The sequence below is a fragment of the Mustela erminea genome, chromosome 8, assembly GCF_009829155.1.
Source record: "Mustela erminea isolate mMusErm1 chromosome 8, mMusErm1.Pri, whole genome shotgun sequence".
Lineage (NCBI taxonomy): Eukaryota > Metazoa > Chordata > Mammalia > Carnivora > Mustelidae > Mustela > Mustela erminea.
In genome coordinates this window covers 3,839,030-4,127,387 of record NC_045621.1, presented here as the reverse complement: position 1 = coordinate 4,127,387, position 288,358 = coordinate 3,839,030, and the positions used below count along the sequence as shown (strand labels likewise).

The following is a 288,358-nucleotide window of genomic DNA, read 5'->3' as shown; positions in this document are numbered from 1 at the left end:
TTTGCAGCCTCGGCAGATCTGTAAGGAACCTGAGGGGCAGACAGACGATAGAAGCAGCCAAGGACAAGCAGGGAGTAGGGGCCGCAGCTGGGACCTGATGTCTGGAAGGGTGACGTCTGGCGAGTTCTAACCGCCGCACCCTAACCCATCATGTCCTTTTGTCTTCCCTATTCAGCCACTTTGAATCCTTATAACAGTTTTACTTTTATACCTGGTTCGCGTATGAGGAAACTGAGGCCCTGAACTGTTAGTTCATATAGGTAGTAGCTGAGGCCCTTTTCGGGTGCTCTGGACCCTAAAGCCTTGGCCCCTGCGTACAGAACACGATTACCCCAGAAACCTCAGTGGGTGTCTGGCCTTGGACAAAAGTGTCAGTGCACGGACGGTTTTCTGCAAGATCCGCCACCTTCTCTCTTCTCCGCCCTCTGTGCCCTCTTGCCCTCAACACTCTCACTGTGGCCCGTGTCCGCCTCCACGCCCAGGCCAGACCCACCATCATTAAACTGCTCTCTCCTTTGTCTCCTTGGGAGGGGCTGTAGAGGGGAACTAATAATTTATGTATTACTTTCTCATTTTTCATGGTGAAAAATAGCACTTTAGAGTGCTGAGTCTGTTGGAAACACAAGTCCCAGGCCCCAGCCACGGTGGTTCTGATGAGGAAGAACGGGCGGGGCTCAGGGAGCCACATGTTCAGCAAGATTCTCATGAGTCAGATGTAGTTCAATGCATCCTTACTGTCCGGCAACGTGTTTGCACTGTAGGGAGGGGTTTTCCAGTGAGAACTTCAGGCCAGGGTGGGTGAGATATTTTAGAGCAGAAATTGTTTTTTCCTTCTGCTATCATACAGGTCAGTTTTGGGCAGAGATTTTATTTATGTAAATTTTAAAGCAAATTTCTTTCATATACGCTTCTATTTTATTAAATTCAAAGAACTGATGTTCTTTTTCAAAAAACATTTTATTTATGTATTTTACATAAAGAGAGAGAGGGAGATAGAGCACACAAGCAGGAGGAGAAGCAGGCAGAGGGGGAAGCAGGCTTTCTGCTGAGCAGGGAGCCCAACGTAGGACTCGATCCCAGGACCCTGGGATCACGACCTAAGCCAAAGGCAGACACTTAATCAATCAAGCCACCCAGGTGTTCTAAGAATTGAAGTTCAAAAAAGAACAAAAATCAAACCTCAGGGCTATTACCACTTTACTTAGTAAATAATACTTTAAATAAATAATAATAAACTTGCTAAATAACAATTCTTACTTTTTGATTATTAAATATATACACACACCACTGGTGTGAAATAAACGGTCTTGAGTTCATCCTTCCTTCTGGTCAGGCTTCCTTGGCCAGTGCTCCAGAGGGCACATGAGGAAGAACAGAGTTTTCAGACAGGCTTTCTTTACCAATATCCTAAAGGTTATGTGTTGAAAAACTTGAGCATTTTCCCCTGATTTCTGTGCACCTTCTCCCAATAATACTAACCATGAAAAAGCTAAAAATACTGATGATGCGAGAAATACTTAGCAGAAAAAATAAAGGATGAATGCTTCATGCTAATAGAAGGTTGAACATGAAGCATTTTGGACTATTAGATAACCCGCAGAAGACAAGGGGACCCACCCCGAGGAGATGTAGCAGTTGCCAAGGACGATCTTCGTATCATAAATACATTAAGCTCAAGTAAATACTAATGTTTGCTCTACCTCTTTCATTTTGCCCACAGAGCTTTCTCACATAAGATTCTTATTAGCAATAAATTCTCTGTGCAACCACGGTGACCTTGTAGCTTAAACTGACCAGTTATTTTTTCGGCCAACTTTGGATGTGTTCTGAGGGTTTTATCTGAACTTTTTTTTCCAGATACTCCTCTGGTTGACATTTGCATAGTCATTTGCATAATGTTATTCCTGATAAAGCTCTGGTTCTCTGAAGAAGAAAATTAGCAATTATTATTTTGCCAAGGAATGAATGATAGCACAGGATGTCAGCTACTAACCTGGCTTAAAAACTTTTGAAATCAGGCATAAAAAAAGTATGAAGACATGCAGTATTAAAATAATTACCCTCCCCACCCACAAGGCTCAGACTCCTGTTTCAGCGATTAACAGTGTCCACTGGAGGTCTGTGGGGAGCGGGCGAGGGGAGGAGTTGCTAGAAAGGCAGGGAGAGAGGCAGATTATTCTGAGCAATCCATTTACTGAGGGCTTTGTTAGCGTGGAGGGCTCCATGCTGTATGACAGCTGGCCCTGACGAGTCGCGTTATTAAGGCGATGCAGTTCTGTCCATCTGCGGCTCAGCAAAAGGGCAGTAATGGCCCAGGGTAGCCCAGAGCAACACTTGGTTTTAATTACAATTCTCCCTTATTGAAAAACACTATGTGCGTGTGTGTGTGTGTGTGTGTGTGTGTGTGTGTGTGTTCCACACCCCCATATGCACATACTTTTTGTTCAAGGGAAGATTTTTTATACTCTCAACACATCTTTTAAATTGCTCTCTCTCTTCTCATGGCCATCAGAAAAGACCTCTCCCGTTCCCTGAGAAAGAAGTGCCCAGCTGTGCTTTCTCCCCCACTTATGGTGACAGGCGTCAAGTCACATCATTAGCAGGACTGTCATGCCGCGGGTGATGGGGTGAGGGAGAGGGCTGCAGGCAAGAGCTAATCAGCATTGTGTCATGCACCCACAATATTAAACACTTCAACATTTCTGGTGGGCTGAAAAAAACCAAGGGTCACCAACTCTTTATAAATGCGACAACAAATTCTTTAATAAAACGACTCTTAAAAATAAATTTATCTAAATAAAAAATTTTACTTTATTTATTTATTTGACACAGAGAGAGAGAGAGAGATCACAAGCAGGCAGAGAGGCAGGCAAAGAGAGGAGAAGCAGGCTCCCTGCTGAGCAGACAGCCGGATGTGGGCCTCGATCCCAGGACCCTGAGACCATGACCCAAACCAAAGGCAGAGGCTTAACCCACTGAGCCACCCAGGCACCCCTATTTAAATAAAAATTTTTTTAAATAAATTAATTAATTTAAATCTTGTCTTATAACTGAACTGACAGAACATTTAGAAAAGGAAAGGAAAAACTTCAGTGAAAGAAAAGAGGTTGTGATTTCATTACCAAAGATAAACAGTAACAATCTTACACTGATATCCTTTAATTAGATATTTTATCTCTCCACCTACCTATAATTTGTTACATGGTAGTACTGTATTCTGATAATGGTTTATAACCTGCTTTCCCCCCTATAATAATACTCTGCTAACATATTTTCCTGCCATTCAGGATTCTACTCCATGACCAGATTCCTAGCGGCGGCCTCACACTCCAATTTTAAGAACATAGCGTCTTGTGTTAGCCAGGCCTCTAACGCTGTAACGCTAGGCTCTTACTTTGTTTCCCTTTTTTCTTCTTGGCTATTACGCAAACCCTTTCTTAAACATGAAAAGATATGATGAGATAGCCACATGACAATGGTTGTACTTCCAGTATCTCACTGATTAAAGAATTTTCTAGAAACGAAAGGCTACTATTAATTTAATAGTACTTATCAATGAATTTGTATTTTATTCAACACAATAGTCAGTAGTATATCTGCACATTTAACAAGCAGTAATACCTGCATACAAGTAGAAAAGCTATTCCGTGCCCACATCATTCCTGAATATCCTCTAAAATTCTGAAGGCTGACTGGGGGCTCCTCCAGCCCACAGGTGGGAGAAGCAGAGCTTTGGTGACAGCCCTCATCTGGGAAGGACATTCCAGGACTAGACATGGAGAAGCAGCATCTGCTCAGTATCACCTCAGATTTCAGAATGGCGGTGATTGGCCACTTAGAATAAAAGGCAAGCATTAACTTGTCTTCCGTGGCTTTTATTTGTTTATGCAATGTTTCAGGAAAATTCTTAAGGCTCAGGGTTAAAAATCATAATTCCAAGCTGAGCACATCCAAGAGGTCCCCGGAAGGAGGGAAAGGAGGGAGTGAGTCTTGAATCCTGGTCTTGAGCCCCAAGGTCTGACTAAGCTTTCACATAGTAAATCACGGGTCCGTGCATCTGTTTGTGTGAACTGCTAATACTCGAGATCAATAGTTTGCATTAAAAAACCAAAGAGTTTGCATCTACTAAGATAATTTGTCTATACCCATGTCAAAATATAGTCAGTTAGCGTCACGGCATAAGGCAGCCTCATAACCTGTCTTAACTCTTACCTCCAAAAGTTGAAGAATAATGTAGAAGGGGAGAATGGATTTTGAAGAGAAAAAAAAAAAAAAAAGACAAGACACACATCTGTTTTAATTGTCCACACCAGTTAAACTCAGGTCAGTACATCTATTTTGAGGAGTTAACACATTTCGTGTAATTTTAGTATTTAAAATTCAAGGGGGGAAAGTCATTAGCTATTTCAGCACTTAGTTGTTTACAGTTATGATAAAAATTAAACATATGTCCAAGCCCACTCTAATGATTTAAAAGGGCCATACAAATATCTTTTGCTCTCATTTGGAATAGTGGACCTGCACAATTTTGTTCTATATTTTTTAATTGAAATAAGATATAACTCATTATAAAGTTAAGATTCCAGATTTAAATAGACTATTTTTTTAAAATATGGAAATGCTTGTGATACATGAGGGAAAAAAGTCCATAAAACTATGTCCGTGTCATTGCGATTATTTTTCATTTTCTCAGTGCTAATCAAGTGTCAGTTGACACAATTCCACCTTCACGATTAACCAGGATTGTTGTTGCCGCCCACCTAGATCCCAGAGGGAGTTTGGGGCCATCCCGACAATTTCTGTGCACTCTGGGTTTTACCGGTTTTATTTGCAGTGCCAGGTTTCTCCTACTAAACTTTGCAACTCAAGCAAACAGCAGCCCCGCGACATCTTTCTGCGCTGACCCAGCTGTGGGATTCGCCCATTTTTATTTCCCCTGAAACACCCACACAAGGCATTGGGATGTGAAGCCAAACAAAAGAGATTTGGGGTGACCGAAGAGGGTCATATATCACAGACGTTTAAATGAAGTCTTAGACGTCCTTGTGCCTTGCTCCTAAAAGCCGTGTGAGCGCCGCACCGTGGGAAGCGCTCCTTTGTCACTGCTTGTGAGAGGCTGGAGCTTCGTGCCCTGCTACCCTGTTCACTCCCCGGCTTCTCTCCTTCCTCCCGCTTCTCTTCCCATAACTGCCGGCCCGTTCACCTCACACGCAGGGCAATTTCACCGTCTCCTTGCTGTTTCCTTCTAAACGTGTTCTCGTGCCTCGTTTTCTGTATACGAGAGACTTACTAAGCCCTTTTTCTAAACAACTACAATTTCATTCTACCTCGTTCTCTCTCTCTGACACCCCCCCACACACACTCTATGAAACACACATAAGTAACATAGTAAATATTACGTTTTTTATTATATAAAATTACTTTTATCGTCAGAAAGCATGATTAAGAAAATATAAACATATATTTTGAAATAATAACTTCATGGGCTTTCTTCTCTCTGTTGGTCTAGAAACTGCTGGCAAAGTTGTTTGGGGAATGCCCACTGCCAGAGTGATACGTAAAGTGATGGTACTAAATACCATTTCATCTTTATATTTCCCAAATATCAGAAGAGTTGAATTCAAAAGGTTTCTCTCTCTCTCTCATTTTTCTCAGAGGTGTTTCATGCAAAGTTCCTATAGGTATTGGGTATGGCTATTTCTGCCGAGTTACATTCCAGATGGTTGAGACTGGGTCTGGACTATAAACAGGATCCTTAAAACGGTTTTCAAAAATAAAAATACATGTACATTACTTACCTGTGTCAAGCCATATGTAGCAACATTGGTTGTTAACACAACAGCCATCCGCCTTTTTTAAATAACGGAGGGACCCCTATTTGATTTCAGAAGCTGTCCCTCTCCCATAGGACTCAAGGATGAACGTTGATTGGTCTAAGCCAATCACGGTGGTACAATTTCTCTCACCGGTGATGATCTGAAACCTGGGTGTGTGATCTAGGCCTGGTTAATAAGCTTTGGGCAAATACCTCCTGGGGGATGTCAGGAAGTGCTTCCTTCACTCTGAGGGGAAAATGTCTAAATCTCTTCTTCTACCTGCTGTTTCATATCTGCAGTAATACCTGGACCCTCAGCAGCAATCTTGCAACTATGCGGACAGTGAAGATAGCAGAGGAGTCTGCCAGAATGAGATGGCAGAGTGACAACACAGAAAGAACAAGAATCCTCGATGACATCATTTACCTCTGAATTAACCAACCTTGGAGCTGCCTCAGCACTTATTTTTTTCTGAGAGCTTGGGCTTTTTGGCGAGTGTTAGGGATAGCATCCTGATACGCTGTCCTCAAGCCCATTGACTAAAACGAAACACAATATTTATGCTAATCTGAACACAATATTTACACGAAGCCCATGTGTGCTGCCATCTCGGAGGCTGTCATTTTCATCTTCGGGCTTAAAGACGCCTGGTCCCGTTCACCAGCCGCTCGGGCATGGCTCTGTGTTTATGAGGCCTTCTTGGCAATTAATACCAGCTGTTTCTACTCAGAAAAATGACTATCGGACCCCATGGGGGTCCATTTTACCAGATGCTCTTTGAAAGGAGAAGGGTGCTACAGAGGTGACTGACAGATCAGTCACCTCGCAGGAATGGCTGCTCCCGGCTCAAAGACAAATCTAAGGGAAAAGGAGTCACTGAGGTAACTGAGGTTCTATGATTGGATGGAGGCAACTACAGCGTCTCTTCATTCCATCTCCCAGGTGTAGACCTAGATTCGGTTCACGGAATGACATTTTATAGAAATGTAGACAGAGATGGCAGTGAATTCTGAAAAGACCGACTTGTTTCAGAAGACCCTCTGTTACCCTACGGTTTCTTGCCGTCCGGCCCCAAGGGTTTCCAGATCCTCAAAGCAGCTCTGTCCTGTCATGTTTGTAGGATCCTCTCACATGGGCAGTGCGGTGGGTGTGGCCAAAAGTGCTAATGGCGCAAGAATGACCTGAGGCCACTGTCTCCACCGCCTGACATCTGGGCCCCGGCTCTGCACTGTGGCATGAGTGACTTTTCTCTATTATTAATCGTAAGTATTCCATATTCTAAAATTTGATTTAACCTGGCAGATGATTATAGAATATGATCCACCCACATCTTTTACAAGCCCATTATCTTCAAAATATTTCAAAAGAAAACCTTATGGATTATTTATGTGTCTCAGCTCATCTCTGAAAGGCCAAACGTCAGGAGCAATTTAACATGTGCTTTTACTAATCTTTATATCACAGTCTCCGTGTGTGACCATTGGTATTAATCCAGTTTAAACCTCAGCAGTTGGCTGTGTGATCCTATACAAGTATTTAACCTCTGTAAGCCTCAATTTCCTGTTAAACCAGACTCATAATTTTGTTGCTAAGAGTAAGCAATAGAATTTAAATGAAGTGTTTGGCCCAGGGCTGGGCAAGAAACAAACGATCAATTAATATGAAGTATTGTGAAGTGTCATTGTTGCTAACAATTCCACAAATAACTTTGGACTTTGGCCTAGGAGAACTAACTTTATTTTCACATGGTCCCCTTTTCCTTCCTTAACCAGAAAATTGAGGGGGAAAATCATCCTAACATTGAAGAATTAAGTGACTTTAAGCCAATGCTAAATCCTTTTTTTCTAAGATTTTATTTATTTATTTTAGAGCAAGAAAAAGAGGGATCATGGGGGGGGGCAGAGGGAGGGAGAAAGAGAGAGAATCTCAAGCAGAGTGCCCATTGAACACAGAGCTGGATATGGGGCGCATCTCAGGACGCTGAGATCACAACCTGAGCCAAAATCAGGAATTGGACGCCTAACCTACTGAACCACTCGGGTGACCCACCAATGCTAAGCTTTTGATTTTACAATCAAAATTTTGGCACTATAGAATGTTAGATTAAAACTTCATTTCAAAATACTTGTTCAATTCAGAAAACTGAAGTTTTCGCTCTAATAATGACAGTAATGCTTCCCATTCTCGAGGAAGGAAAGACAATGGAGAGACAAGGCAACCAGGAGTCCCCAGGGCAGTCTCAGGCCTTAGGACATCATAGGGTGCAGCCAAGAGTGAAGAGTAGAGCCACAAGGGGGAGACAGTACATGCTAAATTTCCTCGGGGAAAGCAGGGGGGGAAAAGAAGAAAAAAGAATAAAAGTATGATTATATTCAAGAACTTGAGATTTCTAAGTGTTTTAAATTTAGTTTTCCTTTGAAGAGTTTAGTTTTCTATTCTATTACAGTAAAATAATCTTAGGGCTTAGCAAATCTTTGAACGTGGAGGTAGACGCGTGCACACCCGATGTCCCCTCACCGAGTGCATGAGAAAGTGTGAGCGGAGCGAAAGGCCAAAGAGAGGCTGGCGTCGAAGAGAGCAGGAGGACGTCAAGCACAGCGCAGCCTGCTGCGTTCCAGGGCTGCCCTCCCAGGCCTGGTGCTGCCTCGACGGGCCCTGCTGCCCTGTGGGCCCACCGCCACCTCTCAGGCCACCTCAGGCCACCAGTGCGACTGGGGCAGCACACCCAGGTCACTGGCTCAGCACTCGGAGACCCTGGACCGCCCCGGCCTGCTCGTCCTCCCCCCATGTTCCCCAGCTCCTGGGCCGGGTGTCCCCCGCCTCCAGAGCCCGAGTCTGGTGCCGGCCTGGCCCCGTCGTCGGCTCACCGAGGACGGAGACGGCTCCTCCGGTCAGAGAGTCCCCGTGTTTCCTGCCGCCCCGCACCCTCAGGGTCAGCTGCGGGCACTTCCCTGCATCTCTTCCCTCTCCGTGGCCCTGAGAGAGCAGGGGCCTGTCTACAAGGAGACATCAGGGGAAGCCGGGCTCCCCAGCAGACTTTCTGATAAAGGCCACGACCGTCTCCAACGGCCTTTGTTGCTCCAGCTTGGCACATGGCGTGCGCATCCCACCCAGCCACCGCCCCTGCTCGCGTCCGCTCCCGCGGGCCTCATTCCCGCCCGCGGCTGGGCCCTCCTCCCTCCCGCTGCGGCAGGAGCTGGCCCGGGACCCGGAGGGCAGCAGGGCAGGGCGCGAGGCCGCCACCCCACGCCACATCTGTCTCCTGCTGGGCGCCCGGTCGCCCGTGTGTCTCCCCGCTGGGCGGGGACGAGGAGCCTGCGACCGCGCAAGGTGCAGGGGGCGGACGGAGCAGAGCAGCCCCCCGGGGACCAGCAGTAACCCCGGTCCGGCCCGCCTCGCGGAGCCTGGCCTGCTCCCCCGCAGAGGTAACGCGCTTTGTTCCGCTGTGCCCGCCATGGGGGACCGGGGTCCTTCTGGGACAGTCCCCAGCAGCCCCCACAGTTCCCAAAAACCTGCACCCTTCCAGCTGCTGCGGCGCAGGCAGCTCTGAAGGACCGTAAGGTCAGGCCCGCGGGAGGCTGGGAGGCGGCCACGCTCCACCGGGCCAGCCTGCGGGGCTCCGGCCTGCGGGGCTCCGGCCTCCGAGTCATGGTCCGTTACGTGCGGACGCCTAGTCTGCAGACTGCGGGCAGGTTCAGGGGGCTTCAGTGAGATCCGGCCAGTCGCGGATTTTCAGATGACACCGGGAGAGGCCCTGGCCATGCGGAGGGGGCTCCGGCACTCCGGTCCCACGGTGCACGTGCACACACACGCACACACACGCGCACACGCGCACGCACACACTCACACGTACGCACGCACAAGCACACTCACACATACGCACACGCACGCACATTCACACACACGCACATGCACACACTCACACGCACTCACACGTACGCGCGCACAAGCACACTCACACATTCACGCTCGCACATTCACACACGCACATGCACACGCTCACACGCACTCACACGTATGCGTGCACAAGCACACTCACACATACGCACACGCACGCACAGATACACACGCACACACATGCGTGCATGCACACACGCACATTCACACGCACGCACATGCATACACTCACACGGACTCTCACGCACATACGCACACGCACGCACAGACACACATGCACACACATATACGCACTGCGCCCAGGAGAGGCCGCGGGCCTCCCATACAAGAGCTCGCGCCGCTCCGGATCCGAATCCTCTGCCTTCACAGGTCCCTAAACGCCCGCGCGCTTCCGGCCGGAGCTCCCACCCGCGTCCTCGTCCGCGCTCCCCGGGGGGGGGCTGCCTGTGCGGCTTCAGGGCTCGGAGCGCCACGCCTCGCCCCTGCTCGCCCCCGCCCCGTCGCGATCCGAGTGCGCTGGGGGCGGGAGGCGGACCTCCCTGTGGACCTCCCTGTGGACCTCCCTGTGGAGCCGCGCAGGCCCCCGGCGGAGGCTCCGCGCCCGCGCGGACAAGCAGCACCGTTGAGGAGACACAGGGGCCGGGGCCGGGGGCTGTCGGGCGCCGCCCCCGCGGCCAGGGCTGCTCCCCGCCGCTCAGAGCGCCTGTGCCCGACACTGCCCGCCGGCGGCGGGGCGTCCCGGTTCCCGGCCCGCGTCAGCCCGGGAGGAGCGGCTGGACTCACGCCGCGACGTGTCCGGCAGAAGCGGCTCTCGGAGGGGGTGCGGGACGCGGCGCGGGGGGACCCGACTCGCGGGGGCCGCGCCCAGCCAGTCCCGCTCCGACACACCCGCCGCCCTGGCCGGGCCCTCCCCGCTCCGAAACACGACACACCTTCGCGACCTTCACGTGCGCTGCGCGTGCCCGCGAGGGCGCCGAGGTCCGCGGGTGCGGACGGGGTGCGGTGACGCTTACCTCCGGCCGTTCTTCCAGAGTGAAACTGATTTATGACCTCCTCCCCGTCACTCCCCTGCTGTTTCTTTCTTCATTTTGATTTTAAATGTTTGCACCACGAGCCCCTAAAGCGCCCCGTGCGGGGTACTTGTCACCGCGTGAGGTGAAGGACGTTGACTAGACTCACTCTTGTAATCACTGGGCGGGATACACACGCTTCAGGTCACGACGCTCTGCACCCAAAACCAATGCATTGCTACAAGTCAGTTATATCTCAATAAAACGGGGGGGGGGGGGGGTCTGACGACAGGCGGATGGAGGGGGCTAACGGTTCCACAACAGTGTGAACGCACTTAACCGTGCGCCTAAAGATGGTCAAAAGCGCACATTTTGTTCTGTATATTTTATCACAATGACGTTTTAATGTTTAATTATGAAATGTTTTTTAAAGAGATTTTATTTATTTGACAGAAACAAAGAGCATAAGTAGGGGGAGCAGAAGAGGGAGAGGGCGAAGCAGGCTCCGTACTGAGCAGAGAGGACCGGGGGATCATGACCTGAGCTGAAGGCAGAGGCTTCACCCACTGAGCCACCCAGGTGCTCCTAATTATGAAATATTTAACACATACAGAAGAGTACATAAAATAGAATTTGCATAAGCTCCAGGATTTAATAAATGCTTACATGTTGCCATGTTTGTTTCTTTTTTTTTTTTTTTCAAGAAACAAATCGTCACCACCAAGTGTGGCTACTTTCCAGTCCTCGCCCAATCAATTTGATTACTCTTACGCCTCCAGAGAGGTAGACACTCTTGTGTGGGTCTTTCCCCTGGATGTTTTAACATTTTACTATACAAGAACACATAATATTGTTTTAGGAGGTGTTTGAATTAGGCAAAGAGTAATGGCCTTCAACTTGCATTTTTACCTATTTTGGTGGGGGATATGCCACAGTGACCTACATAGTCTGTTTATTTTTGAATCCTGAATATTATCCCATTGTTTGAAACTCCCACTGATGGACATGTAAGTTGTTTTTACTTGTTAGCTGTCATGACAAGTGCTGCCGTGGTCACCCTGTGCGTGTTGCCCAAAGTGTGTCTGTAAGAGTTTGACTGGTACACAGTCCTAGTACTGGAATTTTGGGATTCCAAGGAAATGCACGTTTTCCACTTCACTGGATATCATCAAGTTGATCTCTTGAGTGGTTGAATAACCTGAATTCCCCCCTTTCACTGGAAAAAGACCTATTGCTTCCCTCCTCGCCTTCACAGAACTTGGTTATTATTACCACCACCCCCCCCCATCTAATGGGAGTGAAGTGATAGCTCCTTGTGAGTTCAATTTGCCTTTTCTCCCATCAGTGAGACAGGTTTTCACAAGTTTACTGGACATTATGGCTTCTTCTTTTAAAACTGCCTGCTTCTTATACTAAATGTCCATAAGGACAAGGACAAGTCTATATTATTCATGGTGCATGCTTATCACCCAACCCATCATAGGTCGCCATAACTATTTGCTGAATGAATGAATAAATGAGTTGCCAGATGCTCTGACAGGCGCTAGGTAAAGGATTATTTTAAAAATGTTAATGACATGTTTGGGTAGAGTGGTGGCGTGGAGAGCTCAGGGAAGCTGCTTGCTCTTTCTTCAAACCTCGAGCTACCTAAATCTTCCATTTGGCTGTTCCTGATCCTTCTATGATCAACCACTGATCAGCCTCACATATTCCACAGAGTCCTTAAGGCAGCTGGCTTCAGTTTTCCATCTGGCAGAGTCTTGGTGAGCGACAGATCTCACTGGGGATTTAGAGCACCACATTATTTGGGAAGAACTTTGGACACATTGACCACAAGCATTGATGGAACTTATGACAAGAAATGCTGAGTCCACTAGAATTGAAGCCCAGTGTGAGGCTGGAACTCATGACCCTGAGAGCAAGACTGGAGTTGAGATCAAGAGTTGGACACTTAACTGACTGAGCCACCCAAGGCTCTAGACTAGTTTCTTAAGAATCAGCAAAATTGACTGTGGCAGCTGCAGGAGCAGTGGCCGCATCAGACGCAGTATGAGAGGCAGCTACGGACCATTGAGCTGGCCCGACCCTGCCCTGGGGTGGGGAAGCACGCTGTGGAGTCAGAAACATTCCTGGCAGGAATATTTGTGGGGGAGGAGTCAAGATGGTAGAGGAGTAGCAGACTGAGATGACATCAGGTAGCAGGAGATCAGCTAGATAGTTTATCAAACCATTCTGAACACCTACAAACTCAACAGGAGATCAAAGGGAAGAAGAGCAGCAATTCTAGAAACAGAAAATTGACCACTTTCTGAAAGTATTTTATTCTCTGCTTCATATATTCTTATCTGGATAAAATGACAAGGCAGAAAAACTTACCACAAAAAAAAAAAAAAAAAGGAACAAGAGGCAGTACCGAAGGGACCTAACCAATATGGACATTGGTAATATGTCAGATGTAGAGTTCAGAATGACAATTCTCAAGGTGCTAGCTGGGCTAGAAAAAGGCATGGAAGATATTAGAGAAAACCTCTCAAGAGAGATAAAAGCCCTTTCTGGAGGAATAAAAGAACTAAAATCTAACCAAGTTGAAATAAAAAAAGGTATTAATGAGGTGCAATAAAAAATGGAGGCTCTTACTGCTAGGATAAATGAGGCGGAAGAGAGAATTAGTGATACAGAAGACCAAATGACAGAGAATAAAGAAGCTGAGCAAAAGAGAGACAAACAACTACTGGACCACGAGAGATAAGTAATACCATAAGATGAAACAACATTAGAATAATTGGGATTCCAGAAGAAGAAGAGAGGGGGGCGGGAGCAGAAGGTATATTGGAGCAAATTATTGTAGAGAATTTCCTTAATACGGCAAAGGGAACAAGCATCAAAATCCAGGAGGCACAGAGAATCCCCCTCAAAATCAATAAGAATAGATCCACACCCTGTCATCTAATAGTAAAACTTAAAAGTCTTAATGACAAAGAGAAAATCCTGAAAGCAGCCCGGGACAAGAAGTCTGTAACATACAATGGTAGAAATATTAGATTGGCAGCAGATTTATCCACAGAGACTTGGAAGACCAGAAAGAACTGGCATGATATATTCAGAGAACTAAATGAGAAACACATGCAGCCAAGAATACTATATCCAGCTAGGCTATCATTGAAAATAGAAGGAGAGATAAAAAGCTTCCAAGACAAACAAAAACTAAAAGAATTTGTAAACACCAAACCAGCTCTACAGGAAATATTGAAAGGGGTCCTCTAAGCAAAGAGAGAGCCTACAAGTAGTAGACCAGAAAGGAACAGAGAAAATGTACAGTAACAGTCACCTTACAGGCAATACAATGGCACTAAATTCATATCTCTCAATAGTTACCCTGAATGTTAATGAGCTAAATGTCCCAATCAAAAGACATAGGGTATCAGAATGGATTAAAAAAAAACAAGACCCATCAATATGCTGTCTACAAGAAACTCATTTCAAACCCAAGACACCTCCAGATTTAAAGTGAGGGGGTGGAAAACAATTTACCATGCTAATGGACATCAGAAGAAGGCTGGGGTGGCAATCCTTAGATCAATTAGATTTTAAGCTAAAGACTATAATAAGAGATGAGGAAGGACGCTATAACATACTCAAAGGGTCTGTCCAACAAGAAGACCTAACAATTTGAAATATCTATGCCCCCAACATGGGAGCAGCCAACTATATAAACCAATTAATAACAAAATCAAATAAAAAAGGTTGACAATAACACAATAATAGTAGGGGATTTTAACAACCCCCTCACTGAAATGGACACATCATCCAAGTAAAAAGATCAACAAGGAAATAAAGGCCTTCAATGACACACTGGACCAGATGGATGACACAGATATATTCAGAACGTTCCATCCCAAAGCAACAGAATACATATTCTTCTCTAGTGCACATGGAACATTCTCCAGAATAGATCACATACTGGGTCACAAATCAGGTCTCAACCAGTACCAAAAGATTGGGGTCATTCCCTGCATATTTTCAGACCACAATGCTCTGAAACTGGAACTCAATCACAAGAGGAAATTTGGAAAGAACCCAAATACATGGAGGCTAAAGAGCACCCTTCTAAAGAATGAATGGGTCAACCAGGAAATTAAAAAAGAATTGAAAAATTTCATGGAAACAAATGATAATGAAAATACAACAGTTCAAAATCTGTGGGACACAGCAAAGGCAGTCCTGAGAGGAAAATATATAGTGGTACAAGCCTTTCTCAAGAAACAAGTAAGGTCTCAAATACACAACCTAACCCTACACCTAAAGCAGCTGGAGAAAGAATAACAAAGAAAGCATAAACCCCACAGGAGAAGAGAAATAATAAAGATCAGAGCAGAAATCAATGAAATAGAAACCAAAAAACAGTAGAACACATCAACAAAACTAGAAGCTTGCTCTTTGAAAGAATAAGATTGATAAACCCCTGGCTAGACTTATCAATAAGAAAAGAGAAAGGACCCAAATAAAATCATGAATGAAAGAGGAGAGATCACAACCAACACCAAAGACATACAAACAATTATAAGAACATATTATGAGCAACTATACACCAGCAAATTGGACAATCTGGAAGAAATGGATGCATTCTTAGAGACAATCTACCACAACTGAACCAGGAAGAAATAGAAAACCCGAATAGACCCATAACCAGTAAGGAGATTGAAGCAGTCGTCAAAAATCTCCCAACAAACAAAAGCCCAGGGCCAGACTGCTTCCCAGGGGAATTCTACCAAAAATTTAAAGAAGTAATTCCTATTCTCCTGAAACTGTGCCAAAAATGGAAGTGGAAGGAAAACTTCCAAACTCATTTTATGAGGCCAGCATTACCTTGATCCCAAAACCAGACAAGGATCCCATCAAAAAAGAGAATTACAGACCAATATCCTTGATGAACACAGATGTGAAAATTGTCACCAAAATACTAGCAAATAGGATCCAACAGTCCATTAAAAGGATTGTTCACCACGACCAAGTGGGATTTATTCCAGGGCTGCAAGGTTGGTTCAACATCTGTGAATCAATCAATATGATACAATATATTAACAAAAAAAAGAACAAGAACAATATGATACTCTCAATAGATGCTGAAAAAGCATCTGACAAATTACAGCATCCTTTCTTGATCAAAATTCTTCAAAGTGTAGGGATAGAGGGTACATACCTTAATATCATCAAAGCTATCTATGAAAAACCCACTGTGAATATCATTCTCGATGGGGAAAAACTGAGAACTTTTCCACTAAGGTCAGGAACATGGCAGGGGCATCCTTTATCACCACTGCTATTCAACATAGTACTAGAAGTCCTAGCCTCAGAAATCAGACAACAAAAAGAAGTTAAAGGCATCCAAATCGGCAAAGAAGAAGTCAAACTATCACTCTTTGCAGATGATACTTTATGTGGAAAATCCAAAAGACTCCACTCCAAACCTGCTTGAATTTGTACAGGAATTTAGTAGTGTCAGGATATAAAATCAATGCACAGAAATCAGTTGCATTTCTCTACACCAACAACAAGATAGAAGAAAGAGAAATTAAGGAGTCGATCCCATTTACAATTGCACCCAAAACCATAAGATACCTAGGAATAAACCTAACCAAAAAGGCAAAGATTCTATACTCAGAAAACTATAAAGTACTCATGAAAGAAATTGAGAAAGACTCAAAGAAGTGGAAAAATGTTCCATGCTTATGGATTAGAAGAACAAATACTGTGAAAATGTCTATTCTACCTAAAACAATCTACACATTTAATGCAATCCCTGTCAAAATACCATGCATTTTTTTCAAAGAAATGGAACAAAGAATCCTAAAATATATATGGAACCAGAAAAGACCTCGAATAGCCAGAGGAATGTTAAAAAAGAAAACTAATGTTGGTGGCATCACAATTCTAGACTTCAAGCTCTATTACAAAGCTGTCATTATCAAGACAGCATGGTACTGGCACAAAAACAGACACATAGATCAATGGAACAGAATAGAAAGCCCAGAAATAGACCCTCAACTCTATGGTCAACTAATCTTTGACAAATCAGGAAAGAATGTCCAATGGAAAAAAGACAGTCTCCTCAACAAACGGTATTAGGAAAATTGGACAGCCACATGCAGAAGAATGAAACTGGACCATTTCCTTACCCCATACATGGAAATAGACTCAAAATGGATGAAGGACCTCAGTGTGAGAAAGGAATCCATCAAAATCCTTGAGGAGAACACAGGCAGCAACCTCTTCGACCTCAGCCACAGTAGCTTCTTCCTAGGAATTGCCAAAGACAAGGGAAACAAGGGCAAAAATGAACTATTGGGACTTCAACAAGATCAAAAGCTTTTGCACAGCAAAGGAAACAGTTAACAAAACCAAAAGACAACTGACAGAATGGGAAAAGATATTTGTAAATGACATATCAGATAATGGGCTAGTATACAAAATCTATAAAGAACTTATCAAACTCAACCCCCAAAGAACAAATAATCTAATCAAGAAACGGGCAGAGGACATGAACAGACATTTCTGTAAAGAAGACATCCAGATGGCCAACAGACACATGAAAAAGTGCTCCTCATCATTCAGCATCAGGGAAATACAAATCAAAACCACAATGAGATACCACCTGACTGCCAGTCAGAAGGGCTAAAATTAACAAGTCAAGAAACAACAGATGTTGGCGAGGATGCGGAGAAAGGGGAACCTTCCTGGACTGTTGGTGGGAATGCAAGCTGATGCAGCCACTCTGGAAAACAGCATGGAGGTTCCTCGAAAAGTTCAAAATAGAGCTACCCTAGGGCCCAGCAATTACACCACTGAGTATTTACCCTAAGGATACAAATGTAGTGATCCGAAGGGGCACATGCACCTGAATGTTTATAGCAGCAATGTCCACAATAGCCAAACTATGGAAAGAACCTAGATGTCCATCAACAGATGAATGGATCAAGAAGATGTGGTATATATACACAATGGAATACTATGCAGCCATCAAAAGAAATGAAATCTTGCCATTTGTGATGACGTGGATGGAACTAGAGGGTATTATGCTGAGCGAAATAAGTCAATCAGGGAAAGAATTATCATATGATCTCCCTGATATGAGGAAGTGGAGATGCAATGTGGGGTGTTTGGGGGGTCGGAAAGGAATACATGAAACAAGACGGAATCGGGAGGGAGACAAACCATAAGAGACTCTTAATCTCACAAAATTAACTGGTTTCTGGGGAGAGGGGGTAGGGAGAGGGTAATTGGGTTATGGATAACATCAGGGAGGGTATGTGCTATGCTGAGTGCTGTGAAGTGTGTAAACCTGGCAATTTACAGACCTGTACCCCTGGGGCTAATAATACATTATATTTTAATTAAAAAAAATAACAAATTTTAAAAAGTGTTAATGACAGTAGGTGCTATAGTTATTCTTCGCCATGAGGTCCATGGTGATTAAATAACTTGCTAAGTCCACAGAGCTAATAAATATTGGATGCTAGATTCAAACCCTGGTTCGTTTCATGTCAGAGTTCACACACTTAATGGTTCAACACCCTGCCTCCCTTCAAAACTCAGCTAGGAAGATAGCAAATAATGAACAAATGTATATAGGATCCTTAACTCTTTGTTAATAATTCTTTGTCTTAACTTAGCTACCTCATCTTGATTAAATCTCTCAGTTAAAAAATGTGTTTTAGTGTCTGAAAATGTGTTTAATGTGTTTTAATGTCATTTGCTTTTGGAAAGCGTCAAATTTTATTAATTTGGAGGCTTTATACCAGGAGTGGGGTGGGGGGGTGAAATCCCTCCTATTTAATGCAAAAGCTATTGACAGCTGCCTCTTCCACCAGGAGACCATTTATATCTGTTGCCCATATTTTTCATCCAAGTTGTAGCCTTATTCACCGAACTGCCTATGAGATATTTCTTTTTAATCTCAGATTTTCCTCTCCAAAATGAACTTTTGCTCTTTGCCCCCACCCTCAAATTCATCCCACCTCCAGGGTTCCCATCCCAGCTGGTGGCAACTCCATCCTTCCGGCTGTGAAACAAAAATATCTTGGAGTTGCCTTTACTGTGCTCTTTCTTTCCCATTTCCCGCCCCTCCCCTGCTGGCTCTGCCTTAACGACACATGGCAAGCTGGACCACTGCTCGCCATCCTCCTCGGTGTCCTCCTGGTCCTATCACCCTTGCCTCTGCCTAGCAGGTACCCGTGTTTCCCTCCCTTGCCTCTGAAAGTCTGTGGTCCACACAGCCGTCAGGGCGATCCTCTTGTAATTCAGGTCATTTTCCTCCTCGGCTCAAAACCTACAAAACGTCCCCATTTCACCCTCTAGGAACTAGAGTCCTTAAAATGGCCATAGACCCCACATAATTCCTCCCCGAGTTTGCCTCCTGCCGCTCCGTCTCACGCCTCTGCAGCCACACCCACCTCCTGGCTGTCCCCTGCCCCACGGCTCGTGGCTCCCCGTAGGCACCGGCTCTCTTCCTCGCCTTTGCTGAAACTCCGCTTTTTCAGAGTCGTCCTAAGCCCTCCTTCCATGTCACCCTTCCCATTCCCTACCCTCTGCTCTAATTTTCCTCCTAGCATGTTCTACATGACATATATCCAGAGTCTCCGCCTCTTAGTCATGCCTGCCCCTCTCCAACTAGAATGGAAGGTCCTCAAGGGCAAGAGCACTTTTCTTGTTTGGTTCACAGATACCCCAAGTGATGAGAACAGTGTCAGGCCCAGCTATATGTATTTGAGTAAATACATATCGTGTGCCTACCGAACACCTTTCCCCCTCTTATCTGCCTAACTAAGCAACTCTCAGTTTTGCTAGAGAGACTGTCCCTACCCTAAAGAAAGAATCCCAGTCTTCTTGCCAATTAACTGGGGTTGGGGTATGCAGGTGGCCCCAGTTTTGGAAACCAAAAAGCCAACTTCAAAGACGTTTTTGCAGCTAGGGTAGAAGCACACGACCTTGGCTTCACTAAGTGGGTGTAATGGTGTACACGGGAGCACCATGCCTGATACCTGGCATCCAAAGAGGTCAGAGCACCTGGTTCTTACCAGTAGGCTGTGGCAGGGCTCTGACGGCAGCCGTTCTGCAGGCAGCAGTCGTCATCATGTTTCGCCTATAACAGCCTAGGGTTTGGTAGGCCATTGCTCCGAATTGCATTGTTTTTGGTTAGAAAGTCTGTTTTTCTAGCTTTCCAAAAGAGACTATGAACTATTTACTATTATTTTCTTTCATAGTTTATTTATTTATTTAATTTGAAAGAGAGAGCGAGAGTGAGAGAGAGAGAGAGAGAGAGCACAAGTGGGGTGGAGGGGGGCAGGGAGAAGGAGAAGCAGGCTCCTGGCTGAGCGGGGAGCCCCATGTGGGGCTCGATCCCAGGACCCCGGGATCATAACAGGAGCTGAAGGCAGGCACCCGTCAGCTGGGCGACCCAAGCACCCATAATTACTGTTCTTTAATGTATCATTTTCTGCTTAGAGTGGATTTGGATGTCTGGATCTAAGAAATGTGACAAATATAAGCTTTCTTCTTTCTTTCTCCCCCTACTGCTTTCCCTCCTTTGAACACTGTTTTCTAAGGATGTTACATCCAGTGATATTAGCAGCCATTTTGCAACCATGAGGTAATGGGTATGAGAAACAGAGCTAGACTCTGAGGTTAGTGCCCTTGAAAACATCATTAAACCGTCCGATTAACCCTGGGGCTGATTACTTTCAGATTTCTTGCAACAAAATGATCAATGTCATAGTGATTTAATAGTTACTATATTTTCTGGTACTTTCAGTTGAACACGTATTGTTTTAAACTATACATGGTTCTTCAGTTCTATAGAAGATCTTCATGTACTAAGAAAAATAAGAGCGCGTAAACATGGCCTGGAGAGCCCTGTGTGAGAATGGGACAGAGAAAGAGCTAAATTTTTCTGCTTCATGAAGTTAGAAGGACATGGCAATTTCTGTTGATACCTTGGAGCAAGGGAGAAACAAGAGAATCGGAAGGAAGTGAGAAATGCATGGAGGTTATACAAAGAGAAAAAAAAATGGCACTTCTGTGTAGACTGTAGAAAGCTACCAAGAGCATCACTCCTGCCATAATAACAAGAAAAAACTGCATAAACTACAAAATCAAAATTTTCTTGAACCTATCAGAGAACTGAGTTCATAAGAAGCCAATTAACCTAAAATCTAAGAAAAGATGGGCCCCTCCAAGGAGAGAAGATGGAAGTACTATCTCAGGCCACAGCAAGGAAGGGGCACTGGATGCCATCTACACAAATAAGAAGAATACAGCTAAAATGCTTACGAGCTCCTAAATGTCAAGTGTGACTCCTAGGAATTCCACAGACACAAAAGAAGCATGCACTGCCTCTCAGTCTCCACCAACATCCACTTTACCCCAAGTACTACTGAGAAAGACCTAGGGGCAGGACAGAAGACACGAGCCAGCCCCATTTGGTGGTGGATGTCTAGAGGAGATGAGTGGCTACCATGGAGGTAAAAACACAAACCCTGTCTGGATCCATCTTCCCAGTGGAACAAACTTCATAAGCTGCTGGGGCAGAGGGAGGGGAGGGCGTGGGGGAAACGGAGGAGACAAAGTTCGCCCTTAGATACATTCTGAGCCCAGGCCATTTGAGATCTGTCACTGGTGGAGGAGCAGGGAATTCTCTCCCTTGGAATGCCCTTCAAAAATACAAAGCAGAGTTTGCCTCCCAGTGGGAGAAGAGGCAGACGCACTAAAAAATATTGACCCCCAAGATCCCATGAGACAGGGCTTACCTAAGATGGGGGTTGGATGAAGACAGTAGAGGACCGCCCTCGGATTCCCAGCAGCAGCGGGCCAGCCAGCAAGCACCCGATAACAAGCACCAGCCCTTTGCTGCTGAGGGCGGAGTGAGGGCATGAATAGGTCCACCTGGGGTGTAGGGACCAAAGACAGAAGCCAAGAGCAGAAACAAAAGAGCATTAAGAAATGCCCTGTAGCCACCCAGGATCCGCCTCAGCACAAGATAATGCTAAAGGAATTTAAGGTTGGCGGTAGAGTAAAGGTAACCACAGCAGCGATAACAACCAAACCCATCCAGCTCTGACTAGATTGCCTCAGCTCCCCTCACGCATGGCCTACTAGAAGAGGCACGCTCATTCTTAGGCATGAATTCCATTTACCTCAGTCTTTCCTGTTCTGTACATTATATCTAAAATTCAATAAAAAAAAAAAAAAAATACAAGGGGCGTGGGGGAGCAACCTCAAGGCAAAGCAATCAACACAGCCAGACTCAACAATGACATGGAATATGGGACGGGGAATTTAGAAGAACAGTGACTGATATGTCGGAGCCCCTGGTGGTAACGATGGACAACACGAACACACAGATGGCGCTTCAGCGGAGAGAAGAGAACTGTTGGAAGACTCCAGTGGAGTCTTCTAGAAATAGGAACCACGGTGTCCGAAATGGAGAGAATCACCAATGGGATATCCATGGCCTTGACACAACTCAGGATACCATAAAGGAATTTGAAGAGAGAGGAACGGAGACACACACACAAAAACTGAAAAAGAAAAAAAAATTAGAAAATTGAATCTAGCAATAAGAATGCTGCATCATACCAAATGGGGTTTATCTCCGAAATGCAATTCAATATTTCAAAACCAATCACATTATTCACCATATTAAAAGACCAAGGAAGAGAAGCATATGATCATTTCAAAAGATCCAGAAAAAGCATTTGACAAAATTACTATTCACTTTAGAAACTCTCAGCAAGCTAAGAACAGAGCAGAATGTCCTTAATCTGATAAAGAGCATCATTTAAAAACCTACTGCTAACGTCACTAAATTTAATGGCAGGACCGATTGCTTTCCCCCGAAGATCGGGATGAAGGCAAGGGTACTTGCTCTCGCCACTCCTACCCGCAGATTGCTGGGGAGCCCAGCCCTACAATAAGGCAAGAAGAAAAGAGGCACACAAATTGGAACGAAAGAAATAAAATTGTCTCTATTTGATGGTCCAAATAGAAAACCCCCAGAAGTCTCCATATGCGCCCCATATGCAAAGAGCGAGTTTAGCACTTTATACACGGTCAATACACAAAAATCCATGTATTTGAATATACTAAGAACGAACAATTGGAAATTGAATTTTTATGTGTGCTATTTATAAATGTGTTGAAAAACATGAAGGACTTATGTATAAACCCAACAAAGGATGTGGAGAATTTGCATACTGAAAGCTACAAAGCTCTGATGAAAGAAATTAGAAAAGACCCAAGTAAATAGAGAAATTACTGTACTCATGAATTCAAACACTCAGTGTTGTTATTCATTCACCCCAAATTTATCCAAAGAGACAACCTAAATCAAAATCACGCAGGACATTTTGTAAAAATAGATAAACTGATATGAAAACTTACATGTAAAAGCCAAGACTAAAAAAACTAAAACAATTTGGAAAAAAAAAAAAGGCTGTGATTCTGATTTTAAGAATTTTTCTTTTTTAAGATTTTATTTATTCATTTGACACAGAGAGATCACAAGTAGGCAGAGAGGCAGGCAGAGAGAGAGAGAGGAGGAAGCAGGCTCCCCGCCAAGCAGAGAACCCGATGCCAGGACCCTGAGATCATGACCTGAGCCAAAGGCAGCGGCTTAACCCACTGAGCCACCCAGGCGCCCTGATTTTAAGAATTATTATAAAGTAACATTAATCAAGACTATGTAATAGAGTTAAAGTAGAAAAATTGATAAAATAAAATTAATCAAAATTTGCAACTTCTCTTTAAGAGACACAAGCAAGACACAATTTGGTTCAATGGGACAGAATAGAGCCCAGAAATGGAACCACGCATATATGGTCGATAGTGTGTTGGCAAGGATTCCAAGGTCACTGGGATAGTTAAATTTATGTGTTAACTTGACTGGGCCATGGAATGCCTGGAGATCATGTTAAACATTCTTTCCAGGTGTGTCTGTGAGCGTTCTTTTGGGAAGAGATTAGCACTTGATTTGGTTGACTGAGTGAAGAAGGCCGCCTGCAGTGTGGGCAAGCGTCATCCAATCTCTGGAGGGCCCCAACAGAACAAAAAGCAGAGGAAGGGAGAACGAGCTTTCTCAATGCCTGAGTACTTGAGCTGAAACATCTGCTTTCAGCCTGGGGTTCAACAACATCTGCGCTCCTGGTCCTCAGACCTTTGGACTTGGACTTGAACTATACTACCGGATTCCCTGGGGCCCCGGCTTGCAGGCGGCAGATGGTGGTACTTCTCAGCCTCTGTAATTGAATTAGCCAGTTCCTCATAATAAGTAATGATATTTACTTTTATATGTAATATAAAAATATAATATTTATAATAATATACCACAGAACATATAAATATTATATAATATATATTTCATAATATAAAATATATTTTATACTATTATAAGCTATCATGATATTTATAATAATATATTTTACATATATATATATATATATATATATATATATATATATATCTGATGTTGGTTCTGAGTCTTTGGAAAACCTTAACTAGCACAGTAATTTAAGTGAGAAAGGATAGTATTGTCAACAAATTGGGTTGGAACAACTGGACATTCATATGGAAAGAATTAAACCTTTAATTCATATCTTGCACTATATACAAAAATGGATCGAAGCCTAAATGTTTGTCTAAAACTATAAAGTTGCTAGAAGAAAACAAGCAGAAAAATCTTTGTGACCTTGAGTTGGGCAAAATATTTTTACCTACCACACTAAAAGCATTATTCATAAAAGAAAAAATGATAAACTAGAATTAACCAAAATTTAAAACTTCTTTTTAGGAGAGACAGTTAAGGAAATTAATAGACAAACCACAGATTGGGAGAAATATTTGCAAACTGCATCTGATGAAGAAGCACTTATATACAAAATTTACAAAGAACCTTGAAAACTCAACATTAAGGAGACACACCATCCAATTTTTTAAAAATACGTGGAAGATCTGGACCCTTCTTCCAAAAGGACATATGGGCAGCATATAAGCACATAGAAAGATGTGCAGAAGTATTAGTCATGAGGAAAATCAGATTAATCTAACCACTGTTAGAATCGCTTACAGAAAGCCTGACGATATGATGTGCTACCGAGGATGGGAAGCTTCTGGACAATTTACTGCTGATGGGAATGTGCTGTACTACAACCACTTCTGAAATCTGTTTGTCAGTTTCTTACAAAGTTAAGCATATACTTACGCATGATTCAGTAATCCGATCCCAAGTATTTATACCCAAGAGAAATGAAGACTTCCATTCACATAGAAGCTGAATGTGTCTGCTTATAGTGACTTTATTTATAAACACCAATAACGGGAAACCGTTTAAATGTCTTTCAACCGGCAAGCGGATCAGAAGACAGAACAATGGTACGCTCATCCATGGACTGTCACTCAGTATAGGAACAAACAAATCACTGATTCACGTAGAGCCATGAATGATTCTCAAACGCATGATGCTGAGTAAATAAAGCCATATACAGTGTGATTCCTTTTTAACTCCTTTTCTATGACATTTTATGATATAGAGACAGAAAGCATCAGGAGTAGCCAAATGCTGAGGGTTAGGTGAGTGGGCGTCAGGAAGGGAGGATTGGGTATTTGGGGGTCATGGAAATGCTCTTTGATTGCAGTGCTGGTCACACAACTGTAGCATTTGTCAAAAGTCATGAAATGTTTACTCACTAAACATTTTTGCCATATATACGAATTTTGCCATATATAAATCACATCTCGATATACGTGACTTTAAAAGAGCGAGAGAGAGAAGGAAGGAAGGAAGGAAGGAAGGAAGGAAGGATGGATGGAGGAAAGGGGACAGAGAAGGTAGAGGCAATCCAGGGTTTTGGGGAGGTTAGAAATTCCCCATGAAAAAATGGCAAAGGAATTTTAAGAGAGCAATATCTAAATCTCATTTCCATCTTCGGCTACTCCAACCCTTAAAAAAAGAAAGATCTTTTCATCCGACACCAACAGCACAGTGGGAAATTCAGGAACAGAATGATGAAGTCAAGTGTGGCAGCCGTGCCTGGAGCCCCTCTCAGCCAAGGCCAGCAGCCGCAGCAGGAATCAGGCGGGGACAACAGAACCCCCGAGGGTTCAGATGAGAAGGGCCCAAGCCAGTGGTGCATCAGGGCACATCGGAGAAGTAGGCTGGTTTGGACCAACCCTAGAGCAGAAATGAGACGAGCTCCCGTTTCTCCAAAAGTACCAAAGAAGATACTCCTTAAAAGGACACGGGCAGATGCTTGGATTATAATTTTCAAAGAATAACACAGACCCAATTTTTGTCCTCTACTACATATCATCAAGTTGTATTGAATTAATATTTTACAACAGAAGCATGAACAGAACCCTAATTCCAACATTTGCTTGTTGTTTTCCTGCTTTGTGAATGATCATCACTGTAACACATACATTACACATTTGTTCCACATAAAGTTATAAAAACATCAAAATCTGTCCTTGCATTGCTAACAAATACAATGGCAATGCTCTGAGCTCCTTTTATAAAAAATGAAGAGTATCTCTTAATTCTATTTTTTTAATGATGTAAGGCTCAACTTGGATAAGAGTTCAATGCTGCTTTTTAGAAACTTTTTTTTTTAACAAATGAGATAGGTTCAGCATTTTATTTTATTTGGGTCAGCTTTTCACAAGTACCCTAAGTATAATCTTTCTACTCTGTAAGCTTAAAAAAAGAGAGAAAAGGTGGAGGAGGAGGGAGAGTAGGAGGCGAGGGGCCAAATCAGTTGAGAAAATACGGCGTAGACTCTCTCCGTGGTATTAGCCATGCGTATTGGTCAGGAGAGGCCCTCAAGAACTCTGCAGTAAGGAAGCCCACATAACTGTGCTGGCACCAGGGATATTTGCTCCGTGTGCAGCACAGCTCTGAGCAAGGGAATCACTCCGTCACTTTTCTTGAATGAAGCAGTGTGTCCACACTTGACGTGATCAGACAAGCCTTTCCTCTGTAACATCGGTTCAACGACCTTCCTATCCGTGTCTCGGAAACTGCCGATTGAGCTGTTTAAAAAAAATTAAATCAATGCCCAGGGGATTTTGGAAATTTTTTTTTTAATGCCCAGTTTTAAAAGCAAAATTGGCATTGCCCAATGAAGAAAAAAAGAGGGAAATTTTCCTTTTTAAAAAAATCACTGAACGCCCTACTGTCAGATGCAGTCGGGTCCTTCTTCTGCCCTCCAGAGTTTGGCTAAAATGTGGAGAGTTCAGCAGTTTTCAAATATGGGGACTTTTTGTCTTAGACACCAGGAAGTTCGTTAAAATGAGGTCCTGACTTTTTACCACGGCCATTTCAGTTTTTAAATGACAAAGCAAAAAAAATAATAAAGGTACAAATTATGTATTTTATAGGGGTTGGGAAAGTTCAGTTAACCACAGTCCTTGTAAGGAAGATTTTCACGACTTCAGCGGTCCCGGAAGGGTCTGGACTCGGCAGCCGGTGCTCGGTCCGGCCTCAGGAGACAAGAAGGACCGTCGGCGGCCCAGCGCGGCTCTGCGCGGGAGGCGGCCGGACGGGGCTTTCCAGGGTGAGGAAAGGCTTTGGGATCCTAGAAGCGTCCGCGGGGCGAGGCCGCCGGGATGGGTGACCTCCGCGTCCCTCCCGCCTTGACTGTCCTCCCTGTCACAGTCGGGGACACTCGGGACTCCACGGGCAGGTTCAGACATTTGCGCGCGCGGACAGCTCGTCCCGGTGGCGTCTCCGTCGCGGGGGTTTCCCGGCGGGTCTCCAAGCGCAGGGGCGGCCGGTGCCTCCGCCTGTCCCGGCAGGCAGCCCCCAGCCGCAGCCGGTGGGCGACGGAGGTCGCGGTCCCACAGGACGGAGGTCGCGGTCCCACAGGACGGAGGTCGCGGTCCCACAGACGGAGGTCGCGGTCCCACAGACGGAGGTCGCGGTCCCACAGACGGAGGTCGCGGTCCCACAGACGGAGGAATTCTTGCGGGAGTGGGTGGGGGTGGGGGTGAGACAGGAACGAGCGGGAGAGCTGGGGGCAAGAGGGGTCGCCCGCGGGCCAGACACAGGGAAGCCAGGGACCGAGGGGGACGGCGAGGTGGGCTGCGGGGACACGTGCGGGGACACGTGCGGGGAGCTCTCCGCGGCCTCCGTGGTCCGGAGCCGGGGCAGGTGACGGGCTCGGGGCGCTGGCGGCCCGCGTGGCCCGTGATCTGGGAGCGCGGGACGCAGGGGAGAGGGAGGCCGAGCTCGGTCCTCTGTCGCCGTCCAGAACCCCAGAAGGAGCTCGGACGGCAGGGCCGCCGCCTCTCTCTTCTGTTCCCAATCCCGCGCAGGCCCCACCCGGCCGAGCGGACCCTGACGCAGGCCAGGAGGGCATTTGCGGAGACGAAGCTCTCGGTGGGACCGACGGACGCGGACACGCGCCCCCGCACGTCCGTGCGCTCCGCGGGCCGAGACCGCCAGCTGCGCGCGGCCCACGGGGGCCCGGTCAGCCCCGGCTCGCGGGAGGTCGCCCCGCCGCGGTCTCCGCGCCCCTGTCCTGGCCGGGGCGGCCGCGGACACCCCGCCGCGCAGCCCCGCCGCGCTCCGAGCCCTGCCGGCCTCCGAAGGGGCGTCCGCCGAGCTCTGCTCTCAAAAATACTCTTTTCTCTCTAATCACCGACCCCAGACCGCCCCACGGATGTCTGCGCCGCTGCCAGCCAGGGCCCTGCGCTCGGACCCCAGCCCCGGCTTGACGCACAAGCGAAGCTCCCCGGTGTCTCCGTGTAACCTGAGCAAATAGGGAAACCCCTGAGGAAATGTCTAGTTCTAGCATTCCGTAACTCTGCATTTGTGGAAATGTTATGTTGGAGACGCGGGTCTGCTGTTTTGTGCAGAGGATGAGATTCTGCCAAGGAAAACCTCCCGTTTGTGGAAAAGAAAAGGCGGTAGTCGTCTTTCCTCCTTAGCAGCCCCAGATTCCGCTACCTCAGCGGCCCGCTGGTTAGTCACCTCCAGGAATAACCTTCATCTCAGCTCCGGGCAGCTGCCTGGGCTGAGGCCAAAGTCTGTGGTTCTGAGTCACAGGCTCCTCGAGCCAGGAATCGCAAGGAGGCCAGGGAAGGCGGTTTGCTTCGCATCGCTGGCTTCCTACAAACTGATTCCTACCCCAAAGAGAAAAATCGTATCTGTGGTTTGTGAAAAATCACACAATATTTCCTTCTAAACTCATGGCTCCAGAGGTGAATTCTCTTCCTCCAACTGGAAAAACCTGGGGACTTCGGTTTTAGTTATTACGATCTGTTGTTCCATCCACAGCTCCTTTGCGGGACATGAAGTCAGGGCAAACGCCGTGCTCAAGAGAATACAACCATGGATACAATCTGCTCCCATCTGGGAAGTCTGATGAGGCTACTTGTCCTTCTGGAATTTTCCCTTTGCTAAATTTTAAGGTGTGGGTTGAAACAAGGCCTGGTAACAGCGCATACCTCTAAGGCCATATTTACCTCCCCAACAGGTATGCTCACCTCATCTCCTAGCTGGGCTTCTCTGAGGTGTCTAAAAACTGTTCATGGCCAGTCCTCTCCCTGCTGCTGCTCCCTGAGAAGGCAGGAAGGAGGCGGGGCCAACCCTGCTTCTCCCTCACCACACCCTGGTCAGCCTCCACTGCCCCATTTCCAAGTCTGAGAGGAAACGGGAAGTGCAAGTTGCAGACCATAAAAAGAGTTTGGAGAGGATCAAAGTGGTAGAAATGGAAATCCGAGTCATGCTTTCTGCAGAGCCAGCACAATGGGCCCTGGGGAATGGGGGTGAGGTGGCTGCCGTGGACAGTGTCACTGTCAGAATGAGGCTGAGGGAGATCAGGGCCCAGGCTGAGGGTGAGAGTGTGACCCTGGGAATGCAAAGTGAGTGCATGAGAGGACACAGAGGACAAAGCAGAGGAGAGAATGAAGGCGGCGGCCAAGGAGCGGTGAGGAGGAGCACCAGGAAGCAGGGTGCCATTTAAAGGTCAAGCAAGACGCCCCATGGTCAGTGCTCTCGCTGGAAGCCGAGGAGGCCTTTCTTTGGAGACGTCCCATGGGAAAGGGAGGGGGCTGGGAAGGTTTTCCCAGAAGATCACTTTTCCTTCCAGCTTCCCCGGGGGAAGTGACATCTGTGATGGTCTCAAAGACAAAGCTGGCGTGACTGATACCACACAGCCTCAGAAGCCAGACCACGGGGCTCCAGCCCACCCCACTGTGTCCTGACCGGTCACCTGAGACCTAGCTGTGCCTCAATTTCCCCATCTGCAAAGCTTATTCACTCAACGAACCTTTCCTATGCACCACAACCTACCAGGTAGCACTCTGTTGAAGAAAACAGACAGAAATCTCTGCTCCGTGCAGCTTACCTTTTAGTGGTTGAGAATAATAATAATATCAATAATAATACCTGCCTTGTAGGGTTGTTTTGAAGATTAAGGAGCAAACACATGTCAAACCCATAAAACAATGATGACATATAGTAGATGCTCAACACTGCCTATTATCATAGTATTATTATTGACAGTCCCTGACTTAATAGTGGTTCAACTTACAATTTTTCAGCTTTGTGACAGTGAGAAAGTGATATGCATTTAGAAGAAATCGTGCTTCAGATTTTGAATTTTGATCTTTTCCTGGGCTAGCGACATGTGGGGTGATAATGGGTCGTGAAGCTGGGCAGTCGCATTAAGCATTGTGCAAACGACTGATACACTTACAGCCACTGTGCTTTTCACTTGCAGGGCAGTAGCCAATAACTCACATGAGCCATTTAACTCTTTATTATAAAATATTATGTTATTTTCCCTAACCATAGGCTAATGTAAGTGTTCTGAGCTCATCTGTGGTAGGCCAAGCTAAGCTATGATGTTCCGTGGGTCAGGTGTATGAAATGCAGTTCTGGCTTCTGATATTTCGATGTCTCGTTGGTTTATCGGGATATCACTCTACTGCAAGTCAAGTAGGCCCCGTTGTCTAATCGCTGTTGCTGTTCCTGCTGCTGCTGTTACAGCAAGAAAGGTGAGGGCCTTCCATTCAGAGGTGAGCGTGGGAGAAGTGAGAAGTTAATCATGGCCATGCTGGTGGGGTAAAGATCCTTGGACAGTTGGTTTAGGAGCACTGTTCCCTGAGCCCTCACCACATCTACATATCTCAAGTGACATCTCAAGCGACATCAGGGCTCAGACTCTGGAGTTTGAATCTCAGATCTGTCACCACTAACCTGCTTGCTGTGTGACCTTGGAGAAGTGACTGGAGCTCTCTGTGCCTCTGTTTCCTTTCCTCATCTGTAAAAGGTAGATAAGAAGATTTATTTCACTAAGTTGAGGATTAAGTAAATTAGTATCTGTGAAGCTCTTGGAAACTTGCTGTCATAATTCAGGAAGCATCAGTAAATCTAAGACACAATAATTGTCATTATTATTTCTAAGACCTGTCACCTCCCTCGACTCTCCGGTCCCCCCGTAAGTACTACATTTTTCTTGTTCTTTGCCTTTCTTCCCTTCTATCTCCAACACAGCTCACCGGGAAGCTCTGCCTCGCCCCTGCACTGGGTCTCTGGAACGCCTCCTTTCTGCCTTGGGCTTCTTCTCCAGTCTAGGCTCTCGCTGCTTCATTCTAACGGTAGAGCTCCAGTTTTCCAGCTGGCCTTTTTTTCTAAGCTCTCCTTTATCCCAGTCTGTTTTTCATAAAGCTGCCAGAAAAACCCTTCTTAAAGAGCATTGTCCAGTGTCCTTGAATCCATATTGTCTGTGGCGTATCTTAGCCTTACCCGAGCATGCAAAATCATTCCATGAGCCCTGCTATCCTCAACCACCACCACCGTCGTCCTACACCTCCCCTACCCCGCAGGCATGGCTGGCTCAGATACGAGACAGACGAAGCCACCCTGCTCTCCAGGTGTCTGACTGCCATCTGCAGCAGAGTCATTGATATCAGCCAGGGTCTCACCCGGAAAGAGACGGTACATTCAGACTGGATGATTTACAAAGCTATGGGCAGGGTTTGGGGAAACAAAGCATGCAGGGGGAAGTACCCCAGAACCTGCCATGGTCGGGAGCCGTTAGCACCCACCAGGCCTTAAGGTCCAAGGGTTCAAGGGCAGGATGTGTTTATCACAACCTAGAAGAAGGTAGCTCCATGGGAAGAGCTGTTTGATAAGATCTGTGGCCCTTCAGCAGAGGGTGGACCTAGAGTGACCTATCCCACCTCACGTTCCCCTTGCCCCTTCTTCTCTGAACCGAACCAGAAGACAGGTGGCAAGGCAGCCCCTGGAGGCCACTCACACAGGTCCACTTCTTAGGACACAGAGCAAGGAGGGGCTGGGTCAAGTGCACCAGGAGGCGACGGCAGACTCTCGATAGAACAGTGATTACACATAAATCTGTGATGTCCCTACGTTTGCACAATAAACATGCAGCAGCCCTGACCCCATGCTGTGATCAGGATGACCTCCGCCTCCAACTACATTACACTCCCACCACCGTAACCTTCAGCAAGGCCAGAGCTTGACTCAAAGGAGTTAGTGCAAATTAGCAAAAGGCGTGCTTTTTCCAGACACTTGACTCTTACCTGATGAAAAAGTTTTGAAACATTCTGAGTCTATTAGAACAAGGTATCTCATAGCCATTTGCTAGAAAATGTTTATTATCATAAATATGCAAATCTACTATACCTGCAATGGGAATGAGGTCCATGACTTTGGGTTGGCAGCATGAGGAGCCCCACAGACCCCCCACTCCGGAGAAACAAACTGGTAAAAACTATTAAAAGAACAACAACAACATTTAAAGTCTCTGAAAATTGTCCTAAAGGCATACAGCAATTGGAGAAACCTTTATTCAAGAAAATCTACTGAGATTTTATTTCAAAACAAGAAGATCCTATAGGATTTGAGCCCAACTTGCTTTCCCCCTCCACATCCCCCGCCCTCTTCCCCTGGGCAGGTATGGCCCAAATGACGGGGATCCCTTTCCCCGTGGCTCTCTATCATATCCAACCCCGAGAAGCAGGCCAGCAGCTTATCATCTCTTAGCCTGTCCAGCTCTGAGTTGCAGAGGCTCAATTCCTGGGGCGTGCGCCTAAGAGGACGAGGGCTCCCTCTACCCCCAGCAGCCGCGCACAGGAGGGGCTCTGCCGGCAGGCGCGCGAGGCCAGGGGTCTTGGGATCTGACCCTTCTCACCCCAACTCACTCACAGGGCAGGGTTTCTACCCCCAGAGAAAGCAAGCTGAGAAGACTGGCGGCTCTTGCCCCACCCAGCGCCCAGCGTAGTGGCTCAGAGACTTTGAGCAGAGGGAGAGAAAGTCCTCAAGAAAAGGGAGCTGCTGTGCTTTTTTCTAAAGAATTGGCTTTCTAAAGAAACAAAGTGCAGGGAGGTTCAACTTTAAGTTTAAGTGTGCTCGTGAACGCAGTAACTCCTCTTAATTAAGAGCGACAGGCTGGGGGTGCCTGGGTGGCTCAGTGGGTTAAAGCCTCTGCCTTCGGCTCTGGTCATGATCCCGGGGTCCTGGGATCGAGTCCCGCATCAGGCTCTCTGCTCAGCAGGGAGCCTGCTTCCTCCTCTCTCTCTGCCTGCCTCTCTGCCTACTTGTGATCTCTGTCTCTCAAATAAATAAATAAAATCTTAAAAGAAGAAGAAGAAGAAGAAGAGCTACAAGCTGCATGGTAGGTCATGGAGGTCGCCGGCGAAAACCAAGGAAGGAGACACCTGAGACGCAGCCTGCTGGGGTCAGGACAATCCCCAACACGGCCCCGCACAAGGGCCAGGCCCTGACTGGATCACCCTGCAGAGTGACTGCACAGCCCGCACTGTAGGGCACGACCCGTCAGTCAGCCGGGGACGGCAGGTCCCCAGGGCCGGTGACATGCTGGGTGAGGTACCAGCGGAGGCGGCCGTGTCACAGAGACACCAGAGACACAGAGGGTCTCGCTGTAAGAGCACTGTCGTTCCAGGGGACGGTGCGCGCTCCCCGCTCGTCTCCACCCTCTGGAGACAGACACGGACAGACGGGGAGACAGACAGGAGTCCAAGTACCCGTCACGAAGTAAATGAAGCAGCGCCTCACAGAAGGGATCCCCGGAGAAGAGGGAAGGGGATCGGTAGGGACAGTGCATGACCTAAAGTGCCAGTTCTCAGCAGAAGATTATGAGACCGGCAAAGAAAGAGGAAAGTGTAACCAAACAGGGGGGAAAGAGCGGGCAACAAAATTGCCTTTGATAGGACCCAGATGTTGAATTAAACAAAGACTTCAAACCCACTGTTACGTGGATTTTCAAAGAGCTAAAGGGAACCACGTTTAAAGAAGAAAAGGAACACATGAGGACCACGTTTCATCAAATACAAAATGTTACTAAAGAGAAATTATTAAAAAATAACTAAATGGCAATTCTCACATTGAAAAGTGCAGTAACTGCAAGGAACAATTCGCTAGAGGTACTCAACAGTAGATTTGAGCTGGGCAAATACAGAATTAGCAAACTTGAGTTAGATGAATAGAGGTTATTACAATAGATTGTAATTATACAATCCAAAGAAGAGAAAAACTAGAATGCTGGAAAACTGACAGAGCCTCAGAGAAATATGACACATCTTTACGTGCAGCAACATAAGCATAATGAGAGTGCCAGAAAGGGGGAAGAGAAAAAGCAGCAGAAGAAATCATGCCTGAAAACTTCCCCAGGTGAATGACACTTCAGATGTGATACATCTTGTGTGGTACACGACATATACAGCCGTACATGGCAGTCTGAGTTCACGGCCACAGCCGCCACCACCATCACCATCTCTTCATCACTTCTTCTTCAGGAGAGCAGTTTTGTGCGAGTCACCTACACTTCTCTTATTCATTCTAGGCTACATGACTTCTCCCTGACAATTCCTACTCTTGGATCACCTTTTTTTTTTTTTAAATTTGTTTATTAACAACACAACTCAGCAGCACCCAGAGATCACAAGTAGGCAGAGAGGCAAGAAGGGAGCGAGGGGACAGGGTTCCCGCTGAGCAGAGAGCCCGATGCGGGGCTCGATCCCAGGACCCTGAGATCATGACCTGAGCCGAAGGCAGAGGTTTTAACCCACTGAGCTACCCAGGCGCCCCTCTTTTTTTTAATCAGTACAAACCCATCGTCTCTCCCATGCCCCTAAGCTCATGTGGGCTATATAAGTGATTACACTTTTATCTAATCACTTATATTGCTTACATATGCTATGGAAGTTGTTCTATCATTCTATTTAGATGGCTACAAATGTTTATCAAATGCCTATTGTATTTCAGGCATCTTACCAGGCACTAGCAAAGAATAATTCAAAGAGCCTATCCTCATTAGCCTACATCCCAGTAAGCCAACAAGTAGCCTAGGAGTAGCATAGATAGCGATAGGCACTGCGTTGGGCGACAGAGACGACCCAGGGAAGGAAGCTGTGTTCGATAGCCTACAGGGAAGGCCTGGCTGATATTTAGGTGACAAACTTAATGAAGACAAGAAGCCAGCCAGGTGAGACCTAGGAGAAAGGACTTTCCAGTCAGGGGGAACCGGAGGAGGGAAGGCCTTTGGGCGGGGACATTCGGGGTGGGTATGGAAGAACACATAGGACAGGGTAACTGGAAGACAGCGAGCCAGGAGGAAGCGGGTGGGAGGTCAGGCTGGAGGGCTGGTGGGAGCCGCTGCCACGCACGGTCACTCTGCTGGGCTGGTGGGAGCCGCCGCCACGCACGGTCACTCTGCTGTGCCTCAGTGTCTCCTTGGAATCTTAGTCTAGGATGAAAACCACTTCCTGAAAGACTCAAGTTCTACTTCGTTCTCTGCCTGGGCCCAGTGTGTGCAGGGAAAGTAGGGTCATTTCCGTATCCAGGCTTCAGAGTCGCTGTTCTTAGAAAAGAGGACTGTTAGAGCCAAGACGGATGGAGGAACAGGCGGAGGGGATTAAGAATGATGAGACCCCAGCAAACTGACAGAATACATTTATTTTAATATTGCTTATTGCACACTTAATCTGTGCCAAGTCCTCGGTACACGGTGCCATTTGAACTTGACCACAACCCCGTGGCATAGGCATTATCATCCTATTTTACACAGGAAGAACCTGAGACACAAAGATTGCCCTCGGTCACCTGTTGGGGGTAAAGTTAGTCTGGTTATCTGTTGACCTCCAAAACCCAAACTTTCAATCAGGCACTACTGCTGCCTCCTGGAAGTTCCGAGATTCAACCAGAGGACCACAAGAAAGAGAGGAGGAAAGAAAGAGAGACAATGAAGAGGCGGAACTCCTCAATTCCTGGGACCTGAGAATGTCCAGACAAGGTAAAGTAAATACTATTGTTTATGGCCAAGCTGTACTTCTTGCTTTGCATAAGTAAGCAACCAAATGAGAATTGACTTGAGACTACAGAGGCCAAATCTGAGAATTTTTATTTTAAAACCAGCAAGAAGGTTTTCAAGTTTCCTTTTTGCATTTTTTTTTTTCAGTTTAAAAACCACAAGGAAGTTCTATTTTTAATTTCCTGAGGAATCTCCACACTGTTCTCCAAAGAGGCTGCACCAACTTGCATTCCCACCAACAGTGGAAGAGGGTTCCCCTTTCTCCGCATCCTCTCCAACACATGTTGTTTCCTATCTTGCTAATTTTGGCCATTCTAACTGGTGTAAGGTGATATCTCAATGTGGTTTTAATTTGAACCTGCTTGGGCTAGTGATGATGAACATTTCTTCATGTGTCTGATAGCCATTTGTATGTCTTCATTGGAGAAGTGTCTGTTCATATCTTCTGCCCATTTTTTGATATGATTGTCTGTTTTGTGTGTGTTGAGTTTGAGGAGTTCTTTATAGATCCTGAATATCAACCTTTTGTCTGTACTGTCATTTGCAAATATCTTCTCCCATTCCGTGGGTTGCCTCTTTGTTTTCTTGACTGTTTCCTTTGCTGTGCAGAAGCTTTTGATCTTGATGAAGTCCCAAAAGTTCATTTTCGCTTTTGTTTCCTTTGCCTTTGGAGACGTATCTTGAAAGAAGTTGCTGGGGCTGATATCAAAGAGATTACTGCCTATGTTCTCCTCTAGGATTCTGATGGATTCCTGTCTCACATTGAGGTCTTTTATCCATTTTGAGTTTATCTTTAAAGTGTACGGTGTAAGAGAATGGTCGAGTTTCATTCTTCTACATATAGCTGCCTAGTTTTCCAAGCACCATTTATTGAAGAGACTATCTTTTTTCCACTGTATATTTTTTCCTGTTTTGTCAAAGATTATTTGCCCATAGAGTTGAGGGTCCATATCTGGGCTCTCTATTCTGTTCCACTGGTCTATGTGTCTGTTTTTATGCCAGTACCATGCTGTCTTGGTGATCACAGCTTTGTAGTAAAGCTTGAAATCAGGTAGCGTTTTATTTTTGTTTTTCAACATTTCCTTAGCGATTTGGGGTCTCTTCTGATTCCATACAAATTTTTGGATTATTTGCTCCAGCTCTTTGAAAAATACCGGTGGAATTTTGATCAGAATGGCATTAAAAGTATAGATTGCTCTAGGCAGGATAGAATAGAACTTCCCTATGACCCTGCAATTGCACTACTGGGTATTTACCCCAAAGATACAGATGTAGTGAAAAGAAGGGCCATCTGTACCCCAATGTTTATAGCAGCAATGGCCATGGTTGCCAAACTGTGGAAAGAACCAAGATGCCCTTCAACGGACGAATGGATAAGGAAGATGTGGTCCATATACACTATGGAGTATTATGCCTCCATCAGAAAGGACGAATACCCAACTTTTGTAGCAACATGGATGGGACTGGAAGAGATTATGCTGAGTGAAATAAGTCAAGCAGAGAGAGCCAATTATCCTATGGTTTCACTTATTTGTGGAGCATAACAAATAGCATGGAGGACAAGGGGAGTTAGAGAGGAGAAGGGAGTTGAGGGAAATTGGAAGGGGAGGTGAACCATGAAAGACTATGGACTCTGAAAAACAATCTGAGGGTTTTGAAGGGGCGGGGGGGGGGTGCGGAGGTTGGGGGAACCAGGTGTTGGGTATTAGAGAGGACACGGATTGCACGGAGCACTGGGTGTGGTGCAAAAATAATGAATACTGTTATGCTGAAAATAAATAAAAAGTAAATTTTAAAAAAACACAAGGAAGGATAAAGAAGAACATTTAAATCACCCAGAGGACGCTCATTTAATCTGAGTGTTGACTTGATGGTCTAGAATCTTCTGGGACCTCAGTGTAAGTTCTGAGGAGACTCTAACTGGACCGGCTGGAGCACTTACAACCCTTGATGCAATGACCTGTCACCCGGGAGGGCTGCGGTCGTGCCTTCGCCCTGGGGACCCGCCATGTGGGGTTTTAGAGAAGGAGGCCACCAAGGACCGAAGCGACGGTCCAGTGAATCGGGGTCGGGAAGTGTTTCTCTGGAAGCGACGTGGGAGACGCACCGGGGCGCGGGGCGGCGCTGCTGGGATGAGGCCGGACAGAGGCTCCGGACCTGCGCGGTGTCGGGGGTCAACGTCTGCGGGAGCGTCTGAGCGAGCGGCCCGGGCAGGAACCGCCCGTCTTTAGGGGCGACTTTATGGGGGAGGGGACATGGGGATGGGGAGGAGCCATGAGACTCGGTGGCCCGATGGTGACTTCGGGCGCCCGGGCGCCCCGTCAGCGGACACGTGCGGGCGGGGACGAGCGGCGGACCTCGGAGCGCGGCCGGGCTGCAGCGGTGCGGTCGCAGCCGCGCGGGGACAGGAGGCGGCGCGGGCGGAGGGCGGGGAGGCTGCGGCGACCCCGGGGACCGCCCGTGCGCAGGCGACAGCGGACTCGGGGAGGGCCGCCTGCACCGGGGCTGCGGCGCGACGGGAGGACGCGGAGGACCGGCTGGAGCGCGGCCCGGCGACCCCGAGGGCAGCCGCGGGCGCGAACAGAAACGCCGCGGCCGGTCGGTGCTGCGCCCGGGAAGAGTGACCCGACGTGGCGGCAGGTGCGGCCGGAGGCGGGGCGAGGCCGGAGCCAGCGCGGCGGGGTCGCACCGGAGGCGCCCGGGATCCCGGCCACGGGGACGGACACCGCGAGGGCCGCGGCCGGGACGAAGGACCCGCAGGACGGCGCATCGCGAGCGGGAGGGACGCAGCCCGGTGCTCTCGGGGCGCCTGGCGGAGGCCGGGACGCCGGACGGGGACCCGGAGCGCGGGGGAGCGGCGTGTCCGGCGCCGGCGGCGGGACAGGAGGACGCGGGGACGGAGCCGCCGCGGGCCGGGGTCGCTCGCCGGGACGTCTCGCTCCGCCCAGTGACCGACGGGCCCGTCTGGTGCCGAGAAGGCGGGGACGCGGCCCCGGGCAGCGGGGACACACGGTGACGTCCCGCCGCTGTCACCCCGGTGCCGCGGGCCTGCGTTGGGCCTCGCGCTTGTCGTCGGACTCAGCGTCCGGGACAGACGGGGACGATCCGCGCGGTTAGGTCGGTCGGGTTTGGGGTTTCGCCGAAGCGGGGGACCGAGTATCCGAGGGGACAGAGCGTGAAGGGACGGAGGGGCCGCGGGGCCCGTGAAGATGGGGGAGGGGACGGCAGGGCGGGAGCGAGCGAGACGGAGACGGCGTCACGGGATGGGGTGACCTTGTCCCCGCGTGTCCCCGCACGTGGGACCCGTCGGACGGGCGGACACAGCCCCGGCCCTTCGGCTTCGGTCCTAAGCACCGGGCGAGGCTCCGCCCGTCGGTCCCTTGGCTGCGGGCCTCGTGGCCACCACGATGGTCATAAAGTCAGAATAAACGCTCCCGGGCCTTCGGGGCGCGCGTGCTCGGGCCTCGCACGTCTCAGTTCTCTAACCCGCAGGACGACCCGGTCCTCACGCTCGCTCTCGCCTCCTTCCCCGACGACGCTGGGACTCGGAGCGTCACTAACGCCGCGTCCTGGGAGCGTGGCTGGGCTTGTGAAACGGCCCCTGCCCCAAGTCCCCTGCAGAGCTCCCAGCGGCTTCTCGGCTCTGAAATAGCCCAGAATACGGGCGCCTGGGTGGCTCAGTGGGTTCAGCCTCTGCCTTCGGCTCAGGTCATGATCTCAGGGTCCTGGGATCGAGCCCCGCATCGGGCTCTCTGCTCAGCAGGGAGCCTGCTTCCCCCTCTCTCTCTCTCTGCCTGCTTGTGATCTCTGTCAAATTAAAAAAAAAAAAAGCCCAGAATAGGTCAAGAAATCTCAAAGAACACTAATTTCAATTTCCACGAGTGGAAGGAACCTGAAGCCCGTGGGGTCAGGGCAGGGAAGCAGGGCAAGGGACGGGAAAGCGAGCCCTCTCAGGGCGCTGAGCGTGCCCCCTGGAACCACAGATTCTGAACCAGAGCATCTGGCAGGAAAGCCCCAGAACACCGAAAACCTTGAACCCTTTGATCAGTGGCTTTTCTGAAAACTGTTCCTCCCTCTGCCTGCCCGACACGTGGAGGACAGAGAAATCTTATTAAAGGCCTTTCAGAAAAAGCTCCTTGTCGGGAGCATCTGCTTCTGGTGTGCGAGAGATGACACACCAGTGATCTTGGCCAGGGAGACCCAGCCAGCTCCAGGCCCCGCCGGGGAGACAGGACTTCAAAAGGGAAACGCTCAATTAAGGAAGCAGCCTTTCCCGGTGGCGGCCCTGAATCTCATTTCCAGCACAGGCTCGGCTGGTTAATGATAAGAAGCAGGGATAAGAGCCTGCTTGTCGCCTGAATGGCTTCCTTCCTGAGGGAGAAGAGAAAAAGGAAAGAAAGAAGATTAGCACAAGTACCAGGCTCCTGATTTAGTTCCCCTTTTGAAAAAAAAAAGAAAGAAATTACACAGAGCCCTTTACTGTCTGAGGCTATTTGGATCTCACTTCTTGCCCTGCCCCTTCAGGTTGGTTTTTTTTTTTTCTTTCGGTTGGCCCTGTGCATTGTGGGCCACTGTGTCCTGTCTCTACGGCAGGCCCTTACCAGATTAAATCTGAAAAGAGTCAAGAGCAACCAGACATCTGTTAGAATGGTCTATTTCCAGGCAGTCACTCCTGCAGTTTTTGAAAAGCACAGAAAAAAATGGCTGGAAAATACAGGCATCAGAGTCCTTCGTTCCTCTTGGCTCCACCTCTTTAAACCTCTCCATCTGCTGAGGGGGAGGGGAGGGCACCCCTTACTGCCTCTGACATGGGATCTTCGGGGCACGAGCTCAGCTTCCGGAGTGAACATGACATCCAGGACCAAAACGGAGGACGGGGCTCCTGGTTCTCAATGTTTTCCGCTCCGCCGCTGCTGTAGTCAGACGGTCTTTCCCCCTAAGCCCGCAGAAGCTGTCTCGAACAAGCTGGTTCACGACAAATTCTAAAATCCATTTTTTGGGGCGCCTCGGTGGCTCAGTTGGTTAAATGTCTGCCTTCGGCTCAGGTCATGCTCCCAGGGTCCTGGGGTGGAGTTCCGCACCAGGCTCGCAACTCAGCGAGGAGTCCACGTCTCCACTTATTTATTTTAAAGAGAAAAAGAGAGCACGAGTGGAGGGAGCAGAGGAAGAGGGAAGAATCACAAGCAGGCTCCCTGCTGAGCACAGACCCTGATATGGGGCTCCGTCTCAGGACCCTGAGATCACTACCTGAGCCGAAACCAAGAGTTTGACACTCAACCGACTGCACCACCAGGCACCCCAAAAATCTTTACAGAAAGCAAGGTAGCCTGATGTGAAATTTCAGACTCAACTCTGTACTTAACATCAGCGGGGTCCTGGGCCAGAGTAACTGACAGGGAAATTCGGGAATGTTACTGCTCTTACTCTGTGCAGGATTTGTACCTTTGAATCCCCCATTGAAAAGACTATTACGATTTGGAATGTTTTTAAATGTACACATTCAGGACCGTCTTTTTTGCCTTCAGTGTTCTTTGTGACCTTTGCCTGGTCAGCTTGGTTATCAGCGGGACTCCGTTACTGGTTGATGGAGAAGGCTGGCAGCAGACCGCTGATCACTCTCTTTGGCAGGTGACATGCATTATGGACACAAAAACACTCTCTTTGACTACAGAAAGCACAAAGCTTTGTGAGACAATCAAGGTTCTCATTTGTTAAAAGATAAATTGAGGCATATTAAAAATTTAAGACTTTATCAGAACAAACATGGATTTGAATGAGGCAGCATCCATCTGGTGGGAAGAAAGGAGCTCCAAGGGGCTGTAGGACATGAAAGACTTTTACAGCCAGAAGGGAACAAAAACAAGCGGCAAACAGCAGGTTGGCTGGTGTACTTTCCCTTGGGGAAGGGCAGGGGCCCATCAGGCAGACTACCCAACCAGTGCTGGTCAGGCCATTCCTGACTGATGGGTTTAAGATTCGGTTTCTGGGAGAACCAAAACTGCAATAAGTTATAGCTCAGTTTGGGGACTCAGAGCTATAAGTGACTCCATTCTGAGTCTGGTGTCTTTTTAACACACCTCAAATTACTCTTTAAAGTACAAAAGCTTAAGGGTTGTAGAATAGAAGAATAATAAAAAATTCAAAAAGCTTTTGTGAAGGTGGGTCAATGCCCTAAAACAAAACGCAAAACAAAAATCAGTTCAGAGTATCTGTTGACTAACTATGCTAGATGTTTCCAGGAATACAAAGATAAACTGGACGTGAATGAGGGTCAAGTCCCACATTTAGGTTCAATCAATTGCATAAACTCATATTACATGGTACATGGATGAATTAATTAAAATTTGATGTGAAATAGACCTTGAACTTTGGATGTGATGGAAACTGCGGATGAAGCCTTGGGCTGTCCCAGCTGGAGCACAAGGTCTTCATAAAAGCACAAGAGACCTTTTCAAAGTGGACTTTTAGCAAGTCGAATTCCTGCAAAGGAAGGCGCATGTGTGGATAAAGGTCTTGGGAGACAGATGAGGAACACCCAACGGAATGGAGTCCCTTTAACTTTGGGAGGATCAGAGTTAGGAAAGGACTAGAACCACAGAACTGATGAGAGAGAATGATTGCTTTGCATTTTTTCCCCCTAACCCCTGTCTTTTACAGACGAGAGAACAAGCCCAGAGAACGGGCATGTCTCGCTGATCTCCGTCTAGAGCCTTGCCCAAACCTTCTGGCTTTATTTCCGTAGTATCAGCGCACCCAATTCCAGTGCACGCCGTATGGCTCTGTTTATGCTTCTGGTCGATTATCGGTTGGTTCCTGTCGTCGGAAAGACGGACCTTCCCTGCCGTCCACGCTGTTTGAGTGTTGGGAGGAAGAGAAACCCAGCGTCCAATTCTCCTTCCGTCTGCTGCCTGGCGAGTTCCTGCTCGTTCTCCGAGACCGCTCAGATGTCACCTCCTCTCTGGGCCCTCACTTCCGGTTCTGCATTACAAATTAATTACTCTCTCCTCTCATTACCCCCAGCTGTCCAGAAATATGTCACTGTGGCACCTTTCACACTGAAGTGTAGTCACTTACTATAATGACAGGCGCATTCATCTTTCCATTCGATTCTGAGCCCCTGGTTTAGCGTGGCTCCAAACCAGGCCTGGCCGACCCCACGCCATGTCTCCCTGTGATCAAGGCTTGCTCACGGCATGACTGCCTCAGGCCACTCAGTCTCCAAGGGCAAGTTCCACTGAACGAGGAAGAAGCTATGTGGCCTTTCGTGACTTTGCTTCAAAAGCTGTTCTCGCATACCTGCCGAGATTCAAGGGGGGCGGCCTAGACCCTCTCTCTCTATGACAAAAGTGTCCAGGAATTCGCAGCCATGTTTCAAGACTGCTACAGGTGGACAGGGAGCAAACAGATAAATACACAAAATACTGTACATAATATGTCTAGTGGCAATACATTTTACTAAGAAGAGTCCAGTAGGGGAATCTGGATGGCTCTGGGTTAATCGACCGACTCTTGATTTCGGCTCAGGTCATGATCTCAGGGTCCCAGGATCGAGCCCCACGTTGGGTTCTGTGCTCAGCACGGAGTCTGCTTGTTCCTCGTCTCTGCTCCTCCCCCGACTCCCTCTCTCTTCCCCTTTCTCTCTCTGAAATAAATCATAAAATAAATAAAAAATAAATCTTTAAAAAAAGGAATTGAGTAAAAACAGGCAGATAGCGAATATTGTGATTTGAAGAATTAGGAGTGAAATTCTAAGTAGGATAGTCAGAGAAAGCCTTACGGACATGATGGTGTTTGAGCAAACATTTTCATTATTTGGTCTTTAACCTGTAGGTTCAACTCTCTTTCCCTCTCTTCCATGTCTTCAGGCCGTGTTCTTACTGACCTTACAGTACTCAAAGTTGTCCCAACTATAGACGTCTAAAATTTTATTTTTGTGGCATTGTCTACCATAGTCTGCGACGTGGATTCTTTCCGCCTGTTGCTCGGGAGGTGCCACGTGCAAGAGATCCTTGTTTTGCACGATGCCGTGTTAACAGAAGCTCATGCATCTGAACCGCATCCTTGCTGAGCTATGTCAGCCCCTACGAAACCGTGCATGGGTTTCAGTGAACAGGATACTGTGTACGGCAAAGAAATACCTGTATTCTTACATTTGTAAAAGACACATCATTCCAGGCTTCTCCTTTGCATATGCGGCTTGGCAAATTTGAGCCAGGATACTTAGATGTTTGGGACGTCAGATGAGTGTTTTCAAATACAGAAAAAGTTCACAAAAGTGAAAGTGGGTAACACACCATGTGAACTAAGGTGGCCCCGGCTGGTGGGTCTTGTGTGCCTGTGTGCATTTTGGGTGTCCCTTTGGGCTGAGTAAGTATAGTTTTCTGCATTTACCTAGTATTTCTCACAGATGAAATTATACATAAGCAAAGGCGAAATCCGTGTAGGCTGAAATGACTCTCTCATGCATCAATCAGATGAGAACAAATTCACGATTTCAAACCGCGTGTTGTAGCAGAACCGACTGTATCGACTTTGAGACGCCTGTTATCATGTGAGTGGAGACAGGTAAATGGGCATTTGTCTCAAATTCTAGGAAGCGATGGGAAGTTAGACGTATAAATCGCAACACCACCAATGCCTTCAACTTACGAGTAAGGAAAATAAATGAAAAAGCTTTCGGTTTAGACATATGTTGAAGTCCAGGAGCTCCTGCGGAAACCGAGTACAGGTAAGGAGCTCGGACTGAGAGATTCCAAACCGTAAGGGGCAAAGAGACGGGGAAGAGCCTGGGCAGGAGCGGCCGCGATGTCGACCCGAACCGAAGATTGCTTCAGAAACGGGGTGGAAAGTGTGCTTTGAGGAGGAGAGAAGGATCCGCTGTGCTCGGCGCTGCTGGTGACCCCAGGGAGAGGAGGACAGGGAGTCGTCCTGCCGGAGGAGCCAACGACAAGCTCGGGAGTCCAGGAGAGAGAGGCCGGGAAGACCCTGGCGAGGCGAGTGCCGAGAGCTCCGATCCGTGGGATGTCGGCTCCATCAGGGAGAGGAGAGGTGGGGGCGGGAACCGAACTGGAATGTGAGGACACAAGAGACTTTTTGAGCTTTTTCTGAGATGAGAGAAATTGCCGCAGACTTGTGTGCTGCTGGAAATGGGAAGGGGAAAGGGGGAAACCGTGACGCCCTGGGGAGGAGAAGGAATTGACAGAGCCAGGTCGGTCCGTGTAGGGGAGGGAGCGACGGGCTTCTGGACTCCGCGTCCCAGTGGAGAGGCGGGTCCCAGAGGGAGGTGGGGACGGCTGAGTCGCGGTAACAAGAGGAGGACAGAACATGGTGTAGGTGTAGGTAGGTCTGTACGGAGGTGGTGGAGCTTACGGAGGTGGTGGAGCTTTCCTGGTCCATCCTGTTTTCTCAGTGACGTAACAAGCAGATTCAGGAACTGAGTACAGAGGGGAGGGCGGCGAGAAAAGTCTTACCTGACAGGTGGGAATGAAGTAGGGAAGCGCGGTGAGGGGCCCAGTGGAGACTCGGGTTCCTGAGAGGACGAATTAGGTAATAATCACAGGAAGTGCTTGGTGCCCTGTCCGACCCGTCACCGTAATGCAGTCACGGGGAGCCATCTGCTGTTGTTTTGTTCTTATTATATCACACTATTTACTCAAGAAATTTTAAGCGATCTTAAAAAGAGGGAAGAGGAATTTAATATTGAACTAATGTAGCCTCCTTGCAGGAACTTTCCGTCACCACTTGCCAGCACAAGGCTCTGGTCTTCGTGAGATCAGGGTTGTGCACTGACTTAGTCACTTCCTGTCGGGCGGCTGAGCGGGCTGTGCGGGCACCACCAGGAGAGCCAGGCCTATCAGTGTGACGGAGCCGGAGCTCTCAGAGATCGTGGGGATGCCGGGGGCCGTGGTCAGTCTCGTGGAAGGCGCACGACCCTATTCTGCTATATAGAACTGCGAGACAGAGAGAATTTCCTTTCATTGGCTTCCCTAAACTGGGAGATGAGCTCTACCAGTGCCCAGTGGATGCTTCCAACCGATTGCTGACGTGTCTCCGACAGATGGTCTCCGTCTCTTCGGAAAACCCTGAATAACGCCCACAGGGCTCTGATGACTCACTCGTGGCTTCCGGGCTCTTCTCAGCTTTTCTCATTTCTGCTCCTCTCAGTCCAGTTATCTTTCTCCCAAGGGTCAACTGCGTTTGTCGCCGAACCTGTTTGTGATGCCTGTTCTCGCCTATAGCCGTATAGTGTAGTGTACGCTGTTTAAATCAACCATGTATGAATGTGTAAAGAGAACTGTGCCCACGAAGATAAAGTCAAATGCTGCGGAAAGAGTTGGGCAAAGCCAAGCCCTACACAGAATACAGTTGCTATCAATTTTTTTAAAAAAATTTATTTACTTACTTGAAAGAGAAAAAGAGAGAGAGAGAGGGAGGGAGAGGAAGAGAGAATCTGAGGCAGACTCCATGCTGAGTGCGGATCCCGACCTGGGGCTCGATCCCACAGCTCCACGCGACCACGAGTGCTGCCGGACTGACGAGTCGGGCGTCCCTATTGTTGCAATCAATTCAAGTGTGGACAAGCAAGATAAGAGATTGAAAGAATCATAAAAATAGGTTTAAAAGCATCTCTAAGTCCTCCTTACATTATAAGGAAACCAAAACTAAAAATGATAAATTACATACAGTGGAGTGGTTTATGCAAGAAAGACCGCTGAGAACTGTAATCAAAGAGAACTTGACCCTTTCTTGCCCGCCTCTCTGCCTACTTCTACCTACTTGTGATTTCTCTCTCTGTCAGATAAATAAATTTTAAAAATCTTAAAAAAAAAGGTTGGTAAAAGAATGTATATTAAAATTTTTTAGATTAAAATAGAATTTTTAAGAAAAGTACATATCCTTTTTATGATTTTATGCTGTAATCATCTTTTTAATTTACCTACCAAGTCCCAGACCCAATCCTATAGGACGAGCATAACTCTAGGGCAGCTCTGAAAGTTCTACGATTCCAGACACACTAGGAGGCCGAACATAGATCCTGAGGATCTCATTAAACAAGTGTCATGCAAGAGCAAGCACTGAATGGAACCTGAGGTTGGGTCCGATTGAAAGTCCAGTTTACGTGAATGTCAGGGAAGCTCCTTGGTGCCCCCGAGACTTGACTGGTAAAGAAACAGTTTGAAAGAATTTGACAAAAGCTGGAAGATAAGTGTGTCCAAGAAAGATGTGTAAATGCAGGAGGTGGTGACACCACAGCTGGGTCTGGGTCTCGCGTTGGGACATACAAGCCACGCAAGCGAAGAGCAGGAATAAAGGTGAGCCCACCCAGACCCCAGGGAGAGGGTGTCCGCCATCTGCACCATGTTATGCTGCTAATGGACCCACTAACCCTGGGCCTCAAGCTGCTCTCCAGAGCCAGAAGGATGTAAAAGAGCCTCAAGGTAAATGCTGACCCAGTTTGAGAAAGAGCTAGCGATGCTGAGATTAATTCACACGAAGAAAGGCTTTGACATTAATTCTTTGTGTGTAGGCTAGTCTTGTTGAACAAAATTATCTAAAGTAGGAAAGCAAAATATTTTCTATTTTGGAAAAATTATGCCAGGACTGATTCATGACTGATACTTTTCTCCACTTAAAAGCAAGTTCATCAACACTCAATGCCAGCAGGCCTAAGAAAGAATTTTTTTAATTCCTCTTCAAATGCCCTTTTAACTGAGCATAACTTGCATACCCTCCTGCTCTTAATCACCGTCTCCAGAGAGAAATCAAACACGCTTACAGGCTTTAAAGTCCTCATCATTTTTACTAAACAATCAAAGGCCCCTTGGTATGTTGAGAATCATATCATAAAACCAGACTGATGATTGATATAAGTCAAACGAATTTTTCACTACTTCAAGATTAACTCTCTAGAGTTTTATTAAGCTTTCTCAGACAATTTGACTACTTCTTAGGTATAATTTTATTGAGCCATAGATTATCACTTTTCTGAAGACATCCATTTGCTGTGCATCGAATTCGAGAGTTACTGTCGGATCCGCATGTCTTCTGTTTCAACAAGCAATTTAGCGATCACATAGGTTCTGTTTTCTTGGACAGATGCCACCTCGCTGAGCTTCGTGCTATCAATCCCGTCGAGTGTCCTGACTCATAATTATCTGAGGCTCTGTGACATCAGTTTTTCCATCCGCGGGAGAAAGTGACGATAAGAAATATATGCGCGGATCCAGAGGTATGACACACTGAGTCTTCCCCCCAAGCCCCCAGTGTATGTGGATTCACTTCTCAGGGGAAATCGGACAGCATAGTTCAGAGGACACGTTTCGACCTAGGACGTTTCAGGATGATCTTAAGACTGCAGTTGAGTGTTTTGGGATCAGGTAAGGTGCAGCCTTTTATTCATCCATTGATTTTCTTCCTTCAATATTAAACATAGCTGAAGGTTTTATGTGCAAGAGGTATAGACAAGACTTCCATAGGGTGTCAGTAGCACAGAAGCCAAGTAGCAGGAGGGACTCCGTTTTCAGTAGCCACTGAACGTGGCCTTGGCCAGTGAGCGTTCTGAGTTAGGAGGAGGGGGACATCCCATAACCGTGTGCGCCGGGGGACATCTAGGACAGCCGGGAACTGGAGCCCAGTCTGATACGCTGGAATCAGGGGGTGCAATGCATAGGGCAAATGAGGGGGAGGAGGAAAGACGGTTTGGGCATGAAAGAGCCCATGCTTGTTGAGACCCCACGGGCCGGCTGCTTGTTGAGACCCCACGGGCCGGCTGCTTGTTGAGACCCCACGGGCCGGCTGCTTGTTGAGACCCCACGGGCCGGCTGCTTGTTGAGACCCCACGGGCCGGCTGCTTGTTGAGACCCCACGGGCCGCCTGCTTGTTGAGACCCCACGGGCCGCCTGCCTAACTGCCCACGGAAGCTGGCTGACTGGAACCGCTGACACCCCGGCGGGACTCCTGGATGCCGGCAGGAAGGGACCGGCTGGAGCCTCCGCAGCAGAGCCCCGCAGGATGGGTTACTAAGTGCGGTGCAGGGTTCGCAGAACAAGGCTCAGATGCGTTGATCGGGGCCTTGGCCGCAGGGATTGGTTCGGGACGATGGAAATACGCATCAGATTGATCCGCTCAAAGCGAACCCCAGCAGTTTGTGTGGCGCGGGAAGACAGGCCAGTCTCTGCTGTGAGGTAGCGCTGGACCCCGGGAAATGGGTGGGCGCTGGCCGGGGCTCCCCGAGCTCCTTCGGAGGTTGGGCTCGAGAGCCGGGGCCGCGCTTGCTCCTTGTCGCTTTTCCTCGGTTCCTGAGAGAGAAGTGCTGGCCGAGCCGCGAGACAAGACCCCAGAGGCTCCCGGCGACCCCGGGCCAGGACCGCAAACACCTACCCACGTCCTACTGACTCCATGAGGAAACGTGCAGACTTTTTTATTCTTATTTTTTTAAGATTTTGTATATTTGTCAGAAAAGGGCATAAGCAGTAGGAGTGGCGGACAGACGGGGAAGCAGAGCCCCCTGAGCAGAGAGCCGGGTGCGGGGCTCGATCCCAGGACCCGGGATCATGACCTGGGCCGACCGCAGAGGCTTAACCGACGGAGCCCCCGGCGCCCCGACCCGAGGAAGGTAACAGCTCGTCGACGCCGGTTCGTCGAGTCTCCGCCGCACGCGGCCAACTTCCCTCCGCGCGCTTCTCTCCAGTCGCCCCGGCCGACCCCTCCCGCGGCCCCGGAGCCCGGCGGGTCAGCGCGGAGCGACTCCGTCCCGGCCTGTCGCTCGGCTGCGGCCGCGCAGGCTCTTCCCCGACTTCTGTCTCCCTCACACGCGCCCGGCCGAGCCCCGTCCAGCTTCCGCGTCCCCCCGCGACGGCATTGGTCCCTCCATCACGTCGCCTGCACCCGACCTCGCTTTGCCCCCACGCGGGCCGGAAGCCTCCCGACGTGTCCCTCAGCACGTGTCACTCTCCATCGGGGAAAGCACCCCTCGAAGGGGCGGCTCTGAGGGCGCCGGGCGCTCCGGGCGCTCCCCCACCCGACGGGGCGCCCCGGGGCGCGAGGCTCCACGTGCGCGCGCGCCCCTCCCCCGGCCCCGCCACACAGCCCGCCTGTCTGTCTGTCTGTCCGGCTGCAGGCGACTCCTCGACTCCCGGGAAGAGCTTTACTCCGGGGAGGGCCGGCGAGAGGTGGAGCCGGTTCGTTCTTACCTTTCCCGTCTCGGTGCCACGTCAACTCAAAACCGGGCAGCTTGGGCCTGTCCTTTTTCTCTGGTAACGGAACAGCGAGCTTGCTCCAGAGTGAAAAGGCCAGCAGACTCTGGCCTGTTTTCTCTTGGTGTCAACATTTTTATTGGTTTCTTTTCCATCTAAAAAACAGGGATTGCGAATGGATGGTTTTCTCCACCCTGAATTCTTTCCTCTGTTCTCCCTTCCGTTCAAGGAAAGGGTCGGCGCGCTCTCCGGTCTCCAGGTGGGCTGTGGCAGGGCTGGAACAGAAGCAGTTTAGAGAAGGTCCCGCGTTGTCTTACGAAAACCCGAGTCTTAAGGAAGAGTGCCTTTTCTCTCTTGCCCTCTCTCCGCAGATGAGAAAAGGAGCTTTTGGCCTATTTGGAGAAAGAGGACAAGGGAGAGAGAACGCAAGTGAGCGACAGAGGTGAGTCTGAGAGAGGGAGGGCCTTAAGCAGAGGGCACCTGAGCTGATCTTTCTAGAAGCTCTGAGGGGAAATGGCTATAAGGTGCATCTGGGCAAGGGACCACGAGCTTCTGAGCCAACATCCCCTGACCCTAAGCATGTGACGGAAACAGCAGAGGCCACCTGGCCTGAAGCCATAAACAGACAAGAACAATGAACATCAGACGGCCATGAGTGTGGACAACCAGAAGTTGCTTCCCTGCCCTACTGCCTTGCCTTCCCGAGGTCTTGGAAGTTCGCAGAATCCAGGAACGATGGCACCTTGCCCGACCGAACTGGGGAGAAGCCCAAGAAGGACCAAGTTGTCAGAACTGGGCATCCATTTGTGCTTGTCGTGTCTTACACAGAAGCACCGGCTGAGGGGTGAGGGCGCAGCCTGGGCAAAGTCTGTGTGTCCCCGGGCCCTGCACCCAGAGAAAGGGGCTTTTGTGATTTCTCCGCCCAGGGTGTGTTTTTTGATTCTGTTACCTGGAAGAGGGGTTTTTGGAAATTGCTGGCGAAGCTCTGAAAGTTTACTCCCACCGACCCCGAGTCAGAACTTAGCGTGAGCTTCAGACACGCTCTATCCTTCCGCACTTCCAGCAGAGATGAGACCCATGTCCACTGTGTGACATCCGCCAGGCCTACCTGACAGACCACTGCGAATATCAAGTGAGGTAACAGAGAGGGAAAAAGTGTTTGAAAGCTTGTGAAAGGCACACAAGCTTAAGGCACTATCATCAACAGCTTTGAATTTGGGGGCCAGAACACTTTTTGGTGTGGATTAGCCACGTGATCCGTTTAAACATTTCATCTCTCCTCGTTGCACCTGGAAGTGGGAATGCAGGGCTCAGCCTGCGCGACCGCGTGTGCGCTTCCTGCCGTCGCCCTGGGCTTGTGGGACGGTCATTCCAGGTCACTCACGATGGTGACGCTACAATTAAGAATATAAAGCGTCATGAAACACAATTAAATTGTTCTTACAAGAATCTGAGAAGCAAACTTTCACAATGCCAAAATAATTTCCTCTGTTGGAGCACCAGACCGCGTTTAAAATGAAAACATCGTATGTGTAGAAAACTACATGTTTTTGCCCTGTGCTGTCACAGTAAGATCTGAACCTGGGGGACTCTATCCTCGAAACCGGGCCCAATAAAACTTCTATTTTGGCCTCATAAAGGTCTTTCTCTCTTTCCTGTTCCTGTCTCATTTTGTTTTTTAAACTATAACTAAAATTACTTAGTAGAAAAATGTTTTGAGACATGTGAATTCATTTAGAAAGTCATGCTGCTGTAAAATATCTTTCTGGCTTCATTTTCAATGAGCTCACTCTCCCCTTTTTCTTTTGTTTAAAGATGATGGAAACTCGTAGGAGGAAACGCTAATGGTTGGGGGGTGGCTGGAGCCCTCAGGACAGCCCATGACAGGAAGTCCCAGGGGGACAAGCCCCAGTCACAGGAAGTGAGGAGCCTTTCTTCCCAGAGTCTCCTGCAGCTGTGTGGCTTGAGGAGGCCACATTCCTGGACCGACCTCCACTTAATTACTCGGACCAATAAAGCCCCAAACTTTGTCCTCAAAGCTGTAAGAGTATTTTCTGATTTTGAAAAAAAAGCTTTTGACTCCTCAGCTCTTCCAGGCCGGCCACTGCCCTGGGCCCCACCCTCTGACGTGCGCGGTTCCCTCCTCTCCCCGAGTCGACAGTCTTCTGGGACTGTTCCCAGGCGCTGGGGGAAGAGCCCCGTAAAAGCAAATAGCCTTTAAATAAAGACTGTCGAACTGAGTCTGCCCCATTCTACACATTCTTATTGTCCTCCATTTTCTTTTAGTAAAAGTGTGAGATCTCAGGAGATTCCAACCAGTTTTGATAGAAACTTATATTATTATTTTTTAAATGGTCACTAGTTAGAGGAAAGGGAGGTTATCTAACACCCAGAATCTGAAATTACCTGTATTTGTCGTTTTATTATTTGACTTTTCTAATACCCTGGACAGGATAAAATGTCCCAGCAAGGTGTGTTTGCCTTTGACCCACAGAGAAGAAATGGGGTTTGAAGCCTTTTCGATAGGAGAAATTCCTTGAAGCAAAAGGAAACATGTTATGTTGAGAGTGGACGTTTTTCAGGGCTGGGAATGGGATGCTCTTAAAGTTCTCGCCTTTGTTTCCTACATTACAGCGCTCAGCTACCAAATAAATCAGGGCCTTTGGGGAAGCCATAAAAACTCATCACTTAAAGGCACATTAATTCTTGTAGGTCACTGGGTGTCATTAAGTAGATCACTGGTCCAAAACATCTTAAGGTGCCTTTGGGGGGGGAAAGAATGTATATGCTTTCCTGAAAGAAGAAGTCGGCCGCTGAGAGCCGGCCCGCCGGCCCTTCTTCCGGAAAATCAGGACCAGTCTCTCGGAAGCTCATATTTAATTCTAGGAGGTGGCTGTATGTCAGGGCCAGGGGGGCAGCGTTTGCTGAATTGCAACTGTGGGTTTCGTCCAAGGGCTCGACGCACTGATCGTTCACCCTGAAAGTTTCCTAACGTTAGACCAATGTTTCTTGACCTTTCTTTCATTATTGCTCCCATAAGGAGCCCTTTTTGACAATTTTTTTTTTATTTGCTCCTCTTCTCCCCAGGAAATTAAATACCAAGGAACGAAGAAATAAGATTTTTTTCAGGTTAAGGTCAACACATTGTAATATTTATGTTACTATCCTCGCTGAGAATATATGTTTTATTTTTTTTTTAAAGATTTTATTTTTTATTTGACAGATAGAGATCACAAGTAGACAGAGAGGCAGGCAGAGAGAGAGGAGGAAGCAGGCTCCCTGCGGAGCAGAGAGCCCGATGCGGGGCTCGATCCCAGGACCCTGGGATCATGACCTGAGCTGAAGGCAGAGGCTTTAACCCACTGAGCCACCCAGGTGCCCCGAGAATATATGTTTTAGACCTTTTCTCAGCCTGGCCAGTATTGATAGGTGGGACCGGATGATTCTTTTTTGTTGGGGGGTGGCCGCCCCCCCGCCCCGCCCCACAGTAGGAGGTCTCTGGCTCTACCCACTGGGTGCTGTTCCCCACTCCTCTGCTTCAGTGTGAGACCTAGACTAGCTCCAGACACTTCCAAATGTTCCCGTAACACAAAACTGCCCCCATTCGAGAACCACTGCAATAGACATAGAAACAGGCAGGAGAGGGGGCTTGGGTGGCTCAGTGGGTTAAGCCTCTGCCTTTGACTCAGGTCATGATCTCAGGGTCCTGGGATCAAGTCCCGCATCGGGCTCCCTGCTCAGCGGGGAGCCCGCTTCCCCCTCCACCTCTCCCCCTCGCTTGGGCTCCCTCTCTCACAAAAATAAATAAAATCTTAAAACACAGACACACACAAAGGAGAAATGTCAATGTGTATGAAAAGTCAGAATAGCATTTTTGGCAAAATTCAGGAGAAACAATCTCTAAAGTGAGAACGAAGAGGAGGAGGAGGAACTAGAAGGTGAAAGGCAGAGACCGCAGTGGGAAAAGCCAAGTACAGCGGCCTCGCTGGGGGAGGGGCGGAGGGCAGGGAGGCCGGGAGAGGGGGTGGTTGGGAAACCAGCAGCTGCCCGCTGACTTGACCCCGTCTGCCCTCTCTGCCCTCAGTCTCCTAACACAAGGAAGGCCTGGCGCTTTGTTCATTTATGTTTTATTTATAACTCTTTGGATCGGTTTCTTGACTTTTAATCATTAACTCTGCGACTCTAAGTTGCAGCATCTAGGGGAAGTATGGGCTGAGTGTGTCCTGGACTGGAGTGAGTTGCTGGGCAGCCAGGCCTCAGTTTACGACTGCAGTTAACTGAAGAGAACAAGTCTTGACTTCTTGCCAAATCTCGCTTCGCAATCTGTAGTATTCCTCCCCTAAGAAGTGATTCTCAGCAGTAAAGCGACGATCTAGACCAGTGATTTGGCCTATGGCCTCACCTGGCTTCAACCAGTACCATTGGGCTTTGATCTGTGTGAGGTATGCGCATGAGATTTTGATTTTATTTGAATAAATAATTCCTCCACTGAACATGAAATCATCGGTCATTTAGAGACAGTTTGTGAGATCTTAGAACCTCCCTTTGCACGCAGTGCTGAGAGCAGGACTGACAACTCAGCATGGGCCCAAGGCCTTGCGGTACATCCGCCTTATTCCATCTTATCCAGGGAACTCCAACGATCTGAGAGACTGACACCTTTCGAAAGCCAGCAGTGAGAAGATTTTGTCATTAAGGAACCCTGGCACTGATGACAGACTCCCCCAGGGATGGGCATCAATGGCTTGGCGTCCCCTAGAGCAGCCCTAGTTCGATTGCTGAGAGTAATTTCATCTCTGCCTGTAAAAGCTGGAGAAGACCGAGAAGGTTTAGGAACGTACAGCAGAAATGGGTAAGAAAGAAGAACCAGAAGGAAAAGATTTTAAAATGTCGGTTTTCTTGAAAGAGAAAGGCCAAGAGTTGATTTAATGTAGAAAAGGGAAGAAAAGAGTTAATAGTTTAAATGCTTTCTAGATATCATGAACCATAGTAATGCTTTCTAGATATCATGAACCATAGTAATGCTTTCTAGATATCATGAACCATAGTAATGCTTTCTAGATATCATGAACCATAGAAATTTAATTTTCACTGTAAACTAGAGAGGAAGGCTACTCTTTGCCCCTAATAGTCACTCTTTCCTTCTGCAGTAATAAAGTTTTCAGCAGGGCTTATAGCCCTCCAGATGTAAATACTGCATTTTTCCAGTCAGCTTGTATGTGGCTTTTTATCTGAGTTCTGGTGATAGGGACGAATATTTGCAGCAGACATTGAGCCTGCTTCTTTCTCTGCTTATTTCCTCATTGCTGTGGGACAGAGAGTCGACACAGTAGCTAGAGCAGGAGCAGCCATCTTGGAACTTCAGGTGAACTTGGGAATGAAGTCGACAGACATCGTCGTGCAATGCTAGGAGCCTGGGCCCCTAACAGCATGGAGTGGCAGGCCCACTCGAACCAACCTCCAGCCTTATACATGAGAGAAACTTCTATCTTGTTTGATGCTTTATTATTTGAGATTTTTCTGTCACTCCCAACTGTACCCAGTTTCAACTGATAATCCTAGATATGGACACAGTCATCACCTCAGGGTAGCTAGTCGAGTCTCAGAGGCGCTGATAACTTAGTGCCGTATTGCTAGTAAAGCTGTTAGTGCTCTTTGTGCAACACCAGAGTCTACATGCTTTGTATGACACTGCATTTCAACTACCATGTAAGTTTAGTATTGGACAGGTCTTTAGGTAAAGAATAAAGATTCCTTATTTCTATTCTTCGTATCAGGACAGAAAGGATATTGGTTTATCTTCTAGTAAAAGCTTGGGAGACCTATCTTATTGCCTGATCCCTAATTAGGAGAAGTCAAACTCCATTATTGAATTTGTGTCTGTAGTTTTAGTATAGACTTGCTTGACAAAGCGGAATAATCCAAATGGACCCAATCATCTTGGAACAGATGTCCAAGGAGAGTCTTCTAACAGCCAGGCACTGTTCTGGTGCTGGGGAGAGAGCAGTGAACAAAAGAGAAAAACTTTTTTTTTGCCCGAATGGATCTCATTTTTTTCTAGTGGAAGTATATAATCAACAAAATGGTAAAATAATAATATTTTAGATGGTGGTAAGTATTGTAAGGAAAACGACAACCAAAAAAAGGAGATAAAGAATGACGGTGGTGCTGCGGGGGTGGGGGGCGGCGGCTTTCAAGTAGAATGGTCAGGGAAGCCGTCACTGAGAAGGTGACGAGTCCTCCAGCCCTGAAGGACGTGAGGTACTGTGCGGGGCGGACATCTGGAAGAAAAGGGGAAGAGCCAGGACGAAGGCCTTGAGACGGCCCAGCAAGAAGGCAGGAGGAGGGACTTGTAGATTATTATAAAGAATTTGGCTGTTATTCTAAATGTAGTCGTAAGTAAATAACGGGTTCTGACAGAAAAGTGAAGTGATGTGACCTAAATATTAAAACTCTACCTTGGGCTACTGGGGAGAAAACAGACCCAAGGAGCAAGCATAGGAGTGGGGAGACCCATCAGGTGGCCACAGTCATATTCTAGAAAAGAAATGATGCCGTGTTCTGGTTCTGGGAATGATAGCGGAACATGTATCATACTTAAGCTGTCATGGATAACGGTTGTAAACTCTGGACAGAGTGTTTTTTTAAAAATGTAAGACATTGTCAAGTGATCAGAAACAGGTAGAAACCGGAAAGAACTAAACCCTTGCAAGAAAAGAATCACAAGAAGTGAGTTTGTGGGTTTTCCCTGCACAGCAGGCTCTAGTCCGTATAAGGGGGCAGCTGGAACTTGCTCAGAAAGCCAGGCTTACTGCTTTGAGGAGTCACAGTTCAGAACTTGGGGACTGCAAGAGAGGCTGGAAATTGAACAGAAAAATCTGAGAAGAAAAGATTCCACAGATTGGGAAACCCAAAAATCTACATATAAATTCCATTCCACATCTTGAGTCACCCTTGAACTACAAACATACGGAGTAAAAAATCCCAGGGGAAAACAAAGGAAGAAAACCATAAGAACTGACCAGAGAGGGTGCCTGGAGAGTTTAGTCGTTTAAGGGTCTGCCTTCAGCTCAGGTCATGATCCCAGAGCCCCAGGATCAAGTCCTGCATCCGGCTCCCTGCTCAGCAGGGAGTCTGCTTCTCCATCTGCCTCTCTCCCCTGCTCATGCTCGCTCTCCCTCACTCTGTCTCTCAAAAATAAATAAAATCTAAAAAAAAAACCCCACCATATATATATATATATATATACATATATATAAAAAATAAAGAACTAACCAGAGATGTTTACTACTCGCGGAAGGGGAAGCAGAGCTTAAAACTTAAGTTTAGCCAAGTGAATTGTTTGCTAGACGAGCTGGATAACAAAATTCAAGAGTCTGTACAATGTATCATCCATACTGTCTAGTTGGAAATCCAAATTACTAGATGTGAAAAAAAGATGAAAATGTGACTCGTGGTCAGGAGAAAAAGCTCTCAATAGAAACCACCTCTGGCCAGATGCCGGAATTAAATTTAATGCAGCTACTGCATTAAAGAAACAAATTTAGTGCAGCTACTGTAACTATATTCGAGTACTCAAAGGAAAATGGGGCCATAATAACTGGTGAACCTCAACTGAAAAATGGAAACTTATTAAAAAGGAGTAAGTGCTAGAAGTGAAAAGTAGTCTCTCAGATGAAAAATTTACTAAATGGGCTTAACGATAAGCAAGCCAGCAGAAGGAAAAGTCTGTGACTTTCAAGATAGAAATTAAAATAGTCCACAAAACAGAAAGGAAATAATAGAAATTATCTAACCCACAGCGCAGAAAGAAAAAAATCTTTAAAAAATATACTGTTGAAATGACCTGTGAGACAATGTCAACTGGTGAGATATCCATACGCCAGAAGGTGACAGAGGACCGAACAGCAGACCCGTGCTTCTAAAATGACAATATATATATATTTTTCAAAATGAAGAGAAAGGACACCAGATGGAAACAGATTTGCAGGAAGGAACGAGAAGCGCTGAAATGGTAAATTGTCGGGTAATTATTGCATGACGGGATTTATGACATATGTAGATAGAAAGTGTGAGGATAATCCAATTGAGGATCAAAATATATACTAAAAGTAATGAAATGTAACACAATGGATATGTCCACAAGTTCCTACTGTTATAAACAAATAGGTAATACATAAATAAATGGGAAATAGGTAATTTCTTCTGCACAGAATGTTGGCAACTAGTCAATGAAAAGGAGTGGTGGATATTGAAAATAATCAATAGACGCTAAAACTAGTGGTTGAAAATTTGATGAGAATACCATCTTTATATATAGTCTTAAACATCTCCTTCTGAATTATTTACGAATTATAAAGGTAAAAATTACTTATTAATTATAAGCTTAAATATAACTTCACACTGAAAAACTTGGTAGATGTCACTTTAATCGAGACTCAGAATAAAATATACGCATGTATACTTGTGTGTGTGTGTGGGTCATGTTTGTGTGTTTGAGAAAGGGAAGGAAAGAAAGATGAGTGAATGTAAAGTAATTGGAGAAAACCAGAAAACCTTAATGAATCTGAGTAATGGGTATATGGAAATTCTTTATACAATTTTGGCAACTGTTTAATGTGTTTGAAATTATACTGAAATCAAAGGCAATGATGACAGGCTCAAACCTCAGTGGTGGTCATGCATGTCCTCAGAAACGGTCAGGTTTCTGGATACATTTTGACAGTCTGAAGTATTTGATGGTACATTGCCTGTGGGGTGTGAGAGACAGAGAGACCTCAAGAACGACCCCATAATCTGGGAATCAGGCCATTGGAAGGAAGAAGTAGCTCTCTGTTCAGATGGGAAAACTGTGGGTAGAGAAAGTTTGTGGAGGTGGAAATCAGAAACTTGGTCTGGGACATAGTAAGTTTGAGATGCTTACTAGCCATCCAAGTAGAGCTATTCGTGAGGCTCTTAGAATTACATGCAGACATCAGGGGAGAGGTCTGGGCTGCAGATACACGTCACTCAACTTCAGTTTACTTAAAGCCATGAGATGTTGCCGGGGATCAACACAGAAGACTGAGTCCGGAGACAGTCCTGCTGAAGTCCTTCCTGCTCTCAATCTACCAACAGCATGTGAGTACACGGTCTGTGCTTAACTCCACACTCATGACGCAGTGCAATATGTTCTCTTGTCTAACCTAGTCACTTAAACTTTGTGAAACAAACATTCATGGAGCATCTTCAGTATGCAAGACACTGTCTCTGCATACTTGTAGTTCAAGTACAAACACGTCTAAAAGAGTCCACCTAGGTTATAGGAGTTCGTAGGTAGCATAATAAACAATCCAGAGTCATGTGTCTTGTCATGTTGCCTAACTGATTCAGAGAAAATTTATTGCCCTGATAAATTACAAAGACGTTTTAGGTAATATTAGGCAATGCATTTGCAAGAGAAAACACATAACTCTATTTTCTCACCACTTCTGGGAGAGCCAGGGACGAAGCTTATCACTGCCTTGTTTACTTATTTTTAAAAATAAACCTACTGCTCATGAAAGGTTACAATAAATTGGAGGAAACTTAACCCAAAGTCCCCTAGTAAGTAAGTTTTCAGTGTTGAATCAACTTATGACCTCTGTGAGGCATGGCCCTCCCTAACAAACAGCTATGGAAAAATTCACTCCATCTTTTAGTTATTTTGTCCTCTTTCTTTTTCATTGCCTTTTCAACTTTATTGTGAAATAAAACACTAATACAGAAAACCACACACATCATATACATGGCTTCCTGAATCATTAGGAGGCCAATACTTCCAGGATTGGAAACCGGATTTCACCAGTCACTCCAGGAGCCCTTCAAAGTGTCCCGCCTTTCCCCCCAAGGTTGAAAAATGGTGATGTCTGGATACATTTTTCATGTATTAATTAGAATACTTTCATTTATTAATTAGAATGCCTTCATCCCATATTTGGTTACACAGCAAGACAGTTCATATAGAGAAGAGTGGATAAATGCTACTTCTCTAGCTCTGTATGCCAGATTTCAAGCTAATGATTTGGCTTCCTATCACCCTCCAAAAAGCAACAATTACTTTTCATAGTTTTATGAGATTGTAGAATTAAATATATTTGATGAATTTCAATCTACTGCAGTTACCATTATAAACTCAAAATTTTCCATCTTTGACCAATGGTAGCCTCTTCAAGTTGACTCCAGAGTCCTTAAGACATAACCCTCATCGTCTTTGACAGCTTCTGTGTTATCTAGTGTGACAAGATGCCCCAGGGTCATCTTGCTCATTTCCTACCTTACACTCAGAATCCGTTATTTCTCCAAGGAGACCCGGTCTCTTGTGTTGAAAAATGGTATTGTGAGACCACAATCTGCATGCTAGAGGTGCTCATTGCTATTGTGTAGTTTGTTCTAGATCTTTCCAATGGACATATCTGGAAGTAAAATAAGGTCAGGTACTTCATGGCTTTACACTGATAACCCCAATTCACTTTTGAGTTCACAGAGTTTTTACTTGGCCTCTTTTCTACTACTTTAATATCTTCTTTCTTATCCAGACTACTGGTTCTCAGGGAACCAGGGATTAATGAGGTAATAGAATTGCTCTCAGATATAAAGGAGATAATAGGATTGAATCTCTAGTTAAGTACTCCTTTGTTTTATCCCATATTATACACATAACAGTCTCAGGAGAGCAGTTATAAGACTAATACCAATGTAATTACTGAAACTATTTTCTCCTACATTTTGAAATATTTGTGTATCTACACTATCAGAAGATTCTGCTCTGAACATTGTCTCTCAGCATTTCGTCAGTCAACGCAGTTCTAAGGAACCTCTATACTGAATGTTCACTAGAATTTCTCATGTCAGACAATATCTATCTAGTTATTTTGTTGTTTGAAACTTATTTTCAAGAAGATTTCAAGAGTTCTTGGAAACAACTTGTAAGTTCTATCTGTCCATTATACTTGGAAGTTATGCTCGACTTAAAAAAAACTTTGGATTCACACTTGCTTCCTTGAGGATCTTAAATGTGTTAGTCCATATTTTTCCCACATAGAACATCAGTATCAAAAAGCATAATAGTCTAATTTTCCTTTTCTTATAAATTACCTATTTCTTTTTTTTCTTTTAGCTATTCAAGGGATATTTTCTTTTTCTTTAAAGAAAAAGTGACTTTAATACAATTTTTCTTGCTGGTCAGTCGATACAGGTCAATATTCCCAGGGTAGATGGTGTGATCTTTCAATATTCAGTTTTAAGTCCTTTTTAAAGAATTCAGAAAAGTTCTCATACTATCCATAAGTTCTGTCTTCTTTGCCTATCTCTAACATATATCACATTTTCTCAAATCTTTTTATGTCTTTCATTTCTTTTTTCTCTTCTATTTAAAATAAGTGGAATTTAAGAAACAAAACAGATGAACATAAGGGAAAGGAGGGAAAAATAAAATAAGATGAAATCAGAGAGGGAGACAAACCATCTGAGACTCTCACCTATAGGAAACAAACTGAGGGCTGCTGGAGGGGAGGTGGAGTTGGGGGAACTGAGTGATGGGCATTAAGGTGGCCACTTGATATAAGGAGCACTGGGTGTTCTATGCAACTGATGGATCCCTAAACTCTACCTCTGAAACTGATAATACACTACATGTTAATTAATTGATTTTAAATACAATTTAAAAAATATTTTTCATTGAAACTTTTTTCATTTTAGAGTGATATTTTGACTGAAAAGAAAAAGTTGCAAAAATTGTGCAAAGAATTCCTGTCTACTGTTCACCAAGTTTTCCTAAAAGTTAACATCTTGCATATTCATAGCACAAGGCTCAAAGTCAGGAAGCCAACAGCAGGATCACTCTGTTCTGTGGTCTGCCTCGCTTCAGCTTCCTCCATTGTTCCACTGATGTCCTCTTTCTCCCTGGGGATCCAGCCCTGCGTCACGCCTTGCATTTGGATTCTGCCTCTTTGGTCTCCTTCATCTTTGAACAGTTCTTCCAGGTTCAGTTCTGTTTTATATTTTTGAAGACTATTGGCCGGTTTAGTCTTTAGACTGTTTCCAATCTGGGTTTATCTGATGGTTCCTTACGATTAAACTTGAGGCAGGATTCTTCAGTGTTGTCACCACTGACACTTTGAGCCACATAAGGCTTTGTTGTCGAAGCTGTCCTCTGCGTTGTATTCATTGTATGTTTAACAGCACCTCTGGCCTTGACCCACTCGATTCCTGTAGCACACATTCAGTCTTCATAATCAAAAAGGTTTCCAGACTTTAAAAAAAAACCTGAGTGAGACAGAGAATCAATTTCAGCCGAGAACTACTAATGTAAGTTACATACTTTTGGCAAGGGCACCACACAGGCGATAGGTGTCCTCATAGCATCCCACAGGAGGCATGATTTGCTCCATAACTGGTGATGTTAACTTTTGATCACTTCATTAAGGTAGTTCTGCCAGAATTTTCTAGTATAAATTTGATATTTTACACTTTATAAAAAAATAAAATGTGTCATGTAATATCATGCAAACACAGTGTTTCTCGTCATATTTTCACCTACTAATTCTGGCATCCATTGATTTTTGCCTGAAGCAATTACTAATACTATAGTTTTTGCCAACAACTTTTCCTTCTACATTTATTACTTATGTTTCCATTTTAAGAAAGAGCTTTCTCTTTCCCTCCATTTATTTCTTCATTCAATTCTTTATATCAGTACAGACTCACGTATTCTTATTTTATGGGTTATAATTTGTTACCATCATCACACATTTTGTTGCTCAATTTGTCCCTAATATGGCCATTGGAAGCCTCTGAAGTTGGCTTTTTTAAGAAGTTCACTAATATTATTGACGTATAAAATGCAGTTCAAGAAAAAAAAAAAAAAAAAAGAGCAATTTCTCAATCTCCTCCTTCAGTTGCTCCCCAGTCTCTCCCATGTGGGCAGTCTGGAGCTGTTCTGCTGCCCGGCTGTGGGCATTAGAATTTATTCAGTAGGTAATGGTGATGAGAGTCTCTCTCTCTCTTTTAATGTTAAAAGCCAGTTGATCCGGTCTGCAAATGAGAAAACGTGGCTCTGAAACAGCCTGAAGTTGGAGACTGGAGGCGGAAAAGGCCAGCGCACTGGAGCAGGGGGAGTGAGCCGAGGGAGAGGGTTGTTTTATGAGAAGGCAGGTACAATGAAGAGAGGTCTGTGATACCCCATAATGCGCAGAGGAACTGCACACGGACGTCTCGCTGTGCCCAGGCGCTCTGCCAAGCCCCATCTCACCTGCTCCCAAGACACCTGTGAGCTCAGTACCATCAGCAGCCTCACCAACCACCACCCCCTCCGACGTTCGCCCCGGCACCCTGGGTTTTACCCCCAACAGCCGCAGATTCCAATGATCTCTAATAGATCTTGAACCTTGCAGTGCTCCCCAGAGACCCCAACTTCCATGAGAGTCTGGGTCACTGGGAAGGTTCGATGGCCACAGTATAGCTCCCAGAGAGGAAACGATATCTGAGGCTTTACCCTCTGTGGTGGGTCTTGCCTTCCTACTTCCTTGAATTTGCCTCTAAATAAAGGTGTTTGGAGACTGAGCAGTCAAAATGACTGCAATCATTTCAAATGACTACAAGTTTGTAATCCAAAATGATAGATCATAATGAAAGGAATAGCTTAATGCTTATTGCTTACAGAATGTTTTAGACTGGTATGGCGTGTTTTATACATCTACATATACATAGATAGATGTAGATACACATATACATATATGTAAATATATGCCTAAATCTAGATATATGTAGATACGTATGTATATGTAAATATAGATATAGACAGACAAATATGTATGTATTTCCTTCCGAAAGGATTATACCAACTTGCACTTAATGTTTGATGTCATGAATCCGTTGACTCACAGGACTTTTCAATCTCTTCCTCTCTTGGTACTTTCTACTACACAGGCTGGAAAAATAAAACACTTGATTTTTCTGGTGTTTTGCTGTTTGTAGTGACTTTGTGACATGATGTGATACCATAGAAGATTGTAGGGAGGACCTTGAATTTTTCCCTAAAAGATCTATGTATTCATTTGAGAGAGAGAGGGAGTGTGTGCACATGTGCACATGGGGGTAGGGGCAGAGGCAGAGAATCTTCAAGCAGACTGCCTGCTCAGCGTGGAGCCTGATGTGTGGCTTGATCCCATGACCCATGAGGTCACGACCCCAGCCAGAACCAAGAGTCAGTACTCATCTGACTGAGCGGCCCAGGTGCTCCAAAAGTTTTTGTTTTCTTAATATCATCCCAATTTTTTTTCCTGTCTTGAATGCACAGATGGTGTCTGGAGATGCGGTATCCGCTTTGTAACTACACGGCAGTAAGCATGAGGAAAAGGCCAAGAAAATCAGAGATGCTGCCATGACATGGTTTTTGAAAATAAACCCTTCTTAGTTTAATTTTCTATATAGAGAAACAGAGCCAATAGGAAATGTATGCATATAGAAAGAGATTTATTTTAAGAAATTGATTCACAAAAAAAGCCAACCAAACAAACAACAACAACAACAATAACAAAAAGAAATTGATTCACATGGTCATAGAGGCTGACTAATCCAAAATCTGCAAGTTGGCCAGCAGGTTGAGGACCTAGGGAAAGGCTGCCATTGTGGTTCAAGTCCAAAGGCCACCTGCTGGTAGAATTCCCTCTTGCTAGGGGAGGTCAGTCTTTGTTCTATCAAGGCCTTCAGTTGATGGTGTGAAGCCCACTCACATTAGGGAGAGCAATCTGTTCCATTCAAAGTCAACCAATTTAAGTGTTAATCTCATCCAAAAACACCCCCACAGAAACATGCAGAAGAATGTTGGACCACAATTGGTAACATGGCCCCGTCAAAATGACACATAAAATTAACCATCACACTCCGGCTAATTCAAGTGTGTGTTACTTGTAGCCAAAAGCATTCCCGGCACATAGTGTATTTGAAAGACCAGCAATTCACATGCTTCTCAGCCTAGTTCACCTCAGTCCCAAATACACAAATTATTTCCCTGCTCTGTCTTGACTTTCTCTTCACCTCCTACCTTCTCAGCCAAGATCTATGCCTCTGAGAATCCCACCACTCCATTGCATATCCCATGGTCCTGGGAAACACTGGTAAATATCTACATATTTTTACACAGAGGATTAATTTTTTTTTCTCACTTTGTTCAAATATTTGCTGTGATATGGGCCTGTGATAATGTATAGGCTTCTCATACAGTGACCACTAGCTTCATGTGGAAATTGAGCACTGAAAATGTGGGTGGTGTGAATTGAGATGTGCTGTAAGTGGAAAATACACATTGGATTTTGAAACTTTAATTCCAGAAAAAAATGTGAAATACCTCAATAATTTTTTACACTGATTTCACATTGAACTTATAAGATTTGGGATACATGGTGTCAAATAAAATATATGAAATGTATTACTAAAATTAATTTCACTTGATTCTTTTTACTTTATTAACGTGGCTACTAGAAAATTTAAAACTACATATGTGAATTACATTTGTGGCTCACATCATATTTCTCTTGGACAGGGCATAGAATTTTCTGGAAAATTCACTCTCATTTTTGTAGTTAATTCATCAATATTGTATGTACATTTTATTTGGATTTAAAATTTTATTAAGAACTACAAATTGACTTATCTGTTTTATTTGTTGAAAAAACAGATAGCTGGAGCATTGTTCCAAGGTCAGAAGAATAAAAATGATAAGGAAAAATCCTGTGTGTAATGAAAGGTTTGTAACAGGGAATCAGCACTTTCTGTCCGAAAGTTTAGCAATTTTCCCAGCTAACTGAATTGTGGGAACTCAGCTTTTCCAGAGAATAAATATGCTATTTTTAACATTTTTATTATACAATTTGTCACAGGCTGTCTCATGAGAGTATCAACAATCAGTTTCAAACAGAATCCAACCACAAACACTTCTCCACATGTGACTTGGAACATCTGGCCCGTTTAAGCCCCATCTACATCAGGCGAGTGCCGGCCGGACTTTGATTCTTAGGCTCCTAAAATCCTTTGTCCCACTTCCCACACTGGGAATGAGGTGGGGTGAAAGCATCTTCGAGGGGCTGGCCTGAAGCCAGTCGGAGTGCTAGGCTGGCGCTTCCCCTCACTGAAGACTACAGACCCTTTCTGTGGGAGGCAAGTGTCGCACTCCAGGGAGATCAATAATTTATGTGGCATTTTCCCTAATGGGTTGAGAGAAAGCTTTTTAAGAAAAACCTTAGCCAGCACCTCCTAGCCAAAGAGATCACCTGCTCTGAGCTGAATGCTTTAGGCAGGAGGTAACAAGTCTTGAGAGGTATACGGCTGCTCTGTTGACTACATTTTTAAGTAATGAAAAAAAGGCTCATGACTAGAAAAATGAAGGAAAATGGGCTCAGTTGGTCAGATGCCCTAAAGCAATGAAAGACACCGAAAGAGGGTGATGGGGGTGGGGTCGGAGAATTACATGAACGCAGGAGTCTTGCCCCCACCCCTCAACCAATATCCGTCTTTCTGAAGGATGGAAACCCAATATTCAAAGTTCACTGATGTTGCTGGCCACCTATAGGAGCCCCATGGGAAGCTCCTTCCTAAAGGGAAGGAATCTTTAATGAAGCAAAGCTATCTGTAAATTGTGTTTTCCAAGTACAGGTCTCCATACCAGTTTTTCTTCAAACGAGGTGCATGTGTAGAAGATTCTAGTTCATAGAAGCAGTAGAGTCTTCGGAATAATGTGTATTTACAAGTCAATGCTTGTTTGACACTTACCCACAGTCAATAGGGGGACACACCACACCCCTCACACACCATGATCCGCACAAACATGTACACACGGAAGTGTTTGCTCCTATGATAACAAGCCTCGTCCAGCATTTGCCTCAGTTGGAAGCAGATTTCATTTTTAAGAGGCTCATTCCCAAAGGATTTGAAAATATTTAAGCAGAATCGATGTGAATAAAAAAAACTGACTGTAGAATTAAGCACATTAGAATGGATATCTGCCATTTCTTCACCATCTTAAATATAGATACACGTGTCGCCTTTCGCCATACTTGTAACTGTGTGAAGTAAATGATAGAGAAGATAGCGAAAGTTTCAACTTGAGTTAGGCTCAATTTCGAGTCTTTGCTACGGTCACTTTTACATCCAGTCTTTGAACTTCAGTGACAACGGAACATGCAGCATGAGGATATGTTTTGTACACAGGGCACGGTTTTTATTTTCACAGTTTTGTGGGGAGTGTTATGCGTCTTCTATGTTGTTAATTAGTCTTCATAATCTTCCTCTCCGTGAGTTTTTGACACGTGAACAAATAAAAGGATGCAGAAGGCAGGAAAATAAAGAAAAGAAAAGAAATGCTGCAAAATCAATATAACATATTCATGGGGAGAAACTGTTCACAACACGCCTTTAAATTTAATACCTAACAAGAGTTCATGTGACTTGATGGCAAGGTTTGTCTCCTTTTCTAGTCGGTGAATGGCGGGCCACATCAACAGAGGTGACAGAAGTCGAGTTGTGTTCGTTTTTTTATTTTGGAGGAGTAGAAATCTGAGTCGTGGGTGACCAGTAACCTGGGGAGAAGATAGAACTCACACCATGCTGTAGGGTCACCATCGAGTTCCTCCCCATCATAATAATATTCCTGGGGCAATGAGTAGCTAAAATACTTGCACCCATTTTTTAAAAAGTCAGGTACTAACAGTCTGCAATGCTTTTTTCAACATTTCGTTGGGTTTTGCCCACGCTGAGATCTCTTCTACTCATTGCAGATGGAGTGTATTTCTGGAGTTAAGTTCATTGTTAGACACATGAATATCTTCTCTTATAAAATGTTCTAAATGGCAGTTGGGTTCCCACGCTCACATCCAAAGCCTATTCATATTATAATGTGTCTGAAACACCTCACGTTTGCAAAGACACACGTTGGAAATAATATTATATAATATTAGTCATTAAGAGAGAAAAAGAATGAAGTAAAAAAAGGAAATATTTCCCCTTGAAAGCTGGCACATAGGAGAGTTTTAATTAAAAAAGATAAGGAGATAGAATGCTTATTTTTGAAGGATTTTAGAGCTTGATCATACCAGTTTTTTATGACATTTATTTTTAGCTGCTTTTTCTTTTACTTAAATGAAGATAATTTGATGCATTTTCCAGTTAGAATACAAGCTTCTGTCATTATATCCCCAGCATCTAGGTCAGTATTGGATATAGAGTAGGTGCTCAATAAATATTGCATTCGTCCATTCATTCAATAATTTAGCAAATATTTACTGATTATATCTCTGCCACGTGCCTGCCACTATATCAGAACTGGAGATATTTTTAAAACAGAGGCGTAAGAAAAATCAGTCTCCACCTTTACCAAGTTCCTCTCTTCCAGGGGAGAAGGAAACTCGCGAGAGAATCTCACTAATGAACATAAACAGTTAAAGATAACTAAGTGCTCTAAAGGACATTAGCACACATTTTTGGCTCATAAATGTCATAAAGATGAAGAAACAACATAATTCTTCTACGCAAACTGAGAAGCTAAGGGACAAGAAGAAAAGCCTAAGCGTGTGTGCGAGCGGAGAAGAAAACTTCTCAGTTACAGTGAACCAGACTGAGCCAATGGAGAGACAGAGAGGAGACGGTATGACGTCACTGGGAGGGAGCGGCTGAGCGGCCGCGGGTGTGGAGGGGATGTCCTCTCCAGGCACAAAGCAATGTGGCCCAGAGTGGGTCAGTGAGAGTCCAGTGGTGGGGGAAGGACAGAGGCAAGATACAACTTTATTCAACCATATACAGTGTTTTGTCCCTTGGGAACTTTCAACATCATCTTTCTGAAAATTTAGTTTTATGATTTAGACAAATTACTTTTGATCTAATAAAATTATTTGTTATGATTGAGTTCCGGAAGGCTCACTGGGAGGAGAAATGTAAGGTGACAGTTTACACCATTTATTAACTAGGGACTGTGGCGTCCAACTCGAATGGCCTCTGCCACCACAGCAGCATCTCCTCCCACTTGTCACCAGCCCAACCCTGCATTCTTATCCCTGGTTGCTGTGACTGGCCTGCCGCTCTGTTCACACAGCCAGGCCACAGCCCATCCCTGTCTCCAAGATGTCATCCTTGCTTGTCCGTTCTATCCTCTTCTGTCCACTGGTTTGTCAGAAAGGCCTAGAGCCTCGCAGGCCAACGCAGCAGTCCGCCCTGCAGAGAGCCACAGAACAGCTTTCGGTCTGCATGAAAGGAAGCTACATTTTTTCCAGTAGCAGGGAAGGCATTAACAGTGACCTCTAGGGGCCTGGCATCCGGGACTTGGGTCAAAGGTGGTGGATACAGTCCAAGCCAGCATCATGGAATTCTATTTTGTTCTCTTCCTTTTTAAAATTTTAACCCAAGTGTTATGATCTTTGAGGGACAGGACGTGTTGTTTTCAAGGGAAGCAGAAAGATGCAGCTTTATGTTGCAAAATAGTTACAAAAATATCTCCAGCACTTCCTGATTAGATGCATCCCAGCTGAGATCTGCCTGTTTGCAGGCTGAGGTCAAAGTGCAAGAAGCAAGCACATAGCAAAGGTTCTTTGTTTTGTTTCGCTCTGTTTTGATGTATACCCGGGTGCATAGGCCCGAGGGTGCCCACCCTGCGCCCCATCCTCAGAGCTGAGGACTCTGGACACTTTGTCTTCCGGAAAACAATTCAGCCCCAAGCGAGACTGAATCAAATAATATACGTTGGATTGCTCTGAATATCCGTCGGTCACAAGCACGTGGAACTCTACTGCTGAGTTGCTAAGTCAAGAAAGGCCCGTATTCAAAATTCAAATGCAAACGAGGCTTCGCTGTCCAGGGAGGGCCAGAAACAGAAGGCGGGAGAGCCTCTGCGGTTAGCCTCGCCAGCTCTGGGCCGCAGGGCCCTCCGAGGGGACCGCAGCGAGCTGTTCCCTGCAAGCGGAAACGGAGCAGAAATGAGGCTCTGCAGAGGCGACGGTTTCTCTTTCTGGCCCGAGGCAGCAGCTGCGCGGGCCCAAGCGCCAGTGGCTGTCGTTCGCCACGTGCTGAGGGACGCACTGACGCTGGGCAGCCACCGTCCTGGGACCCCAGGCTTCAGGAGCCGGGGAAGCACGTCCAAGGCTGTCGCTGGTTCGTTGGCGGAGAACAGATACGATCACATTAGCCTCATTTTCTTCTACAGCAGGACTGATTGACCCGCGGGCCTCGGAGACCAAAGGGACCCAACCCAGAGAGCAGCCGCTTCCTCCTGTGCCCCCGCCCCCAGGTGCTCCGCAGGATGCCCCCGTCGACGACCCGACGCTGCTCGGGAGAGCGCAGGCCCGTCCTTGTCAGGCCATCTGGGAAGGTTAGCGTGTTCGTGGGGTTCAGGTTTTCTTTCTTTCTGGTCACTTGTTCTTGTTTTTGGTTTTCGTCGCCCTGGAAGCGGCCTCGAGCCCCGCGCTCGTCCCGACGGGCAGAAGCCGGGGGTCACCGCAAAGGCCCGCGCGGCTCGGGGGCGGTTCTCGGGGCTGCGCCCTGCCTCGCGCGCACCCGGGCCAGGCCCCCCCGCATGTTCGGGCGAGGACGTGGGGTCCCGGACCCCCACCTCCAGCAGGAGAACCGGTGCTGCTGCAGGTGGAAGACGGGCTCCCCAGTCGCTTTAGGAGACGAGCCCGGCGGACTTCACGGCGGCGGTGTTCACGCCGCGGCTCTCCGAGCGGCCTCTCGCAGCGCGTGGTCCCTGCGCCGTCGCAGCCCCGGCCGCTGCGGGTCGAGTCGTCCAGGTGCTGAGCGTCGGGTTGGCACGTTCGTGCGAGAAAACCGGGAGGAATCCGCCCCAGGGATTCGGGGCTGCCGCGGGGCCGGGGCGGCGGCGACCGCGGGGCTCGGGCTGCACCTGCGCGGGGGGAGGGGCGGACGCCGGGGACCAGCGGGGCCAACCGCGGTGCGGGAGGTTCGGCCTGAAGAACCCGCAAGAGCGGGCGCGTGCTGGGGGGCGCCGGCTCTGCGCGTGTCCGTGAGTCCGTGTGCCCGTGCGTGTCCGTGAGTCCGTGCGCGTGTCTGTGAGCCCGTGCGCCCGTCTGTGAGCCTGTGCGTGTGTCCGTGAGCCCGTGCGTGCGTCCGTGAGTCCATGCGTGTGTCCGTGAGCCCGTGCGCCCGTCCGTGAGCCTGTGCGTGTGTCCGTGAGTCCATGCGTGTGTCCGTGAGTCCATGCGTGTGTCCGTGAGCCCGTGCGTGTGTCCGTGAGTCCGTGCGCGTCCAAGTGTCCTTGCACGTCTGGGCCCATGAGTCTGTGAGTCCCTGTGTGTCAGTGAGTCCGTCTGTGTCTGTGCGTCCGCGAGTCCGTGCGCCCGTGCGCGTCTGTGAGCCCGTGCGTGTGTCCGTGAGTCCGTGCACGTCCGTGAGTCCGTGTGCGTCCGTGAGCCCGTGCGTGTGTCCGTGAGTCCGTGCGCGTCCGTGAGTCCGTGTGTGTCCGTGAGCCTGTGCGTGTGTCCGTGAGTCCGTGTGTGTCCGTGAGCCCGTGCGTGTGTCCGTGAGTCCGTGCGCGTCCGTGAGTCAGGACGAAGCCCGACCGACGGGCCGAGCAAGGGCTTCCCCGGCACCGTGCGCGGCTCTTCCCGCAGGCCGGACGCGCGGGGCTGCGGGTGGGAGTCGCGCTGTCCGCACGGTCCCCTCCGCTGTTTCCCGAGGCGGCATCGGCTTGTCGCCGGCTCCGAACCGCGGTTTCCCGGCGCTTCCTAGGGACCCGCGGGGGCCGCGAGCCGCCACACTGCGTGTGCTGTGGGAACCGCGGCTGTGACCGCGCACCTGCCCAGCCCCGCCGGAGCCGACCTCCGCGCTCCCGACGACGCCGAGCGCCGAAAGCCTCAGGCGTTCTGGGCAGCGGGACGCACCCGTCCTCGCCCCTTCCCTTGGGAGAAGCCCGAGTGCGACCTGGGCCCGCGGGAAGGCCAGGGTCACCGGCCCCGCTCCCACTCCCAGCGCTCCTCCTTGGCCATCTCTTGGCTTTTCCACGCAACAAACGAGTCCCCTGGGCTCAAGAAACCATTTCACAGACGTGAGGAAGGCGCCGAGGTGCTTCCAAAATGGGCGATGCCGCGGCAGGATGGTGTTAGCGACAGGATGAAAGAGGTGGTTTGGTTTTGGAATAGTCACCATCTCGGTGAGCTCAGCGTGAACTCCTAGAATATTAGAAAGAATGGATGAAGACCAAGGGAAAACTTATTTCGTTGCTACTTTCCTTAGAACTGTGAGAGAGAGAGAGTTCCCTTCTGGAGCACTCGGAAATGAGTCCTTTTGTGTCACTTCGGTCCGCAGGCCGGTCCGCAGGCACGGAAGTGGGTCCAGTAGACGATTACTACACCGTTGGAGTGACGGAAGGTGGGGACAGTGGGCAGAGGTAGGAATTGGATTATAGATAATTATCTTTGAATATTCAACTGTGTAAGAGTGAACAATGACCGAGCTTCAAGCTTGAGGGAAGTGGAGACTCAGGGAGGGCAGAGAGCTGGTCACGGAAAAGAAGTGGTGTTTCCATCTGCTCTATGTATCGAACAACTACTATGGGCCAGGCATGGCCAGTTTGGGCTTCCGCAACGGGGTCCCATCTTTCCTGCGTACTTTTTGTAGTGTGACATCTTCGATGAATAGCCACCATGGTAAATTCATAAATGAAGACACAGGGGTTTGGGCATATTTTCCCAGTCCTGCTAAGGGAGCCTATGGTGGGAAATGGAAATACCAGAAGACGTTGAGTACAGTCTAGTTCTGCCAGTGACCCCAGAACGTTACACAAATCGCATCATCTCTCCGAGCCCTGACTTTTCTTATTTGTAAAGCAAAGGGCTTGGAGGATAGGGATACACAATTCCCAAACTTTGGTTTTTGCAAGGAATCTAGGAGTCCACATGAACCAAGCCTGTTTGTTGATCGTACTAATAGGACTTGCAGACATATGTAATTCTGTTTTGCAAATGTGTTGAGAGGTGCTATGATGAAGAAAATGCATATTTACTTACATCACGCACTTAGAAAAGTTATTTTATTTATCAAGTCAGAAGATGCTAAAAGCCTGTCCCCCACATGCCAGCGTTCATGAATAAATTCAGAAGCAGTCTTCATATTAGAAAATGCTGGGAACCCCTAGATGACAGAGGTAATTTCTTAATATTATTCTACTGATATTCTTGAAATACAATTGTGTAAAGGAAAAATTCGGTTTTTAGGTGAGAGCTGAAAGTGTTTTCCCTGCACTGACACTTGTCATCCTCAGCACCCACATTCGCAGTCAGGACGGCAGCCTTTCAGACACACTCTAGGTGCCTTCGTGCGGGGCAGTGTCGTTTCTGTCATGCTGACGGGCAGTTTTGTCTAATGACACACACTGGACGAGACTTGTTGAAGGGAAGTCTAAGACAGAACAAAAGGGACCATTCCAGGATCTGACTTTGGTTTATAAAGCATTTCATAGTTGAATACTGAGTATATTGAAAGGATCGAGTGGTGATGTGGTGACGGAAAAATAGGTGACCTGATGACATCACAGTAGGACTTGGTGGCAAAATCAGAAACTCAAACCTCTCCCCTTGACATACAGCAGTTCCTACTACTAGAATGTACTGTGTCTCAGCAGGACGTCATTAAAGAAATGCTGCAGGGGTTGCCTCCATGGTGAAACACTGGAGGACAGGTTTGTGGGGTTCGTGTGGGAGGTTAAGTGGCAACCATGTGAGTAGTGATGCCTTCTGAGCAGCCTTGTGCCAGTTTCCTAATTAGCCACATGTACCCATCACGAATGGCTTTTTGAGGGGGGGTGTGAATGGTGCGCCTACATCTGTACGTATCAAACCACACTCGTAAACTCTCTCACAGACTTTGTGTGGCTGGTATGGCCTGATGGCAGTTCAAGACGCCACACATGGCATCTTCATCTGTGGGGGGTTTTCTAGTGGGAAGAACAAATTGGTGGGTGGATTTCCTTCCCCTTTTATAATGTTTCAGCAACAGCTCCCAAGTGCTTTTCATTTCGTGTTACCAGATCCCATTTCTTTTTCAGATCCGAGTCCAAATGGTGCTAGGAAGTAAAGACAGCTGTTGCCAGACAATCCAAGACCATCACAGACTAAAGTCCAACTATTGCCATTTTCTGGGTCACTACCCTAATTCATGCCCTGTCTGTCTATAACAGGACCCAGACGTAAGAACTTTTTGCCCTGTTCATACTCAAAACTACATTGAAGTTGAAGATGTGTTCCAACAGAAACAAATGCCAAAATACCTAAGAATATCTTTCTTTTCATTTGTGTTTAGTCACTCAAAATCTACAAAATCAGGCTCAAAGTACAAATAAGTTCTTTCCTTTCCTGTGCAAATCGTGTATTTGGGAGCATTAAACTTGTAAAGCCCTTTTTGAACTTGATTTTAAAAAATAGGTTGGTCATCGGAATAGAAGCTGATTCTCCCCCATCAGAAAGCATTAGGTCGTTTCATTTGAATAAAATGGTGCTGAGTTGAATCTAAGAGATACAGTCTTACAGTCTGTGAGCTGCTAGTTTAAAAGCTGTTTCAAACTTTGGAAATTTGTTTTTGGTTCATTCTTAGGTGCAAAACCAAGGAGAGTAAGTGTTACTCTGCTTAAATGGGACAATGCCCGTTCGAAGTTGGGACTTACAGATGCCTTCACTGCGATGAGCACCGGTGTTGTACGAATGCCGGTGTTATTCACCTGGAGCTAATACGACACTGTCTGTTACCTACCTAGAATTTAAATACAAACTTAAAAAGAGAGAATATATACTTGGGAAAGACAGTATCTTTAAAATGCAACATTCATACTCAATAAATATGCTGTATATGTAGATTTAATAAATACTGATGTTGGAAATAGTTTCTTTAAAAGAAAAAAAAAATAGACACCAGAACAGCAGTATCACCATATACATTATATTACCAAATAAAAAAGGAAAGTTGAATTTGTAGGTGAAGGACTACTTTTGGGTTTCTAAAGGAAGGAATTTTGAAACAATTCACAGTTCATTTTCAGACACAGTTGAAGCAATGTGACACATCGTGTCAACAAGACAGTCTGTGCAGGAGCTTAGATTGATACAAACGTACTTCCCATCTGACTTACACTCGCACCTTCCAGACAACTGATTATTATTGTGGCACATAACATGAAAGGCAAGCATGTTTTCCTTTGCCTACAGTTTGCCCCTCTAGGAAAGAAATGATGAGTGTCTTTAATGCTACTGAAAAACATGCTACTGGTCGCCTTTTCAGTGGTGTTCCTCTCTGTCAATTTAAATTTCAAGCTCAGGAAAGCTGAATTTGTAGCAATCAGTTTAGAAAAGGCAATTCTGAATTTAGCTCCTAACTGCACACAAGGAATTGGGTGATTACTGGGACTTATTTAGAAACACTTTTTTTTTTTTTAATTAAAAACATGTGAGGATACTAGAGGACTTCACTTCTAGTGCCAGCTGGTCTTGTCTATAAATTATTATTGCATGAGATAATCAGTTGAAAAGACTGTAAAAATAGTGTGAAAGTTTGTTAAAGAATTAGAAAAACTATTGGAGTTCTCTCCCCATCAAAGCAACCGCATCTGAGGACAGGAGTCTTAGCTGAAAACAAAAGGAAATACTCACATGCGTTTCTGTAATGTGGTAATTTTATGAAGACCTGAGGGAAAACTTAAAATGGCGTGAGGAAAAATATGGAAACAAACTACTGCATCAGTGGAAAACCAAAACCAAAATAGCGTGTAAAGTTAGAAGTTACCTTACTTTGAGGACACATTTAATGTTCTCCCCGCATGATCCGTTAGGAGCTCCCATGCCCAAAGCCCTGCGGCTAAAGAGAAGGGCTGACCTTAGGTTCACATATTCAGGACTCTGGTGAACCATCACTACTCCAAATACCTGAATGCGTGTTTATTAGTTTTAATGCCTTACTCCCTGCTTTCACAAGAGTAGAGGACCACTGAGTTATGAACTTCACTTCTAAATGACCATCCCAGCAAGTTCTAGAGCTGTAATAATATACATGGTTTAGTAGTGACACAACAAAAATAAATTCAATAGAATAGAAAATCTAAAAACAGTGCAGTGGGGCAAGGATGGCCTTTTTTTTTTTTTTAAGATTTTATTTATTTGTTTGACAGAGATCACAAGCAGGCAGAGAGACAGGGGCGGGTGAGGGGGGAGGCTCCCCGCTGAGCAGAGAGCCCGATGCGGGGCTCAATCCCAGAACCCTGAGATCATGACCTGAGCCGAAGGCAGAGGCTTAACACACTGAGCCACCCAGGCACCCCAAGGATGGCGTTTTATTTTTTATTATTATTTTTTTAATTTTTTATTTTTTTATAAACATGTATTTTTATCCCCAGGGGTAGAGGTCTGTGAATCGCCAGGTTTACACACTTCACAGCACTCACCAAAGCACATACCCTCCCCAATGTCCATAATCCCACTCCCCTTCTCCCAACCCCCCTCCCCCCAGCAACCCTCAGTTTGTTTTGTAAAATTAAGAGTCACTTATGGTTTGTCTCCCTCCCAATCCCATCTTGTTTCATTGATTTTTCTCCTACCCACTTAAGCCCCCATGATCAATACATTAGGAATTCACTTCCTCATATCAGGGAGATCATATGATAGTTGTCTTTCTCTGCTTGACTTATTTCACTAAGCATGAAGGGATGGCGTTTTAAATATGAAAGGCAGAACAATAAAGCTTCCAAAAGGAACCGCAAATATCTTTATAAGCTTGAGCAACAACTATTTCTTCAAAAGGACACAAAAGGTATGAACCATAAAGCAAAGAACAGGTAAACCAGACTCCACTGAAATGCAACATGTGTTCATCCAAAGACACTGATAAGAGAGTAAGAAGATTACCGCAGACCGTGTGGAGGTACGTGCCACACAAGTATCTGATAAGGGTCTCGTATCCAAGATAGAACCATAAATCAAAAAGAAAAAAGACAATCCCAACAGAAAAGAAATAAAAGGCAAAGTCTTGAATAGGTACTACACAAAAGATGATATGCAAATGGCCAATACCGAAAAGGTATTTGAGCTCATGATCGTCGGGGAAAATGCAGATTAAAGCTAAGTTCCATTACGGGGACTGAAATGAAAGACTGGAGATACCAGGTGGGGCAGGGATGTCGGACAGATGCAAGCCCCGCGCATGGCTGGTGGGACTGTCGACGGGTACCGCGCCTTTGAAGTCAGATTGACGCAGTGTGCTGGAGGTGAACGGGAGCTTCCCCCATGACCCGGCAGCTTGAGTCCTAGGGACATGCTCTGCAGATACCTGGACGGGCAGTCACCAACAGACGGGTCCCAGGGACATCTGCGGCAGCACTGCGCACCACAGCCAAATGCCCGTCAGCAGCAAAATGGATTACAACATCGCAGTGTCCCCACCCCATGAAGTATCGCGCAGATAGAGCAAACTTCTACAAGCAATGATGTGAATGAACGTCCGTCCTGATGCCGACAGAAAAGGCCAGAAGGAAGTGCGAATATTGTATGACTCCATCCACGTGACGCAAAAACAAACACAAAACAAAAAACCCAAAACAAAAAGGGAAAAATTAATATATGATACAAGAAAATGAGAGAGTTACTTTTGTGGGGACTTATGAAGGGAGTGGACAAAGGGGCTTCTTCTTTTGGGTGCTAGGAACACGGACGTGTCCACTTTGTAAAAGTGCTTTGATAGGTATGTTTACATTTATTTGTGTATGTCATTAAAAAAAATAAATGTTTTTGAAGAGAATATGCCAGATCCACTAATTAGTGAGAGAGAGGGAGAAAGAAAAAGAGAGAGAGAGAGAAAGAGAGAGGAAGGAAGGATGGACAGAAGAAAGGAAGAAAAGGGAAGTTGGGAAGAATATAAAATAAGTGAATGACTTCGAGTCATCCTGAACCTTCTCATCACAAGAAAAGACAGACCTACGAGGTGACAGGTGTTAACTTATTGTGGCAATCGTTTCACTATATGCACATATATCAAATCATTATGTTATCCATCTAAAACTAACACGACGTAGCAAGTCAATTATATTCAAAACTGGACAAAAGAAAGTATTTTAAGTAAGAGAAATAAGGTGGCTGGTTTCTTTCGCTCAGTACTGCCAGGGCTTTGGGTGAATATGGAATCAAATTCTGTTCCCAGTTTCCTCCATAAACACCGAGAAGCTGACGGTGTTTTCCTTGGTAACAAAGTTAGATTTTTGCTGGGTTTTATGGCGCTGAGCAGAGGCAATCTGGCCACCATGGCGGCAAAAAAAGCTAATGAGGAAGAGTTTGTGGTTTATGCTGTACTGTGATTAACTCCAGATTCGGAAAATGATCTTCAGACCAAAGAGAAGGAGGCAAACCATTCCAAGATTTGCAGGAAACCAACTCCAAAGCAATTAATTTTCTCCAGAGTGACTGTTGGAATGGAAGCTGATGAGACAGAAGACAAGTGTCGGCCCATCAAGGCAGGGGCGCCCTCAGGTTTCGTGATCCAGAGCCCGAGGACGGACAGCAGGTAATGGCATCAGGAAGGGGAGACCCAAAGCAGCCGCCCCTCCGAATAGCATATTAACTCCTCAGCATTCCGTCTCCGAATGGACAATGAAAACTTACAGCCGGTGGGGGAAAGAAGAGCAAACCGCTGTCCTGCCTCCTCTTCCCTTTTACCCCCGTACCTACTGGTTTGAGTGAATTGGAGTGTGGCAGTTGTTAGCAGAGAGCCAACACCCAGCTTAAAAACAAAAGGCTCTTCCTACAATGCCTTCCTTCCCGTAAAGACTTATATGATCAACACATTAGGAATTCACAAAATCCTACCCCAGCGGTATAAACCGTTTTAAAGAGAGCTTGTGATTGGAGTAGCTTAGAACCTAAACGCCTTATCTATTCTGTGAAAAATGGCATATGAAAAAGATGTTGTCTGTCATATTTAGACTAAGAAATTTGAACCGTAGCCTAATTACCATAATTATACTTAAGTAGATGAATTTGGGAATTCTGACTCAGTGCACTAATTGGGATGGCACAGTACAACCCTTTGTCCTCCTAGATTTCAGCCAAATCTCCATCCTGAGGACGTGCCTCTGATTCTCAGAACTCTTGGCCTGGTGCTTTGGCATCCCAGAAATACCCCACAACCCCTGTGGTATGAGAGAAGGTATTCAAACTCGAGCTCAAGGTTTTACATCCAAGTACTGGGTCCAAGTTCTTATTCCAAGGATGGGGAACCAAAACTATAATCAGTCTATTAGAGAGTCGCTTTCCCATGTTGCTTTCTTGCCCCGTGGTATGTGAAGTCAAAGTCAAGGGTAGCATGTCAGCCACACTGCAAATTTGGCCAATGACCATGGTCTGATATTTAGTACTGATGGTTCCAAGCACATCTCTTTGTCCAGGCCTACAAGTCACTCCAGGGGCTGGGCAATGAAGTGGTGGCTAAAGGGCCCTGTGGCCAGGCCCGAGCACCCAGGGAACATGGGAGTGCCGCCAATACTTTCTCTATTGCAAGACAGTGACAGAAATTAAAAGGTAAGGAAATAGGGGTTGCTCACCCATTATAATAGGGCAATGCCACAGTTTATCAGTAATGCTTGTCAGGCGTGGGGGTGGAGAGCGGGCAGGGACCCTGGTGACCCTGGCCCGTGCTATGGGTGCAGCTAGAGGCACTCTGGGCAGGTTCTGACACCCAAGGGTTCCATCAGAATCACCTCCCAGAGCACTTGTTAAGACACATGGCTGTGTAGCTACAGAGCAGCTCTGGGATTTTTTTCTGGGTGGTTCTCAAACTTTAATGTGCTTAATCACCTGGTAATTTTCTTGTAAATTTTAAATTTCAAGATTTTCAAGCTCTCTCCTGGAGATACTGATTCAGTTGGGAAGGGGGAAGACCCGGGCATATGCATGGTTGGTTGAGTTTTAAAAACAAGCTTTGTGATTTTGACCCCACTCTAATCTCATGATCAAAGACTAAGGTTTAATATTCTATTTCTGAGCTGAAAGACCTCAAAAAAATTGCTCGCAGCAGCAATTACATTTACCCTAATCACTAGTGATTGTTCCCTATGGAAAAAAAAGAAGGCGGGGGGGGGGGGGGATGGGGTAAGTGGGGGATGGGCATTAAGGAGGCACTTGATGTAACGAGCACTGGGTGTTACGTGCAACTGATGAGTCACTGAATGTTACCTCTGAGACCAATACTATATGTTAATTAATTGAATTTAAGTCAAAAAAAAAAAAAAAAGGAGGTATCTCTACATGTATTGAAAACATTAAGAACTCTCACTTCCAGTCTGTATTGCTCAAGGATGCTCTCCGTCTCCGTAGCATCCGTGGTTTGGTCAGTTTAGGAAACTCTGAGGAGGCACATTTCACCCTGGAGCGTAAGGAAGTTTTCTTGCTAAGGTTCGGAAAAACTTTATTAAGTTACAACCCACCTAGAATTAAGTTCCTGACCAAAAATAAGTATTTCAATGACAAGACTAGGAGTGATGGATTATGTGCAAACACACTGTCACTTCAAACTACTTTATAGAGCTATTGTTAAATCCTTGCAGAACGTTTACCACAAAGTTTGAGATTAAATGGCTTCTCTACTGGAAATCAACTCTGGGGAATGTATTGTTGCTAGCTGTTACTGTTTCTGATCATGATAGTGACCAATCTGCAAGACCGTATTTGGGAGAATTTAACAAGTAGACCTATGGAATATGTGTCCTCCCTCTCCTGGACGTAAATCTCCATGTGGGAAACAACCCAGCGACGATCGGGAGGGGCCCGGATAAACAGATCCACACGACAGAAGTCTGTGCCGCAGTAAAAAAGAATGAGCAAGAAACACAAGTAAAGAACAAAGTCTACAGAGTATTACCTTTTGTCTACTAAAGCAGGAGGTAAGAATCTATGTTTATTTTGTTTTAGAAGCATATGCACAAAGCTGTGCGAAAGCGAGTAAAAACAATGGTTAACCTGGGGAGGGGCCGGAACTGAGCAGACCGGGGAATGACGGGACGGAGCACTTGTGCTGTACTTCTGTTTATCCTTACTCGCATACTGAACAGTGTGAATGTATTACACATTTTTTTAAACATTTTTTAAGAACATGTCTCAGTTCCAGATTTCTACTCACCTACTTCAGGAACCGTCAATCGACCGCTCTAGGTACATGGTACGCAACACAGAGAGAAAGTAATGCTCTCCTCTACCCGCACCAATAAACACTAAGGCTTCTGAGAATTTCTTTATGGGAGCGATATTTTTTGAAGTACAAAAATTAAAAGAAAGTCACCCCCCAAATACTTTCAATGAATATTTCTGGTTTATAAAAGGTCAGTGGGATTCAATTACACAGAGGACACAAAATGTTCGAACGATAAAGCTTTTCAGTGTGGTATTACATTGACACACAATGTGAGAACACAGCTTGAAATACAAAAATACAGTTGTGATCCAGGAAATGGCACCAAATTAGAACAGTTTTATTATTTAACATACCAATGTATATACATTATCCTCCCAAAGAAGAAACAATTTGATTCCAAAGTTTAAAATATAGTTTCCAAAATGAATCCTTATTATGAATTTGGGGAAAAAGAAAAAGTCCTGCAAATTAATATAAACAACTTTGCTCCTTGACTAAAATATGGACCATGTACCAATCACCTCTCTCCTACAACAAAACGTGTATTATAAATAAAACTTCCAGAGAAGATCCGGGATGTTCATTGCACATCGTACAGAATGCTGGCCACGATCTGAAAGGCCGTCAGCCCTTGACTGTATGAGCTGTTCAAAATACTTACTCAGACTAGGATGAAAACAACACTGCAAATATTCACTATGTAGGATCAAACACAAGGTTTACCAGAAACAGGAAAATATAATCTTACGGGACTACTTCTGCTACTTTTTCTACAGTAAGAATGACTCTGTTTTCTACTGTTAAAAGCAATGATAAGAGCCAAACAAATTAAAAGTCCTACTGAAATGTCAGTTTTCTCTTTTCAAACAGAAACCACCTGTAGAGGCATTTCACTTGGTCATCGATTTCTACTTCTAGGGCCAGCCCTTCTTGAAGTTGTAGTGGTTGAGATCGTGCTACGGGATTTGGAATAATGGTGTCTCCACAGGCAATAGTTACACTGTTTGGGTTTCAACGTCTTTGACCTCTCCTAGCCCTAGTCAGGACAGCACCAGCCAGAATGCCATGGCCTAAGAAACACAAAACCTTCCTAGTCCATTTTCATGCCACCCAGCACCGTGCCCAGCCAGGGGGAGGCACCCAATAAATATTTGATGCATGAATACAATTACCGTTTGGGACCATTTCCTCTACTTAGAAATAGAAATGACTGATGAGTAATATGCTGATTGCGGGTACACAGATCTAACATGATGCTAAACAAAGAACACGTATGACATGGCACAGACACTGTTAGCTTCTATATTCCTGTCCCAGGACAGGCTGTGTATTTTAATAAGGGTTAAAACTATTCCGATAATAAAAATTGATTAGTCAAATATTTTTTTTTATTTTGCCAAGGATCTCTAACAGTATTAGCCTTTGGCAACTCCCAAACATACAATGAACCCCAAACAAAACAAAACAAAACAAAATTGCACTATTACAACGAAACAAGTCCGTGAAAGCAGAGAGGAGGAGCCGGTTAAGGAACGGCAACTTCCAGGAGACGGTTGTTTTTTCGTTTGCATGTTGGGACACTCCCGTTTTTCTGGTTGCCCTGAATGAACTTCACACATACTTTATCCTGTCTGAACTGCACCAGGAACCTAGAAGAAGAGAACAGGACAAATTAAAGAAAAGTACACACGACAGCAGATGACGACACTAACACAAGCTTCTGTTTCTTCATGGATGTTGACCTTGACGAGCATTCCCACATTCCCTCGGCACTTCCTGCTGTCACCACCACTTAGCTCCAAGGAAACTGAAGTTCATTAACTCACCATATTCCAGCAAAGTGAGAAGAGCTAAGAGGAATTATTTCCACGCTGCGAATGGAAAGCCCAGCGTGCGGTTCTCCTACTTTCCTCCATTTTTACAGAGCAAACATAGAAACGGGGGACGAGTCCTATTCAATTTCAGAAAATGAAAGGAAAAATTTCGGGAAAGGGGTCTAGAGACCCTCCAGAGACCATGGTTTCCAAACACGCGTTACTCACCTATTTCCTAAACTGGTTTTGTGTATCTACATACTGTGCTAATAGTCGTTTCTATTGTAAGGAAATATATTTCAAAAAAGCAGTGACCTATGGAATGATACCATAACAACATCACAAGTTTGATCTGCCCTTATATTCTTCTAATATCCACCAAATGGATATTAAGAATATATATATAAAACTACAGAGTTTACAAAATCTATCGGTGTACACACAAAGCCACCTCTTACCCTACCAGGAGTTTATGTGGCCCACCATGGGAAACCACAGTCTAGTCCCGATCTTTCCTCTCACAGACCACCAGGGATCAAGTGCTTGTCCACAAGATTATTTCTCACACCCTCCTGCCACAAGCATACCACCTTCCTCCGGGGCTGGGTGCTACGGAGGACCCCCAGATATATCCCGTTGAGGTCCCTGCCCACAAGGATGGCATCCCTGAGGAGGCAGGAGAGTGGCATGGCTGGTCTAGAACCCAGGCGCTCTCACCTCAAAGCCAGTGCGGTTCTCCCCACCGTAAGAGTTAGGATAAAGTTACCACCTTCCAGTATACTTCTCAGGGAAGTTTTCTGAGCGGCTGGCACACAGCTGAGTCATTCCACCAACCACACAGCAGATCACATGCTCACTGGATCTACCACACGTGCAAACATCAAAACAGCTATGTTCTGTGCACACTAGTCTCAGTGTCAAGGTCTACAGAGCCCGTGCTTTGCAGACTCTGATCTAATGGAGTGAAATGTGACACATAAACTCCTGATTTATCACTTGGCTTAACAGGATGGTCCGTCCAAGCTTCTAAATGGGCTGTTTCTTTTCAACGTGAAAGCACTGGAGAAAAGAGCTGTAGTTCCAAAATCGCAGCACTGACACATGAGCTTACATCTACGTCCTCAAAGAAGGAAAGCACCTTCCAAGTCTAATGCCAATACACGCACTTAAAAAAATCAGATACTTGGGGGCGCCTGGGTGGCTCAGTGGGTTAAAGCCTCTGCCTTCAGCTCAGGTCATGATCTCAGGGTCCTGGGATCGAGCCCCGCATCGGGCTCTCTGATCAGCGGGGAGCCTGCTTCCCTCTCCCCCTCTGCCTGCATCTCTGCCTACTTGTGATCTCTCTCTGTTAAATAAGTAAAAATAAAATCTTAAAAAAAAAAAAATCAGATACTTGGCAATTTTAATTTTCAAAGATCACTTTTAGTATAATAAAAGTACAGGGAGTTCCTGTCCCCATAACTTTGGCATTGGCTGTCTTCATGTTCCTGATTCACACGTGTGATTCGCTCCAGATTGATGACAGCGAAGACGTCCGAGGTATTTGCACGCGCTGCACTATTCCTAGTAAGACACGTGTGTTAATGCGACTTTGAAATAAACCTGCGGGGCAAGTGCTGTTATTTACTTCTACTTTCGAGAAGAATCATTCTCCAGAGAACAATCTTGTTAAATGCATCTTTCCAATGCATCAACGCCAGTCAGAACTTCACAGCAGAAAGAATGAGATGATTTGTTTGATTTGAAATGTTCACAAAACAACTGTCTACATTGAAATGATACATCATGTGTGTACGCATGTACATATACATACATGTGTTTAAAATACCTAACAGAACAAATTCATTTTGTTTTTTCCAACACGTTCAGGACTTCATTTTCAGAAATTTTTTTAGAAATAGTACACATTTTATTTAACGTCATCCTTAAAATACAATGTACTTACGGACTAAAAAGTCTGGGAGTTGAAGGGTTGGGAATTACAAAGCAGGTTAAAACCGCCCTAAGGAGTAAACAGAACTGTGACTCTCCTCCTGGAAATCGATATCCAGTTTCTCCAGAATGACTATGGAGACTGGGTTTATTAAAATAATTACTTCCTACTTCCGAGATCCTTGCTGAGGAAGGTTCAGTCACTGAACTGTGCTCCATTTATAATACTAAACTGTAGAGCCAGCAGTGAAATAGATTAAAGCCATTTCGGGTGAGAAAAATACATCATGAGCACCCCTGCCACTGACTTTGTCAAATTTTGTTTAAATTTAACAGGGTCTCCCAGGAAGTCTATAAACCCTGCCTAAGAGCTGTAGAGGTTATGAATCAGGCCTCCCCGGGCCCTTGTTCTGCCCGGGAGCTCCCCATGTTGCAGGGGTGCGGGGTCCCATCAGCTACTTCATTTCTAAGAACCAACCACCAGTTAGGAACTGGAGAAAGAAAGCTGGTACAGACCCGTTTATGGCGCTCCTAAACATTCTGCTTTCTTCACATGACCACCCTTGTCAACTTGGTACCCAAGGATGTTTACTGCAAGGTGACACAATTCGGAACATCATACCACTGTCCTGCCTACCCCGTGACAAGGCAGGGTCTGTGCCACCCATGAGCGAGCTCTCCCACAGGCACAGCCTCAGCCACACACCGTGAGACCCGCGGGAGGGCTCTGTGGTTGACCACGTACGAGGGCCACAGCTCGCACTCTCCCTCCCACCCAGCCCCTCCGGAGGGTCATGACGTATGACCGGACGGCGCATCTGGGAAGAGCTGAAGTAAGGAAGGATTATAAACGTCCACCGAGCACTTTCCTCAAGGCAGAGACAGTGTCCTTAGAACACCAGCTCGAGAAATGCTGAACAGTAGCAATCCTTCGTGCCTGCATGTTGACGCGCCTTTCTCTGCCAAGACAGCCTCGTTAACGCGGCGAGCCGGGGAGGAGGCTGCTGCATCCACGTGCCAAGGAGCTCCTGCCTCTGGAACACGGAGGACCTTCCCGGGGTCGGTAGGAACCGTCAGTTCCACCGACAGGGAAGCCTGCCTCCCGAGCTCAGACGCATTTCAGCTAAAGGGAGTTTTAAGTTCTAATAGGCCCTGACAGCTTAAAACCTTAACTGACTGGAGCCCAGCTGACCACTATATATTTTTTCCTAAGATTCTTTGTTTAATGAGAAAGGACCCAACGACAAGAAGAGTTATTTAGTCCAAACTTCACTTTCCAATGTAGTGGATACATAAAGGTCCATCTTCCACCAACCTGAACTCGGTTCTAACGTACAGTGAGAACAGAGGGCTATGGTTTTATGAATCCCCAAGCACCAAGAAGACTTAGTTTGGCTTACACAGGGATAAGAATGGGTCTGAATTTGCTTTAGAAAGACTTCTAGAAAGAAGTGAAATAGAATACGCTGTAAAACCTTAATGAGAAAATCAAATCATTCTTGAGCGATCCAGTTACGTAAAATTCTTACTCTGTCCACGCTAAGTATGTAAGCAGGTAGTAAACAGTCTGTTGAAAAGCAAAGTAACCCATCAGGTATCAATTAGCGTAGTGACTCAAATTCATTCAAGTGATATCAGATCAATAAATTTAGTAAGTGTGTGGGGTGCTCCAACCTGCATGTAAACGATCACTACCTATAATTAGAGTCCTACCGTGAAGGGGAAAAAAAGCAAAATTTCAAATTTATAGTCAACATGGGAAGCTTATTCTATAACTCTACTTCTCTAGTATGAAAAAAAGGCATCACAAATGCAGTATCGAAATCAATATTGAAACTTCAGATATCTCCTCTTTCCTCCGTGTCATCTATTGCAGTAAATGGTACCACCATTTGGGCTCAGGCCCCAAATCTAACATCTAATCTGTTAATAAGCCCTCTTGTTTCCTCCAAATAACATTTGGAATCTGACTACTTCTCACTGCCTCCCACTCACACCCTAGCCCAAGCCACGTCATCCGAGACAGCTCCGAACATTTTTCTGCTTCCGCTCTTGCCTCCCTAGAGCTATTTTCCACACCGCAGCCAAAGCAATCTTTGAAAAATCACAAAATGCCATCCCCTTGCTTAAAGCTCGCAATGGCGTCCCATCACCCACAGTAAAGTCTCAACTCCCGACCTCAGCTCCCCAGCTCTACGTGGCCCGGTCTCTGCCGGTCTCTCCGGTTTCTTCCTACCATTTCATTCCGTCACTTTTGCTCCCATCTCAGGGCGTCTGCACCTGCTGTCCCCTGTCCTGGATGGCACATCCCAGGTTATTGCCCGGCTTGCTCCCTTGATTCCAGTCTCAGTCCAATGTCACCGCATCAAACAAGGCTCCCTGGCCTCCCTGTCAAACAGAGGACCCTCTGGCCCTCACCTACTCGCTTCCCTCCACAAGCCCTGTCACGAGTCAAAGCTGCATCACCCATTTCTTATTTTTGCGTATGTCTCTTCCACAGGAAGTCAGGGACATGAAGGCGAGCACTTGACCCGCACCTCCACTGCCCATGCACCTCCTAGAACCAACAGCAGACACACACTGGCTACTGGGAGGCAGGGCTGTACGCGTGGCGGAGACTGGAGCGCTCGACGAAAGCAGTGGAGCTAAGAGGGAAACGGCACAGTCACCCGAGGAAGCACATACTCATCCGAAATCTCGATATTGAGCTTCTGTTTGGTTTGGCTGAGGGTCGTCCGGTACAGCTTGGTGGCCATTTCAATCAGGTGATCGCTGCTGAAGAGAAAGTCTCCTTTACTAGCCGCCTCCGAGCCCTGCAAGGACAAAGCAGGAGGCCGACTGTCACAATTAGAGACAGCTCAGGAGGTAAGGCTTGCAGGCGGGGCTGTACAAGTGTTTAGTCTCTTGGAAGCATCAGCTATTGGAGTTCACTCTTCCAAATACACCACAACAACCAAAGCGGCATTTCTTCCAACCTGCCCGGAGCACTTGCAGAAAGGTTACCTAACCCTGTGCTGCCAAAGCTGGTAGAGGCCCGGAGGCCTCATCAGCATCACCTGGGAGCTTGTTAGAAAGCAGAGCCTCGGGCCCCGCCGCAGGCCAGCCACACAGGAACCACGACAGGATCCCGGAGGGTCTGTTTGCAGTCAGGCTTGAGAAGCGCTGACCTAACTTGTAACTCATTCTGAAAGAGCTGTTGTAAGAATTCCTCAGTGATTTGGCTAAAAGAAAATAAGAACAGCAGGAACACTCCCAACAAGTACGTGAGGGCAGCGGCTCTTCACCCGGGCAAGCCCGGGAGCTGGCAGAAAGGAGGGGTGTGCCCCACTCCAAGAAACTGAGGTGGTGGGACTGCAGGGGAGGGGGCGGGACGGCCTGGGCTTCGGCATTACAAAGTGTAACCGAGGTTCAGAATCACTGTCTTAGGGCTGGATATGCTCCTTTTAAGTTAAGATCCGCAAGTGGGGCAACAGGTTGAACTGACTGTATGGGATTTTCCTAAGTGTAGAAGCCACTAGACAGGCTCCACCAACTAGACGCATGTCCCTGAATATGATTCACATTTGCTGGCCCCTGCTTATTCAGGGACTATTTACTGTAGCACAGGCACTGCACACCGTGTCTCATTTAATCCTCACAACAACATTATGCAGTTATACTATTATTCTCTCCATTTTAAAGAAGGGAAGAATGAGGTAGGCCCATGAAGTTAAATGACTTAGCCAAGGTCACTGTAAACGTAGTGAGACAAACTCCAAAGCCTGCATTCTTAGCTACACCGTTCGAATCAGGAGGTCCTAGCTAAGCCAAAAAAGCACAGAAACGTTAAAAAAATCCTGAGGTCAAAATTACTAGGCAGTTGTTTTATTGTGGTTGCATTCTTTAATAAAAAACTCACAAATTAAAGATGAACAAAGGAACATTTACGGAGTTGGTATATAGATAAAAAACAGGAGAAAGCACAAAACACCCTGATTTTTCCAAGCACTATTTTCAAACAAGTGCACGTCACAATGAGTGCAAACCCAAGCTGTTCAGTGAAATTAGAATCAATGAACAAGTTAATAAATGTGATTTTATCATTCGACTTCAGTTCATTAATCTTAATTACTGAAAAAACCAAGCCTCAGATATTACATGGGAATGAATACAGACAAAATCTGCAAATCATTAAGAAGTGTATACATTACAAACTTCACGTAATAACATTCTTCAGATGTGGAAAAATTTAATCCAGTGGCTCAGGGACTGGGCAAATGCAGAGACCTTTCAGTCAAATCAACAGGTGAACCTTTACCTCTTTGAGGTGGACGGCAAAGAAGCCATCGTTTTGGGAGCTCATGGACACTTTGGTCACATCCACCAAGGGAACCTCGGACTTGATCTGCCCCGACTTCTGATCAGCAAGAAGGAGGTTATTATTTGTTAAGAGGAAAATCCGGGATGTGCTCTAAAACAGAACAAAACAAAACAAATAAGGATCCAAAACACCCCAAGTGGCCCATGAGTTTAAAGTGTTTGTTATTTGTGGAAGAGCCCGTGGGCTTCTGTATCTCCCAGCACACAAACCCAGGTGAACTGAGAACACGCTAAGAACAGAGACACTAGATCAAAGTCATATAAGTTTCAGAGAACAAGCAAAATTCCACCTAAATCTAAAGGTAAGGGGAACGAGCTCCCTTTACAGGAACTCTGCTGAGAATATAAAAGTGAAGCAGACTCATCAGAAAGCAGAAGATGGCTGCCCCAACTGAGGAAGGTTTCTTACAGGCCCCCAGGGTGAGCATTTTTACCTTCCCATTGGCACGATTAATTTTGTTCACAACTTCAGCGATGATAATCTTTTCTTCAATGGCATCCTTGAGTTTCTTATACTTGGGATTCTTGTTGATTTCCAGGTAAGCTCCCTGGAATGGCTGCCCAACACTACAGGAAACAAATTCCCTCACATTAGAAACGCTTCCTGATGAAGGCACTACTGGACAAAGGTAACACCGTGACAGCTGCTTCTGAAGCATGTAACTTCATCGAAGTTAATTTTATCCATTTTATATGTCACTGATATGTAAGTTGGAAATGAAACCTGAAACCTATTTCAAATATACTTTTTATGGGATCATGGCATTTTACAGGTAGGACTTTGATAAAAATCTTATCGTATGGAAAAATCAAGATAGAAACAAGTCGCAAGAAAGAGAGTCAAGACCCTCGTGCGGTGTCATGCGAAGGGAAGGGAGAGTTCCTTCTAATGTGCTGATGGAAAGTGAACAGCTGCCCACAAAGGACTTTTAGTGCCTTTAACAATATGTGGCAATGGAAAAAAGAGCACAGATCGTTACCATCACCTGTTTTAAAGAGAAACTTCATTTTCTTGCAGAGAATAAGAAAACCAAGAGGCCGTCTGGGGGAGCACAGACCCAGAGCGAGCACTGTACAAGAGCACTACAGAGCACTACACTACCACGTAAGTCTGGCCCTACACAGGCAGTGTCTGAAAGAAGAATCAGGCCTCTCCGCCAAGGATACGGCCCTGAACGGACAAGGTGAACACTGGGAGCCAGAGCGCTTTTCCTTCAAACCCCCTCTTGCAAGTGGCAGAGTTGTGCACTAAGATGCCCATTTCCCTAAAGGTATGCGTGGTGACACTTTCAGGGAAACCTCTTCCAAGACAGCCCAATTCCCGCAAAAAAAGAACCCCACACAGAAAACAACCACCTAAAAAAACAACTGTGGCTTCATCTTGAGCTACAAAGTTCTGGCAATTTGCAGATGCAACTTGAAAAGCTTGTGTTGTGGGTGGAGGGTCGGGGAAGAAAAATCCACGTAGGTGGTCAGTGCTTCTGGGCTCCCAGCATATTAAAAGGCTGACACCCACCGTAAGGGCTGCTTCTCCGCGCACTGGTGGGAGGGGAAATTAGTCCACCCCTCCGACTGCTGCCGGCTGAGCGCGCCACCGTCCCTGAAAATGGATAAAACTACCCCAAAAGGACTTGGCTTGACATTAATAGATTTTTCCTGTTGTTCACATTCAAACATGTTTTCAATAATAAAAAGTGCTAAGAGCCTTTGAATGTTTCTTCACAGATGTATTTTTCTCTTTCCAGTTTCTGAAGAGTCATCAACAGGGAATGTTAATTAAGACAATTACTCTACAATTTAAAAATCTATCAAGAACGTTAAATGGATTGGTTGCTGGAGAGAGTCTATAGGCCATTTTCGTGTCTGAATGTGCTTTACAGAGCAGACAAGCTGAACAACTCTGGATTTAGATACTACGTTCGACTTGGAGTGGAAACCATCACAAGCCGCCAAATCAGCTGACCCAGCAAGTTGGGTCATTTAAAATATTTAAACCACATGAGCCTGGCAACAATGTTTACTTCAGCTTTCAAAAGGAAGAGCCTTCCATTGTGCATAAAGACATGGAGAATATAAACACAGCATATAAAGACATGGAGAATATAAACACAGCATATTGTAATAATTGGGAATATACTTAGCATATAATGATTTTCATCTCTAGGCCATCCTTTGGGAGAAGCTACAAGTTGTTAGAGATTTGGCTTGAAACTGTCCAATCTAACTTTTTTTAGAAACATCAGATGAAAAAGGGGTAGGAATTCTGGAGAAGAAATGATGAACTTGGGAGATGTACAGATATTCAAGGAAGCAGTCTTTACCGACGACTTCACTGCGCAAACTTCTCAACAGGCGTTCCTGCTTTTACTGAGCACTCGGTTCACAATAAAGGAAGGGATCTGACTGCACAGGCCACTACCATCATGCCCAAGGACTTAGCAAAGACTATCTCAGACCAGGGCTCTGGCAATACTCAGGAAGGGACAGTTCACTCTTCATTACTGTGCAAACGAGCCCCACCCAGCTCGTTCATGGAGACTGGAACGGGGTCCCAGAGGACTGCCAAGAGAAATTGATCAGGCGGGGTCTGAAAATGATGGAAAACTAAAAGGAATTAACAATGTAAATTTATCTTAATAGCCTACATAATTTGTATTTTAAAGGACAACTTCTAATTATTTAGTGAGGTGTTCAGGCTAAGGCTGACGAAGTAAACCAACAAACGCAATCTCACTTCAGCTACATTTGCCGTGAGAGAGAGCCACGGTGCAAATGCGCTTCAGCGTATTCATGTCCAGCCGATCATAAAATAATTCATAAAATTAAAAAAACCTCTCATCTATTACTAAAATCAAACTCTGCTAGAAACAGCCTACAAATATGTTTGAATAATTTTTAAAATGCTGACTTTTATGGGTAAAGCAAAAAGCCGTAATACCTAGATGGGTATAAAGCCTTCTTGTCTTTGAAGAGTTCACTGGCTTCTAGTTTTTCTTCGTAAATAAGTTTCTGCTGGTCTGTGAATTGGTCCCTGTATTTTTTACACTGTGAGAAATGAAAAGGGGGGAAAAAGATAATCACTTATAGAAATAAATCTCTACTCAGTCTTAAATACACTAATCCACTCAACAGCATCAAGAACAAGACTAAATGTGACAAATGTGTACGAATGCCCATTTAAAAAACCAAGAGCATTTTTCCTTTCTGGATTTTAAAAGGTCAATCTTGGAAAATGTCTTAAAAACTGTTGTTTGTACTGTGGGACTCGGTATGTTTCTTCAAAACACACAAGGGCCTTGCTGCACAGGCCCTGCTGGGAGAACTGGTCCTCCCACTGTGATGTCCACGCCCCCTAATCCTTCAGTCCTCAGGCTGTCACACTCTTTCACAGACTCACAGTATGAACGACACTGTACATCACAACTCACTGCACACATTTATACACACACACACACACACGGACAGCGGATTTAAAAGCTTCCCAAGATAAGACTTTCAACATGTCCTGTACCCCATTATTTTCTATTCTACTGCATTTCAGTTTAAAAACCTGGCCAGTAATCCATGAAATTGATGTCACGACTCACAAATATGCTACAACCATTGGTTGGAAAAATCCTTCCCCGAATCCCCCATTATCTTCCTACAGGGTGGACATGGGACCCGAGAAATCTCCCCTCCACCTGGATCCTGAGATGGCACTGGAGGGACACAGGGGTGGCTAGAGGGGCAGGGCAAGGTTTTTTGGATGAACTCAAAGAAATTCAGTTACAAATGTAGTTGAGAACCAGTAACATCATCCTATAAAGGAACGCCAGCATTGCTGCCCACCCTCTCAGGAATGAACACATCACTCTCATTCCCCGCCCTCAATGCCAGGGAGGTACAGGCAAGATTCAGGGGCCGGGAGAGAGCAGGGAACAGAAGCAGAGCAGACCCCTGGCATTATAGGCTCCCCACCATTATTCCTGAAAACGGTTCCAACGTCAGAGTCAAAAGGGGAGATGAGCACAGCGACATTGGTGAATCTCACCAAAACGACTCACTAAGTGAGGGGATGGAAGCGAGAATCTAGTTCCACATGTTGAACATGTGCCAATAGTACACTAATCATGATAATGTCCCTATGCATAGGTCATTCTGGTAAGGGACAGGCCTACGGTGGCCAGCAGGAAAGAGCTTGCTGGGAGATACATCCATCAATCATTCACTTTCTAAATAGCAGTCCTTCAATCAACGATTACATCATATCTAGTACTCGTACATGGTTAGCATTCAATATATGAACTGACTGAATTATTACAATAAAGTCAACATCTACACAAGTATCCTGTGTACTCACGCTGGGCAACACCTAAATACAATGTGATGTTTTCATCAAATTAAGGAAGCTAAAATATTAGGCACTACCAAATAGATTTTCAGCTTCCCTTTAATTCAGGTCGAGTGAAACCTGAACTTCTTGAATGTGTCGTGAGGCACTCTGAAGCCTTCTTTTCCAGTGCATCACCAGGTGTGCACGTCCTCATGTGTACGTGTGTACATGTGTACATGTGCAACAGAGCTCAGACAGTGAACTCTTAGAACCTGCAGGAATTCACGACCTTGTGCGAAGATGTTCGGACTTTATCGTCTCTACCTCTGGCAGTATTCTTTCACATTAACATGAAAAACAGAAACAAATCGAAACAAAACAAAAGCCTGAACTCCTTGAAAGCAACGGGAATGTGGAATGAAGCCACGCACTCTCCCTTCCAGCTAGGGATGCAAGGAGACATTCCCGGGAACCGCCGGCCGCTCTCGAATTCTCACGGAAAGCGACGTACAGTGCATGATGCAAAAGTACCAAAGCCCTCAGGTATAGCTCCTCGAGGCTAGAGGAAGAATAGCTTAAAATCTGCTTTTACCTAACACTTCTCAAACACTCAAGATATGATAAGGAGTCTCTGGGGAAAAAAAAAAAAAACAAAAAACCTAACAAGGCATTTTTTTTTTTTACCCTCCACAAGTGGAAAATCCTTTTAAGCTCCTTGTGAGTAGAATCCAAGAATAGGTAAGGTCTTGGCGGCCAGTTCTTGTCTATTGGAGATAAGGAAGGCATCTTATTTTTCATCTCCAAGAAGTATTTTTGCACCTATGGTGGATTTGAGGAAAAAAAAATGCTAGATGAGTAAAATATGCCTGAAAAGACACTGTTTTACATAAACCGGGATCAAACAGACCAGTCTGTAGTGGAATTTAGCATGTTTTAGTTGATGAAATATTGTAACTCCTCTGGAAAATCTCTTTTTTACTCTCTGTCTTCGCTGGGAAAATCAAAGCTCCAAGGTGGTTAGGAGAAAAGAAGAATGCTAACAGTAATACTAACGTTAACATCAACATGAATACTTAAGCCAACTAACACTAGAAAGCTGCATGTTTAAATAGCAGCCACGGGTGGCTGCTATTTAAATCATAAGTAATTAAAACTCCAGTTCATCCGTCATGTTCGTTACATTTCACGTTAGCCACACATGGCTAGAGTCCCCTGTCTGGTACCACGAGGACAGAGAACATCTTCATCACTGCAGAAAGTTCTACTGGGCAGCACACTGCTCTAGACTGCTGGAGATGGGCCAGGCGCTGTCCGAGCTTTCATTTTACATTTACGTTACATTTCATTTCGCTCCATTCTACAGATGACAAAAGGAGGCTCACAGAAGTCATGCGCTCACGTCCCAGACCTGTACGTGGCAGAGCGAGCTGGCTCCAGGGTCCACACTCTCGGGAATGCTGGAACCCGCCCGGGCTGCCAGGGCTGAACCCTCGGAGACAGAGGGGAACGCTGGCACAGCCCGGCTCTCCTCCACCCTCCCTGCCCCTGCCTCGTCTGCCACCCCCGGCCTGCAGCAGCTCCCGGCGCCTCAGCAGGACAAGATGCTGGCATTCCCCTCAAACCCCTATGTTGAAATCCTCACCCTCAACGGGACAGTAAGAGGAAATGGGACCTCAGGGAGGAAATCAGGTTATAAAGTCACAAGGGGTGGTGCTCCCGGGATTTAGTGCCCTTTTCAAGCAGACCCGGGAAAGTGCTTGCTTCTCTTGGTCTCCTCCAGTGAGGAAACCAGAAAAAGGCCCTCACCAGAACCAGACCGTGCTGGCACTCTGACCCTGGGCTGCCCAGTCTCCACAACCGTGAGAAATAAGTGTTTACTGTTTAAGTCCCGCGGTCTGTGGTATTTTCATTACAGTAGCTAGAACTGAGACCCCTGACTTGCTTGGGTTCACCTTCCCCAGACTATGTTCTGTCAGAGAAGAAGCACATGAAAACAGAATGGCAGAGGGGGAGGGAGAGGGACAAGCAGACTCCCCGCTGAGCAGAGAGCCCAATGCAGGGTCTCGATTCCACAACTCTTAAGACCATGACCTGAGCTGAAGTCAGATGCTGGACAATTTATTAATTATTTTATTGATCAGATGTGGGCCACTGATAACTTTCTGACACAATTCTACCTGAATTTGGGAGGGAAAGGATAAAAAAGTCACACTCTCTCAGTGTCACACACATTGAGGATTTAATTGTTAGCAAACAAGTCACTTATTCCTGAGGTGATGCTATTAACTAATTAATCCAATAATGCTAATTAGCTAATAGAAAGTGTAAACTTACAATTCTCTGAAGCGTAAATTCATAAATTTTCTTTCCAGCATTGGCTCTGAAGAATTTCCTGTACTCCCTGCGCACCTTTAGAAAGAAGCAGTGGAATACGGAGGTTAATGCCCATACAAAGACGCACCTCTATTAAAAATGAAAACAGGCAGAAGGAGTAAAACCTCTACGTGATTTTCTGGATATAGTCAAATAACTGAAACACACTGAGACAGTGGATTTTAAATCAGAGAAAAAGAAATTAAGAGATTCTAAGTGATAATACCAGAATGTTTGATGTTTTAAATTCTCTCAACTAGTTTTTAAAGAGCCTGATGATTTGACAAGAAATGCTCTACAAGCTTCAAACTCATCACAAATCAAAATACATTTCAGAAAAAAAATTATCTAAGGTCATTTTCACTGCAGATTACTCTTAAAAGGTAAAACAATGCCTGAAGAACTCTACTGCGGTTTCCAAAAGCTCTGCTTAGTCCTGTCTTCCGTACTGCACACTGAGAACTAAATGTGCCCAAAAATAAAAATTTGAAAAACGGCTTATGAACCCATTATCTTCCACTTAATTGCATTAATTTTTCTCTAATCTCTGCTCCTGCCCAAGTTTCTACTAAGCACTGTCACAGCATACGGCACATCAGATGACGGTTTAAGTTCCCCTATTTGCTCCTTGCTACGCTGTTGTATTCACTTGGCTTACTAATGTCCAACAAATAAAATAACTAGGTAAGGTGTTTACCAAATAAATGAGTGATATAGTTAAGTCTTGAAACTAGAGGAAAATATTTAAAATATTTATTACCATCCAGCTGTAAATGAGAACATTAGATTTTGGCAAAACATTAGCCTATTTGAGTAATTCAGACATTATGTACCTTTGGCTTTTGTCTTTCATTTTCTGGGTTTAATTGCACATGTTCAAAATATTTCTACATTAGGGGCTATAACCTAGCCACCTACTAACCAAATTCAGTTTGTAGAGAAATGTTTTATATGCTAATTTTTAAATTAAGAACGTGACACAGGAATTCAGACTGCAACATTTCCTAAGCTCTAGCAACAGTGAGCCCGTTCCTACATAACAAGGCCTACATGGACCACAGGAGCTGTCGCTGCCTTTACGAGACAGGCCTGCTCCAAACTGCTCGAGGCCCCATCCTTCCACACCCAGGTGGATACCTGTCCTCTGCGGCTTCCCTCTCACCTCCACGGCCTCCCTAGAACTTCGGGGCAGGTGAGCGCCAGACCCGTTCTCTACACTTGTGGATCACTAAGGTCTAACGCGTTTCTGATCACCATGTGGGCAGTTCTTCTTTTGTTCTGACTCCAGGTTACTGGTTATCCAGTTTTTCTTTCAGCGAGGGAGCTGCTAGATTCAGAACCGTTTCACACCTCAGACTAATGAAGTTAGAAGGGACAATGAGAAGAAAACTGAAAGCTATTAACTGGCTCCAGGAATTTTAATAGCGTAGGAAAGCAGAGAAGGTAGAGAGAGATTCCATGTGAACACATCCACAGAGATATGGTGGAAGTCCTACAACGTTTAGCTGAATGTCAGTGTAAATGAGTTCACTGTAAACATGCTTTCTGATATTCACAGGAATGTTTCTCCTGAAGTATTCTCTGAAATCACGGCTATATACAGAGAAAGGCCTGGTGACGCCGTGCTGGCATATGGAGTCGGTTCCCCTTGTGGGCTCTTGCAGGCCTGAAAGGATCCACTGAGCTGTATCAATTCCACAGGAACTTAACGACTTAAAAAACAAAACTACTACTCTTATCAACATCATTCTTTAAAAAAAAAAAAAAAAGCACAAAATGATTACATTCTTGGACTTGAAAGAAGTTCCATCTTATTTCATAACAACGGTAACATATTAAAATAGTTCTGTTCTATGGGAAACTGGTGGAAAAAAAGAGTTACCTCTAGAGGAAGCCCAGTTACCTCCAACTCAAACCTATAATTCACCTACACACTGAATCTGATGTACAGGTTGCTAACAGAAACCCCTAATATAAAAGTATTTCTGAAGCTGTTGTGGCAGTTAGTTAAACCCAGAAAACTAAAGATGAGTGTGGTGTTGCTGGTAGAAATCATTACACAGAATAAAAATCCTGACTCAATGTTTTGTTCCTTCTTTTTATGAAAATCAGAATGCAAATTAGAACAAATGAATAAAACGGGAAATAAGATCCTTTAAAAAAAGTAGTTAGAACTTGTTCACAATTCTTGAAATAGAACACCTTACATTCTTCTTAATTACTTTAAAAATTATTTGATGAGTATTAGGTATCATCAGAAAGATTAATTTACGAAGAGTTTATAGGCTCAACTTCTAGGGGAAAACGCAGATTATTCAAAAGCAGAATGTACAGATCCTGCTAATGCTGTTTAGATTCGGAGCCAATGGTTTCCTGGACGGCATTTCCATCTGCAGAAGATGAATTGTTTTATTATTACAGCAAAAATAATAAAGAGGAATAGTGTCAAAAAGGGGCCTAATTATCCCCCAAGACAACAGGGATGGTGCCCCATGGCAATGAGTTACTGAATACAAGGAAGACACAATCTTTATGTACACTGCCTCAGAGCTGCTCTGAGGTTTTCTGGGCCTCGGGTTGTATTTACTCAGGGTTTTCTGGGGCTCGGTTGTATTTACTTACATGCACTCTCTGAAATGAACCCTGCCCTTAATTAAATGGCATTTGAACCTGAAGTTCTCTTTAACCTGAATGACCCACTGCCAGTCTTATTTGTCTGAATCCATACTTCTATGCAGAATCCTTTGGGTTCTGCCCTGAACGATGAGAACGGCAGTCGCTTTGCAGAAAGCTCTGCGCCAGGAGCCGTCACTGGAGCAGAACAGGCGGACAGGGGCCAACAGAGCCTGAGATCCCCAGATGGCCACTGCAGGCCGTGGGTCAGCTTTCGGCTCCACTACTGTAACTGTGTCTCGTGCATTAAAAACAAAACAAAACAAAAGAACCACAAACTTCGTCCTCATAAAGAGAACATTAAACAGAACTTGGATAACAAAGTGTCTTCTTAGATAAAATACACTACAGGGCTAACTATGACTTTAAACCGATTGTTTAAAGAAATAAGCCACAATAAAATCAGCAAATATTAGTGCACAGGTTTGTTCTCAAAAAGAAACGCAATTAGGCAAGATGACATTGTAAAAGACTGTGCAGACCGTAAGCAAGCGTATCGATTGTTCTCTCGGGGTTAGTAAGTGCTAGGCTTCATGGAGTTCACCGCGGGCAGAAAGAAGGGGTAGGGAAGTACCTTCAGTCCAAGCCAGTAAGCCCAAATGACAGCGACTGCATGCTTACGCCTAGCCTCCTCCTTCAAGCGTTTCAACTCCCTTCGAGCCTAGAACGTTTTAGATGGTAAATAAAAGAGACAGCCCAATGCAGACAGCACAAATGACCAGAAAAAGACACCCCACCCAACAGAAGAGCCAATTTATGAATGAGGATTTCAGAATAATAGAGGAATTGGGCATAATCATTTAAACCCAAAGAACCAGCACAAGGCCAGTGTAGTCCTTTGACTTTTTAGTGCACGGAGTCTCTGTCCCAGAGGAAGGCGATCTGTGTGGTACCCAAGGTTAGCTCACTTCTGCCCCTCCTTCCATTTTCCCCTTCCTCCTTCCTGCTCTCTCTTCTTCTCCCGCTTCCCTTCCTCTCTTTCCCTTCTCCAAGCCTTCAAACTGTGAGTGGCAGCTCATGCCTTCAGCAGCTTTCCCTCTGCTGCCAGCGCACGGGGCTGAGGAGCTAGGAATTTCTGTGTTCATTCATTCGGGTGTATAAAAAGACAGCTCTTGCGAACAACTGTTTGGAAAATGGAGGAAGATGGGTTGTTTTCTCTGAAGTTCAAACAAAAAAATAAAACTCAAAATCCTTTCCTGTTAGAAAATCCGATGTAGCCCTGATCGAAATTCAGTGTGAGCTCGAGGCCCCAAACAGTGAAATACACGGACGATAAAAGTGAAACGACTTCTAGGTCTAAAAATCAATCTTAGGGGAGAGTCAGACTGGGGTGTTTTACTGTAAAAGATGAAACAAGCAGTGATTTTTCATTACACGGTAGTACTGACTGGGAAATGAGCTCAGGCAGCGGGGAAAGCCCAGGGATGACTGTCGAAGCATCCCTCTGCCTCTCCTAGGCCACTTCCCTCCACTTCCTAAAGGAACTTGTCTGTTCTGCACAGATTTTTCAAGGGAAAACACAAATGAACAAGTCTGGTGAGTGCTTTGGGCAAATTAGAATCTTTATACAGGCAAACACGGACTTTTCTCATTTTTCTCATAAGATGGGCTTCTAATGCTGACAAGGTACGTTTAAAAACATAGGACTCTATTGATATTTATGTTTCTAACTGGAATACACATTTTTAGCAGGGATGACCTTTGATTTTCTAAGTAACAAAAACATCTCAAAGCCTCGTCCCTTGGGGTATGTGAAATGTTCACAGAGCCCACGACTCTGCCTGGGGATTAGTGAGGGTATTTCAGGAGGCCTTTGTTTCTGAACACAAACAGCTGATGCTGAAATTCCTGGGATTCTTTGGGGGCAATTACAACTAGCTTTGCATGAACACAGCTTTCTGTTAAATCACAAGTGATCATTCTTTCCACATACAACATTTCGCTTATAATAATCAATGGCTGCCTACGGCACAATTTCATTCACGGATTAATATGTTTTAAGGCATGCAGTAAAGGTGGTCCTATTATCATCGTGTTGCAAAAGACCAACTGAAGCCCAGGCCTGAATATTCCCAACATGCTCCCCCACCCCCTACCAAACAAAAACAACTCAGGGAAAACTGTCCCTGTACATTGTGGGGTTGGAGGGAGGGAAGGGGACGAGAAAAAAACAAAACTAAACATGCATGTTACTTGAGAGTTATTCTGTGTGTGTTTTTTTTTTTTAAAAGAGCAGCTACACTAGTGCCTCATTAGCAAATCATTAGTCTTGCTGGCCTAGACATGCTTAGGGACCCTTGCGGGCAGCACGGACACACCCGCATCCAGGTGTATTAGATCCGGCCGCTGGGACATGCACCAGGGCGAGCCCGTTAGCTGGAGTCGTTCGGCCCGACAGGCTAGAGATCCGACCTAGGGCGGATTCCGGGACGGAGGAACAGGATGTGCGAGTCAAGTACCTTAGATCCAAGCCAGTAAGCCCAAATCACTGCAATAGCATGTTTATTCCTAGCCTCCTCCTTCAGCCGGCTCAGTTCCCTTCGCGCCTGTGATGCATTTGGAAAGGAGTTACAGAACAGTTTAAGGCAAGAAAGGTTACTGCTGGTTCCCAAAGGGGAAGGCGGAAGAAAGACACCGGCCACCATCGGTCACCGTCACGCAGTTAACGCGAAAGCGTGTGCCGCCACCCCACACCACAACGTCAGAGAGACAGACAGGAGAAGGCGTGCTCAGTAGCTCAAGCCAGTGAAGCATTTCCGGCCCCCGAGAGAGGGTCCGCGGCCCTGCTCGCTCCTCCCGACCCACTGCCTTCCCGGGGCGGCGTGCGGCCCACCTGGGTGCCGTGCCAGTAGGCCGCGATGGTGGTGACCGCCTCCTCGCAGCGCTTCCGGTGCTTCAGCTCCCGCAGGATCTTCCGGGCCTAAGGGGAGGAAGCCCCGGGAAGACAGAGTTAACAACAGCAATTCCCTAGTCACTGGGAACAATATCTCAAGAGCCAGTCATCGTATCCATTCTCAAGTGAAAACTCTAGAGCTTAAAGAGAGGAAGAGGAGAAACTCAGTGACTGGGCCTCCCTGGATGCGGAGAAGGCAGTAAACGAAGACGTCCTCGAGCTCGACGGCAGAGCCCCCGCTCACACCGAGACGGCAGCTCCTGCGCCTTGACGGTGACAGGAAGAAAACGTGAGCACAAGCAGCAGAAGTCCGTGCGTCGGACGGAGGGAACGGATCTCAGAACGGGGTCTGAGATCTCCAGTGAGCCATCAAAATCCATCCATCATTTTATTATTGTTCTGTAGACGGCAACTGTAACTTGTGTTTTTTATTCAAAAGAGATGTTCAAAATCTTGCTAAAATAATCTCACTGGTCCAAAACCCACGGCTTCTTCCTAGCAGTTGCCAGAAACGGACTTTGTGGGGGCTGGAGAGAACGTGGTTTGGAGGTGGACTCTGAAAGTCTCAAGTCTCTAGTCATGGCCCCATGGGGTCACAGAAGAACTGGTGGGAGGAACTTCCCTTCCTCTGTGCACTTGGATTTGTATTTTGGCATTTGCTGTGGGACAACTACCAAAGTGTCCCACAGGCCTCCACAAAGGTCAGCAGATGCTACGGAGTCCTGGCCCAGGGCTCTACCCTCTGAAGGGGCTCTGGGCCTGGGAACCACCTTAGAACAGGCCCTCTGGACCCAGCTCACTCCACGGAATCTCCCAACAGGAAAGTGGTCAGGACAGGCCGTGGAGTATCTTTGACCTAGAGTAGGGGTCAGTCAACTTTCTGTAGAAAGCCAGATGGTCAGTGTTTCTGGCTTCACAGGTTTTATTCTCTATCACAACTATTCAATTCTGATGTCACAGTGCTAAAGCAGCCACCCATGAGCTATAAATAAATAAGCAACGTTTTGTAACAATAAAACTTTATTTTATGATCTTTGTATTTATATTTGTATATGTATTTATACGAAATTTGTACCCCATATAATTTTTAACAAGTCATGAAATGGTTCTTTTTTTGCTATTGTTTTAAACAATGCCAATGTTTTAAAAATATAGAAGCCATTCTTTGCACAAAAACAGGCATAGGCTTGATTTGGTCCAAGGGCTGCAGTTTGCTGACCTCTGAACCAAGCTTGCAGGAAGGACCTGGAACTAGGTGATGGGTGCACTGTGCTCCCCATTAGAATGGCCAGGGCTCAGGATGTTTTGATCATTATGGGGCAGTCCACAAGACGGTCACCAGGAAGTTACGGAAGGAGCGGGCTGGGGGCGCTGAGGTCCGGCAGGCTACACTTCCCTTGCAAACAGGGGCAAGAGGATACCGAAATCATGTACAGGATTATTTCAAGGACTTCCTGCTCAGAGAACAAAGCTCTTGAAAAGAGAGCCGGTTGGAAGGACGCAGCCAAGACATGGTCACAAGGGCCCCCGTGTCGCCCATAATATTTATTCTTTCTATCTGACTGTTTACAGGGTAGGCAGGAGACGAGGAGCTCTCCCCTGCAGGGTGACCTTGAAGACATCATCCTTTGTGAAGAACCTGAAAACCCCAAATAAACAAGGCTCACTTCTCTTAAACTTACCTTCCAACCGCGGATATAAGACTGAATTACCAAGGTAGAACTCTTGATCTGTTGATACCTCTTTTGTTGCTGTGGGATAAAGGGGAAAGATATTAGCGGCTCTATGTACATATCTGTAATACACACACCTGCAAGGACTTGCTCACTTAGTGCAATTAACCCTTGATCTCCATGTTTCTTCTGGGAACCAATATGTAAAGAAATCCAAATATCAAAAGACCCAAAATAATTACAGTTAATCCAGAGAACGCTGTAAAGATGCTACATATAATTCAGTGATCATCACTTTAATGGAACTGTGAAAACAGAAATGTGATTCCAACCCCGCCCCTGCACTCAGGGACGTGCTGTGGACACCAGTCAGCAACGTGAAAAAGAACGTCTCCTGGGAGAGTCGAGTGAGCCCCAACCAGGTTCAGATACAGCCACGGCTGCCTCGGGTGGAGGGGCACAGCAAACCCAGCGAGCCTCCAGCAGGAAGGCCTCAGATCAAATGCTGGCATGGCAGTCTTAGTGCCTGCGGGCCCTTTTTACTTCTAGGGCTGAATGCCTCAGAGAATGGAGGCCACTGCAATCCCAACTGCTAGAAACATGAGCTTTGCCTATATTTCATGCGGAATAGTCACTGGCATGTGGGCATCTGGGGCAAAATTTCACAGCTTTACGATGTACTGATGTCATCCTGTGCCTCTTTCACTTTGGAAATGCGGGGGGCGGGGGGGAGACATGCCCTTCAGCACTCTAGACTGTATTTGGGAAGCTCAGAGGACACAGGGTGAACTTAACACATGAGCAGCAAAGCAAGAGAATGCCAGAGAAAAAGACCTTGGACAAGTCACCACCTTCTCTGGGTCTCCATTTCCTCATCTGTCAAATGAGGAGCTGGAAAACCACCCAGATTGCTCAAGGAGGAATACTCCGTGTTGCAGAACAAACTACACCCACCATCTCTGACCATCACTTCTGACATCTACTTAGTACCTCACTGTTCTCTTCTGAAATTCCTAAATAGCTTGAAAATAACTCTATCTCACTTTAAAACTCATCTCATAAAAAAACACAAACAAACAAAAAGCTCATCTCATAGACGCATTAAACAGAAAATGGATTTTAAAATAATCAACAAATGATGAAAATAGGCATGGAGAAGATGTTTGAGTTATCTGGTTGAGGAAAAATACTGAGTCTAATCACTGGCTTGGATAACATGCAGCTAACTGGTGGAGGTATTTAGCTCAAATTCTGAAGCAGATGTAATAAAATTAATATTTTCTCTGAAAGTTAGGCTATCATTTGTTTTTATTCTTCAAATCAATAGTCCTCGTAGTTCTCACCACTCTGATTTAATGATACGTTAACGTGGTGGCTCTTTTCATCGTCTGGAGATCCAACAGCTCTAGACAGGGAGGAAAGGTGCTGATGGCACCTACTCTTGGTTTGATGCCTTGTCGGTTTCTTTTCAGCCTTCTGATGAAATGCTCCCTTCCCGAGGCCTTCCCTGACTATGCTGTCTACATTTATATCCTAACTCCCTGCTCTTCTTTATCTCAGTATTCTTGTTTCCTTCCTAGCACTGACTACAACCTGCAATTGTTCTGATTATTTACTTGTTTACACCCATATTGTGCCCTCACTAGAGAGCAGCCCTAGGTCAGGAACGAGGCTGTTTTGCTCATGGTGCTCTCCCTAGAGCCCCGCAGAGCAGGTATTGCAAAAACATTGGTAGGATTCAAGATACAGAGGAATTCACTACACTTCCAAACTTGGATTTTCTTAATGATCTCAAAATGAATGATAAAAAGGGTCCTTGAGGACTGGCGATTTCTCGATCCCCGTTTCTCTGGCAAATACAAAATAGAGCATTATGAATCTGCAGAAATGCCATTCTGGCACACAACGTGCCATTGTTATGTGCACAGAAGTGAACCCACCACAGCCCAGGGTGACTGTCCTCTGCGCCTCTGCAGAACACAAGGAATGCATCTACCATGGTGCTGGACAGGTTCATACGACCATACCCATGCTAGTGGTCGTACCCATTCAACTAGAGGAAGCAATTTTAAAGAAACTCTCTTAAAGATCAAGCAATTTTTTTCCTTTGGCTTAATCATTTAAGTAGCTCCTTAATTCCTCAAACTTGGACATATAATGCTAAGATGTACGATACGAGACTAGGTCAGCAACACTATGTCCTGGTTATACACTGTCTCCTAGTAAGACATTTCTGTAGGAGAAAAACAGAAAACCCTAAGGGAGATCTGACAGCAAATTCCATTCGTCTTCCAACTCACTCTCTAGAGCAAATGTGTAGAATGAGAAGACATTTGGGATTAGTGTTTTTATCTCTAAAATTCATTTGTGAGAACACAGCCTTGGTTGAAGCCAGCCTTAAGGCAAACCTCCAGGCCTCCATCAAACATGTACTCTTTCAGTGAGACATCTATAATCAAGTGAGAAAGAAAATCCCAAAAAGAAATTCCATGTCCATTAAGTAAACACACTTAATTTTTGAGTCTTTCCCCCTACTTAGTATGCTAGCTTTCTGAGGACTAAAGGAAACCCAACTCTCTCACCAAACCCAGAATTCTACTCAAACGTGGCATCAGTTTTCTGGAATGAAGCCATTTTCAGTGCGGCTACAATACATGGAGAACAGCCAATTATTCTAGAAGAGTGACCCTACCGTCTGAAGAGAGTTAAATGACACTGCCCCTTCCAATCTGATGAGCAATTTCAAGATTCCAGTCTCCAACGACAGGTAACTGTAGCAGTGGAAGGCAGCGTCGTGACACACTAAACCCGAGCTTTCAAGTTGTCCTGGGTGCAAACCTCATCTCTGCCACTTAGTGGCTGTGTGACCACGCGCAAGTTCCTTAATGACTCATGCCTCAGTTCCCGTGTCTTTAACAAGCGCCACAAGAGCACTTGTTCCATGAGGTTGCTGGGGAAACTGAATACGTAAATATGACACATATAGTTAAGTACATAACAAACATTTGCAAATGAGCATCATTATTACAGATTTTAAAAGGTCGGAGGCTCTTACCGCGTATCTCCTGTACCAGGCGGCTATCACGATTTGGCTTTTTCTCATTAGCAGGAAGTGTGTGCGGCATTTCCACCCCCGATAAATTTTCTGAATGAGAGTGGCCAAGTCCTCAAGACGCTGCTTCCTCAGGTCTTCTAGTTTGAATAACTAATAAGAAACGATAGATGGATGTATCAAAAGTCTACCAAAACTTCATGACATGCATGAAAGACATCCCCAGGAGGAAAAAAATTCATGATGCTAAGTTAGGCACACTGAGAAAAAAGATGAGTAATTGTCTTAATTACAGATGAAAGTAACAATAACCCTAAGAAGACGGATTTTGACGAAATCATACAAGATCCACTATTTACAACAGGATGACGCAGAATTTATGACAAATCAGAGAAGGGCTGCACTGGAAGCCCGCAATTACCTTCCCACTCTCATGGGGATACAACTACTGAGGGTATGGAGATGCTGACAATGCTTCTCTCTTGAATAATTCATTTTCCAGAGTCTTCAAATTTCCAAATTACCAAAGACACTGCTGCGTTAATTATACTTCATGCCAGTCTATATTCATTTATGAGAAACATTCCCTTGGAGTTCCTACGTAGAACTTTAAGTGCCCTTAAAAATTTTTTCAATAGGAATGTTTACATGTACTTCGAATAGGGTTGTGTTTCCCAAAATTACTGCATAATTCAGCTATAATAAATATAGACTGAACTTACCCCCAATTCCTATGAATTAGGGAGATTATATCACCATTCCTTTAATAGTGTTGTACAATCTATCGGTTCAAAGACTCTGATGTTTCATAAAAAATACACACGTTCTTCTCCTGTCCCCTACTCTCTCATCCTCCTGGATGTCTGCAGAAAGAACAAGAATGTGCTCTCCTGGCTGCATCTTGGGTGACGTAATGAAGTTAAATATCCTATAAGGACTTGCCTATATGATTAAAAGTTCAGAGGCTCAAGCTTTTGGTTACATACTGTTCTTGGGTTCCGGATGAATATCTTTGATCTACCAAAGGAATATTCTTCCACAGGAATCTCTAATTCATTAAACAGAACCTCCACACCAGCCCTATAAAAATAAATAAAAACAGTGAGCTTTCTGAGTTACAAAAAGAGGTTATCTTTAATCATGGTACTGGGTTCTCAGCAGCACGAAAAATAGCTTGATTTCCAAGCTCCTTCAGTAGGCAGGCTTTTGTCAAAGATTCTTCAGACTGAACTCCACAAATTAAACCAAATCCAGTAACGCTAAAAGAATAAATTTGGGTTCAGAACTATGTAGTCTAAGAAAATATGGTATTAAAGCCAGTATCTTGATTTCATTAGCAGAGGCAATCTTTGTATCAAATATACCCATGACAAAGCACCAACCAGAACCAAGAGGAGTACAAGAAATTCACATCCATTTTGAACCCACTCAGTTAATTCTTGAAAATATTTTTAATATTGTGCTCGTGCCTCACAGCACAGGCAGAGCCCAAGAGATAATGCTAAAGGCCAGATCAACAGGGTGTGATGAAGCAGAGGCCATATGTGATGGGAGCAAGGCCTGAACTGGGCTCGGACTTCTCCAACCTGGACCCCCTTTCAACACCAATCTTTAGCCAAGCTTCTCGGCCTTTTGGCTAAGATCAAGTGTAGCCAAACTTCAACCCACCAATTTATGGACTAGGTGCCAGGCAGGGAGTGAAGACATGTTCTCTGTATTATATGGTAAATATGGACTACAATACCCTGGCAATTAGCAGCGGGAACGGCACCCAGATCTGACATTATCTGGGTATTGAACTGTGCATCAGAGACCGTATCAGATATCTGGAGTTCATCTCCTTGTAATACAGGCTGAGTGTCTAACACTATCAATGCTCCCCTTCCAGGACAGGTCCAGTGAGAATGTGGAGGCAATAGCAAGACGGTGAGAACAAATCCCTAGTTCCTGCAAAGGCCTGTAAAACAGACATGCTGGCCTTCCTGTGCTCGTCAGGAGAGCCTCTACCACCTGCAGAGAAGGGCCAGCTTCTCGGACTGGTGAGAGCGGAACCGGACAGCCAAAGCCTGCCTTGTCTTCTGCAGCAGCCCTCCAGTGGCATGCGCGTTCTCTCTGCATGCGGAGAGCTCACAGGGGCGGCTCCACGCGCAGGCCCTGCAGCAGTCCCGCGCTCTGTCTGGGACTAGATGGCAGAGTACGATTCCGGGAAGATGGGCTGAAAGCGGCCGGATCCGGACTCTGCCCGATTCTCCAGTCCAGCTTTATCAGCAGTAACACTGGCTCTGAGTCCTCCCGGCTTCTGCATCTGTTTCTTTAGTTGGCGCAGACCCAGGCAAAGAACAACACCCACACCCCCACTCGCTGTCAGTCTTTAAAATTTTTAAAAGTCCAAGTTACAAATGTGGATCTGAGAAGCCCTGTTTGGAACTTACAATCGAGGCCTCTATAATCAATCAAACATTAGCACAAAATGATAACCTGATGGAAGAGTGCCCAGCACAGAGGATGCATCCGACTTGTAGAGAATTCTGTTCTACTAACAGCATGTGAGGAAAACAGCATGGGATCTGCATGCTTTAAACTTCTTTATTAAATGTGATCAGTGATCTTCTTACCTTGCTGGTCCTTTCCAGTGAGGCCACGTTTGTTTACAAAGCATTTTGTATCTTTCTAGGCACGGTTCATAGGCCTGCCTAAAGGCGTAGCCTGCCCTTCTCACTCGGACGTTCTCCAAAAGACCCAGGTACCTGATCTGATGACATACCAGAGCCTCGCTGAAGATGTGCGCTGCTTTTTTATCATTTGGTTTGATGCACCTAAAAAATTAGGGATTTTAGGTTTTCAACTCTGTCTCTTGTGGATAGATCTCTGTTTCACAAAGTAGAGTATATAATTATTTTGTAATAGTTATTCTTCTTGGGACACCTAGTCACATCTTTTGAAATTATTTTAAACCATTTTACAGAAACCTGAAAATGAATATGACACACGTGTCAGTTAAGAAAGAATATACTAATACATCCAATAAAAACATGGATGAATATCACTGACATTTTGTTGTTTGAACTAAGTCTGACATAAAAGTACGTATTTTTAAATTCCATTTATATGAAGTTCAAGAAAAATCTATGGTTAGAAATTGGTATGGTTGTTGCCTCTGGGGAGAGGTACACCTGGGACAGAGAAGGGGCACAAAGGAACCTTCGGGGATGATGGAAATGTTTTATATCTTGGTCTGGATGGGGTTGCACATACATACACAAAACTTCAATAAGCTGTACAAAATTAAGATTCATATACTTGGCTGTACTGTACGAAATAACTCAATGAAACTATTAAAGACACTGCTGTCTCCCGACTGCCCCGTATCTCCCTCCTTTCCACCAGGACGGTTTGCTGCCCAAGGAATGACATTTCCTAGCCTCCTTCGCAAATAGGTGTGGCCATGTGATCAGAAGTCTGGCCACTAGGATCACAACAGAATTAATATATGGCACTTCTCAGTGTGTCCCTTAAAAAGAAGGGACTTGTACTCCCCTTGTTCTTCTCCTACTAACTGCTGGCTGGTAATGTAGAGCCACAGTAGAAAGCCATCCTTGACAATATGGATGAGGGGAAAACCTGGGAACCACAGAGCCACAAAACAGGAGAAGATGCTGGATTGGCCCTGAAGCCCTTATACTCAGAAGTTACATAAGAAATAGGTAAGTCTTGTGGAAACCATTGTTATGTCTGGATCTTAGGGGTGCAATCTCTGTATCTTAATTAATACACTGTTAAACATTTACGGTTAAATCTGCCTACCTACAAGTATTAAATAAATCCTACACACATGTAATATGTGAACAATTAAGTCTTACCTAGTTTGACTGGTGTTTTTATGGTTCTCCTTTTACATTTACAAAAATAATGCCTACCCTTTGGCTTAAAAATAGACAGCTGGATCAGTGGGTCAGCCTAGTGAGTTGAGACCTGGACACTTACACATGTGTCCAACTGATTTTCAATAAAGGCATCAAGATAACTGAATAAAAAAAAGATCTTTTTTCTTTTCAATATATGGTGCCAGAGCAACAGGATATCTACATGGAAAAATATGGACCTTAATATGAAATCTGAAACTACAAAGACTTTAGAAAAAAATATAATATATTCACAAGGGGAATGAAGGAACATTCTGAGGTGATAGAATGTTCCTTAGTTGATCAGCGCTGGTGGTTGTCAAGTGAATAAAATGGTGAAAAAATAACTGAGCTGCTCACCTAGGATCTACACATATCACATCATATAAATTGTTATTAAATGAAAACTTTTATTAAAAGTCCACTTAATTGAGAATAACAAAAGCAACTGACCACAGAAAGTTTCCTGGGTTTTTTTTTTTTTTTTCTTTTTTGAAGGTAGGATCTTTACCTACTGTATGTTCCAACCCGACTGCAATCAAACCAGGGGGTTTTGACTGTTTATATTCATTACTAATATAAACATTAAGTGAACAAACCACAAAATAATGTTCTTCCCATAAGACTCCTCACAACTGTATTTCCAAAGACAGTTGTGGAAGGGATGTGTGGGTGTGTGTGCGCTATAGGAAACCTGACCTGTTAGACACACACCCCCCCGTTATCTAGTTCACTAAATATACACACTGAAAACTCCAATCCTCATAGGTCTTTACTGAATCTTGAGATCTAAGGTACCTGGAAACAGGGAAAAAAGACCATATGCTTCTGAAGGAATTCTTTCTGTTGCTTTGAAAAATTTTAGATTGTTTTGGGAGTCATTCCTTTCTCCAAATCTGTAAAGTCTCACAGGGAAGAAAGATGTATTATCTAACACCAAAGTTTTACCTAAAGCCCCACTTGCTTTAATGCTGTACTCTAAGTTGATGTAACAAGATGAGTCCCATAGAAGAGTTTTCTGCAAAACCTTTACCAGAAAAATGCTTATGTTTCTGAACATGGCATGAAACAAAGATAGAAAAAGTGAAAAACCTTATGTGCCAACAATGCAATTTCACACCCCCACTCCGTTTTAAAATTCCCTGCTTGAAGGGGTGGGAGGGGCACTGGAGTATTTTTAAGCAAACCCAAGAGACCACATTACCCAACGGGAAGAACTTGGGTTATTCTCCGTGGGGGCTATACTCAGATTTAGGCCATCAGGGAAATGGTCTTCCTTGAACGAACCTTCCCAATGAACCTGTCAAAGAATTTCATGCGCCAGAAATACCTAATGTAGTTGGGGTTCTTGGTCTGGAGGTTTTTCATCAGTGTGGCCACAGACGCCTTGAACTGAGAGCCTGCTGTGGGAGGCCTTTTCAGGTTGATCTTGGCGGGGTTCCCTTCAGGGAACAAAGACTTGATGAGGGTGTGGCCGGCCTTCCACATGGCTTGGGACAGGTCTCGATAGAGAAGATCATTGTTCTTGTCAACAAATCCTTCCACCTGGTACAGCACCTGTGAGCAGCACATGAAACAGCTGATGCATCACACAACCCTGGAAATAGTCCACGACGATCCACAACGCAGCCTCTTCTTTCTCCATCAAGCCACCCCCCAACCCCGCACAGCAGTCACACTCCTAATACGGAATTAGTCTCCAAGTTTAAATTCCATCTGTCTAAATCACAGAAGAGTTCAAAATAAATTCTATTATGCTTCAGGATTTGCAAGAATAAACTCCAAAAATACTATCATAACATTTTCAAAGGATTTTAGGCTTTTTTGGTGTTGGAGCACATTTTTGAGGTTTTACTTTTCTTTCTTTCTTTTCTTTTTTTTTTTTTTAGTTCACAGGTACCAATTCTAGTCTGCTGAAAAGAAGACAGAAGAAAAGAGATGGCACTGATATTTTCAGACACCATAAGCGGGCAGATAAATTGACCAGAAAAGTATCTTTTAATAACATAAGCTAAGGAAAAAATATAGAAGTACCAAGTTTCAACTTTTTGAAATTAGCAGAAATTCAGATATTATATATATACTTAATTTTTACTAAATATATAATTAAGAATGTCTTTCTCTTTGGCATTTGCAACCTTACATAAAAGAAAGGAGGCATTAACCTCAACTGATACTCTTTGACGACTCTAAAAATCAAGCTATAGTCAAAACTGGTTTTATCTTTATAGATCTCAGGTGACATAAAATTAATCTCCTCAAATATTAAGCAAATTACTAAGTTTTTTTTTTAAAGTAGGTATTTTCCCCACTGTTGTTCGAAAATCTCAATCTAAGAATTCAGTTTTTGCTAAGTGATCTGTGCTTGTAAAACCTTACTGTCAGTCTTTAGTGACTCCTGATTTTTACTAGCAAATCTCCTTTTATTTGTGCCAACAGATCTATTTTTATAGGATAACGGAGAGCCTGGAAACAATAAAACTGATTTTTAAGATACATTCTCACTCTTTCATGAAGTGCACTGGGTTTCCCTTTCAGCTCTCAGGAAGGATTAAGCTCAGCGTGATCCAGATTCTATTTCTATTGGACAATTACTGATTCTGTGATTTCGGCAACTCATCCTCACAAGTTGGCCCTGGTCCAAAGGCCACCCCTGAGGCACGGCCTCCTCAAGGGCAGGACTGCAGGCCCACTGGGTGCCCGCGGCTCCCCCGCACCTTGCCAGCGTAGTGCTGAATTCTGAAACAGCTGTGGGGCAGGGATGTGTCGTTGAGAAACCTGGAGCTCTTGCTCATCCTGCTCTCAAAGTGCTGGTGGGTGGCGCAGACTTGGTTGAGCTTCTCCAAGAAGGTCTCGTCGGTGACCGTGCCAGGTCTCAGGCACTCCTCATCCAGCATGGCCAGGATCCCGTTTGTGTTCTGAGAGAAAGGAAGTACAAAGGGTTTCCTTCCTTCCTCACCATATTGTTTAAATAATTATTCCTAATTACACTGTCAAACACAATTAACTTAGTCACCAGAAAATTCTGCTCAGTTACAACAAAAAGCAGAGAATCAAAACCAGTCACAAAAAGCCACAAAAGCTGACCCCCTTCCGCGGTCCCAGGTGTGCGCGCCTGCTGGGGGGAGGAGGGGTCACTGTCAGTCTCCCTCCCCCACTCGGCCCCCACAGAACGGGACTTGGAAGTCACCTCAGCTACCTCGGCGGGCTGATGACTGAAATTCACATTGTTCAAAAAAGGCATATCAGACCTCATATTCCAAACACACTCAAACCCAAATCTAAACGTCAGAAACCAAAGGTGACAATGCAATGTCTATGACATGTGGTCATAAATCACAAAGCACAGTCTTCTAAAGACATTACTGGATTCATAGCTTGAGGAGGAAATTGGTTTCAGATGTTTTCAGATTGTTCCTGTATTCAAAATACAGTTTATTTTCTAGTGTTAAAAAAAAAAAATGTGACTCGGAATCATGGCGATCGAGCTGTTTCAAGAATATCTGTTTAGAATAAAATTCTTCCACATAAAATTTCGAAACGAATGTTGAACACAAGTGAGAATCATATTTATCCCAAGAGCAGTCAGCCCAGCTAAACTGAATCAAAAATCCGGAATCTTCTACTTTGCTAAATTAAGCCTGCTGTTCCCCGATGGCCCCTATGGGGCCCATACGTCTCCATTCCAAAGAGAACAATCCACTCTACCCACCACCAACCCCACCCACTTCCACCAGGCCAAAGCTCCCGGTTCCTTTGCCTTCTCCTCACAAGGCCGTGACATCCTCTGACCAGCATTTGCTCATTCCACACAAAACCCCAGGGGAAGTGTGGACTCAGGAATCAAGTGTGTTCACGAGAGCCCCAGAGTAAACATCATTGTTAGGTAACGTTGGAAGGAAACACTTCCTTTATGGACCCAGGCTCCCGTGAACCTGAGTTTCTTCAGTCATGTATGCAAGGGGATTTGGGGCTGAGATCATCTAGTTAAATGAAGTGTATTACCATGGTTCTCTCTGTTTTTCCTTCTTGAAAGAAAACAATTAAGTTCAATGTTATATTTATGAAGGAAAAAGAAGTCGGGACTTCTGAAAGTTAAAGTTCTCACAGCAAATTACTTTAGTCACAAACTACAAGGAAAAAATTTTCAGTAAATTCACTGATTTTTTCCTGCATATTAGATTAGAGTTTTGAATTGCTTTAGGTGGAATATTAGCATTCACCTTCCAACATTGTTCAAATATTTTAAAACAAAGTTTATTTATTAATAGAAAAACAGTCACACTTCAGAATATTCGATCTAATGTTCTATTTAACTCTAGGTGCAGTTTCAGGAATATATTAAGAACTGAGGGAAGAGACACCAGCTGCTTACATCACGTCCGAAGGGTCTTGTTACAGATGAACAGAAAGTGACTTGCGGGACACGTAGGGCCTGTGATTCTATTTCAGCACTAACGAACACTACCTACCACTGACAGCTAAAAAGACTGTAGGACAATAAAGTCTACTCATTGTTTAAAATAAGTTTCAATAACTTTGATATCGAAGCCAAAAGTGTGAGTAATCTTAAACATTAAAAAAGGGTTTCCAGGTTTTCACATACAAATCAATCTTCCTGCAACCAATTCAATTTATAATAAACTACAGACTACTATGTAAAAACAAAATATTTAGTACCCTTTTGGAATCTAAGATTTATCTAGTAATTTATCATACTTTAAGCCTTTTCACATATATACAGATGTAGCTGGTCACCTGGAAATTCCCATGGCCCTTGGCCACCTGCAAAGTCTCAAACACACACACACACACACACACACACACATCCCCCACACAGTTGTCTGAACCAAGGCTGGGTCTATACTGGAGCCACTCCTGGGGTCCCACTTAGCTCAGCTCCCGTGACAGTCCCTTTACCTCCTTATCTTAACTTGAAGAGCATGTTTGCTTTTCTTTATTTACTTATGTTAAAAATGTTTTCTAGCTTTACTAAGATACAAATGACATAGAACACTGTGGAATTTTAAGGTGTACAAGGATACACTTATATACTGCAAAATGATTACTGCCATACACAGCCCTAGTCAACACCTCTACCATGTCACACGGTTACCACTTCTTTTTGCAATGAGAACATTTAAGATCTTTTCTCCTATTTTCAAATATATAATACAGCACTGTTAACTGAAATCACCAAGCTATACATTAAATCTCTACAACTTCTTCATCTTGAAACTACCCTTTCATTGACCTCTCCCCAACCCCCACCCAAAGCCCTAGCAACCACCATTCTATTGTTTCTTTGGCTTTTTTAGCTTCCACATATAAGTGATATCAGGAGGCATTTGTCTTTCTCTGCCTAACTTATTTCACTTAGCATAATGCCCTCAAGGTCCATCTGTTTTGTCACAAATGGCAGGATTTCCTTCCTTCTTATGGCTGGATAATATCCATTGTATATGTACACCACAACTTCTTTATCCATCCATCCAAGTCGGACAGTTAGGTTGTTTCCATATCTTGCATATTGCGACTAATGCCGCAATTAACATGGGAGTAAAGATATCTTTTCAAGATCCTGATTCTGTTTCCTTTGCATACATATACCAGAAGTGGAACTGCTGGATAACACAACAGCTCTGTTCTTAATTTTTTGAGGGATCTCCATGCTGCTTTCTATTATGGCTGCACTAATTTACACTCCCACCCATCATGCACAAAGGTTCCTTTTCCTCCACATCCTCAGCCATGATGGTCTTTTTGATAGTAACCACTGAACAGTGTATTAGGAGGTTAATGGAATTTTAGAAACGAAATGGGTATCTGCTTTGGCAAAGATGTTTCTTCTGAGCCTCTGCTGACCAGTGCTCATACTCCCAGGAGCCACAGGCTGGACCTAGGCCGCCACACGCAGCGAGAACAGTGGCCGAGGGCATGGCATCTGAATGCCCGGCATGGGCTCTGTGATATGGCCACGGGCTGAGCACCAGAAACCCCAGCCAAGTATCAAAACATCCAGCTGTCTATGTGTGTGCTGGAGAACTGTGTCTGGTCTCTGATGGCTATAATACCGTCTCCAGAACTCCATAGTTTGGTAACAAAAAGTGTCAAAATAGCAAAAATGCTACAGCCTAACATTGAAGGCTGTGAGACCATTTTAAGTGGGAAATTATTATTAAGCAATTTTTTAGGAAACTGTACCCAATACTCACATTTTCTATGAGATCGCAAATGATAGCATTATTGAAGTAGTCAATGTGTGTCCATTCTATGCCCTGAGAGACAAAAGAGAACAAATCAGATTCCGTATGAGGAGACCACACGCCACCACCAATAAAACAGCAATTGCGCCATTCCGCACGCTTCACGTCCTCTCTGAATATGTCCTTTGTAAAAATCAGTGCTGCGACATGTCCTCTTCCGGTTCCCAAAACTTCCTTGACTTCAGCGGTCTCCCACTGACATGGTGTGACTGAAGTGCGTGCCCTTGACCTGCTCTGAGGCCGCCTCCCATTCCACTCTCTGTCTGTGGCAATTTCCCATGCACTTCGTCGGCCCCACGCCAAACATTTACTCAACAGGCCCTTGGGTCAATATTACTTTGTGTATATTTACAATGTTTATAAGGAAGTAAGTCAGAACTTGATCCCAGGAATCCAAGGCCCACATTTTTTCTGTTCTTAATTTGTAATCACAAGGAAAAAAATAAATTTTAGAGTCAAGCCCATGTTGCAGGGCAGTTGACTATTTCAAATGTAAAAATATCCCAGTGCTAAGACAAAATATTTCCAACGTAAAGACAGACACGAAAATCGACCCACTGATTCTGAGGCTAGTTACAAAGCCAAATGTGCGAGGCTGTCATCATTCTGCGTCTACTTACACACTGTCCTTAAGTGTAAACATTTATTTTTCTTCCAAGGGGAATTTAATTCATACAGCAAGCTAAGGAATCTTCCTTACCTTAGACGTGTTTTGGACAACCTGTATCAACTGTTTTAAGTTACAGATCAAAGTTCGGGCAATCACTTTATGATGAGAACAGAAGAGAATGAATCTGGCTTTTAGGATGTTTACGTTAAAAATGGTGCCAGCCAAGTATGAAATGTTTCTAAAGCATGGTGATCATTCTAAAAGGACGATGAAGTATTTATGATCTAGCTTTCGAGTACATGGGTTATTTTAAGACACTGAGGATAACAATCACATTAGAAAATTCTGTACTGAAGCAAAAATAAATAAATAAATAAATAAAATGGGATTTGGTGTCTTCAATGATTTATAACACTATAGAAAATAAAGAAAAATAGGCAATACCATTATTAAAATATTAAAGCAAATGAAACAAAAATCTAATATAGAAACAATACAATAATTCCTCCCTTTGTTTGAAACAGTATTTAAAAAAGGAAAGGGTCAAAACCACATATGGTTTTATAATTAAGGATGAAACTTTATAAACATTACTTGTGATTATTTTCAAATTACATTAAGTGAGAGAATCCACACAAAGCACTAGTACAACACCTGGCAATATAGTAAGGACTCAACAAATATTACCTGTTTTTATTATAAAATTTTAAAAATCAATGCTTTTTAAGATTGAACAAAGTCTTCAAATACTTTCAAATTTATACAGTGACACTGACTTTTTGGGTGTACAGTTCTCCTAAGTTTAGGCAAAAGCATTGTGTCCTGTAACCACCACAGCCAGCCAAAACCCCCTCATGCTGCCCCTGTGCAGTCATACTTTCTTCACAGCTCCCAACACTGGGCCACGACCGATTCTGTCTCTGCCGCCTGCCTCTTCTCGAACAATGTACCATGGAACCCTGTAGCATGCGGACTTGCGGACCGGCTTCCTTCAGTCAGCACGCTGCGTCTGGGAGTCTTTCACCTTACTGTGCTTACCAACTGCTTGCTCCTTTTTTCTTCTTGAACAGTGGACTATTTAATTTTTTCTTTCATTTGTAATATGTTTTATTCTGGAGTAACCAAGATTAATAATCTTCAGATAAGCCCTTGATCAAGTACTTATTAGTTTAAAAATTAAACTTCTTTCGAGTATAGCTGAAACACAGTGTCATGTTCTCAGGGGTACAGCGCAGTGATTCAACTTCTCCGAACCGTAGCTGTGCCCACAAGGGCAGCTCCCGTCTGTCACCACGCGACACGCTCACTGTCCCACTGACGGGATTCCCTGTGCTGCGCCCTCCACTCCTGTGACCGGCTCGTTCCATAACCGGAAGCCTGTAGCTCTCATTCTCCTTCACCCGTTTGCCCACTCTCTAGCCCGCTTCTCTCTGGCAACCCTCAGTCTGTTCCCTGTGTTTATGGGTCTGATTCTGCCTTTTGTGCATTCATCTTGTTTTGTGTTTTAGATTCCACATGAGTGAAATCACATGATATTAGTCTTTCTCAGTCTGCCTTATTTCACTTAGTGTAAAACCCTCTAGGTCTAACCATGTTGTTGCAAATGGTGATTGTTCCTTTTTAATCGCTGAGTGGTGGGCCCTGGTATGGATATGCCACTGCTGGTGGCTCATTCTTCGGACTCATTTTCTTTTTTTTAACATGCTATGATTTTATATCATTGCATTACAATCCACTAAGACTCAAGCCAGTCAATGCATACTTACTGAGAACCTACTGCGTGCCAGGCACTGTTCTAGGCATAAGCAGCAGAGCAGCAAAGATAATCCCAGTTAGCTTAGATGTCGTAACAAACGAATTTGTAAAAGATACAACACGATTAAACTTAGATAAATCTGATTTTAGAATCCTGTTTATATCGACTTCTGAATTCAGAATTTGTATGATGAGTAAAAAAGGAACTTTAAAGAAAAATGTCTGGCGACATTACCTCCCGTACGTACTCCTCCTGCTCTTCTTTCAGGGTCAGTTCGATGAAGATCTGCTGCAGCTTCTCGTTACAGTAATTGATGATGAACTGCTCGAAGCTGTTGTCCTACGGAGAGAGAAACGAAGGCGGCCTCACAGACCGTGCCGGCAGCTCTCCCACGGCAGTGACACCCAAGCATCTCAGTCCACAAGAAACACACACACACACACGTCGTCTCGCAGGTTTCACCGAGGCCCAGCACACACGGGCGTGCACGCTGCAGGCACTCGAGAAATGGTTCATGAGTCAGGTGGGTGAATGAAGTACACACAAGTTATGCGGTGTTGGGAAAGATGAAGATTTTTAGCTGACAGAGAAGCACCCCACACACAGTTAAAAAATAAAAAAACAGTTTCCCCTAAAGGATCTGAAAAGGTACAATGAGATTTATAATCTCTGTCACCCAAGTTCGCAATCTGCCATTCTCAGGTGAAACTCTGCAGCTCAAGAGAGTCTTCCTCACCTGACCTCTTGCTCCCCCAGCCAGGGTCTGCATCCTCATTCTGACTCTGAAACACCAGCACTTTCTAAAAATCACACTATATGTACATGCGTGTGGGCCGAGGTATACAGTTACACTGATTAGTTTCCATCCTATCTCCCTAGACGGGCAAGGGCTAACCACAGGCCTCTTCTGCACACCAGTGGAAGCCTGTGCCCCATACAGCACGGTGCACCTAGCAAGTTCTCCACGTGACTTGTGGGTGAATAAACAGCAAAGTGCCTAAAAAACAGAGATTCAAGGGAATCAGCACATCAAAATCATTTCCCTAGTGAGCAACTCTTCTCAGAAGGCTCCCATATTTATTGCTTGTCTGGTCCTCAGGAGCTTCTCCTTTCTACTGGAGTTACTCCCACCAGCTCTGACGGAAGAGCCATACCTGAGTCCTCTCTGGGCCACCCACAGAGCTTCATGTGTCACAACACATACCGAAGGGAAAAAAATTGCATGTCTGTTGATGGAGTACATGCCACCAGGAGCCACACCATCCGGGAAGAGGTAGATCTGGCGGTAAGACATGTTATTTTCACCTCTTGTCTGTCTTTGTGGAGCGGAGATGGTGGCCATGGAAGCAAGGGACACACAACCCCAACGCTGATAAACCTGACTTCCTCCTACGGAGGCAGCCAGTCAGTCCTAATGAGCCCTAATGAGCCACGAGCATCCCAGTGGGAAACTGAAGCTTGCGGTTTCTCCTGAATACACAGAGCAACTGGCCTTCCAATCTCTCCATAAATGATGGAAGCAAAAAAGTCACAGAGCTTTTTGAAAGCTGAACTTTCAAAATCAACTTTGCTCCTATGTAGGACAAATTTTAAAATGAGACTTACGATGCAGTATCTGACTACATTCTTTCCTGGAATTCAGCTACGGGTTTCCTATCACCAATGATGAACTCATTAATCAGGGAGAACTTTTAACTCTAAGCCATGAATGACACGTACACACTGTCACTGGCTAATCTTCTAATGTAAAGTCTGGTCAAAGAGTTTTGTTTTCTGTTTTTTTGTTTTTAATCATGAAGGTTTTTACTAAGAACACATTTATTTTCAATACTTTCAACAAACAGTCTGAGACACAGTACTCATTTTCATATAAAGTTTAAAAACTTATGTGCTCCAATCTTTAGAGCTTAACCATGTTGATTAGAAGCTGATGTCCACCTAGCCTAGATGCCTTATTACGATTCTGATCAGAAGGCCATTTCTCTACAAGGAAGGCTGGTGTTCCTTATAATATTACTAATCCAAAATAAACTTATAAATAAAACTAAAGTTTTGATGGTTTATTTAACAGTTAAAATCCCTTCTGTTATTTAATAAGCCTATGTTCATGGAGCTATTTAAAGAAAATTATGCTAAATCTTCAAATGGTAACTAATGACGAGAGGCAAGAGGAGAAGTGTCCTTGGACACGTGACACAGCTATGAGCTGCTGGAGGTGCGCTTTGCAACATGACTGTGAAATGCACACAAGCGGGTTAGAAATCAGAGGCAAAGCTTCACAACGACAACACAGCTTCAGGGGTAAGTCAGACCCAAACGAGATTTCCCCTCCACATGTAAAAGTTCCTGTATGAACTCTCTATTCCGTATCTGCACAGTTAATCAATGGCCATTTACTGCAAAATCCACACAGCTGGAGAAGCCGTTAACACAGGCGCATGCAGGAGACTGTCACTGCAAACACTTCATACTTACTGCATTCTGGCGCAAAAAGGGACAGATTACACAAAATGCAGTCAGTTCTTAATTTGCAATAAACCTCTAAAAGTAAATGCTTATTGATGGTTATTCACTGATGCAAATTATAGATTTTACCATCAGGCTATGTTTCTATTGGCATAAAACTTGAAATCAAGACACATGTCCAATCTTAAAACAAAAACAAAAACAAAAACAAACAAACAAAAAACCAGGCTGCCGATACCTACACGCGGTTTCTGAACTGTCGTTCCGCTAGGTGGGAGCTATGCAGGATGAAAACAGTTTGACTCAAATCATACCTCATATGAACTCACGTGACGTCCCAAGGCTTCCATACCTAACACTTCTAATTCTAAATTTTTAGGAAACGTAAATGACACATCCCCCCGCAAGGGTCAGAGACAGAGGTAACTGGTAGGTCACAAAAAGAGGGAAGAGATCCTGCAAAATCCAAAAGCACCTCCTCTTTCTCACCACGGCAACCCACCCGGTGCTATCCCTGCAAGGTCTGCTTCCAAACATACACCATGTGGTTAAGGAGAGAACGTTCCAGAGACGGCCTAAGAAGAAAACGTGCCTCTCCTACCTCACCCGGCTGTCTAAAGAACAGCAACAAGATACAGAATAGCACAATCATCAAGGCAGAAACCGGCTGACCTCCCCTTGGAAATATCTCCACATCAACTGCAAACACACCTTGCAGCCCGCAAAGCATGTCGGGAATCACCAGAGCAAGCACCACTGCCACCCATGAAGGCAGCCCCGCTTCTCAGGGTCTATGCTTACACTGCTGACATCGCCCTCATGTTTTGGGAAACGAGACTTCACACATCCTTTAAAAATAACATGCAGGGACGCCTGGGTGGCTCAGTTGGTTGAGCGGCTGCCTTCGGCTCAGGTCATGATCCCAGCATCCTGGGATCGAGTCCCGCATCGGGCTCCTTGCTCCGCAGGGAGCCTGCTTCTCCCTCTGCCTCTGTCTGCCTGTGCTCGCTCTCTCTCTCTGATAAATAAATAAAATCTTTAAAAAAAAAAAATAACATGCAAACATTTGTAATCTGCAAACAATTAAGGAACAGCCCGGTACCAGTTTGTGTAGCTCTAACTTGCACAGGTCCAGAGGACGCCTTCAGGTACACAGGCACGAAGTATCACCGACTTTTCCATCGGGGTCCTTCCCCCCTTAGAAAATAGCCAAACTGGGTCTAGGAACCACCCTGTGAATCTAAAGGCCCCAAAGCAATGCACTATTTGGATACTTTTGTGTCGAGAACTGTGGGTGGCAGTGATCGCTGAGCCGGGCGCTGTCCCCCACAGGTCAGTCTCACAAACGGGGGTCTCTCGGGAGGAAATGCACAGGAGCTTGACCGACTCACCTCCCCACTCTCTCCCCAGTGTTCTAGCCATGCCCCATGCATGGGACGTGTCTCTACTGTCTGACTCCTATTTAGCCCTAAAGGCGGAGGCTATGATAAAACTAAAACTTCGGGGAACATCTTTGAACAAGCATATCCAGACTTTTCCGTCATACAATCTCCCTGTGTGAAATCCAGAACCGTCGCCACCCTCACGAGACTGCTCTAGGGAGAACAGGTGCGCAGCAAGGTGTCTGGGGTCCGTGCTATTCTGTGTTACGTTCGCCCGCTGCAGACCGGACTGGGAAGAGCTTGCCAGATTAAGAAGTGAAATAAGAGACCAAAACTTTAAAATCTAGGGCTTCTCTCAAGAATTCCTGAGGTTGAGTCCACCTTCTCCACATCAAACAGAAATCATAATCCCAGTGAGGGTCACAACTAGTTTATATTCTCTTGAACTTTCCGCTTGGAAGGATTTTGAAAAATGGGTCAGAAATACTGGCCAGTTACTAACAGAACAGTATTTTCTCAGCAACAGAGGAGGCCAGTGATACCTTATGCTCTCTAAGACAGCTGGATACTTAAGTCTTGCACTCTTTAAATACATGAGAGTTTTCTTACCAGTACATATTCATATATGATAAATTTTAAGAAAAACAGCATTATTGTGCTCTTAATATAAAATAAGCTTTGATTTAAAAAGTTAAAAAGAGTAGCGATATACACATACATATTATGAACCATATTACTCCCTATCATTTCCATTCTAAAACGTACTTTAAAAATTCCCTTTCCTCATTAAGTTCTCTGACACATTAAGAACAAAATTAAAGGAGAAAAGCTGGAACAGAAGGTATTGCCTATAACCAGAATCAATTTTCTTTTAAAAACAATTTAGAAAACAAATCTCATGATCAAGAGACGGACTTACCAGGTACACTGACTCTCACTTGTCTCCCAGGTGCTTTTATCTGGAACAATCACCGCACCCAGCCTCTCCTATTCTTACTGTAGATGGGTCTCTTCCAGTGAGGCTCGCGCGGACAAGATGAATACGGCTGCCTGACTCAGAGTAACCAGCGCTTTGCGTGCTCAAAGCCAGCTCGACTGGGTGAAAGTGAGAGATCCAGCCTGCTCTTCTGCTTTGGTCCACAGCACATTAATAATTTCTTAGATTTTCCTAGCAAACTACCTGCCATGTTTAGTACTTCCCAGATAAGCACTTTGAAAAAGCTGAATCAATCTCGATGGCTCAACTTTGTTTTGAATTTCACTGAATTTTTTCATCTGTTGTTTCACAGTGAGGCTATAAATGTTTCTGAGATCAGTTATAGGAACATTCAAACTTAATTATGTGGAATTGGAGTGTCTGGATTACAGCACTCTCCTCCCTTGCAAAACTGGACTTCCGTTCGACGAGGATTTTAGCTAGATTTTTCTTCTCTATGCATTTTTAACTCCCTTCCTCTATTTTTGGTATCAGTGTGTTCCACTAATCTGTTTCCCAAACTGACAGCAGATCACATGCGGCCAGCAAGGCAGGGTTATTCACGCAGCTGGCCCTGAAACGCTTTGCAGTCAAATCCATGGGCCATCATTCCATGGTCTAATGCATCAGTTTCTCTATTCCGTTTAGAGACGGACCAAAATGAATGAAAGGTTTCCACCAGCTCAGCTGAAAAACGTTTTCATGGGAACTGTCAGTGGGGTCATGAGCCAGAATGAGAAACATTAAAACAATTTTTTTCTGAACCTTCATGGTCCAATTTTTAAAGTGATGCCCGGGGTGTTCTAAAAGACAGAACCCTTAATTCCTGTGGTCAAGTTTCATGGAAAAACAAATGCAGGTTTCTCTCTATTCCCTCAGTTTCTTTTCACTTGGGTAGACAACATCATAGAAATTTTCATTTGTGTACTGATGAGGATTTGAAAGACTTCTTCCCAAGTCAGACCTTGGGCTTCTAACTTCAGCTTCTGGTACTTTTAAGTCCTTATTTTTTTAAAAAATATTTTATTTATTTATTTGAGAGAGAGACAGTGAGAGAGAGCATGAGAGGGGAGGTCAGAGGCAGAAGCAGACACCCCGCAGAGCTGGGAGACTGAAGTGGGACGTCATCCTGGGACGCTGGGACCATGACCTGAGCCGAAAGCAGTTACTTAACCAACTGAGCCACCCAGCGCCTCTTTTAAGTCTTTAATTACCGACTCCCTCATGTTCTGTATGACAGACTTTCTGATGTTTCCCTGAGTTCTAATTTTGCTGAGAAGCCAGGAAAACGTAGGATGGCACCTGGGGTGTGCATGTGAATACAGTTTAACAAACAAACAAAAAAAGCCTCTCTAATTCTATATCAAAAAGCAGGTAAAAGTATCTAGAAGAGCGCAACCAAATCTGTATTCTGACTTATCCCAAGTAAATTGACTTATAAAATAAATCATCAAGCAGATTATTAATAATAAAGGTATTTGGAAGATTAATCTGAGGTTTAGACAGAAAAAGGAAGAGAACAACTAGTTACAGTGAAAGACAAATCTTAGTTCTCTCAAGGAACTCGGGGGAAAAATCAAAGCATTTACTGCATGGACAAGGAAAATTAATTTCTCACAATTTTAGAGGCATCATAAGATCAGCTATAGGCATGACTGGTTAGATTTGGTCTTGGTTCAAATTTCTGTTTTGAGGGTTTCTTTTTTAGAAAACATTTTTTTCTATTTGAGGGTAGTTCTGAGTATATGCAAGCAATTCTAACTCACAAACCTCAAATTCTTCTCTACTACAAGAGCCCAGGAGCTCTCCTGAGCAGAGTCTGCTGAAGGGGTGCCCACACCAGCAGACACTGTACTGAAGAGCATCTTCGAGGGCCAGGACGGGGTGGGGGGCAGCAACCAGCACACGGCACCGATGTCCCACATGGGGCCGTGAGCACACCACCCAACCCCAGGGGGGCTCCCCATGCTGGCCAGCTCGGAATGATGACAAGGGCACAGAAACACAGGGCACCAGGAACTTACCACATTTGGGGTTTCTCCCTATTTCCAGGTACTGGGGGCCCTGTGAGTCTGGGGAGAAAAGTGCCCTGTGGGAGGTCCTGAGTTTGCCCTTTGGTGGCTATGTAACTTTGGGATAGCTAGTTGACCTTCAGAGCCTCACCTCCCCACCTATAAAACAGGAATAACTGCAAAGATTTCATGACATTTTGGTGAAAATTAAATCAGATGACATACGCACCACTTAACCACAATGCTTACACACAGGTAGCACTGTACTCACTACGGTCTGTGGTCAAGCAGGGAGAAGGTACGATCACAGAAATAAATGTTGTAAGAAAAAGACATTTGCTAGAAAGGCCGAGCTTAGCACAGGAAATGGCTGATTTTTTTTCTCCCTATTCTGTGAACCTAATAATTCGAAACATATGAAGGCTTTGGGTGGTCATTCTGGGCACGGACTGCTTATTTAAAGGAATTCACAAATCATTACTTATAGGGAGAATAAAGAAAGGAGGAGCTTGATCTATTTCTTATTTTACCAAACCAGACTAAAATACTACTCCAAAAGCAAGAGTAAGTGCTTTAAAAGGTCCTTAAAATGGGGGAGGCGGCAAAAATAAAAAGTCCTTAAAATGGCTTCTGAACGTCAAAGTTAGCAAGAGGATAAATAGGAAATTCCAATATAAGTATATAACGTTTCAATACTTAATCTGTAATAGGCATGGAGTCTTTTAAAAAAATTCATTATGAACTTCCACAGAAATTCTTTCAACCTTTACAACAGACTCATGTTGAAAGATCGCAGCTGGATGAGACCCAACAAATCACCCAGTCCAGCCCCTCTCTGTCTGAGTCCAGCCGAGATGGAGTGACCAGCTCCGGCCAGGCCGCAGCCAGCTTCCAACTCTTCAGCTCCACGCTATCTCAGGGAACCATCTTGTTTCCCTTTCTTACAAATGAACGAATGACTACAAGCACAATGTCCACATGCCTTGTTGGCAATTTCGCAGTAAGAATTCTGGATTTGCAATTACAAAAGTCAAATACTGATACCAGAAGTTCTTTCTCTGACAGCACTCTCTCCAAAATGCTGGCTCTCAGCATTCAACACACACACACACACACACACACACACACACACACTTTGTTACACCTGCAAAAAGCTTTCTTTGTAGATAATTATATTAAATGCTGTCTGTAGAATAGACAATTTAACTTCCAACTGTTCTGCATTAAAAAAGATAATACAAAAGCTAGAAAAAAAGCTTACCTCAAAAATTTCAAAGCCATAAATGTCCAAAACACCCATGACCTTCTTTCTCACTTTGGTCTGTGCCTTAAAAAAAAGTTTAAAATTGATGGGTTAATTTAGGCCTCAAACAGAACACTAAAAGCATACTAAGGAATACTGTAAGTTAATTACATTTCACAACTAGGAGAGTAACTATAATTTAGTGTAGTTTTTTTTTTTTTTTAATGTAGGAGAACACTGGTATGAAATCTTACAGAAATTTAAATGGGTGACTTAATTTAAAGATGGTATTAGTAATGTTTTAATATAATAAAAGATCACTCAGGGTTATGCTATGGGCAGGGCCTTTCAAAATCCCAGTACTCCAATCCCCTCCCTCTCTTGAAGAACGCATCAGCAGCTAGAGAGGTCTAGTGGGCTTTCAGCCACGTACACATAGCTAGTTAGATGAACGACAACCAAAACCTGGCATATTCTCAGAATAACTCGGCAAGATCATTAGACCACTGGCGGGTGAGACTTTTTAGGACAAAATGGCAAAACAAAGTAAACAGAATCCTGACAAATTACAATTCTATGCAAGGTAAATTCTTCTTAAGGAACAACCTTTGTAAGTTGTAATCAATTATCTGACTATAAAATTAAAGTATCTTTAACTTACTGCTTACACTCTAAATACCATTTACGACAGCTGATTTATCCAGTGATTGAAACTCAGTACCTTAATGCTTTCATTGATTCGATTTACCAACCAGGAAAACAATCTGCTGTAAAGGTTTTTAGCCAGAGCATCACGAGCGTAATATGCCTATTAAAAAAAAAGAAGAAGAAAGAAAAAGAAAAACTCAGCAACCACAACTGTCACAATGCTCAATTTCAATAAGATAATAAAGGTATTTTTTAAATATTCAAAGCTCTTTTATCTGAAATGGGTTTTCAGAGCCAGTCTTCATTATACTCTGAACAGTCAAATCATTAAGAGAATTGGGCAAATCATTTATACCCAATTATTATGTTTTTCTGCATCCCAGGAAACTAATTCAAAATACTGCAAACACTTTCTCCAGAAAGATATCCAACTCAGTATTACAGAAGAGAGGAAAATCAGAGGCAATTTAGAAGTCCCACAAAAGGGACAGTAAAATAAATAAACGAGCGCCACTGAAAGGGGAGTCACACAGTCACCACAGAATGATCATTACGAAAATTAGGTAATAAAATGGAAAATGCTTATGTTTTATGAAAATAAGAAACTGTGCATTTTATATGAAGACTCTACCTTTTTAACCCATAAACATGGGAAAGGAACTCAAAGAAAAAACGTAAAAATGATTCTGACCAAGGTGATCTCTAAATGTTTTCCTTCACCGAACCTTCTGAACATCGAAGAAACAGTATTCCGTAACAACTAATGTCCCAATGTGCTGTTGGACAATATGCTGGATAAAATAAAATTCAAAGGTTTTTATTTGCTTATTTATTTATTTGAAGCTGTTCAGAGGTACTTGACAAAGAAGAGGCCGATGACCGAGTCTCGCTGAGCCGGGCCTAGGGTGCACACACTGGAGAAGGGAGGCCCGCCGGGGCGAACCCAAGAGCCCCTAAACGTATCCGGTGCCACGTGGGTGCGGCAATCATGGGCCAACGAGAGCTGTGTGATGCAGTGCTCCCGGGGAGGACTGCACACGAGTGCCAGCAGCCTCGGGGGAGCAGAGCTGCTGTTACTGATGCTCGGGCCGTGTGTGTGCATTTAACTGCTTAGGAGGAGAAATGTGGGCATTACTATGAAAGTAAACCATTACACTTGTATTTTATAAAGAATTAGGTTATAGGAAGTTCTTTTTCCATGTTTCTTTCTAAAGAAGTAACAACTTTAATCACACAGTCACCACGCTGGCAATGTACAGCAACTTTGGAGCACCTTTTTCTTTCATCTGACACTTCCATGCTATCCCAAATCTTTCTCTCTACAACTCAGGCAGCCACTCCAACGAGAGCTAGAAAATCCACCCAGAAGTTGGCACACAGAACTCAAATGGCCTGCATTATCTTGGAGGGTGATGATCCCAGTGCAGAAAATGCATGGAAATGCTGAAATAGAGAAAGGAGCCTAGCTTTAGACAAATACTTTTTATCTACGCTCCTTCCTTCTAGGGTTTACTTTCTTAAAACAGGCCATGCAAGTGCATAGAACAGTGCCTGGCACACAGTAAGTCTAAACACGTATTTTTATTATAATTTCTGAAGCCTCCTCTTCCTTCCCCACTCATGAGCCTATAAAACTTTCTTTCATCCTTTCTGCTTTCTTGTTAATTCCAGTTACCTCAAAACACCACATCATCTCCAAATATCATCTATTCGCAAACACAATGCCATTATAATGGCATCCGGTTTTTTAGTGGTATGCTATCTGCTTCCAACAACCTCCCAGTTCAACATGCAATTGAACTAACAGTGACAACTTGTTCTGGCATACTTCTCTGTATTTTTCCAAGTGTATTCACCGCCAGTATATTAATCTTCTTTGCTTCCTTCAAACAAATCATTTATTCCTGAAGTCTCAAACTCAAATGTTTCCAGGGATTGCCTGATAGCAATGAGTGGGGAGCAGTAGGATGTGCAGGCGTTGAAAGATGCATTTCACCTTAAAGGTGCTCAAATTCAAATTTTAAAAAGCAAGCAAAATGAAACAGAACCACAACAACAAAACTACCCCTTCCTCAAGTACAATATGCCTATGAGCTCTCCCTGGCCCCCTGTACTGCCCATCTGCCCAGACTGACGTCCTAAGTCTGACTCATGCCCCCTCATTTCCACAATAATATCCTCCAAGGTAGGGGAAGAAATGTTTATTTTCATGTAAGGATCACTACCGAGGTAGGTAGGACTAAGGAAGACACCAAGTGCAACGATTCACCATCTCAAATTCTAAGCACAGTATGAGACCACGCGTTTCTGCAGCTGCGTGAAGCTCACTAAGAAAGATGCCCAGTGGAATGGGCTTTGGAGATGCCTGCTCTTAGTCTGCGGCCCAGGAGATAACACAGATATATGGCCATGTGGCCAAGCCTCTAGGGGTTCAGGGCGGGGCGGTGGAGGTCAAACCAAGATGAGAGAAACAATCAGAGAGCAAGTGTCCAAGAGCCGGAGAAAAAGAATTCAGAGAAGGGAAAAAAGGGGGCCAATGAGATCTAGGAAGGCTTCCTGGATGAGGTGGAACTGGATGGACCATTCAGACAGGCAGGGAAGAATTAGCCATGGGATGTGGGTAGGGAGAAGTAGGAGCAAAGGCACGGGTAAAAATAAGAATGGCATTTAGAGAACTCAGCAAGGAATGAACTGAGATCAACTGTGCAGGGTCAGATCACCGAGGGCCGAGGGCCATGGAAGCCAGGGAGGGAGGGTGAGGGAGAAGCTGCATGACAGCCCATCTTCAGTTTCTATCATTTCATATTATTTGCTGTATCTGAGGAAAGATCAAAATGCCTTGGGGAGAATGAGGAATGAGGCAATAAACATGATAACGGGGCCCACAAATCAAAGCTATGAGGAAATGTTAATAAAACGAATTACTTCTTGCCAGAATTGAAACCTTTTAGGCTGCAAGATTGGTAGAACCCTAATACATTAAAAAATTAAGAAAAAAAGAACTTGAATGAGGAGCTGAAAAATCAAGGATCTTAAGCCAAATTCTTTTATGCCAAAGGTTAAGAATGTGGCAAAATTTAACCCAGGGAAGCAAGATGACTCCAGCTGGTAAGTCTGGGCACAGGATGATTAAAAGGCAAGAGTAAAACATACAGTAAAAACACAACATATATGTGTACAGATTCCGCATCTGTGTGGATATTCTGAAAGGGCTCTCTTACACACAGCAGGCATCTTCTCTCTGCAACAGCCTATACTCAACAATCCCCGCTCTGGCTACTGAAAACGTCCAAACTCAGTGTGACCCTCAATACACCCTCAAAATGTGGTCCCCGTACCAGCAGCAGCAGCAGCAGCACGGGAACTGTGAGACATTCTTCAGTCCTACCGCAGACCTGCTGAACCCAGAGCTTCCGAGGCATGGCTGTAGGACCCTCCAGGAGGTGCTGATGGACACCCAAGTTTGAGAACCGCCTCCACACTCAACCTTTCCAGCCATGTTGCTCTGAACCCATTTCACAAGTCTGACTACAGCTGAGCCTGACCGACCCTCCCCTGGATGTGGCCTCCTTTTCTCACTGTTTTTTTCTTGAAATGCAGTTTTGCCCATTCTTGATACATCTAAATCCTTCAAGTCTGGCTCAGAAACCATCTTCTCTGTGAAGTCTCCTTTCGTCCCTCATGCTCCTGCTAATGGTCTACAGAGGGGCCTGTGCTGAGGACATTCAACCAATTTTTCTTTTTTTCTTTTTTTTTTTTTTTTAAAGATTTTATTTATTTATTTGACAGACGGAGATCACAAGCAGGCAGAGGCAGGCAGAGAGAGAGGAGGAAGCAGGCTCCCTGCTGAACAGAGAGCCCGATGCGGGGCTCGATCCCAGGACTCTGAGATCATGACCTGAGCCGAAGGCAGCGGCTTAACCCACTGAGCCACCCAGGCGCCCCTCAACCAATTTTTCTTGATGAAGTTAGTCGCTCACCATCTGACTGCATTAGTAAGGCTGCTCTGGACAGACAGGACAGCAGAAGTAGTAACTTACAAAGAAGGTGGCACAAGAGTTATAGCTAGAAAATTTACATATACACGAAGATACAGTATTTTTCATAGTCAGAACAGTTCACCTAAAATAAGAAATCAACACTGAAAGAGAGCTACAGACACAGGCATCCTTGGGTCAGCAGCAGAGACCCGTGCAGAGCAGCCAAGACAGAGAGTAAAGCCACCTACTCTCTTACGGATGCTTAAGGCCACTTACAACGAGGAGGAGAACACAGGTGGACCATGGGATGAGAATAAAGTAGAGCTCTGTGGGAACAGTCCCAAACTAGTCTTTAATTCCAGTCCAGACCAGCACTAGCCAGTGGGAACATGTCTAAGCCGCAGAACAAAGGGTTCCAGAAGTTGCCTGGGCAATAACATCCACACATGCCTCCATCCGTCCGTCCCTCTGTGCACCTAACCTGAACCAAAGGACCGAAGAAATAAGCCACTCAGACTGGGGTCTTAGACTTCCCTGGCTTCAGATGGACAGTAGACAAGAAGGCAGGCAGCAACACCAAGTTGGCCATTCAGCTACACCGGCTTCCCCCATGGCGCTCTTCAAATCAGCGGATGGCGATTCTATTTCCCTAGTTGCTTGGGAGAGAAGTGCTGGGAGTCCTCCTTGACTCTGCTCTTTCTCCCACACCGCCAGTCAAGCCAGCGGCACATCTTGTGGCTTCCACCTTCGAACAATACCCAGGCGAGGCTGCTTCACTCCACCGCGACGTCCTGGTTAAGCCACCATCACTTCTGGGTTAGCACACGTTCCTCGGAGCTCTCCAGTACCACGAACGGAATGTATGTGTGGTCCCTCCCCCCTCCCCCACTGCTATGCTCAAGCCCGCATCTCCAGTGGGATGGTATCTGGGCGTGGGGCCTTTAGGAGACTGTCCGGTTTGGACATCAGATGAGGTCATGAGGGAGAGTGCCCGTGGCGGGATCAGTGTTCCCTACAAGGGGATGGGGATACCCGCACGCGTTCTCCCTCCGTCCGCCCCAGCCGTGTGAACACGATACAGCAAGAATGTGGCGGCCTATCAACCAGGGCGGTGGCCCTCAAGGAGGATGCTGCCAAGCTGGCCACCTGACCTCAGATGTCTGGCCTCTAGAACTATGAGGAATAAACAGGCTTAAGGCCACTTAAAGCCACTTAAAGCCTTAAGGCCAGGCTTTTTCGTTTAAGCCACCCAGACTATGGTGTCCCATTGCAGCGGCGCAAACTAAGATACCCTGCTTGGGCCCCTCCTCCCCATACCCTCTCGCCACACTGCAGCCCGAACGACCCTTGGAAACACAAGGCAGGCCATGCCAGTGGCATCCTTTCCCAGCTCACTCACACCCGACTGCCCTGCCCCAGCACTGTGGGTCTCCCTTCCAGGGCTCTAGGTTTCTCCTTGCCTGTGGCGAGGCTGCGCTATAACTTTAGTCACTGACCAGGTCGACTGGCCCATCTGAGTCTTTCTCCTGCCAAACTTTTAAGCTCCATGAGGGCAGGGATCCTTATTGGCTCAGTTTGCCACCGTGCCCCAGTGCTCAGAACAGTGCCTTCAACCGTATGACAGCTCACCTAACAGCCTGCAAAATCAAATCTTTGACTTTATTTAAATAAAATGACAGACTTTTAAAAAACTCACTTCTGGGCGTTATGCTTTACTCACCTGAGCCACGTTCAGTGTAGTCGAAACCTTCTCCTGCTTGGCCTCCACCGTTCGGAAACTGAATGCTCGTTCTAGAACAGACTGATCAATGCCAGTCAGCTCACAGATTTCCTTTAACTCTGTGGGGGGGAGACATAAGAGGTGACTGTCTGTGTGCTGCTCAAAACCATCTGCAAGGCTTACAGGGTTCTTTCTAAATCACATTCAAATCAAACAGTATAACATCTATAACTCGAAAGACTTGACACTCAGCTTTTTTTTTTTTTTTTTTAAGATTTTATTTATTGGGGCACCTGGGTGGCTCAGTGGGTTGGGCCTCTGCCTTCGGCTCAGGTCATGATCCCAGGGTCCTGGGATCGAGCCCCACATCGGGCTCTCTGTGCTGCAGGGAGCCTGCTTCCTCCTTTCTCTCTGCCTACCTCTCTGCCTACTTGTGATCTCTGTCAGATAAATAAAGAAAAAATCTAAAAAAAAAAAAAAAAAAAAAAAGATTTTATTTATTTATTTGACAGACAGAGATCACAAGTAGGCAGAGAGGCAGACAGAGAGAGAGAAAGGAGGAAGCAGGCTCCCTGCTGAGCCTAGAGCCTGATGCGGGACTCGATCCCAGAACCCTGAGATCATGACCTGAGCCGAAGGCAGCGGCTTAACCCACTGAGCCACCCAGGCGCCCGACACTCAGCTTTAATTACAATGCTGTTCACTTTCACTGGAAAGTGTTTTCGAACCCATGAGAAACAAGTTTTACTTTCGAGATTAAAAATTGGGCAGAAGTTCAAAGCAAGTTTGCTAAACAAGGCTGAGCTCCATTGACTTACCATTTTTGTCTTTGATTTTGCTTTCATCTAAACCATTCACTCGAGATTCGGGCTTGAACTCGATGTTCCCCAGTTTCAACACCGCGGCCACCACCTCCAAGACAGACTCGGCCTCGTGATCCATAAAACCCACAATCTGCATGGCATTCTGGTGGGGGGCGGGGAGAAAAACAGCAGTTTTCTTTCTGTCATTCTTTTATTATTATTATTATTGTTTTTACTGAATCTGATAACATTCGTTTCTGAAAAAAACAACAGTGAAAAGACCAAGTGCCGGAGGCGAAGCTCTCCAAAAGGCAAACCTATTAATGGACCTGATGTAGCACCAGTGTGGAGCTCTAACCTGTTCAGTGATTTCACGATGTGATTCAAGGATCCCTGGGGTAATGTGCAGGCTCTGGAAAGGGGGTACAGGGGTGCAAAGAGGAAAACAGGGAAGAGGAGGCTGAGAGCTGGGCCTTGGATTTTATTCCATTTCATCTGCAGCAGCTCAGTGTGCGAGTGTGTGAGTGTGTGTGTGTAAGCACACTCACATGTGTATGCATGTACGTATGTCCTTCTTTATACTGGGTTCTGAGGTGCCTGGGTGGCTCAGTGGGCTAAGCCTCTGCCTTCAGCTCGGCTCATGATCTCAGGGTCCTGGGATCCAGCCTCGCATCAGGCTCTCTGCTCAGCGGGAAGCCTGCTTCCTCCTCTCTCTCTGCCTGCCTCTCTGCCTACTTGGGATCTCCGTCGGTCAAATAAATGGGTGGAATCTTTAAAAAAAAAAAAAAAAAAAGTGAATTTATACTGGGTTCTGATGCTAGAAAGGAAACCAAACATAAAGCTTTTTTATAACCTCCTACATAAAACCCTCCTCGTTTATTTCACCCAAGAAAAACTGGTTTGCAAAGGTGAAGTGCCTGACCCAAGGCATTACAGGTAACAAGGAACATTCCATTGGTCATAAACTTTTACTGAGTGCCGATGATTTGCCAGGCAAAGCATTACACAACTGGACTTGAACCCAACTCTTAAATCATGCCCCCAAATGAACAGGCTTCCCATACGAGGATGTTTACAGAGTTTTAACAAATTACACTCTCAAGGAAATACTTTTTTTTTGAGAATAGCCCAGCTTTCTTGTTTTGTTTGTGACGAGTCTACCTAGAGATGGGAGTCATGTGAGCTTTTTCTCATGGAAAATTTCAAACATATACAATAATAGAGCAGGAAAGAACCGCATGTCATTTTCACTCAGCCTTGAAGATGAACTGATGCCAGTCCTGTTCCAGCTGATCTGACCTCCTCCCCCGCCTCCTCACCACCACCGCTGTCCCACTGGGAAGTACAGTACAGTTACTACAGCATGTCCTACTAGGAGCAATTTTCCAAGTGCCACATAAACATGGAAGTTAGGACAGTGTTTAAGATAATTGATGGGGCGCCTGGGTGGCGCAGTGGGTTAAAGCCTCTGCCTTTGGCTCAGGTCATGATCCCAGGGTCCTGGGATCGAGCCCCACATCAGGCTCTCTGCTCAGCAGGGACCCTGCTTCCTCCTCTCTCTCTGTCTGCCTCTCTGCTACTTGTGATCTCTGCCTGTCAAACAAATAAATAAAGTCTTTAAAAAAAAAAAAGATAATTGATTTTCGGGGCGCCTGGGTGGCTCAGTGGGTTAAGCCTCTGCCTTCAGCTCAGGTCATGATCTCAGGGTCCTGGGATGGAGCCCCACATTGGACTCTCTTGCTCAGCGGGGAGCCTGCTTCCCCCTTTCTCTCTGCCTGCCTCTCCACCTACTTGTGATCTCTCTGTCTCTGTCAAATAAATACATATTTTAAAAAAAGATAATTGATTTTCTAATGAACACAAAATGTCAATCATTCTGGCTTACATATGATTTTTGGAAAAGCACATACAAACATGACTTTCTTTCTCAAAAATAATATTGACTTAATGCTTTCCTAGGACAGTTTTCACAGTTGGACATTAAATACTAAGCTATGGCTATGAAAACATTTGATTTAAATACAGCATTAAAAGAGGATAATACACAAGCTCTAGGAAAGTGTGGGCCTTCACAATATTGTATGATTTTAATAAGAATACAAGAAATTCTTGTACAATTCTAAAACCTTTGGGTGCATGAGTTAGCCCTCTGAGAAAACTCAGAATTGTTACCAATTTCAAATGAACAATACGCAGTGCCCCCATTTTAAAGAGTAATGAAAGGCTTGTGTCTTGCTTACCCTGACGGTTCTGAAATTTGCTGCATCATCCACTCCATTAACTTTGGCCGAGTCCAAACTCAGGTAGTTATATCTGCTGAAATCCCTCTCGAGTGTAAGTTTATCTATTAAATCACACATATAAGTTGATAAGTTACTTCAGTAAATCGAAGCATCTTTAATATCCTGTTCCTTAAAACCTCCAGATAAAATGACTTTTGTATTGGGTACTCAGTCAAAGAACAAAAATTGATACCCAAATACTAATAGCATTTTTCTAAAGTTTACTTTTTCCACTGTTGTGCATATTTTAAATTGCTTTTCTTACATTTATTCATATAGTAAGACCCCTTCCGTATTTTTATAATTTAAGCATCTTCAATGCACTATTTTATTATAACATATGATGTCTACCTAGGGGTCCCCATGTCACTGGACAGGAGGGCAGTCACAGCCCTCTGTTCTCTGGATTCTTCTGAATTACTTCATTAGGATCTATCCAAAAAATGGTGCGCCTGGGCAGTGGGCTCAGATCATTTCGTGACTTATTTTGGATTGCTACCTCATCCCAGGAACAAGTCCTCACTTTGAAGTGACACCCACAAGCTGTAAGCAGCCCAGGACCCAACAACTTGGCCAGTTTTGTCCTGTGCCATGACTTTTGCTAACATGTACACAGCAAACGCAGCAGTGCTATTTCAGCTGATGCTTGTTCTTCGTTAGTGAGGATGATACTTCCCCAAATGTCATTTACTTCCCATAGTTCTCATTGGGACTATTTGTCCAAAACGCTTAACACTTAGCAATAAGCTTACTGGATACTACTCTGATAGACTTAAATTAATTCCCTAAAAGAGCCAAAGGTCAGATTTTTAACTCTTTTATCAATTACAAAAGTGTTCCCACTACATTTTATTTTCACCGAGCAATTTTTTTTTTTAAAATAATTGTTCTCACCTACTACTCCCTGCTAATTTCCTCTTCCTGAGTGGAACAATTACATGCTTCCATTTTACTGTTTAAATTTCGGATTCCCTCCCCGTTACCTCCCTAACATTTTCTTAGCACTTCGAGTTAGCCATCTGAGACCTGAAAGCAGCCGGTAGGTGGGGGATATACGGCCCGCAAATGCGGGGGCAGGAGGATAAAAGCAAGAGACCATGTTCTTCCCCTCAACCACAGGCAGGGAACATTTTAAGAGCATGAAGAAGAACGCTTTGGGAAATGCTGTGACACTGAGCGGTTAAAGCGCAGACACAGGCACGTACTGAGGAGCTCTTCAGAGGCGCCAGAGAGCAGCTGGTAGAACACATGGAAGTTCCTTTCACCTCGCGGCTGCTTCACAACTCGGGACTTCTCTAAAAGATCTAAGCAGGAGAAAAGAGTCAAATCGTCACATACTGTTAATTCTGCTTTCAAATCCAGCACGGTTCTCCTTCTCCACCCCCACACTTTCTGTTTTGTATTAGTGAAATAGTAACAGAAGCTGCATCTTCCTTTCTTCCTTCAGGAGGAAGCCCAGCTCTAACCAAAATCACCAAATTAAACCGGGTTCTTTTCAAACAACAGTGAATACGCAAAGTACATTCAACAATACATTCCACCAGCCGAGGAAAGACAATACAGTTTGCGTATGAAGGTTCTCTTGGATGACATTTAAGTTCTTCAAAACACAGCACTGCGAAGCAAAGCAATGGGCTTCAGCCATTCAGTTGTGAATCCACCAAATAATTACAGAGTTCATGTTTCTGGGACCTTATTATGTGTCAAGTAAGTGCTTTATACCCCATTATCTCATTGAACCCTCGCAGCCGTTTTATCAAATATTATTTAACAGATGAAGAAAACAGTCCGAGTTTACGTAGGATTTGAAGTCGGGCCACCCGATCCAAATGCAAACCCCATCATGCGCACACACCCTCACTCCTGGAATAAGGGAAACACGTCTTCTGGATACGTCGCTGTCTGAGACAATGGAAGGGGATTTTCATCTCATGAAATTTGCTGTTGTTATTTGGCAGAATACTTTCCTTGGTTCCAGATACTTTTTCAACCAATAATTTGATGTTTCCCCAAGTGAAACTGAAGGAAGGGAGGAGGAGGGAGAAAGAAGCCACCAGCCGGGAAAGAGGCACTGCGGCATACAAGAGACGCCAAGGAACAAGGGCAGAGAGATTTCTCCGGCAGTCCTGCTTATCACCGACCCGTGATATAAAAGAGGGTCTGCATCCTGTGGGCAAAAGCCAAATACAGTTGTAAAACTCCCAATCAGTGACCCCAATATTAATTCCAGAGAACAGTCACATCTGATTTCTAATCAGGTTGAACTCTAAGTACTATCAAAGGAACGGGGAAGAGAAGATGTGCGGTTTCTCTGGGAATGGTCCCTGAACTTCTCCTTGCGTGTTTCTGGAATCCACACTCACGTGTAAAGAGGAGGCTGAGGAGAGGTACAAGAGTGCGGATCTGATGAACGAGAAGTCCTAGGGGCCTCCCAATACCCGAGGTCATTTTTAAGAACAAAGAGATGGGCTGCAGGGAAACATAAAATTAAAAAATGAGAACAAAAATACGTAAATTCAAAAATGATAGGAACAGGATGCTCCCGAGTCTTAATTTTCATCTCCAGCCCTCATTTCATTTGGATGACAGCCAGGGCCCTCAAATCACGCATGGAGAATAACGAAGCATTCACATTTAGCAAAAAGAAAGAAAACAAACTGAAAAGTAAGAGTGAGACAAAATTTTGAAAAAAAGGGATTGTGTACTATTCACCCTCTTTAAGGACTGCACATTCCAGTTCTAAGTGCACACGGACAAACAAAGCAGAAGACAGAATAAGAAGGTGAGACAAAAACGCAGGATGACTGTACTTATTAGAATACGACCAAGGCCCCTGGGGGTTCTAGGAATACGGACACAGTTTTAGAAGGAAAAAACCCACAGAGCGTGGGCAGATTCTTCACTGGGAAGCTAATCTTTAGAGGAAATTCCTCAAGTCTAGAAGTAACTCAACTGCATGGAGAGTACAAACACGCGGCAGTTCACGTCACCTGCTCACGCCCAGATCCTTTGGTCGGGTCACGCACTGCTCACCCGCTTTGTGCACCGGAAACGGTCCGGAAACGCACCCAGCACCCGTTACAAATATGAAGACCTTCTTCTTCGTGGCCTACGAGGGTCACATGCGCTCTGCTTCCCCCACCACCCAAACCAACAGGAGCAGCCCTTTCCAAGGTGGGATGCCCCTATAGGTCCTCAAGAGAGAGCAGGAGATTGGGGTGAGGGAGGCAGAATGACCACGCGTCTGGGTCAGAGCCCACATCCCCCAGGCTCTTCCCACAGCACGAGGCGTGCTGCTGCACACCTTGCAGGCACAGGCAGCCCGCTGCCCTCTGTTTCCCAGGGGCACCTCAATCATGAGGACGAACAACTGATCGACGGCACGTATCCAGTCACATTCCAACAAGCCAACCGCGGGACACGCAATGATGCCCGCGAAGCACGACAGGGCCCCACTGTGCAAGAGCCACACGCTGGCCGGCCTCAGGTTTGGCACTTTCTGAACAAATGCTCACAGAGAGTGGAGAGTCTGAAACGGCAGTGCTGGAAGATTCAGCAGACAACAGCCGCCAGGTGAAAATAAAATACTTGTGTGTGCACAGCGTGGAAAGGAATGCTGGCCAATGTACTTCTTGAACCACACGCGCTGATATGATCAGTGAGGACGATCACATTCAAATGTGAAGCTAATACGATGTGTGTCCCAAAGGAAAGGTGCAGAGGGCAGGAAGGGAGCTTTCACTGACCTTCTGCTAGGCGCTGGGTGCTTTTCATTCATTATCATATTCGGCCCCAAACACCGGCCCTGAGGTGGGATTTGAAATCCCTGTTTTACAGATGAGAAAACGAGGCTCACAACACATTGCTACCAAGTGACAGAGCCAGAATTCAAAGCTTTAGGCGACTAAGATACCACGTTTATGCTGTTTGCAGTTTTCCAGCAATAAGAGTGCAAAACGCATAAACACTAGGAAAGGCTGTACTTTACATAAAATGTATGACTTCACTTAAGCAACCCAATCACAAAATGTGAAACCTTTTATTACAAAGCAGTTGAAGGTTTTAGCACCTAAAAAGCCTCGTCTATTTCTCTAGAGCCTCCCATGTCTTGATGACATTTCTCTTATGTTACAAGCTTTCAGGTTGCAGAGTAATCAGGGAAAAGGTTTGCCCCAAAACAATTTACTAATGTTTAAAACCATTCCTCATTCATTTTTAATGGGCATGCAGCAACATAATCTAAGAGTGTGAAGCCGTATCAAATAATTACTCAAAGTACAGAACACAGAGAGACTTGCCACCTGACCATTTTAATTCACTGAACATTCCCCTGAATTAGTCAGAGCAAACATGGGGTCAGCCTTCTCTTTGGTTTTCCATGCTTCTGCCACCACTGACTGAGCCTCTGCTAACAAGATCCAGTAAAGAAGAGCGCAGGATATGCGGACTATTTAGTACAGAAGAGAGGATAAGTCTCTGTGTGTACCAATGCAGACACATAGCCCCTCTCAAAATATAAATTTAAGTTCATATTAAATTTCATTCCAACTTAAGTTTTAAGGCAGAAGATAAACCTATTAAGCCATTCGAAAGGAGAAAACTAACGGATGGGAACAGAGAAACTCTGGAATCAGAACTTCCCCACCTACCCCACCACACCACTGCCACCTGACTGTTACCAGAACCAGGCCATCCCTCAGGGGCTTTCTGAGTTTTGACTAACTATCAGCGAGCTGAGGGCGGGGACATGTGCCCATGCACAGCATAGGCCGATCTCACAGTACTGGATGGGAAAGGAGTAAATGTCCATGTATGCACCTGCTGGAAAAGGAAGTCTTTTAATTGGCAAAGGGATAGTAAGAAGATAAAGTAGAGGTTGGGAAGAAAAAAACTTAACATTACTGTGGAACATAACAGATTAAAGACTGGATAGTTTGATCCAATTTATTTCATGTATAGTTTCCCCTCATGGAAAGAAAGAAAAGAGTGAGCCCAAGGCCAAGGCTTAAGGAATAATCAGCTTGGTCTCAGTTTTGCCCGAAGACCAGAATGACAACAGAAGCGCCAGGATGCACGACTCTGACCAAGCCCCAGAGATCCTGTGCTCCTCTCCTGCTGCTCAGAGATAACTATAACAGAAAAAGTTGTTTGAGCAGCATGTTGGCCTTTCCAATCAATTTATGCCCCTTCCTTGCTGCATTTAGCAGTAACAATGGGCCCGCGATCTCAAGTTACTAGTGGGTTAGTGAGCACAGCCCACGGCAGTTTCAGTGCAAAATGGACAAGAGCTGAAGTCTGCTCACGTACGAGGGCATCAGTGCCAAAGCCGACCCTCGACTTTTTCTGGAAATAGACAACAAAACCCTCAAGGTTTACAATCAGGAAGTTTCACTAAGAACAAATTTCAAAGTCAGAAAGATGGGGTGGGGGGGCCTGGGTGGCTCAGTTGATTAAACATCTATCTGCCTTCGGCTCAGGTCATAACGTGATCGAGCCCCACATCCAGCTCCCTGTTCTGCGGGGAACCTGCTTCTCCCTCTCCCTCCCCTGTTTGTACTCTCTGTCTCTCTCATGAATGAATGAATGAATGATTAATACCACCTTAAAAAAAAAAAGACGGGGCGAAGGTCTTACAAAGCTCTCACTGTGCATGTTTGTTAGGGTGAACCAGCGCCCCTGTGAACAGTTGCCGTGGGTGTGGGCCTGGTGAGGAGCTCCATCTACCCGCCGGTCACTGGCCTTGGGGCATGTGAACCACCTAGCAAGCTGCGATGTTACAATTTTCCCTTACCTCCACTGCCACATGGGAATTTTTGAGAAATCAGCTTCAAGTTTTACTCAAAAGTCAGTATCCTAAAGTTACAAAATCAGCGCTAAAGATAGTTGGACCTGCTCCATGAGAAGCTGTGAAAAGGCGTCTGGTGTCCGCACATGAAACATTAACCAGGGCTTTAAAACCCAGGGAAAACTGGACTTGTTACTTACCTAATTAGCTAATGTTATCCATTAGGATCTGTTTATATACATAGAGTATATACATATATATATGTATTTTCACAACAGAGTTCTTCCTAACACAAATTTAATATTTATAAAAATTTACTCATACATGTACAGATCTGAATCTAAAATTCCACACCCAATCCTGAAATAAAATTAATGAAATACAGCACATGGTATCATATTATTAGCTATACTATCCCATTAACTTAGATATATTTAACATCTGATGTCTTCTGTATTTGTATATAATCTTGTTTAGAGGTAAACATATAGTCTTTTTTCACAATAAACATATTTTTGTAATAGGAAAACCACGAAAGTAAAATTGAGACGAAGGAAAGCATCAATTTTGATTACAAAGCCACCCTCTACAGAGTAACAGAATTGCTTTGAAATTTGTTTTCTTGCTATGGATACTTCCCAACCAATGGTGGATTATTTCTGTCTTCTGAGTATTAATGCGCTCTGAATACAGAAGCACTGAGAGAGCCCCGCCCTATGTTACAAACTAGACAATGCAATGTCTTCATTTTTGGTGAATTTCGATCCTGAAGAAGACAGATTAAAAACAGACATTGTTTATTGATGCGTGTTCCTTAGCTTTTGAGAAGGGACTCATGTTTGGGTAGTCTGCACCGTTACCTCGATCTCTACATATTCTCAGAAAACAAAGCAGTGCAGAGTTCCCTTTAGAAAGCGTTACAGGCCGTTTTGCCCCTAACTTGTCATCAATAACATCAAAGATATGACATAAAAGGAAAAACAAAACTATAAATCTCAAACCATTTAAAAGAGCAAAATTATATTCCATATCCTACAAATGGCACGGTTGTGTCATATATAAACATGTCATGAGACAGATAGCACATAAAAGTGTGCGCCAACTGTATCATAAATTCCACAGAAATACAGACGAGGAATTCAGAGAGATCTGCTCCATCCCCCATCTGCCCTGTGAGGGGCGGCTGCTTCCTCCTGCTCTCCTGATTCCTGGTGGGACGATCTCAGTTGAACTCCCGAGCCTCTCTCAGCCCCTTACTCACTTCTTACCTGGGCAGGAGGAAGGACGTCTCTGAGTCGGGAGGCCGAGAGAGGGAAATGATCAGGTGTATACCGTTCGGCCCTCTAGGTCCCCACACTGCACTCGCATTCAGCTCTGCTCGCCAGTGTGGTCTAAGATAACCGGGGCCGTGCACACGCAGAGAGGCCAGAGGCTGCCTGATTCTGTCAATGCCGGCCTAACTGTCAGGCTGCCAGAGGACTCCCTGAGGACTCCTCCCAGAGGACTCACACCTGCTTGGGAGAGAAACCAGATGCCACTTTCTCCAGCCTTGACTAATGGTAATAAAGCTGCTTCCTCTCCAGCTTGATTCCTGTGTCTACTTCTCAGGATGCCACACTGGGTGGGGGAAAGTAGATTACCCATTACACCAACGGGTCAGTTAGTTCTTGCTGCATAACAAACTGTCCCGACACTCGACAGCTCAGAATGACACTGTTGATTAGTTCATGAGTCTGAGCTTCAGCTTGGTAGTTCTGGTGTGAGCCAGCCCAGCTGACCTCTCCTGGACGTGCTCATCAGCTCGTGACCGGCAGCTGGCTGATCTCAGGTGCCCTCATTCCTAAGTCTGGGGGTTCCCTTCATGTGGTCTCTCACCATCCAGCGGCCTAGCCCAGGTTCGTTCACATGGTGTTAAGGACGGTGTTCCCAAGGGGAGCACGAGATAACAAGCTCCAACATGTAACCAACTTTTAAGTCTCCTGCTGTGCCTTGTCTAATAATTGTTCTATGGACCAAAATAAGTCCCACGGCTGAACTCTTGAGACACTGAGAGAGAGGGCTACCCAAGGGTGTAGACACAAGGGGACCATTATTGTGACCATTTCTGAAGACAATCCTTCAGATTGTGGCTGTTTAAAATGAAACGGTCACAAATTATTTGATACTCTTCCCACTGAGTGGTGGAATCTTTGTGCCCCACCGTGACTCTGGGCAAGCTTGTGCCAATTTTGACTTAACAGAACATAGCAGAAGTGACACTGTCTGATCTCCCAGGCTACTGCAGGCTTCCTCTTGGTTCTCTGTCAGGCTGTTTCCTCTTGGAACATTCTCTCTCAGAACCTAGCCATCTGTGAGAAACCCAAACCACATGGAACCACATACAGGTTGCTCTAGTCAACAGTCTGAACTCAGCACATGCTTTGAATCATCCTAGCCCAGGAACCTGGTATGTGACATAGGATAAAGCTTCCAGAAGACTCCAGCATTCATACACGCAAGTCACCCCCAGCCATATGTCTTCTCTGCTAAAGCCCCATATATCATGGAGATAAGCCAACCCTACTGTGCCCCACTGGAATTCTTGACCCACAGTATCCAACAGGATTTAAGAGAGCCATTGTTTGATCCTCTTAAGTTTGGGGTGGTTTAATGGGCCATAATAATAGGGGGATCATACACTAACTTCATCACTTGCTTTCCTTCATTATTCACAAGATATTATTTCTTTCAAGCTGAAAAGAGAAGACAGTGACAGATGAAGTCTGAATACCAGTAATTCTGCTGTCTTTCTGGGATTTAGAGAAAGCATTTCAAAATGATTAGCATAGAATACTCAGACATATAAAATAAATCAGTCATGGGGATGTACTGTGCAGCATATCAACTATAATTAGTAATACTCTGCTGCATATTCGAAAGTTGCTAAGAGAGTAGACCTTAAAAGTTCTCGTTGCAAGAAAAAAAAGTTCCTCCAACTATGAATGGTGATGGATGGTAACCAGACTTATTACGGTGATCGTTCTGCAATATATACGAATACAAAACCATGATGCTGTGCACCTGAAACTCACATCATGCTGCACATAAACTACACTTCAATGAAAATTGTTTTAAATGTTCAGATAAAATTATCCAATAAGACAAAAGTTTTATTTCTCAATAAAGTTTTCTATGTCGCAGTTATGTCACTTATTATTCATTGTGTACTTGTGTAGGTACTAATAGTTCAAGAAACATATTGCAGGGGTCAGACACTATTTTTGTTGCTGTCATTCAACAAAGACCCACACAAACTAAATCTCTGTCCCTATAGAACATATATTTGGCAAGGCGCTGGAGACCATAAACACGTAAGTATATAATAATGAAAAAGAAGCCAACATTTATTCATTGTTTACTACGTACCTGGCACCGTTACAAGCACTTCAGATGTAAACAAATAATTTATACCTTTTCATAACCCTGTAAGATCAGTCCTATTATTACCCCATTTTGAAGACCAGCAAAACGAGTCCTTTGCTGTCTTGTTTAGACATTTAAAACCCTGTGGAAGAGTTACTCATGCAAGTCTTCTACTACGCATTTAGGTATGCCCCAAATAATGGAGCAGGGAAAGGGAGGGCTTGCCTACACACCACCAATTCCAGCCCCATCAGCATTTACTGAGCACTTACTGTGTATCGGGTGTCCCACTAGGCTCTGGATACACCACCATGAACAGGAAAGCCGTACCTCCTGCCTAAACCGTAAGGACAGGTATATATGCACACCTGAAATCAGAAGGCTTTTTCACAGCATTTCTGCCTCCGTGCTGTTCTCTTTTTAGGACATAAGATCCCTACAGACTTGTACCACGTTTTCTCCACAGTGAAAACTACCGTCAAGTGCCACAGCCATCAGAAAGTGCCTGCGACTATAAATCAAGGCAACAGGTGTCCAAAGTGTCCAGCTCATAGCGTGAGGCCCCAAATCCTCAAATACAAACGCACATATCTTATGAGACTTCTAAGCATTAACAAAGTAGCAGCAGTATTATCTCACAGAACCCAATACCTGCTAGATGTGTTCCCCATTTTATCTTCTCTACTGACGTGTGCATGCCATTTTCTATTTCCGCTACGCCCCTGGCCAAAGGAGACCAACCTCAGGGATATACGGCTAGCAGGTGAAGTCCAGACTCTTTTCCAGCATACCTCTTTTAGAAAGAGAGAGAAAAGTTCCTGGGCTTTCTCTTCTACTTACTGGGAACCCAGCTGGCTTGACTGATCATGTGTCTTCTTCCAGGTGATCAGTACAACTGACAATGATCAATGCTGTTACTACACGGCTGCTAGAAACTGAGGCAAAATACGCTTCCCACAACACGGCAAATCCTTTCTTCTTTTCTAGACTCCAAGAGGCTGACTTTTGGCAGTGTGGAGAACAAGAACGGGTCTGCCCATTGCTCTACACCCTTGAAGCCAGCAGCCTGCAACTCCCACTGACCACCCATGAGTCAGTCCTGTATCTACACGGGGTGAAATTTCCTGCTCTCACTGTGAACGTATTCCTTTCATTCCCAAAGCAAAGGGTACTCTAAAATACAGGGTGTTCCCACTACCACAAATTTCCATATAATTTCATTGTGGGAACAAATGGTAACGAACACCATATGAAATCCATTCATGATGATATATTAATCTTAACTGGAAAAGAACAGAGTGTTTAATATTTATTCTCCATGGATACTGCAAGAATTAGTTAAGGGGCAGGAAGGCATTTGTACTTGGAACTTAAACTTTAAAATGTAAGACCCAAGTTATTTTCTAATACTTAAAGTAATCCTTACATATTTTCCTAGAGTCCTCAAAAGCAGTTTTGATTCAATCATTCCACAATGTTTAGATGCATTACCTCATTTTAAAACAGTGTATTAAAGTAATAAGGAGAGCTAATCCCTCTTGCAAAAAGTAAGTGCTAACGACTTATGAGTATCTTTCAGAATAAAAGCTAATCCTTCGTCAAAATGGCGTCTTAAAACTGAGGCCCACCTCTTTCCTCACACTTGATCATTAGCTGCCCCAAAACCATGCAGGAAGGTTGGCGGGGTGATCCTTGGTGCTCTGAGTTATGTCAAACACGGTGTGCAGGAGAGCTTTTCCTTCCATATTTGACACATAACCTAAGCAGAACCACCCCAGGCAATTTCATTTCATAATAAAGCTTTCTCTTCAAATTTCTCGAATAATTATATATTTTTACAAATATGGCTAATCCCAAAGCATGACACACAATGCAGAAACGAAAATGGAAAAACTATTTAAGAATTACAGAAGAGTGGAAACAGGAAGAACCACAGAATTCATCCAGTTCAATCCCACTGTTTCAGAGATGAGGACACTCTAGCCCTAGGTTTCTCTATGAATTGTTTTAAAAACTTAAAAAAAAGTCAGCTGCATACTTGCTCCAAATCACTTAAAACACTGATTTTCAAATGGCAGTCCTCTATTTCTAGAGTTCATCAGCAAAGATCTCAGGGGGCCCCTGGGGGCAGAGGGCTTCTGGCTACTCATCTTCAACTACGTCAGATCTTGTTTTCTCTATTTCCTCTTTGGGGTTCAGCATGAAATTTCATTTGAAGAAGGAATGCCACTGCTTTACCAAATCTAATAAGCACTGCTTTAGATACCTGAGCCAATCTATTATTTTCTTTCTAGTGCAAACTTAAGATTTTTTTTCAATCCCAACAGTACCACTGAGTGGTAAGGAGGCCAGAGGTGATTGGAGATTCCATGGTGTGGCTTCAAGAATCGCAGGAGAATTCAAGAGGATGACTAGGCTGTGGTTCCAGGAGGAAATGCACGAACCCTAAGATGTCATATTCGATCTTCTAAACAATCAACCACAAAATCAACATGAGCAGAAACAGGGCGGGCTACGCATAGTGCAGGTCCAAAGTGCTGGTGACGGCCATTTTTACAAATACCATCACGCCCACTTTAGAAAACTGGACCTCAGCTCACCCGACACTGTTCATTCTTTCAGCTTTGACAAGAACATTTCATTTCCATAACCACCAATCACGACTAAAGGAGACTAAGAAATCTGTCTTTCTACCTACCAGGTTTATCACATTTCAATGATGTAAATACACCAAGACAAACAAAACTTCCCAAAATAAATTGTGAAATACAGGTCTACTCATTTTATTGAGTATATGTTACCCAAAAAGTTACTAAAAAGTTATTAAATTAAAATAAACTATTTATATTTCATTTTTAATCATAAAATAATTTTGTTAAAGAAAATAACCTCTGGAGGATCCTTTATTAATGAATTGACTTAAAAACCTACAAAATATAAAATACAGTTGGACTAATTCTTATTCATTTAGCAAATCTTTAAAGATTTGCAATGGTAAAGACTTAAGTGATATTTATTTATTCATTTTATTGTGTTATGTTAGTCACCATAAAATCTAGTCACATCTAGGAGGGGCACTTGGGTGGCTCAGTTGGTTAAGCCTCCAGCTCCTGATTTCAGCTCAGGTCATGATCCCAAGGTCATGAGATCAAGCCCTGCGTAGGGTTCTGCGCTCAGCAGGGAGTCTGTTTTATGTTTTCTTTCCCTCCACCACCCACTCATGCACGTGCTCACTCTCTCTCCCTCAAAAAAAAAAAAAAAAAAAAAAAGATTTAGGAATTATAAAACAATCTGTAATCATAGTCTAACATAGTCTGAAACACATTATCTAAGAAAAAGAAATTGTAGTGTTATGCTTATCTCTTAAAGACTCAGGTATCTAAAATATTCTAATATATGTTTTGAACTTCTTGAAAAGGATTCAAGGAAAATACTCACAGTTACTTATCACTCCTCCCAGTGGATCGCCTTTAAAATCAAATTCAATATCCATATATTTGCCCTGCCAAAGAAAGATTTCGTGAGTTTTCAAGTTCACCTCAAAATAGTCAGTATATCTTCTTAGAGAATAGCATGTTAAGCCCTTCATACATTTGTTTAAATGTAATTAACACATAATTTATGTAACCATGAGGCAAAACAATATGCCTCCATAAATAATTCATACTAAGTACCACATTAGCTAACATATCATGTTGCTAATTCAGGAACAGATCTTCTTAGCCAGCATGTGACTTTTTCATTTCAGTTACCTGTTTCAAGTGTCTAAAGAGTGTGTGTGTATTCAAGAATTAAAACTGGGAAAAGTTAAGTATTCCTTGTTTATGCACTAGTTGGGAATATAAATAATTTCATTTTTATAAGCAAAATGTGTTTTAAGCCATGGCTAGAAACTCCAAGTATACTGGACAGTGGACAAAATGGAACACGTAAAGTCCTATTTTTGTGTCCACTCAAATCAAATGCATGATTATATGTTGTAAATGATCTGGAATTAAAGACTGATCATTATTACTCTCTGTGGCTTTTGATCTAGATTATACAGCAATAGACATATCCCAGGTTCCTATTACACTTTATAGATAATATCGTTACACACAGAAACACACATGGAGTTTCATACAGTGACTTTTAAAGAATTGGCCTCTAACTGTCTAGTTAAAGAGTAACAGGCATTAACTGAATAACCCGGACAGCTGGTTTTTGTTTGAAAATGGTGTGTTGGTCTAATAAGTGGTCTTTGCTTTTGTTTCATGTTCTACTTCAGTAAGAGTCACATAGATGACTTGTAAATAAGTCTCCCAAAGAATGACTACTTTAATGCCTTCTATTTTCAAAATAATAGTAGAGGGTCAGAAACGTGATCAGAGGGCTCTCAATCAACAGTGCAGTCTGTGACTTTTCATTAGCTTATACGTGCTCTCTTGCCTTTCCTTTCTTGTCAAGGGTCACCTGGCCCTTTTAAAAGTCTTCTCTCATTTATTAAGCAAATGTCTATCGAGCATTTCTTAGATACTAATGTAGGCACAAGGGAAAGCAAGGCATCATTCCTGCCCTCAAGGAAGTTCCAGCCCGAGGGGAATGGATCCAGATAAACAGGACATTACTGTGCACGGAAACATATTCTACAGTGGGGCAGGATGCTACGCACCAAGAACAGGAGACAAAAGCTGAGGTCGGCCCTAGATCAAACGTGAAGTATCAGGGTTAAGACAGGGAGCAAGGAGGCGGGAGAGCAGGGAGGAGTGGCCCTACGAACAGGCATCTGTGAGGCTGGTGAGGGAGGCTGCCACACCTCATGGCACTGAGACACTTTCTTGACAGCAAAGTCCTGTCATTAAAGATTTCTTAATAAGAAGCCATGACCAGACCTGCGTATTTACAAGATCACCGTAGGTAATGTGGGGTGGACTGGAAAGGAGCAAAACCAGACAGAGTCGACAGGAGGCGGCAGGAGTCATGGGAGAAATGCTGATGGCTTTGAGCAGGAGTGCGCAAAATCGGGAAGAGTAAGTGAGCTGAGAGCTCCGAGAGTCACCATGACGGATCCCGGGTGCATGTAGGCCGTAAAGAAAGGAGGGCAGTGATTAGAAAGTCCAGGAATGTGGCCCAGGCAAGCGAGTAGCTAGCTGTGCTCTCCACGCTGGCAGGGACAGCAGCAGTGCAGCAGCCACAAAGGAAGGTGAAAGAGTAACGTCACAGGAGAGTCAGAGGTTGACCACAGGAGAGGGGGTGATTTTGATGGAAGGTGCTTCCTGACACAGGAAGTAACCAGATCCAGAGCGCAGGCGGAGGGATCAGCGAAAGATGCGGGACAGGAGGGTGTCTCTACGGATTCTGGGACAGGTGAGGCCCCAAAGCTGAGGATGCAGATGAGGAGGAGGGGTGAGGTGATGACAATGACCTCCAGGAAGTAACCAACTTGCCCTCAGTTGAGAGTAAGGGATGGGCCGGGGGTCTGCGGACAGTAGTAAACCTGTGCAAAGTGGGAAAGGAAGCTGACCCGGGATAAACGAAAGGACAGCGCTGACAATTCAGATGACCTTGGAGCGGAATTCTCCTCATTAGCTCATCATGAGTCCACTCAGAGAAGACCAATGCCTCCCACTACCTAGAAAATAAAGTCTAAGACCATGAGCCTGATGATATTCCAAGCCTCCAGGTGAGGCCCCGAACCGTCTCTCCAGGCCTTTGGCCCACAGCTCCCTTCACAGACCCTCTCGTCCAGCCACTAACTCGGACAGGAGCAGGTCCACTCTGCTCTCTCTCTCCTCGGCTTCCCCACGCCAGCAAATCCTGCTTTCTACTCAATTTTGGCACATTTCAATCTTACAGGCCCACTCAGAACTGTCCCCTGCCCCAGACTCCTCCAGCTTCGCTATTCAGAATGTCCATAAAGCTATGTTGGGAACTTACTATTTTCTGCCTTGTGTTATAATTATTTTTGAACAAGTCCATTTTTTATGACTTGTTTATAAGCTTCTTAAAAACATTCATTCATTAGTGTTTTCTGAGTCTCAACTCTGACACCAGGCACTCTTCCAGGTCCTGGGGTCACCACAGTGAACAAGGCCGAGCTACTTGCTCCCATGGCTTCTCCTCTCTAAGGTCCATGATCAGAGAGAAACAGAGAAGGTGAATATAATCATTCCAGAGCCTAAGGAACGCCTGAAAAAAGTAAACGCACGATGAAGTCAGAGTCTAGAAAAGGCATCAGGAAGTGACATTTGAGGTGAGACCTAAATGACGCGAGGCGGTGGCCACGCAGAGATCTGGACGCGAGCACATCGTGCAGAAAGACCAGCAACTTCGAAGATCTGAGGCAAGAAGGCGCTCAGCAGTCCTGCCCATCCCAAAGGCCGAGCTGCGAGGCCAGGCAGACCAGGGCCCGGAGCAGGCCGCAGCTCACGCGGGCAGGCAGGGGAGGCTTCGGGAGGGGCCTCCACTGCACTCCAGGGGCAGGGGGAGCCACTGAGGGCTTTCAGTTTGTAAAGACCGTTCTGGATGCCAGCAGGGAACGGTCTGTCGGCTGCAAGAGGAGATCCGGGGAGACCCATGCTGAATTAACTACTTAAAAAAAAAAAAAAAAAGGAAAGAAAAAGAAAAAGAAACCAAACCCCCAATCAGAGATTTCAAACAAACGAATACTTGGTACGGGCTTTTTTGTTCCTCCGAATGAAAGGTTCGTAATGGAATTTTCCGGACCCTCTGCGCGCTCCTAGCTGGGCTCTCTGCAGACAGGACGGGCTCCTCCAGGCTCCCTCATCTCTCCTCTTCCCCGCCCTGCAACCGTGGTTGCGAAGAGCCGCTTCCAAAGTCTTACAGGTCTCTTCTCAGCAGAAGTTCCGTACGTGAAACTAGAGGGACTTGGGGGGCAGGGAGCCCTGCGGGGGCCGCCCCAGAGCGCGGGCCGCCCCAGAGCGCGGGCCGGGTCTGGCGGCAGCCGTGGGCGCGCACAGCTACCCCGCTGCGCCGAGCAGCTCCTCGGACACGGCCCAACGACACGCGGGTTCCGGGCGCGCGAATGTGGTCTGCAGAAACCAGCGCCCCGCACAGCGCCCCGCACAGCGCCCCGCACAGCGCCCCGCACAGCGCCCCGCACAGCGCCCCGCACAGCGCAGCAGCGACTGTGAACGCGGCAGAGTCCATCGAGCTGCGGCGCGGGCTGGGGGAGGTCGCGGGTCCAGCGCAGGCGAGCAAGCAGAGGAGTCCTGAGAACCGGGCTGAAAGGATCCGGCCTCTGGCCAAGCGTTCACCGCCCGCCCCGCCGCCCACTAAGGGGACTTCTCGGAGTCACTCGTTAAGGCCAATCACCCGCCAAGCCTTTCACTAGGTCTCAGACACCACAGAGTAGTAAAGACTCTCCCGAGAACCGGTCTCCCGCATTTTTACAGTCTACACACTAAACGTATTTAGACATTTTCTAAGTGTACGTGTATAACCTGCAAACAGCAAAAAAAAGAAACAGGCCCCATAAAGGAGCTCGATCCCTTGGAAGGACTCCTACCTGCCCGCACCCGCTTCTGTTTCCGTCATGAGATCAGCCCGTCCCCACGACAGGAAAGGGCACTGCTCAAACCCGCGTAACCACGGGCGGGGCTGATCCCACGGAAAATCTCCCAGCCTGGAGCCAGGAGCCTCCGCCTCCCACTTCCCAGGCTACCAGAACCGCCGCCACCTGGGTCACGGTCCTGCCTTAAGCACTGGACGGCGCTCACCAGAGAAAAGCGAAAAGCGCGACAGAAAGACGTGACGGGGAGAAGGGGGGTGGGGGGGAGTGTCTGGCAGAGAAGCACCAAAACCTCCCAAAATCGTCCCAAGGAATGTATATGAGGAAACAGCTTATAAAATAAATAACCTTTTATGAAATTTATAAGATTGGTTAAACCCTACAAGAAAGGGGCCAATTTCGAAACGTCCCCATCACGCTCAACTCACTTCCCCGGCGGCCATCATGTAGCGTCTGGGTCTCCACATGAACTACAGGCAGGACGGCGCCTGCTCAGCTGGGGAGACCACAGCGGGCCTCCGAGCGCGGGGCATGCCGGGGAGAGCCGAGCGCGGGGCATGCCGGGGAGAGCCGAGCGCGGGGCATGCTGGGGAGAGCCGGGAGATGAAGCCAGGAAGGCGTGTCTTCTGCCCTCAGCACTTTCCGAGTGAGCCAAACTCGAAACCTCAATTAGCAGCAGTTTTAACTATTACTACTACTGGTACTACCAGTACTACTAGTACCTCCTCCCCACCTCCTGCCACCGGTCAAATCTAATGATTCGCCTCTGTGAGGTTTCAGCGGACCCTTGCGTGGCTCCTCGTCCCACGGGATGAAGGGCAGAGCCGTAGTTTTTCCTCCCTTCCCCGTCACCGCGGACTCCTAACTGTGCTTCCTAAATGCCAAAACAGACGAGTGAAGAGCTCTTCGGAAGACTCCTTTCCACAGCCCTCGGAATTCGGTGGGTGACAGATGACAAAGTACGAAAGAAAAGGCTATCACTCCAAAAAGAATTAAAAAGAAAAATCCCAGAAAGCAGAAAATAGTTCTTAGAGAACGTTCGGTGTCTCAACAGCAGCGCGTTCTTATTTTCCAAACGTGTGTATTAAGAAATACTAAACATCTACTGGTTGTTTAAACACACATGAGCTAAATATTAGTGTTAGCACTTACGCTTATACAAATACTTACAAATCTAGAGGAGTTGTCGTTCCTTACAGTCTTGGCATTTCCAAAAGCTATGAAGAAAGAAACAGATGCATGGGTAAGATTGACAGAAAAATCACTTCAAGCAGAAATCTAAAGCAAATGGAATATTTGATAGCTATAAATCCTAGAAAATACAACTTGTAGCAGTGACATTTCTGTCCAAGCTTCCCATAGAAACATACTGAGTGCAAGTCTTAAGAAAGCTTCCATGTCTTTTCACAGGTTCATAGAAAAAGAGTCATTCCTATGATTTGTGGAATTTTTTCAAATATTACTATAAATGTAATCTTGTCTAATCAAATACCTTGTACTGTTTTAAGAGTAGTCAGTTGGGTGTACAGCAAGCAAGCCTTGTATTCTCCACCATTATTATCAGTGTAAATACGATTATTTCAGAAATGACTACTTAATATTATCAAAGGCTTCATGGAACTTGATGAGGTTTCCAGATGGAAAAAGGCACATGAAACGTTAAATTATCTAATTATATTTTAAAATAAAGCCACTAAAATGTGATTACATATGTAACTGTGAAATACAGAAAGAGTAAGAGATTTGGAAACAAACATAATTTCCAATAGACTAAAAATACTACATAGTTTCTTTAGCTTATCCCCTCAAACCTAAGTGAAACTTTCCAGAAAAGAAAGAAAATCAAATTGGCGCATAATGCAGAATCCAAGTTTATTCCAAACTGAGCTGCTGTGAGGAGCTGAGTCTCCCACAGGAGTCCCTTTTAAGAAACTGAGGGCACCTAAGTACCATGAGTGAGGCCATCCTACCCCAGGGACAGAATGTTCCTCTTCAATGTAGGTATTTCATGGTGTCATAAAGAAAAAGGTCTGTTTCACCAAGCTTGTGCACAAAGTAGGGGCAAATTAATCTAGGCCACCTTAGTAGAAAATTAAGTGGAATAAATATAAGACTATATATAAGGAGGAAGGACCCCTGTTTGATGCTTTGGAAGGAGCCCATCAGTGTACCCCAGACCTCGATGTGCAAACCAGTCACCCAAAGATCTTGTTCAATGGGTCTAGGGATGGTCATGAAATTTTGCATTTCTCCCAATACTCCCCACCCCACCGACCCCTGTTACTAGGATCCCTGGGCCAGCTGCAGCTCACAAGGACTGAAATAATGTGGCAACCAGAAAAATGAACCTTGAGATTAAGAGGCCAGGCATCAAATCCCTGGAGGCCTCCATAACTTCATAAATTAAACAGAGGGAACATTCGAGTAAAGAAGCTCAAATGATTACTAAGGGCTAAACGCTGATCCAGGTTTTGAAAGCAGTCACGTGATCAAGGCACGACAGTGGGTTTCTGTCGATGTTCACTTGGGATATTCAGTAGCCAAACCCGATGCATTGTATTTCTCCTTAGCTGGCTTTTTTACGGTTTTGATTTTTTAAAAATAGTTGGTCCCAGCTCAGTTCAGTTGAAATTTACAAAGTCAACACAAGGAAAGTTCTCTGTATCAGCGATTAGGCCTGGGAGGGGTGCAGTGTGGTAGGTCCCTCATGCCAAATTCTCTCCTTAGTAGAAAAGTCAGCTGAGAGACTACGGAGTGCGGAAACATGCACACAGGAAATACTAAAAAGGATGCTTACTGAAAAGGCTCACATCATCCTCTAGCTCCGCCGCCAGCTAAGAGGTTTCAACAAATGCAACCCTGAAAATGCAGTGTTGCCCCAACGGTCATGAAGACCATGACATTTCTCATGTTTTCACAGGCTAGTCTTCCTGCTGGGTGTGAACATGCTGGGGGTCCAAGTTAACTAACTTGCGTAGCCTTGAAGTCCAACTTGAGATGCTGATGCATAAAAGACAGTTTATTGTGGCTTGAAGGTCAAGGGCAAGTGAAGGAATTGCTTCAAAAAAACTTTATTCAGGGCGCCATTTGCATGCCATAAACCATCTTTTCATCAAACGAATCTCAGTTGCACGCACACAGCTCTAAACACTAAAGTCTTTTATTGTGGGCCACGGAATCAAAAACAAGTGTTTCATTATAGAACACTTGAGACACATTCCTCAATTGTTTTTTTAAGCTCATTGTTCTCAATGTTCATTTACAGTAGCAGTTCCAGTTAAAAAGTAAAACATTCCCATAAAAGATAATACATGCCCACAGCAGACATTTCTTCCATTTCCTGCACTGGGGCCTAGTTCCAAATACCATCAAATAAAGGGCCAAATTCTCATCGCAGATGCGAGAGCATTCCACAGTCCTTCTCTAGATCGCAGCATTCTTAAAATAAGCATATACAGAAATACACGTACAGCGCCCTAACTCAAAAGCAAAAGACAAACTAAACAAAAAGTGAAATACTGGGGCAATAAAATGAAGATACAGCACTTTCTATAATAGCTTCCTTCGTCATTAAGGTGCCAAAGGGGACAAAAGCTTGGTAACAATGGCATAGATGTTTCAGCCTTTGCTTTTTGCAGGTGAGAGTATTTGCACTTGTCTTATCTAACTATCTGGGGGATGAAGGAGGGGCTAGGTCTAGGTAACACGGGCAGCAGAGCTCTGTCCTTCCACACTGGGGGGCAACCTACTCACCCCAAAGCAGCTCTGTTTCAATCACCATTAAATCTTGACCTTCCATGACCTTGAATAAAGAGCTAAACTACTCTTCTAGACCAAAGACTCTAATCAGGGCTGGTCCTGACTCTGCCCTACCAGGGACATTTGGAAGTGTCCAGACATATTTTCAATATTACCAACCAGGGGCAGGGGTGCCTTTGGCAACCAGTGGGAAGAGGCTACAGATGTGGGTAAACATCTCATGAGGGAGGCACGGGACAGCACTCCACAGCGGAGATTCATCCAGTCCGAAATGGGGTCGAGAAACCCTACCCTACCCCAATGACTGCACAAGTGACAATAAAGACAGGCTTACAATATAAAGCAAAACTAAGGGCTTGCCATCAATAGGGAAAGGCTGACTTCCTGTTTCCGAAGGCAAAGAATGGTTAATGCCTATGGTTTCTGCCAACCTCCATGGCATTAGGGGAACTCACCTCTGGCTTTTTCTGATGGTGCTATGGACTACATGTGTATGTCCCCCACCAATTTTTATGTTGAAGTCCTAACCCCAGTGTGACTGTATTTAGAGCTGGGGCCCTTGGAAAGTAATGAGGGTTCTATGAGGTCATGAACCAACGAGGGTTCCTGCCTCCACCCACCACACACAAAGAACAGGTCATGTGATCACATAGCAAGATGGTGGCCACCTGTAAGCCAAGAGACCTCCCTTGCCAGCATCTTCACTGAAGGCTTCTGAGCCTCCAGAAGAGTAAGAAAATAAACTTCTGTGATTTAAGGCAACTGGCCTATGGTATTTTGTTAGAGCAGCCCAAGCTAGCTAACACAGATGGCCAACCACGGAATCTGAACTCCAAAGTCAGGTTTAGGCTTTCTGTGACCCTGAAAAAGACTGTCCTTCAGGTGTTTTTCTGGCATGGCCTTTCTGACAACAGAAATAAGCAGCCAGAGGTGTTACCTGAACGATAGACTAGCACAGCACTCACACGGCACCTTTTCTCCCAGTTCTTCCTAGCCATCAAATCAAATGCAAATGTCAAGTGATTATTTTTAGGCAAAATTAGAGTGATTCAAAGAAAAATCGAAAGGGAAAAAAAAAATGAACATAAGCAGGAAAGCTCCTTTTAGATGAGTGAACTCTTTCCTCCTTTAAGCACCTGAAGGCAAGAGTTCTTACGACAGAGCTCATTTGCTCAGCATGTCTGGGCCTGAACCCTCCTTCTTTCCCGGCTCCCCTCAGCCCCACTTCCAGCCCACCAGACGAGCTCTGCGAATAGATCCATTGTACGAGTCACACTGACCCGAGGCACACAGGAAATCCTACCTTCCAGGACTGGGTTGGACTGTAAAAGCTGTTCTTTGACTTGGTTCACTTCTGCTCCTTTTCCACAAACGGCTGCTACGTAGGACATAACAAGCTTGCTGGCCTCTGTGAATGAACAGAGATCATATCGATAAATCAAACAGATACCTGGAAACAAATTCGTGGGGAAGGAAATAGGGTACAGGGTACAGAAGATCCACTCATAATGTTTTCGAATGGCTTCATACCCGAGACCAAATAGTGTTTAGGAAAGCTTTTAACATACGTGTGCTTTCCACCAGTCAGAAGGGCTAAAATTAACAACACAGGAAACAACAGGTGTTGGTGAGGATGCAAGAAAGGGGAACCCTCCTACACTGCTGGTAGGGACACGAGCTGGTGCAGTCACTCTGGAAAACAGCATGGAGGTTCCTCATGAAGTTAAAAACAGAACAACCTTACGACCCAGCAACTGCATTTCCCAAAGGACAGAGAAACCCTGAATTGAAGGGGCACGTGCATCCTGATGTTTACAGCAGCAATGTCCACAACAGCCTAATTGTGGAGAGAGCCCAAGTGTCCACTGACAGACGAATGGATAAAGAAGATGAGGTGTATACACCCAACGGAATATTATTTGGCCATCAAAAATAATCAAATCTTGCGATTTTGCAATGACGTGCATGGAACTGGAGAGTATTATGCTGAGTGAAATAAGTCAGTCAGGGAAAGACAACTACCACATGATTTCACTTGTATGTGGAATCTAAGAAACAGAACAAATGACCATGGTGGGGAAAGAGAAAGGAAAACCAAGACACAGTCTCTTAACTACAGAAAACAAAGTGACGGTCACCAGAGGGCATGGGGCTTAGGTGACCAGAGGGCATGGGGCTTAGGTGACGGGGATTAAGGAGTGAACAGGTTGTAATGGGCACTGGGTATTGTATCGAAGTGTTGAATCACTAAATTCTCTACCTAAAACTAATATTATACTGTGTGTTAACTGGAATCTAAATAAAAACCAAAAAAAAGAAAAAAATTTTTAAGTATTTATGCTTTCTACTCAATGACATGTCATTAATTCAGATGTAATAGGAATGGTGCTTAAAGATTAGCACCAGGATGAAAAAAAAATTTGCTGCGTAATATAGCCAATAACATATCCGGAGAATGATCTTCTTAAAGCAATCACTCACACATAATTACAGTATTATACACAGATAATTCCAGCTAAAAATAAGCTGGTAACCTGGTAACCTGGGTAGCTTTACGGAAGTATTTTTAAAGCTTAAAAGAACTGTCCTTGTCAAAAATACTTTCTAAATCAAACCAGTTTGCTCACAACTACACTAAATTAGTTACTTTTCAGCTCAACTGAAAAACTAAGCGGCTAATGTAAGAATTCAGTCCTTCTTCAGGACATAGTTGTTTCCAAAGGTTTCACCAGTAACTCTGAAAGGTAAGCTGCTAAAAGTAGACGGCCGCCCGAGGCACACAAAGAATTCTTAGCTCAAAGGCAGGCAAGATTTGGTTTGGTGGTTTTGTCTGCTGGTTTCCGTGAGCCCTTGTCCCTCTCAGCACCTGCCTCTTAGGACCTGAGCTTTGGAATACCGCCTTCCAAGGAATAGTAATAGATATTTAGGGAAAATGAGCTCCAAAGTCAAACGAATTAGAAGAAGTGAAATAGGTTTCTTTTTAAAGGGCTTCTGGGAGGATCCTGTATGTGGCAGAATTCTAGAAAAGGCTCTAGAATGCTATACTTCCCAGACGGGTCTGCCATGGAACCTGTTTCTCATTGAGTTGTCCTTGCCCTGATTTTCCATAACCAGGGGAGGGCTCGACGGTTAACTGTTGGCAGAATTGAACTCTCACCTTCATTTGGGCAGTCGAGGTAGGGAGACTCATTACAAATCTTTCTTTCTCTAAAGTCTGTGCACGGGTATCACCGTCTGAGAGCAAGAAGCCTTCCTCAGAGCTGAGTGCGAATCCCTCTGCCCACAGTCACAAGGGCGCAGATCCCAACACTGCCATTTCTCACAGAGACCTACAGGGAACTTCCAGTCCCACTGCCCGCCCCAAAAAAGTAATAAACGAGCAACTGGAATGCCACCTTGGGCACACGGCCCGACCCTTGCTTTAGGGCTTTACAGCAACCTCGAAGCACTGACTAAATGAGCCACTGAGCACCAAGAATCTACACGACGTCACATACGGTTCTCCAGGCCTGACACAGGAGCAAATAGGGTATAGGGGGAGCTAACAATCCCACGGAGCTCTGAGAAACGAGGTGGGAGGCTGGGTACTTCGGCAGCTCAGTCCTCCTCCAACGTGCTTTCTGGGTAATGGAAATGAGTCCTCGCAGGTTCTCTGGTGGTCTCTTTTCTGTTGTCTGTGACTTTCTATGGCTGATTTCTGTTGTCTCCTTTTAGGGACTGCAACTGAGAAGTGCCAATCTTTTCATTTTTGTGATTCCCTTCCTCCAAAGGGCACTGCCCCCTTCATACACCTTCCACTGTGTGACGTTTCCTCAGTCCATTTCCCATGGTCCCCAGGGTTTCAGTGTCTAAAAGCTGGTGAATTATATGTGGGCAAAGAGTTTACATGCTTTCACATGTCATTCGACTTCCTGGCGCCACAATTCCCTATCCATGGGTCTGCACTAGAACTCTTCTTCTGGTCACCTCAGAATGTTTCTTTCTCAGCTCTCTGGCTTTCAAGTCCAGGTGAGGCTGCCCCCGCCCCAGGAAAGTCCCGGCATGCTGTGCTGTTGGTCTCCAACTCTGGGCCACCTCTCCTGAGTTACCCACACATCCCGACTCCGCAGTCCGGCCTCTGAAGCAGCTCATCCCCAGGCCTGCTTTCTCACCACTCCGCCTTCTCACAGGCGCCTCCGCTCCCCACCCTCTCCTCCAGCTTCACGTTATCATATCCCTGACGAGAACATCTGGCCTTTCTACCCATTATACTATGACAACACTGAAGCATTTATAAGCAATAATGGTCTCAGATAGTGGCAAATACACACACACACACACACACACACACACACACACACACACACACTTTAGGTGAAAAGGTAAGTTTCCTTTTAGGTAAACTGACAATAAATATCAAAAGTCCAGGCCAACCTGTTTTGCTTATTCCAGTGACTATGGGCCTCAAACTTCAGACACATAATGATGCTGAGATCTGGAAATTCTGTTCTGGACTAGGATGGACTCAGGGACAAAATGCTGGGCGTGGGGTGGGGGTGGGGGCAGGAATCAACTGAGAATCAACATTCTCTGGCAGCTGCTGGAATTGATTTGGCCTCTAAGAGACTTTTAATGGCCAGTATGAAAAGAGTCAGTTTTCTCAGTGTCAAGCCTGTGTTAAAAACGGTCTAAGGAGGGGCGCCCGGGGGGCTCAATGGGTTAGGCCTGTGCCTTTGGCTTGGCTCATGGTCCCGGGGTCCTAGGATCGAGCCCTGCATCGGGCTCTCTGCTCAGCGGGTAGCCTGCTTCCCCCCACGCCCCCTCTCTGCCTACTTGTGATCTCTGTCAGGTAAATAAATAAAATCTTTAAAAAAAATGGTACAAGGAGCAGATCTTCAGGAATTCGGATTGAATTTATATCTGGCTGTTAAAGTGCATATAATCCCACATATCTACGGAGATAGAGAGAGGGAGTTAACCTGGTTGAAATTAGGAGTGATTTTTATTAACTTTATAATCTATTTAAGTAATTCAAATAAAATTCTTTTTTTTTTAAAGATTTTATTCATTTATTTGACAGACAGAGATAACAAGCAGGCAGAGAGGCAGGCAGAGAGAGAGAGAAGGAAGCAGGCTCCCCACTGAGCAGAGAGCCTGATGCGGGGCTCAATCCTAGGACCCTGAGATCATGACCTGAGCCGAAGGCAGAGGCTTAACCCACTGAGCCATCCAGGCGCCCCTCAAATAAAATTCTTAAATATAGTTCAAGGATACTTATTCCCAAGTTGTTAAAAAGTTTGTAACATTCGATTTTTCAGTATCTTCAGGAAATCTAATCCTGGATTCATTTTGATAATTCATTTCTGGAAGCCAGGATTAAGACTAGTTTTCTTTCAACAGTCTCATTATCTTAAAGAGAAAACTCTTATAAGTTTTTTCCCCTGACATAATACTTGACCTTTAACTTAAGCATCTCAGGAGATACTCGCTGCTTCAGACACGGAAGTAGAACAGTGAGGATAAGCCGCAAGGTCCAACACAGCTCAGAGACTGTTCTCGTAATGTTGCACCATGCTGGAAACAGGAGATAATAGTTATCTCAAGAAGCTTTCTGCTTCATTTCCTTTTGGCTCTTCTGTGCTAAAGTTCAAATAAATTTGTAACTTTATTCAAGTATTTAGATACTTATCCAAATCAAAACCTCATGTAATGACCTCCCTGAATGAAATATATTTCTAAGAATCAAGAATTATCATCTTCCGTATTTCAAAGTCCAGCTTTTGGATTATATTGACTGTAATAGAAACCAACTAAACATGACCTTGGCAATCACAGCACACAATTATAAGCACTTTCCAAAACAACACTCTTGAACAGACTGTGGACTGGTGACAATGCCTCTCATGTACATTGTAAAAATAGAAAAATGATTCTACTTGAGACAAAAAGGTGTATTCTTCATGTGTACTCAAATCTTTGAAAAGCACAGCTGGTTTAGACCTAAGAACACCGGCATTTAAAATTGGCAAAACATAACAGCATTTGCTTAGAATCAATTCTTAGTTCATCATTTTCTCTCTTATAGATAGTACACATATGTGAATTTATGTACACATATATGTTTGAATGTAACGTGAATCCTAAAATTCATCAACAGACAAAAAAAATATTAAGTCTTCCAAGTAAAAGTGTCTTCTCTTCTCCCCAGAAAATGGTAGAACATGCAGGGTTTAACAGAGAGTCTGTGCCATGGGCAAACGGTGGTCACCCAATACTTCCAAATCCAAGTGCCTAGATCAGAATTCATTCCAACAAAGAACAGACGGGGGTTACAGAAGATAGATTCTGGGCATTTTAAATCCCTGATAAGGGAAAAATGAGAACTAATTTAACTCCATATTCTCTGGTACCGTGTAAAGGATTGTGAACAATATATATCATGTTGTTATGCAATTATTACATAATCCTATAATCCCATAGCAGTGTTTTTTATGAAAGAAAGCACTGCAAAGTAGCAGAAGGTGGATGACAAAGGAAAAAGAAACATTTCCGTGAACAACAAACAGGATGGGAAACTTGCTGCTAAGACAGTAAAAACTATCTTACTATGCGTGTTAACTGAGCAGGCTCCCATGGAGTCAATCACAGGATCAGGAAAAATGCCCAAAACGTATGGCTCTAAGCAAGGCTTATTCGCATTTTCTTCACAGAACGCATAGATGTATCCAGGAGTTAAAGGCATCTGTGTATTCATTCAATGCCATCCATGCCCTGTACAGATCATACAATACACACATGTATGTCATGCAGCAAATAAAGCCACACACGTACACACATACACATACTGACATATTTATCTGCTTCTATACTTCTCTCCCCCCTTGGTTAAACTATCCAAGTTTTTCCAGGCGCCCAGGTGGGTAAGTAGGTTGAACTTCTGCCTTCAGCTCAGGCCACGATCCCATGTCCTGGGATGGAGCCCCACCTCAGGTTCCCTGCTTAGCGGGGAGCCTACTTCTCCCTCTCGCTCTGCCCCTCCCTATGCTCATGCTTCCCCCGCCCCAAATAAATAAATAAAATCTAAAAACAAAAAAATCCAAGTTTTTCTAGGGACTGTGCTTATAAGGGTCTCACAGTCCAGAGACCTGAAGGGTAAGACTACCTAAATCAATGAGGCCTCCTTTGGGTACAATGAAAGACGGACTCTGCAACACAGAGGAACAGGCTTTCCAGCAGCCGCAGTCCGCAAGGCCGTGTAGTAGGCCAGCTGCGCCATCTCCAAACTCATCAGACAGGCGGCCTTAAACTGCTCCGGTCGTGGTACAAAAAGCCTGGGTCTCACAACAAGAAATGCAGCATTTACTCCAAGAGGAGTCCTGAGGGCTGTGTTTTTACCAAAATACAACGCTATGTACAAGCTGCTTTGCTTCTGAAAGTTGGCCACGAGATCCCTGATAATTAATATAAAACATGTGGATCAAGAGAGGCCTTTCTCACACGGGGAAGAAACAAAACAAAAGCCCACTCTCTTCCGGGCTTCCGTGTGCTTAGCTGTTCTGCTTCCCTAGGACACCGCTGTAAGGAGACGTCAAGTCGTACAAGGTCATTTGGGGTTCAAAACCAAAGGTCTTAATGAGCACGGCAGGCTTCACAACAGTCTTAGCAGATAGCTAGAGAGTTCCCAGATACTGATGTTACTGTAAAATTAGAAACCAAAGAATTTATACCGTTTCCTTAGGACAGGATCATCTTCGCAGACCCACAGATTTATTCTGATGTCTTTGAAAAAACGCCGTTCTGATGGGTCCTTCATGTTCTGCCTACCCTGCTCCCGTCAGCGCTTGAATGATTCTCCACAAACTATCTGTATTCACAATAGTGAATTCTGAGTTCACTGCCTAGAAATACTTGGGCACTTTTATGAGGCATGATGAATTTTTTATTCAGCACAGCAATAACAAATTAAATAGGACCCCAAAGGACTCAAAGAGTTCACGCCTCTCCCTGAGCGCCCACATTACAGAAGCACACGGCAGAAGACTATCTCCACTGCTTAAGGCCAATAACATCATCATCTGCCAAGGGGGTTTACAACCTCGTTAAATTAATTACTTCTTGTAAAGTAAGCCCTCTGATCCTGCAGGGTAGTCCTGTATAAGCTACCAGGAAAGGTTCTTACCGAAAAGAGATACTGTGTGCAAACCATTCAGCACATTCTGAACCCTCCATAAATGTCACTGTTCTTCTTTCATTTAATCACCAACAAAATCTTTAGTAACGATGTGAACTCAAAAACAATTTCAGTGGACAACATAATGCGCCATTGCAAGTGGCCTGGCATCCCTCCTCCCCACAGAACTGACAAAACCCCCTCCCAATTCCTCCCATGACCATGCCGCCATCTCCATATTGTTTTCCATCATTTCATTTTCCCGTAAGTAATCTCCATGGAACGGAGACATTAATCAACACACAAATTCTATGCTTGATCACATGGAGAGTCTAATGACAAAACCGTTAATAAAACCTGAGGCAACTTTTGTATCCCTGTTTTTGAAATGAAAGAAAAGTAGAAAAAGATGGAATAAGTAAGTGAAGCACGAAATGTCCCTGGAGAGAGAGAGAGAGGCAGGAGATGCTGCTGGGATCCATAAATGAACAGGAAGAACTTACTAGCAGCAATCAGAGAGTAACTGAGCAGATATTGTAGAACGGCAGCTCTCACTCAGGACGAGGGTCCACTTCCCAGCACTAGGGTTAATGCTAATGGACAGCTGAAGCGCCACAAGTTTGGGAATCACAGTGGCTCAAAAAGAAGACAGATGCATCGAAAGACCTCGAGCCAGTGCTGTTCAAAGTCAGACCTAAAAACCGGAACCACCCAAAGCTGGTAGGTCCATGGCCTACTACCAGTCTACACATGAAAATAGGCTTTTATAAGCTTTTTTATAGCAATTTGGTCATTTACCTTGTCTGTTTAAACTAAAAACAGGGGCGTCCAGGTGGCTCAGTGGGTTAAGCGTCTGCCTTCAGCTCAGGTCATGATCCCAGGGTCCTAGGATTGAGCCCCACATCTGGAGCCCTGCTCAGCGGGGAGTCTGCTTCTCCCTCGCCTCTCCTCCCTGCTCGAGTTCTCATGCACGTGCGCTCTCACTCTCACTCTCTCAAATGAGTAAATAATACCTTTTTTAAAAATGTTAAAAAATAAACTAAAAACAACTAGAGATTGGTTGTTCTATGTCTTCCTTTCATTTTTCTGGTATCAGTCAGGAACAGGTTTGGGGAGGAGAGAGACTGGTGTTTCACGATGGAAGGTGTGAGAAGCACTGGTCTAGAGTGGCGATGATGCCCTCCTCCAGCCTCCCTCCTGAAACAGCACCTAGTCTTGGGTGCCTTAAACACAATGGCCCTACCACAGGGAAAAAAGCAAAGGCCGAGAAGCAGCTGTCCTTCTTATGACAGAGGGCAAAGGGATCCTAAGAAGGACAAAATCCGGGGAGGATGAGAGGGAAAAAAGGATTCCAAGTAGTGAGTGGTCTACTGAAACCCAAAGGCCACGTTATTATGTAACAAAATATCAAGAGAAGAGAAAACTACAGGAAAGAAGAATGGACTCCATCCCACCAGATTTCTACCAGAGGAATGAGGTGTTTTTGTTTTCCTCAGAAAAACTGAACACCAACCCCTCTGAAACAGTACCAGCAACTTCCACTTAGCTTTTCAATATGGAAGACACGTGAGCCCCCCAGGAGATGGACTCTCACTGCAGGAGGGAGCAGTGTGGTTTGCAACTCTGTGAGAAGGAGGTGGCCATGCACCGACATGGCTAATTAGTGGATGTGCTGTCTTCTTAGAATGTATGTTTCGGGGGAGATGAAGACGTGGCCAACACCAATCAAGCCAGTGACCACAGCCCACTTCTGATGACTCACTGAGGAACAAAGTGATACAATCAGACCCTCAAAAAATGTATCTTTAGTCATGATGAAGAATGAGTAAAGCCTAAAAAAATTAATAGCCATAGGAATAATTTCATCTAGTCTTCCCTCCTGCTTAAATAAAAAGGAAGGTGTGAAGTGACTAGGCTTGTAGGTACACTCGAAAGGACCGGAGTAAGGAGTACGGGCATGAGACACACCGATACAAACGCCTCCTGTCAAGGGACATAGTTTTTAACTTGCCTTGCTACCATTTCCACTGGTCAGCTTGGAAAGAAACAAGAAACTGTACTACTTCTAAGAATTCAATTATTTCACCAGAAAGAACTGGTTAGTGACAGAAGAGAGGAAAAAACTTGCTCCCAAGACACCAGTGTCCCCTTAAATTACCTACTATAAAGAGGGAGTTGTGAATAGCGAAAGATCTCCCAAATTTCTGAGCGAACAGAGGTCTAGAGCCCACACCCAGAGATTCAATGAATGCTCTAAAGAGGGATGGGAAACTAAACGATGAAATACTGTCTACAAATAAATAGAGAGCAGAAGCTTTCATGAAAAGTAGCCCAAGCTGTGATTACTGGACTGGAGAAAAGCAGGAGAGCGGGCTACAGAAGCAGGTGGGGACCAGATCACACAGCACCTACGCAGCAAGCACAAGGGACTTGAAATTTATTTTAGCGCAAGAGAAACCAGTAAAATGTTTATATAAAAAATATCCTGAGACAAATGAAATCAGAAAAACAATATATCAAAACTTAGGAGATGCAACTTTTAGGAGGAAAGTTTACAGTCACAAATGTATATATTAAGAATAAAGAAATATCTCAAACAAACCTAATATTACACCTCAAGGAACCAGAAAAAGGAGAACAAACTAAGCTCAAAGTTAGCAGAAGGAAGAAAACAGCACCAATTAAGGCAGAAATAAATGAAACATAGAACTGGAAAATGACAAAAGATTAATAAAACTAAGAGATGGTTCCCTGGAAAGATAAACCAAATTGACAAACTTTTAAACTAAGCAAGAAAAAAGAGATGTCTCAAAAAAATAAAATTATAAATGAAAGAGGGGACATTCAACAAATACCATATAAATACAAAGAACCTTAAGAGGTTACTATGAACAATTAAATGCCAACAGATTGGACAGCCTAGAAGAAATGGTTAAGTTCCTAGAAACATACAAACTACCAAGACTGAATGGTGGTAAACAGAATAGTAACAAGGAAGACTGAATCAATAATCAAAAACCTCCCCAAAAAGAAAAACCCCAAACTAGATGGTTTCACTATTGAATTCTACCAAACATTTAGGGGAGAATTAACACCAATCCCTCTCACTCTTCCAAAACATTGAAGAAGAGGTAACATTTCCGAACTCCTTTTATAAAGCCAAACTTACCCTGATACCAAAGCCAGATAAAGATCCTACAAGGAAACTACAGATCAATATCTGTGATGAACGAAGAAGTTAAAATTTTCAATAAAATACTACCAAACTGAAATCAAGTCTTATTCAAAGGATCATACCCTGGGGTGCCTGGGTGGGTCAGTCAGTTGAGCGTCCCACTCTTGATTTTGGCTTAGGTCATGATCTCAGGGTCCTGGGATCAAGTCCTGCACGCACAGTGGGAAGTCTGCCTCAGGATTCTGTCCCTCTCTTTCTGCCCCTCCCATCCCCCTGCTCACAGAAATGTTCTCTCTCTCAAAATAAATAAATCTTAAAAAAAACAACAACAACAGGGATCATACTCCATGATCAAGTGATATCATCCCTAAGATGCAAGGATGGTTTGACATATGCAAATCAATAAATGTGACACATCACATTAAAAGAATAAAAGATAAAAATCATATGAACATCTCAACAGATACAAAAAGGCATTTGATGAAATTCAATATGCTTTCGCGATAAAAACTCTCAACCAGCTGGTTGTACCTCAACATCGAAAAGGACATAAAGGACAAGCCCACAGCTAACATCATACTTGGTGAAAGGTTGAGAGCTTTTCCTCTAAGATAAGAACAAAGCTGCCCACTCTCACCCTCCTATTTGGCATAGCAGTGCAAGTCCTAGCCAGAGAAACTATACAACGAAAAGAAATAAAAGACACCACAATCAGAAGAACATTGTCTCTGTGATCACAGACTGGACGAATTAATACCATTAAAATGTCTGCACTACCCAAAGTAATCTACAGATTCAATGTAATACCTAGCAAAATTCCAAAGGCATTTTTCACAGAAAAAGACAAAAAAATCCTAAAATTCATACAGAACTACAAAGAGAATGCAAATAGCCAACGCAATCTTCAGAAATTAGAATGAACCTGGGAGCACTACACTTCCTGATTTCAAAACACTAAAAGCTATAGTAATCAAAATACTACGGTACTTGGATAAAAACAGACACATAGACCAAAAAAACACAATAGAGGAGCCCAGAAATAAAACCATGCTAACGCAGTCGACTAACATTTAACAAGGGAGGCAAGAATACTCAGTGGGGAAAAGACAGTATTTTCAATAAATGGTGTTGGCAAAATGGGGTACTCACATGCAAAAGAAAAAAAACTGAACCCTACCTTAGACCACTCACAAAAGTAACTCAGAGCGGATTATAGACTTAACTGTAAACACCTAAAGCTATAAAAATCCTAAAAGAAAACATAAGGCTCTTGATATTGGTCTTAGCAATGATCTCTTGGCTATGACTCGCAAAATACAAACCGCAAAAGCAAAAATAAATAAGTGGGATTGCCTCAAACTAAAAAGCTTCTGTAGAGCAGAAGAAACAATCAATAAATGAAAAGGCAACCTTTAAAATGCAGGAATACTTGACAAGTCATGTATGCGATAAAATGTTAATATCTAAAATATATAAGTAACTCATACAACTCAACAGCAATAAGGAATAATAGTAATCAGATGTAAAAATAGGCAAAGGACTTGAATAGACGTTTTTCCAAATAAGACATTGAAACGGCTAATGGGAACCTGAGGATGTGGTCCACGTCACCAATCATCAGGGAAACGCAATGCAAAGTAACTGAGCCATCACTTCGCACTGGTGAGGATGGTTATTACCAAGGAAAACAAGAGATAACAAGTGCTGGAAAAAATGTGGTGAAAAGGAAAGCCCCGTGTACTTCCGGTGGGAATGTCATTTAGTACAACCACCATGCAGAATAGTGCAGAGGCTCCTCAAAAACTCAGAAACTTCCCATGATGGGATTAGTGTCCTTATCTTGCTCTGACTTATGTTCTCTCCCTGTGTGTCTCTGTCTCTCCCACGTGAGGACACAGATAGGAGGTTTTCACCCAGCACCAAGTCAGCAGGCACCTTGATCTTGGACTTCCCAGCCTCCAGGACTATGAGAAATAAATATCCATTGTTTAAGCCCCCAGTCTATGGTATTTTGTTAAATCGGGTTGAACTGATGAAAACAAGTGGGGACTCCAGAGCTTAGATATATTACCTATGTTCAAAATCCCAGCTCTGCCACTTGCTCACTGGGAAGTTCGGACAAGTTGGTTAACCTTTCTGGGACTCAATTTTCCCATGATTAAAACGGGGGTAAGAAGAGTACTTATGCATGTAATTTGCGAAAGCACAATGCCCAGCGCAATGTGTACTTATGTCGGGAGCTACTGTTTTTTTGTTTGTTTGTTTTTTAAGATTATTTATTTATTTATTGGACAGACAGAGATCACAAGCAGGCAGAGAGGCAGGCAAAGAGAAAGGAGGAAGCAGGCTCCCCACAGAGCAGAGAGCCCAATGCGGGGCTCGATCCAGGACTCCGGGATCATGACCTAAGCCGAAGGCAGAGGCTTTAACCCACTGAGCCACCCAGGCGCCCCGGGAGCTACTGTTTTTACCCAATGGCATGGCAGTGGTTCTGTGGGAGGGAAGAGAATCAGAATTTGTCAGTTTCGCAAGAGGCTCTAACAGTGGTGTAAAATTTATAAAAACAAGTTAAAGATTCTAAACTTAAGCTTACAATAACTTGGTCGGACAATACGAGATTGAGCGTATCTGACCCAACAGAAGTAGACATACGAAAGACCTACAATCCTTCTTGGTGAAAAGACCAGAATGATTCCACAGACGTGTTACATTAACAGAACCCTGGTATCCATATGAAGAGGGGGAATCGTTCCAACACAACCAAGACCAAACCTGGAGTATATACTGCATCTTTCTCTCTTCTTGGGATGTAATTTTGTGAGGCACATAGACAAAATGGGATCATTCCAGAATAAGAGGACCATGACAGTGAGGGTCTGGGAATGAGATCCTATCCTCCTCCTACACGCTGTAAAAAGCTGTATTTCTCCTTCACGACACTGAACACTCTGTATATAAACTACATGTGTACATGCAGACATACAATATGGTGTCTGTGTAGTACACATTCCATGCACATATAAAACATAGAGCTACTGTCCATCTTCTCCACGAGTCTACAAATTCTATAAGGACAAGGGTGGTACCTGGCTCACCAGTATATCACCAGTACTTAGTACAGTACCTTTCACCTTATTAGTATTCCTATAGGTACTCAAAAATTATCTCCTGAGGGCTCACAGGTGGCTCAGTCCATACAGTGGCTGACTTGGTTTTGGCTCAGATCATGGTCTAGGAGCAGGGAGCTGGGCCCCTTGTCAGAGAGTCTGCTTGAGGATTCTCTCCTTCTGCCCCTCCCTAGACCTCTAAAATAAATAAATAAATCTTAGAAAAAATTATTTCCTGGATGAATGAATAAACGACTACGCATTACACAGGAAATTTTTGAAGACAAGGGATGTTTAGCCCTAGGAAGGTACACAATGGATGACTTCAAATAACTGAGTAACTGCCCCGCAGAAAACAAAGTACACTAACTGGATAAGGCTCCAGACTGCAGAGGTTAAGACCACTAGGCAGAGGCAGAATTCAACTCGAGGTAAGAAAGAACTTGTGTTGGTGAACCTGTATGGCGAATGTAGCAGTCGGCTTTCCAAATCCGTGAGCTCACCATCAGTACGAAAGAAGGGAGTGTGGCTGTTCCATGATATGATATGGAACATATCATATGTTATGATATGAGAGTACACTTCATATACTTTCAATGATATGAGAGTATACTTCCTGTTACTCTCCATTCTTAGGGGAAGGCTCCATAGCTCAGGGGTTAGAGCACTGGTCTTATACTCTCCATTCTTTTTTTTTCTTTTTTTTAAGGATTTTGCTTATTCATTTGAGAGAGAGCAAGTGAGCACAAACGGGGTGGGGCAGAGGGAGAGGGAAAAGCAGGCTCCCCGCTGGGCTGGGACCCCGACACTGGGCTCCATTCCAGGACCCCGGGATCACGACCTGAGCCAAAGGCAGACGCTCAACAGACTGAGCCACCCAGGCACCCCCGCACTTTCCATTCTTACACGCCAATCAATAAGACTTTAAAGGCACAAATTTTAAGAGGGGCTTATGAACAAAATATTCATTTCAGTCAGTTGACTGAAATATCCCTGGGCAATTTTCTTCTCTTAATAATCAGAGGCCTGAGGTATGCTAATCTGATCACTTAATAGCCCAGCAAAGTAGGAAAGTTTAAATTCCTTTTTGGCAAACTGGTAGAATCATTAGAGTCTGGTGTCTACAACAAGAACATTCTACAGATAAAACAGCTGTGGAGATACCGTCTCCCTCCGTTCCTCCCTCGGGGACTTACCGTTCCGTCAGAGAAACTCAGTTAAGAAATTCACCTGCCCAAGCATGGACTCAGAGAGCACAGTTCTTCTCAATTTTTTCCCAGTTAGCTGGGCATCATGTGCAAAATCGTATTTTTACTCAAAAGCATCATCAATCATACGAATTACCTTTATTAAAAGCACAAGGAAAAAAAAAGAAAACCTCTCCATTCAAGGGTCTGTTTTATGGGGAGGTTGCTAGCCCACCTAAAAATATATAGAAAAATCTCAATTCCTTAGGCTTCAAAGACTAGAGGGAAACTAAACATTTTTTCCTCCTCACTCTTTAGCTGAGGTAAGATGTGCCTGTGGCCTCTCAAAGCCCAAACAATTTGTCATTCATCAAGGAAATGGTAAGACCTCACAGGTCTGGGGCCTTGGAGGAAAAGTAAAAGACCTTGAAGTAGATCTGGAATCCAGAAACAGACTCCCATATTGGCTGAAATCCCGTTTCCTCATGTGAGAGATGTTAAGTCCTTCCCAGAGAACATTCCGTGATCCGAATCAGCAGCCTCCTGCGAAGGAGCCCTCCCAGCGGCCTGTGCAGCTGCGTGGTAGTGAGGCCCCACCCGCCCTCTCTCCGTCAGCATCAGCGCAGAGTGTACCTTCCACAGAGAAGGAAGGTTGTCCTGGACTGGCCTTACCTGTTTTTCCTGCTCCGCTCTCCCCGGTAATGAGAATACACTGGTCCTTATCTTGATCTCTTAGGGATCTGTATGCTTCGTCCGACAGGGCAAAGCTGCAGGGGATAATGGGAGAAAAGTCCTTAAAATTCAGCTCATTATCATGTGTTTATCAGATGTAGCCACAGGCTCTTTAAAGGATTGGGAAATACTTTAGATAGGAAGCTGAGACATCAGACTTTATTTCCTTCCAAGTCTTAAAGGAAATAAATAAACCCAACCATCCTTGTGGCCCATGTAACTTTTTCCTTCTCATTCTCTAGGAAACAAAATAGTACCAATTTACCGGACTCTGAAGATTTGCTTTATTAAACCCAATGTGACCCTTAAGGTTCATCGTATTAGAATCTGGGAAAGTCAGAGAACCAAGGAGAAAATGTCACAGCCCATGTCCAAAACTGGGATGTAGAGGTTTTTAGAACAATACACTCGTTTCAAAACAATGAGAAAAAATTTTTTCAAACGCTATCTGAAAATCGCTATCTGAAAAACGCTATCAAATACCAAATAGCTGGTGTTAGCATCATTCAGCTAAAGACAGAACTGCTGCCTTCCCAGACACGCAAGTGAAGCTGTACCACCACCCGAGGCCCGCAGTATCACGTGTCTGCCATGGGCCTTCTCCAGTCCCTCAAGGTCCTCACTGGGCCCTGTGATGACAAAGGACCCCCCATCAAGACCAAGTCGGTTGGCAGGTTGATCTTCCCTGCCTTGAAGCTTAGAAACAAGGTAAAATGTGCCCCGAGCTAACTGAAAAATAATTCTGACAATATGGTACTGTGTTTAAAATAGGTAACTCCTTTGTCAACAAGGACTTACCAAGAGTCTATGTCGTAGAAGGAACATGCTGGGAATGGAAAGGTAAGTCAGGCTCGGCCCTGGCTCAGGAGTTCTCAGTCAAAAGGAGGGGAGGGAGACAGGAATAGAAAACAGCAACCCAACAGGTTAAAAGCAAGAGAGAGATCCGTGCAAACACTGCAGAACAAGACAGAGGCCTCGGGGGACGGGGAATGGAAGGGCACAATCTTCAGGGGCAGAAAAACAAGTCCTAAAGAATATAGTAGCAAGATTAAGGGCTTCTAGGCAACAAAGGAAAAGACAAAATAACCCAGAGTGCAGGGTGGAGGGGTAGCCACTGTTCACTGCTGGAAGGCAAAGCGTAAGAAGGGACAGATGAGCGATAAGCCAGAGAAGGAGATGGGCAGACTCAGAATCAGAACAGAGCCGGTAAGGGAGCCACACTCCGGGATGGTAAGCAGGGAGTGGTAGGATCAGGTATGAATTAGATAAAAATAGCAACATCTACCAGCACTGTCTCCAAGCCTTTCCTATTTAATCACTTTAAACCTCAACAACAAAACTACCAAGAATAAATTATTATTAATCCCATTTTCAGACGATGAAACTGTGGCAGGGAAGATGTGATGTGCCAATGGGACACAGCAGAGCCGGCCTGGAGCCCTGTTACTGGCCACCAGGATACATGGCCACTGCATGTGGGACAGGGCCAGGGAGTACACAAGAGACCAGGCTGGAGACCAGGAGGCCAGGGCAGGGCGGGGCTCTAGGGAGAGGTCAAACTTGGCTAACCAGACCACAGACGGCCTTTCATTCAATGAGTTTGGCTCTTCTTGAGGAAGTGTGTCGCGCCATTCATGCTGACAATTTACAGAGCTGATGTGCCAGGAGGAGATGCTCACATACTCACAATCAGATCTGATCCTTCCAACAGTCTATGAAACAAAGGTTAGCCTCCTCAAAGAAAAATGACCCAACTCAGACTGAGACATGACATGTCTGTGAGCCCTTTCCCAGGGAAGGCGTAACTCGCACCCAGAAAAACCGCGTACCACATTCTTCGCCTCCTGTCACATCCTCTTCGGACTGTAATCTTATCTTCTGGCTCGACTACTGTGGGGCCCTCAAAGAGCCACCATGAGCCTTACTCTAGAACTGTGATTTTAACAAGCCCAGTGCCTAGCCCGTAGTAAGTGAACCCTACATCCAGCTACTCAACCAATGCATGAAGAAGACAGAACGGAAATATCTAGCACAAGGGGCTTTTTTCTGTGACCAGCGCACAGTGATCTCCTTCTGCCCACCAAGGTCTTACTCGCCTCTCAAATCCTTCTCAGTGTTCCCTGGGAACCAGCACCTTGCTCACCCACCCCCCAGACCGCTCAGCATCCTTCTCTCCTGTTCTCTGATGCCCCCGGGTGAAAACAAGCACGGCCCGGTGTGCACGGCTACATATCAGGGCGAGTGAAAAACACAGGGACTGTGGGAGTGGAACACAGCCTGGGCTGGATTCTCTACACGGAGACCCACAGCTCACCACCGACCTGACCTCGAGCCTGCCGCTCACCCCTGGCGGAACGGCAGTTTCTTCCCATACCGATTGGGAGTGGAACCACATCCTTGAGCTGGCCAGCTGTAGAAGAGCTCTGTACGTGTTGTAAAGCCCGAAATAAATGTGTGAAATCTTTCTGTGTTACAATCAGTTACACCCACATCTTCTTATCCCTTCCCCGAAGGTAAGCTCCTCTAGGGCAGAGTCTTTCTGTCTAGTTAATCTCTGTGCCGTCCTGCATAGTTATAAACACAAGACCCTATAATACCAAAATACGAAAGAATGAAGAGTGAATTCTCTCCAAGCTTTGACAAAGTCACTACTGGCGTGAGGCCCTAGAACAGTAATTAGGAGATTTGTTTCTTCTTCGTTTCTTTTCATGGACTTCCCGCGGGAAAGAAAAGCGGCGTTTCGATTTCTCACCTGCCTCACTACCACATCACGGCAAATACAAATGAATCTTTCCCAATCCATACGCTGACTGCTCGGGTGAACATACACCTTCCCTGCGCTCCTGAGACCACACGTTACTTATGTGCCGCACCATTCACAGACCCCGAGTGATGCAGAAGTACTCCTCGCATGAGGAACGACAGAAGACTGTGTGTGTGCATGTGTATATGTATACTGCACGCACACGCACACACACGCGCACACACACGAGGCTTTAGAAGATCACCAAGAGACCCCACCACGGGTTTATTTCACATCAAAACACTGACGTTAAACACTTGGTTTTACTTAACTGCTGTCCCCCCAAACTGGGCTTGATTCATCTAGTGCGGTATATTTTCATGCAAGATAAAAGCTAAAAGGGAAAGCTATTCTTTCTCTGGACAGCCACGGAGTTCAAAGTGCCCTGAAATATACCAGCTGAGGCACGTGAGCACGGGAAAAACTGGGTCGGACATACTGACACACCCGACCCCAGCACAGCACACCCGTGATCATCCGCTGACCTCCTATAAACTCAGATCGGGACTTGCACTTACTTAAAACAGTGACTGAGGGGCAGCCACGAAGGATGCGCACCCCGCTCCCGGTCTTGTGCTTCTCTCTGGCAACACTGGCACGCACCCGGCACGGAGGCCAACACTTACAACTACAGACTGAAGCCACATGCCCGTCCTCCAAACCACTCTGTAATTAAGGAACCTAAATAAATCTTTAGAGAAGTTTTTACTTAAAAACCCTTGCGATCCATATGCTTCGCATTATTTTGTGAGTGTGTCAGCACTTGACTCACCGCACGCAGAAATGAACGGTTTATTCTAATGTGATGACGATAGTGGCGGGACGAGCACGGGTTCTGGGCCCCGCCACATCAAGGGCGCGGTTTTCTCCACCTCTCTGTCCTCTAGTTGAGCTCTAAGAATAGAGACGGCCTGACATGTGAAAGCCAGTCTTGATCCCCCTTCATTTCCAGATCAGCTGCACGGCTGTTCTGCTCGTGGAGTGAACTTTCCCCAGTACCAGGGATGCTCGCTGCATCCCCAAGTGGCGGTTATCTATGGCTTTTCAATTTTAGGAGTTTGGTTTGGGGCTCGTGTTATTCCCATCAGTGTGGAATGTAGGGCTGCACGTTCACAATTACCTAACCAGTATTCCCGTTCCTCCCTCACCGTCTTTCTGTTCAGAACGTTCATCTCCCCAGCAGCTCTGCTTTCACGGTCATCAAAGGTGACGGCAGGGCTTCTTGCCCCAAACTCCATGCTCCTTTCTGAGTCTCCTTTCTGAGTTTATTTTATCTACGACGCAAAGTAGGAAAGACGACAGCAGATACGTCGCCACTACCTACAGTGTATGCGTTTCCCAGTAGACCTCAAGTTTTCACTCGCTCTGGATCTCCCAAAATGAGTTGCTTGAAATGTTCCCCACGAGCAGGCTAACCCACTTTCTTAGTCTGTCATCTCCACGAGCCAAAGTTTAACAGAACAAAATCTGTCGCAGGAAACTTCCCTGAATTTAGGTAACTGTTTCTAACAATTTATTTCATGACATTTTTCTTCAAAAGCTCTCAAAATGGTATTGCCTTTAATTCAATCCTGAAATCTAGAATATTTTTGAATCATACTAGGGAAATTCTGCTTCTGACTTTAATCCTCTGAGGATAGTCAGCCTCAAAATTCTCATCTACAAGTCAGATCTACAAACCTCCGCTATTTTTTTTTTTTCTTTCTAGGTCTGGCTCAGCCCTAAAAACTAGGTTTTTCCAAAATCAGGTAACACACACAACAAAGTGTTTTTCAAAAATTCCTAATCTCCAAGTGTTCCACCAATTTCTAAGTTCATTTGAACTTGATTAAGGGCTGAGAGAGTCCACAAGAAGGACAGAGAAGAGAAGGAAAAGAAGGGATAATTATGTGTGGTGTGTTTGGCGTGGAAACCAAGAGGGCTGTTTATTTGTCTGCTTATTTTTAAGGAGAGGCACAATGCTGGTCTTCCTTGTAAAACATTATTGCAGGTGTCTGTACATCAATCACTGCCTCATATTCCTAAGTCAGAAAATGTTCACCCACTTGAAAAATATTACCTTGTTAAATTAGTATCATGCTCTACCACCAGACATTCACTGTATCACATCTGAAGGGAAAAGTTCAGGGAAAGTAAGTCAGAGAAAGTCAGAAACTATACCTTTTTATCCTGGAAAGCTTTATTCCATTCTTCTCCTATGCTGGCATAAACATGGTAAATTAACACATTTTTCACAATATTGTTATCCCCTCACAGTCACATTATTGGTAAGCATTTCTTACAATCCAAGCCTCAGAGCAACAGAAGATGGAGAACAAAAATAAGTTTCTCCTCAAAATAAACATCAATGAGCAAGATGGTCACTAGAATGCAAAAAGGGAAGACTATGAAAACAAGCATAAAGTACAAGATTGAGGGGAGAGGGATGGTAAATGGACCTACATTTCTTCAAGATTCCCTTATTTTATAATTAAGTAGGACAAAATTAACTCAATAAAGGTCCTGAAAATTATAATACCTGGAATAAGACAAGAGCTACAAAGTAATTAAAATAGAATTAAAAAAAAAAAAAAGCCAGGAAAGAAGAATAAACACAGAGGGGACAAACATACTGATAACTACATTAAATATGAATGGACAAAATACTCCAATTAAAAGGCAGAGGATGTTAGAATGGATATAAGAGCAAAATCCGGGGCGCCTGGGTGGCTCAGTGGGTTAAAGCCTCTGCCTTCGGCTCAGGTCATAGTCCCAGGGTCCTGGGATCAAGCCCCTTATCAGGCTCTCTGCTCAGCAGGGAGCCTGCTTCCTCCTCTCTCTGTCTCTGCCTGCCTCTCTACCTACTTCTCTGTCAAATAAGTAAATAAAATCTTTAAAAAAGAAAAGAAGCAAAATCCAACTATAGGCTGCCCATAGGAGTCACATGTAAAATATGAAGATATAGATAGGATGAATGAAAATAACATGAAAAAAGATATACTAGGCCAAAATGACTGGTTAAAAAAACATCATACTTTTAAAAAATACATTTAAATCTGAAGAGGTCTCTAGTTGCCATATAAGAGGGATGCTATGTGGTGACACAGCATATGGCATGGAGCAGATGAGACTTAATTATCTTTAAAAATGAGCTACAATCATTTTTGAATATTATATCAACGTTTAATTTTCTAAATTCATAGACATTTGTATATCCTAAACATAAGTAGCCACACTGCTTTCTTTTCACTACATAATTGAAAAGGGCTTGTTTCTATTAGCTACAAAGCAGAAATAATCTCATCAGGGATGAATCATTTTAAGATGACATCTGTTCTGAAATGACAAAAGTAAAGCATCAAATAAAGCTCAAAAGTCAGGCTTTAAAATAGGGTATGACAAATAGGCACAAAAAGTTTCTTCTTCCTTTAGAATTACATTAGTTTTTGAAAAACAGACTCTCACACAGTATTTTTGTGAAATTCCATAGACTGCCTGCATCAACTTCAATGTATACCCGGCCTTCAATATTTCTTAATGTGTCACACAAAAATATTTTTTAATCTTTAACAATCAAATGTAACCATCAGGGTGACAAAACTCACAGTATTTAATGTTTTGTATATATAAAATCATTTGCTTGTGTTATAATGTTTCAAGGAACAGTAGAAATCCCTGTGGACAAGAAACTCTTCCTAGAACTTACAAACAAAGCTCTTTATTTCAAATGTTCACATGCTAATTATGAAATATAATCCAAAACAAACAGCAAAGAGCACTGAAGAGGTCATCTTTCAAGATGTTAGAAATCTTATTTATTATCCTCTTGTGATGAAGAAATTTTGGGGTGTACCCAAATTCTTCTGACCCTATGCACCTGACCATTATCAAAATCACAATGGAGATCCCACGTGCACCCCACCCCGGGCCAGCCAGCCGAGAGTCACTTCTTCTAGAAAGTGCTATCAATGGGGACTGGGCCAAGAGGTGATACTTTTTCAAAGGTGGGTTGCCAAAGCCAGGTCCTGGAGACATGCATTAGGAAGAGACAAAAGGTTTAGAGAGACTAAATTAGGCCAGGAAGGAAAAGGACCAAACTCAAGATACGAAAGCAGTGAGGAGGAAACATCTGCTTTCAGGGCCTGGAAGCCGCTCTTTGGAATTTAGCACTGATCTCTCATGCTGCTCAGGACTTCCTTCTGAAAATGGTGCCCAGAGCATGCGATGCCACAGGGGGAAAGCCCCCCAGCGGCGCGGCATCCTGCCCGGGGTTTGCCAGCATCCAGAAGCAAAGAGGCTGACTCCAGTCGTGAGTGTTTGCTGCTGCAGGGCCTCAGCTCACAGAGTAATGAAGAACGAACGGCTTCTCCCCGTCGAGATCGAATCGGTCCCCTAATAAGTAAAATGGAAGAGTGTGTGGAGGATAGTAAACAGCCACAGGCCAGGGCTCCCAGGGAGCTCACGGGTACCCGGGAGAGAAGAGACATACTCTCGGTGTGGGTTCTGAGGGTGACGATTAGGAAAATCTGTCCTCTAGAAGCTTAACATGAAGTCCCCCAAAACGGAGGTAAGAGAAGGTAATGAACACATCTGCAATCTACAGACATTCGGAAAAGGAGAAAAATGACTTTTATTGAGAAAGTTATGTCACGGGAAGGTGCAAAATTCCACAGCATAAGCAAGGGCAGAGGCTGGGGGCGTGCAGATGGCAAGGAGGAAATTACGGTATTTCCCCTGTTCAGTAATTAACAAAACACACCTGATTTGGAGGAAAGAACAGAGACAATTGGGCTTCTAATTCAAATTCAGTAAGCCCTTTAAGTATTTTTAGGATCCCTTTTAACAAAAGAATACTAACAATCCCTCAATGCTCATAAAAATAATTACACAGTCATAAATCTATAAAAATAGCCTTTTCTGCTCAAGAGAAACACAATTTAAACAAATTCCCAACACAATGGTTTCCAAGCTTTTTGGAAAAATAGATTATTTCAACTAATTTTGTAGTTCTTTTTTTTTGTTTTTTAAAGATTTTATTTATTTATTAGACAGAATCACAAGTAGTCAGAGAGGCAGGCAGAGAGAGAGGAGGAAGCAGGCTCCCTGCTGAGCAGAGAGCCCAATGCGGGGCTCGATCCCAGGACCCTGGGATCATGACCTGAGCCAAAGGCAGAGGCTTTAACCCACTGAGCCACCCAGGTGCCCCTCATAGTTCGTTTTTATGACTTTCTTACAAGCAACCAAATTCTGGAAAAACATCCCCCAAGGGAAAATATTCCAAAGACCTTCCCAATTACTCTTAGGACTTCACGTTTTACTCATTAAAGTAAACAGAATGACTTCAAATTCACATGTTGCTGATTTTTCAGGTAGATGTTCCTTCCTGAGTAAAAGCCTGAAGACAGGCCACTTCCTATGTGGCTCCGTGCGTCTTTGTCTGACTCGGCACAGATATTCTGATTTAAGGTACCTCACATCGACATCCCGCAGAGGTAAGTCTGTTCAGTAAACGGAACCTTTCAGGTTTATGACCTTTAAATATAAACCCGTATCATCGGACTTGGCTAGCCCCTCATTGCCTGCCCTGTGCGCGGGATTCCATGAAGCTGACCCCAACCTTCCTCCAACAGAAGGCAGAGATACGCGATGCTGGCCTGCAGGAGAAGACACTGGGCTGGGGACCTCAGTCAAGGGAGGGCAGAGAAATCTGCCTGCGCTTCTCACAGAAGGCATGGAAATGGGAACCCTAAGGACACCCTGCTTCGGTTTATTTATTTATTTTCATTAATGCACAAAGCAGAGGGAGTGGGCAGTCGTGGAAAGTACCAACTTCTTCCAGCTCTGGTCTGTGCCTGCAGTCCACGGAGCAGCGAGGCGGCGGCTTACACAGCACCGTGTTTGGGGTCTGACATGCAGCAGGTACTTGACAAGGGACTGAAAGGCCAGCGGGGGCGAGGTTTGCGCAGTTACATTACAGAATCAGGGTCACAAATCAATTCACATCTTGGGAAGTGAGATCTGCCACCATGTCACAGGGTGGATGCAGAATTCAAGGAAATCAACAGGATTTCAATTTTAACAGGATGCCTGATAATAAGTAGACACGTGCACATAGGCACACACACAGACACACCTCTGTGTATACACAGTGCAACACTATGGAGGGAGGGAAGTGACCAGGGAAAAAGAAGAAGAGGAGGAGGAGGAAGATGACAAAGAGGGTGACTTCGATTATTAGCTAAACCCACATAATGATTCCATAAGAGAAACATTTTGGAAATAGTTTTAAGAGAATCCAGTATTCGTTTATTCAGTAAGAGCACTCTGTGTGTCAGGCAGAGGAATACAAATGATTCTGTCCCCACCCCACACACCCAGTGTAGAGAAACCCCGTACTATCTAACTAGATAATCATCCAGTCCTGTGAGGACAAGTCCTGTGGTCTGTGTGGCTTGCTTCAAAACAACATAACCTTCCCCTGAGACATGGGGGGGGACTGGTACTAGGAAAAAACTTTTGAATCAAAATTTTGCTTGATTCTTTCATCCAGGTACCCCATAGCTTTCAAACCCACCCCTTCGTCTCCTCCCCATCCTCAGTTTTTTACTGTCTTAGACAAGTTCCTCAGTCCTGGTCCGAGCTTCAGAAACTCTTAAAGGGGTCAATATCCAGGCAAGACTTTTCATGAGTAATCTTAATATAATACTGTCAAAATACAACGTCATTTTTCTGCCTTGACTCTTTCTCCATCCCTAACCTTGGCCTAGCTTTAGCCAGATTTGAGTTCTTGCTTTTATGTTACTGTAACAAAGTTTATTAAAACCTGCTCTGTAAAGAAAAACTTGTGAAAGCTCAAAGCACGGTCCTAGATTCCTGTCTTCCAAAACTAGGGTTCTACGAAATACTTTCAATTTTAAGTATCACACACTTACAGTGTTCAGGCATCAGAGAGAAGTGTTAGACACGTGTTCGAGGATTTCCTAGGGGACTGGATGGAACTGAAGTGATCCTCGTAGCCCACAGGCTCCCCTCCCTCCCAACTCCCCCCACCCAGGGTTTTAATATGGGGTTGAAAATCTATTCAAATGGGGGTGCTGGGTGGCTCAGTGGGTTAAGCTCTGCCTTCAGCTCAGGTCATGATCTCAGGGTCCTGGGATCGAGCCCCGTATCAGGTTCTCTGCTCAGCGGGGAGCCTGTTTCCTCCTCTCTCTCTGCCTGACTCTCTGCCTACTTGTGATCTCTATAAATAAACAAAATCTTTAAAAAAAAAATAAAATCTATTCAAATGAAGTTTGTAAATTCAGGACATTGATAAAATGCAGAAACCTTTCCTCTCTATTTCCCTAAAGAAAACAAATAAGTCCATTATTACATAGCCAAATCCTTGTCTTAATTTAAAAAAAAAAAAAAACTCAGTGATTGGAGCACTGGGTGGCACAGCTGGTTAATGTCCAACTCTTGGTTTCGGCTCAGGTCATGATCTCGGGGTCTGAGACAGCCTGCTCTGGGCTCTGCGCTCGGGAGTCTGCTTGAGATTCTTTCCCTCTGCCCCTCCCAGTGTACTCTCTCTCCCTAAAATAAATAAATCAATCTTAAAAAAAAAAAAAAAAAAAAGGAACTCAATGATTGAAGGGAACAAGTCAGAGGACTGCAAATCAGACCATGGAGATAGAAACCCCCCACCCTGCCCCCCTCCCTTCCAACCCCTATAATCCAAAGAGCAGGCTCTGGGCTTGGGATGACTGACAGCCCTCTCTGAGAAGACGGAAGGATGACTACTTCTTACTGGGTGTGTCTTCCAGATGGTTCTCACTCCCGCTCCCTCCCATACCCGGGCTCTGTTCTTCACCCAAGGGAAAGGACTTCATGGTAAGGTCAGGAAGGCTCAAGATGCCAGGAGGGCTGTTTTGTACAGTAGTTACTGCTTTCTACATGTTGTTTGCTTCTTTTAATGTGAAAATGTTTGCCTTTTTAAAATGGCTTCAAAGTGGCCACATAAGAAGGGGTGATCCAAAAATACCAAACGCCACTCAGCCCGCGGCCGGCTTCCCTGCAACCCTCCCGCGAATGCGCCACTCCCTCCTGGACAAGCTTCCCTGGCTCTCCGCCATCGGCAGAGCGTGGCCCAGCACTTTCGCAGGAAACGATGCAACAGCAAGAAGATTCAACATTGACCCAGAGAGAGGGCCCTGAGGTTCCAAAGGGCTCTGACCCGTCTCCTGTACCATGCCATCCCAAAAAGCACAACTCCAAGGTGACCTCAAAGACAGAGCACTCAAACATATGCCTTCAAGCACTTGAAGCCATTTCAGGCAGTCGAGAAGGGGCCGCAGGGAAGCGGCTGCAGTGACACGTCACACGTCACACGCACTGATCACATATTTGAGAGAAAGAAACACTCGGATCTTTGAGCGGGAGGGGAGTGTTTATTGCCGAATGTCCGCATCTGGCATGGTCCTTAGAGACCAAACTTTGAGAAACTAAGAATAAAGTCCTAAAAGTTAGCAGTCACCGTTCCATAGGAGCTGGGGAGGGGCGAGAGACCCCACAGGAGAACCCACTATGCGGAAGGCACTCAGGATACAAACACGGGGTCCCCGAGAACGAGGCACAGTGCCGGTGGATGTTTTTGCTACAGAATATGAGACCAAGACCAGCTTCTATCTTCAACACAAAACCTTCAACTCAAAAACTTCCTTCATGTGTCTCTTGACTGGTTCCTGCTTACCCCGAGAAATAAAAATAAGGCAGGCCTCACATAGAATGCAGTCTCTAGGAGCTTGCTTTCTCCCGGGTGTGCTGCTCGTTACACACCAAGCAAGGCTCGTTCCAGGAACGGGTCTAGCTCTCTTCCCTGGTTCATCTCCCTGCCGGTTCCCCTCCGCTTCGCTGCCCCCACCAAACACCCTCTTCCCTCGGAGCTCCCTGCCTACATACCTTTAAAATCCCACTCACACGTCTATTATATCCCTAGCATATGGTCTTTCAATTTTTGGACTTTTTTTTTTAAACTACAGTTTCTCTCCCTTGAGAGCAGGAATTATGACTCACCATCTCCATGCCTGACATATAAATTTCTGTAATGAATCCTAACAGTCTTTTCTCCTGGTCATGCAGGAAATTGACAAAATTAATTTATGGTGTTTTCAAAGCCTGTGTTTGCTTACCAACTATTTAATTAAAAAAAAGTAAATAAACCTAATAGTGGAGAAATCCAAAGAAATATTATGACTCAAGTATGCATATGTAAGTACGCATTCATGTATTTACAAGAAAGAGCTCCACGGATTTAAAATACTCAAAGAAGAAAGTCATAGGATTCTGCTGTACACTTGCTAGCTGAAATTCTTCCTTTAGGTTATGTTTTAGTATTCAGCAATTCTCTCTAATGCTGGTCTGTATACGTTCTATTTGAAGACACAGGCAAATGATCACCCCAAATCTTCTGCCTTAGAAAGGCTAAGTGTGATGGTACTTGCACTAGTAACACTCCAGATCCCTGCGAGTTCCTCAATGAGGAGGCAGAAGCAATTAGTCATCTCCAGGCCCGGCTGCTGAGAATATCCCGCCCCCATCCTTCCTAGAGACCCACCTGAGACAACCTCTCTTCTCCAAAAGAGCTTTACAGGCACTTCTCTGCGTTCCCAGAGCAAATTATCGCGTTTATCCTTAATTTCCTTCCAGAGTCTGGTAACCCCTAGCTCTAGAGTGCCTACAATCCACCCGCCGGGAACCGGCCTGGCAGCAGAGGGTGTCAGAGCGAAAATGAGGCTGTCTCTGTTCTCCGGACTCTCAAGTTCAAGCCCCCCCCTCCACGGGCTTGTAAGAGTCACGCTCATCACAGACCCCTTATGCCACGCAAACCAAAACCTCCGCCTGCAAGAAGGTACAGAGTCAATGTCCCGCAATCTATGGTCTTCAGGACGGATTTTCTGCACCAAGAAAATCACTGGGACTGGCAGAGGCGGGGCACATGACATTTTTGTCAGATGAAACCAGTACATCTCCGTAATTCAAATGGATAAAAACGCGGCAACAGCCCTCTGCTCCGCGCCCTATGTCTTTCTCGCCCAGGCCCAGCATGCCACGGAACCCACCTGCTTCATGACAGTTCTAGAATCACACCCGGTTACCATCCCTGGAGCTTCCTATATGCCAGGACAGGCCTAGTGGTAGAGAAGGAAAGTCGACAATACTTGGAACAAAGGCGGACTTTTCAGTGGTTCTAGCACGGAGCACTCACTGGAGGAGGATCTCTCCACAACCCAGATAAAACAGGCATTCGAGTAGGGAACCCTGAATCCCAAAAGTACCTTCTGGCGGTTTTAAAAAAAGAAAACACACACATGTGCAGGTGCATATATAACTGCTCTCCCCTAACGGGCGTTCGTCCGAGCCCTGCTGATTGAGAAAATACCAGAGTCTGCCATCGCTCCCCAGGTGACAGACAGGCCCGATGACTGGGACCATCCCCTGCCCCACGTAACTGCCTAATCACCATCATAAACTAGCGCAGGTCCAGAGAATCGTCTTTTTTTTTATTTTTATTTTTTTAAACTTCTTTTTAAGATTTTATTTATTTATTTGACAGAGAGAGACAGCAAGAGAGAAAACCCAAGCAGGGCGAGTGGGAGAGGGAGAAGCAGGCCCCCTGCTGAGCAGGGAGCCTGACCCAGGCTTGATCCTGAGCCTCAGGCAGATGCTCAATGACGGAGCCACTCGGGCTCCCGAGAATCTTCTATTTATCTCATCTTACAGCCCACATCTCTACAGAGAGGAGGGGGCCGTCTATTCGAACAAGTCTCCATTTGCTGCATTAATATTCTTAAATTGATGAGAGCCCCACCCACCACTCAGTGGATTTAAAATTAAGCCTCTGGGGACGCCTGGGTGGCTCAGTTGGTTAAGAGTCTACCTTCGGCTCGGGTCATGATCCCGGGGTCCTGGGATAGAGTCCTGCCCTGGGCTCCCTGCTCAGTGGGGAGCCTGCTTCTCTCTCTCTCTGCCTGCTGTTCCCCCTGCTTGTGCTCTCTCTCTCTCTCATAAATAAATTTTTTTTTAATCACATAAATTCTTAAAAAAAAAAATCAAGGCTCTGTCTTTTCTTGATGACAGAGTGTGGACTCTAGGACACGTTCAGAGGACACAACCTCTAAATGTCAGCAGAACACCTTTCATTCAAAGCCCAGTAATGAGGAAAGAGAAACCCAACAAAGGGAACACAAAAGCTGTCCCGGCGGGTCACGGAAGGAGAAAGTGCGCTTTCCCTGTTCCCCGCGCTCCCTGCGTCAGCACCAGCCACCAAGAAGCCAGGTCCCCGTTCCGCGCTTCTTAACCTCCATGCCCACGGGGGCACCCCCGGCGCGGATGCCTTGCTCCTCGGTGCCCCACAACTCCACGGGCTCCGGTCAGGTCCGCGGTGGTCCCACGGAGCACCCAGGATGACAACCAGTGCCTTACGTGTCCCATGGACTTCCTCTGGCTCACCCGTGCTCCGGGTGGGACCCTTGAGAGGCTGAAGCTTCCTTAGCTTCCAGGCAAGCAGCGTAAGAAGCAGCGATATAAAATTCACCGCCCTGTTTTCTACAGAGAAATTTTGTTGTTCAAGACAACATTCTTGACCTGCTCAGTCCCAGAAGAGAAATGTCTTTCAAATCTAACCGGTAAGGCGAACTTGAGCAACTCAAGTGCTTTGATCTTACGTGCAAAAATGATTTTGTAACTGATATTTTCCTTTTGGTTCTGACTACCAGGAAATGAAACTCCAAGTTCAATAACCATACAGGACATCAGAGTATTACCTTTTGCTTGGGTTTCCTTTACTTTGTTTCTTTTACTCTGACTTTAAAAAAGTTAGTCATTTTATAGTATTGTCTATAAACTGGTAAGCTGTCTCCTGTCAACTTCCAATGTGGGGAGGGATATAATAATTAACTCCCAGTCATATTCCTCACACATTCCTGAACTATAAAAAAGCCAAATAATGCAATAGTGTAACTAAAATTGATGCAAACAGTAATAGCTCTTCTTTGGGTTTTATTCATTTTTTAGGTTTTTTTTTTTTTTTTTTATGGGGGGAGATGATACATTGATGGGTGGATGGATAAGTAGTTAGGTAGACAGACAGATAATCTGCTTCAGAATATATGAGCCCTCGGGATGCCTGGGTGGCGCAGTGGGTTAAAGCCTCTGCCTTAGGCTCAGGTCATGATGTCAGGGTCCTGGGATCGAGCCCTGCATCGGGCTCTCTGCTCAGCGGGGAGCCTGCTTCCTGCCTCTCTCTGCCTACTTGTGATTTCCGTCTGTCAAATAAATAAATAAAATCTTTTTAAAAAAAAAAAAAAAAGAAAGAAAAGAATATATGAGCCCTCTTATAAGCACAGCTAAGAAAGGCTATGTCTCAGAAATTTTTCATGTATTCACTTAAAACTCTGACATTCAAAACTATTCACAAGTCTTCAGCATCAAGCAGAACAAATTATATCAACACTGAGTGTAGAGAAACTTCGAAAGGATTTTGCTCTGCCACATGTTTTGGAAACAGGAGTTCTGAATGCACCACTGTTGACATGGATTCCATATCTGCTGAAATCATTCGCACATCCATAATTTTGTGCTTTCTCCCTTATTCCTCACCCAACTATATGAAACCTCCTCAGCTTTTCTGTAAAAATCCAATATTCTTCTTTCTTGCTCATTCCAAGAGGACTCTTGCCTTAAATGCTTTTGTGAAGATACTAACAAGGACGCATATACTTATGAAAATGTATCATCCCGTTCACTGAGATCTCCAAAGTAAACCAACTCTCAGCTACCAATAACTCAAAAACAATGAAGATTTATTTCCAGAGAGTCACCTCTAAAAAGAGAACTGGAAAATACCTGCCTTCTCTTTAGTGTAAATAAGACCTCTCAGTTACATCTCCAAGTTGACTGAGGAGTTTCTGTCCCAAGTGCCCAGTGGATAATGAAGCTGGAAAAGGGCAAACCCAAGCTTCAAATCTAGATTTGTTGGCAAACTTTGATAACTCTAATGTAGATCAGGACCTCTGGTGTAGAAACTCCAAACAATGAAACGGCCCCACATATGCACCACGAACTATTCAAGACAACTGAGGCAAACCTTACATTCACTAACGTTAAAAAAATATTTCTAGCAACTTGTTTTCCTAAAATATCCCCGATAAAGAGAATCATACACCCATAGAATCTTCCACTTGAAAGGAACCCTAGAATTAAATATTTCCCATTCATTAATTTTTTGTTGACATCCACAACTCAAAGAGCACAACTGTACTGTCGGTACAAGTTAATCTGTGAATATTCTCAACATACACTCAAACCTCATCCTTGAAAAACTTCATTATTTTGTTCTCTATTATGACTATTTAATGGAGTTGTTTCCTATACTGTAAAAACTGTACTAGGGGCGTCTGGGTGGCTCAGAGGGTTAAGCCTCTGCCTTCGGCTCAGGTCATGATCTCAGGGTCGTGGGATCGAGCCCTGCATCGAGCTCTCTGCTCAGCGGGGAGTGTGCTTCTCCCCCTCTCTCTGCCTGCCTCTGCCTACTTGTGATCTCTGTCAAATAAATAAATAAAATCTTTAAAAAATAACAAAATAAAAATAAAAGTAAAAACTGTACTAGACCATTTGGAACACCTCCCTCTCTCCTCCTCTGCTGGCAGCAGTCCCTAACTATCAAGCTAAGACAAAGTCTTTACAATTTGGCTTCGTCTTTTGATATGAATTCCTGGAACATGAGGTATTTTTTAACATGTGATTAAGGCTTATTGGACCTAGTTACATGATATTACAGACTCTGCCACGGACCAGCCGCTGCTCTGGGCACTGGGAACGCACTGAACGTCTGCGGGCCGAGGTGCAGGGGGAAGGCAGGCCATGAGGAGAGTAAGTAAAGTACCGCTTGCCGGGAGGGGGCGAGAAGAGAAAGAAAGCAGGGAGGAGGAAGAGCGAGCGCTGAGACAGGGCAGAAGGGGAGAAAGGGGCGCAGGCTGCAGCCCTTGGAGAGGACACAGTGAGAGGGTGACATCTGAGCCAAGACCTGAAGGAGGTGGGGACGGAGGCTGTGCGGAGATGACATCCCAAGACAGGTAGGGAGATGGGCAGATGATTGACACACCCACACCCACACCCACACACCCACAGAGGCTGAGGGGCTAGGACATTCCAAGCAGAGAGAACACTAAGTACGAAGTTCCCAACATCCAAGTGCGCATCTGGCTTAACAGCCGAACAGAATCCTGTTCTAACGACCTGGTACGTCAGTGCTCTGGTTCATGCTTTCCAAAGAGCTGGTTGGCAATGATTTTTAACCATACCTTCGGGTACACTGACCTACCAATATTAATAGTGACAATGACTGAGATACTTAATTTGGCGCTCTTGTACCATTCAAAGGCAACAGAAAATTTAGTCTACTCCCAAAAGGAGATATTGTGCTGTAGGTAAAACACAATGTGCACACATGAGATAACCTGCTTCTTTTTAGTAAGTGCTTAGAGATATATATAAACTGGAGCTTGCTTTTCATATTCAATAAAAGCATTTACAAAAAAAAAAAAGGGGTATTTTTCCAGATTAAGAGGATGCAAGAAAAGTATATAAAGGATATACTTCAAATATGTTTACAAGTACTTGATGAGGACCAAAATTAACAAGAGAATCGTATAAACTTGGAAGTAAAATTCAGAAGTAACGTACTATCTACATTATATAAGATGAAAATACAGAGTGACATTAAATATTGGGGGTGAAGAGGTAGGTTTTGGTTTTCCCACCATGAAAATTAAGATTATTGCCTTAAAATTAGAATTTGGTGGTCAGAAATAATATTACAATACTTCTATAATCATTTCTAAAATTTTAATACTTCTTCACCTTCTATCTTTGACTATATCCACATTTGGAAAAAGAAATTAACTAAAATTGTCCTTAAGCACAGCTTAAGCTCCCCAGCGTGGGGGAAATTCAGTTTTAGTTATTCACCACCCATCTGGGAAGGGTTGAATCCAAAAAAATTAACATTGCACTGGCTTAAATTTCAAAGCTGTTTAGAACTATTTTGCCACAATTCCCAAAAGATGAATACGTAAATTCATACAGATGAGGTCACCATCAAATTTTCTAAAACTCCCAGTAAACATATTGTTTGCAAGAAAATCAATAATATGGGAGTTGCACCAAAAGCAGATATATTGCCACAAACTATCAAAGCATTTAAACGCATCTTCAATGTTCACATATCAACTACTCCTGTAAACAAGAACAATGAAATGTGACACTACTGAAACCTTTGTTCATAATAAACCAATAAGCGACTAGCCTCTATGCTGAACAGCAGTGTGAAGAAAAAATAAACAATAGAAACATGAAAAATGAGTGAATGGTTTTACTCTTTTGTTTTAAAAAGGATCTTATTTATTTATGTATTTATTTATTTATTTGAGAGAGGAGGAGAGAGCACTCAGGAGCGGGAAGGAGGGGTAAATGGAGAAGGAGAAGCAGACTCCCCGCTGAGCAAGGTACCCATGCTGGGCTCAGGGCTGGACCCCAGGACCCCAAGATCATGACCGGAGTTTAAGGCAGACACTCAACAGAATGAACCACCCAGGCACCCTGAAAAGTTTTACTTTTGTAGTTTAAACTGCATTCAGAGGGGGAGATGGACCATGAGACTATGGACTCCAGGAATCAAACTCAGGGTTTTCCGGGGGGGCGGGGAATGGGTGAGCCTGGTGACGGGTATTAAGGAGGGCACTGATTGCAGGGAGCACTGGGGGTTATACAAAAATGATGAATCATGGAACACGACATCAAAAACCAATGATGTTCCCTATGACCCTGCAATTGCACTCCTGGGTATTTACCCCAAAGATACAGATGTAGTGAAAAGAAGGGCCATCTGTACCCCAATGTTCATAGCAGCAATGGCCACAGTTGCCAAACTGTGGAAAGAATCAAGATGCCCTTCAACAGATGAATGGATAAGGAAGATGTGGTCCATATACGCTATGGAGTATTATGCCTCCATCAGAAAGGATGAATACCCAACTTTGGTAGCAACATGGATGGGACTGGAAGAGATTATGCTGAGTGACACTAGTCAAGCAGAGAGAGTCAATTTTCATATGGTTTCACTTATTTGTGGAGCATAACAAATAGCATGGAGGACAAGGGGAGATGGAGAGGAGAAGGGAGTTGAGGGAAATTGGAAGGGGAGGTGAACCATTAGAGGCTATGGATGCTGAAAAACAATCTGAGGGTCCTGAAGGGGTGGGGGATGGGAGGTTGGGGTACCAGGTGGTGGGTATTAGGGAGGGCACGGATTGTATGGAGCACTGGGTGTGGTGCAAAAACAATGAATACTGTTACAATGAAAAGAAATAAAACAAACAAACGAACATAAAAAAAAACAGTGATGTACTGTATGGTGACTAACACAACATAATAAAAAAAATTATGAAAAAATAAAATGCATTCACCCCACAATGAGTGTAGAGATTACTTAAAAATTTTTAAAAAATTAAAAAAAGAAAAAATCTTTAATAAAGTTAAAATGCATTCAAATAAGAATAGTGAAAATACACTGTGATTACAGTCATGATGAGGAATAAATATGTGAAAGTACTTCACGAGGACCTTTTTTCTTTCAAAATTACACTACTGACCTCGTGCGTAAATTCATGCAGAGGCATCCTTTACACAGCACCGCGGGGCCCAGCAAGCAGGAGGCCCTGCAACACACGGACTAAATCCCCACTCCCGTCCCCTGCCCCGGCACAGGGGGAGCATGTATTTCCCAGCAACCTCTGCAGTTGGCTTGAGTGCACGTGACCTCGCACCGATCAGAGAACAAGGCCTGACGACGCTCTCTGTTCACCTGCGGAAGCAAACCGAAAAGCCATGTGTCGCAGCGATTACAACTTCGAGACAGAAACAGCTGGGGTACGTGTCACACCTTGGAGCAGAGCCTCTGAGGAAATCAATGTGACCCTCATCAGACTGTACCATCCGGGAGAAACAAGCCCTCAGGTAGCCCACCTGTTGATGTAAAGGCTTGTTAGTTACCCCAGCATGACCAACGTCGATCAGCCTCTGATGATTCAGATTTTCACCGGGACAGCCAGAAATGTTGTTAGCAACCAGCACAGAACTGCTGAAGGTTAAAAATAAGTGTTTCCTGGGGCCCCTGGGTGGCTCAGTGGGTTAAAGCCTCTGCCTTCGGCTCAGGTCATGATCCCAGGGTCCTGGGATCGAGCCCCACATTGGGCTCTATGCTCGGTGGGGATCCTGCTTCCTCCTCTCCCTGCCTGCCTCTCTGCCTAGTTGGGATCTCTGTCTTTCAAATAAATAAATAAAATCTTTAAAAAAAAAAAAAAAAGTGTTTCCTGAGTCCCTAATACTAGGCCTCTGAAGTGAGGTTTGGGCCCAGGACATGCCACGATAAGCCACTGGAGTATGGATGGAAAAGAGAACTGGGGCGCCTGGGGGGCTCATTCGATTAAGCCTCTGCCTTCAGCTCAGTCATGATCCCAGAGTCCTGGGATCGAGCCCCGCACGGGCTCTCTGCTCAGCGGGGAGCCTGCTTCCCCTTCTCCCTCTGCCTGCCTCTCTGCTTACTTATTCTCTCTATCTGTCAGATAAGCAAGATCTTAAAAAAGAAACTTCTTTTTTGAGGTCTTTATTCATCTCCCCCCCCATGCTTGTGTATATTTTATGATGTGCACAGTATATTACTGTGCTATTACTTGAAGTTAATTATAAACAAACACCCTGGACGGACTTTAAGAGCACTGAGGTCTGAAGGTAACAAAATGAGTGTAACGTAAAGCTTGTGTCCCAAAGATGCTTCCTCCTACACAAATCCAATCCATAAAAAGGAAACAATTAATGAAATCTGTAAGACAGCCCGCGGTACCATGGCAAACAATCGTGACATAACACATGCTATGGGAAATATGCATTAGGGCCATGAGGGGAGCTGCTGGGAAGAAGCTTCAAAATGCGGGTGTGCGCCTCCGACCCGCGCAAGATGAGAAGCACGTGAAGAGCTGGCGGAGCATGGAGTGCGGGACAGCATGCAAGGTCGGGGGGGGGGGTGAAAGAAACAGGGGAGCAGGCAGGAAGCGGCCAAGAGGAGAGAGCTCACGCCCAGCGGGTCGCCAACTACAACTTGACTCAAACACCACTTCTCCATTTCCACAGCCGAAGTGTTTACCTCGGGCTGATTTTAACCCTATAGCCCCTGAAAGTCCTATTCAAGATCCAGGCCAGACATACTCAAACAGCCGCAGAAGAGTTCAAGTCCCTACATATAAAAAAATGACGGGGATTTCCAAGTTTTCAGATTCCTTTATGCTGCCATTAACCAATCCAGCAAGGCAAAGAATGGCGTTCACGATCACAGACACAAGCCCATGATGGTGAACATCGTGTCACAGTATGGAAAGGAAACAAATATGCAAAGCATGACACAGTGGTTTCTATTTGTTTTAGGAACAATGCCCAGCAAACACCGGTACACACGTCCGCACTTCCTCCTTCCTCACAGCCTTGTCCCAGGTAAGGAGCCACCAGATGGCAATGCCTCACCCGGGTCCCTGTTGTCTTAAATAACCACATGTGCTCATAATGTCAGTTATGTCTTAACATCCTGATACCTCAGGAACACTTTTTTTTAAAAGATTTTATTTATTTGACAGAAATCACAAGTAGGCAGAGAGGCAGGCAGAGAGAGAGGGGGAAGCAGGCTCCTTGCTGAGCAGAGAGTGGGTGAGCCCAAACCGACCTGCTGAGCCTCATGTGGGGCTCAATCCCAGAACCCCGGGATGATGACCTGAGTCGAAGGCAGAGGCTTTAACCCATTGAGCCACCCAGGCGCCCCCCTCAGGCACACTTTTCATACAGTCCTGTGACCTCTGAGGGGATTCTGCCATCTTCCACGTCCTTCCTGGGTTTTATCAGTAATGTTATTCCCATGAGCAAATTGTCCTTAATAGTGGCCTAACCTACCCCTAACTGTGGCCAAGGTAATTATAAACACAGACAGAATGGGAGGGAGGGTCCATGAGTACGAGAACATCTTCTGAAAGCAATCACAGCAACAGATTAAAACCAAGCAACACCGAAAGACCATCCAAGGGTCCTCAGAGACGCGTACTTTGTGAAAATAGAAAATGAAAGTGCGAATGGGCTCTTTCGATGGCAATGTTAGGTCTTAGGAAGGTCCAAAGCACACGCCTGCACGCGCTGCCCAAAGGAAACCAAACAAATCCTTCCCCTGTCCAGGTGCCTGCTTGTCTTTCGCTGTTGAGGTGGACTGAAGGGAAAAGATTAGTAGAAAACATGCATTCTAATGTATTCTGCTGCTATTTTTTTTTTTAATTAGGCTGAGCCATCTATAAGGATTAGGATGTTGCTAATGTAACTGAGGATGTGATTTGCAGACCTCAAGCTGAACCCCCATGCATCCAGACACCGAACGCTATCCTGAGGGAAGGGCTTCCAACCCAAAGGAAGTCAATACCGGCCCCAAATCGCTATACTGATTTTGATGGAATCACACGTTCCTCTTCCCGAATAACCCGATTCATCACCAACAGCAACGGGAGGTTCTGTCATAAAACATAATGAATAAACATCTGTTTCCACTTACAAGTCATTTCAACATTCAGTCATTCACCACTCATTCATTAAAACATTGCATTCAAACACATACACATTTAGGCATATTTAATGAGTCTGAAATTTTTTCTCAGTTGGTGACTAAAAATGCAAGGTGACAATTTTCCCGTACTTACAAGCTTGGGATCTGAAATGCCACCTGCACCTCAAACTCTCCTCCTATTACGTGGGAGTAACCTTCATAATCCTTCAGTCCTCCTAAGAATTCAAGGACGCTGGTATCTAAATGCTTTATTTAGGAAAAGAAAAAAAGTTCTCCATGTATCTCTCCTCTCAAGTGCCTCTTCCCCCTTCCTAAGAGTCCTGGTCCCCTGGGCTGTAGCCCAAACGGACCTTTTGCTGTATCTTCTCCATAGCCGCTTACTACACCACAGCAACCACCTATTTCTGGAATTTCCTTCCGAAAGACTCAGCACAGGAGGTGCCTTCAGCATCTCCAAACCCACAGTTCTCCTGCACTTCTGGGTCACTGCAAGGATGCTCTATGAAAATGACCCATTTATGTAGCTATTCCCTGCTCCCTCCAACTAGCGTGGAAAACTCTTGACGACAAAGACCATGGGTGTCTTTCAGACACAGCTTCTGCACAGAGTGGGCCCCCAAATTCATTCACCCAACAAATATTTATGGAGGGGCTGCTCCCGGCCACGCATGATTCCATCCCGGTGGCTACGTGGATATGACAAGTACACAGAGCCCCTGCTCTCATGGAGACGGCAGTCCTGTCCAGGGGGCAAATGGACATCAGTGAATGAACACGCAGAGAAACATCAGATAACGACTAACGAGGAAAGTACAAGTCTAGAGATGATGCGTGACCCGGGCGGGGTCTGCTAGTTCAGGCAGTGTCGTCACTGACAAGACATTCCCCGGGGCGCCTGGTGGCTCGGCGGGTTAAGGGTCTGCCTTCGGCTCAGGTCATGATCCTGGGGTCCCGCATCGGTCTCCCTGCTCCGTGGGGGGCCTGCTTCTCCCTCTGCCTCTGCTCCTCACCCTGCTTGTGCTCGCTCGCTCGCTCTCTTTCTCTCAAATAAATAAAAAAGTTGTTTCTTTAAAGGACACTTCCTAATGGGAGCGAGAGAACAATCACTCATCGATGCGAGCACAGGAACGCAGCGTCCGGCATGCTGGGGGTCAGCCGCGGGGGCGGTGTGGCCGCAGCCGAGGACGCGGGGGGAGGGGCAGCCGGTCACGCCCGCAGCACGGATGGAGCCCGCAGCACGGGCGGGGGCCGCAGCACGGACGAAGCCCGCAGCACAGATGGAGCCCGCAGCACGGACGGAGCCCGCAGCACGGGGCCCGCAGCACAGACGGAGCCCGCAGCACGGGGCCCGCAGCACGGAGCCCGCAGCACGGGGCCCGCAGCAGGGAGCCCGCAGCACGGGCGGATCCCGCAGCACGGACGGAGCCCGCAGCACGGACGGAGCCCGCAGCACGGAGCCCGCAGCACGGACGGAGCCCGCAGCACGGACGGAGCCCGCAGCACGGAGCCCGCAGCACGGACGGAGCCCGCAGCACGAATCCCGCAGCACGGAGCCCGCAGCACGGACGGAGCCCGCAGCACGGACGGAGCCCGCAGCACGGAGCCCGCAGCACGGACGGAGCCCGCAGCACGAATCCCGCAGCACGGAGCCCGCAGCACGGACGGAGCCCGCAGCACACGCGTGCGCCGCCACCGGCTTTTGAGCAGAAAAGAGAAACAGTAGGAAGCGCGACGGGCATCGGCCAGGAAAGTCGCGTCAGCCGGCGGCTGTACCGTCTGTGGAGAGGAGATGGCGGGGGCTGAGGTGCGGGCGGAGGACACAAGAGCAGCGAGGGAAGGGCAGCGGCCGGGGAAGGGCAGCGGCCGGGGAAGGGCAGCGGCGAAGAAGGGCAGCGGCGAGGCGGCTCCTCCAGGAACCCGAGCAGCGCCTGGAGGCGGGACGACCGCCGTCCTCACGGGCCAGCCGACGCCACCTGAGGGGCGGTGAACGCGGTGGGAGAGAAAGGAAGGGTGAGCCCCGGGCAGCCACAGCGGCCACAGCAGCCGCAGCCGGTGCCGCCACGGGCTGGGACGCGAGCGGGAAGGGACAGGCCGCCGGAGTCCGGCCGGACACGGACACGCGCTGAGCGTCCGGCCGCCCCCGACTCGCGAGGAGACGCTGCGGAGCCGAGCGGAGCCGAAGTGCCCGGGCGCAGGCGAGGCGGCCTGCGAGCGACCGGGGCGCACCCGTCCGCGCGGAGACGGCGTCCAAGGCCCGCGGGCTCCCGCGACTAACGCCTACAGAAGGAGAAGGAAAGGCCCAGCACCAGGCCCTGAGGGGACGCGCCGGCAGCATCCGGAGGAAGAAGACGTGCGCCCCGCGGGGCTGAGACGAAGCCGCCGGCAGGCGGGGGAACACGAGAAGGTGCCGCGGCCGGGATGACCAATTCTTTCTTTTTCTTTATTTTGAGAACAGTTTGTTTGTTTGTTTGTTTGTTTATTTATTTATTGCTTGTCAGAGAGGCTGGAGGAGAGAGAGGGAAGCAGGCTCCCCAACGAGCAGAGAGCCCGATGCGGGACTCGATCCCAGGACCCTGACACCATGACCTGAGCCGAAGGCAGCGGCTTAACCCACTGAGCCACCCAGGCGCCTCCAGAAAGCCCAATTCTAAGAAAGGGTTTCAGGAAGGAACTGGTCGTACTGTCAAATGTTACCGATAAAGGAAGAGAAGGGCTCAAAATTGACAGCGGCATGGGACAACGGAGGCCACAGGTGATCTTGTCGTTGAGTGAGGAGATAAAAGCCCAACATGACTAGGCTTTGCAACTTTTTCAGAGTTTTGTAATCGAGGGAAACAAACAGAGTGATGACGAGGAGACATGGAATCAGGAGGAGCAGTACAGCACGTACGTCAGTGGGAATGGAAGAGGGAGGAAAGCGAATACAGTGGAGGACGGAGACCATGGCAGAGTGAGAGCCTTAAGGACCACAAGAAGGGCTGGATGGGATCCAGGGCCCATGTGGAGGGGGTGCCTAAGAGGGGAGCTGACAGTCGGGTCTTTATGACACTCAGTGTTTACGGAATTGAACTGGAGCCACCAGGTGCCCCTCTGCTTCCCAAATCTTAACCACCTGAGGAGGAAGCTCAGAGCAGAGCGACACAGCAGCCAGCTACAAGGCCAGGACAACCGGATACAAACAAGTAATTACCTTAAAAATACAAGAGCTATGCGGTGAGTTCACACACTCAGGAGGAATTCACATGTCACCTAACACCTTCCAGAACCACTTTTAGAAAAAGTCAATGCTAAGTGACTGTGCATGAGCACAAAGAATCCGGTACTGGGAATGAGTGCTTAGACACACACTGTCCTCCCTAAACCCACACGGGCCACTCTGTCCCCACACTGGGAATTAGGGAACACGGAAGTGGCAGAGAGGAAGCCCCGTCATTCTCCAGAGCATCTGTCACAATCTGAAATATCCTTTATATTAGTGACTTCTCCTGGTTACTGTTTGTCTCCCTTTGGGAACAGAAGCCCAGCAGGACTTGGACTTTGCACAGCACCTGAAGAGCTGGTACTTGGCACACAGCAGCACTCATGGAGCAAACAGTGAACGAAGGAATCAGTACTGCCTCCTCTGATGGGAAAATGATTTCCTGGGCCTTGAATCCTATTCCTTATCTATACGGCAAATTCCGCATGCAAGACTCCCACTGTCCCGTCTTCGAGCTCCTCAGAAACGGCCACACACCCTTCCCCAACACACCCCGTGCCTTGCTCACGGGGACCCAAACTCAGACACCTCTGGAAATGCAAGGGCACTATCGATAATTACACGCCTTCAATGGGAAGCCGGCTGTCCAGGGCAAATTGTAACATGTGCTCTTTCTACATCTCCCTCTTTATTAAAAAAATAAGTTATTTATCTTTTTTAAGAGAGAGTGGGGGAGGAGTAGAAGGAGCAGGAGAGAATCTTTTTTTTAAGATTTAAATTTTTTATTTAATTATTTTTATTAACATATAATGTATTATTTGCCCCAGGGGTACAGGTCTGTGAATCGTCAGGCTTACACACTTCATAGCACTCACCATTGCGCATACCCTCCCCGATGTCTATCACCCCACCACCCTCTCCACACCGCTCTACCCCCAGCAATCGTCAGTTTGCTTTGTGATTAAGAGTCTCTTATGGTTTGTCTCCCTCCTGATCAAGATGGGATCAGGAAAGATTTTATTTAGATTAAGATTCAACAGAGAGGGGGAGCACGAGCATGGGGTAAAGGCAAAGGGAGAAGGAGAACCAGACTTCCCGCTGCTCAGGGAGCCCAAAGCAGGACTGGATCAAGAACCCTGGGTTCATGACCTGAGCCAAAAGCAGACGCTCAACTGACCAAGTTACCCAGGCGCCCCAGGAGAGAGCGACTCGTAAGCAGGCTCCACACTCAGCACGGAACCCAATGTGGGCCTTGATCTCACGACCCTGAGATCATGACCTGAGCCGAAATCCAGAGTCAGATGCTCAACCGCCTGAGCCACCCAGGCGCCCCACTATATCTCCCACTTCATCATGGAAGTTCTCTCCCTTCTGTAGTTAGTTACTGGTCTCTCCCCCACAGCAGGCTGTGGATCCTCAAGGACAAATTCAACTCTGTATCCACAGCACCTCACACATATTACAGATGCTTAAAAATGCAGACTGAATGAATGAACCATCACTTCCACACGGGGCTCTGGGATCCCTGAGACAGGCTATAGCTGGGAAGAAAGCTATCTTGGGCAATGTGGGCAGCAAATCCCCTCCTGAGGCTGGCACACCAGGGCCTGTTCCCTTTTGTATGGATTTCTGTCCCAAGACAGCCCCAGGACACACTCCTGCTTCTCCAGCCTCCTAAGTCTGGGGCCCTACAAGCTTTACTGAACTTGTGATTTCCATTCTCTCTGACTTGGCTAACTGCCCCAGACTGGATCAGGACTAGTATTTGCTTTTCCCCATTCAGACAGACTCCCACACACCCCCTTTCCCTAGCTACCCTGTCCTACTGCCAAACAAGTCCCAGCAACAGACCTCAGCCATGTTTCTTACTTCAAGAACAAAGGGGATGCCCCTGGCCACGGACCCTAAACACAGCCTCTCTAGATAGGGCTCCCCACATGGGTTCCAACTATCGTTCTCTTTGCTGGAGATGAAGTGTTAGACAAATCATCTTCAGGGCTGAGGCCTCGTTGCCACTCCTTTGGATGAAATGGGTCTGAATGTTGCAGAATTTCTCGGGGCCTGTCAAAGACCTGTAAAATCACGGCAGGAAGAAACCTATTTAGCTGAGAACCAAACTTCTCCCTTTAAGATGGTATCACTGAAATAACTATGTATTAGTTATTCATACTGTGGTATGAACGTGGGCTTGGCATTACAAACAGACTTTTCAAAATAAACTTCCAAGTATGAGATGTGCATTTTGTGAGAAGGGATGTAAGTGCTCACGGCAGGGGCAGGGGCGCCTGGCTGGCTCAGTTGGTTAAGTGTCTGCCTTCAGCTCTGGTTCTGATCCCAGGGTCTGGGATCAAGTCCCACGTTGGGCTCCCCCCATACTCAGCGGGGAGCCTGCTTCCCCCTTTCCCTCTGCTGCTCCCCCTGCTTGTGTTCTCTCTCTCTTTCTGTCAAATAAATAAATAAAATCTTTTAAAAAAAATTCTCAGGGATCTATAATTAGGATCTGAGACTTCTCAGACACACAGAAACACTTTTCATTAATGAATGTATTCTCATATCACAATGAGCTTCATGATAAAAACATTATGGTCGCAAAGAATCAACCTTCCAACTTTAGTTTAAAATGGTTCATAATCAGAGGGCACCTGGGTTGCTCAGTCACTTAAGCATCGTGATCCCACTGCCCTGGGATTGAACCCCACATGGGGATCCCTGCTCAGCGGGCTGCCTGCTTCTCCCTCTCCTGCTCCCCCTGCTTGTGCTCTTTCTCTGTGTCAAATAAATAAAATCTTCTAAAAAAAAAAAGTTCGTAATCTGAAAGATAAGTTGCTGAGGTGTCTTTCTGCCAAGAGTATAGACCCAGTAAAACAATAAAATGAGAATACAAACTTGAGAGTCAAAGGCAGTAAGTTCCATCCAAGGAGCTGAACACGCGCCGGGCCCACAAATGTTTCTTCTCACCGCAGCCCTAGGAAACCTTCAATTTAATGGCTGCCCTTCACTGCCACATCGCCACTGCCCAGCTACGATCAAACTCTCTCCTCCCCCTCCTCCTCTGGCAGTCCCTCCAAATCAAGAAGTTTTCCAGCCCGTGGTTGTCCAGAATCAAATATCTGCCAAGACTGAAAGCAAACACGGGGACTGCCGTCTGCTTATTTTGACCCTTAGGAGTCACGCAGAAAGATGAAAGGCAATTTCAACTCTTTTCAAGACGGTGTCATTCCAACAGAAAATGTTGGCTTAAGGAGTCTACACTGGGACTCATGGCATGTGGACTCTGTCCTGAGCAAGTCACTCGTCCAGGTCAGAGGCCTACAGAGATGCAAAACCTCACAGACCACAGCCTATCAGCTCCTGACTCAAACCGCAGGAGACAGCAGGCATCAATGGCGCTTTCTAAGATAACCATCGACCTTCATGTTGTTTTCACAAAAGCTTCCCTCCCTTTGTCCATCCTTTCCCCTCCTGACTGGTGGTTGGAACAATCTTGGTTTCTGTATACTTAAGTTAGGAGAAGACGTGTCTCCATCAAGAAGACAAGAATTTTATCTGCTTTGTTCACAACCGCACCCCAGGGCCTACCAGACAGCCTGGAACGCGGTGAGCCCTCCACAAATACGTGCTCAGTAAATGAGTAACTCTTCTAAAGCAGGAAGTAGAAAGCACGTTAGATGGGAAAGCCCGAAATCTGATTCTGCAAGTGAGTTTCCGAGAGGTGCAGAAGCCATCAGAGGCTCAGCTATTCCGAAAACGGAGGAGAGGAATAAGACAAAAGCCTCAGCAAGGTAACGCCCCGTCCCCTAACTTTCTCCCTTTCTCCTTAAAAGAACGCTTTCACACTCCACTATACAAACTACTTCTCTGAGAATTCAGGGTCTAACGGTCATAAGAGTTCTCAAAAAAAAAAAAAAAATGCAATTTTCCTCAAAGAATTCCAACTCTGCTGTAGAGAAAAATACAGATATCACAAAAGGGAGGACATCTGAATCGTCTGTCCTGGGCCTGGACCCCAAGCTCCAGACAGCCACCGCTCTAGCACATCTTGAGATACAGCTGGAAATATTCTTTGTAACGTTTACCTGGTTTACCTTCCAGGAGGATGACAACGGGAGTAACAAAGACGTAGAACACACAAGCCTTCCAGCAGTGCCACTCTCTGGACAATGGCATGTGGCCCTGCAGATCCATCTGGCTCAGAATTAGGAACCAAAAGGTCCCGCATGACAGAGGACTCATGTCTGGACCACTGACATGAGCACTGTCCAAATCCTCCCATTAATTACTTTCTCATTTTTAGGTGAGAATAGCCAAGTTTTTCAAAGGCACATTCCTCAGTTTTTAAAACTTGTTGCAGGGTTTTTCCTTTACTAACAGAGAAAGACTGTGTGCTTCACATAGTGCTCGTAATACCTGACGGAACACGGCGACCCATTACATCCCGAGCTAAGGACACATTTTAGCTGGCTCTTGGGCTGCGACCACCAAGAGGGGACGCTGGTCACAACACACTCTTCCTTCCGTGTCGCCGTGCTCCGTCGGCTAGACACTCTATCAGATGGTAAAGGTGCTCTAGATCACGAATAAACGGAACCTGAACATTCAGGATTTAAAGAGCACCAGAAAATGATATTAAGTATTAGCTTTCTTTTTTATAAGAAGGAGAAGAAATTCTCATTATACGCCATGAAATTTTTAATTAACACTGTAAATATCCTACTAAGAACGGTTTGAGTTCACTGAAATACCAGCAATGAGATAACACAGGTAAGATGAAATGAAAAATTATTTAAAACCTCTTTTGTTCCGTAGTCACCGAGCTCTTAAGAGAAAAGCAATGAAAAAGCCACAGACGTATGCAGGGGAAGGATCCTGACCCACAGAAGCTTCCATCTCATTAAAGAGGATGACACAGAAACACAGGGGGGAGGGTTCGGGTAACTCAGGCGGAAGTCACGTGTGCACTGAGCTTTCAGAACAGCCCTGAGGAGACTGGCAAGGTTTTAACCGTAGAGACTGGGTATGTAGTAGGAAGGGAAAGAAGACGACGTAAAAAGCTGAGCTCAAAAGGAGGTTCCATGAAGGCACTTGCTGGCGTGCGGGCCCGGAGAGGAGCGCCGGGGCTGACCTGCACGAGGCCTCAACACCAAGCCACGAAGCCCGGAGGTCACTCAACTAGGAAGGGAAGTAGCATGCTCTGCTTTTAGGAAGATCCACAGGATAATAATAAACTGTATCTAGAGCTGCAAGGTCAAAAAGCAGTCACCCAACAAAGGCCCGTGGATTTGGTAAGTAAAGTATCACACGGATTGGCCTAGTGCTATTCTGAGTGGAGGAAACCAAGGAGTTCGGTTATTTTCCTCATCTCCTCATCTCTTCCCTGTCATTCCTTCCTGTCTGTGAGGTTGGGTGATCTGGGGAAGCTCTCCATGAATACAGTTCTGGAGTCGTCCGAAGGTACTAACTCCTCACTAGGATACGTTAAAAAAAATTCGTAATGTGCAAAGAACCTCAGAATCACACTGGAGAGGCACTCTTCACACGATGAGACAGGCGGACGGTGTCACCTCAGCGCCTCACGGAGCCCTCCTTTCTCTGCGCATGAGCCCAGTGATACCCCACTCGAGGTGGGGTTCCGAACATAGAGGGGGGCGAGTTCAGAGAAGAAGGGAGCAGAAGAGGTACGACCGCAGAAAACACCCTCGAAAAGGAATTTACATACGAAATCACTGTTTATTTTCATTTTATTCATCTATACACGGACACTATCTCAAAGTCATGTATCTACATGAAATGTAAATATTTTTCAATGATCTGAAATTTAAAGAGAAAGATCATTTCTGGACAACTTCAAAAACACATGAGCTATAAAGGAAAGAACCTGGGTGTTTTTGAAGACTAACAGTCAACACCAGGTCAAATTAAATTCCAAATGTCATCTGGGGTAAATTAATTGGCAAAATTTTCAAAGTATACATGGTTTGAGCAGTTGTTTACATTTTTTATTCAAATTGGGATCAAGTTCTTGAAACAGTTATGGTTACAATACATCAAGAGCATAAATCACCTATCTTATTATACTGCAAAATTCCTATCTAAGAATGTCAGACTAGGTTTTAGTAGGAAACCCAGCTAGCACTGACCCCATTTCAGACACTATCAAAGTTGGACACTTACAAGGAATGACTCAGGAAAAATGCTTTAAAGGGAAGTGGAGGGGCGCCTGGGTGGCACAGCTGGTTAAGCATCGACTCTTGGTTTCAGCTTGGGTGGGGATCTCAGGGTCCTGAGACTGGGCGTCGTGCTCCCTGCTCAGCACCGAGTCTGCTTGAGATTCTCTCTCCCCCTCCTTCTCACCCTCCCACACGAGCTTTCTCTCTCTCTTGCTCTCTGAAATAAATAATCCTTAAATAAATAAAGGAAGTGGTAAACAGCCCACCATGGAGGAGAAACTGGTAAGAAAGGGCATGTTAGGATGCTCGAAATGTGTCCTGTACTTCTCATTATTACAATAACTACACTTAGCCCTGGTCAGCTGCTCTCCCTTCCTAGAGGGCTGTGGTCCATTCCAGACTAAGCACCTGACCTATACCGGGTAATTATATTATCTAAATAGCTACTAGGTATCTACCCCTCCCAAGAATCCTAGAAGTTAATCATTATTTTCCCACTGAACAGAGCAAACTGCTTAAGTTCTGAGTTGAAGTGTTTTTTTTTCAGTTTGCTCAAGATTACATAGCTTGTGAGTGGAAGTGCTGGGACTGGAACCCAAGTCCTACTCAACACACTCTCAGCACTTAACTTACCCTGAGGTGCTGATAATGTTACGGTGAGCCGGCACGGCAGCTGAGGCTGACGCAAATCAAAAAATCCCATAAAGCAGTGTTCAACTGCAACTGTGACAAGGGCAATGCCTCTGACCTTGGCCAGAGGAGGCGAGGGACCGCTCTTCCCTGGGGAGGTCTAAGGCAATCTGAGGACGAAGGAAGAACAGGAGTCGCCCTGGGGAAAAAGTAGGGAAGAACATTCCAGGCAGAAGGCACAGGATGTGCAAATAGGACCGGTGGGACGGCGGTGGGACGGCGGTGGGACGGCGTGTGGCGAGGCCGTGAAGGACGAAGCGAGATGGGAAGGACTGCCTGACTCCAATCTGGCGAGTTTAGATTCATTACGTAAACTTGGACCTTGCACGGCCACCCCAGGACGGTGTTTCAGAGACCATGGTGAAAAGTCTTGTTGCCTAACTCAATCTAATAAACATTTACTGAGTACAAGAAAAAAAAAAAGATTTTGTCTTTATTCTAAGCACACTGGGTATTTATCTTACAGCTGACTGTCGCTGAAGTAAGGGGGCAAAGGAGGATAGCATGCCAGACTCGGAAATCTTCCCGGGGTGGGGATAAAACGGCTATTACAGAGCATGAACTTCTGTGTTCTAGAATAGACATCTGTTCCGTATCTAAACATCCCCAAACTGGAGATCAAGGCTGCGACGGAAGAAAGACACGCCGGCTGGAGATAAAGTGAGGCACCACTAAGGTTACCTTGGAGGGCCTGGGATGCAGACAGAGACCCAGAGAAGGAGCCCCACCAAGAAAACGACAGAGCCCGTTTCTAGCTGAGGTGCGCAGCCGATGACTGTGTCCACAGCCCGTCTCCCCTCCCGTGAGCTGCGTGGCTTTGGGAAAATTTCCCCATTTGTAACCGTATTTACACCTCACGGAATTATTTTGGGAATAAAATGAGTTATCATGCATGTAAATACGCAATAAATACAAGCCATTATTACATTATGAAGATTCCTTGCAGGAATGATCATGATTTGCTACAAGCAGTGAAGGGGGGGCCAACGCCGGTGACCGCCTACCAGAGGCAGCGCGCTCTCAGACCCGCATGGACTCAAGGAGCACCCGGAAAGCTTGTGAGAAACAGGATTCCCGGCTTGTTAGAGGTAAGCCTAGGAGACCAGAGGTTGCATAAGCTCCTGAGGGACCCTACCACCCTGATCTAAGCATCTGACTTTGGGAAGCGTGGTTTCAAGGCCTTGAATTTAAGACAGAGATTCAGTCATCAAATAAAGGATTTCATTACAGTGACTTAACTACAACAGAGAGAATTTTATAAAACAAATTTCAAGAGTTTATTTTTCTCCAGGCAAAACGAAACAAGATGACTTGCAAAATCTACTCGTAGAAAAAAAACAGAACAATCAGAACCCACTCGGTCGGCAAAATAGACAGTATTTAGCTTTCAGCAACCGTGTTCAGGGAGTCCTTACATTTGTAGTTCCAAACAGGCCAAAAATGTCAGTATGTGCCATGCTATCAAGAGAAACATCTAAGACTAGGATATCCATATGCTTTAACTATTAGATTTTATTTTCTGTCAAAAATAACAGCTCGTCTTCAATCAGAGAGAGAAAATGCTGTTCTGCAAGACCACGACCAGAAGTCTGCGGGCTCTTCCGCTTCCATTCAGGGCTCTTCAACCCTGGTGCTATATAATTACTGTCGATTGTTATTTACAGGAATTCTTTACACTAACGAGTGACCTTCAGGAAAAAAATCAAACAAGCAACTGGCTTCCGGGAAGGTGAAACCATCGGCCTCATGCACACATTTGGTGAACGATGTCAGAGTCTGTGAAGATTACTAACTGAAGGTATTACTCACTCTTTTCACTCAAAACCATTACACAACCCAACACTCAGGATCCTTCTTGACCCACCCCACGAAAATGCTGCCTGGGCTCTTTAAAAGAATAAACAATGAGCATTCCTGTTTTATTTGCAAAAATAATTAGCAGCAGCTGCTACTTACATATAATTTGCAGCAGAACATATTTTACATACTGAACCCAAATATTTCAGAACTTAAAGAGCCTGACGCCAAATGAAGTATTCTGCCTTTTTTGAAATTTAAAATGAGGGCCTAACAATTAACTTTCACATTCCTCCATCTTATTTTTAAAAATGACGAAAACATTTTCCTGAGACTCAAAGGAAACAGCTGGACACATCTGTCCACTACATGTCTCTACAGTGAAAGAGAAACTCGATGCTTTAATCCCATACTTACATGTGAGGGCTCAGTTCATAAAAATTCCTGTTCCTGTAATCTTCTACTTTCTCTGGTGAATAAATGGGCAAGGACCGGTATGGGTTAACGGATATAACCACGCTTCCAATGTATGTCTGCAAAAGAGAGAACAAAAAATACCCTCATTATTACACAGGATGTGTTTTAACATCTTAAATCTCAGCGACTCATGGCTTCATCCTTTTAAAAAGAAAACTGGTTCTACTGCTTGACCATTCATATTTTTCAAGAACACTTAATATCTCCAAAGACAGACGGTCAATAGTGTTTATTCATTTTGCTGATAAATGGAAGGCACAGATTTCTATGTTGAAAATACCTTTCAAAGTAAATCTCCAGATTAATTTATGATCCTGGATAAGAGTTCTCCACAGTCCTGTCACACTTGCCAAAAATTTCGTCACCACCGCAGCTAATTTTGAGCAACAGCTATGCTTTCCCTTACTCCGGTTAGAACCGGTGTCTCCTTCTCTCATCTCTGCCCTGCTGTTTCAATCCGCTGTAACCCAGGGTCTCACGCCGTCTGAACCACATCCAGACCTATCAGCCAGACCCTCTACTTTGGGGCTGGCCTTACCCCAGCCTGTCAATCTCTCCAGTGGGCCCAGACAGCTTACGGCCCCACATGAGAGCCATAGTTATCCCTTGGGTGTTGGAACAACATAATCTCATATTCTATCTAACATATTATAACATCAGAATTTAAATGTATTTTCTAAAGGAGAATCCATTTAATGTCAAATTTAAATTCAATGTGGAATGCAAATGGACTTCTGGAGAGATCGATGCTGTATTTTCACAGACAGGAACCCTCTCACCCTACAAAGTGGAACGCTATTAATCTTCCCTTTCATTTTGATCTGGATTCCCGGCAGCAAGAGTAGTCTGGTTCAGCTCATTCTGTACAAAGACTAGCAGGCTGTGAGCAAAAGTCACGTAACTGGAACTCATTTTAGTGGCTTCGTTTTTCCTTTCAGTTTCAACATCATGGGTTGGGGGTAGTGTGGAGACATGAACAGTAATACCTAAGTGATAATTTTTTTTTTTTTAAAGAGAGAGGTGAAAGAAAAACAGAAGGGAAAGGAGTCAGTTGTAACTCCCCCACCCTTCCGGTGTCATGCACCAAACGGTGGCATTTTCAGAGCAACAGATTTTTCCCATATTGCCACCACTGGATTCGAGATTGTCAGATCCTTCTAGAAAACTGTACAGAATAGAAAACAGAGCAGTGTGAGTGTACTGACTTTTTTTTTTTTTTTACATGGGTCACAGTTATTTTAACTACAAAAGACTTTCTCTTCCAACCCAGAAAACTGAACAGGTCATCTCTCCACATACTTTTTCATCCTGTCAAGCATAGGCAAGGCCACTGTTGTGAAAGAAAACTCTGTTCCCACGCAATTTTCTACATTTATTTCTGACATTCATTTCTGACATTCTATCAGGAGGACCAATTAATCTGGCCTGACAAGATTCCAAGTTTCCGAACTTTCCACGTTTCCTAAAAGGTTTCTTCCCACTCCAGCCTACCTGGGCAAGTAAGTGGGAGATGCTGGAGACTGAGTAATGGGCATAATCGCTTCTAACGAATATACCAGAATTAGCTACACTGGTATATACGAAAATGTAATGACCAGTTATTCTTTTAATATCTGTTGATTAAAAGATCGGCCTTCTTCAATAGAAAAGCACAAGACTGCCCTTTTTTAGGTAATTTCTAGAGCATAATAACTGAGACAAATATTTGCTGTTGGCAGAGAAACCAATGGTCAAGTTGTTCTTTAAAACCAAACTTCCCGGTGGCTAAATTCTTGATAAAAATCTGCCTCCATAGCATTCTGACAGAGAACAACTTTGCTGCCTCAAACCCAAAATCAAAAGCCACACGACTGGGTTATAAGCTTCTCTTTGTTACTTGTGAATTTTATACATACTGAATTATGAATTCTCCCCGCCCTCCCACCCCGTTCTCTCCCTGTCACCTCAAAAAGGCCTGGCCCATTGAGGATGCCCCGTCAAGACTTGTAAACCGAATGACAGGCTTTAATGGGGCCGTTTGTCACTAAGAAAGTCACTCTCCCAGAACTCTTCTTCTGCTCAACTATAGTCGCAAGTACACTGTTTACGGTGCCCAATATGTTATGAAACCTTCATGCCACGTGTTGCCACCAAACAAATCCTTACTCTACCCTTTCCCTGCAGGTTCCCACTGTGAGACACTGTTTGCAAAGATGGCCAGAACAACCCTTCCACCCTTGCAGGCATAACCCTCTGAAATCTAACTTTGCCACTCTTTCTTATCAAGAGATAGTTTATTCCTCTGGCCTTCAACTTGGACTTGTCCATGTGACCTGACTAGCAAATGTCCAGCGGGACATTACAAGATAACACACAGCAGAGGCTTGAAAAGTACCTGCGCAGGATGAACTCCTATTTCATGGCTGTGACTGGAAGCCAGGACATGAATGGGCCTGAGCCCCACGCATGGCTGGGTGCCCTGAGCTGCAGAGCCTGGCACCCGGCTCGGAGGGAAGCCATACCAAGCCAGCCAGCCCCCGTCTGGCCACCAGATGCCTCAAGTCAGACGCATGATCCCGGCTGAGACCGGGAGGAGACAGAGCAAGCTCAAGTCCACCGAAATTGCTACCCCAGAGAACAGGGCACAAATAAATAGTTGTTGTTCTAGGCCACTAATTTGGGGAGCTGGTTTGTTACAGCAACAATTACCGGTACCCCAACACGGCTCAGGACGAAGCAGAAAAGCAGTCAAGCAGGACAAGCTTTTATCAACCTAAAACAAGGAAACAGGGCGAGAAACGGCACTCTCTCTCCTCGCTAGTTTGTGTCCATGTTCCAGACACGGAGCCTCTAATCTCGAATGCCTCACTCGGCCTGTCCTCTACCAGGACACCTGCCCTTGCTGCTTGTGGGTTTCTTCCTTGAAGGTTCTATGTGCATTCGTCAAAGATTTAAATGTTCCCACTCTGTGTCAACAGAGTAACTCCAATGTTGCGTCACAGTCCGACTTTCCGGAGACACAGAAGGGTTCCTCACCGCACCTGCCCGGCTGCGCACCCGGGGCTTAGGATTCCACGCTGGCCCTGGCAGCTCTGCACTCCACATGCGGGCACTGCGGTACCGGACTGCACCTCCTCTCCAGGGATCAGGACAACAGTACCAGCAGTTCATGTTCACGTCAATTAACATCTGGGCTTACAAATGAGAAGACATTATTTTTCTAACAAGCCACGGTATATTATTTAAAGTTGGTATCTGCTTATTGCACCGGGCTCTAAAAAGAACTCTGCACTAACTCATTCAGCAGCCGTTGGCATTAAGAGGTTGGAGACAGGACACAGGGTTTCTTAGAGTCCAGTAGTAAGTACTAAGGGCTGGGTGTGTCCAGTTTATTCTGAATATGTCACGGAGAAAAAAAGGAGGAAAAAAAGCAAAGCTTATAGATCTTTACAAAAGGGAGCAACAAACATCATCCCCTGTACCCCACCCCCCGCCCCGAGTTCCACTCACTCACTTGACTGGTAGCGTGTGTGTCACCTGCGTCCAGATCGGACAGACAGTGCCTGCACCAACTGGGCCCACAGAAGGCCTCCCGCGGCTCAGTTCATCTCTCAGCAGACCACTCCGATGGCTGCGCTCATGTCTCAATTTCGTCCCTGCAGCCCCAAAGAACCCAGAGAAACTCCGACCGGAATCCGGATTCTCCCATTAAGCAGATTACACTGCAAGGGACTTCTTCGCCATAACGGCCCAGACTATCTCCCAATTAGGTTCTATCTACCTTCTCTAACAGAGACAAGCCTGGTTCTCATTTCCCTAGCATGTATGTACGTATTTGCTCAATCAACCTCCTAACCTCCTCCTAACTACTCTCCTAACCGTCTCTGCCACTTCCCGGCTCACCACGTCCACGTTCCCAGCCCTTGGCGCCCGCAAGGACTCAGGCACACACACACTACCACCAGGACACGGGAAAGCCCCCTTTAGTCCTGCTGCCCTGTGGGACTAGCCTCTGCCGCCCAGGAAGGAAAAAGGAGGTGAAGGGGGGAGGGGAGAGGGGAGAGGAGCGGTGGGGAAGAGGGGTGGGGAGGAAGAAGGAAGCTGGGGGGGGGAGGGAGCAAGGAGGAAAGAAAAGGGGAGCGAGAGAGAAAAAGCTCTAACTTTTTATAAATGGCACATTCGATTACCAACTTTATCTTTCATTTCTCAAGGGCAGACATTAGATCAAGAATGCACAAACACTCCTAAGTCCAAACAATCTCCGTCTTCATATTTCAGATATCTGCAGCATTCCAGAACACATGCCTTGTGAATAACCAAAGAATACTCAAGAGTATTCCTATGGGGCGCCTGGGTGGCTCAGTGGGTTAAAGCCTCTGCCTTCAGCTCAGGTTGTGATCTCAGGGTCCTGGGATTGAGTCCCTGCATCGGGCTGTCTGCTCAGCAGGGAGCCTGCTTCCCTTCTTCTCTCTCTGCCTGCCTCTCTGTCTACTTGTGATCTCTGTCAGTCAAATAAATAAATAAAATCTTAAGAAAAAAAAAAGTATTCCTATTGTGATCACAGAGAAAACTATTCAGGACCCACAGAACCTTCCTGGAGGACTTGCACCCAGCAATTCAGAACGCAGAAGAAAGGCCCCCGATATATGTAACCCAAAGATCAGGCATTTGCATCTTTTAAGGTCTCCCCAGTTGTGGCTCAATCAGTTAAGACTCTGTCTTTGGCTGGGGTCATGATGCCGGGGTCCTGGGGCTAACCCCCTGTGGGCCTCCCCACTCAGTGGGGTGCCTACTTCTCCCTTTCCCTCTGCCCTTCACCACCCCCCTCAACATCCCACACTGTCTCCTGCTTTCTCTTGCTATCTCTCTCTCAAATAAATAAATAAAATCTTTTAGAACAATTTTTTAAGTCTCCCCAGAAAAACTCACGTGTAACCACAGGTGAAAGCCACAGCGTGTGGTCTTCCCCTTCAGGACCCACAGAACCGTGTTTTAATCATGGTGGCAGCAACCGTGACAGTGTCTCTCCAGACCCACCCTTCTATCTTACTTTCTTCTCTAAATATTCCAAAGTAACCAATTCTGTAAACATTTCTAAAAGGAGAGAAAATCCTTCTGGCCTCACTTACTTTCATCTTAGCCACATTTCTAATAAACTCAGCACACTACAGAGGAAGAGCAGCAGCATCTCTAAATCGGGGCCACTCTGTAGCCGTATGTCTCAGACGGTCAACTGTGACTCACCGAAAGAAATAAATTTTCATCAAGATGAAGTGTGTGTGTGCTCGAGTGTATATTACATACACGTACACACATATGTATGAAACCCTGAATACTCTTACCATCTGAGACACACTGATAGTATTTGTTCAAGTCTAGTCATTACAGTTTTTTTAAAAAAAACTGCTGGTCCTAACCCACCAAGTGGTTTTTTATCACCCATTAACAGGTTGAAACTTACAGTTTAACAAATACTGCTACAGAGCAGTTCTTAACCTTTTTCAAGCTGTCAATCCCTCTGAAATGCCAATGAAAGCTATGGGACTTCCAACTTCTCCCCAGAAAAAAACATAAATGTGATAGATTTATAACAGTTTGCATACAGTTCATAAACTGAGTTGAGAACTCCTATCCTTCTAGATCTTGGATAGAAGATTGCAAATACCTTTTCCTGTTCCAGGGGTTATCTCTTAGTTTTGATGACCGGAGCTACCCTATGACCCAGAAATTGCACTACTGGGTATTTACCCCAAAGATACAGATGGAGTGAAAAGAAGGGCCATCTGTGCCCCAATGTTCATAGCAGCAATGGCCACGGTCACCAAACTGTGGAAAGAACCAAGATGCCCTTCAAGGAACGAAGGATAAAGAAGATATGGTCCACATATACAATGGAGTATGATGCCTCCATCAGAAAGGACGAATACCCAGCTTTTGTATCAATATGGACGGGACTGGAGGAGATTATGCTGAGTGAAATAAGTCAAGCAGAGAGAGTCAATCATCATATGGTTTCACTGACTTGTGGAGCTTAAGGAATAGCACGGAGGGCATTAGGAGAAGGAAGAGAAAAACGAAGGGGGGTGGGAAATCAGAGGGGGAGATGAACCATGGGGGATTGTGGACTGAGAAACAAACTAAGGTTTCAGAGGGAAGGGGGTGGGCAGATGAGTAAGGCCTAGGACGGGTATTAAGCGCACGTGTTGCATGGAGCACTGGGTGTTATACGCAAACAATGAATCACGGAACGTTACATCGAAAACTAACGGTGTACTGTAAAGTGACTGACATGACATAACATAACATAATAAATATATAAATAAATAAATGACAAATAAATTTTTAAAAAAAGAACTCCTACCCTAAGGGAAGAAACAATGGTCATTAATGGAAAAAGGAAAAGAGACAGAGGGGAAGAGAAGCAAAGCCTGAAATTTTAAAAAGGAATAAGAGATCAAAATAATTCTGAAAGCATCAAAACGAAGAGCTGTTTAGAGTAAGAGCCAACAGCCCGGCTCAGCTGGCCGGAGTGCTTTATCACCCAGCACCGGGCCAACACAGCACGGCCATCAAAGGACAGCATGAGAGACAGTGTTCTGGTCTGGATAACAAGGATACACACAATACATTTTGGAATGGTATCTAACCAAAAGAAACCAAAGAAAGTTTCAAGTTAAATAGTGAAGCACAGTTTGGATATTCTTCAAGTCTCAATTACGTGGCACTGTACGCACGTTCGACCACAATGCTAAATGAACCAAACATCAGCGTACGTACAAAGAAAAGTCGGAAGAGTTTCACAGCTTTCACATCACAGTTCTTCCCTGGGCAACATTAAGATCTTTAGAAGCCCTAAATTCTGAAAGTTTACATGTCAACTCCCCATATGAAATTGAAAATAAAATTATAATTAAACCATGAAATACACATATGAAAACCTCACAATGACTTGTTTTCACCACCCTGACTTCTTTGATGCTGCTTTCAATATTGATTTCTTTCAAACTATGTTTTTAAAGTCCCTGCTTTGCTGAGGCTCTAACCAGGCATCCCCATCTGCCTATCTACCAGCTTCTCTACCAACTTCAGAATGAATTTTAGTTATCTGTGTTCCAGTCTCCACAGTTCCTGAGCAACTCATCCCCAGACCTATTAAAGTGCTCGCACAGGGGCGCCTATGTGGCTCAGTGGGTTAAAAGCATCTGCCTTCAGCTCAGGTCGTAATCTCAGGGTGCTGGAACCAAGCCTCACATCAGGCTCCCTGCTCAGGGGAGGGGGTTGGGAAGAGTCTGCTTCTCTCTCCCCCTCCTCCCCCATCCATGCTTGCTCTGCTCTCTCAAATAAATAAAATCTAAAATAATAATAATAATAAAAAAAAAGGTGCTGGCATAAAACATGCACTTAAACACCTTTTTACTAAACTCTCCCTCAGTCACCCCGAGACTCTCCATCTTACTGCCCATAACAACAGAATACAAAGAAGTTAAGTGGTCTGACACATTTTCTACCACAAGTGCAGCTAGGACAAGGAGCCAAGAGTCCACTCTCTTTTCCTCAGAGCACACCATCCATGCTATTTGTTAGGCCTGTGCAGCTTGGGGAAGAGGGGCCAAGCAAAATGCCAAATTGTAGAAACCCGGGTTGTCCAACGACTTCCAAGAGCATCTTCACCTTTGTATGATAGAGAGCCTCTCTTGGGTAGAAGCCTCCTATCTGAGGACCTGAGGAACGCTGAAACCCTCGTGCCACCAGGGTTAAATGAAAAAGGACAAGGGAGAGGAAAGTATATAGTTACAGGGAAAATTTCTTATCTCAACAGAAAAGATTTTTTTTTTTTTAACGTTTATCCCAGCACACAAAATTTGTGCCTCCATCATGAAGACATGCAAGACACTGTATAAAAATCACCCTTGCACATCAGAGAAATAAACCAGGAGAGTGGCAAGGCAACAGGCAACATTTCATGAATTATCTTACTTAGTGCTAACAATTTAGCCTAAAATGGTCCCCAAAAAGTATTAAAGAATGCATAAGATTCCTCCAAAACCCAGGATCCAAGCCACTGTCAACGGCATGGCGATAACACTTCAAATCCAGCATGGGTCAGGAGCCAGGTAAAAATGCCCCTTCCCACAGAACTCAGACTACAACCTCTGAAGAAGTGAGCAAGGCAGTCACTAAGGGCCTTCTTTATGCGCAACATCGGGTGAGGCATAGTGGGAACTCAAAGACGCGCCTGTGGTCTGTGCTCCTGAGTGGCTTATATTAGAGCTTAGGGGGTGAGACTGACAAGGTAAGACTTCTGTATCATCAAACATAAAACTTAAAGAGTTGTCGAGCCACAAAAGGGGATGAAATAAAATTTCAGCGATTCCTGGCTAGATAAGTCATTTGTCTTCTTATTGCCTAGCTGAGTGCTTTAGGTCTACGTGAGGGAACAGTCCCTGTGAACTGCAGAGGTCCAGAAACGATCCAGAAAGTCGAAAGATGTGAACAGGTCTAAAAGGATGGGCATGACCAACATAAACTAATGTTCCCCCAAAGAGTGGCGTAAGAGAACTCAGGTTTTAGGTAATGACTGAACTCCTCTTTTCAAAAAAATTTCACAAAGACAGTTGTAGTCTCCAAAAAAATTTTTTTAGTAATATGAATTGCCAGAGACTCAAAATGGTTATCTGTACGCCCAGGTCCAGCACAGCACTGACCCCGCGGCAAAAGGCGGAGGCAGCCCAAGTCCACGGGTGGAAAAGTGGATAAACAGCAAGAGGCAGAGAGAGACACTGGCATATGTCAGTCTTGGAAAGGAGGCAAGGAGACAAGGAGGACATTCTGGCAGATGCTCCAACACGGATTAAAACAGAGAGAGAGGGCGCCTGGGTGGCTCAGTGGGTTAAGCCGCTGCCTTCGGCTCAGGTCATGATCTCAGAGTCCTGGGATCGAGTCCCGCATCGGGCTCTCTGCTCAGCAGGGAGCCTGCTTCCTTCTCTCTCTCTCTGCCTGCCTCTCCATCTACTTGTGATTTCTCTGTCAAATAAATAAATAAAATCTTTAAAAAAAAAAAAAAAAAAACAGAGAGAGAGGCACAAAGGCCTACCCACCCAGATTTCAAAGACAGGAGTGAGACGGCCTGCCTAGAGCACAGACCTCCAGGGAGTAACAGCCCAGGAAACGGGACTGGGCTCCAACGGCAGAGAGCCTCAAATGTCAGGGTGAGGAGATGAGTCCATCGAGTCTGAGAGTAGTTGTGAAGTCAGAGTCCGCGTGCGCGCTCTCTCTTTCTCTTCTCTCTCTCAAATAAATAAATCTTTAAAAAACGGGGTGCCTGGTGGCTCAGTCAGTTAAGCATCTGACTCTTGATTTTGCCTCAGATCCTGATCTCAGGCTCATGAGATCGAGCCCTGCATTAGGCTCCACGCTCAGTGAGGATTCTGCTTGGGACTCTCTCCTCTGCCCAACCCCCCACCCCAGCTCACAAGCATGCACTCATGCTCTCTCTCGCTCTCTCAAATAAATAAATAAACAAATCTTAAAAAAAAAAAAAAATAGAGTGAGTGCGTGGAGTGAGGGGGTTAGACGCTGAAACAGACCGACTTATTCTTGAGCTCTTCACACAGACTCTACGTCATATAGAACTTAATGCTTCAAATGCATTTGAAATGCTATGTGAACCTTGGTTCCAAGTTACCAGGCGGTTTTTCAGTTTTGTGTGAACCTGGGTAATATATCTAACTCCTCCGAGCCTGTTTCCTCACCTGAACAAGAGGGAGGACACTGGTTCCTCCTTTGTCTAATTTGAGAGTTAATCGGGACTCTGTGTTCAACCAGGAAACAGAGCACCCGACGCACAGCCAGTGTCCCATAAATCCCACCTATCGTGATCACAGAAACTCCCAGTTTGACTCTGCTGGAACCTGCTGGCCACCGTGACTAGCCAAGTGAGGCTTCAAAAGCCTACAACATCACTAATATCTCAGCGAAATTCATAAAGGGTCCTATAATGCTGAAGTCTTACAAAATGGTCTTTGTATACAGGGACTTGAAGAGTTACCAGATGAGCACATGAGGTCCGTCTCAATGAAACTAATATTAAAACCCTAGGAACCCAAGAAAATGATTATACAAGACAAGCTGGTCCAATCTTCAGAGATGACAACACACTATTCACTTCATGAGGAGGAAATGGCCCTTCTTGGGTCTCTCCGACCCTGGGAATCTGATCACAAGACACCAAGACATTATGTGCCACAGTGTTTTCAATTACCCATTTGTAAGATTTCCCAGATTCCCTCGAAAAGGACTTTTGTCTTGTTTGTTTTTCTTAAAAACAGTTCGGTCTAGCAAACACTCTAGACACAGTTCAAAATTGTGAAAAACTGCCTGAGTGAAAAAATTACAAGTGTGAGGTCCATAACCAGAGTAGCCTACAGTCTGGGTCTTCTACCCAACACAGTGGCATTCGTGTGTGCGCCTCACACACACAGCTCTAGGAACATACCTGTGATACTTACATAAAATATATATATAACTCATACTAATAATAGCCTATTTTCACAGGAGGAGGAACCGAAGGCATTCAAAGGTTTTAAAAACATTCCCAAGGTTGGGGACTGGGTTGCTCAGTGGGCTAAGTGTCTGCCTTTGGCTCAGATCATGATCTCAGGATCCTGGAATCCAATCCCACATCACCGGGCTGCCTGCTCAGCAGGGAACCTGCTTCTCCCTTTCCCTCTGGCTCTCTCTTTTTCAAATGAATAAATAAAATCTTAAACAGAAAAAAAAGACTTGCCCAAGGTCTCACCATTAGTGATAGTTTCATGCCAAAGCCTGTGACAGTAGAACAGAGATTCCTTCAACTGCTCAGCACAGAGATGCGTCAAGTTGCATCAAGCACCGAGTTCTGCTGCACTAAGAAACACCCCAGGAGTCCCTGAGCAACCCGTCAGCAAGCTACAAGCAAAGCTGGGACCCCAGCGTGAGTCTGGGTGGAAGGTGGCATCAGGCCAAGGCAACACAAGACGGTGAAGGCTTCCTGTCTGGTTCCACTATCCTCGTGCTCATCCCCTGCTCATGCTTCGGCTTCTTCTGGGCCTGCTACCAACTGCTGTCTCCCTTTCTACCCCACAGCTGGTCTACTTCAAAGATGCTTATTCACAGTTTCTGCTCACAACGGGACCATCACGGCCTCACTACACCAACACTGCCAGCATCTGCTTTCACTGATGTTTTACTTTTTCTGTAATTCTCAATCCTAAACTTAAGGAAAGAAATAAGTCCTGCTCCTCTTTTTATCTCTGCTGTGCCATAAGTCAGTGCTCTTAGATCCGGAGCCCATACGTAGGCCAGAGGCCACCCAAACCATGGCTGCCAAGGGAGGCCAGCAAGCTGGTCAGGCATGGTCGCTGTTAGCCCAAGGCTTGACGAAACTACCATCATATTATAATCCTCTGTTCCTGTGCTGCCAGTCATTTCAGACTACGAATTAGAGAACTATATATGAGTTCTATGCCACGCCGAAGTACTGGCTAAAAATACCATCTCAGGCAGCCTTTATTTTAGAGCAGAGTAAAACAATACTATAATATCACTGTTGAGATAAACTCTATTATGAGACAAGTATTTTCCAAATATGTATCGTTCTCCAGACCTAATAAAAGCCTCTCAGCTAAGGTACAGAGTGGTCCTGTGCTACAGGTATATGACAAGCTGAAAACGGTATTTGCAACACAACAACAATGAAAACTGTTCAATGAATACCAAGATGAGGGCAGGGAAAAGAGGGAGGAAGAGCATGGGAGACAGGGAGGTTAAGAGAAAGACTATAATTACAAGGAAATCTCAGTGCCTGAAACCTTCAAGAAAAGTCCTCTGGGTTTCCAAGGTTTACAGATGGTCATGGCTCCTGCCAGGCCCTCCACACCTGCTGTGTTCCAGGCACCAGGCTGAGGCCCCATAATCCCTACCGTGACTCAACAAGATGAGCACCGTGATCCCTGCTGAGGGGAGGAGAACTCACACCGCCCACAGTGGTTGTGAGCGGCCAAGGGTCAACCTTAGGTCTATGCGCCAAAGGCCTGTACCTTTTCCAACATGCCACATTCTATGGCAGCCTCCAGCCCTCCAAAACAGTCTGAGAAACGCTTTAGAAATTAGGATGGCCATTAATATAGATCTGTGGTATAGATGTCACACCAGAATTAGGTGGCTCGCGGGAAGGGGGGGCAAGCTGAGTTGGTCATGTGACTTGGCCACATGCCCCTTGTGCTGGTCTGCTCCCTCTCCTCTATTTTATGCTCATAAAGATGAAGGACCTCAAGCAGCTGTCAATCTCCTGCCATCCAGTGACCATGATGAAAACAACCTCCTCCCAAGGCCTCTCCCCCCACCTCGCAGAGGGGCAAGCATCATCCCAACAGCTGCTATCACTTTGCTTGGACCAGCAAGTACCTGCGCCTTTAGAACTGAACACACTCCCCGTCAACCTAGTTCACGTCACTGTGCTGCTGAATGCTAACTCAGCATGTGGCAGGAATGCTGTCACCTCAGCTATGTGTCTGGATTGTTGAGACTACCCTGTTCCAAATCTACACATTCTTCAATTGCACACTCGATCACTTCGGATAGCACACTGCAGACTGCGGATACTAGGACATCAGTGGAATTACTAAACGTCCGCAGCAATCATGTACTCAACAGGACTAATAATGTTCAAAGCATGAACTCTGGACCCAGACGTCTTGAATGTGAATCCCAGCTTGACCACCTACTTGCCGTGTGACCTTGGACGAGTGACAAGCTTTCTGAGCCTTAGTTTCCTTCTAGTAAAATCTAGTAAAATCCCACTGTCCTGGGATTGAGCCCCACACTGGGCTCCCAGCTCAGTGGGGAGTCTGCTTCCCTCTCTCCCTCTCCCTCTGTGTGTATGTCCTGTCTCACTCTCACTTTCTCAAATAAATAAAATCTTAAACAAACAACAACAACAAAAAAGAATAGCACACAATACCAGTAAGACTTAATAAATGTGAGTCATTACCATTTACAATTTTAGCAATAATAAACCAGTCTCCTGAGGGTTAAGGCACTTGTCCTAGGTCTCACAGACAGTAAGTGGCAGAGTCACGACTGGTGCTTGTACCCACCACACTGCCATCAAAACATACCACCACTGGGGCGCCTGGGTGGCTCAGTGGGTTAAAGCCGCTGCCTTTGGCTCAGGTCATGATCTCAGGGTCCTGGGATCGAGCCCCACATCGGGCTCTCTGCTCAGCGGGGAGCCTGCTTCCTTCCTCTCTCTCTGCCTGCCTCTCTGTCTACTTGTGATCTCTGTCTGTCAAATAAATAAATAAAATCTTTAAAAAAAAAAAAAAAAACAAAAACAACAAAAGAAATACCACCACTGCAGGTCCAAGGTCAGGCCTTCATTTCCTTCAGATCAAACCTCAAATATGGTTTTGACTGAACATTTAAATTAATATATTAAAAATGTTACACAGTTATACAAACATTTTAAGTACTGCAGAGCGCCTGCATAATGAAACCACTTTGTGCCCGCTTTGCAAGCTCTGAGAGGAAGAAATTTTCCAATCACCAAAGGCTTTAAGATAGCTGAGGCAGGTTGACACTGGAGAGCTGTCACCAAGAATCATTGTTTGGAAAAATATGACAAAACTGTCCAAGAGATATTGTGCTCAGAAATTAGACACAACATTTCTCTTCAGCCCCGTGGTCCCTCTTCTTTACCAGCGTCATCCAGCCTTCCGACAGAGCCTTCATCTCTGTTACAGACAATCTGAGAAACACACGCAATGTGAGCGTCCCGTCTCCTGCAGGTCCCTTTTCAGGGAGCCCGGGACAGTCCGCTCCTGGTGAACCACCCGTCCCCTATCATGTCGAGCCACCTCATGGACCAGGTCAGAGAATCCCTCCTCCTTTCCCTCTTGGTCCAGGTGGGATGGAGGGTGACAGTAAAAATGGATTTGTTTTTCACTCAAACATTTATGGGTCTGGGTTCTCTGGGTCAAGAGCCATCTTCTTCCTACTTGCAACTGTAGGAAAAAAATTGATTTGTTCATGAAGCTAAGAGAATCTGGAAAGCAACCCACCACTCTCTTAACTACGATTACTTCTAGAAATGAGACTGGGTAACCGGGCGGAGAAAAACCCCATTTCTATGTTATGCGTGCCTGTACCATCTGAATTATTGTTTCCAAAAGCGTAATTCCAAGAATTGCAAGAAAAGGATATTTTTAAAGCAAATTTTAAAAAGGAGAAAAGATCGGAGAACATCCCAGGAGCAGGAACGACATTAAACTGGACGCCGGCACACTAGCCCCACTCTCGGCCAACGTCCCCGTGAGCCTGGAAGAGGACCCAGCCTCCCGTGAGACCTGAACAACACAGCCCAAAGAGGGCCCAGGTCAGCCCCGCCCCCAACACCTGACCCACAGAAAAGATGAGATAAAAATCGTATGTTCCTCCAAATTGCAAAGTTTGGGGGAAATTTGTCATGCAGAAACAGAGAACTAAGAAGTCATTAATGCCAAATTCCCATGAATTTTCCCCTACCCCTAAGCTGTGTAAGTGGAAAGTGTTTTTGAAACTTCAAGTAAGTATATAAATGTTGGCGGGTATTATTGTTCCTGTACTTTGCGCTACTTTAAACTGAGCCGATAGTGCACTCACAGTGGCTTCAACGCCACTACGAAAGTAACTTTGATTTCCTCCTTGGGGGACCCTAAGTCCAGCACTAACTTCGAAAAATTCAGACAATCTTTACTAGACTTTCAAAGTAGTCACTTTTACATCTACAATTAGTTCGACTTCAGATCCTAAAACTGGACTAATTCAGTCCTCCCTATCCGGATGATCCCCAACCAAACAATTCAGATGGAAAACAAACTAAACTGCCTTGCCAGCACCAAAAATACTTCTTGTCAGAGAACAGACACCTTGGTGCTTGGGTTTCCAAATTTGCCCTGGGCCTTGTTCTCACCTAAATTGCAGCTTTCCTGTTCCTGAACAGAACCACAGTCCTGACCAGCCACCCTAAAAACAGAACCGTGTCTGGGTGGGTCTCCTCCACCACAAGTCCACATGAAATCCTGCCACCTTAAGTCCGGCCTGGGCGGGGGTATGGTGGGGGAGGCAGGAAGGACGGACAAAGGCAGAAAGAGTACAGAGGAGTGACGCTCAGTCCTGCCACAGCCAGCATTTCCCAACACTGACCCCACACAGACTGCAAGACCGAAAGGCACGTCCTGCAACTTGTCCCAGCCGGAACCGAACTCTGCCCAGAGGGAGGTGTAAAAGCAAACAGAGTCTCTGACCCTGCCTGTTACCCCATTGGGCCAACGTTCCCTCGCTCTACTCTCACCCGATCCTCTCCGTGTCCAGCTGAAGAGCTCTTACTGCAAAGATCACACCAATGTCTGCAACTGTCCCAGATTCCGGAACCCTGCCTGGCCACAAACAGGATGGTGAACCAACGCGGGGCTTCAGCGCATGAACCCACCTCAAGACAAAGCCTAGATGTTGCTGAACCTGCCCTCGAGTATCTTCCATAAAAGTATCTGATCCCATCTGTACGGGGATCCCGATTCCAGCACTAACTTGGAAAAATGAAGACAATTTTTATGAGACTTTCAAAGCAGTCACTCACAGTTACAATTGGTTTAACTTAAGATCATGAAATTGGACTAATTCAGCCCTCTACATCTGGATGACCCCCGATCTGACAATTCAGATAAAAAGCAAACTAAATGTACTTGTCAGTACCAGAAATATGTATTACTCAAAGGGCTGCAAGGCGCATAATGGACAAAACCCATATGCATTACAGGACGGAATTAAGTTGAATTACTTTGGAAACAAATATTTCAACAAAACTTCTCTGACATGGATGGACTTCACCTATGTTCCCCGCGTCCCTGGGGCACCTATTTACTCTTCTCTGCCATTAGAAATTCTTTGGGAGAAAGTCTGCAAAGCATGCCTTCCGGCATACCTGAAGCCCAGAACTCAAATGATTTATGCTTCCCATGGGGCATATCCTTTTGGTACCAACATCCACAAAGGCACTCACCACAAACTCCCCATCAAACATGGGACGGGTTTACAGCAATGACCTCATCCGCACTGACTCCTCTTTCTTCCCTTCCGCTTCTTTGAACAGGGTCATCAATACATCTGGTTGGGTATTCACCTACTGACACACAGCGCATCTACTCTGGAAAGAGCTGACCCTACACCAGTCTTAGGGGTGGACGTCATTTTCTGAAGCCACCCAGTTCATCCTGGTCACCAGACCAGTCAGTGGTTCAGGGGTATGTGCGTAAACCAACGGTCCACCCAGGGCTTCTTCTGATTTATGACAGGATCACAAGGGATTCTACTGCCAGAGTCAGTGCGCTGGAGATCCAGAAAATCACTAATAGTTATGAATGATCTAGAAAGTTGCAAACTTCTATCTAGAAGCCAACTAGTCCCTTGTGAGAGCTCTGTGACGGCAGGGACTATTTCTTATCCCCAGATATTGGGGGTGTGGGGGCGAGTGGAGAGACGGCAGGATGGAAGAAGAAGGTCCCCTGATCTTGAGCTGAAGGTCCCCTGGTCACGAAGGAGCCTGTTGAGTCTATACAGATACCCAGAGCCCCAAAGTCTGAGTCAAGGTCCTTCCATTCACTGGCCCCGGTACCAACCATGGCTTCTGAACACAAGAATAATCATTTTTGTTCATACGGTGGACCGTGGTGGACCCATTTCTACAGTATAAAACTATGAGACTACAAAAGAGATTTAAAAAAAAAAAAAAACACAAAAAAAACCCTGTACTTTCATCGTCCAGGAAACAATTTAAAAACAAGGTGAAGTACAAGACAGTAAAACACCATATGTCATATTAACTTGGCCTCTGGCATCAGGCTAACATCCTGCAGCAACCTATGAACAAAAGCAAAGCAGGAACAGTACCAAAATAAGAGCCAGATTTCTCAAGGGGGATATACATGACATATGGGGTTACAGAGGTGTAATGATCAAATTTAGCGTATAGTATTTTTTTTTATTACCAAAAACAATACATGCTTGACTTAATGAGTTCTATAATATGGAGATCTAAAAGGGTAACCCTTCCCTGCCCCCCATATCTCATTCCACCCGACGCCCGAAGTTACCATGCCTTTCTCTACAAACATGTGTGCACATCCGCAAACCCCTCAATAAAACAAGAAGGATCATACTATACACAATTCCTCTGTAACTTTTTTTTTGCTTCAAATAGAGAACGCCCAACCTCCCAATATTATGTATGTTTTGTTGTAAAATGAAGGCACACATCTCACGGAAATGGCAGCCCTCACATACCTCAGAAAATGTTCACTGATATGACTATCTGGAAGCAGAAAGCCATTTTCTGCTTCTGTTTTTGTTATGCCAGAAGGGCATTCCTCAAATGGTTAGAAAATAAAATTAGGTAGGGCTGAAACCCAGACATTTCGTCTGCTGAGGACCCATGAACATTAACATTTGGCATTTTGTTAAAAAGGGGATTGTATTATCTCAGTCGGCACAAAAAATCAGGTATGTGAACGCCTGTAACGTGCTGCTCTCCATCCCATTTTCAATCCCACTAAAAGTGATCTGTGTTTCTTCGAGCCAAAAAGAAAAATGATCAGCAGTGTTACTTACGATAGAACTGATTGCTCCTATCTCCATCTCAAAGACCAATGTTTAAAAGTCTGTCTTTTACTGGCTGTCAGACTGTGCTTTCAGTGAAAGCCGCAGAGCCCGGCACTTTCCCACCTGAAAGCCGAGCCGCTCCGCTCTGCGGGAAGGGGACGCTGGCCTCGCTGCCAAGCCAGGCGGGACCTCCTCCCTAGCCGGCAGCAGACTTTATACCTTTTCCATTTGCATCCGCAGTCTCCATAACTCCATCTCTGAACTTGGGATCTGGTTATCGCGATACTATTCTGCAAGCAGTATGTGCGTATCTCAAGCGATTGTCAACCTCACCTACTTTTAGCAACACAAATCCAGAAAGATAAAAAGTTCAAGTTCCAGATGACAACTACCATTTCCTTAAGAAATGAATTATCCTAGGGCATCTGGGGGGGCTTAGCTGGGTAAGTGTCCAACTCTTGATTTCGGCTCGGGTCATGATCTCAGGCTTGTGAGATCGAGTCCCTCATCAGGCTCCACGTTGTGTGTGGAACCTGCTTGAGATTTTTGTCTCTCTCTCTCCCTCTGCCCTAGCTCCTCAACAAAAGAAACTAATTATCCGAAGTCATCCCTGAAACATAACTGGCTAACTGGAAAGGAGAACTGTTTGTGGCCTAAAATAATTCAGCTTTGCACATCACTTTTTAAACTATATTCATCCCACAAAAGTAATAATTGATCATACTCGTATCGTTTACAAGCTCTCTATTTATATTTCTTCTTACTGCTCCCACATTGACAGACAGAAAAACATGAAGCATGTCCCAATAATCCAACTCATCTCCAAACAGACATGCTACAAAAAAGAAGGAAAGGACTCAGGAGCGAGGCGGCATCTAGTGAAACCACTTCCATCCATGCGTCCTGTTTCCGTCTCAGCTGCTGGGACGGAGGATCGGCGTCCCGTCCTCTTGGCTTAGTTAACAACACAGCTCTACCTGAAGAGAGGCAAACTTCTGGGCTTTATCCAAATTCCTAAAAAGCCACACGTGCAAGTATTTTTTAGTCATGTTTTAAATATATGTAAGGAACTCAACAGTTAAACTCACAGTATGAAATCCTTTATACAGAATTTCCAGTACATAAACATTCTATTATCGTCGGTCTTCATGTTTTCGTTTTTGTACATGACACTACACTTCCATGTAGCGGGACAGGACTACTCCGAAATCTCCAGGGAGCAGACATATATCCTTATCTGAGAGTCTGCTTCTGTCTCTCGACTAACGACAAATGTCAACAAGTTCATGTCCTTCTTGACAGTCACTGTCTTGCATTTTAATGAGCAGCTTCCCAGAGGATAAAACCCTCATTTTCTGAAGGCATCCAGGAAGATGCCTGTGGATGTTACAACTCCTCCCGAATGTCTGTTCCTCAGGACTGGAGCTCAGTATTCCACTCGCTCTCTGACGCCTCCAACACCCAGTGCGATACTCTGCACACAGTAAACATCATTCGGAAAACAGACTCATTGACTCTAATCAGTATTACTCATGTGCCAAACGAGCAACCCAAAACTCTCTGTGAGAGTAGAAACAAATTCCTCTGGACGCTACCAAACAAAGAGAAAAAAGTAGAGTCTGGAGAAGAGAAGCCAGGTCTTGGCCACGAAACCCCAGGTCTAAGCCCCACAGGCGACCTTCAGCGTATACTCACATAGATTTCATTATGGTCAAAGCGCTTCTTGAGGTTGTTGATGAAGGTCTCCTCATTGAGAGGTTCTAAAAGAACCATATCTCCAACCCCAATCATATTGTCCAGAAGTGACGTTTTCACCTCCATTTTAGCCATTGTCTCTTCCTGGAGGAAAGAGGAAGAAAAGGAAAGATTTAAATGGGCAAAGTTATTTCAGATGGGCTCTTAGCACCACTGGAGAAATGAAACACCGGTAGTTTCAAAGGGCACTCGTCTGTCTCCCAAATGCTGTCACCTCCCCTCCAACCTAAGCCAGAAGCCCCGGAGCCAGCCACAGTCACTGCCAAGCCGCTAGAAGCCCCATGTGTTGGAACCTCCCTCCCAAATCACCACCCCAGGCTAAGTCCATCTATAGGAGGAGCCACTTGGATACCAGGGTCTCCATTTTCTTTTTCTTTCTTTTCTTTTTGTTTTAACTGAGGTATGGCTGACGTGCAATATTCTATTAGTTTCAGGTGTACAACATGGGATTCAACACGAACATACATTACAAGATGCTCACCACGGTAAGGGTTCTTACTGCGTTATTATCACGTTATTACAGCATTCTTGATTACATTCCGTACGCTGCATTTTTCATCCCTGTGACTTTATTTTGTAAGTGGAAGTCTGTGCCTCTTTAAGACCATCCCCTCCCCACAGAGGTTGCAAAACTCTAGCAAGAGAACAAACCCAGCCCTTTCCACCAGCCCCTGCATACCAGTGTCAAACTTGAACCTGTAAGGACCTGCTTCCCCCAAGATGGCATCTCTCAGTACTCCACGATGAAATTCAGAATGCATTTTCCAGGAAATAATGGTTTTAAGGTGATACTATCATTTGAGGACTTGCTACACATCAGACACTGTATCAAGAACTTCACATGCATTCATTCATTTCATCTTCACAAAAACTCTATGAGGTAGATACTTGGGATCATTATCCTCATTTTAAGATGAAGAAGCTCAGAAAGATAAGAAATTTTGCTTATGATTACTTAAGAGTGCATTACATTTTGTGTCAAAGAACTCAATCACCACTTCTAACATGGCATCTACGGCGGGGGGAAGTGGGGGGGTTCATTCCAGCCATCAGCACTGACTCATAAAGGAACATACCCTGCTGTAAATTAGAGGTCGCCTCTATAACCTGCCAGGACTGACCTCAATGTTCTTCATCCTCATCCCAAGAGACCCACCACAACAGCTAAATCAAATGAACATGAAACAAATAGACTAGAAATACTACGGTTTCCCTCCAGCTCAATCTGAAAGTCTAGCACGCAGAAAGAGAGGCACACTACAAAGGCAGCATTCTTACCCGCCCCACTAATGTGAATGATGCCTCCCAAAAGTAGAATGTTAAATCCCCAAGCCTTCGTATCTGATTGCTGACAAGAGTTCTAAAATTCTTTCAAATATATGAACATGGAAAAGTAGAGTATGTTTTGTTACTTTTGCTAATATTACCAGGATGTAAAACCACATTCATCTAAGATAGTCTCTCTAAATGCTTCTGATGCATCAGTCAATTTTGTAAGCTTTCAGTATACTACTACTAAACAATACTTCAGGAAACTAATAAATACTCATATATTCATGCCCCTACGACTGAGGGGAGAGCACATTTAATTCTTTTCATTAAGGAGTCACCCAGGTATATTACATCTTATACAAAGGTTGGTCTGCTTACTTAGGATAGCAATTTAATTAAATGTCCTTCCTATTCTAGCCTAGAACATCTAGTAGGTCTCCTAGAGGCAACAGAAACTATATTTACTTGGGCTGTTTGCAAGAGAACTGAGAAGGGGTAAGAATTATGCAATTCTTTCTTATTAATTACTATGATTCATATGAATCCACAAATACTCCTTTATATCTGACCTTATTGGAACAAAATTTAAGTATACACCGAAAAGCCAGAAAAGAGAGACAAAAAGAAGTAGAGAGAAAAGGTCTCTCATAAATAAAAATAACCCACTAAGAAAGTATTTAAGATTCAAAAGAAGAAAAATGGAGTCAACTTTTTTGTGTGTGTGTGTGTGTATATATATATATATATATATATATATATATATATTCTTTTTTTTAAATTTCATGCCAACTACACCTGGAGTAAATGGCCATAGGTATCACTAAAACCCAACAATAGAATAGCTTCATGCATTCTGAACTAGGCTAGACTCTTGTTTTAAAACAATCCGGGTGGGAGGGGGCACCTGCTGCTCTCCGGGGACGCAGCAGGAACCCAGAGAGCAGCCGGTCTCATGCCAAGTCCACGGAAAGACATGCACAGGAACAGGAACATAAGCACCCAACCTTTGTCGCAATACATTAACATTTAAATCAAATTTCAAGTTCTCAGACTCATGAAATGCCAAAAGCACTCCAGCTCCAGTGCATTACATATAATTTGGCAGATGAGGGTAGAAGGTTTAGGGATTAAGGGGGAAGTCAACCTGAGAAGGGTTTCAAAAATAACCCCATCAAACCAGCAATTTAAATTAAGCAAAGAGGCTGAAAGGGAACTATGCCCTGGGGGCTGGGTCTGAAGTCTATTTATAGAAGCCTTTGCAGAAAGACAAGGACCTCGCTGCAGGTAACAATAATTAAGCAATCTGCCTCTGTAATTAAACCTGCTTTACCATCATTTCAAATACAAGTTTCAGGCAGGTTTGCATGGGTTCTAGTTTTTACACTTCCACCCCAACTTCATAATCCAAAGCGGGGAAGAGGACGAAACAAATGCTGAGCTACAACAGGGAGTCGGTAAAAGTAGAAAATTCTGGAAACACAACCTCTGCAAACCATATCACACCAATACAGCACACCCGCTGAGAAGCTGATTTCAACATTCATTTAGCTATTCAAGCATCCTTTTGTTCCATTTCGGGTTTGTTTTGTTTTGTCATTTTTAGCACCCAAGTACTTTGGGGTTGGAAAGGGTAACACCAGGACCCTCATTCTCAGGGTAAACAAGGACGGGGACAAACCAGGCACAGAGGCACTTCCCTTGCATCCTACAAATGGACTGAATCCCCTTACCCTGACTACTGGATTCAGCCGGGGTTTGGTTCAGAATGACTAACTGAAGATTTCCATAAACTGTCAGAGTTTATGGAAGCCTGGGAGCTGGAGCTCACATGGGAGCATCCAATGAGCACGGACGTAAAGCACCGAGGATATGTCTTATTTGACACATTTATGTCTACCTTCGCCTTCCCAAGACCCCCATGGAAACCCATGTTGTTCTAAGGACGTCCATTTCATCCCATGTGCCAGCACCGTAGCACATAATCCACCTAGACTAAGGCAACCAACATGACCAGCTTCCAGCCACTGTAATCGGTTCGGGGCTGGTCAAATAACTAAAACCTAACAGCTTTTAAAACTAAAACTAAAGTTTTTTAGTTTTCTTTAAAAACTAAAACTAAAGTTTTAAAGTTTTTTTTTTTAAACTGAAAGTTTTTAAAACTAAAACTAAAACTAAAAACTAAAGCCTCGAACTTTAGGTTGGTGTCTTAGGACAAAGGTTCCATCCACCCACCTCTGGACAGCAGGATTTAGATGTGATTCGTGGGACCGCCATGGTCATGTCTACTTTCAGGGTGGAGCATGGGAGAAGGTTAGTCTGAAAAGGACGGCAACACATGGAGGAAAGTAGGGCAAAAAAAATAAATGAGAATTAGCACAGGAGCCCTAACAACATCACAAACCTCTAGATCAAATTGCAGCTGAAACTTGTTCCACAGCTCCTAAGTCTACACACACGGAGGCTAATTAATTCTCCTTCCTGTCTAAGCTGTTTGAGCTGAATTTCCTATTATGTGCACCAGAAAACATCTTAGCTAATAGAAGAAGCTGGTACTAGGCAGCAGAGTATTGGAAGTAACCCACAGAGGTGCTGGGAACGGCTGAGCCAAGGCCCAAGGGAGGGGGTGTGCAGACTTTACTGTCTTGGACCAGCAGGATGATCACCCCTCATTCGTCATAGTAAACGACTGATGACAACTGTGGCCTGTCATGCCTTATGCCTCAGACCTTGTGCTTCCAACCTGACAGAATTTGAGAAAACTTCGGATGCTGGAATCTGTGTCGGCTACTGAAGGATCTACAAGAAGACAGGCTTGCTGTGACTCTGGATGGTCTGACAACCGGGGCGCAGAACAGAAGGGGCTGCTAAACGCAGTGGCTCTGGCGGGAGGTGGGAAATACAGAGGGAAGGGGACCTGTGCTAAGCGCCACCCATTCTGTCTCCAGGGCCGGAGGCGGGGAGAGTGCCCCCAGCATGAAGATGTAGCACAGGAGAGGCATCAAGCACTCTACTGTCTCCTCCACTTCCTAACTGTCCCGGGGAGGTTCTACTAAGCAAGAGCTAAGACACTCTGCCCACCACTCATGGCTAGATCTCACTGCCAGGAGACAAGTTCTCAGACCAAGTTCAAGGTCCAAACCCTTGGGAGTTGGCAGGATCTCAGATGTCGGTTACCAGTCCATGGACGCAGAGAAATCTTAAAAGCCAACATACTTTTAAGGGATCTGTGCTGCCGAAGAAGTCTGGCTGATGGGACTGAACGATGACGTGATCCTTAAGACAGCCTGCCCCAAGGGCTCCAAGTCTAAGAACCACAACGACAGAGCGGTATGACCCGCAACCCCTGCCAGCGCCATCTTGCCCAGTGCTCACCCCAGATGGGCCACGAAGACAGCGGGCAGAGGACAGCTTCTGGAACAGCACAGCCTCTGACCAGGGTGCGGCTGTGCTTCCAGCCGTGCGGGACGAGCTGCACTGTGTGGGCCGGGACCCGGGATTCTCACACTCCCAAGTGTGGTGAAAAGAAAAAGCTGTATGTGAACACTGGGCAGCCAAAAGGGACAGCCCCTGTAGACCTCTGTCTCTCTTTCTACAGGGACACTATCCAGTGCACAGGCCTCCTCCTGTTGGAAACTGATCATCCTTCTGGGGAGTCCCCACTTACCTTACGATGACAAGGAACATACTGAGCAGTAGCACGCAGGTCCCACGGCAGAACTCAATGGCAGCGGCCCTGCTCTCTCCCCGCAAGTAATGTGGCTCACACACAGCCAATCACATCATCCTGGGGTCGGGAGTCCTGGATGATGGTCAAAGCTGTGGGTGATTGACGGCAGGAGGGAATATCCACCACTCACCGCAGCTTGAGTCCCAGCACCAAGCCTGGCTTCGTCCCCACTGTCCCCACTACCTGGCCCTCCAGCCTTTCTGTGGCTCCTGCCTATCTTCCAAGCCTGTATCCCTCCTGGTCTGCCACGCTCTCAGCAATTCTATGAGTCTCTACATCCTTCCTGCGTGGCACGCAATCAAGATCCCTAACCCACAGAACACTTGGTATTGTACCCAACATGCGGGATTATTGTCACAGCTTCATTATTATGTAAAACCGAACCTTTTCCTCCCAACATTGGTGAAAGGAATGCACAAAATACAATCATGGGGTAGCCTCTGGAGGAACCACAGGGGAGTCTGGAGTCAGGGTCTCGTCACCTATGGGTGCTGATCTAGCCCAGAGATCAGCCCTCAGACTGCCGCAGAGAGACTCCACGGCTGCCCCAGCTTTCCACCTGCTTGTTCAGCCAAGAAAAACAAAATATGTGATTGCAAATGTTCTTTCCCTGACCTACTCTCACTCGCAAATTTCCAAAGCTACTACTTACATTTCAGTGTGTCCTAATGCATTTACTGGCATCTTTCTCAATGAAAAAAATATCAAAATATTGAAAGCATCATTTCAAAAATTCCTCGAGAATGCAAAAGAAAATGCAGCATGAACATCCGACAGCATCTTAAAAAGGCCACCTGGAACCTAATATTTAAATACACGTAGTCTACCTCAGTCACCAATCTTAAATTACTAGCCACCTACAACGTTAATGTCATCTGTGCTCAGGAGTCAAGACCAGCATTCTCCAAGACCCCACACCCAGACAGAGCCAGACCGGGGGTGGGGGGTGGGAGGGTGTGCACCTGTGTGAAATGCATGGTCATTCCATTCTATATCAAACAGCAACAGTGAAAAGCTATTCCAAGTTAATAATTACACAATTTACTAACAAGTGAATAACGGCTCAGAAAAGATGCAGGATGAGCTAAAGTACAGCAGGCAGTGGTCTCCCATGTTATTCAAAGTTCTTAGGGTAATGCAGATGAGAACAAACTTTTTTTGAAAGATTTTATTTATTATTTACTTGATAGAGAGATCACAAGTAGGCGGGGGCGGGAGGAGGGGGGCAGGCTCCCTGCTGAGCAGAGTTCAAAGTGGGGCTCAATCCCAGGACCCTGGGATCATGATCTGAGCCAAAGGCAGAGGCTTAACCAACTGAGGCACCCAGGCGCCCTGAGAACATATTTTTAAGTTGAAAGAGTTTTACTGTAAAATCAGAAAGGACATTCAGAGCTGATGATGCGATGATTAACAAGGATTAATATCAAGTCATTAGCATCGTTTTAAAGTTGAGGGGACTTTTAAAGCAGAGCCATAAAATCCAACTAGTGAGTTGGAAAACCAAATGCAAGCACACCTCTACTGCTCTGGCAACTGAAAGCCAGGACGTTGAAAACACATCTATTAGCAGTACACATCAAGTCAACACCTTCAGGGAGTTTTCTTAGCAGGACAACAATTGTTCGTCTCTGACTCGGTTCCACTCCTGACCTCCTTGCACAGGGTCATGTGCGCATGATAGCCCCTTTTCCGGAGAATGAGCTCGCTGGTGTCAGCAGTCACAGCGTATTCATCTTTATTTCCCCAAAGGCTGAGGGCACTGCCTTAGCACATGGTAGGCATTCAGAGAAATACAAAGGGAGAACAAGTATGCAAATTTACGACTGACAACTGAATCCTTCGGTAATGCAAGTTCTTGCAGCTGCCATGGCTGGTCAGACCAGAAGGCAAAAAAATGCTTGCAGCTTCAAGCCACTTTGATCCCTTCCTCTGAAAACATATTACCCACAAAGGACAGGAAACAGAATTGAGCCATTTGACTCCCAAAGAGATCACGAAAGCTTTTAAGAATAACATGAGAAGCACATTTAAGTAACCAAGCTGGGCCAATGTGGCAAGATTTCATGAGCAAAATAAATCTCAGCAAATCCTGGTGGCAAAACAAAGGCAAAAGAGGGCCAACTCTATAGGACGTGGTTCAGGACCTAATACAATGAGCTTAAATGACTAAGAAAAACTGGAATTTCCTTCCCCGATCTATTAAAATAGCACGCATCTCCTCTCTGAGAGCGGTTAGATTAAATTTCCATGCAATTTGGCTCAACCACCACGTACAGTATTGAACCCTGTTGGTCTCTGGCCTTGTGTTAGGTGCTCTGGACACACTGTGAATCATCAGGGCACGTCCCCTCCCCACACCACCCCCTCCAGGAGCTCACAGTCCAGTAAGAGTCAGAAAGAGAAAATAAACCACTTTTGAAATTTCAAACAACCTTTTAATGATTAAAAACAACCCATATTCACTATAGGGGGGAAAAAATCAGAAAAGGCAGTTAAGCAAAATACAAGCCAAACTCAACACCCTCCACATTTTCATCTACACCCTTTTGAATTCATGAGAATCCTGAAGAAACCTGATTTTGTAACCAAAGAACGGGCCATCGTTTCTGGTTTGATAAACTGTGATGTGAAATTTGTTTGTAAATTTTGACAGAGTCGGCTGCCTCCAGGCAGCAACGTGAGACCGATGTGCAAGGACACCGGTAAGGTCCCCACCGCCTTTCAGTTCAAGGTGCCTGACCGTCTGCCCCGATGCTTCGCCTTCTCCCCTCCCTCGGATGAGCCAGACCGCGGACAGCCTGACCCCGGCCATGTCTCCCACACCTGCTGAGTCCCACATCGCAACCCATGCCCCAACCTTCTGTCTCCTGCCATCCTATCCCAAAATACCCCCCCCAAACCCTCCTACCCTCCCTAGAACGGCAGAGTCACGACAGACCCAGTCTCTCACCCCCGGCCTCTCCCTCTTACCCACCCCTCCTCTGCCCTGTCCTGCCGCCTCAGCCCCTGGCGCCCGCCTCCTTCCCCCTTGTCCGAGCCACACTTCCCAAGTGGCCGAAGTCACAACCCGACCGGGTACCCCTCGCTCGAAGGCCACCGACGACTCCCCGGAGCCCGCATTCCAGGTCCTCCGCAGACCCTCCAAGCCGTAAAACACCGCCTCGCCCGGGCCTGCCCTTCCCCTCAGGGCGCGAACGCAGGGATTCCAGAAGGTGCGCGCACCCTGCACCCAGGGCCTCCGCGCTGACTAGTTACACGCGGGAAGCCACGCGCCGCCGCCCGGGGTAGCCGCAGACGACGCGGGGTGCGCGCGGGCAACGCCGCAGCAGCGGCCTCGGAAACGCGGCGGTGCCGACACGCGCGGCGGATGGAAGACGCCGGGGACAGCGCGTGGCGGAGCAGGCAGCGGTCGGCCTAGGCGACGCGCTGGAGTCGCCGCACGCACAACAGTCCCTTCTCAAAGACGAGCCTTCGCGGCCTGCGCCCGCCCCTCCCCGGCGGTGCCCCCCGCCCGCCACAGCACGCGGGCACCGAGACGTCGAGGTCCGACGGCTCCTCCGGCCCGGCCGCCAAGGGCGCTGCGCATGCGCCACCGCAGCCTCCGAGGACCCGGATGGAGGCGGCTATCAGGCGGCCGAGAGTCGTCAGCGTGGACCCGGCGGACGTCCCACTCAGGGGAGCCTCTGACAGACTCTGTTCTCCTCTGAAGCCGATCCGAGAAGAGGATGACACGCATGCAGGGAAGCACTTGGGACCCCGGGGGACAGAGAGAAGTGCTGAGGTCCTCACGGCGGCTCCGGTCGCAGGCTCCCGAGGGGTCCGGCCGAGCCTCCGGCCTGGAAGAAAACCCGCCTGACGGGGGCCGGCGGCCGCTCCTCTCGGGCAGCGCGCGCCGAGCAAGCCGGGGGACCCCGCGCGCGGTGTGTCTGCTGGTCGCCCCGTCCGGGAGCACCGTGAGTGACCCGCACTGGCCGGCCGGGGCGGGCGCCCAGGACTCTGCCGCGGGCAGCACAGGCATGACCGCCCGTCGCCGACACTGCGGCTGCCGTCCACGCGGCCCTTCCCGTCCCGGGCACGGCGGGCGGAGGGGGACAGAGAACTTCCTCCGCGGATGAACCAAGACGGTCACAGACGGGGCAGACACCAAAGGGCAAGACGGTTTCTCCGTATTGACCAACCTGCAGGGCGCGGGTTTCCATGGGGGCAGCTGGGGAAGGCGGAGACCACGGACGGGGCCGTGCGGGCTCCCCGGAGCAAGCGAGACGAGACTGCGTGAGGGCTCAGGGCTGCGGGCCCGCGCGCCGACACACGTCCTCAGGGCGCGCACACGAGGCCGAGGCGCGTGGATTCGCCGCATTTACGCCGTGAAATACCGCTGTCGGATCTCCCAGGTCATCCCACGGCTAAGCCGCTTCATCTTGAAGGGCCCCCCCCTTCTCTACAGCCTTTTCTTGTGAACGTCTAAGGCACTGCTGCTGGGTTGGTTGTGTTAGGATCTTGGACTCAGGAAGAAATGGGCCCCACTACTAGCAATTTCCATCCAGGAAGCTGCTGTCTTATGCTCGAACTCTGGGTCATACAAAGAACATTAAATTATCAGACCATGACCAGGGGGGCAGATTTGGACAGGGACGGAAAACATCTAGCTCAAAGCATATGGGAGCCCACAAGGCACGAAGCCAGACTCTGATCCTAAGAAGCCCCCAGACTGGGAGGGGCAATTAATTCAACCTTCTGGTGCTCTGAGAGTTAACACCCCAGGGCGGATGGCCCCTTAGGAGAGAAGGGCAGGAACCAGCCAGCGTCAAAGTCAAGGTTTGTTTCTGTCTGGCTAGAAAAAGGCTGGCCTACCAACAGACACAGCCAGGAGCTCGGCTACCTCAACCCCAGGAACAGGCCAGATTTCCCGATTCGTAAAGTGACGGGTTAAAAACAAAGTTTTTTCCAACTGTGAGAATGGGGAATATATTATCTAGACTAATTAGAAGGATTTTTGAGTCAAACAGGACAGTGGCTGCCATGGCAACATTGAAGGTTTCGGATTACAAGCCACAAACTATCTCTTCTGATTTCTAAGCAAAATGTGTTAGGATCCCAGGCGAGCCTTTCCGGCAGGAGAGAGAAATGGACCCTGGGGGTGTGGCACGACTGGTTCCTGGAAGAGGCGGGGCAAGGAGGAAGCTATTCCTGACTGCTCTCAGTGGCCTTTCACACCTATCACACCCATCAATCTCATTCCCAAGTCAGCAAACTCTTTGCAACACACCGCGTTTTTTAATTTTTTACAATTTTTTTAAAGATTATACTTATTTATTTGACAGAGACACAGTGAGAACGGGGGGGGGGGGGGGGGGGGGAGGAGAAGCCGACTTCCCGCCAAGAAGGGATCCCAATGCAGGGCTTGATCCCCGGACCTTGGGATCATGACCTGAGCAGAAGGCAGACGCTTACCCACTGAGCCACCCAGGTGCCCCTCCACACCCAGTTTTTAAAAGAGAAGCTTCACTTGCACACTGAGAAGACTCATTTTCTATAGCAGTTTGGTAACAAGAGTATATCATGACTGAGAATTCCCTTTTGATCTGCCCCAAGATGGGACAGCACAGGCTTCAGATCACAGTCCTAGGCTCAAACCCAAGGGAATTAATTCATCTCTGGAATTTTAATTTCTGATCTTAAAAACTCAGGGTTGGCAACATCCATTCCCCAGGGTTATTAGGCAGGCTGGCTAAGAAAGCCGAAGCCCCTAAGAGAGCCGGATCTAACTGGATGTTAGCTCCCTCCCTTCCCCATGCCTATTTCTTCTGACCCTCAAGAGCTCACCTACTGGCATGTGTATCTGAGGTTGATAACCTAGAGAGTTGCCTCATTTGCAAAAGTCATCCCATGGGGTTCAATACCCTGAGGAGCAAAGGGGGCCAACATCACTGTCCCCAACGTCATTTCCTGGAGGAAGCTCTGCAGAGTCACGGCAGGAATGAGGCCAAAGGGCAAGGCAACATCAGAGAATGCCGTCCACCACTACCAAACCTGGGTCCGAAAGACACCCCCCGCCCTCCGTCTCCACCCTCCACCCAACTTGGCACCCCTCACCAGCCAAAATCCTTGAAGGTCTAGGATGCACAGCAAGCAGTCTGGCTTTAGGGGGAACCTATGGCCACGCTGTCTTACTCACACCAGCTCCTAGGAGAATTAATGAGCTAACGTCTGAAAAGTCCTGAGTTCCTCTGGGACAAGGTAGCCAAAAACCATAAACCTCTGCTATTGCCAGAAACACAAGCCCAGCTGCACGTGAGATGTGCTAATTATAACCCATAGACTTCTCACTGTGTTCCCTTAAGGTAGACAAAAAAAATTCCAAGAAGCCAAGTGTGTTTAGATTGGCAAACCTGAGGACCCAGGACTCCCAGGTGAAGGTAAAACTGCTCGAATTTAACTGACACACCCGGCAGCTCCGACTTGTTCCTGGCCGGGGCACAGACACCAAGGGCAACCAGTTAGTATTAAACTGAATACAACCACCCAGGGAAAACCGACTTTCCTTCCAAATGAACTGGCTTGTTCATCAGAGGGTCCAGATCTCGTCCCACATGCTATGAGCCTCACCAAGTCATCCTGCCCCTTGCCCCCTAAACCTTCTGGCACTGCTTGTAGACTCGTTCTTTCCGTTCTCTTTATACATGACCCTACCATCCCATCACGCAAGGCACTCCCTTGTAATCAGAAGTCCAGCACGTTGCACCTGGTGGGCACTCACAGAGGATTTCCTGCACCCCTCAGTTTGGGAAGTCCCCACTGATCAGTTTTTTAAGACATCTGGCTGATCAAAACAGCCCAGGGCACCCCACAGCAGACATTTATTAAGGCATCTTCCCATCATTCAGGCTCTTTTAAGGGACAATAGAGGGAAATGTATTTAATTTCATGCACTTGTTCTTTGGAAAAGGAAGCAAGTTAGCTCTCAGGGAAACGTCAGCTGTTGCCTTCTGCAAATCTGAGGTCAGAATGACGACTAGAATGGCTCCAGGAAAAACAGCCAGAAGATCCACACTGTAGACTCAGCTCTGCAACTAGCTCTGACTGAGTCCCTGAGCACACTGCCAATGCCGAGCCTCAGTTTCCCCACAAAGGGGGAATACATCATCTCCTAAGATCCTGTCCCAGTCCATCATTACCAGTTCAACAAAAAGAGGCTCAAATCTGGAAAGACTGAATTCCTTAATTTTGTGGTGAATATTCATCCTGTGTCTGGTTATAAAGAATGTTAAAGGCCAAGAATGCCAGTCCACAAGAATCTTTCTCACTGACATTTACTCAGAGATTAACGAAAATAGCCTTTATTCTGACCTCACCAGCGAAAAAAAATGTAATAAGGATCTAACCATATGCAGCACAGAAGGAAATACAAGGAATCAACTGCATCTTAGGACTACAGGCCTCGGGGCCTGTATGAACGTGTTCTGTTCGTAACTAACCAGCGAGCTGCAAAAGGGCGCTCTACTTTAATGAGCTGATCCACTGTGAAAGCAAAAAGGGGTCTAAAGATTACAAAATTAGGAAACCTATATAGTAAAAGGAGAAAAATATGCATTACCCAACACTGCTTCTTCGGTAATGTCTCTGTACTTGTGGTTAAGAAAAAGTTCTTTAGAATAATAAAAATTCAGAAACTTCCTCAAACAGTTATCCACTGAAACAAAGTCTAATAAATAAACTACGTAATCAAAGGGAGAGATGTTTATACATTTACATTAGGATTTCATGAGTGTTTATTACTTGAGAATTGATCAAACAAAAATAGCTAAGATGTTTCCAAAAAAGACACTGATGATGTAAATTGAGAAGGCGGAACTACTTTGTCATTAAAAAAGAATTTTTAAAGAAAATAGCTAAACTGCAGTGGGTTAATTTACCTAAATTGATTAAAATCAACAATCAGAATTGGGAAGTATTTTCTGAGCTGAAGTTTTTCTAATTTTTCTCATGTTGCAAGCATTACTGAATTTAAAGTCAAATGTACCATAATACATATCTTAGATATCTCTGAGTACATTCTAATGTATTTATGAAGAACTATATACAATAAATCAATATATAAGGCATGTCATAACATTAACTTTTTTTTAAGTAATAAAATGTTTACCAAAATTTGTTTACTAAATTTAAACTTATAAATGTTAATTCAATTTGATTAATAGTTCTCATTTCCTGCAGTTCTGTAAGACATAGCAATTTTCCATATATTTACATGAGGACACAAACATACAAATGCCCCCCCCTTACTTTTTTTCCCCTTGAATATAAGCACACACTAAACCTGTAAAGCTACACGAAAATCAATTTTTAGAGTTAATCAGTTGGGCCATGTATAAAATAAATTTTCATTAAATTTTCCCAAGGGAAATTTGGATACGAAATAAGATATTCAATAGTGAACTATACTGTATACTGATTAAGAAAAATTCATTTCCCTCTACCAGTAATTTATCAAAATATCACATTATTATATAGTAAGTTATCAAATTAAAAGGCATAAAAACTTAAAATTCACAATCCACCCTTAATTATGTCTCTCAGTAAGTAGGCAGGCAGGCAGACAGATATATAGATTAAAGGGAAACTCTAAAGTTCTTTTTAAATGACTTAATTGTAAGGCCCCCTAGTTTAGGAATTAAATAGAACCGCTTACCAACTCTTCTTCTCCATTGTTTTTTCCACTGATTTCACTAGTACTTTAGCATTCCATTGGTGTGGAAGGAACAGACAAACATTCGCTGTGACAGGGAGAACATCCTAAGTACAACAAACATTTTGCACAGAGATAAGAAGAGGAAAGTAGGTCAATATCCTGGGGCCGGGAAGACGCAGCCTGAGCTTCCATGCAGAACTGTGTATGATTGACTGGGCAGAGCCCTCTTCTCTCCAGGCTACTGCTCTGACCTGTGCGCCTGGGATACAAAGACTCCAGGAGAAAGGAATTAGAGACCCACCTACTCCTTCCCAGCCATGGGCAATCTAACTGGGGAAAGAAAACAGGTAAGAGCCGTGTAACTCATAAAATCAGCGCTCACACAGGGCCGGCGATTCACCGCAGAAAGAGGAGTACAGACACTCGTGTTTATGATTAGAGGCAGCGCTATCATTACGGTACAGGAGGATGAGATGAGGATGGCTGAAGAGGACAAACCTGACCTTGCCTTTCTGAGGATAAGCAGTATGTGGTCCAGCAGAAAAGCACTTTAATGCAGGAAGAACAAATCATTCAGAAGACAGTGACTAAGTAGAATGGCGGGAAAGACAGCTGGGCTGTGGGCTGTGAAGCTGGGAGGAAAGGTAAGTTGAGACAAGACTGAGAGTCCAAGCTAAGGCGCTTACAGCTAGGAATGAGGTGGGAATTGCTGGGAACAGGTGGGAGGGGAGAGAGAAGAGTATCTACTGGGTCTGTGTTGCAGTCAGTGCATCCAGAGGGCCACGAGTATGACCAAGAATCACTAGTGACAGTATGATGGAAAATACGGTTGAAGATAGCCAGTATAGATGATGGGGAGTCATCCAAAATGTCTTGAGAGCAAAAGACAACAAAAAACGTAAAGGTTTTTTTACTTAGTGGATAGTCTAAATTCATTGGGAGAGACCTGAAAGCAAGAAGCAAAACTGCTCTGTACAATTGTTCAGTCTGTGCACTGTATAAAAAGCCAAGGGGGAAAGTGGGCACTGACATCAAGTGGAGCTCTGTGGGAGAGTGTTTGCCCTGAAGGGTACCTTTTGCCACTGTAAGGTAAAGGTACCATACCGGCTAGCAGCAGGGAAACCAGGTGGGGCATGAATCCAGAACTAGGGTAGAGCTAATGGAAATGAAACAAGTGGGTAAATGCAAGAGAAGTAACAGACGACTCTATCATAAAAGGCAGAACACTAACTGATGGAGGGGGAAAGAGACAGGAGGCTTTGAGACTAAAGTAGGCTCTCTCATCCAAATGCATAAGGATTGAACTCAACTGCTTGGTTTGAAGGGAAAAAAAGTCAAAATTGAAAGTCGTTTAAAAAGGTAAATATCAAAACATATTGTTTTAGATTAAACCCTATCATCTAATATTTATTTGCCTGTGTTTTGCTGTAATGCGAGGCCTTTCCTTCGAGTCTCTGTCCACCGCCTGCAGTATCCAGCGGTGCTTTATCAACCATCTCAAGGCATCACCCTTTAAAACGTCAAATTTCGGGCGCCTGGGTGGCTCAGTGGGTTGAGCCGCTGCCTTCAGCTCGGGTCATGATCTCGGGGTCCTGGGATCGAGTCCCGCATCGGGCTCTCTGCTCAGCCGGGAGCCTGCTTCTCTCTCTCTCTCTCTCTCTCTGCCTGCCTCTCTGCCTACTTGTGATCTCTGTCTGTCAAATAAACAAATAAAATCTTTAAAAATAAATAAATAAATAAATAAATAAACAAACAGGCACACAAATAAATAAATAAAACGTCAAATTTCTTTTTAAAAAATGGTGAGGCTATAAGGACACCAGAGAAACAGCCCAGAATAGACCACATCACCCTTGACAAATGCTCGCCACTCCTTGGTGGGAAGGCTAACCCACCCCCACCTTGTCCAATGTGAGCAGTCTTTCCCTCCGCCCCGGGAGTCAGCAGGGTTCCAGGGGGGCTGCTTCATGAGTATGACGAGCATGATGTGGAACAGAGCCGCCACCCGGCCGACGGTGGACGCACCGTGTGAGCATAGATTACTGCTCTGAGCCACTAATATTGTGGGTCTTCCATAATCAGAGCAGAACACACCTATCCTGAGTGGCTCAAGTATCCACGGGAACCCTCTTCTTTTAGGACTCCCCAGCTCCTTTACAGTTGCCTCAACCTCTCTAAAATCAGCCACCACTCTTTTCTAGAAAATTACTTTTTATCAGGTGCTTTCCAAAACACTTGAACAAATTCAAATAGTCACAAAAATAGCTCTTTTTACACATATATTTAAAATCTTTAAACTAAATAGAGTAAGAAGTACAATTGGCATAAACAGGTTTATAAAAAAGAAAACACAGTTTTCTAGATATGCACACATGTCCACTGGTGGGAACAGAAACCCAAGAGCAGGGCTCGTGAGTGGCTCAGTAAGTTAAGCACCTCCCTTTGGCTCAGGTCATATCCCAGGATCCTGAGATCAAGCCCTGCTTGGGGCTCCCTGCTCAGCGGGGAGTCTGCCTCTTCCTCTCCCTCTGCCCCTCCCCCCTGCTCATGCTCTGCTTTCTCTTAAACAAATAGAATCTTTAAAACAAACAAACAAACAAACAAACCTAGGAGCACACTACTGGAGAGCCCTCTAGCTTTGACCATTCAGTGTGTTATGGGCATCGGTTGATATATGATTTATTTTGCAGAGGAAAAGAACACCAACTAATCCAGCACATCTGGAGGTCACTAAGACCTTATACCATTTTCTGAAGCTGTGAGCCTAGAAAATTCTAAGAATGAAAAGTACTATCGTATTACCAGGTTAAAAATCTGGCTGGTTTTTCAAAACTATATCCAACTGCCATATTTTTTTCTGTCCCAAATGTACAGTCAGAAGTACTTAAGTCGTTTAAAAGAGCACAAAAATAACGCTTCAAACCCAAAACCAGACATAGAGTCAAGAGTACAAAGCCACATGTCATTCCATAACCCAGCTCTTAAAGATAGAACAAACACATAAGTTACTATTAAAAACTAAAATTGAGTTGCACACTTTAAAATTACACACTGCTTTAAAATTGTCAACGGAGATAAATGTTCCTCTCAAGGTTGCCCAGCAAAATCTGGGTGCTTCCATTCTGAGTGGCCAAATGGTCCATCTATCCATAATTTACATACTTTAGAAATCTGATACTCAGCCTCTTCAATAAAAATATGAACTTCTACACAGAAATCATATTCATATATTTCAATAGACTACTGAGAGAAACACTATGTAAACACATATACACCGGAAACCCCAAAACAACCAACCACAGTTTAAATAACATCCTCTACAAGTCAACCTTGGCCCCTTCACCAATACGCACGCGAAGGCTCCCCCCTCAGCAACAAATAGGATAATCTTAATCTCTGTAGCTTTAAAAACAAACCAAAAAGCCTACATCTGGAGAAAAAAGGCAGTGATATTGTACCTGCCAAAATAATCCTCCCCCAAACTCTACTGAGACAACAACCGCTCAGTCTTATTTTAACCAAGGCAGACCCTTGAAAAGAAAGGAACCCAAAACCGAACTCTAGGGAGAAAAACACTAATTTGTGAAATACGAGGTGAACTCTAAAGTTTTCCTGAACCTTGACCTAAATCAATGTTCCCACAGTGTTGTTGTTTTTTTTGTTTTTTGGGGTTTTTTTTGTTTGTTTGTTTTGGTTTGGTTTTTTTTTTTTTTTCAAGATTTATTTATTTATTGGACAGAGAGAGAGATCACAAGTAGGCAGAGAGGCAGGCAGAGAGAGAGGAGGAAGCGGGCTCCCCACTGAGCCGAGAGCCCAATGTGGGGCTCCATCCCAGCACCCTGGGATCACGACCTGAGCCAAAGGCAGAGGCCCAACCCACTGAGCCACCCAGGTGCCCCCTTTTTTTTTTTTTTAAGTGAGATAAGCAACCATGAGGACAGGATGACAAAATGGTTTAGTCTTTTCACCAAACCAAACATCAGTCATCCTCAAAATAAAACAAGAGTTAATCCGACACCAGTAAGGGGGAGCGCTCTGCTATAGGACCAGAGTCGCCGCTGAGGACCTTCAGACAGATGGAGGAGCCTGACTTCAGGAAGGGAAGAGGGACAAGGCCCAAACCCTGCAGGATGTCGACACCCAGGGGCCAGGAGGAGGGAGGGTTGAGACCAGAGGAACACAGGCCACCGAAGCCAAGAGACAAGTGGGACAAGAAGGAGCAGATGACGAGGATGGGGAGCACAGGACAAGGGAGGAGAGAGGGGGTTTTCAGGCCTAGAAGCCATGTGGTCGGGGCTAAATTGTGTCCCCCTTCCAAATTCATATGTTGAGGCCCTAACCCCCAAACCTCAGGATGTTACTGTACTTGGAGACAGGGCCTTTAAAGAGGTGATTAAGGGCGCCTGGGTGGCTCAGTCAGTTGGGCAGCTGCCTTTGGCTCAGGTCATGACCTCAGAGTCCTGGGAACGAGCCCTGCAACAGGCTCCCCACTCAGTGGGGAGTCTGCTTCTCCTTCTCCCTCTGCTGCTCCCCCTACTTGTACTCTCTCTCTCTGTATCAAATAAATAAATACAATCTTTTAAAAATAAATAGATAAATAAATAGGTGATAAAGAGGTGATTAAGTGAAAACTAGGCCATTATTATGGGCCCTTCCCCAATACAACTGGTGTCCCTCTACACAGAAAAGACAGGGACACAGATGACATAGATGGAGGAACAACCAGATGAGAACACAGAGAGAAGGCATCTGTTTACAAGCCAGAGAGAGGCCTCCGAAGGCTCTAAAGCTGCTGACACCTTCTTGGACTTCCAGCCTCCAGAACTGCAAGAAAATACGTTTCTGTTGTTTCCACTCCCCAGTCTGCGGTATATTGTTATGGCGGCCCTAGCAGACTAATAAACCAGCCTACGACCCCTTCTGGCAATTGTCGACTTACAGCCTCTTCCTCCACACAACTAAGGTTTCTGACAAGGCCTTCCTTTGACCCTTGCCACACGCCACTGAAACAGCCTCTGATAAATGTCCCTGCCTGTTTGTTACTGCCCACTGCACTCTCTCCTACCCTGGCTTCCTCGGGGCCATTCCTTCCCGGCTGCCCAGGTCCCACCTCCACCCCTCCTCATCCTTAGTGGCCTCTCCTTCCTGCGCTCATCCCAAGACGATGTTCACCGGGGTTCCACCACCCACCTTCCTCTCTCGTCTTTCCACCCTCCAAGCAAGCTTAACATCTCCGACCAGATGCCGCAGTCCCTTTCCTGGAGGTTCCCGGACCTCAAGCCCTGGCTTGTCTCTGAGCTCCAGGCCCTGTATTTCAGGGTCTGCCAAGCCTCGCTCACTGCCCTGAGGCCCCATAATCCAAACGGAACCCATCCCCTCAGGCCTCTGGGTGCCGGCCACTCCTGACCTCTTGCAGGAACTGGGAAGCCCTCCCACACTCCAGCTATCATTGTTCTCAATGTCTACTGTCGGAAAATAAATATTCAAAATATGGAAAAGGTCCTATGTACAAAAATGTGCATCACTGCATTATTCACAACAGCAAAACAGTGGAGGCAACCCAAAAGCCCCACAGTAAGAAATGTGTGAGGACATTATGAGACTCGGTGGAATAATTCACAACTATATAATTCATTTCAAAAACTGGGCAGCAACACAGATCTTAAAACATACACATAAAAGCGTGGAAAGGAATATTCAGAAACAACCATAGTTGATAGTTCCTCCATTTTCCAAACTTTCTGGAATGTTCTTAAGATGATTCTCTAGTACGCAATGTCCAAGCGAGAGTTCTAGCCATTCTGGACTTTCCCAACTGCTTGGCTGAAGGAGACATGGGAGGTTTGCTCCAGAACCGCGCCGCATCTGCGGCAACACCCAACGCAAACGCCCATTAATAAAGTCCCCTTCAGTCCGCAGCACGAGATCCTACAGAACCCGATTCTTTCAAGAAATCCAAGCAGACGTACAAACAGCTGTACGACTGCGGAACTGAGCCCGCGACATCTGCCGCGGTTACTAAGCGCTCCAGTCAGGAACCGTCGTCACGCGCGAGCCGCGGCCAGGCCAGCGAGTGTCAAGCGAGAAGCTGTAGCACAGGCGGTGAAGCCGCCTCCTCGGGAGCGTCTGCCCGCCCGCCTGCCGGCGAAAGGGGCGTCTCCTCCGTCCGAAGAGGAGGGACGTGACAACTCGTCCATCCGAGAGTCCATGAGATGGGAAGGTGGTCCCCCCAAGGACGCGAACTGGTTCGTTCCCTGTAACATCTTACCCGCACCTTTTGGGTTGTTTTCTACGCCGGCGACAGATGGGAGGTGTTAAGACGGGGCTGACGGTTCTACCTTTATTTCCTCAACCCTCACGCCCTATCCTTGGAAGCCTCCTACCAACAAACTCAACAGATTCCTCCTCCTCCATTTTTGGTGTAAATGAAATGAAACAGGCAACAGCCCCAGAAATCACGCCCGCAGCGAGGGTGTCGGCGCCAACACCGGCGCTGGCCCAGGTGCACGCGCACACACCTTCCCGGACCGCGGCCTGTCTCACAAGCAGTGCATGCGGCCTTTCCGATTCAAAGGGTTCCTACGATGAATCCTGTGGAAAAAGAAATACGAGCTCCCAGTTACGCCCGTTCTGGAAATCCAGGTTTTACTGCAATTGTGTCGGCCTTCGCCTGCGCAGAGAGAATGCTCATAAATATTTGCGTTACACTCAAGCGGGGCACTTGTGGTTAGAGATGAAAAGCATTATAAATTGTGGAATAAGGTACAGGAAAGCATCACCTGATTTAAATCCCCTCAACCAGATTTCACATCCAATTGTGAAATGTCACTGCGATCAGCAATATTTCTCAAGGAAAACAGCTCTTCTACTCGGCCCGGGGAACACGGCTGTCGTATCCTCTCGGAAATCTGTGTCAGTATTAGAGGATGCCACCGCTTAAGGATAAATTCCTGCAGATAAAACGAACTTAGCAGGAAAGCCCATTCCTCCGTCACAATTGTACGAGAGAGCAGGAAAGGAAAGCTGGAAAGGTCACTGAACTTTTTAAAAAGTAATTAAAATCGACAGGCTTTTGAGGAAATGTGTCAGATTTGGCAGCATTTTCTTTGTAAAAACACATTTTGGTAATTTTCCAGAATTCTGTTCTTCCAGTTTGGAAACGCTTAAAAATTCTGACACATAATGAAATGGTAACAATACGGATCAGCCTAAGCAAAATAAGGAAAGGAGAAAAATTTAACTTCAGCGTTCCTCAATCTTCCCTTGCTCTCAGCCCCCCAACCCCCCAAGATTCCTGGTGCTTTCAGGAGCCACAGAACCCCCTCGCAAGAGGTTAGAGAGTTAGTTAGTAAATCAGTCAATCAATTAATTAATTACAGGTGTGAGTAAACAAAAGGCAGCTCAATTAAGATTTCTGAGGGCAAAAAGTTACACTTAGTTTTACAATTAACAGTAAGAAATACAGTTTACCCTTTGAATTATAGAAACACATGCATCATTTCTGCAGGGCAGCAAGGGAAGGAGGAAGATGGGGGGTTAAAAGGACCGATAAGGGGGAGGGGAGTAAGAGGAGCCCAGAAGAGAGTCAGTAACAGATGGCTGGGGGCCCACTCAGGGAGCGCACGAAGGAAGAAAAAAGGAAAATAATGACAGAAAGAAACAAAGAATAAAGGGTTTCACAAGGAATCGCATCCCCCCTCCATCTAGTGTTTTGGGATAACTCTACCAAAGACTTTTCATAAATACCGTTGTGTGTCTGCAACAGGAAGCATTAGCGGGAAGTACTCGGTCGCCCTGTGTAAATGTAATCCGAGCACTGGAACCCAGGCTCCCCCTCTCCGGCCTCACCTCAGCGAACCACCAGGGCAACTGCCAGCCTGGCTTTTTTCCATAAGATTTTATCATATTATTATTTGTACAGAAGTTACATAACAGATCACAGAAAATGTGTAAAATCTGAGGGGTACCAGCAAGTCAGCACAGTCTACTGCACTCCCACAATCACTGTTACCGCTCTGGTGTATTTCTTGGCCGTCCTGACTCCCACATCTTTTTCAGGGGTAACCAAAGTCCCGTATCAAATCATGAATTATACGCGCGGCTTGGATTCAAACGGATCCGAGCGTCTGGCCGGGAGAAGGAAGAAGCCCAGGAATCCATTTTCAGGAAAGACCAAGGAGGAGTAACTAAACTTTACGTGGAGTGTTTGCTGACCCTCTTCTAGACACACACACATTAACACGCGGAATCCTTGGCCCCAAGAGAAGGCTGTTATGACCCGCCTTTGGCAGATGAGAAAACAGGAGGCAAATGAAGCTGCATGCCCCAAGTCAGGGAGCACTGGGCAGAAGAGTCAAGTCTCCAAACCAATACTTGTCCAGAGCTGGCCTATAACCACGACACCACCCCGCCAGGCCCCATCGCCCTGACCCTGGTGCAAAGCCACAATGACCAAAGAACCGTTATTCCAGCGGAGGGAGGTGTAAGTCATATGGGAGCCCTCCCTAAGCCCCTCCCCAAAGCCTTCAGTGCGTATTTGGAGAAGGGGAAAGGGGGGGATGGATTAGCCAAGGGAAGAGCCAAAGGTAGCCCTGCTCAGGATGCCTCCCCACAAGGACACACAGGGCCTCTCCAGACTCAGAGCAGGACCCCCGTCTGAGCAGGATCCCGACGACAGCGCGCGTGGGGTAACAGCACTCAGATGGGGGGTTGGGGAAGGACAGGCAGCTGCGCAGCTCAAGCCTCATCACAGAGGTAGTAGCTCTCTTAACTCGAGCAGTTTCATTCAAATTTTCAGTTAGGAAGGGAAACATCCTGATCAAAAATAAATATTTTCATGTCACCATACTTTACACACTAGGTAATACCACTAGGATGATGGTTTACTAAGAAGCAATAAGTTGATTTAAGTCGTTGATCACGAAAATTTCCATTAATCTACCATTCGCAGCAGAGCCCCATCTCGGGCCTTCTGAGCTTGGCTTTCACTGCCTGGAAAGGTCTTCAGGCTTCTCTTCCTCCATCAGCACCTCATCCCAGGTGGCTGCACGAATGTCCCTGTCCTCAGACAGGCAGTCCCCGTATGCGCAATCTACTGTTGCCTCTCCCCACCCTTCTTATACTCAGAGGCGCCCCGTCCTTTTCCTTCACAGCACCCATCACAATTCATAAGTATGTCATAGATACCTGTGTTCATTTCTGCAATGTCTCTCCCCCCTCATACACCATGAGAGCAGAAACCACGTCTGTTCTACCACCATTGAAGACTCTGCACCGGTACAGGATCCGGCACACACTAGGCACCCAAACATGGGAGAATGAACACACGCATACACTATAGAACGAAAACGTCACCTCCCTTTACTTCGAAAAGTGTTACGTAATTTTATTTATTTTTTTGAAGGAACAGTTTTTATTTTATTTTTTTAAGTTTATTTTATTTATTTTTTATTTTTTGGAATCTCTACACCTAACATGGGGTTTGAACCCACAGTCCTGAGATCCAGAGTCTCGTGCTGGCGTCCCTAAGGTAATTTTAAAAATGGAGTGAATTGTGACATTTCCATTACAGGTTGGTATTTTGTGCTCTATTAGATAAGCCACCCAACTCTGGGCTCTAAGAACAAACACAAGTTTAAATGTAAACTTGATCAGCCAAGAACCATCTAAAAACAAATGCAAAATCAACACCATTCCTGCACACCAGTCAGAAACATGACACGCAATTCCCAGGACCATTCACAAGGACCACAAAAACCATGAAGCACCTTGACACAAATCTAACAGAATTTTTTTTTTTTTAACATGGAAGATTATAAAATTTCACTGAAGGACATAAAAGACTTAGGTAAATAGAGAGGTACATCGGTTTGCAGACGGCAAGCCATGAGGCCCCAAAGATGGCAATTCTCCCTGAAGACTATCTAAATGCAAATGCAACACCAATAACACAAAATTTAAACACAAAAACAAAAACAAGCCACATGCTCGGATAACATGTACAAGTTTACCTGTGGAGAAAGAGAAGAACACAGTGTGTGTGAGATACATCAACAGACACAAATATGGAAAATGTCATTTTTGCAAAATCCAGCAATGTAACCATGACAGGTATGCAATGTTACTTTCAATGTTTTGACTGAAACAATAAATGCTCTAGGTTCAGAAGAGCAAGGGTCTGGAGGATCTTGACAAAGACGCTAACACGAGTGGGTTGTGAAAGCCGTGTAACAGGCAGAGGGGGCTTCCAGGGCAAGGAAAGATCAGGAGAATCGATGAGGAAACAAGCACAAGACATATGTGAGAGTGAACCGAGTGTGGCTTACATCACATGAATACTCTCACAGAAAGTCGGCTAGGAATGGACTTACACATGGCTCCATGAAGGAACCACAGCCCTGTGATCCTATAATGGGCCCCGCCCAAAGTGGTCAATGCGCACCCAATGGGGACATGTGCATATTCTATCTCTCTGGGATAGCCACAGTCCGAGGTCACAAACAGAAGGCCAAGAGAAGCCTTTCTGCAAAGAAACTTACTTAAAATGTTGTTTAGCCAATACCTACTTCTCCAAAGATACCTGTTTTCACAGCACACCATCTACTCACTTTATGGGTGTTTCTTTCAACCTTCTAACTTTTTATGGAACAACCCACTTTGGAAATTGCTACATTCTACTAACCCAGCCCTTTAGAGGTCTGAGCCAGAATAGAGGCTTCAGGATTTGGAAATAAAAGGCAACAATCAGCCAAACATAACAACTGACCGGATGAATGCATGGGTCACAGAAAATAGAGAAGTAGGTAATGCTTCTGGAATCTCCAGCCCAGATGACGACAGGAATGCTTTCAGCGCAAACAATGAAGTCAAAAGAGGGTCAACTATTAGGTATCGGGCACTACGCTTGAATTTAGATGGGTTTGGGGAGACAGTGATATAGTCCCCTGGAAGGAAAATTGAGCAAGAAGTTAAGAGACTACGATCAAGTTCCCAGATCTATCCCCAGCCAATTTTATGAGCCTGAGCAGGTCTCAAATACGAGGCAGGGGTTACAGCAGTGACCTTTAAGCTCTTTCAAATTTAATACTCTACCATTCTAAAATCGGGCACTTGGAAGTCAAAATACCAATACTATCAAGTACAAATACAATACTATCAAGTTCTGCTTTTAGAGGTGTGAAATGTATAAAAAACATAGAAAAAAATAAACAATTCAAGAATTCGAATATATGAACTTAAATATATCAATGAAAGGCTTTTAATAGATTATGCAATTAGAGATGTTTAAGAGATCAATGAAACCTACAAAGAAATTTAGGATGTCTCACTCGAGCCCCCTCCCCCAATGTCATGGAATACTTAGTATCTTGGTGCTGCACAAGGCAGATGCTTGAATCTGACCCAGTGTGGCAGTTCATATATTTTTACGAGTACCTCTCAACACCTGAAGATTTCAAGGCAAACGACAACATCTTCCTAGATGGTTCACCACATCAGGGGAGGTCAAAACTGTGGTCAATGAGTTACAACTGTGACCAGAGTGCCAGTAAGACACTAGCCTTGTGTAATGGCCTAAGCCCAGGGTTTATAAAAATTAAAAGCTTTTCCTAAGAGCACTTAGCCTGGGATGCTAAAATGAATGAAATCGTGATGATCCTTTTGAAGTAACTTCAAGGGAAAAAATGATCAGCTAAGAACTGCAAATAGCACTGCAGGGTTAATAATAAAGAAACTTAAAAGGAAGCAGCTCTAGGGGAGGAGAGAGAAGAGGTATTGGAAAGTGCATGCAGGGCTGACGGGGATTTTTTTTTAACCAAGGCTGAAAAGTTTTCCAAAAACACCAAGAGTTTTTGTTGTTGTTGTTTTGGTTGAAGTGTATCAAAAATGCTTTCATGAAGCCAGTAGGAAAGTGACAGGCACACACAGTTAACAAACGCCAACAGGTAACAATCTGTTCCATGTCTCTTCAATTCCATTTTCAAAAATCTCTTTAAGGATGCTGAATTCTTCTTCTTCTTCTTCTTCTTCTTCTTTTTTAACAAGTTTAAAACCGTGTAAGACACAATCCGGAATTGTATTTCCATATTCACAAGGCAAAATGAAGACACCTGTACAATTTCCAAGCCTCCTGAGCCCACGGAGGGTCGTAGGACAGTCCCTGGAAGGTACAGGCCTGGTTTCCTCTTGGCCTCTCGAGGTATCTGGTAAAGCCAGGCACCTGGTATTTTTAGAAGGTCAGCGTTGTTTATCTGATCAACAAAGGAAGAATGTCAATTTTCCCTTTTCTCTAGACTTCACCTTCCAAAACTGCCTATCTTGGAGGAATATAACTTCCATACCAACCCTCCTCTTGCCCACCTTGTCCACAGTCTTACTCCCTGAGCCCCAGCTCTGCAGCGATGCGCTCACCATTTCACCCCATCCTTCAGACCCTGAACTGCAGCTGGATGCCCCGCGGCCTACATACTGCTCTCGGACAGACTGCAGACCAGAGGACCAGACAAAAGCCCTGGAAACTCCCAGATGGCCATCTAATTCCTGCAGATAAGGAAGTGCCAGGAGAGGGTAAGAGAGATCACCGGGCAAGCTGTTTCCTCACCAACAGGCTGAGGCTGTTCACCAAGTCACCCTCATTTGGGGGAGAAATGAGGCACAATGGGAGAGCCAAGCACAGGGCCCAGAAAAGGACAAACGGAGAAGCATTTCAACCAACCCACCCGGACACCCACAGGAACCCTGACTCCAGGTCACAAAGGAAGCAAGCCAGAAGGGAGGCTCTCACTCCAACTCCATAAAACAACCTCCTTAAGAGTGGCCCAAAGCTTCAAAGAACACCGCACCACGAGGCAACACGTCGTTCTGGAAAGCACACAGTCTAGGACTTAATGTCTACCAGCCCTGGCAAATTACTCAGTTCCCTCATCCACAAATCCTTCCTGCTGAAGAGAGCAATGAGGATGACACAAACAAGCTACAGAAAATACCCTGGGCGGGGCGGGGGGGGGGGGGGGCGGTGGCGCCTGGGTGGCTCAGTCGGTTAAGATTCAGACTCTTGATCTCAGCTCAGATCTTGATCTCAGAGTCAGGAGTTTGAGCTCCGCTCCGGGCTCCTAACCTACCTTAAAAAAAAAAAAAAAGGAAAACAAAGTACCCAGGATGAGGGCCGACACAGAGAAAGCGCCCACCACTTCACTAACAACAGCAGGAACATCATACAAAACATGAATGATTCGATTTTGAAAGAAATTCATTCATTTCTTGTCCACAAGGCAAACACTCTGAAGTCTGCAGACAGCCTTAGTGCGACTGGACCAGCCAGGCTGAGCGCCAGCCGAGGACAGGATGCCCGCAGGCAGGGAAGGAAGAGGGAAGGAAGCGGGAGGCACCGAGCACCTACCCCTACCCGTGCCAGAGCCCCCCACGGGACTCAGCACCTGCTCCCATGGAATGGCCCTTTGTACATCCTCCGGATCCGAAACGGGACCCCCCACGCTCTCCTCCGGGACGCTGCTTCCTAACCTGCAGACCAACCCAACCTTCCAGAGGCAGGTGTCTGGAGACCTGACCCCTTCCACGCCACCAGAGGCTGGAGGAAATGAAAGCACGAGGACAAAGGAGGGGGCACCGCGCTGCGTCTCCTCCCACTCCCTCGCTTTTGTCTGTTGTCGGCTTTTGTCTGGCCAGCGAGAGGTGGCGTGGCCTGGTCACCACAGCTGTCACAGCCATTTTCTTCATTTCCCCAACATCCACTCCGCGCGCGGTGGCCTGCCCGGCTGTGTCCTTTGAGGCACAATGGATTTCCTGCATTGCTCTTTAATGCACGCCTCCCTCCCATCAGCCGTGCACTTGACAAAATGTGAATGGATGAGGAAGGTACCGACAAGGGAAAAGAAAGCCAGGAAAGGTTACAGGAGCGAGATGCCATGGCTCACCCTTCATCCCGCTCGGGGGCGAGCCGGAAGGTGTCCCGTGACAGAGCTCAGCAGACCACAGTCTGCCTCCGTCCACATACCCACTGAAGGGGAACTTAATGACAAGAGACAGAAGTGACTGCACTGACACCTCAGTCCCTGAAGACCCTAAACGATGTCCCATCATTATTTGAAATAATTAAACAAGATAGAACTTTCAGTCTTTCTTTTTTTTTTTTTTAAAGATTTTATTTATTTATTTGACAGAGAGAGATCACAAGTATGCAGAGAGGCAGGCAGAGAGAGAGAGAGGAGGAAGCAGGCTCTTTGCTGAGCAGAGAGCCTGATGCGGGACTCGATCCCAGGACCCTGAGATCATGACCCGAGCCGAAGGCAGCGGCTTAACCCACTGAGCCACCCAGGCACCCCAGAACTTTCAGCCTTTACAGTCTTATCTTAGAAACAAACAAAATAAAAAACCAATATTGACTTTTCCATTTGCCCAGGAGCATTCTGAGACATCTCTGAGAAATCCAGACCCAGTCGATGACGCCAAGTGTTCAAATCCATTCCGCTCCTGCACTCGGCGGTCGCTCGTGGGTCAAGGTCAGGCGTCTCCTGCCCATGACCACCCTCCAGGCCACCCCAAGGACTGGATACCATTTCCATTCCCTTTTCACAGGGACACCTAAGCTCACTTCCCCTCTGGGGAAAGGATGAGCCTGGAAATTCCGTGGAATATGTGTTCCCATGAGCACAGAAAGCTGATGTTCTCAGAGGTATTGTAAAGAAAGACCCTTGACACTTCCCTAAGGAAGAATGTCTTCTGTAAAAGGCGAAGGCCAGGACCGAAAGCACATGCTGGGAAAATCCCCCCCTGCTCTGCGTGTGTTTCCAATTCCAATGTCCCACTTCCTCTTTATAACCACATTCCTTCCCTTCTTGCTTCTCCTCTAAAAAGACACTCTGGCATTGGGTCTCCAAAGTATGCTGCCCTATGAAAGGCTATAAGATAAAAAGAGCTAAAACGGATGTCAGTGAATACAAAATGCTTAAACATTGGGTAAGATCTATTCCATTCCACCACTTTTAAATGTTTCCAAAAAAGAACTTATTTTTAAATATTGGCTGCCTAACTTCTTAAACATAAAGTTTCCTTCACTTAAAGCGTATGCACACAGGCTATCACACAGCATAGAGCTTTTTAGCAAATACACTTTTAAGAGCTGTGATGTCACTAACTGTGCCTTCCAAACCTCACAGGGATTTCTCTCTCTCTCTTTTTAAGATTTTATTGATTTATTTGACAGAGAGAGAGAGAGAGAACAGCAGGGGGAGGGCAAAGGGAGAAGGAGAAGCAGACTCCCTGCTGAGCAGGGAGTCCACCCAGAGGCTCCATTCCAGGACCCCAGGATCATGACTTGAACCGAAGGCAGATGCTGAGCCACCCAGGTGCCCCCACAGGTTTCTGAAAGGATCATTACAGTAATATATAAGAAAGTGATAAGAAATTTGCAAAAGGCAAATTAAATAGTTATTTGAGCTACTGTTATTTCAATTCTTTTAAGATATCATACCTTACAGTGTTTCCTTAAAAAGAATACGGACTTTCACCTCAAGTGAAAGTAGGGTGTAAGAAGCAAGCTAGTCATCTCCCGAGGCCTCCTTTCAACTGTAAAATGAGTATAATACCCACTTTAACAAGTTGTGAGGATTCGTGGAATAATGCATGCAAAACCCATCATACACAGTAAACACTTACTAAATGACGGTGACAATTACCATTAGACTATTTAACAAAAATCCAAATATCCAGCCACTAAAAATAGTAGAAGGGGTGGGGGAAAAGGGGAGAACCTCACAACGGGGGGGGGCAAATGCTAAAAACATGGATCCCACACTCTGAGGATCCCTTCTTCACCAAACCACTCCTACCCCCCACTCCTTCCCCACTGAGGTCAGAAGCTCCTCCTTGCTTTGCATAACTGTGCAGCAACCCAGGAGAGTGAGTCTTTAACACCAGGCTTGACAAAGTGATGATTCATCCCAACCCAGGAAGGGGGTGCAGCCAGCCTCACCACACAATGGGAGATCCATGGGCAGCGCCTAGGGCCAGAGACAAGCCCTGTAAGAGCCCCCCCAGCCCCACCCGCGTCTCCAGCAGCAGCTAACACACTCTCTGGCTTCCTTGTTAGTGTATACTCCGAAGTGTAGCTGGGAGGAATCCAACTGTGCCACATCTTACAAAGCAATTCCCAACATAAATGAAAAGTCCAAAATGGCAACCACAACAACAATAATAGGGAAAAAGTCTCCCTCTGTCCCCTCTGTGTGCTGCCTGTGGCACCACATTTTGCCAGGCAGTGTGTTAGTTACAGCAGCAAACAGCTTGATGGCTGGACAGCATCCCACTCCAGCTTCACAGCGTGATGGCTCCTGAGGACAAGTCCCACTGCTTCTCAGCTTGGCCTAAGAATGTGACCACATCCCCCTTGAAAAAGACAAGCCCTCAGCAGCAGCTTACACAGCTCTTTTCCATTACCACTTCGTGGGCAGGAAACATTTTTTCCCCCTGGAGTAAGCTCCTAATTCCCCTTCTAAGGTTAAGAGGCTTTCAAACTTGGTTGTCTTAAATCAAATGCCCAGTGGGGTGGTTTAACCGTGGGTCTGCAGAGTTGTCAAAGAGGCAGGGCTGGGGTCACCTGCCACCTCTGGTCACTGGCCATCCCTGGATGTCTCAATTATCCCACAGTAATTCTAACCTTGGGTCGGACTTTGGGATCCTTCCACCAGGGTCCAATAGGACAGACCATGAATGCCTGGAAGTGTCAGCCTCCTCCCCAAACAGTTTCTCTTGGAATACCCCATTCAAAAACACTCATCATTAGATGCCTCCAGCTCCCTCCCCAGGTCAGCCTTTCCTCCTGGGTTTCTGGATTTCAATCTAGAAAAGGATCACTCAACAAACGTCCACCACATTAGATTTAATTCTACCCCTAAACAACAAATAAATAAAAATCCCATTGGGCAGGACGGTATGAGTTCTCTTAGTCCAGGTGGTCCGCACTGGGGGAGCCCAGAAGCAGTGGGTCCTTAACTCAAACTCCAGCCACCGGGGTGTGTGGGGTGTGTTTTCTGGGAAAGCCTGCAAAAGGGTTTTTCAACTCCGGGTTACATAACCTGATTCATTTATTTAGCAATGTCTAATTTTATAGTGGTTTCCCCTCAAACATTCCTGGAAAACTGTTATACTATATTACAGTGGAGAAAGCTGTTTTATGTCAAAATCAGTTCTATAAAATGTGCCTCCTTCGCATTCATGCCGATACCCACGGCCACACACACACGTCCACGGCACACAAAGACACACAAGGACCCTGATCCCTCACCAAGAAAAAGTCTTCCCAAGTAACCAAGATTCGGTTTCAGCAAAGCGACACTGGGAGCGCCTCGAACTCAAGAAGTGCACAACTTGTTGCGGCAACAACTTGACCGCGGGCGAACAAAGCGCGACAAAGACGCTCGGGAACCGCGGCCCGCGGACGACAGGCGTGCGCCGGGCCTCCGCTCCGCTCCGCTCCGCAGCGCGCCCTCTCCGCCCCCTCCCCACCCTCTCCGCGGCGCCAGCGAGCGCCCTCCGGGACTCCGGGTCCTGATCTGGTTTTCATTGCGGCGCCGCTCCCTCCCCTTCCTCCCCAGCACCGTGAAGCAGCCCCGGCCCCGGCAGGAAACGCGACCCGGGGCAGCCCGGCGCGGCGGAACAAAGGAGCGCAGCGCGGCCGCACGCGCGGGACGCCCCCTCGGGTCCCGCGCCCCGCTCCGCCGCCGCCGGGGCGCGCCGCACCTGAACCCCGCTCCCGGGACGCCCCATTGTTCTCCCCGCGCTCTCCCCACCGGAGGCGCCCCCCAGCCGGGCCGGGCCGCGGAGCCGGGGCCGGGCACCCGCTGCGGGCCGGAGGACAGGACGGGTGTGGTGGGGACGAGGCGGACCGGGGATCCGCGCCGCCCACGGGTGCCGGGAGGATGGGGCCGCCGAGTAAGAGCAACTTTGCTCCCAAGCCGCGTCGCTCCCGCCCGCCCCAAGCAACCGCGGAGTCACGACCACCCCGGCGACCTCCGGCGTGCGCGGGTTCTCGCCGCAGCAACGCCGCGGCCCCCGGCGACCCGTACCTCGCGGGCTGCGGCGGGGCCGCGGGAACCCCGGGCACAAAGGCGCGAGGCGCCCCCTCCGCCGCCCCCGGAGGGCCGCGGCCGGAGCGAGCGGGCGGGGCCGGGGAGAAGGGGAGAGGCTCGCGCTACCTCGCCGGGCGCCGCTGCGCCTCCTGGTCGTCCTCGCGCTCCGGGACGCGCGCCGGGCGCGAAGCTGCGGGGCTCCCGCGGCGGCTGCTCGACGGAGGCTGCCGGGCGGACGCTGTCCCTTCGCGCGCCCCGCGCTCCCGCACCGCCTGCACGCGCCGCGCCCGGGCTCCCGTGCGCGCCCGACTGCGGAGAGCGGCTGCCGCGGGGCGCTGGGCTGCGGCGGGAGGCGCGCGGCCACTCCCCTCTCCCCCGCAGGCCGAGGGGCCGGCCGAGGGGCGGGGGCGGCGACCTCGCCGCCTGGGATTCGCCCCTGCGCGCGCCGGCAGGGCCGGGAGCCCCCGCCCCCGAGCCCACCCTCCCCGGCCTCCGGGCGCGGCCGCACAGCGCCCCCCGGTGAGCGCGCGCGGAAGCCTGCGCGGGGGCAGGTCGGGACGCGGCCGCGAACGCAGAGGCGAGCCCGGGGGGCGTCGCGGCCGGCGGCCACGGGGAGCTCGGGCCTCGCACCTGCGCGCACCGCCGAGCTTACCGGCGCCCGGCAGGCCGTGCCGCGGCGGGCAGCCCGGGGGCAAGCGCCGGCGGACTGGGAGTCCTGCCGGTTGTCCCTCTGCCCCGCACGCAGTCTGGCCGCGCAAGACTAGCAGGAAGGATGAATTCGACCGAGAGAGGAAGAGGTGCTTGAGTAGCGAAGTGTGCTTTTATTTGCAAGGTTCCTAACATCTCCCGCCATGCTAAGTAAACACTGGCCAAATTCTCTGCTGCAAAAATACAAGATAGTTTACAAGAAATTTCAAATACCCGTATGTGTCTGTGTCTGAAAACAGCGTATCAATAGCCGCTGGGTAGTGAGCAGCGGCGGGGACCAGTCCGCGCATCACTCGAGCGAGGAGACAGAGTCAGGACCTCTGGCCTCCCTCTCCAGCCTGCCTCTTGCCTCTCAGCGGAATCCAGAGCGAGCCACCTGACCCGGGGCCCGGTTTCCTCACCCCAGAGGAGGGCAGGGCGCTCCGCCAAGCTTACTCACTGGGTGAGGCGAGGATTACCTGGCGAAGGTGTTCAGAGCAATGTAGGCACAGTAATTATTACTCATGATTCTAACTACTTTATCCTAAATGAAATAAATTGCCATAAATGGGGCCAGGTTTAAATGGACTGACCTATATCTGGAAACTGTCACTAAAACGAGGTGAACCAAAGAATTCATACCATATATAGTAACTCTGTTCCCGGAGACGTAAGAACCACAGGCACTGGGATTTGTCAAATGTCACCAGCAGAGTTTGGAAAGGTGGCAACTGCCCAGACTCTACCTTCTTGGGACTGTATCGTCATGGGTGACACTATGTGCATCAAAGTCTGATCTGTAGCAGACACGATAATGGGGTGGGCTAAGGCAGAGCGACTCTCCGGTACTGATCCGGTACTGATCCGGTACTGATCCGTTCTTGCTCAGTCTTGTCCGAAACCTGAGGTAGGTTTCTTTCTTGTTCTTATTTTACAGACAAGGAAAGCCGGAACCAAAGAGGTCTTCCAGCTAAGAAGTGACGGCGGTGGTTTGAAGACCTGTCCACAAACTCTCTGACCCTCACCCGTTAAAGAGTAGAGTCTAGTTGCCTTCCTCTTGAATATGGCTGAATTTAGTGGCTTTATTCTAATGAGTAGAACGCAGCAGCAGTGATGCTGTATGACTTCTGATTCTAGGTCGTGGAAGGAGTTAGAGGTTTCGCCTGGCCCTCACTCACCCTGGGAACCCGGCTCCCATGCTGTGAGCAATCTCAGTCTGCATGGATGGTCAAAGGCAGATGTTCCAGCTGATGGTGCCAACGGAGAACCCAGCCGGGAGCCAGATATGTGAGTTAGTGAGGCTTTGAGATGACTCCAGCCCCAGCCACTGACTGACCACAGCGCATATGAGGACTGCTGCAGAGAAAACCTAACTGAACCTAGTCGGTGCCCACCATCAGGAAACAATAGTGAGAGACTGTCTTTGGAGGGGCCACTACATAGCAGTTGACCCTGAGACAGTGGCAGAGATGGGATTGGAACCCAGGCTGTCTGACTCCCGTCTCCACTGCAATCTCACTGTCTTGGACCTTGCTAACCTAGCCTAGTGGATACCAGCTTTCACAATAGCACATGGACCTGCCACCCGAAGACACACTGAGACTCACTTTTCCATTTTGCCTGTCTGATTTCAGGTTCCAAACAGATCGCTTATAGCAAGTTGGCAATAAGGAAACCTCTGACCTCTCTTTCTGGTCCAACTTTCCAAAAATAACAAGTTCAAATGGCAGGTCCACACGTACCAAATATAAACAAATGGTTTAAAAGAGTGGGGGAAATCTGCCAACTTTTCATCTTCAAATAGGGCAAGTTTTCTTAAAAAGTAGGTTTGGGAAGAGTATGTGCTGAAAGGACTCCTGAGAAAGCCACTCAGGAAGATTTTGGAGCTCCTGTCCCAAGGAAAAGACAGGGAATGTAGTTATGTGGAAACAGTTCCTCCTCTAGAAGGACCTAGCAGAGTGGGGACATTTAAGGCTCTCTGCCTGGTTTTCAGCAAATTCAGAAAAAAAAAAAAACAAAACTAGAAACTGTTGAGCTCATCCTAATAATCACTGAGAAAATGAACCAAGAAGCTATTAGAAAGCCGAAAGTGTTTTTAGGGCAAAGTTCTGCTTCTCTTTCAAAAACACCATTAACCTAGTTTTCACAGATCTCAAAATCCAAACTCCTGAAGACATACCATGAGGTTTTTAAATACTTTTACCTTCTTGGCCATTCTTTTCACAAGTCAATCAATATCAATCAACAACTTCTGAATTTAAGAGGAACAGATTATAGTTCTAGTAACCGTCAAGAATGGATAATGAATCCACCAACTACAAAAGCATTTTTTGTCTTCCCGTCAGTCTATTGAAAGGAAGTAGAATATATGAAGAAGTAGAAAGACTGTTATTATGATTTTAAGGTGAAAAACATAAGTTATCAAATTGAAGGAGTAAAAAGAATACAAAAAGTGTACTTTAGATCAATAAAAACATGGAATGATTTAAATTAAAACAAAAGAAATCCTGCCAACCTTGTGGGAAAATGTAGATATAAAAGCACATTTGTGTGTCCCAGGAGGAGAATTACCACTAAATGTGTAGTTTGTTGGTTTTTTTTTTTTATCTTAGGTGTTTTTAACTTGAGCCTATTTTATTTTACCTTATTTTATTTTATTTGACAGAGAGAGCATAAGCAGGGCAAACAGTAAAGAGAGAGGGAGAAGCAGGCTCCCCACTGAGCAGGGAACCCAGTGCAAGGCTCATCCCAGAACACTGGGATCATGACCTAGCCAAAGACAGATGCTTAACCATCTGTGCCACCCAGACATCCCTACTTGAGCCCTTTAAAAAAAAAAAAATAATACAACTTTGGGGAAATAAACAACAAAAAGTCCACATGACCTGCTTCTACCTCCTGATGGTGTAGCAAAAGAAATAATGAGCTGGAAGTCATAATTTTACATGTTCTCACTGGCCGTATCTGCAGCTAGCTTTAGAATTTGAACCAGAAGTCTCATGCTGTCTGTGCTTAGTTATTTTATACCATTTTTAATGTGTTAAGGGTCTCCGGTTCTAAAAAAATCGGAGTCTTTTTTTTGGGGGGGGCCATCTTTTCTCTCATCTACTTACCTAAACACTTAGTTTTCACTCACTTTACTTATCCTTTGAGACGAAACTCAGGTCTCACCTATTCCTGACCCTCTTCTTCAATTGAATCCTGCCTTCTCCTCCATGGAAACATCTTGATGCCACAACCTCTCAGCACCTATTAATCTGGTCCAGGTTCTAAAATCTTTCTAGTTGTTCTCTTATAAATGTTTGGCCTCTCCTACTACCTGGTGGATGCCTATATTGAAGAAATAATTCAGTTAGAAAGCACCAGGTCCATGAAAATAAGAAGAATCTTTGAGAGTTTACTCTGTTTTCAAGTGTTCTCAGGGAGCCTGGCTGGCTCAGCTGGTTGGGAGTCCAGCTCATGGTTTTGGCTCAGGTCGTGATCTTGGGGTCATGGTTTCAGGGTCATGGGATTGAGCCCCACTCCGGGCTCCTCACTTACCTGTGAGTCTGCTGGAAATTCTCTCTCTCCCTCTTCTCCTGCCCTTCCCCTATCTTATACCCTCTCTCTCTCTCTAAAATAAATAAATAAAATCTTCAAATTCAATAAACACAGTATTAGTGCATCTTACATAGTTTCATGCAAAAGAAACCTTTTTTATGTATTTAAAGAGTAGTTTGAAAATAAATGCTTCATAATCTGCCTTCGGCTCAGGTCATGATCCCAGGATCTTGGGATCAAGCTCCATATCAGGCTCCCTGCTCAGTGGGGAGTCTGCTTCTCCTTCTCCCTCTGCCACCCAGCCGCTTGTGCTCTTCCTCTCTGTCAAATAAATAAATAAAATCTTAAAAAAGAAAAGAAATGCTTATAAAGTATTATTTAAAATTCACATTACGTATTATGAGAGATATTTCTTTGGCATTTTCAACCTCCAGGACAATAAGCACTGCTCTTACTCTAAGTATTTAAGAAACTATAGACAGAAAGTGGCTAGGAGAGGGTCACCTGCATGGCTCATTCAGTTAAGCGCCTCCCTTCGGCTCTGGTCATAATCCTATGGTCCTTGGGTCGAGCATCAGGCTCTCTGCCCAGTGGGGAGCCTGCTTCTCCCTCTCCATCTGCCTGCTGCTCCCCTTACTTGGGCATACTCTCTCTCTCTGTCAAATAAATAAATAAATAAATAAATAAACAAACAAACAAAACCTTAGGAAAAAAGAAGAAGAAGAAAGAAAGTGGCTAGGAGAGTGGATCTTGAAAATTCTCATCAGAAGAAAAAAATAAGATGATTTGTAACTACATATGATGATAGATATTAACTGAACTATCAACTGACGATCACTTTGCAATATATACAAGATATCGAACCATTACAGTGTTAAAAGTAACATAATGTTAATTAAACTTCATTAAAAAATAAAATTAATTTAAAAAAATTAAAAATGGTACATAAATGTCAACAAGAATCTTAGGGGATAAAATGGATGATAGAATTTCTCCCAGGCAGGAAAATTCACCAAAGCTTTCTGAAGATAAGAAAAAGAAGAATTCAAAGACCTCACAGATAGGGTTCCTCATAGGTACTGGCCTATGGGAAGATCAAAAGCAACCGTTCTTTATAAAAAATAAATAGCAATGTAATTGAGCGCTAAAATCAGGCAGGGAAACTCCAAGTGCAATTTTTTCCTCCACAAAATGCATATGTCTACAGCTCAGAATACTCTGCTTTTTCAAATATATTATAGACTCATTTCCAGGAAATTTAAATTGCCTGCATTTCCCCCACCCCCAACATTTTATAATTTTGCATTCTTTCATTTTAACTAGTAAAATAATTGTCTTTTTTATTTTTTCTCAAGCTGTAGCATGTTAGTACCATTATGGCAAAACCTCACTGTGAAACAATAAACAGATATGAAAAATAGCTAGACTTTTTTCCAATCTTTTTTAAAAAGCATTTTCATTTTTCTAATGATAACCTGGGAGCTTGTCAGCTCGTTGCTGAGGAGACTTGGGGAGGACTGTAAGAAAAAGCAAATATTATGGCAAAGGAGAAAAAAAATACATTGGATGTCTATCCCAAATGAAGAGCCATTTCGCAAACAGACAAAATAAGACTCAGTTTCTGCTGCCGTCCCTAAAACTAGATGTCCATTTATTTGAGTCTAGAATATACATTCATCTGTGCTCGCTTCAGCAGCACATATACTAGAATATACATTCATCACAACTGTTAGTATAGGAAAATGCTGATAGAGAAAGATAATTGCTTAACAAAAAAAATTTAATTCATTAACAACCAAGATGACATATAATCCAGACTGAGGTGCTATTGACTAAATCAATCAAAATTTAACCTAGAAATATGAGCCAAGGCTTGGTAGTAGGTTTGCTCTTTGTTTCAGCAGTGTTCTCCATCTTAACATCTTCTGTACAAGATGAGAAACTCCATGAGGGCAGAATTTTTGTCTCTTTGGTTCACGGTTGTATCCCCAGAGCCTAGGAACATACAAGATATTCAATAAAACTGTTGAACTGGTGAACGAATTTCAATATTATTACTTTAAATAAATTCAACTGGCCTATCATCTCAGTTATTATTTCCAGATGGATCTTAGAGCAGTTTTAAAGACTTTCTCAGCAAGGTAGAACAAAACAGGTCCTATGATGACTTCATAGTGGTGATCTACTTCAATTCCAAATAAGGCCGGAAAAACTTCAAAGAGAGTAGCATCTAGGTAGAATCAACCTTATACAGAGGAAGCAGTGGACCACATGAGCCAGGGCATTGAAAAGTAACCCAACTTCCAAAGCAAGCATAATTTCTACTGAAGACATACATAACCTCCCTTCCCATCAGACACACAAAAATGTGGGTGTTTCTCCCCAAATCCATACATGTCAATATGACTGAGAAGGGAGCAGACGTTTATGTCTTTGACCCCCTGGGGCCCTTTTGCCAACCCTGCCTTCACTTGCCCCAACCCCTGTCTTAGCAAGCGGGTGCTTGGCAAGCTCTCCCCAAATCTTAGATGACCCCAACAGAGCTCAGGGTCAAATGCCTTCCTCGAATGCCTTCCCCTGGGGCCTTGGGTTTTTAAATTTCTTCAAAATTTCCTACTCTCCTAAAGTCTTCTTAAAACTCATCTAAAAACTAGCATCTACTCTGGGAGGGGTCCTGCAGGGTGTAGCATGCTTCTACAGGTCCACAGTTCCATTAAATTGAAAAGCATTTTAAAACCTTTTTTTATTTTCTTTGTGAATCTTTATCAGCCTAAGGCAGTTATCACTACCCAGATTAAGCTTGGGCATGGAAAAGAGAATCTATTTCTTGGCACATGGGCTCTTCTATGCCTAAATGTTTTGGTCCCAGTGAGTGATTTTGATAGGCGTATAATTACTCTAGTTTATCAGCCATAGAAGAGTTTCAACCTTGGGGACTCCCATTCCTACCTGCGGCCAGGCATCATTACCCCAAGGCCAAAGAGTGAAGTAGATGACACTTGACCTACGTGAAGAAGTATTTGAGTGCCTACTCAGTCCTATGCTGGCTCTATCACTAGGATGGGATGGTGAACATGATGGTCAAGTTCTGGAACCTTCCAGGAAGGTAGTCTAGCTTCAGGTCTCTGGCACCTTCATCTCATGGATATAACTCCCCTTTTCTTTGTAATGTCCTCCAAGTCCTACAGACAATGAGATCCCTCATGCTGCCCCTAGACACCCCTAGGCCTCAATATTAGTTTATCAGCCTCTTTCACTATCCTGAGACAATCTTGAGGACAAAATCACATCTTCTTATTTCCTTATTCCTACGTTTAACATAGTAGGTATGTTAACCAGAATATAGTAGGTATTCAACAAATAACCAGAATATAGTAGGTATTCAACAAATTCTTGCTGCATGAATGAATGAATACAGATTTTTTCCAGTACCTTCTTTCATGGGTCCTTCATAGTTCTTATTGCTCAATTTGAAAGATTACCTCTTTCTTCTTATAGCAACCTCCCAAAATTTAGTCTATTATTCTCTTCCAATAAGCTCAAAAACAACAAATAGCTATAAGTGGTTTTTTAAATGCCATTTTAAATCCATCTTGGAACTGACACCTCCTATACTTCTGGTATACATTTTCATACTTTGATGCTAAAGGATTCTCATTTCTGTAGAAACAGAAACCCCAGGCTGATCTCATTCGACTTACCACGAATGTGCCCCACTGCCTTCCATCTCTACTGCAGAACCAATGTATGATTTCCCCAGCCTTCCTGCCCAAGTCAACTCATAAATATTTTTAATCTATGAACTTTTAAACTCAAAAAGATTTATTGGGCCACTTTAAATACTTATTTCTTGCTCACATGGGACTGAAAGATCACAATGGCTCAGGATCAACTGCTTTTCATCTTTTCAGTACTTATTTCACAGCTGAGCACTTCTCAGAGTTATGAACATGAGTCCAATCCCTGACAAGCCACAGCAAAGGCCAAAAGAATGAGCAAAATTATCCATCCCGGAACCCACATGGGATAGCGGGGACCGAACAGGCAGCGTCTGCTGTGACTTATTACAGCCTACATGTTACACGAGGCCCCAGATCAATCCCAAAACAGAAGTCTTGTGTTATGGGTCTTTCACCACAGGAAAGTAACATAAACATACATTCAACAATAACACTCCATAAATCTCTACCCCAATTATAGAACTTTATCTCTTCTGGTGCCAATAAGAAAGACAGATATCTCAAAACAGCAGGAAGAAGTTACTGTTTCATGTGCAGAAGCATTAATATCACTGTGGAGAAATCTTTAAACATAAGTCAGACGTGGAACTATCTATCCGCCTCAGGATAAATCCAAAATAAGGAAGACTCTCTCCAAATAGAGTCTAATAAATTTTTGTCTTTTTAAAAAACAGATGATTGGGAAGAAAAGAAATGATATCTAAAACCACAGCCACACCGAGGGCTCTTGATTATGGATAAAAGAGTAATATGGGACCAATAGGTGCAGGCGGGGAGAATGAGAGAGGCTTAATCCAGCATAAATAATCCTCCTGGGGTTCATGTCAAAGTGTGTGTGTGTCTGTGTGTGTGTGTTTTTCACGTGAATTTGTATGTAATGGTTGCTTACAATTGTTGCACGTATGCATATCTCTCTGGGTGGAGGAGTCTACCAGTATTAAGATTCTCCCAAAAGCTTTTGACTTCACCAAGAGCTACCAGCCAAATTCTATAGCAAATATTTCCCAGATTCATAAACAAAGATATGTTACTATCAGGTGAGGTTCAAGAAGACTGCGCACAGCGGTGAACGAAACCCCTTCACTAGGGTCTGAGGCCGTGGTGCCCAGCAGCCCGGAAGTGCCCACTCAGGTGGGAATGAGAATCCTACTATCACATTAGTCTAAACACGTTCACCCGGCTGATTGAGTTATACACAAGGAAGATTCCATTACCGCCGTAAATTTGATAACCTCATCAGTCCAAAAATCAATTAAAATTTGCATATGTATTATAGGATTATTATTTATGTAAGTTACACTTTCAAGATTTAAGCTGTTGCTTAAGTATTCTCTCTTTTCCAAGGACCCCTCAGATTCCCCTCTGTAGAGTTACATTAGCAATCGTACTTAACAAATGGCCAACCACATATACAGTGGCGCGAAGGTAGTGATTGTTTCTTTCCTGTGCATGCGCCCATCTGAGGTTCCTGTTCAGTGGGCTGCCCTCTGCCGTGTGTTCATTTAGGGTTCACTCCATCTTAAGGCTCTGCCCCTCTCTGACATCTTGTCATCCGCATTCAGCTTATGAGGACTTTGTAAGACTTGAGATCCAAGAGATTCAGAGAAGGTTATAATCTTCTTAAGCTGATTTTAGATTACTGGTTTATTGTAAAAAGATATAACTCGGGAACAGCCAGATGGAATAAACACGTGAAATCAAATATGTGGAAAGGGGCGCAAAACTTCCACGCTCCCTCCAAGCATGCCTCTCTCCCAGCACCTCCACGTGGGTCCCATGCAGGAAGCTCCTGCTGTTTATTGTCTTTAGAATCTGGAGCCCCCTGTTCAGAAAGGACCCAGATGAGAAAACGGAAACCTCTAGAGGTGTTTCAAATGAAGGGATTTTAATACAGGCACTTGATATACATGTGATGGAAGAACCAGACCCGAAGAGTTAAGTAGAGATGGTGAGGATAACTCAAAGATGAACAAAACTCAGAACCCATCGACCCCCTAAGGCTGGAGGAACCCAGGGAGAGAGTGGTGTTATCAGAGCCTGGAAGATGGAACCATCACAGTGAAGTCAGAAGCGCAGAGAGGATATTCCTGGCAGATGATGAGACCATGAAGGGAGGGGCTCTCTGACAGCAGGAATCATGAAGAAGCAACCACCCCAGGAGAAACCACTCAGAACATAAGGAGAGGAGGAGGAACTCCCAGCCCTGCCTTCCTTGAACCCCTCAACCTTCTACCCGTTCCTCCCATTGGCTCACCCACATGGAGGCCAGAAAGCAAGCAATCTGGAAAAGGTAGTCCCCTATGCTAGAAGACAGAACAAAGGAAATGCCAGAGAACCAGGCAAATGACCAGCACAGTCTTTTCTTATGAAGATGGTGCTGAGTCTGAAGAGAAAAGCCATGTGGCTGTGGAGTTCTTTGTTGATGGACAGAAAGGAAGCAAGAAAGGCAGGAAAGGAGGAGGAGGTAGCAAAGATTGCAAGTCAAGAAGAGACAGAAGGAGGAAGAGCATCTCTCTCCAAGTCTGCTAGAGCAACAGCCCAGATGAGAGTCTCCATTTATAACCTCTCTACAGTGGTATCCAGAACCGGCCAACCGGAGAATTACAGAGCCCTAAAAACCAGTAAAGGACTAAAATCCATACTTTGATGTCACTGAAGTTTGTTTGGACTTAATACATGACGGATTGAAATTAATGTGAATTTAATTCTTTCCTGTCAACATGGAATTTAAATATCTTTCGAGAGACTTACAAAGAGATTTCAGAAAGTCAAACTGCTTCAGGTCCTTGTGTTGAGCACAAACGCAAAGAGAACTGAGAACAAACAAAGCAGCAGAAAAAAATGTGTGTGGGGGAGAGGGTGTGGGAGAAAGGAGCCCAAGGGATTTCTTTAGTAATGTTTGTTTATTGCTGTTTCAAATTAGGGAGCTAATTTTGGACTGGAGAATAAATAAAGAAGTTCCTTGAGAAATCGAAGACTCAGGCAGGCTAAGAACACAGCACTGCCTGCAGTGAAGTGGGGGAAGAAGTGTGTTCACACTCGCACCTGGCTTGTTTATTTTGTGATGTTAATGCGCCTGTGAAAAGAATCCAACTCACATTATTTCTCTTCTAAAGATTTTCGTAATTTGATAGAGACGGTGAGAGAGGGAGAGCGAGTGCGGGTGCAAGTGTGGGGAAGGGCAGAGAGAAAGAATCTCAAGCAGAATCCCCGCTGAGCACAGAGCCGGACCCGGACCTGAGGCTCCATCTTACCATTGGTGAAACCAGCAGTCCAACGCTCAACCCACTGAGCTACCCAGGCACCCCTCGCATTATTTTGCTTAATGTTTCTTGTTTATTTCCTCATGCAGATAAATAACTGATACCTCTGTCTTTCCTTACTCAGGTCCTTGTTGAAACCATCTTTGAAGAAGCAAGAGAGGTACCTCTGGAACATGTATCAGTTTGGGGGGACTCCATTCAGGAGCACTGCTCAGCCTGGTACTGGATTCCTGGTCCTGTAGCCTCTACCTCATGAGCTGATGTATGTGACTTTTGCCAGAGGAGCAAAGACATCTGAGCACAACATTATTCTGTGGTTAAGGGCCTCATAGAAGGCCCATGTGACAGGTTTTTGAAGAAGGCCATGTGTCTGGTGTGACATAGCACCTCAAAAATTGGGAAGCCAGAGCACTGGGCAGGGCACACCTCGGCTATGGGCTTGCAGTTTGTACAAATTTCACCCCACTTCTCTTCCCTGGGCCATGCTCATCTGTGTAAGAAAGGAAGCAGAGATGGGCGCCTCGGTGGCTCCGTGGGTTAAAGCCTCTGCCTTCGGCTCAGGTCATTATCTCAGGGTCCTGGGATCGAGTCCCGCATCGGGCTCTCTGCTCAGCAGGAAGCCTGCTTCCCTCTCTCTCTCTGCCTGCCTCTCTGCCTACTTGTGATCTCTGTCAAATGAATAAATAAAATCTTCAAAAAAAAAAAAAAAAAGAAAGAAAGAAAAAGAAAGGAAGCAGAGAGCCTGCCAAAGCTCTAGCGTGTCTTATAAACGAATTTTGCCAGGATGAAGACGTCAACCAGAAATAGTTTAGTTTTGGGTGTTTGGTTTTTGAGCCACTCAAGAGACTATTGCTATGGGAAGTTCCAAGTTAATATTCAGCCTCATCAAGTGAGTTTATTAATAGAAAGTAGTTCATGGCAACCATTTCTAAGGTACTGATAAATCCCTTGAGTTAAAACAGCCAGTGAGAAATGCTGATCTTCTTATACGGATTTTCTTAAAATAGCAGCTCTGGTTCTACCTTCAACAATGTTGAAACCATACCATTTCTGAAACACGTCACCTTGGCCATTCTTGTTGTGGTTTACAAGACACATTTTTAGAACTCATGAACTTATGGGTTCACGCTAGGGAAAAGAGCTGTTGGTAGCACAGAGAGCATGAGAGGCTATTCCTACCATAAGCAGTTTCGGACAATCAGCTAAGTCACCAACCTGAGTTAGGAACTCAGTGGTTCTTTTCTCTTCTCCACCCCTAAAGTTCCTTGAAAATGTTGTCATGACATCTACAAGTTCCCAAGTGCCTCCTATAAGCCTAAAGTATTTACCTCATTTTGTCCTCACTGAAACCCTAAGTGGAAGGTAAATTAATCATGCCCATTTTAGAAAAATGGACATTCAGATTCACAGGTCTTAAGTCATTTCCCCAAGAGTAACACAATTCTGAAGTGGTGGGGCTGGGCTTCAACCCTTGATTTCAAAGCTTGTGCTCTTCACCACTATACTTAAGACGACCTCTGCTTGTGCACAGGGACTGACACCTAGAAGGGAACTACACTTGCTTTAATGCTCTGCTGTCACGGGCTGGAAATTCTTAATCATTCTTAAGTGGTTCTGCACTTAAGTGGTCCCCCAAATCCTGCAACTGGTCCTGAGTATACTACATTTTCTGACATACTAGATGAATACTGTATGTAAGCTTAAAATTCTTCAGCAGTTCCCTCTCTAAAAGGTAAAACCAAATTCCCACTCCCCGCTTGACTGTGGACGGGTATTAATCACTCACTTCTAATGAAGAGAAGATAGCAGAAGTAATGATATGTGTCTTCCTGATCAATAATAAAAGGCACTGTGGCTCCTGACATTCTTCGTCACTCGCTTTGGGAAAAGACAGCTGCCATGTAAGGGGACATTGGAGCAGTCCTTGGAGAGGCCCGTGTAGTGAGGACTGAGGCTTCCTGCCAGCATCCATGTGAGGGAGCCATCTTGGAAGCATCTGAACAAGCATTCAGATGCCTACGGCCCCGGCCCAGAGCTGCTCGGCAGCCCCGTGAGAGAGATCTTGAGGTAGAGTCAACCAGATAAGCCACTCCTTGATTCCTGACCCTCAGCAACTGTGTGAGACACTTCTGAGGTTCTAAGCTAGGAGAACTTTTCGTGCCACGGTAGATAACAAATATGCCACATAATCTTAGAATCCAAGAGATGAGAGGAAACCTTGATTAAGAGGTGAATGCAAGCATCCAAATTTGGTACAACATTCAAATGGCTCTTGTCTCTTCTTGTTTTATCCTAGGGGACATAACAATGATGCTCTCCAGTGAGTGTCAGAGGGCTTCTTTCCACATGATCATTGTGGAAAGGCCTTCCTTTAATTTGGGGGCACAGCTTTTGATCATAACTCTTGATCTTCTGTCCTCATTTTTAATCTGCAGACTACCACACATCTTTCTTCCACAAAGGCCCTGCCCTCCTGATGAAGACCTCTCCTGCTCTTGGTGCTCCTAGTCCTGCCACAATTATGCCATATACCCTGGAGTTGTCAGGGTGTCTGATGGCATTTCTTCCACCTGCCTGGCAAGGAATCAGGTGCCGTGGGCTTGTCCCCCTACAGCTCCCTGGTTTTCCTGCTGTCCCCGGACTCTGCACGGTCCTGCCGAGGGCAGTAATCAGGGTGTAAGCTGTCCCTACGTGCTGCTGGACTTGTTCCATTCCACACCCTCATACTTCAGGATCCAGTCCCGCAGGTTCATGGGAAAGGTAACAATGGCTGGCACATGACCACAGTGGACCCACTTGGAAAATAAACACAACACCATCAATGCAATAACATCCAACAATCAATGCAATAACATCCTCTGATTCAACAGCCCGGACTTTTCTAGACTGAGGCTAGAAGTCAAGCAATCCGGTTAGGGACTTCCTACGTGGCCATCCTTGAGGGGCTTGTCTGTACTAGAGCCACTGGCAACAAATGAAACCAGACTTTGGATCCCTCCTTCTGCATGGTAGGAAACTTTTATACATAAAAGGCAAATTATGACATTTTCATATGGGAAATTAGAGGAGTACCTTTTTTTACAGAGCCATAAATGACGTCAAGATTGTCAGGCATCAGAGGATGATGTGGGCTAGCCTTGTTGAAAATGTAGACTCCAGACCCTGCTTTTTACTTGGTTATGAGGGAGGATGGTGGGGATAAAGGTGGAGAGGAGTGGCGGTGAGGAAAGACAGAATTGTATCATAATCCCTGTTCTGTAGAACCAATCATATATCCATTGTCTTCAGGGTCATTTATTTGCTTTAAAATGACTGCTTTTTCTGGGATGCCAAGGTGGATCTGTTGGTTGGGCATCTGCCTTCAGCTCAGGTCATGGTCCTAGGATTGAGTCCTACATTGTGCTCCTTGCTCAGCGGGAAGCCTGCTTCTCCCTCTGTCTGCTGCTCCCTTGCTTGTGCTGTCAAATAAAGAAATAAAATCTTTTTTAAAAAAATGACTGCCTTTTCTGATGGAAGATGCAGCCATGTAAACTGAACCCTAACACGCCTAAATGAGAATTTTTTAAAAAGATTGTACTTACTTATTTGTGAGAGAGAGACAGATAGTGACAGAGCACAAGCAGGGAGGAGAGGGAGAACCTGGCTTCGGCTGAGCAGGGAGCCCAGCACAGAGCTCAATCCCAGGACCCTGAGACCATGACCTGAGCTGAAGGCCGATGCTTCACTGACTGAACCACCCAGGCGCCCCTAAATGAGCATTTTTTAAGAAGGCAAATGAGATTCATTTATAATCCTGACAATTTTTTTTTCCCCAGTGCAGTACTCTCTTCTGATTTCAGTCTTTTAATTGAGAGCTTCAGATGATGAACGTTGAGCCACTCAACTCCCTAGGAAAGGTCCAGAGCCTGGAGCTCCCAAGAGAGGCCGTCTTCGCTGCTCCTCATTTCAGACATGTCCTAACTTCTGCACAGACAGCATCAGAGCCCCCAACACTTGTACGGTCTTCTGAGGTTACTGAGTAAGGTTTTCTTTCTTTCTTTACTTTGCTGTCTCTTAGGATCTCAGCGCTCTAAGAGCAATATCTATGATGTTCATGGCTGTATCTTCAGTTCCCAGGACAGATCCTGGCACAGGGCAGGCATCAACAGATGAATGAAGGAAAAATGGAAGAACAAACCCATACCTAATGAGAGTAAATTAAACACATGGCTTCTGGATGTCCCGATGGCGACTCTAATACCCCAAATAGCCAGTAGCATTCTCCATCACTTATTCATCAGACATTTAATGAGTACCTTGACGGAAGGCATTATCTGCCACCTTTAGTATACTATTACACTATGCTTATTTCATCCATTCCAATTATTATCTCCCTCCAAGAGCTGAAGCCAGAAGCAATCCCCGTCTCAATTCCAGGACGGAATCATAATATTTTTCAAACTATTTTCCCAGGGAGGGGCTACCTATTTCACCACAGAAAATGCTGCTGAGCAGACACCTTTATGACTGAATTGATTTCAAAATTCAGTATATATTTCCGATGTGAATTCTTAGTAGTACATCAGAAGATAGTTTCAGTCGATGGAATTCCTTCTCCTCCTTCATATGTTCAAGCTTACTAGTAGTAGTAGTATGAGAATGTTAGCAAAAATAAAGCAAAATTCCTATTTCAGGGAACTGGCTGATTTTTTCCCCCATTCCTTTTAATTTATTTATTTCCTAAGCAAAGAATAACAATTGATCTCTATCTAATGTTGTGGCCTCTGTTATTTCTCTAATTCTGGAAGCAAACTAAGGCCAACTTTTGAAAGAATAAATATGCCAGGCACCACGCAGTTGTTCTCTTAAAAGTGACCTCTTTTTTTTGTTTTGCTTTTGCATCCCTTACTATGTATGTGAAAGGAAAATCATGTAATGCTCTCCAGAACCACATTTTATCTCTCATATAGCAGATGTTAGTATGAATGAAGAAAGTATGCGTAGAATGTTTGAAAAGTTTATTCTGAGGCATCTTCCTCCTCTTCCTGAGGGGCCCCTCTCGGCACACAGCTCCACAATATCTTTCAGGCAAAGGGAGGACTCCTTTGGGACTCCAAAAATGTTTCCCATCCTAACGCAGGTCTTTGTAGGACATTGAGGAAAGGCGGAGAGAATTAAAAATATTTTCCCAAGTCAGAAGACTTCTGGTCAATAGAAACAAATGTGGAATCTGGACAGATTCCAACCAGCTTCCTTGAGGTAAAATAATTTCAAGGTTTTCCTTATTTTTGAAACATCGTTCACTCCTGTAGGCAACATGAACAAATAATTGATAGAGTTCCTTAACATGACAGCACAATCACACGGGATAAAATATTCTCTTTGAGAGGAAGTTGTTTTTTGAAAAATTCTTAATACCCTCCAATCTCAGTTTTATTTAGCTTATTCACACGGAAGATGTGATTGTTTTTATACACATAGATGGGATATGAATTATTGTTATTATTCCTATTTTAATGTATTGGAAGTCTATTTCAAACCTGTATTAAAAAATTAATTACCATTTGGGGTACTCAGTGGAGCTCTGTAACCTTTATCAGTGTCCCTACAGGCTCTGCAGGGAGGAAATCCTGCCCGGACCTCCACAGGAGTAAAATCATGAATGAAGCAAGAATTTCTTTTGTTTGTTTTTTCAGAAGAGACAAGGGACTTCAAAATAAATAAAATGTTTTACTAAAAAGAAAGAAAAACATATGGCTGCTTCTTTTCCTCACTGCTTTCCTAGGTATTCAATTGAAAAGAGAGCCAGGACCTTCCTGAGGACCTAACAAAATCTCAGAAATCACAGAGTTCCTGGCACCCATTCCAGGCCTAATGGTTCCTCATCTGTTAAAGAAGAACTAACACCTACCTCACGGAGTAGCTTAAATACAGGGTGAACCACCAAGACAAAACTTACTGAACACAGTAAGTGCTCATTAAATGTTAACTCCTGTTAAACACCGACACAACCCAGTATAACAGTAATTATAAGAGTCAAAGGTTTAGGGGCACCTGCGTAGTTCAGTTGGTTAAGCATCTGTCTTCACCTCAGATCATGATCCCAGGGTTCTAGAATCTAGCCCCACATTGGGCTCTCTGCTCAGCAGGGAGTCTGCTTCTCCCTCTCCCTGCTGCTCCCTCTGCTTGTACTCTCTCTTTCTCTCTCTCTCTCTCACTGTCAAATAAATAAATAAATAAATAAATAAAATCTTAAAAAAAAAAGAGGCAAAGGTTTGTAGTTGGAATTGCTTCTAAAAATCTCAGTAAGTGTACAGAACTTATGAGGATAAAACATTTGGTCAGGCACTTTCCATGGCTGTCTTATCTTCTAGCAAACACATATGGATTGCTTATAAATATGAGCTACGCTGTTGGGAGTGAGAAAGGTCAGGCCCAAGGACCTGCTGCCTAATGTTCACATCAAGGGACAATAGCAGTCCTAAACCAGTTATTGCAATGCAATAAGGCAAGTTCTGTAATAAAAATAATTATACCTATTATTTATTGACTGTGTTTTGGGGTGGGTCAGCATGTTGCAAATACTGTCCTATGTGTTCTCACAACAATTCTATGAAGTAAGTGCTATTATTCCCATTTTGCAGATGGGACACAGGTTCAGGGAGGCTAAGTAGTTTGTCTAAGCTCACATAGCTAGCAAATAATTAAGGCTAGACTTTGAACTTGGTCTGTTTAAATCCAAAACCTATGTTCTTAATCACATATACTTAATCACTATACTTCTCTCCTAAAATGTAGTATAGAAAAAGCAGTACTTATTATTTGTATGAAAATAATGAATATATTGTTAAACATAGATAGTAATATTTGGGAGCACAGAGGGACTAGTTGGCTAACTCTGCTAGAGGGAAGATGGGAGAGCCTCAGGGAGGAGGTGATATTTAAGTTAACCATCAGAGCCTTTTTCCTGGATCCATCACAGATTAGATTCAATTATATGTTTTACCTGACTTCCCTCCATGCATCTACCAGAAATCTAATTTTTAACTTTTTCTCATCAGCAATACATTTTTTAAAATTTCTTTCATCAATACACTGTGTCTAGTCACTAAATACATTTAGCCACTGAAACTCTCCAGTACCATCATCCCCTTTTTAGGAGAAAGCATAAATCTCACTCACACACACAACCTAATGGATCAGGGATTTCTTAAACACACTCCAATAGATAATGAAACATTTTTACAATGCATACATAGTGATATACATCAAAATGTTAACTTTGACTACTACTTCTTTCGCTCTCTCTTTTTTTTGGACTACTTTTAATTTTACAAGTTCTGAGTTATTGGGCACAATTTGTTTACTTCTAAAATTTTACAAATTTTCTCAGATAAACATTTGTCAGTTTTGCAATCAGATTATACATGTATTTAAAATAGCGGGCAACACAACCTCCCAGGTGTTGTCCTAAAGTCAATTCTTGTTCAATCCACTCAACTACATCACGTCTGCATCCCGAATAACAAGCTACTTAATAACCAGGACTGCACCCCATGAAGCGGTATGTTTGTATGTGTGCAGTAGGGGCTTGACAAGTATTTGTTATCTCTTTTATTTTCTTCCAAGATTTTATTTGGAATTTAAATTTAAATTCAAGTTAGTGAACATATAATGTAGTATTAGTTTCAGGAATAGATTTTAGTGACTCATCACTTACACATAACACCCAAGGCTCATTATAACAAATGCCTCCTCAATTCCCATCATCCCTTAAGTCCACCCCCACCCACCTCAGTTTGTTCTCTATAGTCAAGAGTCTCTTATGGTTTGCCTCCCTCTGTTTTTATCTTATTTATTTTATCTTATTTTTCTTTCCCATCCCCCATGTTCTTAAATTCCATATATGAGTGAAATCATATGGTACTTGTCTTTCTCTGATTGACTTATTTCACTCAGGATAAGATACACTAGTTCCATCCATGTCGTTGCAAATGAAAAGATTTCTTTATTTTTGATGGCCGAGTAATATTCCACTGTGTATATACCACATCTTCTTTATCCATTCATCAGGTGATGGGCATTTGGGCTCTTTCTATAATTTGGCTAGTATGGGTAGTGCTGCTTCTATAAACATTGGGATGCATGTGCCCCTTTGAATCAGCATTTCTTTTAAAGATTTTTTTTTTTTTTAATTTATCAGAGAGAGAGAGAGAGGGGGAGAGAGCGAGCACAGGCAGACAGAATGGCAGGCAGAGGCAGAGGGAGAAGCAGGCTCCCTGCCGAGCAAGGAGCCCGATGCGGGACTCGATCCGAGGACGCCGGGATCATGACCCGAGCCGAAGGCAGCCACTCAACCAACTGAGCCACCCAGGCATCCCAAATGAATACTTGGGAGAACTTACAAATGGTCAGAACTGAGAGACTCTTGTACTGATACTCTGGCAAAGGATGTGTAGACAGAATGGCCCATCCTATCCCACAGATGTTCTCATAAAACTGGGGCCTGCTATGCACATGGTGTTGAACAGGAAAAACAGAAGGCCAGAAGGAACTACTTTTTAGCCTTGAGTATCTTGCAGTCCAGTACAGAGACCAGAGATGAATGCAAGAAAAGATAACAGGCAATATGCATACTGAAAATGCATTTCTTTTCACAAACTCAAGTGTGTAGGAAATCTAAGTTTTATTTTTCAATAATAATGAAAAGCTACCTTTCTTCAATTGATATCAGGTTCAGATTCTTCTAAAAGCAGAAATTTAAGTCCTACACAATGCAAAGACCTTCTTTACCTTTGTCTGTGGTACCAGCTCTAAGTTCGAGGGAGCCAAGATGGTGGAGGAAGAATGGGGGAATAAGCAGGTGCCCAACATGGCATCTGCTGAGGTCTGTTTTCTCATCTGGTCATTGGGAATAGGCTACTATTGGCCAGACTTTATTCCTATCCAAGGGGCCCCTCATGCTGGGTGACTATCCTTGCTACCACAGCTCTTCCTGAGGCCCCTGCGTGTCAGGGTGTGTGACCTGGGAGGCTGCTCCAGGTTCCTCCTAGTAGTTCTGTGCTCTTGAGGAGCAAACTGGAATCATTTCCCAAAGCCACATCAAGTTTGGACTGGGGATGCTCTCTGAGACAGCCTCAGGCCTATAAATTGAGACTAATCTCATTGGCAAACTGCATAGCCATTTCTAAACTAACATCTTGAAGCTTCTTCAAGCTCTGTGTGTAACCAGGAGAAGTTACCTATATTTACCTGGGATTTCTGTTGTTTTTCAACCAACAGTGAGGGCAGGGGAGATGTCTTTTTTTTTCTAGGAACAAATTAGCAGCTCATGTACTTTGTTTCCCCTCTGACACTCAAGGAAACTTATCACTCCTTAATTATCAAACAATCCTTGGGGCAGAAAATCCTGTTACTACATCACTGTGTAGTCTCTCAAATCCATTAACTTCACCTGAGAATGCCTTGTTCTCTGTGGTGTTTACACATTTGAACCCAAGTCAGGAAAATATTTATTTTTTCTCTGAGTCCGTGGATGGCCTGCTCTCTAACTGCACAATGAAAGAAGGGCTGTAGGGTTACAAGAGAATACGCGAATCAAATTCTTGAGTAACAGGTCAGAGTAACTTGCTATCAATTGCTTAAATGAATGCTCCAGATAATAGGGAAAGAGATGGGCAAATCTAGACCTCAGATGGGCCTGGGGCCTACTGGGACACACTCCTGGGAACATGACCTTCTCTTTGCTCAGTCCGGCAGCCAAGGCTCACACATGCCAGTGGTTGTCTACTTGCTCCTGGTGAGTAGGCATGTAGGTAGCTAGAACTTCCACAATGGTCCTGTAGGAAGAGAGATCAGAAGAGAATAAAGATGGAAAAGGGACCATTTTGCTCTATTGCAACTGTCATTCTGCAGGAGAAACCCCAGGGAAGACTCCTGGGTATCAAACCTTCATGCTGTGTTATCTCTTGTTTTGTATCATACTTTCTAAGTTTTTGTGTTCTTTACATTTAGTCGTGCCTGTGGGTGTCATTCACCCACTGTGCCACACATGTAAATGTTGTAAGCTATAAAATTTAGTGAGCACATTTTATAAATATTAGTATTGTTACTCTTAGCAAGTCCAACCAATGGCTTTGCATAAGTCAATCTCTTTATCCAACTAAATCTTACTATGTAACAAAATTTAGTAAGTACCTATTATGCAGGAGGAAAAGGACTCATGGCTGGCATATGTGAGAAGCAAAGCATGCATAGCTGCTACTTTCATAGGGCTTATGATTTGGTGGAAGAGACAGAAAAATAATTTTTTTAAAGATCACATAAAATGTGCACCTGGTGGCTCAGCTGATTAAGTGTCTGCCTTCAGCTCAGGTCATGATTCCACCATTCTGGGATCAAGTGCTCCATTGGACTCTGTAGTAAGCATGGAGCATGTTTCTCTCCCTCTCTTTAGCCCTCCCCCATGCTTACTTACTCTCTCTCTTTTAAATAAATAAATAAAATCTTAAAAAAAATAAAGATCACACAAATTCATGATGACGCATGATAATGCCATGAAGGAAAACCTCATAGAACTAGTCTGAAGGCAAAACGGGCTCTTTATGAAGCAAGGACATTAAGCTATACTTAAATATTAAAGGTTGAGTAGGGGGAGGGGCGCCTGGCTGGCTCAGCCCACCGATCCGGTGACTCTTGATCTCTGAGTCGTGAGTTTGAGCCCCACCTTGGGTGCTGAGTAGGGGTTAACTTGATAGACCTTTTGAGGGTTAGGCGAGAGTGGGAGGTCAGGTTAAAGAAACAGCATTTTTCTTTTTTCAAAAGATTTTATTTATTTATTTGAGTTGGAGAGAGCACGAACAGGGGGAGGGGCAGAGGGAGAAGCAGGCTCCCTGCTGAGCAAGGATTCCCCGCACCAGGGTGGATCCCAGGACCTGGGGTCATGACCTGAGCCAAAGGCAGACGCTTAACTGACTGAGCCTCCCGGGCGCCCCAAAACAGCATTCTTCAAAGGCCCGGAGGTTCAAGACCAAAGTGGCTGGGGGGAGGAGGTGTCTGAGGTGAAACCAGAAGGCGGAGGCAACCCCTACGGACAGAGTAAAGAACTGTGTACTTTTTTCCTAAGAACCACCCAAGTTTCACGTGTCAGGGTGACATATTCAATGTCGTATGTGGTCACTCTGGCTGCTGCGACGTCATCCCTCCCTCGCCTCAGCCTCGGCGAGCCCCATCCGCCCTTCACGTCGGTCCCTCACAGACGTGTCTCTGGCCCGGCCGCTGCGTTGCAGCGAACACCCGGGACGCACGTGCTCCGTCACTCCGCGACACCCGCGGCTCACTGGCTCTGCTGTCGCGTATTCCTCGGTCCCCTCTGTCCCCCACGCTCTTCCCTGTTCTTCATCAGAAGCCGCCCCACAGACGTGCCGCGCCGCTGCGGAGGATTCCGAGGCGCGCGAGGAACAGCATGTGCTCGCTCTGTGCCGGGTACAGCGGCCGTGACCGTCCGTGCGAGGCGCCGTGAGCAGGGGGAGGGGCGCGCCGCCGCAGGATGCCGGACCCGCATGCGCAGACCGCTCCCCACCCCCCGCACCGCCCGCTGCTCTCCACGCGCTCACCCGCCGCTGTCCCGCCGGCCCGGCCCGGCCCCGCCGCTCCTCTCCGGCTCCTCGCACCTCCGCGGGGCGCGGCTCCTCCGCGAAGGCCCCGCAGAGCCGCTCTCGGGACTCAGCCCCTTCGCTGTCGACGTCGGGTGTACGAAGGCGCCGGCGCCGCAGGAAAACGCTCACACCAGGTGACACCGCGTGCTCTCCCGCGCCTCCGCCTCCTGTCAGGCCGGTTCCCAGGCCCAGCGCAGGGCCTGAGGCGGGAGGAGGCGTGTCCCCCACACGCAAGGCCGCCGGGGCTCCCAACTTACCTCGGTCTCACAGACCCCCGGGTCAGCTCGCGCGCGTCTCCCCTGCGCGCGCCCCCGCTCCCCGCGCGACGCGGCCGGGCTGACACAGCGCACATGCGCAGTCGGCGGCGGTGAGGGAACCCGCGCTTCGCGGTCTGAGGGGACGTCTAGGCCGCAAACCGCCGCGCCTTCTGTCTGCAGCGCCGTCGCGGGGCCGGCCCCGGCTCATCGGGCCGGGTCGCCCTGACACCAGCTCGAACCTTCCCTCCGCTCCCGCCTCACCCTCCCGGCCCCGCCGCTGACGACGCCCCTTGCGCTTGGAGACAGTCACACGCACGGTGTGGACACGGCACCAGCCTCCGGCTGCGGGTCGGTGCTCGGGACAGTCCGGTTCTCAGGAGGAGGCGCTCCTTCCTCCCGCGGCCTGATCCAGTCCGGGCTTCGTTCTCTTGCGCTGTCGTCGGCGCGTCCTCCTACCGGGTCCGAGGGATCCGCCTTGAAACGGCTCGCGTTTGTCCCGGGAAGCCCTCCCTGCGCTCCGTCTCCCGACCTGCCCCCGAGAACACGCTCTCAGCGCATCTCCCCGCCGCTCCTTCACCGCACACTTAGCTCCTCAGCGCACGGCCTCGGGCTTCGGCCTCCAGCCGCCTGGAACCTGACCCAGCAGCGCCACCGCGACCTCCTGGCGGCCAGATCCAAGGACCGCGTCCTGGTCCTCCGCGTCCCTGTCCGCGCAGCAGCTGTCGGTGCCACCGACCTCCGCGCCTCTCGTCACCCTTTCTGCGGGAGGGGAGCCGGGCCTGCCGGTCCCCTTCTGCCCCTCTGAGCTGTCTCTGTTTTGTGGCTGGCGATTGACTCCTAGTCGCCCACCTTGGAGAACGGCGACCCCCTCGAGTGCTGTCCCGGGACGCCGTCCCTTGTCACCCATGACTTCCGGGGCGCCCGGGCGTCTCAGTCGGCTCCGCGTCCGACCTTGATTTGGGTTCAGGTCATGATCTCAGGGGCTCGGGATCAAACCCCACGCCAGGCCCTGCCCTCGGTGTGGAGTCTGCTTGGATTCACGCTCTCCCTCTGCCCCTTCCTTTGCTCACGCTCTCTAAACAAACAAACAAAATATAAAATCTTAAAAAAAAAAAAAAAGTCCCATTTCCCATTCGTGTCTCCATTCTATCTGCATGCTGGTCGCCCGAACCCTTTCCTCCAAGCTCCACACAAACCTGTGCTTTTTTAACAGCTCCTCCTGAGCTTGGGTAAGTACCTCAGACTCAGAATATCCTGACACGAGCACAAGAACTTTCCTCCAAAATGACTCCCTCTCTCCCGGTGATTTCTGCCTTGCGAGACGGCAAGATCGTCAAGCCTCTTGTCGGAGCCAGAAACCTTGACTCCCCCAGCTCACTTCCTGCCACCCTGGTTCCCGCCGCCACCATTGTTTGGCTTTCCCCAGCCCACCGTACCTCCTCAATCAAGCCTCCCCAAGCCAGTCATAGCAACCTCTTAAAGCAATCGTTTTAAAATGTTATCTTTTTTTCTATCTAAAATCTTTTAATATTTCTTTTTGCCAAACAGGTGACCTCTCCAGCTTCCAGCCTCTCTGACCCACTTTTTCTCCCTTTTAGCCAGATACACTGGAATGTTCTCAGGCTATTTCCCACTTAGGGGCCTATGCAAATGTCATTATTTAATTATTTATTTATTCATTCATTCATTTATTTATCTGGAATGCTTATCCCTCCTTTTGGCTAATTCCCTGATTACCTTGTTCTATCACTTCCTCTTTGAAGCTTTCCCGGAGCTGAAGACTAGGTGAGGTTCATCTGTTTTACATTCCTGTAAGACTTTGCACATTTGTAATGTTGATTTTTGTGTGGTTATTTGTTTAACAAGTATCTTCCCTGCTGGGTTAGAAGCTACATGAGGGGGAGGTTAATACCTGCCTTGCTCATCTTGGTGACAGAAGTACCAAGATGTACCAAGATAGAGGAGTGACTGGCTCATTGCAGGTGCTAAATCCGTATGTCCTTGTCTAGTGACTATCTTACATCTAGTAGTCAGTCATAGCTTTACATTAGCATTTAAGGCTGAAACTCATCTTAATGGTATATTGTGAGCCAAATAAAATGTTGATTACATTTAAGTGCCCAGCTACTGAAAGGTCATATTAATTCCATTTCATAGATCAGGCAGTTGGGCCTTCCATGAGCAGAGCAGTTAGAACCCATGATGTGGAATGAAGTAGGTACCACGTTTGTCCTCATTTCACAGATGAGGATCTTAGAACACAGAAAGGTTAAATAACTTGCCCCAAGTCATACAATAGTAGCTAGCAGGGCTGGAATTTAAAGAAGCCTGCACTTGAATTTGGATTTGAAACAGACTTGCATCTATCCACTACACCCCAGTGACTATGCACCTGAGAACTTCCTCCTCTGAGGAGAGCAGAGTGCTCTGATGTCTGGCCGCTCCTCAGCCATGGGTACAGAGCTGTGGGCGGGGAAACCCTAGTCTTTCTGCCCAGCGCTGATGGAACAGAGAAGTGTGCCCACGCAGACCCCACGTTTAGAGGCGCGAGTGCCACCTGGTGGACACAGTTGTGCTCTCTTGGATCCTTGTTTTTTTTTTGTTTTCGATTTTGTTTTGTTTTAAAGATCCTCCACTTAACAGTTGTCTCTAACACAGCTCCATGTTCACGTGGATTTTAGGAACTTGTTAATAGAGCGTTCTACAATGATGTACTTAGGTACTATCCTAGGCTTCCTAGGGATGAATTCCTCTTTCTGTGTTTTTTTATCGTATTTAATTTTTTTTGAATCCACACTGAAGTTTGACAAAAACAAATAGAAGAGAGTTCTTTGGGGAACATCCGGATGGCCGTGTCAGTCTGTTAGGGGTCTGCCTTCAGTTCAGGTCATGATCTCAGGGTTCTGGAATCCCGCTTAGGGCTCCCTGCTCAGTGGGGAGTCTGCATCTCCCTCTCCCTCTGCCTACAGCTCTCCCTGCTTGTGCTCTCTCTCTCTCTCTCTGTGTCAAATAAATAAATAAAATCTTTAACAAAAAAAAAAAGTAAGTTCTCTGTCATTCAGCACTTTTTTCTTTTATCATAATGAGAAAAGCAAAATTTGTTTACAATGAGACTTAAATTTTGTGTCTTTTTGTTGTTGTTGTTTTTGACGTGGTGATCATAGTAGCACTTACCTCAGAGAGCTGTGATGGGAACAAAATAAATCTGTAGGAAGTGAGAAGACAGTGTCTGGCACTTGATCAGCCCTCAGGAAGTGTTGTCTGTTATTTGTATTATCCCAGAGGGAAATAGGATATTTATCTTTTCTAGAGGATTAAGACAAGGAAATATTTCAAATCTGGCATGATCTAGAGTTATTCTTTTTGAAAATGAAGGTGGCATAAAAAAGTTTAGCTATTACATTTAAGAATACGATTATGGATTCAAGTTTTCATTCACATTGCCCGTATTTCTTGAGTGTCTACTGTATGCTGAGGAGGGCAGGAAACCTACGGTAAGTGGCAAGAGTCCTTGTAGAGTCTAGGGACAGAATGTATCTGTGGTCTGACCAACCAAATAACCCAAGGGTGGTGGGTGCCCCGTCCAGAAGCAGAGGCACCTGATAAGCTTGTCCCCTGGAGAAAGGGACTCTGTTTCTGGTAGCCCCAGTGAGCGCTCCCTCCCCTCCTGGAGGCTTCCTCCTGCTCTAACTAACTCTCTGTATCAGCTTGAAACTTCTTTTTTCTCTCTTTTCAGGTCACTGCCAAGTACTACAAGCTAAGATGTGAACAATCACGTCTTCAGCTCTTGCCTAGTAACATAGTCCTTCCAAGAGATATGTGCATTTCAAGGAAGAACTTTAGATCTATTCAAGCCCCAGGACAAAATGTCACCAAATGTCCTCTTTGATCCTAAGATTCTTAGCTAAACATAGTTCAACCCCACAGTCTATAGAATGGTGGCCCAATGACCATCAGGAAAAAGAAAATTAACAATGGATTTCAGTAAGTAACACAATTTCATGTTCTAATAGATTTGATGGTGCTTTGAAAGAGACAAAAAACACGATAGACATCAGAGACATTGGGTTCCTTGTGTCTGCACGCTTACTCCCTCATGCCGTGGATATCAAGGGGCTCCATTTGGGAATATATTTCCGGCTTCTAGGTCCAGACATCCTGGTTATAACAGCTGTCACAGAGATGAGCTCCATAAACCAGGGCTGCCTGACTTTCTGAAAAGATCTCTCTGGATGAAATGTTGAGTTGAAAGACTTAATTACATCTGTGTTATTCTTCAGTACCAAACAATATCACAACTCATAAATGGCTTTTTGTTCTTCTGACTTAACATTAGAATCCTATCTTGTCATTTTTGTCAGCTTACCTATCTGCTTCCTGTCTCATCCTTCCCCTCTCCATCATCAATCATCAGGATATAAAAAATAAAAACAAAGCTAAACTCTCTGGTTCAGAGAGGAAAACTCCAGAATATAAGTATATACTCAAATAAAATTAATGGCTGGGTGAACAGGAATGAGAAAGAGATGTATTGTCAGTCCATCAAGGGGGGGCCGCAAAATCCTGAGTGTATCATAGTCTCAGAATTAGGTTACTGGGCTTGAGCTAGCAACAAATAGTAGATCCTGAGATCTTACCTCCCCAAATCCCCAAACCACCAAATTCCTTTCTGTACTAGGCTTCCTGCTTCAAGTTTGTCAGAATTTCCACTGGGGTGGATGGAACAAGAGAGCCGCTCTCCTCAACTTCTCCATTCCCAGTGACCCATACGCACCCTCCCTCCTCCTTTAGTCTGCCTAATTTTTGTTTTGAAATGAATAATATCACTTCCTCAGAGTGAGATAGGGGATCTTATTATATAACTTGTTTGAGATCTTCCCAAGTTGCCCAGTTCCCTTAGAAAAATAATACAGCATTAGCAAGGTGCCAGGAACAAAACTGTTACATAATGGTTACTAAATAAATGTTAGTGTAATTGAATTGAGTAGTCTAAGAGGGCACAGCCAAGCAGAGGCACTAGGAACCACTGGAGACTCTCTGAATCCCACCACTGATGAACATGGCTAATTTATCCAAGATGTTTTTCTCCCAGTAACTGACTTTCTTAGTCTGTCCATTTGTTGAACAACCAGTCTGGCTCAAATTAAGAAAAGTGCTTGATTAAATGACTAGGGATGTGGGAGGAGGTAGGGACCCTCCAAAGATGACTTAAATTAACCTGACAATTACTGTATTCTGCCTGTTTTGTCACAAGTAATCACTCTGTATTTCTTACACTCCCGCTGTGTGGTTTTTCCAGCGAGTTGAACTAGTTTCCCAGTCAAATTGGTACAGCATGAGTGTCCTGCTGGCTAGAAATGCTGCTTCTGAGCCACTCTGCTCTGCTCAAATTGCCCAGTGCAGGTCAGGGTGAGGACTTGGGGGAGTACCTAGACTCCCTTTCCAGTGAGTGGTTGTTTCGAGCCAGCCACAAATTAGAAGTTAATTGCTCTAGTCTCAGTAAAACTGACTAATTCAACTTATTATTTTAAAGTCAAAAATCTCCCGTAGTGTAGACAACCTTAAATTAACTACAGTTTGCAAATATTGCCCAAACTGTTGGGTCTTTCCAAAGCTTCTCTGCAAACAATAGCGATGTTGTATGGACAAATTACAAAAAGATAGTGAGATTTTTGTTTAAAAACAAATATGGGGAAGTCTGGGTGTGGTGAATTACAAAGCAAATTTAAGACATCATGGCCTAGAGAGGAGAACTTGTTGGGGAGTTAAAAAATGAAGATCTGAGGATGGGTTCAGCTGCCACAGTGCCACACTTAAACACCACTCAAAGGCACAGGCTTTTATTTAATGACCTTGGAAGGTTACAAAGCACACCTTCTAGG

The 288,358-nt window shown here is 45.4% G+C and overlaps 3 protein-coding genes across 5 annotated transcripts; 1 reads left to right on the top strand and 2 right to left on the bottom strand.

The window, feature by feature from the left end:
- The first annotated feature begins 38,336 nt into the window (after positions 1–38,336).
- Positions 38,337–39,774, top strand: LOC116596963 (translation initiation factor IF-2-like). The gene is made up of 2 exons (XM_032354235.1): positions 38,337–38,918; positions 39,472–39,774. The coding sequence occupies exons 1-2, from the start codon at positions 38,347–38,349 to the stop codon at positions 39,722–39,724; spliced, it is 825 nt and encodes a 274-aa protein (XP_032210126.1). The 5' UTR covers positions 38,337–38,346; the 3' UTR covers positions 39,725–39,774.
- A 41,967-nt stretch (positions 39,775–81,741) lies between these two features.
- On the bottom strand, positions 81,742–259,566 carry MYO1B (myosin IB). 3 transcript variants are annotated; one of them, XM_032354231.1, is made up of 31 exons: positions 259,480–259,566; positions 227,523–227,666; positions 208,116–208,231; positions 173,317–173,411; positions 158,330–158,434; positions 154,438–154,484; positions 149,196–149,259; positions 137,776–137,874; positions 136,529–136,632; positions 134,304–134,451; positions 133,486–133,604; positions 127,859–127,945; positions 127,156–127,221; positions 119,293–119,397; positions 116,642–116,704; positions 113,144–113,344; positions 111,757–111,983; positions 109,140–109,340; positions 107,511–107,604; positions 106,528–106,677; positions 103,482–103,550; positions 101,740–101,826; positions 101,366–101,452; positions 99,481–99,567; positions 96,195–96,269; positions 94,545–94,679; positions 92,484–92,590; positions 89,980–90,112; positions 89,484–89,636; positions 87,872–87,999; positions 81,748–83,089 (listed from the first exon to the last, which is right to left on the bottom strand). In XM_032354231.1, exons 2-31 carry the CDS (start codon positions 227,655–227,657, stop codon positions 82,966–82,968), a joined length of 3,411 nt encoding a protein of 1,136 aa, XP_032210122.1. In that variant the 5' UTR covers positions 227,658–227,666; positions 259,480–259,566; the 3' UTR covers positions 81,748–82,965. The 3 variants fall into 3 exon arrangements, with proteins under 3 accessions (XP_032210123.1, XP_032210124.1, XP_032210122.1); XM_032354232.1 differs by lacking the exons at positions 101,366–101,452; positions 259,480–259,566 and having other exon boundaries at positions 81,742–83,089; XM_032354233.1 differs by lacking the exons at positions 99,481–99,567; positions 101,366–101,452; positions 259,480–259,566 and having other exon boundaries at positions 81,742–83,089.
- Positions 235,712–237,902, bottom strand: LOC116596962 (proline/serine-rich coiled-coil protein 1-like). The gene is made up of 2 exons (XM_032354234.1): positions 236,854–237,902; positions 235,712–236,778 (listed from the first exon to the last, which is right to left on the bottom strand). Exons 1-2 carry the CDS (start codon positions 236,936–236,938, stop codon positions 236,039–236,041), a joined length of 825 nt encoding a protein of 274 aa, XP_032210125.1. The 5' UTR covers positions 236,939–237,902; the 3' UTR covers positions 235,712–236,038.
- Positions 259,567–288,358: the final 28,792 nt, after the last annotated feature.

Excerpts from the sequence above, each read along its gene's own strand:
- LOC116596963 (XM_032354235.1), top strand. The coding sequence starts at position 38,347 with ATGAGACTCGGTGGCCCGATGGTGACTTCGGGCGCCCGGGCGCCCCGT. Across the intron at positions 38,919-39,471 it reads GCCGGACGGGGACCCGGAGC|CCACCACGATGGTCATAAAG; the intron begins GCGGGGGAGCGG and ends CGGGCCTCGTGG.
- MYO1B (XM_032354231.1), bottom strand. The coding sequence starts at position 227,657 with ATGGCTAAAATGGAGGTGAAAACGTCACTTCTGGACAATATGATTGGG. Across the intron at positions 133,605-134,303 it reads CAAAATCAAAGACAAAAATG|AGTTAAAGGAAATCTGTGAG; the intron begins GTAAGTCAATGG and ends TCCCCCCCACAG. Across the intron at positions 119,398-127,155 it reads ATGGCTTTGAAATTTTTGAG|GACAACAGCTTCGAGCAGTT; the intron begins GTAAGCTTTTTT and ends CTCTCTCCGTAG.
- LOC116596962 (XM_032354234.1), bottom strand. The coding sequence starts at position 236,938 with ATGCGGCGAATCCACGCGCCTCGGCCTCGTGTGCGCGCCCTGAGGACG. Across the intron at positions 236,779-236,853 it reads CCGCAGCCCTGAGCCCTCAC|GGAAACCCGCGCCCTGCAGG; the intron begins GCAGTCTCGTCT and ends AGCTGCCCCCAT.